The sequence below is a fragment of the Saccoglossus kowalevskii genome, chromosome 9 (genome assembly GCF_978046115.1).
Source record: "Saccoglossus kowalevskii chromosome 9, keSacKowa6.1, whole genome shotgun sequence".
In the NCBI taxonomy this organism is placed as follows: Eukaryota; Metazoa; Hemichordata; class Enteropneusta; family Harrimaniidae; genus Saccoglossus; species Saccoglossus kowalevskii.
In genome coordinates, this window is record NC_140649.1 from 6,429,071 (window position 1) to 6,717,428 (window position 288,358).

Sequence of the window (288,358 nt, forward strand, 5' to 3'; positions counted from 1 at the left end):
AACGTTCTTCCTTCTCCTCTTCTCCGTTATTAGCCGACTGACTTGTATTTTCACTGTAAAACAAGACAATGAATATGCTCATTATACTTTGCTAAGATTCTCCGATTAATTGTGAAGTGTAACCTTACTTATATTAGAATTCACATATTCGCAAGGTTTGCAAGCGATCAATGAAAAGGAATACATTTTTTAATAATAATGTTTTTTCAGTGGGTCACATCTAATTTGTGAATAAATCGAACAAATGTAACATGTTCTGCTGCTCAATAATTCATATTTTAACAATAGGTTGAGCCCAAACCATGGTGAAAGTTAACCACAATCCGTCAAATATGCAGAAATCTAACCCGACTACAAATGTAACCTGACTGTTTATCACACTGTATAGTTTTTTTTACTATGCATCGTCTCGCAATATTATCATACATCATACATGACTATCACGAACCCTCAAACTATACAAAGGTCGAATTTCGAACGTATAACAATGTTTAGTGATGATTATGATTAATTATGTAACGCACATTCACTGTGTTGTTGTGTTGCGTTTCATCAAGGGCCTAACTTGTCCTAGTGAATTTTGTTTGTTTATTTGCACGCGTGTCATGTATAAACATCGGGAGAAATAGTGTCCCGTAGCTAGTGAATATGACAGTAATTTTAAAGAAAGTATGGGAGAAAAATACATGGAAATGTTGTGAATAGAAACTGGGACAGAAGATCTTGCAGTTCATTCTTTTACAAATGTTTGTTTTGTTGGTTACAGAACAGCATTGTTGACCTCCCCTTCATCACAGTCTTCAATTGATCTTGGCCGGAGTCAATATTTCTATGATACAATGTACATTGCTGATCACACTATGCAGGTATTTAACACACTCACCTGATGTCATCGTTCTTTCTCCTAACCTTAACTATAACAAATACAACTACAATAACTCCAGCAATAGTAACACATAGTATTATTGACGTCACAACAATTGGACCAGTATTCTGTCGTGAATTTGAAATAAAACCAGATCCCTATAGAAACATTTAATTTCAATAAATACATGCACAATGATGTTACAAAAACGACAAATATACCACAATATGAGTGAGTAATCTAGACTTTATAAGTTTATAAGTAATATTATAATATGACCAGTGTGAATCTAGCCATTTGATTGGCTGAATCCAGGGTTTATATCTGGCAATATATGACTCGGGCCCTGTTTAATGAATAATCAATAAAACAAAAACTGGAATAAACTGGATTGAAATATGATAAATATTGTTGTCTGCAAGTCACTAGCGGCATTTTCAGAACATAGTAATTATGTCAGACTACGAGCCTCAGATCAATTTTGATCTCAATTTCAAACAGGACCGGCTGGATGAAATTGACGCTACTGATGAAAAACTTTTTCAAGCTACAATTGAATGGGAGCAACAGAACGCCTGTGGTAATAACGAGCCAGATCAATAGATGCCGGTGTTTGCCGAAGGGCAAAGATTCCCAGAATTTTCTGAAGTAATGGTCGACAACTTGGCAGCAAAAAATAAAGTGAATACTAACGCCGCCACAAAATGGGTGTGAAATTACTCAAATGTAAGTGAGATAAAAGTCAAAATAAAAAAATGGCATATCGCCGCCATTTTCATTGTTTGTAAACAATGTGTTGAACGTTTGACCCCCATGATGACCCAATTTCCGTATTAAAATTATGTTTTTTTTGTATAGTGTGGTGTTCGGAACGGAAAATTGACCCAGTCTTCGAAATGGTGGAAGTGCAAGAGCTGGCAAAAATATTGAAGAATTTTTATGCCTAGATCAGGGCTAGAGACGGGAAAGATACAGCATAAGAAGCTACGCTGAAATTCGAGCAGCAATCTATCGCCACATAACCAATGTTCCATTCAATCGCCCTATTAAGATTATCAAAGATCGGGAATTCTAAACTGCCAATAATGTATTAATAGGGAAAGTTAAAAGTTTGAAGCGGAAGGGGAAAGATAAAATCCAACACAAAACGGTTATCAGTGCAGGAGACATGAGTAAGATGTTTACCAGCGGGACACTGTACGACCGTGACCCGGTGTCTCTTTTAGTTTGGTGTGGTTTTATGTAGAGTTTGAAGGGGATTTGAAGGATGACTTTGAATCAGAGAAACGGATGTACAAAACAGACTTGCCACTTTGTCCTGTTACGGCCGATCTAAATTATACAAGTAAGATTCACCCAAGCAATAATGATTTTTTTCCAGCGGCCTATTAGTAACTTCTCATGAAGGGAAACAACTTGGTATACAAACGCTCCTTTGGGTGACAATACTTTGGGGGAAATGATGAAAAAAATATCAGCGGCCGCAGAGTTGAGCATGCTGTACACTAACCACTGTGTGAGAGCAACCACTATAAAATCATTGAACGACGCTGGAATACCAACACGGATAATCATGAATTTAAGTGGCCATCGGAAGGAGGGGAGTATCAGAAGTTACTGTCGCGGCAGTTCTAGTGAACAAAAACGTCAGTGTAGTGACATTTTAATGTCAAAAGTCGGTGTTCCTACCGTCGATGAGCGTGGTAACAATTACCTTCCGATGGCCCTCAGTTCGAACGTGTCTCGGAGTGATTTATATTGAAAGAGTGTATGACGAGGCCCCAGAACGTCGTTATTCACTCCCACACTTCGTTTCGGAAAGATGCCGTATTGCCATTAAATATTCAACGTTGTCGTATTATAATGAGGTTATAAACTGCGCTCGGTGATTATTTCCCCCTAAATATGCTAATTTACCCCTGAGAGGTCTTATATCCGCTGCCAAATACCCTCGAGTGCCGTTTATAACCTCTAAATAATAATATTATTTCTTTGTGACTGGGAAATGTTTTACATTTGTATCTCAAGTAACACCCAAAGGTAAAATACCTTGTGAATTAATATCATATTCAAATTATTTCGGTCGTAAGCCATATAAACAAATCTCACCTGATATGTTTCTGTTGTGTTCAACAACGCATTGTTTGTAGCCGTTACCGTAATACTGTAGATGGTTTGGTATTCACCATGAGGCACATTTGAACTATCAAGGTCAATGACGTAATGTGTGTAATAACAATCGCCTTTTGGAATACATATGCATGTAGCATTGTCACAATCATCTTCCTGATTTAAATAAAGGTAAATAATTGTAACAACTCGTCGGTAAACACGCGTTATATTGTGCAATGTTTTAAATCATACGCTGAAAAATACAAAATCGCACTATATATTACCTACCAATGACCGACGAACTGAAACAGAACCGCCTTTAAGCATAGATGAGGTGTTTGTTGACAATAAAATTATCCAGGCAATATCGAGTAAGCCACTGTGTTCGTCATATGCTGTAAATCTACAGTGAATGAACAGAACGTAAAACTCTCAACAAGTTGAAATAATATTGTTATTAGAGAACACAACGCAAAACTATAGATAAACAAAACCTAATTCAACTACCATACAGAAATACAAATAAATAAGCCTTGAAAATAGACTATTCGACGTCGATGTGCGTCATTTCATTCCGAATATAATAATATAGTGGAATGGATTTATGTCGTTACACTCACCTTATGTTGCCACCATTTTTAATTATTTCAATATCGCTAATCACAGGTGGAGAGGAATCAACATGAATTAGAACATCGTCTACAGCATAATTGCTAATGACGTCATATGATTTAATCCAAATGCGAATAGAATCACCATCCTGCCGCTCTATATCGAAGTATTGCTCTTCTGTCTGAAATATTTATGTGAACGCACTTGTTAACTAAACCTTGTAACAACCTGACACGGATCTGCGGAGTTAGGTAAATTGCAAACTGGAGCAAGGTGATTTACATATGCTAAAGTGTGATCAGAATCTACCGAATGCTGGCCATTGTATTATTAAATGATGTAAGTTCGAAGTTTAAACTTAATTGGTTCAGTACTGTTTGAGATATGGCTCCGTGGAACTGCATTCGTTTAAACAAGATTAAACAAGCTATTTTGAATTTGATGGTGACAAAACACCCATGCGTTTGTCCGATATTATGCGTTTGATGTGTGTGTGAAGATATTGGTGTCAACATTTCCTTTGAAATACTCATTCGAAATTCAATTTAATTTGTGCAACTTCGTTATTTGCTAATTTTTACTGTTTTTTGAATTTCTATTTAGAACCGTGTCACATGTCTCGATGTGAATTGTAACTTATGTACATAGAATAAATGGAAGTCACGTGTTACTTGATGGTGTCATTATACTTGTAACCGCCGTAGAGTTTTGGATCCTACAAACTTGATCGATCCAGTCATATAAGTGATATGAATCTGAAACTGCATTTGGCTTGTAATACTCCTATATCCGAGCTGACTGACGGACAGACGCTCGGAGTTCTATTCAAAAGCCCCTGTCATAAAACTGTCTTACAACGCTGACTGCAAAACAAAGACTTTTAAAATCTAGATCTATTGATCCTTGTATTAGACTCAATATTCATAGCAGTACTCCGGCTACATCGCAACACGGCTTCAAGTAAAAATCCGGTGTTGTTACACCATGATCACAACATTTCTAAATACATTGATGAAACAAAGCTGAGACAGTTGTTTTGTAACCATACAGAGACTTTTGTTGCAAAAAGATGCCAGCATTATACAAAGACCTTTATCATGCATCAGAAGTCTCGATGTATTTTTATCTTATTTATTTATAATTTGAAAACCTCAGTGACACCTTGCTTTGTAATGTAGTATAATCAGAATTCAAACGTGCCAATGACCTTTCATTGACAGTTGTCAATCTTTATAGTATTGATAAAGATGCAGCGAAGTGGTGTAGGCCAATGACCTTTCATTGACAGTTGTCAATCTTTATAGTATTGATAAAGATGCAGCGAAGTGATGTGGGCCAAAGAATAATTGCTATGTCTAGTTAAAAATAACTGTTTGCTCCACCTTGTTATGTTATGTTAGTTTATATTATTACTTTTGTGTTAGGTACCAGCTCCGGACATTGACTATCACTGTCACTATCCTGATTTTTTGTGTTTTGGATAACTGTGTAACTATTGTCATATAGTAGTAGCATTATGGCTATTTTAATTATCACTTTCAGATGTATTGTTTCATCCTATCAATGTCACTGGCCTCATGTACATGATTTAGTAGGATTCATAGTACAGATTTACAATATAACACTTTTACCACATGAGTAAACGAACACAATTTCCTAGATTTTTTAAGAGAGACTTGGCTTCTAGAATATTAGATCATCATCCTGGCATTCACCCGTCCTGATCGAAAACGAGTATCTACCAACCCAAAGCAAATGTTCTTTAGTAAATAAATCTATGTATGATGTTTGATTGAGCCCGAGACACACTCGTCAAGGACACGCTTTCAATGTCACAGAGTGTCGATTAAATTACCAACGAGAAAATCACATAATGTACAATATACTCTTTTATTTACGTCACCAAGCTGGGGTTCCATTTCCGTATATTGTGCAAATTTATTGTTTATTATTACAGTAAGTATCATATATCATTTTTTCCCCTAACCGCAATTACAAGATGCAGAACATGCAATTACCCTCTGTGAAATTAATAACTCACCGGGAATCCTGGAACATCATTCCACTCATTGGGGGGAACATTGATAGTGTCTCCTCCCTGATGGTCAATAGAATAAACAGTTTCTGTTTTCACAATACCATTGATGTGTGGTATTGCTTCAACTGATCGTACAGTAGGAGGCTGTCCAGTCTTTTCTTCATAGGGTTCAGGAATATCAGGAGAGTGTGGTGCTATTGCTGCTAGGAAGTTATTCACGTCGTGGTGTTTGTTGGCAAAGTGGTTGAACCAAGTAACATGTATCTATGTAGACAATTATTTAAGTAGAAACAATGCATTATAGAACATATTAATTCTTAATCCGGGTTATTTATTTCATATAGAGTAATGCCAGTTGTTATATAATTTTATTTCACTACTCAGTTATGCAGTGTTATTATTATAGCAGAAAATAAAAATATGAATAATGAAAGTGTAATTATATGAATAAAATTGACACCTGTTCATGATTATAATCGAGGCCCCAAGGTGATTTTTCTGAAGACCAATGAATGCATTTGATTGAATAATTTAAAACTATCACAATGCAAATAAAACAGAATGCTTCATTATAAGTATCACATGTCTGTCAATTTAGTGGTTTATACTTATTTAAATCCGAACAATTCTGTAATCATATAATATTACTGATTGGGGGTTCTTTAACTGTCAACTGCGATGAAAATTGCTTTTGATTCTTTTCAATCGTTTTATCTAGCCCCTGGAATAATATCTTGTATTAGCATAGTGGTAGTCAAGCCAAATAAAGTTGTAGCGGTTAGTGTCCTGATTCCTGAAACCTAAAATGTTCTATGTGATTTTCATATGTTCTGAGATCATTTGTTGGAAATAATATACACATTAATAATTGCCCAGTCAAAAAATAAAATTTAAGTAATATTATGAGGTTATTACGAGAATACGTATGCATGAATACAGTACAGCGGGTGTACTGACCGACGCACAGCGAAGGTCGATGCTACAGCGTATTTTCTACAGCTACAGCGTACTCTCTGACTGCATACGTTGAGGTATCCTCGTAATAATCTTATTATTATTTACCTTCCAAGAATATATCATAAGAATACCGAAATCCAAAAAGTTTAGAACGGAATCAGCGAACTTCTTTGTGCAGAGTCCGGTAGCAGCAAACCCTGATAGCAGCCACGTTTTTTTATTAGAGGACGCTTACGTGCGTAATCATTCCATATTTGGAATTCGCATTTTCTTATGTGGTAAGATGAAAATACGCCGTACAATAACGTAACGGCATGCTGTAACTTATGGCGTTACGGTGACAGATATATGATAATGAAGATTATTATTTATTGTTGATAAATCACCACGGGCTACTTCACGGTTCTGAGTAAAGACTAATACCTAGGTTTCTGAATCAGTATTAATATTGCCAAAATGAATAATAAATGAATGAATTACAACCAAAGCTAATTGATGTGTGCATTCTGTAAAATCTAAGCACATACTAGTATAATTGCTCACCTGTTCACCATCATCTGGTGAATTATGTAAGTTTGGCTGCCATAAGTCGAAACTGTTTGGCTGCTTGTTAGCAGAAGGTACTAAAATTGGGTACAATTCATCAATGTACACGGCATTGGTGTCATCATATGTAATAAATCGCCTTGCAAGCCAAAAGTTTCCAGCAATGTCTTCCACAGATAAAAGTATGCAGTATACACCTACAATCACAATTACTAGACTATTATTCTGTATAACGTATTGACTGACATGTTGTGTGTTGCAATTTTGAAAATATTTGTATTGACCTTTCTTGAAATGAAGTCTTGAATACCTGATTAACTATCTAATATACATTATCATTCTCTTTACAACATTTCAAATATTTTAGGCGAATCGCTTGTGTAACTAGAGCTAGCGAGATGCATGTTGTATGTCTTGGGAATCTTTTGAAGTAATCCTGGTCCAAATAAGTTTTATGATCTTCCATACATACCTACGTATGGCAATGAGACGACAAAACCATTACTATTTTTGTCGACCATACCACTATTGATGGGGGGATAAACATAATTCAATGGATTTCCATCCATATTATATAAGATCCATTTATAAACTTTGATTCCTGAGCGGTCATCAATCCAACCAGCCCATGTTACTGACACTGTATCCTGAGTAAACAATGCAGGGTAACGTTAGTGCATGTATGCATTCAACAGAGTTGACAAAAGTAATACAGACTTTATAATATATTAAATACAATGTACAATGAAGTAACTACAGGGGAAGTTATATATGACATTGCAACAATTAAAATAGTGCTAGTTCTAGGTGTCAATGATTAACACTCTAAGATACGTGATATATAAAAATGTTCTAACCTCTTTAGTATATGGCGGCCCCACGTCAAGAAGTCTTGCAGTACACGGTGAAACTACTGAACAGTGATAAGGTTCATTCAAGTCCACAATAAACTCAACCGTTGTCATGGCAACACTGCCAGAATAATAGTGAGTTAGCAGTTCTTGGTTTATGTAATCGTCCAAGTCAGTTATAATGATGTAGCCACCATTTTTACTCAATGGACTGACTGCAATTCTGTTGTAAATCAAAAGACGATTCATAAGAAACAATGTAACAATATGTAAGACAGTAAGTGTATGATTAGCATAATAATGAAAATGGTGAATAATTACAAGAACATAAACACACCTATCCCCATCTTCCAAATCATGATTAATATATTCTATTTCAATGCATTCATGTATTCCTGTGTTTGGGTTATCTTCATTGAATATGGTATCACATTCAGTATATCCTGATATATTCAACCATTTTCCTACATAGAACGTAATATTACAACCATTGCTTTATTATGTACACATGGCTATTTTAGACTAGATATATATAATTTAATAATTAGAAGCTGGTGCAATACGAATTTAATATGTTGTATTTTTCGTGCTTACCTTCTCGTTCTAATATCCAGGAAAAAGCCGCACCGATAATGCCAATATTAATATCATTGACATAGTGGGCAGGTGGATAGATATCAGGACTTGGTCCATAAAAATGAGAGTGCCACTCAACCTGTATTGCATCTAATGCATATGTGTCATATTTATTGATATATGTGGTCGTATCCTCACAACAGTCTACGTTCATCAAAGTAGATTCGGAACCCACCCTAACCGTTATCAGCTTAACCTCACAGTAATCCCAAACAGGTGCCATGGTAACTAGAAAGCAGTTCAGAAAGCATTTATTATTTATCATAGTGCGCATGCTCTTGATAACATTCAGTATAGACCTGTGATGCAATATTCGACTGTATTTGTGAAATATGATATATTGTTTTTATTATTTTGTTTGTCTACGCCGACTTGAATTGGACAGTCACCAACATTGATTAATGATTGATTATATAAGAAGCCAGTTGAAAAACAACTAACAAAAGTACAATGCCATTTTCTTTGTACAATGACGGTAATACAGATTTTATGCAAACGCTCAATGGCGCTGAGTTTGCACAATCATAATAATGAAGGGGATATATCGGTAAACTGTTTGTCAGCAATATATATATCATCACATACTTGTTAAACAGTTTGTTGATTCTTTTGCGTATCCATCTGCACACTGGCATGTTTCCTTGGCATGGAGACAACTTCCTGGATAACAATAAGTGCTGTCATCTCGCCAGGAACATCGTGCTGTGTCGAACAAATTGTATTAACATGTAAGATCATTTGCTTGGTACATTACCTAAGCGATTGGATGAATCAAATGAGGCGAAATCTATGTTGGTGGATTCACTATTTCTACCTGAAGGAATGAAATGTATGATCATGCATTGATGAATTATTTAATCTTCATATAAATTACTCACCTCTGCAGTATCTGTTCTCATATCCATCTTGGTCAACAAGATCGTATGCACTGATGCATGTTGTCCAGTCAGTCCTATTTGGACAACCGTAGTCATAGTCACAATGACCTGATGTACATGTATGGTCATCGTAGTTTGTACAAGAAATATCATCGCAATATCTTATGTTCATACACTCTGAGAAATGACATTTAGACAAATTCAAAATATTATCCCAGCATTCTATTACATCCAAGATAATACCATGTGGCCTAGTGTCAATAATCAATGATACGATAACACGTATTACAGTACCTTATACTCAATATCTAATAGTTGAATAAGTGAATATATGGGTTTGTAAAGTATTGTAATCTGCTAATCTCCGTTATATTCATATGGTAAAACACATACATCTATCTATACATAACTTGAACACCGGTGCTATATTAGCCAATTAATTGTACATAACATGTAAACGAGCTATATAGTAGTATTTATGTATTACTATAAATTCGTCATTTTGCGGCAATTTACAATGAGTCGTACATTCCAGTCTACTTTCTATAGACTTGCAGTCCGAGGGCGTTATATTCTGGTATGGTGAGTCACTGTATAAACAAAACTAGTCATCGAAACTGGGAATCCTAAGTTGGACAGACGTACAAAACATATATTGCATTCATCGTAAAATCTATCACGCATTCTTGACTCTAGAAGAATCCAAGAAATGTGATTCACGCCTTTTACATTAGTTTCTTTTCCGTTATCTTTTGGACACAGAGAACCCTATTACGGAATTCAAGGACAGTAATTGGCCTATTCAAATGAATTCTATTGATAGCTGTCAGAACATTTTTGTCGGTTTATCTAGCGGAGCCTGTCAGAGGTTTTATATTGTTTTATTTCACCTGAAAATATATACAAAAACAACAATAATAATAATAATAATAATTATACTGAGGATCACAGTCATAGCTCATTCGAATTATTCTAATTTGTGGCGAAATAATACTGTTGTGACTTAAAAAAATACATAACACACTTAAAGCGGGGGGAGTCGTCACATGCGCCGGCGTCAGATGGCCATAGCGTGTCATTGTTTACAAACGACGTTTACCCATGAGCCTTTGCGTTTTTAGCGTGTGTTGTTATCGTCGCTTGAGACTCAATTCCCGTGCGTGCGCAGGTGATGACCCTCGCGCTTTAATTAATATATATATATAAAATAAATGATTAAATTATATACAAACTACGTATATTGGTGCATGGGATAAAGTGTTACCTAATTTAAAAATATTTATTATCTTATAGGTGAGACTGCTAGTAGTAAGGTTTATTGAACGAATACAATACTTGTTATATTAGTATTGTTGGATAGTTACGAGGAAGAGGTTTGAAGCAGTGGTCAACATTATGAGTTTTTGTGAATGTCTAAAATATTTATTTTCTAGTAGAATTTTGTCAAGAAAGGTTCAGTTGGTGTTATCCCAGATACAGTGAGTAATCTGTGTAATCTGTGGTAATTGTGGTAAAATGGGGGAGTTGAAAAGCAATATAACAACAGACCATGGGACGAAATGACGAATTTTAGACAAAATACTATTTTTAGGGGGAATAGTTTTAAAATATGTCATATGTGTTCATTCCAATTTAATGAATTGTCAACTGCAGCTGCTGCTTATTTAAAGACCAATGTCAAGACACTTAAGGTTTTCGGTGAAGTTGATGTGATATATATGAATGTCGTCGGTGTGAGTGTGATACCAACGACTTCCGCTACTTTGACTGCAATGTTATCATTGCAATGTTCTTCAATTTAATCACTTGTATGGCAGTAATTTCCAAGTTGTTTCTGCGATAATACAATGCAGCAGTTCTTCTTCTGTTTCACCTAATCATTTATTCACTTCACGGGTTTTACGAAAGTCATCGCAACGAATTCTGCACACTGAAAACTGTAGTGAAACAGAATATTTCGCTTGTCCGTAATGTTGATGAAGGAAACATTTCTTTCTCGCGTTATCGTCGTTGTATTTGTCGTCCAAGTTGTTAACTCTGTTCCTTGTGGTTACAATAACTCATTCAATAGTTCATATTAGTGACTATAAAATCTTACCTAAGTTCAATTGTGGCATTTTTGATTTCGCTCAGTTGCTCGTTTTATAACTAGAATGAACTTTCTGTTGATGATTTAATTAAGCAAAACGATATGACTTAAAAGAAACAATAATTAAATAAAAATTGAAGAAAATGGCAGTGAGGTTTGTGCAGAAATAAAATTAACCGCAAAACAGTCTAACTGATTCTGAACTCTCATGAAATGATTTGTCCTCCTCCCATAGTCGATACTGATTGGATGGATGTAATAAAAGGCACAATTGGTGCTGGATCACGCATTGTTGCCACCTTTAAATAATACACCTGCACCCTCGAAATGCCTACAAATTCGTGTCTTTCTATCAAATAAACGGGCAAATTGTTATACAACGTTTTACTAACACGAGAGCCGACGTCAGATACGTCCTACCAAGATGACTGCTTTATTCGCAAACGGACATAATAATATGAATTAGTGGAGGCCACTGTTTATAAAACATGTAAGCGATTGATTGCCCGAATGGGACAATGCCAGGTGTGAACGTTTAAATACAGGATCACTGGGTGATGTTACACAGTGGCTGATATTATCAATGTCAGTTCGTTCGAGCGAAGCGAATTAGAATGAAAATGTTTATCTTTTAAAACCTATCAGACGCTGTTCCTCATCTGGCATGGTGTATATGTATGAAGTAGAGCTCTATAAATACAGTGAACGAGTTGTGATCTTCATACTCGGGCGTCAGACAGCACAGCAACGTTTTTTAACTTACTTTGCTTCCCTTAGCAGCCCGCCAAATAATACGCAGAACAACATGTGGCAACCGAGTTTAAAGAATGTACGGAAATGCTGGAGCACCGGCAAAAGTTGCAAAAGGTGGCCGATCGCTCAGAATGTGGTTGGAATTGTATCCAAGCATATGGAACTGACGAATTGGCAGTTGACAGTGGAGATTACAAAATGATTTAGAGAGCAAAGTATATAGCTATTGTCATGATTTATATTTCAGCTTAATGGTGGTTGCCATGACATCTACTGATAGGGGTTAAATGACGAGGCCGGTCAGCTTAATAGTGGTTGCCATAACATCTACTGATAAAGGTTAATGATGAGGCCGGATGGCGAACTAGTCAAAATCAGACGAGAAATCTCATGCGTTGGCAACTTTTTAAAGATTACGAAGTACGGTGGTCGTAATCCTAAACCAATATGGTATCTTTGTGGAATGTTATTGCAAGACTATTAAACCCATAAATATGAATTGGCGTTGATAATATGATAGTGGTTTTCTTAATAGCTTGACGATTAATCAATTGATTATGATGTGTAAAACTTTCATGTGATTGGTTGCTTGTTTGAAGTCAAGGCCTTGGAGTCTCTTATACTGATTGTAATTGGTTAAGGAGTGACAAGTAATAAAGAGTGATTTAAAGCTGTCTCGGGTGAAAGCCGGGGGGCTAGCGAAGAATCGTTTTGGACATGAACAGAGCTTTTGCGTGTTTTTTGTGAGTCCAGCGTGGAGAACAATCGAATCCCGGTTACCTAAGTGAAAGGTTTTCAAACATCAGAAATACCTATCACACTATGATGAGGCACTTTAATAATCGGCGTGTTCGGCATCGCCAATTTTACTGTTAGGGAAATGATGATACAAATCAGGGAAGAGACGGCTACTGTATCTACGAAACAAAAAGCAATACTAGTACTCCCCGACAGCCATTCCTACACTAAGTATCGCACAGCTAGGCCAAACGACATTTGCTTCGCAGTATAACTGAGAATTAGAGACAGGACTTCAAGAGTGTCATCACAAAATGAAAAAGATAAGTATGTTGTAAATTTTCCGTCATTTGACATATCAGCCTCAATATAAAGGCAAATGCCTTTCATCCGAGCGCGGGAATGTGTCGTCTTGTATTTTGTTATTTGATGAGACAAATAATGTGGGATTGGTTTCGGGGCGATACAAAGGTTATTACAAACTCCCAATTTTATAGCAGTTGTTCATTTTACAAAGTCACTGTCACTTGACATATCTTTGAACAACACTTCAATGGGAGAACTTGATGATATCGCCTTGTAAGCCTCAGTTAAATTCTGTTCGAGGCAGACTTTTAAAACGCACTGGTTTTGGGCCAAAAAGTGGATCGCCCTCTGAAGTTATTATTTGGATACAAAGCAAACACGAAATTCGCAAAAATCACTAAGTTGTTAGGAACGAAATCCCTACTTTGCTTAACAATGGAGAATTTCTAGTATTGACTACGCACAGGTGGCCAGGCCTTTTAGTGTAGCAATAGAGTACTCTAAAAACCTTATACTTTATTTACGTTATGAGGATATGCATATCTGAAAACAATTAAAAATGAAAAAATTGGCAATTTGCAACTTAGTACTCGTATGTTTTCATTTGATTTAAAGTCTGGTTATCACCTTATTGACATATTCTCCGAACATCGTTCCTACTTGCCTGGCCATACAGTACTACTTTTTCAATGTTTTACCATTTGGTCAGTGCATGCAAAACGATATATTAGCATCAGGCTTTGTTCCAAACGAGACTAAGAACCATTGGTCGCCATAAAAAAATTGCATGGCTCGATATGAAAATAGATTTATATGTTGGCCTAATTCTGGCACCTCCCGAGAAGATTACAAAAGTCAAGTCTAACATTTTAGATCTATTGCATAGTACCAATGTTTCGGCCTGGCAGCTGACAGCAATGTCTGGTAGCACTTCCACCGACAATTCAACTTGGCGTGAACTAGCAGCACTTGTGTTTGTTTTAAGGTTCTTTGTGCGGCAGTTTACAGACAAACACATTGAATGCTTTACAGACAACCAGGCCAGTTGTGCTGTTGTAAACATTGGCAGTTCTAAACCACATTGCTTAGCTATAGAATTTGATGTGTTTTGTAGGTAACGTGCAATCGCAATATCGCCACAGCGCGTCAAAAGAAGCGAAAATAGCTTTGCAGGTGTTGTTGATAAAAGTATTGATAATGACGACTGGTCCATTTCTCGACAATTGTTTTGTCTACTTGACTCAGCCTGAGGTCCACTTATTATAACACCTAACTCCCAAGATTTTATTCTAGATTTTGGAATCCTGGGTCAGAATCCACTGATGTATTCTCAAGTAATTGGCATGGGGTGAACAATTGGCTAGTGCCACCAATATGTATAGTAGCTCGTATTGTGCTACACCTTCGTTTAACACACGGACTAGAAACGTTACTTGGAAAACCACACTTTTCCGGCCTCTATTGTTCAATGCACATACTGGCTTCATTAACTCTTGATCCATCTATGCAAAGAAAATGCCGAGAACTGCTAAGCTTTCTATTGGGTGTCAGACAACCATCAACAGTTACAAAGTACAAATAATACTTTTTGCATTGGAAGCAATGGCCATCATCAACACAATTTGTAACTACATCCATCTGCATGTTATCCTATCCACATGGCTCATAACATGGCTGAGTTACAAAGCGCTACTGAAAATCCTGTGGTTAAATTGGCTCTTGAAATGGAAAAGAAGAAGTCTCTAAACCTGTTAACAAGAACGAAAACAATTACATCTAAAATCATTGCTTTGTTAGTTAATGGCTATGTTGGCTTTGAAGCCAACTTATCGAATATGTGCGGTTTTACAGCATTTGACGAGTTATGTAACATTCAACGTACAGATGTTAAATTATATGAATCTTATATTTCTTATCTTATCTTATCAGCAGTTAAAAACAGGCATTTACAGAGAAAGTAAATCAGTCGTGATTGTAAAAACTGGTAACCCCACGTGTACAGTGGGTATGTTGTATCGTTATTTTCAGCTCAGAAACATCTCGCACTTGTTTTTATGTTTAGACCCATGTTTAGAGGCATTAAAACAAATTCCCCGAGTACGTATCGTCGGAGTCTACTAAGCAAACCGCCGCCATTCTAGGCATAATTGTATTTATTTGTACGTGTTTATGAACTGGTCTATATTATAGTCATTTGTAACACTCATTTGAGCATTGTGAATCCCCCTAAATATATTGAAGTTTTGATATGTGCTTGGTCAAGCGGTGACAATAACCCTGGTTAATGTAAGTACAACCAGTAAATTACGAATTGAATTTCATGTAAATGATTGACAATTAGGGTTTGATTAACCACAGTTCATTTGTCAATTTTGTTGTGCCATCTATTTTTTTTTACGAGAAGAATGTAAAAAACTGATTTAAAATCCATGAATGAATCAAATTTTTGAAATTCACAAAAAAGAATGATGAAGGAACTGGTTTTAACCGCATCAGCTTACTCGTGTTAATCTAGTTACTATGAGGGCGCAAAGCTGTTTGGGGGCCGGTCACTGTGGCGTAATGAGCTGCTCGTCAAATTACAGTGACAAGGTGTATATGTTCGTAATTTTTCCTGCACTTTATGGAAAATATACCTTAACCATTTGGCCTCCGATACTACTTTATTTATTTAATGTCATTTATTAACTACACATTACTGAATTGTTGACATAACAGCTCGATAAACAGCTGATAGCAGTAAGTGCTGAACAGATCAAAGTCTCATCCGATGACCTGGAACCGCATAACTTAAAACAGCTAAAATGGACGACTGGCATTAAGCCTCAGATATCAACTGGAATGGTACATCAAATATTAAATGTGAACGATTGTATTCGCTGCTAAATTAATTAACTTATATGCAAACTTTTAATTATTATGGTTAACCGGTTGTCGATATTTTGCCTATAGACAAAGAGCACCTGTTTGCTGGTAAGTAGAGTGGTTCATTGTAGCTGTTGAACTCGTGCATGTCGATTTGTTTGACAGACACCGATGATCTGTCAACTTTGGCAATTGTCGACAAGACACGGCAACATTGGTTATTGTTTGAAAGGCTTGATTGTAAAAAGGCTGATAAAGATGTGTGCTTTGTTTATAAACCCGAGAAACATGTTTTTGTTTGTTACGCTATGATTATAAATTGTGCTATAATACACCTAAAACTAACATTAATGAAATACAAAATATGTGTAATATAACAAATAACCAAATTAACGTGAATTAAGTATAACTAGTTGATGTGCAATTACACATAATAAAATTGTTGACGAGATGGACTAAATACGAAATTATGATGTGGTGACGGTGAACTTTATTATCAAAATGATTCCAACATCACTGACAGAATTAACAATATTAAATAAACGTTCAAAAGAAATCATATATTCTTGTCAACGACTACTCCTCATAGAAGTCATAGGATATTACGAAGTTGTGTCAGTCACAGCATTCTTATTCGATCAAGCTTTATTCTTTTGGGACGATTTGTACCAATTGAACAGAGTGCGCAAGAAAGTCCACAAATCTGGATTACATCACATCATGATTCTCAAAATACTAAAGGGGCAATTTATCATGGACCTTCGCGATTCCATAAATAGGTTCCTTGATATATATTACCAATACAGTGGAGCATAAAACACCTTTACTTCACGATTCAACTATTAAAGACCATGTGTGTCTGTTTAAATTATTGGCAGTGTGAGAGTTGGAGCCTGGCTGGAGTGAAGAACAGTGCAGCCGACATAATGTCTAGGAGACGCGCACATTACACTTGTGAAATAGTTCCCAGCGACGAACAAACTGTTGCTTTGCCATGTAGGGAACGCCTTTGATCAACCTGTTTAAACTCTGCCAATATCTGTAAACTCTAGTTTAATGTCTCGCGTTTGTCAGATCCCTTTGTTTACTCGATGAAGGTATTTGTACCTTGTACCGTTTGAACGTATACTCATTTTCTCATTCCCATTCAACTGCGCTTTGGAAACACACTGTGTGTGCTTGTGATTTTCTGTGTCATCACATGCCCAATTTCGCTCAAACTTGGCAAGCAGGTCGCACATGGCAACATCCCAAAACTAATTTTTGATTACTTTCGTACAAATGTATCACTTCCTACTAGTCTTGTGATAGCAGTGTTCAAATGATCATGCTTTTCATTTTAGCTGAGTTGTTTTTGCCCACCGCCGCCGGCATTTTTACATAATATCAGCGTAAATCCCAACGCAAGTTTGAACTTAGAATGCACTGTAAATGCTCCATTAAATCAGAGAATCTGGAAAATACAATCGCAAACCGAAGTTATAGTATCGATTTTAGGTTAAAGGGTCGACTGGAATATAACAGCAAAATACTCGATAGTGGGAAGTGAAGTGGCATCTAAAGACTGAATGCTTTTTGCGAACTTCGTATACGGGCCTCGGTTTAGTTATATACCAACGTTTGTTTCACGTTCATGTTCTACCATGGCAACAACCGAAAAAGTGTTGTTTGTTTTTTGAGCGAAGCGGATTGCTAACCAGCCTATCGGCTTGTTTAATACTAATCGCTTATCCACTTTTATACTAGGCTTGACCAGGGCTGTTATTTGTGCTTACACAAACATTGACGGGTTCAGAGACAGTGTCTTTGCTTCATTTCTATTCATAGCAGCAATCTGCCAAGCTTCCTATTCAGGTAACCCTCTGGGTGTGGCACTAACCTGGTCTCTGACTTGTTACAAAACCTCCTTAAAAACTGATAACACTCCGACAGTTTCCGTGCTTGCTTTAGCCTTGTAACTGTTAACAATCTTGAGCTAGAGAACCCCATATTAAGAAATGTTTTGTTTTATTTGAGACGTTAAAGTTTCAGGTTGGAGTTTGCCATTTTGAGTTTCTCTATTCACGTTGCAACGGCTAATATCAATCAACATTTATGTTTTATTGTATTTTTTTTTAGATTTTTTCAATGTTATTGTTGCTATCTGTCCACTGGTTTTAGTGAACACTACATTGCGGTCCATTTACATCAAAAACATTTATTGTTTCAATTTTATAAACTTCTTCCAGTTTTTTTTTTAGTTATGATCTTTTCTAGTTTTGAAAAAACAAAACAAATTATAGTTGCTGATGACCTCAAACTACGGTAGGTCAACCGCCACCGTTTGCTTCGCACTGCGTTCATTAGTCTATCTACCGCTAAACACTTGACTGTAGTAAGGTAATTGCGGCTAAAAAAATCATTTGGAGAATTTGAAATTGCATGCAATGAAGTTATCTTTACCTTAACTCCACCTGCATTCCATCATTTTAATAGAAATAGAATAGAATTTGGGATAGGTGTGCTGGGCTACATAGGTGACCGATAGAACTCACCCCGGCAGTATTCACACTAGTCTATCTAATGCTAAACAGCTGATATAAGTATGGTTACACAATGGAAAATTGAAATTATCCCCGAAGGGAATTTGAATTTGTGTTTACTTACCACAACATGTGCCAGTCCATTCCACATCACACTTACAAGACGATTCATATAATGGTTGTCCATGGTCATGACATGCAGTTGTATCGTCATTACAGGATCGCGTTTCATCAGTATCATAGCTACAGCTACCACCGCAGCTCGCTTCTTCAGTTACCGTTCGCGTTCGGGTCTGTGTACCACCATATCCACATAATTCGGTGCAGTCACTCCAACTACTCCACGAGGAGTATTCACAGTCCTCTGCTGAACAACGTCGTCTTCGTCGTCGGCCCCAAAATCCTCCTTCGACATCATTCAATACAATAAAACATAACATAATCACTGCAAATATAAATATAGTTTTCATGTCGTTTCTGCAACAAAAAGAAATACAACCGTGTTGTTTTTTCATGAGTTACAAAAAGTCCACTTGTGCATATGGAACTAATATAAAAATATAATCATTTTATGTACAGGTGAAACAAAGCTACACGTTTTACAAATACTATCAAACGGGTTAGGTATGGTGAATGGGTTATTGTGTGAACCTAGTTTGTTATATTATCACATTTCACTGTTGTTACACATGCGGTGATTGGTCAAGACACAGTCACATGACATAGAATATCACATGGATGACGTCAATGACACTACTGCTCAGCAATACTGTCTTAACTCGTACGAGTAGCCTTTAAATGCTGCAAAGAATAACAATATCGGTTATACTGAGGTAATACTTGTTGTAGGTGACAATGTAATAATCTTGACAATACAAATATCAACAACCAAAATGTATGAACTATGCATGGAAATCGATTACAAGATTCCTATCAACGGGGTGATATCATTGCATTGCTGTGCTAACATGCCCATGCAACTAGTTTGTTTAATTATTATACAAAGCTGGCATTGCACCGCCATCGCGGCTATTTTAACCGTTGACGTTTTGGTACAAAAATTATCTCCTTGTACCTCATTCAACATTCCACTTCCAAATAATATCTCGAGGTACGAGGATAACTCTGGGTTGATATGCCAGTTGCCAGCGCCTTAGATCTCTCAAAGTTTGCAATCACTCACTGTGTCACAAAACAATTGTTAACAAATTACCCAGACTCTCGTCGGCACAATGGACATTTTGCGTAGTTCATGACTCAATGGCGAATAGTACGTATATTATGATCCGTTATAAAATCAGAAGCTGAGCAAACTTGGGCACCGAATATCCTCAATTCTTTCCGCTAAAATTGCCCTTATAATTGGCGATTCGCTCCGCTAGGGTTGCCTCTTAAAATCAGTTCTGTGTGTATGTCTGTGCCTGTGTATCTGTGTAATTTTCAGTGTCTTCACTTATTAAATCTTCTAATTGTTTGGCTTGGCCGACTTCGATCAAACATCTTCACTCCAGCTCGTAAAATGTGGAAATATTTCTGGCCAACAGTTGCCATAGCAACAGCTAAAAACAACCTGTTTGTCTTTCATGTACCACGACTTAGCATATAAAAATTACTTTCTTTCTATGACTAAGACACATCGGAAATATCGGTTATTAATACTAATTGCGGGAAAATGTCATTTTTTAAATATTTATAAACTTGGCAATTTTACATTATGCAACTTGCTTTCATTTATCACCCATGTTTATAAGGATTGTCTATGAACATATCCGTTTTTATTATCCGATTTACACCCACTACTTCACGATTTCACCAACAACGAACATGTTTTAGCGATTAATCGTTAGGTTTATGTTGCATGATGGCGTTGCATGTATAATATGTGATCATACGTATGCTGTTTACTGTGTCTGAGGCGGAAATAAAAGTAGTATTTTTCACCTGTTAGCTAAACCATATAAGTTCACAATTATTGCAATAACGTGCATCATACGTATATATACAATTATTGATTTGAATATCACACATATTAAAGGGACTCATAGTGAGAATGACGAAACTTCAGAAAAAATAAAACTAGTTTCATTGCACATACCTTGTGTATTTCCTCAATAACTGTTTCACACCACAAATAGATCTTGTATCCAATGATCAGTTTAAATAGCGTTGGTCGGGGATACGTCGTCACCACACATGAATAACTAACGAACTTCCTGACATGCGCGTTTGCGAACAACGACGTTCGAGTTGCTAAATTTCTAATGAACAGTAAAAACGGCCATGGTTGGGTGTAAAAATGCAAAACAAGATATACACCATGTTCCAAAAGTGTGTTCAAGTTGATTAGCAATCAATAAAACAAACACATGCTCATATGATCCCCTAATTTAATATCCACTTTATCCCCCTCTCATCTCATTAGATTTGAGCCGCTCATGCATAGATAGACTGGCAAAGTCGGGACTTATTTTTTGTTTTACAAAATGAAATTATTAATTGTTTGTTTATTCTATTTAGCGTGATCGCGAAAACCAATGTCTTTGATTATTCATGAGTGTATGTGTGAAAGTAAACGTGACCTTGTTAAGGTTGATTTGATTCGATCGTAGAGATTGATAATTTAACTTTTTTTAGTTCAACTGCGATACTTTCATCCATGTTTACCAAAAACAAGTAGAATTAAATGTCCAGTGTATATAAGTAGTTTTTCAAAATCGCCAGGGACCTCAGAAGTGAAAGGTCACGAACATTCACATAGATAAGAGATGACGTATATAGTTGCAATATGATTCGTTTTCAATGCTAGTCAACATCTTTAGCATAATCGCTAGAGCGATTCTACTCCGGTTTTCACTCCAACGCAGAAGCTCGCCTGCAGATGCGCCCAGTCGGGATTTCTTTCACAGTCACGCTAGTTTTCGCGATCATGTTATAAAGGCTAAATTGAAAGTTAATTTTTTTATTGTAAAACAAAAAAGTCCAGAGTTTGACAGTCTAAGGCGTAGTGCACCAAGTCCCTGATAACCGAGGGCTCGATGCTCTCCCATTCGTTACTGCCCTCGCATTTAGCTGCTTCATGGACATTCAGTATCCTCCAGCAGTTCTCAATTGGATTCAAGTCTCATTATTTGGGGCCATTTCTCTTTGCGGAGAAGGTCAGGAAGCTTCCTTGAACACCACTCCTGGCTCACATGGGCAGTATGAAGAGGTGTACCATCTTTCATGAACACCATGTCCGAGCGTCGTTTGTACATCTTCGGTGACATGACTATTCCTCTTCTTTCTGCTCATGATGGGCACCAGTGTCGGTTCCAGTATCTCCTGCAGATAGTATTGGGCGTTTACTGTGGTACCCTATGTGAAGACCAGACAGCCCATGGTATGGACACTCAACTTCACCTGCTCAGAAGGAGGCACTTTCTCAGGTCTATCGGTGTAGACCCTGTATTTATTACTGTTGGACGTCGGAAAAATACAAGGGGCTCTCGTCAGAGAAAATCCAGTTTTCTGAGTCTTCTGGGAGCAAGCTGGCATACTTTCTGGCAAAAGACTCCCTTTCCCTTCCCTTTCTGGATCTCTGTCAGCTGTGGTATTTTGGGCATCTATACACTCAAACAATTTTCTAGGTCTAATAGTGATGAACATTGCTCTTAGACCCTTTCTCGTCAATGTTTTTTACTCTGCGACTGCATGACTGTCGCCTACTGCCCTTGGCCTTCCTGGTGATGTCCTTGCCCTAGAAGTGAGAACAGGAAGACACCGATATGAGCGTTTATCTTCTGTACCTTGCTTGCGACGCTTGTGTCATACGGGGAATTCTCGTCTGTCTCTATACACGTCAGCTTGAGGTAACAGACCGGGAAAGTCACTTAAGCTTTACAGTCAAATAGATGCACACAACGAAATACGTTTCAATAGCTAGTCTTTAGCCACATCGAGAACGCCTCGAGGCAAACTGCCTCGTCGGAGTCTCTGTCCAGCACTGACCAAGATTCTCTCTGTGTGACAAAGGACTTAGACTGTTTATTACGTATCAAAAACTTAACCAATTTCAAAGCAGTTAAAAGACTCTAAGGCGTGGCCTTCAATCATACAGCCAATCACACTAAGTAGTGGACACGCCATATCTTTTAATTGATCGTTCACTGTATTACTAACTGCAAATACCCAACTGTCAGAAATAGTGGTTCGGATGGCGACGGTTATATCGTAATTAGTTCCAAATCACTGAGTCAAGTTCCGTCCAGGACCTCGCATTAGCCTAAATGATGACAGATATAACACAGCCATTCACTAGTAATTAGCTAGATAAGTTGATCAACATATACGCGAAAATTAGCTAATTTATGACACATCCCATCACCCAAACCTCAGACTAGTAATACAACAGACTCGCAACGCCTATTGTTAAAGGTGTTAATCGGTTTAGTTGAATATGCTATGTGTGCCACGCTGTGTAGCATTGGCATAGACACCGTCGAAGTTTACCGAACACTGGATATTCTGCACACTTCGCGCTTCTTCGAAAATTGCGTATTTCTTCGTACATCGGATCCGGACATTTTTAAAAAAACGAGAGATGCGTTCTGGACATTTTGACCTTTGTAGCTGTGTAAGAATTTTAAGAATCGACCAACAATCAGGGGAGTTACAAGTAACTGAATGTCTTGGTGTTTACCTGAAATAGTTTTTGAATATATAATGAGCAACTTTGAAACTATATTTCTCGCTGTTGCGGATTTTGCGGAAGGTTTCCAATATTTTTACAGAGAGAGCTGCGTTTTGAACGATCATACCTTTTTGTGTGTTACCCGTTTTGTTTTCGTGTTCTCGGATGCCGAAACATGGGATAACTAGTGTCATGTACATGATATCTCTCAGCGTATCAGCGTGATAAACTGGAGGTAAAACTGGAGGTAAAACTGGAGGTGTGTTTTTTTTGTCGCGTTCGACTTCATAGTACGCGATCTACGCGTGTTTCAGTGACTGTTTCAATTTTCTATTGTGTGTCAGTATTGTTGCTATTTCGAGTTTGACTGATTTTGTTTGACTTCCGTCATAGTTTATAAAAAATAGCCCAGTATATTCAGGAAATTAAAAACACGAGATCGCTCAGAGAAATTGTCATTATCTTCGTCAAAATGTTCTCCTAAAATAGCTTCCCACTAATTATCGTCCTCAGATTTGCCAAATTTTTCCGTAAATGCTATTTTCGAAGTTCACTGACAACTTCTGTCGTCTATGCCACTTCCTGTCTTTATGTCTCGCGATGCATCGCTATAGTTGATTGTAATATGAATAGATCTCCCGTTATTTTGTGAGATCTAATGAAAATCTTGTTGCTCAGCAATGTTTACTCGGTACGATAAGAACTGATAACCTAAACAAACGTGGCACGCATTACTTCAAAAGAAAACGCCGCGTTGCGAGTCTGTTGTATTACTAGTCTGAGCCCAAACTGAGATTGCACGGCATTGCACGTTCATAAATCAAAGATACCGTCATCTACCCATCGTCATACGGGTTAAATACAATACTAACAAGAGAACTGGTGATGGTTGTAGAACCATAACTGCCTCAGCTCAAAGACTGTTATGTGATATAAGGGATGTAAAGGGAAATGTATTGTAGTGTTACCTCTGTGTAATTTACAATATATCTGCATTACCCTTTACTGTTAAGGGCAATGTAGAGTTCATGTAAATGACTGGTAGAAGCAAGGCTGGGCAAATTTTGCAAAAAAGTAGTTAGTTAGAATTACCAGGCACGTAATCGACACATTGATATCGAAATATGGATGATAAACGATGATGAGATATAGTTGGAATTGAAGCAAGGAAGTGGCCTATTATCCCATGAAACTCGCGCATATCTGTACATATCACCCTGTCTTAATGTATGTATGAGGGGGGGCATGTACACAATCATAATACCTGGAAATGGTTTCAGAACGAAAAACTGTTTTATTACTGTAAATAATTATGAACAATAAAACCTGAAATTTAGAAAAACTGTGGACAATAAATAATGAAAATCTGTGATTTGCTGTACAGTTTCTAGAAAATTATTACAAGTCTCAGAAGTATTTGGACAGCCAATTTGCAAGCTGGCAAGCGAATTGGCAAACTGCATGAGATGCTGAATTGTTCGAGTTACGGACATCGAGTTACGCCCATATTTTTGAAACCACGCCCAAATTGTAACTCAATATTCAATCATTATTAACAGTTAAAAGAACTTCGAGTTACGGGCAACATACATTTTGGTTTGTGTTGCACGTCCACATTCAGTAACTTTCAAATTTTGTAACTTTAATTAGCAGTTATTCAAATTCGAGTTGGTAACTCATGTGCGTGTCTGTAATGTCGCAACAATGTTACTGTTATTATTGCAACAAAGCGCACCAAAATCGAGAACATATGTTTGCCTGATTTCACATGTTGAACTAGTGACACGGAAGACATTCTTGGGTTTTTTTAATTTGCAATGAATCGTTATATAATAAAAGAGAGAGAGTCTGCGATAACGAAAACAGGGAATGACGCCGATGAGGAAGTATCACGACTCTGGCCTCTGTAAAGTTGTGAAGATGTACAGGGACTAAGCCCAAAAGTTGAAACAAGCAATCTCATTGCGTGGTAAAAAATGAAAAACAATATCTGGATGAACAATAACTACAATATACGTTGATTACTGTTAATTACAATTCGAGTTAAAAAATTAGAAAGTTAAACAAAACAAAAAATATATGTTGCCCGTAACTGTTATTTAAAGTTCGAAATGTATGGTGCCCGTAACTCGAAGTTCTGTTAACTGTTAATTGAAAGTGTGGTGGTCGTATTTTACATGCGTTGTATACGTCGCTATGAGTCCCATATCGAGCAGGACGCAACACGACGACTGTCACCCTTGAACATCGAGTTACAATCTGAACGTGGTTTCACAAAAGTGGGCGTGGTTTCAAAAACATGGGCGTGGTCATTTATGTAACTCAATGTTTTCGTAACTCGCTGTTCTTAATCGATGTCCTGATGGCTACCTCCAAAACGACGAATGAGGTCGAATATTATTAGCGGTTGGATGTGAAAATTTATTTTCTCCTTCTTTGTAGGAAACTGTTTCTCAACATGTCTCTTTATTCAAACCGCGTAAAAGCATTTTATATCATCTAAGCAATATGGACTCGCCCCGAGTAGACGCGACCACAAATCGGCGCCAGCGAGATTCGAAGCGAGTTTGCAAATTGGATGCCCCAATACTTCTGAGATTTGCTGTAACAGAACCATAACATTTACAAAATAAACGTTTTGTTTACTAGAAGGAAATGTCTTTTGGCAGCATTTCTTGTATTAATTTTCTGAAGCACAGAATTTGCATGTTTTTTCCCGTCCATTCACGCAAACTGCATATCAAGTCTTTTACTGCATCCATAGTTGTTGTTACTTTGCAGCCGCAATGATGAATGCATTGTGACCGGCGTATTTTGACCCCCGGAATTTGACCTTGCATTCTAGCTACATTTACCTCCCTTTCATACCAGTTCAATTTTCTTTCATTATTTCATCCAGATTCCATGACATTTAACATTTAAAACCAACCTTTATTTCACAGTCACTCTAGTTTTCACTTTTCTAAAATTATTTTATTGATCAAAAGAATTTTCACTCCCATCATGCAATCTCCCATAGTACTTCCGCAGACACAGAGGCGATCGCCAACATAACTACAAATCACCTCGCTCTCAGGAGCTGAGAAATAAAAAGGCATAAATCAAAAGAGTAAAACACACTGATTAAATACAATAGTTAGAAAGTCACAAAAATCATGGATTATAAATCTAAAAACAAGGGAAAGGCAACCAATCGACTCGCTTTTCTCAAACGGTTCACTGAGTTGACCCTTCGCTGCACTGTCTCGCATTACCAAGGTTACAAACTCAAAAGGTCAAAAAACTAAGGCATGGTGTTGTAACCATGCTATCAGCAAATCGCTGCCGTCGACAGCATGATCACGTTATTACCAGGGATGCATCTCTCGGTTAAAGCATTGCAAAGCGGTAACTAATAGCAATGAATAAACAATTTATTAATCAAACTCCTGTCATATATGCTTATAAACTTCAAACTGAACACACAAGTCGTTAATCTAAACAATAGTCTAATGGCGTGGAAACGGAATGCAAAGTCAAAGTCGCTATCATAACACATTACTCCTCTGGCAATTAAGATGGAAAAGTCTACAAGCACAAAACACTATTGAGTTACATACAATCCTGTAAATCATGAACATAAGCTTGTGATCATCAAACAATACGTACGTGGGTGCACCACTTCTATTTCAAAAAGATATCAAAAACGTTACAAAGTGCTCTCAACTCAAGTCACCTCACAAAGCGTCAGAAGTATTCCGAAACAACACATAAACATCGATTATTCTGAACATCGATACTCTTAAAACGTCAGTAACTCTTTACATCGACAACTCTTAAAATTTTGAAAACTCTTTGGGGTATTACTCTCCCCATCATATTCCATACTCATAAACTCATTAAAACTTCACAAAACTCAAAATACTTGTCCACTGAAACGTGCTTAAATCGTTATAAAGGACCTCGCACGTTACTAAATATCATTTCAAAACAAAGATCTGAACGCTCACATACATACAATTCAATATCACAAGAAAAAAACATTCAAAAAAACGGTAGTAAAAAGCAAGAAAAAGAGGACCAGCGTCTTGAGTTACACAGTGTCAGTTACAGTGTCCAGCGAGCGGTTATCTATACAAAACATAAATAGCTAAAGTTCTAATTCAAAGTCTGAGCGTCTCTTCTCTTTCATCGCGTTAGTCCGGGTCGTTCTTTTTCATCTTGTCTCTAATGTCGGTCATTTCACCTTGATTATTCAGTCCTATTCAATACTCGTCCTTCCTAAGGGGTTCCGAAATATTCATCTCGTCAGCGTTGTTCATCGGTGTGACTCGGGTAAAGGGTTTATTCGTCAAGCGCAGTTTAGTCTGTGCCATCGAGCTGTTAGTTCCGTTCACAAGAAAAACACACTTTCGAGCGTTATTTTGACATTTAACAGTTCCTCATCAAGTATGTGGCAACCAGCCCACACTACGAAGAGCAACAACTTTGGCATGGAGCCGTGAGTCAGAAAGTATGTGATGTCCAGATTTGACATTGCCCACTGTGTGGTCATGTGGGTATCTCTCAAGTCAGTGAGACATACTGATATATACTGAAAATTGTATGTAACCAGCTCACACATATGACCCAGATAGACAACAGACGCCAGCTGGCTGGGGGTATATGCCTGATCAATACGGTGAACATACTTTTGGAACACGGTGTACTATTTACCACTAGTGTATATATATAAAGTGATATGATGTGAGATAAATCTCACAGTAATATTTTATATGTGTGATATTTGACGTTAACATAAAAATAAATAAGACGAGAAAAAAAAGAACTGAAGAGAAAGATTTACTATTGTAGTTAAGGGAAGAATGGTTTTAAAATGTAATGCGTTGATTTCCATTCGTTATTTCCATGTGATTTGTTATAACTAGAGACAAATAAAGTGTCACATATCTTATAGTCGACGTGTCCATTATATATCAATCTCATTTGAATGTACAGATCACTAGGGACCCATTACTATGATCTTAAATACTTCATAGATTAATTAGTTCGCATATTCACATTTCCCAGGACCCTGTGCGATATGAGAATTATCTTACACTGATAGTAGCTGTGCCAGAACATTTATCAAGATTTGTTCATATCTTCGATGTGGTTTATATTTTTGTTGGCTTTTACATTGTCATGTAAGCTATGATGGATATACGATTCCCTTGCTGTAAAATAGAAATGTACGGTCTCCTTGTATGGTAATTGTCACTGATACTACGTGTACGAAAATATATGCCCCTGCCTTTTTGTCTGTTTCGTTAGCGTAAAGAGTCTTCAGTGTGTTTGCAATATGATTCCTATTCCACCCATTATAAATTTGTGTTTTTAGGCTTTTCATATGAAAATTCGTGCTTACAACTCGATCTACCAAGGGGATTTGGTTTATAACACGATCTAAATCCAACGTTAAGCCATGTATGTAACGGGATCTAAAAACTAACTCTGCGACGCGATTATGCGACTCGCCTAATGTCGATTATTGCACTATGCGAAAGGGTCGCAGTGTCACTCTACGACTCCCATTGGTTGGTTGGTCGAAAAGCGCGAATCCCAATGGTCGATGCTCGTAATATTACTTCTCATTTACAGTGTAAGGGTTCACCGCGTGCCTTATAAAAGATAAGTTTTAAATGGTAAAAATGGTACGGACATGCCGCACTGTTCGGTGAAGACAAATTGTGGGACCAAACGAAATACACATGGTTTACGGTGATTAGACACATCACACCGCTGCCTAGAAAAAAAATAGTGTAACGTGCACGTTGATGTTGACTGCCTATTTACGGTGTAACGTTATCGCCATCTTGGAGTTGTAAGGCTTCGTCCCGACGACTATGCTCATTAGCATAGGCGGCAGCTTCAAAGCGAGTGGAAGTACTTTTTACGCGTTCTGTAACGAATGTTGTATGTCAACTTTGACTTTGTTGAGTGCATCAAGGAAAATAATTTGCATGCAATGAAAAAATCATTCAGGATGTGCAACGTGTTGCCATGACAGCAGTTGTTTACAATCGTCTGCCTTTGTTTAGATCATGAACGGACTCCAAACTTGTGGTCTACGATCGATCAGCAGGTATTTTAACCACCAGAAATGAAATACTTTGTAACAGTTGTGAAAAGTAAACAAAAACGGCGTTGGTTTGTTGTATGAATGTAATTATTTTTGTATCATAATTTTTGAAGTCAGTATTACTGAAAATTATGGTTTATTTTTTAAATTAAAAAAACAAATTTCGGTGGTCCATATTGATCTTAATGTAGCGGGAAGGGAAATTTTCTTTTTTTTCTTGATTTTTCAATAATTGATAAAACGGTTACTTTGTCCCCTGATTCATCATCCCAGCTTTTCGAAATTTCGGAAATGTCATTTCTGTCTTCCTGGTCAATAAATCCAGAATCAATTTGTATGTGTTAATATTTTTTTTTATTTCGCAATAAAGAAGAAGCAGATAACAAAATCCCCCTGAAAAAAAAGTACATGACAAACCCTGTCTGGTATACGGCGGTGAGATAAAAACAAAAACAAAATTAATTTACTTGTATTTAAGCCAACCAATTATTTAAGAGCTCCCATTTATGATAGTGATATTGTTCCTTTCCTTTATATAGGGCTATTTCCAACTCTATTTTTTATTTCCACGGACTAGTGATTTAAACGCATTTGCAGAAGGGACTGTATCATTTCTTCTACAGCTATAATTATACTTTTTGAACAGTAAAATGAAATGGTTCAAAATTAGATTGTCATCATTTAAAATACCTAAAATTATATTTACTTTATCACACTCTATTTGTTGAATAATTCTACACCCTGCTTGCAATGCATTCCATAATTTTTGAACATGGTGACATTCAACTAAAAGATATTCAATTGTTTCATTATACAATTGGCAAAGTGGACACAAAAGAGAATTTACAAGGTTCCATTCAAATAATTACGCATTAACAGGTAAGTATCTATGTAAAATTTGAAACTGAAAAGCTCTCTTGGATGAAGCTATAGTTGTCTGAAAAGGAAGTGTAAATATCCCATTACTCACTTCAGAGGATACACCATACAGTTATTGAAATCTATTCATACAGCTTTACGGTTTTTTTCTCTTAATATTCTTAATAAAACAATATTTATTGCCTAGAAACAGTTTGACCCGCTACACGCTTTACTTGGGAGTTCAAAGTGATGAATATAGTCATAACAAATTATACTTGCTAAGGCCAGACTTTTATTATCTCTTGTTTCGCGAACCCGACGAATGAATAGCCGAAAATGAAATAAGATTAAAATTTTATTACAGCGTAATATGACATTTGCAATAATAATCGACGAGCAGGTCCGGGTTGTAACGTTCGGTTGACAAAATCGACGATACAACAGTACTGATTGGACCTAGATGAATGCTAATCAATTTCACATAACCAAATGTTGTTGTTTTTTGCTGTCGTACATTATCTTCGGGAATAACTCCGAAAGTGAAGTTTTATATCTTCAACAGAACGTAGCCATTAAAAATTGCGAAACGAGTCTGTTTCGATCGATCTCTGCTTAAGCGCTATACTTTTTTTGGCTTATTTAAAAAATGCGAATGGTGTCAATATTCAAAACTGCATATTTCTGTCTCTGACGTTCTTCAGAATGATAGATCTTGGCCGATCGTATTTTCACAAAGAACATGAATGTACAGCACTAATTTTACCTAACCCCTTCCGCGCTTCTGCCTTTCGATCATTTTTTACTCGCTTTTGCAACCGCTTGTTAATAATTTCCGCTTTATTTTTCGACCGCGCGAACCCGGAAATATCGCCCGTCTGCTCGTTGCATTTTCAATACATGGCATTGACATCTTCTTTTTTTGAGGGGGGCACATCAATATTTTCCTGGTTTCTCTGCTCTCTGACCTAAGGAGTTTGCATTGTCTGTATCACGTAAATGTATCGATAATCATATTGCAAGCTAGCAGCCCTGGATTCAAACGGAACACAGTCCCGCTCTATCAGCTTGTTGTGGAACATTCACGTAATAAAATGTAATAATTCAAGTTGCATTCGCGAACGATACAAAGTGTGATGTATTGGAAGTGTCGTCCGAAATTAAATAATGGTTAATACTCGTTGAATCCTCAAACTTTAGCACTAAAACAACCATTTCGACAACTCATGTGCCAGTGTTCAGTGTTTGGACAGGTGGTCAGTGTTTTTAATAAGCGAGTGAGAAAAGAAAAGGATAAAAATAAGGTCGTTTTGCGGTCGGAAATTAAGCGATATGCGGTTGATTGAAATGCGATAAAAAATGGGAGATTGGGCGGAATGAGTACTGTTGACCGTTTATAGCTTGACCATCGCTATCAATTGGTGGACAAGATGGCCGGCTTCCGCCTGTGGCCAGTGCTCACCTGTCAAATAAACATAACAGTATGTGCCATAGAGAATGCATTGCATATAAACATATATTAAAACAAAATGTAATTTTGAGTTTATATTTTTACTTTTGTCGCTTTTGTGTGTTTCGTAATAGACAGGTGACATTCCAAGCTTTCGATATGTTATAGATGTTGTCGTAAAACCTGGTAATAAATCCTACACTGGCCCAGTGTATTATCAATGAACGGTGTGTATTTGTGTGCGACACTCTATGTTTAAGAATAGGAAAATGACGTAACGTATGTGACTCTTCAAGTTTGTTCGATGCGTCACCAAGTGAGGACATGGTAGGAGTTGGTAGAACTAGTATACTCGGAGAGGGAGTCCAGAGAGGGAACAGCCATCATCCCTTTTACAGGAAAAATGTGAAATCTCGACAGATTTTTTTCGTTCTCACATGTAATATTAGGTTTTGAGGGCTTCTGAACTCAAAAATAGTGACTAAATGAACCAAAAACCATGCGTTTAGAGACAAACCTATGCAGAAGTTGGTTTGCCAGTACTTAATCCATTTTAACACCTAGCCTATTGACATTGGCTGTTTATTTCATGGATTTGGCACTTGAGGTGGCTGATAAGCCGTGTTGAACACGTGCACAGAATGACCATTTTGTGCACGTTTTCGACACGGATTAAAAACCAGTTGTAAGCAGATATTTTCATATGCTTAGAATTTGAAAAACACCCAATCATGTAATATATGTCAGTGCTGAAGGTCTCTTGATAAATTAATAAATATATATATGGCAACTGGCGGGTGATTTCAATATCATGCTACAATATCATGTATGGGTTCGCTGTTTTTGTATTTCTTAATGTCATCGCAGTAAACCAAAATACGATTACTCTAGCTGTGTTGAGATTCGTGTGTCGTTAGATGGATAACACCTTCTTTGTTATTATGGGTTTTGTATAGAGCGGAGAATAAATCGAAAGATTTGATTTTATGTAGATGCCGGGATTTGTGAGACTCAATGGCTAAGGCGACAATTGAGAATTTGTTTCCTTTCGGTAACTTATGCAAATAAAGGCGTTTGAATGACGTGAATAATGACGTCTACCCATTAAAATGTGACCGGTCAACGCCCCACGTTCAATTTCGCAGTATATACGGCAGTATATTTTCCGAAGCAAAGCCGAGAAACAGTCAGAAGAAGCTTCAGTACAAATTTGTTATCACAGAAAAGTAAAAATTGCATTTGCAAGCACGATTGGAGACGCAAATAAACTATATTTAGCAGTTCGTAAAACTATGTTTGGGATTTAGGCACCAAGTTTCAATAAGATGTAATTATTTTAATTATACCCTAGTAGTCATGTTTTTCTATCATGTACAAAGTGTCTATTTTAGTCAACTAAAATCTGATTAAAATATAATATATCGGTATAGGCTCAATTTTGTATTGTTTTCTGTTTATCCTGTATTTATCTTGCTGACTTTGGCAGACTAACAATAAAATCTGAAAGCCAACTGTGCCAACTCTGATAAAAACATAACATCCTCGACGGAGGAATAAATCAGCCGTCCGTTGAATCTTCAGAACATCGCTAAGTCGCCTTACCCCCTTTATTACGTAGTGCATGTCATTTTTGTCACAATCTATAGCAGCGTATTTTGGGGGTACTGTCACCGGTTGTCTATGAGCTTATTTGCGTCTTCTTGAATGTTCAAGGTATGATGTTCGAGCTCACTGCCTCGACATGTTCGTGACTCTAGGAATAAACGGGCGAAACGTGCGATTGGACGATGAATTGTATTACTCAACGGTTGTCTCAGGAAATAGAAACAACGTTACAGCAGTGGTCATTGACGCTGAGACACACTGCGACGACACAACTCGGTAGTGACGCATCTGTTTTGGTGTAGACCTCGGCTACATGATCAACAGGGCTTTCAGCGACTTTGGGCAAGTTGGGGGCTACAATGAATGCACCCTAACTGCATGGCAATTTTTTATGTGGCTGTTTTGTTGACAGTAATGGTGGGTATTATGTTAATTGTGTGCAGTTTGGGGTCACACCAAATAGTAATGTCGTGAACTCTCCTGCTCGAGTATATAAACCCTGATAATGTTTGGACTCTAATTATACACAAACACTGACTGTGAGTACTGCCTCCACACCCAATAGCAAACACGTTTAAATTGTCCACCGATATATCAATATCAACTCCCTCCCTATAGTTTTGGAATATTACGGGAAAGACTTGACACATTTGCCTTATATATCCAATTGTTGCAATCAATATAAATTACGACTCTGCTAATAATTTTGACCATTTTCGATACAGTGGTATATTCCAAATATAAACAGCTCCATCCATCCGCGACCAGTAATTTGTGTTTTTTTTAAGAGTTAATCGTGTATACCAGAGCAGCCATTACTTCCGATAATTCGATTCATGCGAAATGTCGAGAAATCAATGCTTAGATTTTCTTTATTAACTTCAATGTCTACATAGTGACCACTGCTTCCCTTAAGTCTCTGGGGTTTTATATTTATTGTCAACATAAAAGTCGCCTACACTAGAGACTAGACAATTAACTTATTTCAGTACCATTCTTTGAACAAAGAACACTAATTTTCTTTTTTGTTTAGCGTGAATACCTGATAGTTATGGAAACTTGTTACGTTAACTTTTAGTGGCCTTATCAAATTTGTAATGATTCATACATTGCATCATAGATCAAATATAAGGCTTTCTACTGATTTTTAGACAACCATACTTAATATTCATGTATTTGCGCTGAATTGAACTTTTGGATGCAATTTTACTAATCGTTGTGTAATTGTTGTTGGTGCAAAGGGAGTAAATATACTACTATCTGTAGCTGGTAGAGCTGAGTCTGAATATACCAACAGTCTGGTCTGATTCATATAAGTGTTGACGTAAAATATATTCGGAAATATTATTCAATATTAGTAATAGAAATAATATTCAATATTAGTATCATTGACATAGTGAGAAGGTTGATTGATAGCAGGACTCGGTTTTATAAAAAAGTGAGTGCCACTCAACTTGTATTGCATCTAATGCATATGTGTCATATTTATTGATATATGTGGTCATATCGTCACAACAGTCTATGTTTATTAAAATAGAGTTGGAACCCACGGTAACCGTTATCAGCTTAACTTCACAGTAATCCCACACAAGAGCCATGGTAACTAGAGAGCAGTTCAGTATTAAGTAAGTTATTTGTATATTGGTGCAATTGTTGTAAACAGCTTTGCTGCAATATTCGACTGCATACGCGAATTTAAAAAAATAGCTAGTAAATTTTGATTTTAGTTTTTCTACATCGTCTTAAAATGAGTACACAATCTAAATGTGTATAATACCTAACCAATACAATGAATCAGCGACATGTGGGCATGTGTTTACAAATTATTTGACCTTGATACGCAGTACTTACCTCTGCAGTACCTATTCTGATATGCATCTCGGTCAACAAGATCGTATGGACTGATGCATGTTGTCCAGTCAGTCCTATTTGAACAACCGTAGTCATAGTCACAATGACCTGATGTACATATATGGTCGTCGTAGTTTGTACACGAAATATCATCGCAATATCTTATGTTCATACACTCTGCGAAATGACAAATTAAAATGAGTATTATTGACCCATCATTAAGACACTGCTGAAGCAATTAGTACGGTACTCATTAAATTGTCCTTCGCTCAGAATCTGATTGTTGAACGATTATATTCATATGCAGAATGCAATCGTTATGTTTACAACTTTCTGTATATAAGTTATAAACTGGCATTGCGTCTAACTTGTGAACGAGAAATCCAGTTGTCATTGCGAGTTATACGACTTTCAATTGAATTTAGAGAAAGAAAGCGAATTGACAGTATTTTCATTTAATATATAAAAATATTCAATTATAACAATAAGGTTTTACATCAAATGTAGAAAAGGAAAACCCGTGTATGATAAATCGCGGAAATATAGTTAGGTAAAATACTAAGTGCACGAAAAAGTTAAAATAGTCATAAAGATAACAAGTCCATTAATTAGTGACTTTACAAATTGCGATTTACTTCCTTAATATAATCTTCACAAATTAGAAATCCGCCATACACACACTTTATTTCAAGATTTTACTCACTGGGCTCACAAAACAACATATGCGTCTTGGCGTACACCAAGATTAATCATTACGTTTCAAGTTTGGTGAAGAAAAATGATTGAAAATTGGAGGACATACAAATATTAAAACCAATAACCAGGTTATCTGTAGTCCGCCTTTACTATGTGGAATGAGGAAGTAATGTAAAACTGTAATGTTGCCTGTTAACCAAACTACATATATTTACGTTCTTCACTACCGCGAATATCGTGACTCAAACATAAAATTTATTATATTATTACGACCCAGGAAAGTAAAGTCGTCGGATATTTTGCCTGTTTGTCTTTAAATATCTAATAGTTTCGGAAACTCATCTCGGATTATTGAGCAAACCAATACTAGAAATCACTCCATTGGCTGATGGCGGATGAGAGCCACCGCCGTATACACACTAGACGGTGTGGCGAACAAGCTTCCATGTATCATGGGGACTCTGATTTGCTACTTGACCAATCGGCCATAGAAGTCTTGTTCCTGGTATAATGGATTTGCATTATTTACACCAGTCATCGCATTATTACATATCATTATACATCTGCCACCGTAACGCCATAAGTTACAACTGTCGTAATTCTGCAGTGTTGCACTGGGTATTTTCATTCTACCATATTAGGAAACGCGAATTCCAAATATGGAACGATTACGCGCGTAAGCGTTTTCTAATAACCCACACATAGAAGTTCGCTGAATCTGTTCTAAACGTTTTGATGTCGACATTTCCATGATGTATTCCTGGGAGGAAAAGATGTATAATAATAAGGTTATTACAAGGATACTACAAAGTATGCAAGTGTAATCGACCTCCACTGCGCGTCGATCGATACCACGCTGTAGAGTCTTTGTGCATACTTTGCAGTATCCTCGTAATAACGTCATAATATGACACAGCATCATGGTCTATTCCCCTGACGTGTGTGGAATATGAAGTTACTGTCACGAGTGATGCAGTTATTATTACAAATGTTCTCAGACTTCTGAGATTTATAATCACTGCGCCTAGAATTAATGTACAAGTGAACGCAAAGGGTTGTGACCCACTATAACTTCTGACCAGGTATTTATTAAACCAGTATTCCATTATATTGATATGCAAATATTTGTAGATGTGCGCTCGCTCACATTGTTAGCAACAACAATATCGACGGATAAATGCAGCAAAAAAAATTCAAGAGCTTTTCAAAAACAACCACAATACTTTGTAATCCACCATTAATTACAGCTATATCTTATTTTTCAATTCTCGTAAGAAGCCATGAAAACTAATATGAAGAGGGCGGTTTCTGAAGTATTTTGGCTTGTATATGTACCATATTCCAAGTAAAATACAGTAATTCATAAGGAAATTATCCCTATTAAGTGGTATTAATCCAAACATTACATCTTTAAAGGATAATGGAGTATTTTATATTGAGAAACCTGAAGTTTAGTTTCACTGATAATATTAAATAATATCTCTAATACCTCTGACCTCCGTACTCAATTTTCTTCCATCGAGATGGAATGGCCGTCTTTAATTTCAAATAATTTAAAAAGTTCAATGATCTTACATTGAATGTATTTAATAACTTATCTATATTTAAATAACATTTTTAATTAAAGATAATGGTTATTTTACCTTATAAAGATAGATCCCGTTGCTGCCAGATATTTAAGATACATTTCATTTTCTCTAACCGTATAGCATAGTTTTATTTTAATTAGATTTGAACTATTGCCTCTAATATAAATTGATAGAAGCTTCACTGAAATAATAAAAAGCAGAGCAGAGATGGGACATCCTTGTCTGATAACCCACTCTAGTTTAAAAATGGGGTCGAAAACCCACTATTACTAACACAGCCTTCTATATTACTATAAAGTACCTTGAACCACCGACAGAAAATGAACCCAAAATTGAACGCACGCAAAGCACGTAATAGGAAGTTCCAGCGAATCGAGTCGAATGCTTTTAGGAAATTATTAATAAGAGGGCACCTGTGACATTACCCAAATAGCTTTAATGTAATACATCCACGATCTATCGAATATTGTGACCGATAAAACGACCTTTAATATAGCCGGGTGAATAACGTGTGGTAAAATGTCATGAAGTCTAATGGACAGGGCTTTTTATAGTCCGTATAGCGTGACAGGCCTGAAATTCTTTAGGTGACGCAAATCCTTGTCTTTTTTCGTTATCGGTATGATTACCCCCCCCCCCTTTTGTTCAATGGAAAGTTCACCTACATCCAATGTATACAATAAATATTCTAATGCTATGTTCCCAATTTTTGACCAAAAATAACGGTAAAATTCTGGGGTGAAAACATCTGAAGCCGGGATTTTATTGTTTTTTAAAGAGTAAAGTGCGTGCAAGCATTCAATTAAAGTAATATCACCATCATATGCCTGCCTCTGATCTTCGTTCAATTGCGGAATGTTTGGCTGGTTAACAAAACTATATTCTGCTGTACAAAATCTGGATCATTTTTATTCAACCTTTGTTCACTCTATAATTTGGAGTAGAAATTATGCTGTTCTTTTAGAATGATATGCATGTTTGAGGTACATGTAGCGTCGTCATTGATAATAGAAAACATAGATTTTATTTTGGCTTTGTTTTTCTCAAGACTTAGAAAATACACTTCTCTCTCTTCTCTATCCAATGTGCCCGTAAACGTATAATGAAGTGAATGTATTATTTAAATTCTCAAATTCTGATTTCACCGCCACATATTCGTTAAGTTTACTCTCATCATTATGTTCTTTAACTTCTTTTTCTAAAGTTTCTAAACGTTTAGATAAATCACGATAATTATTGTTTAAAGTTTTTCTTTTATGATTTGAATATGTAATCGTTTCCCGACAAATTTCGCATTTATACATTTCCCATTTTAATCGTTTGTAGTAAAATTATTATATGTTACATTAAGATTATCAATTGTTTGGTTTTATCAATTGTGCATATATGTTGTCGTCTAGTAAACTCGCATTACACTTCCAAAAACCCCTACCACTTTCACGGGAACCAAATTTTAAACTTAATGAAATAAGGCTGTGATCAGACTTAATGGAATGCTTTATGTCACACTTAATAACACTGTAATTAAAAGTAGCCTGGAATCTAGCCTGCTTTGAATAAGTAGGTTGCTGCGTCTCCAGGTGTAACGCTTCACGTATGGGTTGAGAACACGGGAAACGTCAATCAAATCAAATTCATCAATTTATTCATTGATTCCATTAGCATACTTTGATTAATGGTTGCGGCACCTGATGTGTCTAATGTTGGAACCAAACAAGTATTAAAGTCTCCACCAATTATAAACGCCACGATGTTTAACCTGGTGATCAGCGAATGAACAGTAGTAAGAAAACTTAGTTGCTCGACAGGTTTGTCAGATGTCGGGGTATATGTGTTAATGAGAGAGATTGAATGATCGTGAACTGTTATTTCTAAATATAAATAACGACCATTGTTATCAGGTTCACACCTAACGACATTGTATTCCAGATCAATAGGAATTAAAAATTGCTACTTCACGTGCAACATTTGTTTCATTCGAAAAAATAAATGTTTTTGCTCCAATCCTGCTTCCATTTATCCATTCAATTTATTAAGTCGCATTGGGAAAAAAACTACTGTAAATCGAGGCAGGATTCATTTAAAGACGAGATGGCCGATAAAAATGCGACGAACCCTGAATGTCTTAGTATCAGAGGTAATACTAGTACAACTTACCACGGCTACACAACGCACTTGCGACCGATGCATGCTAGGTGACAAAGGGGTTTTCGTTCATGGTAACCAATATGGCATCGCAGAATGCGTGATCATTCCATTATCTTGTTGATCTAATTTCTAGGGTATTTTTCTCATTTTTAATTAACCGAAATTGTAACTATGTTTTGCGTGAAAATGAAATAGTGTTATCTGGCCTTTTCTTTCTCATACACAGTATACCACTGGAAACTGCGATTCTAAAAGTTGTCGACATGTTTGTGAGATAGGGATGAACAAGTTTATTTATCATTTATAGCTGTATGTTTTTGTATTTGTTTTTCAATCTGCTCAGCATGCAGGAAGCGTCTACATCTTTTGTATTTGTAGTTTGCGAGCCAGCGGATCGCGCTTGAGGTAAGTAAACTTAGGGCCGGGAAAGAAAGTGACGCACCATTCTGAGACGAGCATTCATTTGCATATATTATCATCAGTGATCAAATAGCAATGTAAAAAACTTTCTGGATTTTTAATCACATACGCGTTTTTTAGTATGTTACACTACTAACAGAGCTCCGAAATGTAAACACTATCTCGCCAAGACTGTCTGGATAAGTGCGCATGAAAATGTATTTACCTTAAACATTTTACCAACTTAATATCAGGCTACTTTTGCTGGGATTGGGTCATGGGTCAACACGAATAACATGACCTTGAGCTTTGGCAGACAACCGGCCGTAAAGATCATATGTCTCAGAAACAACTTACCTTCAATGGTTACCAAACTGTTAATAAAAGAGAGTTATTATTCATAGAAATATTAAATCATTGTCACAGCACCCAAAAATGTCAAAAGAGGGTAGTCGAGCCACATCGGTTTTGTGTGTACTTTTATTTATTGTTATATGCACAGAATTTACAGTATGATGATGTCGACTGTTTTCAAAAGGAGAAGGGGTTTTAGAATCACCAATGTGACACCGCTGTAGTGTGATACGTAACGAGAAAATAAAAGCAATTGTATTGATAAAAACACAAGATGAACAAAAATTCTATTGTAACTATGACCAACATTGATGTAATACCCAATTATGTCCCTCCGCTGTTATTTAGCAAAGAGAGTTATCAAAAATAAAAGCTATGAAGTTCTAAATTCCTTATAGTGGGACAAAAACTAGCATTAGTTTTATGTTAAACATTCAAAAATACATAACTTAAAGCATACACCCCAAATGCGAAGGATATAACAAATGTGCAAAGAACAAATGAAGTCAGAATGTTTGCTGTACAACGTTCGTTGTTATAGTAACTGTAATAATTGCATTACATAAGACTAAGACTATAGTCATCATGTAAATCTTTACACTGTATAACGTGTAATCAGTTGATCCATAATGGATGTTGTTAAACAACAATTAGCAATATACAAGATCACACATTATCCTACCTCAAACTGAAATGTTAACGTGCGCATTAATCGTATATAGGTCAGTTGCATTTAAAAATTACTAATACAAATTGTGATTTAATTAACAGCAGTTATTCTTATACAAATAACATAATTCATATTATGTTATATTCTTCATATCTAGGGTATATTTTTTAAAATTCAGAAAATTATGAAATCGTCAAATTTGAAACCAATGAATGATAATCCATCAGAAAATACTAGTATTCATATCATAATATTTGTTTCATAGAGGGCAACATATTACTAGACAAAGCATTTCTATTTGATATAAGAGTCACGAACTGAAAATGAATTCAATCATCATTCATTTCATAGAGTAAACAACATACAAAAAACATTACATTGGATGACATCTTAGATTTACGATGAAATATAAACAATTCAAAATTGTTCGAATGTGCGACTAAAATACAATCATGTCACAACAGATTAAATTATCAGTAATAGTTAGTTCTAAAGGGAGTGGTACCAAATGCTAATATATGTGTATCACAAAAATACAAATAGGATGATTACGGTTGACATGCAAGCTTATAGTGCGAAAAGAGAAAAATAATTCAATATAGATAAACTGCAGAGCACAACATTTATAAACATGTTTTTAATTACTTTTTACTAAAGATAAAAAAGAATTACGACTGTTATAACGAGGTATAATTCAATCTAAACAAATCACTTTTATAACAACAATTTCTTCACACACCAATTTCAATGGAAAGATTTTTCAAAAATGCATTGAGATCATAATATACGTGGATCATTTGTGCTTATATACTACTAGTAACATTTTCATAAATGGGAGATCGGGCATGTAACGATTCATAAACATTTTCATCCAATTTTCCAAGCTCAATTGCCCTGTCATTTGAATACGTGTGTGTTTCGTTGCTATCATCCGAAATAATATCTGTATACTGGTCACTTTTGTCAAAGCCCTCTATTAGATCCATATACAAGTTCGCATGACTAGAATCAGATGGATGTTTAATGCCAGTTCTGACAGGAGGGTCGACATAACGTTCTTCCTTCTCCTCTTCTCCGTTATTAGACGACTGACGTGTATTTTCACTGTAAAACAAGACAATGAATATGCTCATTATACTTTGCTAAGATTCTCCGATTAATTGTGAAGTGTAACCTTACTTATATTTTAATTCATATATTTGCAAGGTTTGCAAGCGATCAATGAAAAGAATACATTGTTTTTTAATAACATATATTTTCTCAGTACATCTAATTTGTGAACAGATCGAACAAATTAAACATGTTCTGCTGCTCAATGATTAGTATTTTAACAATGGGTCGTGTTCTAAACCATGGCAAAATTAACTATAATCCATTAAATATACCACAAATCTAACCTAACTGTTTATCACACTGTATCCTATGACGTTACTATCTATCACGAATCTATCACAACTATACAAATGTCAAATTTCGCACGTATAACGATTCATTGTGTTGTTGTGTTGCGTTTTATCAAGGGCCTAATTTGTCCTAGTGAAATGTTTTTTTTTTGTTTAGGTGCACGCGTGTAATGTATAAACATCGCGTAGCTAGTGAATATGACAGTAACTTTAAAGACATTATAGGAGAAAAATACATAGAAGTGTCGTGAATGGAAACTGGAACAAATTAACTTGCACTGCAGTCTTTTGTTGGTTACAAGACAGCATTGTTGATCTCTCCTTCACCACAATCGATCTTGGCCGGAGCCTATATTTCTATGATATAATGTACATTGTTGATTACACAATGCAGGTATATAACACACTCACCTGATGTCATCGTTATTTCTCCTAGCCTTAACTATAAAGAATAAAACTACAATAACTCCAGCAATAGTAACACACAGTATTATTGACGTCACAACAATTGGACCAGTATTCTGTCGTGGATTTGAAATAAAACCAGATCCCTATAGAAACATTTAATTTCAATCAATACATGCACAATGATGTTCCAAAAACGACAAATATACCACAATATATCTGCTTTTGAAAAGTTGATATGTGAGTAATCCAGACTTAAGTTTATAAGTAATAATAATAATAATTTATTTTCTATGTGATTGGGAACTGTTTATAATTTTAACTTAAGCAACACCCAAAATCAAAATACATTGTGAGTTTATATCATATTCAAATTATTTCGGTCGTAAGCCTTATGAACAAATCTCACCTGATATGTTACTGTTGTGTTCAACAACGCATTGTTCGTAGCCGTTACCGTAATACTGTAGATGGTTTGGTATTCACCATGAGGCACATTTGAACTATCAAGGTCAATGACGTAATGTGTGTAATAACAATCGCCTTTTGGAATACATATGCAGGTATTATTGTCACAATCATCTTCCTGATTTAAATAAATGTAAATAATTGCAACATAAACACGCGTTATTCTGTGCAATGTTTTAAATCATACGTTGAAAAATACAAAATCACAATACATATTACCTACCAGTGACCGACGAACTGAAACAGAACCGTCTTTGAGCATATATGAGGTGTTTGTTGACACTAAAATTATCCAGGCAATATCGAGTAAGCCACTGTGTTCGTCATATGCCGTAAAGCTACAGTGAATGAACAGAACATAACATACATGACGAATTGAAATAATATTGTTATATTGCATCGAACTTCGTAATCACACGAAGTTAATGAAATGATAACACAACACAAAACTATAGATAAACAACACCTAAGTCAACGACAATACATAAATACAAACAAATAAGCCCCAAAATAGACTATTCGACGTTGAAGTGTGTCATTGCAATCGACATAAAGTCTAATATAATAGAATAGTGGAAGGAAATTATGTCGCTAGGCATACTGCCTTGTCATTGCACTCACCTTATCTCGTCACCATTTTTAAATATTTCAATATCGCTAATCATAGGTGGAGAGGAATCAACATGAATTAGAACATCATCTATAGCATAATTCCCAATGACGTCATGTGATTTAATCCAAATGCGAATAGAGTCACCATCCTGCCGCTCTATATCAAAGTATTGCTCTTCTGTCTGAAATATTTATGTGTACTTGTTTACAACTAAACCTTGTAACAACATGACACAGATCCGCAGAGTTAGGTAAATTGTAAACTAAATCAAGAATTATATATGCTATAGTGTGATCGGACTCCACCGATTGCTGGCCATTGTGTTATCAATTAACGTACGTTCGAATTTAAAACTTCATTGGTTCAGGAATGTTTCAGATATGGCTCCGTGGAACTGCATTCGTTTGAACAAGATGACCATCAGTCAGCCATTTTAAATTTGATGGTGACAACACGCCCATGCGTTTGTCCGATATAATGTTTGATGTGTGTGTGAAAATTTAACTTGATCGATACAGTCATATCAGTTGTCTGAATCTGAAACTGCATTTGGCAGTTTATTCGAGCTGACTATTCTATCAGAATGTTTTAATTATCACTTTCAGATGTATTGTTTCATCCTATCAATGTCACTGTCCTCATGTACACGAATTAGTAGGATTCATAGTACAGATTTACGATATAAAACTAGTAACACGAGTAAACAAACACAATTTCCAAGATTTGTTTAGAGAGACCTGGCTTCCAGACTATTATAGCATCATCCTGGCATCCACCATGTCCGATCGAAAACAAGCACCTACTTTAGTAAATGAATCTATGTATGCTGTTTAATTGCGCCCGACACACACTCGTCAAGGACACGCTTTCAATGTCACAGATTAAATTAAATTACCAATGAGAAAATCACATAATATACAATATACTCTTTTATTTACGTCACCAAGCTGGGGTTCCATTTCCGTATATTGTGCAAATTTATCGTTTATTATTGCAGTGATTATCATATATTATCTTTTTACCCTGACCACAATTACAAGATGCAGAACATGCCATCTGTGAAATTAATAACTCACCGGGAATCCAGGAACATCATCCCACTCATCGGGGGGAAGATTGATAGTTTTTCCTCCCTGATGGTCAACAGAATACACAGTTTCTGTTTTCACAATACCATTGATGTGTGGTATTGCTTCAACTGATCGTACAGTAGGCGGTTGTCCAGTCTTTTTCTCATAAGGTTCTGGAATATCAGGAGAGTGTGGTGCTATTGCTGCTAGGAAGTTATTCACGTCGTGGTGTTTGTTGGCAAAGTGGTTGAACCAAGTAACATGTATCTATGTAGACAATTATTTAAGTAGAAACAATGCATTACAAAACATATTAATTCTTAATCCGGGTTATCTATTTCATATAGAGTAATGCCAGTTGTTATATAATTTTATTTCACTACTTAGTTATGCAGTGATATTATTATAGTGGACAATACAAATATGAATATTGAAAGTATAATTATATTTATAAAATTGACACCTGTTCGTGATTATGATGGATTCCCCACGAGTGGTTACAATACGGTCAATACGAGTCTTGACAAAGTCACAAAGTTACAAAGTCATTAGATTTAGATTTTCACCCAGGACCAAAGAATGCATTTGATTGCATAATTTAAATCTCTATCACAATGCACTGTGCAGATACGAAAGTCGATTATTCCAACACAAAAGTGCCCAATACAAAGTATATGTAGAGCGGATGAATACGGTGATAGAGGAATTAATACACAACTACATGAATATTGAAACTCGACAGCATTGTTTGGTAAGGTACAAGTACCTCACTCATCAGAAGCTTTATGTTTATTAAGTCACTGCACCAAAAAGCATACATTATAAGCTTCTCAAATTAACATATTAATTAAAATTAAATAGAAAGTTTGATGATGACACGATTTCATTTCTTTTGTTCACTGTGGAGTGGTGGGGTCTAAAAATTATGATAAATTTTTTCTTCAAACATAAAATGCATCGTTTGCTGGAGCTATTATACGGGCTACCGCGAGCAAGAATTTTCCATTGTATTTTATTTCAATATCTTTTTCTTTGAGTGACCAGACGTGTTTACTTAGTTCTGTCGAATTTCTGGAGGCCTGATTGAGAAATGAGGCCGTGTGGTTTCTGTATCTTGTTTTGAACTCATTACCAGTAAATCCGACGTACGTTTCGCTGGTGTGTTTGTCTAAACGCGTAACTGCCGCTTGGTATACGACGCCAGACTGCAAACACTTCCCGTCTAGTGGACATGTTGTTGTTTTTCTGGCAATTGCATAACTTGTTGGCTTTCGTTTCGTCAGTCGTAGTGTTATTTTCGGTCGCGAGTTGGTGTTTGTTTTTCTTGTTGATGGTATCTTTGATGTTGTTCATACTGACTTTGATTGTATTTCTGTTAAATATTTTCTTGAGGTTGTTGCCGGTAGGAAAGCACTTGTCGATTAGATCCAGGAATCGCTTTCCTATACTGTTGCGGACGTTGTAGTTATATGGTGAGTTGAACCAAAGGACGTTGCTACGCGGCCGTTTTTTTTACTCTTTTCTGTGGGGGGCTCAAACTTTAGTTGGTGTTTGTAGCCGCTTTCGCGTAGAGCTCTTTGGTAGGGTGGTGCAGCGATGTCAAACATCTTCTTATCTGACGATATTGCAGAAAGACGCTTGTTAATCCCGGCCGGGATATTCTTTGTGATGGCGGGTGGGTGGTTACTCTCCTTGTGTACATATACCAAGTTGGGATATACCAATATGGGACCCTTTATGTTTCAGATCAGTTGGAATCAGGACGTTATTACGAAAAATGTTCTCACTGACTGGTCTGTTCGGTATTCAAATGAAGTTTATTGACAGATGTATGATATATTATGCAGAATCAAAACAGCTTATGAATTGTTTATATGTAGATGCAATCACTCGTGGATAATTATGGCAGAATGACGTTCACTGCACATAGCTGAATTCAGATCAAATAATACATGGGATATATATCCACAGCATATATTATTACTGATTGGGGGTTCTTTAACTGTTAACTGCGATGAAAATTGCTTTTGATTCTATTCAATCGTTTTATCAAGCGCCCTGTAATAATATCTTGTATTAGCATAGTGGTAGTTAAGCCAAATACAGTTGTAGCGGTTAGTGCCCTGATTCCTGAAAAAAAATGCTCCATGTGATTTTCATATGTTCTGAAACCATTTGTTGCAAATAATATACACATTAATAAGTGCCCGGCCAAAATTAACATTTACATAATAATATGAGGTTATTACGAGGTTAGGTTAGGTTTCTGAATCAGTATTATTATTGCCAAAATTTATGAATGAATGAATGAATGAATTACAACCTAAGCTAATTGATGTGTGCTTCTGTCAAATCAAAGCAAATGAAAAAAAATTGCCACATATTAGTATGATTGCTCACCTGTTCACCATCATCTGGTGAATTATGTAAGTCGTAACTGTTTGGCTGCTTGTTAGCAGAAGGTACTAAAATTGGGTACAATTCATCAATGTACACGGCATTGGTGTCATCATATGTAATAAATCTCCTTGCAAGCCAAAAGTTTCCAGCAATATCTTCCACAGATAAAAGTATGCAGTATACACCTACAATCACATTGACTAAACGATTATTCTGTGTAACGTATTGACAGACATTTTGTTTGTTGCAAACATACGATTTTGAAAATTTTCTCAACAATATTTGTATTCACGACTCTTGAAATGAAGTCTTGAATACCTGATTAATTATCTAATATGCACTATCATTCTCTTTACAACTGTTCAAGTATTTTAGGCGAATCGCTTGTGTAACTAGAGCTAGCGAGATGCATGTTGTATGTCTTGGGAACCTTTTGAAGTAATCCTGGTCCAAATAAGTTTTTTGATCTTCCGTACATACCTACGTATGGCAATGAGACGACAAAACCATTACTATTTTTGTCGACCATACCACTATTGATGGGGGGATAAACATAATTCAATGGATTTCCTTCCATATTATATAAGATCCATTTATAAACTTTGATTCCTGAGCGGTCATCAATCCAACCAGCCCATGTTACTGACACTGTATCCTGAGTAAACAATGCAGAGTAACGTTAGTGCATGTATGCATTCAACAGAGTTGACAAAAGTAATACAGACTTTAAAATATATTGAATACAATGTACAATGAAGTAACTTTTAATGATTACAGTAACAAGGTAATGTCCGGGGAAAGTTCTATTGTCTCTCAGTGCAACAGTACTGTTTATTTATCTATTTGTTTGTTTATTTATTTATTATAATTTTTATTAATATTTTGTAATTCTTTTAATTCAGGGGCTCACACTAGAAGTACACATATAGGAATAATCCTATGTGAAAGCGCAGATAATTACAAACAGTAATATACAATAGTGCTAGTCATGTAGAGCTCGGATTATACGAACAAAGTTATAAATGACTTTAATCGATCTTATAATTGGATAGAATATATAGAAGTCATACAGGGGAAGTTGTATATTACATTGCAACAATTAAAACAGTGCTAGTTCTAGGTGTCAATGATTAGCACTGTAAGATACGTGATATATAAAAATGTTCTAACCTCTTTAGTATATGGCGGCCCCACGTCAAGAAGTCTTGCAGTACACGGTGAAACTACTGAACAGTGATAAGGTTCATTCAAGTCCACAGTAAAATCAACTGTTTTCATGGCAACGCTGCCAGAATAATAGCGAGTTAGCAGTTCTTGGTTTACGTAATCGTCCAAGTCAGTTATAATTATGTAACCCCCATTTTTACTCATAGGACTGACTGCAATTCTGTTGTAAATCAAAGAAGATTCATAAGAAAAATCAAATGATATGTAAGACAGTAAGCGTATGATTAGCATAATCAAAGTGACAATAATTACAAGCACATAAACACACCTATCTCCATCTTCCAAATCAGGATCAATATATTCTCTTTCAATGCATTCATGTATTCCTGTGTTTGGGTTATCTTCATTGAATACGGTATCACATTCAGTATAACCTGATATATTCAACCATTTTCCTACATAAGAAGTTATATTACAACCATTTCTTTATTATGTACACATGGCTATTTTGGACTATATAATTTAGGAATTAGAAGCTGGTGCAATACGAATTTATTAATATGTTGTATTTCTCGTGTTTACCTTCTCGTTCTAATATCCAGGAAAAAGCCGCACCGATAATGCCAATATTAGTATCATTGACATAGTGGGCAGGTGGATAGATATCAGGACTTGGTCCATAAAAATGAGAGTGCCACTCAACCTGTATTGCATCTAATGCATATGTGTCATATTTATTGATATATGTGGTCGTATCCTCACAACAGTCTACGTTCATTAAAGTAGCATCGGAACCCACGGTAACCGTTATCAGCTTAACTTCACAGTAATCCCAAACAGGAGCCATGGTAACTGGAGAGCAGTTCAGAGAGCATTTATTATTTGATAAACGATGACATGTATGCTCTTACCTCATTCAGTATAGACTTGTGATGAAATATTATTAATATTATTTAAATGTACAACTATGTACCTGTATATAACTTAGTAATATTATTATTTACTGTTTATTCTGTTCATTCTTTACAATGGGCCATGGAATAGGCTAGTTCTAGGGAACTATTTTTGAGATCCTCACTATAAACAATTTATATAAATATCTAAAAAGTATATATTTATTTAAAGTTCAAATTATAGACATATTAACTTAATTTTATTTACTCATTTGTTTATATATCACATTTATTTGTATATTATTGTATGTATATATGTTTATAGCGAAATAAACTTCATTCATTCATATGTGACTGTATTTGTGAAATAAGATATATTGTTTTCATGATTTGTTATGTCCTACTTGAGTTGAACGGTCACCAAGTTTGTGTCAGAAATCAATATTATCAATTAAAATAAAGTTAAACACTAATAAAACAACAATGCCACTTTCTTTCTACAATGACGGAACTCTTGATTTTATGCAAATGCCAAATGGTGCCAAGTTAGCTCAATCATAATTATGAAGAGGATATATCGGTGAACCTTTTCAGCAAGAGTGCAACATCACATACTTGTTAAACAGTGTGTTGTTTCATTAGCGTATCCATCTGCACACTGGCATGTTTCCTTAGCATGAGGACAACTTCCTGGATAACAATAAGTGCTGTCATCTCGCCAGGAACATCGTGCTGTGTCGAACAAAATGCATTCACATATAAGATTATTTGCTTGGTGCATAACCTAAGTGATTGAATAAATCAAATGAGGCGAAATCTATGTTAGTGGATTCACTATTTCTACCCAAATAAATAACACGTGTGATCATTCATTATTTATTCTTCATATAAATTACTCACCTCTGCAGTATCTGTTCTCATATCCATCTTGATCAACAAGATCGTATGCTCTGATGCATGTTGTCCAGTCAGTCATATTTGGACAACCGTAGTCATAGTCACAATGACCTGATGTACATGTATGGTCATAGTAGTTTGTACAAGAAATGTCATCGCAATGTCTTATGTTCATACACTCTGAGGAATGACATTTAGACAAATTTAAATGTATTAATGCAACATGCTATTACTGTTTAAACAATGCCATGTGCCCTAGTGCCAATACTCAATGGTACGATATCACGCATTACACTGCCTTATTCTCAATATCTAATAGTTGATTGAGTGAGTATCTTTATTCATAAAGTATTGTAATCTGTTACCGTAATATGGTAATAATTATGCAACTTGAAATCCGATGTTATATTGGTCAATTGACTGTACCTAACATGTAAACGAGCTATATAGTAGTAGTTATGTATTACTTATAGCAACAATAAATTCATTATTTTGCTGTAATATACGATGAGTCGTACGTTCTCATATACTTTCTGTAGACTTGCAGTCTGAGGGCGCCATATACTGGTATGATGAGTCTGTGTATGAGTTTCTTACTGTGTGACTCACATATTGATATTTTTGGTGGGACAGTCACTGTGTGGTTTTGGTTACTAGGTTGTACCTTTGTGTTTGAGGTTTTAGGTTTGAAAGTGCAAAATAATTTCTGATATTTATTGTATGGTCAAAATCGATTCACGTCGTGCCTGACTGGACGCGCAATACACAATAGTATTTCAGGAATTTTGGTAAGAGCTCTTCCATATGTAATGTAATAATAATAATATGTAAACATAATAATAATAATAGTAAACATTATGAGCAAACAAGTTTTTGTTGAACTTACTAAGGCCAGACTTTTTTTATTCCTTGTTTCTCGAGTTTTTATAAGGCAATTTTTTGAAGAGGGCGGAAAAAATAAAATTAATTCTTTTTTTCCATTAGATTTGCGTGATTCTCAAAGAATTGTAAGTGAGATCATTGATCAGAGAGAAGAAATGAAATACAATTTTATTCATGTATAACCTTGTTTCTCATCTTCGCAAAACTTTGGTACTTTGATCATGATACTCCCACCAAAATGCAACTTGGGTTTGTTATGCGGCGGGCGGTAAAAAATGAAGACAAAAATAATATTTTCTAGCAATGTGTTTCACTTACAAGACGGCGGGCGCGAGAAATTACGCTGAAATAAAATTTTATTTTTATTTCATTTTCGGCTCCTGTTCATTCGGCAGGTTCGCGAAACAAGGGATAATAAAAGTCTGGCCTAAGTTCATAGATATATAAAATATTTATTTTCTAAATAGACGGGCTGTGGGGACAAGACAATTAAAATCGAGCGAACATTTTATTTCTGCAATAGTAGAATTTTGTCAAGAAATATTTTGTAGGTTACCCCAGATTTCAATAATATGTGGTAAAAAATAAAGCAAGATAAGAACAGACTGTGGGATAGCAATGACATCCGCGATTATTGATCTTCAATTTTGTCACTGGTATGTCTGTAATTTACAAATTGTGTCTATATGAATACAGTGCAATGAGTTCTTGTTCTATTTTATCTAACTATTTTGTTCTCTCCACGGTTTTTATGGCATTCATCGCAACGTATTCTGCACAGTGAAAATTGTAGTGAAACGGAATTTTTTGCTTGCCCATAAAACAATTTCCTTCGTGGCGTTGTCGTTGTCATCGTTGTCTTTGTCGTCCCAGTCGTTCTCTTGTGGTTACAATAACTCCTCCGACAGTTTTTTTTTTCTTGAATATCATATTACTGAGTGTAAAATGCTGTTCAAGTTCAATTTTGACATGATATGCTTGTTTAGTTTTTCAACATAATGGCGGAATTGCCGCGTTCTTGTAGTTACAATAACATTTTTTATCTGTTCAATCTCAAATGTGGAAATCCTGTCAAGATAAAGAGAAAATTATATGAAAATGTCTGTCTTATCGATGTCGTCGTCGTCGTTTCCGTTCTATTATATGTTCTCCCTACAACAGCAGAATTTGTTCACACCCTGCCTTTAACATATTTGCATAATATTATGCTCTCTTAGTATTGTATTTAGATGTAAACCTTTCTGCAGTCTTTCTCACTTTCATGGCCAGTTTAAGGCTGTTATTGGAGCAGTATAGTTAGTGAGTACTTCCGACTAGTATTGTATTTGCTCACTTTTAGAGCTAATTTATATATTCACAAACTAGTATGGTAGTTTTATTTATGTTGTAGTATCGCTAACACTGACTATGATAAATATCGTTATTTCAAACCAGTCTAACTGATTCTAAACTCGCATAAAATATATTGACCTTCTTCTAAATAGTGATCTTCTGTCTACTACTTGCAAGATAGTGTATATGCTTGAAAACTTAGAAAATAAAAAAAGAAATATCAAATTAGAGGAAGTCCAGAAAATACTTATTGTTCGATGCACCAAAGGCACAATTGGTGCTGGATTACACACTGTTTCCCCTTAAAATATTCTTGATAATACACTTGCGTCCTCGAAATTCATTCAAATTCATTCATTTCTATCAATCAAAACGGGTAAGCTTTCAATTGTATCACTATGTTTTACTAACACGAGAGCCGATGTGAGACACGTCCCAACAAGATGTCTTCTGTATTTTCAAACGGATACAATAATATGAATTGGTTGAGGCCACTGCTTACAAAAACGTATATCCGACATTGAAATAATTGAATTCCGTCTGGAGGCTACTGATTGTCAGAATTTAACAACGCCGGCTGTGAACATTACTGTGCAGTGCCGTTGTGTGCTTTTACAAGTAGTTGATATTCCGTGTGTTACGTTTTGTGGTAAGCCAGACTACGGAGAGGGTATGTATTTCGTTTGACAGCGCATTGTCTACGCTGTCTGCGTGAACCTAAAACAGTATAACCACGCACGTATCGTCAGAGTCTACCAAGCAAGCTTCCGCTAGTCTAGGTGAATTTATTTGAACGTGTTCCTGTGTATGATGAACTGATCTATATAATAACCTAGCTTTACATGCATGTAGTTGTATGTGACGTTGTAAAGTCAGTATAGTCGTCTTCATCTAGTTACTACGAGAGCGCGAAGCTGTTTGGAGCCCTTCTAGGTCGGTGACTGTGGCGTACTGAGCTGCTCTTCAAACAAGTGACAAAGAGTGTATATGTTCCTAATTTGCCTGTACTGATGATTCTGAATCATCTGGCATAACTGGAAACCATACATGACATTGTGGAAAGTATATATAAAAAAAGTGTCTCTTTGCTATTGTTTCATTTTGGCTCTGATTCTGCTATATTTATTTAATGTAATATATTAACTACAGATTACTAAACTGTTCACCAATCTATTGACATAGCAGGTAGGTCATAATGTTATGCCAACAGTTCGATAAACAGCTGATAGCAGTAAATGCTGAACAGATCAAAGTGCTATCCAATGAACTGCTAAAAATGGACCAACTGAGATTACGTCACAGTTAGCAACGAGAATGATGCACCACATAGTCAGTATATAATGTACATGATTATATTCGCTGATAAATATATAAACTTATATTCAAACTTTTAATTATTCTCTTATAAAACAGAGTACCCTTCTACTGGTAAGTAGAATGATTATTTGCTGGTGTTAGTGCATATCGATTTGTTCATTAACAAGCACAGATAACCTAAGCATATGTGTGAAAAAGACATATAGGGAGTTCAAATATGGAGTATTAAGAAATGGTTCGTTTTGTTTTTTATTTGAGTCGTTAAAGTGTCAATTTGGAATTTGTCTTTTTGAGTTTGCAACGGAATTATATTCATCTTTTATATTTTTGTTTTGTCTTTTAAGTTTCTCTCAACGTTAATATTAAAATCTGTTTATTGGTTTCAGTGAACACTATATTATTAAGTTTCACCCTAAATACATCCATTAAACTTAACATTTAATGTCTCAATTTTATAACCCTGTGTATCTTTTTGTAGCTGCCGCCTTTTCCTATTTAAAATTGTTTTATAGTTACTGATGACCTGAATCTAGGGCAGGTGTACCGCTACCTGGGTATGATTTGCACTTCGTCCACAAGTCTATTCAACCCAACTATCCAACATTCGGCTGCACTAAAAAATACAAACAAATTCTCAGTTGGAGTATTTGAAACTGTTCACAATGAAGCCATATTCATCTTACCCTACCCCCCCCCCCCACCTCCTGCCTTCCATTACTTTAATCTGTAGTAGAAACCTCACTGGAATAACACACATGGTTTCATGTGAAATTTTAAATTATCGCGAAGAGAATTTGCATTCATGTTTACTTACCACAGCACGTGCCAGTCCATTCTACATCACACTTACAAGACGATTCATATAATGGTTGTCCATGGTCGTGACAGGCAGTCGTATCGTCATTACAGGATCGCGTGTCATCAGTATCATATCTGCAGCTACCACCACAACTCGGTGCTACAGTTACCGTTCGCGTTCGAGTCTGCGTACCACCATATCCACATAATTCGGTGCAATCACTCCAGCTACTCCACGATGAGTATTGGCAGTTCTGTGGTGAGCAACGTCGTCGTCTCCATCCTTTGACATCATTCAATGCAACAAGGAATAAAATAATCACTACAAATATAAATATAGTTTTCATGTCGTTTCTGCAAAACAAACAAACAAAAGAAACACAATCGTCTTGTTTTTTTTCATGAGTTACAAATATCCTATTGTGACATATATATATCAATAGCATACATATATACATATATTGCTCACTGAAAAATACATAGTAAATGTTACTTTCAGCCACAGTTACTTTTTAGTAACCGTATCTCAGCAGTGTGAATTACTCAATTTATCAAGTATAACATTATTAAATGAATTGAGAAATTCTCCCGGGGGGTGTGCCATGTAAGACCTGGTACCCATGCTGAAGTATATCTTTTCAAAAAAAAACGTTAAACACGTACTTATTTTTGTACCCCTTTTTCAAGTGCCGAAAACTAAAAATAGATCCCATATATATATATATATATACTATGAGATTCCGTACCATATTTTATTCAGAGAACCCCCTCCCTCCTGGAGAGATTCTCAAACACTCGCCAAAAAAATGTCACGAGTGCCGTGAAAGTGACTGCAATGACTTCCTACGAACGTTACCACACATTCTATTCACAACAAGTCACTCACCTTAGAGCATTGTCAGTGAGCAACAGCGAGGCTCGTGTAGAAATGCTCAAAGTATAGAACGCGCCACAACCATCCTGGATGCGACTTATCAGTGCCAGCTTCGCCTTATATATTTGCTTCATATAAACAATACCCTAAACATCAAAACTGAGTATCTTACTTGTTATTTATTTTGGCACGTTCGCTGCTTATTTCGGATGGCTCAAATTTCCAAAAATCCCGGAACGCAAACCCGAAAGCAACAGTGGCCGGGACAACACCAGCATAACGAACGCCAATTTTTTATGTGCTATATCGTTGCTCAGTAGTTTTCGGTGACGCCATCAATGTGATAAACCATGTAATAACTACTTGGCGAGCAATAAACTATGTAATATCCATTTTTATTCAATGTCATATGACTAAGTCTCAGCCTATCACAGCATGCGTAACAACAGTGAGATGTGATAAAGGACAGAAAGCGATGAATTTGTCCAGTCTAGAAATAATTTACAGTAATACATTATTTACATAACTCGCTTTATCACGCATTATGACAGCAGTATAGGCTATGTTTAAGTTATGGACAATGTATGGCGCATTTAGTTTATTTCATACACTTCAACAACAAATAACTTCGCTTGCCCCTTTAGATATGCATATGAGAATGAATGGGTTATTGTGAGAACCGAGTTTATGTTATATTATCACATCTCATGCTGTGATTGGGTGAAACTCAGTCACATGACATTGATATCATATCACATGTTGATAATGACGTCTCACTGACACTACTGCCCAACAATACTGTAATCGTTCTAACTTGTACGAATAGCCTTTGAATACTGCAAAGAATATCCTATTGGTTTTAGTAAGGTAATATTTTGTGTAGGTGACAATCATAATGTGGATAGTGCAAATACGCGTTGTAATCACTAGACTGAAGTGTTTCACAAGAGTACCCCGGGGGTTATGTAGGTATAAATTGCGAAAAGACATGCATTCAATATCCAATTTGTATGAACTATGCATAACAAGCTTCCTATCAACGGTGTGACATCATTGCATCCACTTACTATCCTAACATGCCTATGCATATTTTTCTGTTATTAATTATTATACCAAGCTGTCATTGCACCGCCATCGCGGCTATTTTAACTGCTGACGTTTTCTTACAACAATTATCTCTTTGTGTGTCCCTCATTCATCATTTATTGGCCTTTTGTTTCCACTTCCAACTCGCATCACGAGGTCCGACGATAACGCTGGGTATATATGTCAGTTGGCAGTGTCACAAAATCAAATGTTAACAGCCTCCCATCCATACAACGGACAATCTGCGTAGTTCACGGCTCTGTGGCAAACATAATGTCTTTTGCTCAGGGTCTCCATCCGTTTCTGACAACGTTTTTGTGGGTCAGATTCAGATATGATTCGTTATAAAATCAAAAGCTGTACAAACTCGGGCACCGAATATCCTCGACACCATTTATTGTAGTTAGGTATTTGCGATCTACTTCGCTAGGATTGCCCTCAAAATCATCTTTGTTTGTTTGTCTGTGTGTGTGATTTCGAATTATCCTCTATATTTTGTTTGGTTAGGCCGATTTCGCCCAAACTTGGCAGGTAGGTCACACCTTCACTCTAGTTAGGTGGTAAAATTTGAAAACAATTCTTGCTTACCATTACCATAGCAACAAATAGCCAAAAATATGATTCAAATAGCTTCGCGCAAAATGTATCTTCTCCTACAAATTGAGTATTAAGAATCACGAAGATAACGCATTTCACTCAGCTTGATATCTGTATTTCCTTACTGAAAATTTTTACCTCAAAGTTGGAGTAACTTTTCATCGAGAATAGTTTTTAACTCTCTGTGATTTTTTTAACTGGGCCGATTTTGTTCACATTTGATGGCCATATCCTACCTTCACTATAGTTTGGTGGTAACAAACGTTTTGAAGAATCCTGGCCCATTGTGGTCATGGAAACTCTCGCGCCAAATGTGTCACTTCTTAGCAGTGCTCAAATGATAGTTTTCGCTAAGCTGGTACCGACGAGAGATCACTGGCACCGACATTGTTACACTGTATCAACGCAAATTTGGACTTTGAATGAACTGTAAATACTGCATTGAAACAAATAATCTAGAAAATACGATCGCAAAACGGTCTGAAATAATAATTATAACATCCCTAGTAATAAAGTGAAGTAACTTCTGGTGACTGAATGCTCTTTGCGAACTTCGTTTACGATGCCCGTTACTTCATGTTCATGTACTACCATGGCAACAACCGAAAATAAACTTTGTTTTTTTTTGAACGGAGCAGATCGCCAACCAGCCTACTGGCTTAGTTCCTTGTTTGTCATGTACCACGTAGTTTATCTCCACGACTTAGCATATAATTAGAATGCTGGAAAGCAAAATGACTCGCTTTTCATGCATAAGGCACCTCGAAAATTATAATTAATATTATTTGCGAGAAAATATGAAATAAGTTGGCTATTTCACTTTATTCGACTTGCTTCCATTTAGCGCCCATATCTATAAAATCATTCTGAAAACCTGATTTACAAACCAACAACTATGAGACCGTCTGCATGCTATAAGTGTTATTTTTACTGTGTGCGAGACGGAAGTAAACAGAAGCATTTTTCACCTGTTAGCTAAACCATATATATTAAGAACTACTTTATTATTGCGATAAATTATTAGTTTGAATAATACACAAACTCATATTGAGAAGGGTGAAACTACAGAAAAAACTAAATCTAGTTTCATTGCACATACCTTGTTATTTCCTCAAAATGTGTTGCGCCCGTGTATACGGTATTATGAATAAAGGTTTTACACCACAAATAGATCTTGTATCCAATGATCAGTTTATATAGCGTTGGTCGGGGATACGTCGTCACCACACGTGAATAACTAATGAACTTCCTGTTTGGCACGTCTGCGAACAAACAAACGCTTCAAGGCTTCACAACAGTATAGCTATAGTTTCTGTAACGGAAAACGGCGTTCCTGATGCTGAATTTGTAATGAACAGCAAAACAAGATGTACTGTTTGCATATTTGATATGTGTGATATTTGATGGAAAAATAAAACGAGGAAAAAAACTGAAGACAAAAATTTACTATAATTGTTGTTAAGAGGAGCCTGATGTAAAATGCAATGCATTGATTTCCATTTGCAATTAACAAGTGATTTGTTATAACTAGTGACAGATGAAGTGTCACATATCTTATAGTAGACGTGTCCATTATATGTTAATTTCATTTGAGTGTACGGATCACTATAAACCCATTACTATAATCTTAGATACTTCATAGATTAATTAGTTCACAATTTCACATCCCCTAGCATCATGAGCGATATGACAATGATTTTTGTCGAGAAAATGCTTAATACTGCCCCAAAATTTATCAAGATTTGTCGACATCTTAGATGTGGTTTATATATTATTTTTTATATAGCTTATTCGTTTTTGGCTTTTGCAATCGATACAGAATGACTAACTGGTGTGCGTAATGTACTCAGTGTTAGGCTGGGAAGATCAATTGGGTCAATGCAAACATTGTTATGTAAGCTATGATGGATATACTATCCCTGGCTGTAAAATAGAAATGTACGACCTGCTTATATGGTAAATGTCACTGATACTACATGTACGGAAATTTATATCACTGCTCTTCTGCCTGCTTCCCTACGGTAAATAGTATCCGATGTGTTTGCTATATGATTTCTGTACCGCCCATGACTTTTAGCCCCGAAAAACACTCAATCGTGTAAGACATGTCAGTACCAAAGTTCACTTGAATAATTAATAAATTACATATGCATATATGGCAAGTAACGGGTGATAGCATGTGCGGGTTTGATGTTTTTGTATGTATTTATGTTATAATCGTAGTAACCAAAGTACAATTACTGTAGCTGTGTTGAGATTGTAGATGGATAAAACACCTTCAAACCGGAGTCGTTTTGTTTATTTGAATAAAATATTATATCAAACGAGTTTGTGGGAGACATCAGTTGTGTTCACACTACACGAAGTACGGGCTAGGATTTAAGCTGATTTAGGCTTATCTCACATGCGTCCACGCACTGGAAAGATCAGTTCTTAGCACGGGCTAAGGGGCGCCATCAGTCGGTGACTTTTGTTAAGCCGCTGTTACGAACGCAAATTTGTTGCTGCTGACATGTTTCGTTCTGATTTTGAAGTGACGTGAACGGGAACGCAAGTGTATATAACAGTATATAACGGGGTAACAGCATGCAGAATTTTATTGGTGCATGTTGTAGACAGTGAACCAAATTTATTTTGTCTACGATTGAAGCTGCTGTACGCTCTACTACAGTGACCCGATCAGTGTGGAAGCGTGTGCGGAGTAATGACAGGTGGGATAGACGACTTTCCTGAAAGTCGAAGATGCGCGCATGTCTTTTGGGGATGTAACATAAATTTGCACGCGCGATACTGTGCATCTGTGAGTATACGAATAAAGTCACAAAAATAAAATTCCCTTCTATCGACTATCAGCAAACTGAAATGTTTTGTTTGTTTTTCAGCCTGACAAAGCAGGAGTATTTTTTCATCCCAGTCTTGCTACTTCCGGGAAGGTCGTCTATGGGGTCGTTATACAAACATAGGACAAAGCAACATTCCTCTAAAACTTGAGATTTGTTAAACTAATTAACTTTTCGTTTCTTAGATTTGAACATTCTGCGTCTTCTAGCTTGTGTCTTTGTTACGTCTGAGCTCAGTTGTCATTTTGAAATGAGAAAGTTGCATATATTTGATCACGTACATAGGTCGCCAAAGAGGGCGCTTAGCCCTGGGCTAAGCGTTCGTGCACACTTCATTAGCCCGTGCTGGGGGACTGGACCGCGTCTTGAAATCGGATCATATTTTACCCGTACTTGGCATTCCTTACCCCGTGCTAAGCGTTCACGAACGTTTTCTTATCGCGGGCTAAGGAATTTGACCTCTAGGCCCGTGCTAAGAAGCTGTGCGTGAAGGCAACTATCGTTTGTGCGATCATTGAAAATACGTTCCCTGTCGGTAACTTATGCAAATAAAGGCGTTTGGATGACGTGAATAAATAATTTACTCATTAAAAATGTGACCGGTCAACGCCCCACGTCCAATGTCGGAGTACAAAGGAAACGTATAGCAAATGTACTGGAGTATATTTTGGAAAGCATAGTCGGGAAACAGATAGAGCAAGTAACAGTAGAAACGTGAACGTTTGACCAACATTTTGTTATCACAGAAACGTAAAATTGCATTTGCAAGCACGAAAGGTGAGGCAAAACAACTGTATTTTGCACTTCGTTAAACATTTATCACAGTATAACAGGTGGTAGCGGTTTTAAATCTGATAATAAAATTCACTCGTTATAAAATACAAAGTGTGTCAGGTCATTGTTCACTTGTTGGCAGTTTTTTCCCCTTTGAATACAAAAAAACTTTTACTATCGCAATTTTTAGTTTCACTCGTATAAATGGAAAGGACTTAGCCATCCAGTTTCGATAAAACGTAATTATTTTAATTATATCCTATCAGTCATGTTTGTTTACCATGTACACAGTGTCTATTTTAGTAAACTACAATCTGATTAAAATACAATAGTATTTTTCTTTCTGTTGTTGTTTTTTTCTTTCTTTTTTTTTTGTTTTTTTTAATATGTTGTTATTATTTTAAGTTATTGCATTGTCGACACTCACAAGGATTTCGTGAAATTTAGATTTAGATTCATCATGCTGACCTCGAAAGACTTAACAATAATCTAACAAGATTTCTCCAACCAGGCCGGTCCTGTGCCAGACGCTCCACTTCCCTCCAGGTATAGCCCAACCTCCGAACATCAGCCTCTAGGTCCCGTCGCCAGGTATTTCTTGGACGGCCCCGTCTCCTTTTGCCCTGTGGGTTCCAGCTGATTGCAAACTTTGTGATGTTTTGGGTTGGTTTTCGAAGGGCGTGTCCTAGCCATCGCCAGCGTCTCTGTAGTATTTCTTGTTCTATGGACTGCTGACTTGTTCTTTCCCATAACACCTGGTTTGTGATCACATCTGGATACCATATTCATAATATTCTACGTAAGCAAGAGTTTATAAATGTCTGGATTCTTCTGGTGATGATTTCGATGGTTCTCCATGTTTCCGCCCCATACAGAAGTACCGGTTTAATGATTTTGTAGAAGACCGTTATTACTTAGTGCGTGTCATTTGTGTTACGGCGTAGTTCATGGCCCAGTGGCAAACAATAAGTGTGTTGCTCCGGGTCTCGATCACTTTTTGACAACGTTCGTGGGTCGATTCAGTTATGTGTCGTTATAAAATCAAAAGTTGTGCAAACTCTGGCACTGAATACCCTCGCGAGCTCTCCAGTCAACCGTACGGTTCTGCGACCTTTGTTTTTTTCGACGATAGAGCCCATAAGCAATAATCACAGAACAGAGATGTTACCCGTTATAATGAGAAAGATTTTTTTCTAGATTGGTTTTGTCCCAACACAAAAATAACGCTCTCATCAACCCATTCTGGAATGGCTAAAATTTAATTTCCGGTGGTATACTCATTGTCTACTTGTTGAGCATCCATACATGTATTTACATTAATACGACTTAATCTTGAGTGGCTAGTCATTTCAGAAACTAGTGTTTTTACACTTTACATAGGTACAAAGATAGTATTATTAAGAAATATCACGTTTAATACCTGCTCTGGTACAACAACTTACATCTTCCATGAGTTGACGGTCTATTATCATATCCTGCAATAAATTAATCTGGTGGAATTACCACCTTCAAGTTCATTTGTGTGTGTATACGAACTTGCACCTCTTTTTATAGGTAGTCTTTCACTGGGATACGTTTGGGCCCCGGGCCCCTTTACATCTATGTATATAGTTAGGGCTGAATGCAGAGATTACAGTTTGACATTAGTTCATTGATTAAAAAGGACCAAATCGTCCTACACTACGTTACGCAATCATTACGCAGCACAGTTACTACATGGTTTTTTAATACGGCTTTTACCACTAACATGTAGTGTCCAAATTATTTCATCAAGACAGCTTGATGTCTGATATTTCATTTATTCATTGACTGTGTCCCAGCAGAATTATTTGGAACAGAGTTTTTGGTGAATTTAGGCGTGTTAGGTGTGCCACAATCATTGCACCCTAGCCGCATGGCAATTTCCTGTCTTGTTGCTGTTTTGTTGACAGTGATGGCGGGTATTGTGTCAATTGTTGGCTGTTTGGGGTCACATCAAAATGTAATTTCTTGAACCCCCTGCTAATGTTTAGACTCTAAATACACATAAACAGCTACAATGATAGTACTGGCTTAAAACAACCTCGCCTCAAGATCTATTTCTAATGCCCTTCCCGGCAAGTTCGCACTGAAAGCAGGTTACTGGGCAATTCACACCCAACAGCAAACACGTTGTAATTGTCCACCGATATATCAATATAACATTCCTCCAAATAATTTTGGAATTTTAACAGAAAAATGGCTTGACAACTTATATATCCAGTTGTTGCAATCAATATAAATTACGACGTTGCCATTAACGTTGATCATTGAAGATTCAGTGGTCTGTTTCCATATATAAACAGCACGATCTCCGACCATTAATTTGTGTTTTTTATAATCATGTATACTAACGCGTCCTTTACTTCCGAAAATTCGATCCATTTGAAATGTCGAGAAATCAATGCCTAGATTTTCTTTATTCAATGTTTACATAGTGATCACTGCTGCTCTTAAAGTGCCTGTGAATTGGTTGCTATTTTCACGCCTAAAATTATCCATTGATACATAAATAATATTAATTTTATTAATTTATAAGCATGAATTATTTTTTTAAGTGAAAAAATGTGTTTTAAACTCAATCTACAGCAACTTTATTTTTGTGTATTTTAAAACGAGGCTCCTCATTAGCTTCTTATTTGCATACAGAAATTCCCCTTGTGACGTCAGAAGGGGAAGTCGCATGGCAGCTTGCATTGCCGATACTTGTAAATAAGGCAAATTTCTTCTGCAGTTTTCTTGTCTTTGACTAAATTTTCACTTATGTACTTGTTCGTCGAGGAGGAATGGGCCATATTGAACACATAGTATCAATTTTTGTTGCATGGGGTTGAGTTAGATGCGAAATATGTCCGTTCTGGTGTAGGTGGTCACCGTGAACGTCAGCGGCACACGTTTGTACACTGTCGCTGGACAAAATTGAATTTGACGTCGGAATTATCTCGTTAATTAGCAGGTTACTAGGCACGTCACTACACTGTTTTATTTCATCGATCGTCTGGGTAAATCTTTCAAAATTAAAATAAAAGAGAACATATTTTGACATTCTAAACATTAGAATATAGTGATCACTATAAAATAATTAAAAAAAACGACAAATCACAGTTACTAAATAAATGACAGCCTCGTGGAAATAAATTGAAATTTTGTTGAAATAGGTGAACGCGTCGGATCAGGACGAAGGCAAGTGCGTTAAAAGCGGCGTTTAATTGGATAACAAAAATAATCGAGGTCGACACACATACAGATAAATTCAGAGTGGATTTGAGTTAGCGTGATCCATGGCGTGATTGTCATAATTATAACATCATATTAAAACTTTATTTGATGGAAACACATTGACCAAGCCCGGATTCTTATTTCATAAATGCAAGCATGGAGGTAAAAAAAGTACGGAGGTGTGAATTCGACATTCAACACCAATCACCAAACAATACAAAAACTTGTAGCCTTCGAAAATGAAAACAATTAGCAGTGTGTGAGGGTTGTGTAATTTCCTGTTTGTCCGACGCTTCGTTTTCGTGTCACTGTCAAAATTATTGCTACCTTTGACTTAACAGGGACTAAATGGTCTCTATAAAACGATAATCACGATCGCAAAAAAAGTCAACTCATTTGAAACACTTGCCGGACTTCTCCCTTTCTTCTGAAATCCGCCTCGGTGATCATAGTCCGGAATCTATTTCTTTCAAAAGTGTTGCGCCAGGTTTATGTTGTCGGCGTTTCTCTTTAAACCTAGTTGTTTTTTTTCATGGACGAGGACAGTTTTTCCCAAAAAGGGAATCTGAGGTTAAGTGCCATTCGTCCACTGATGTCGCACCTTCGGATCGATTAGAAACGTGTGAATACTTACACTCTGACTATACATTTCACTGCAACTGCCCACAACACAACATCTAAAAACTCGCTCAAAAAAAGAAAATAGACAAAAAAACGAAAGAAAAAAAACGCCGACTGAAAAATGTATATCGTTTAAAAGTATACTGAATGACCAGTGTTATTACGGCTCAGGGGTATGACTTCCTATCACATTTTGGCATTTGGTGGCGCACTTTCGGCGAGAGTCGGAAATCCGGAAACAGTCGACCGTTTCAGGATTGGTGGGCGTGGCTACAACACGAGAAATATCCCAAATTTACTTGGATACGAGTAATCATTTTCAGCAAAAAAATCAATAACTGCCCATTTCAGTGGGACACAGATCTAAAATGGGAAACGTGAGGGTGGGCATTGCACAGGCACTTTAAGTCTATATGTTCTATTTTGTGGTTGACATCAAAGACACCGAACTAGACACTAGATAAATAAATAAATAAATAAATAAATAAATAAATAAATAAATAAATAAATAAATAAATAAATAAATAAATAAATAAATAAATAAATAATTTCAGTAAAATTCCTAAGAACAAAGTTCAGTTTTTGTTTTGTATGAGCATTAACATGAATACTAGCTTTACAACTTGAAAGTTTGTAAACTCAGTACTCATGGTGAGTTGCTAGTGACAAGTAACAGCCAGAACTTTTTCATTTATGAAGACCACCAACATGTTTTGACCTTATACAAATTCTTGCTGATATTTATTCAAACTTGTTACGTTAACTTTTAGTGACCTTATCACTTTGTAATGATTCACACATTGTGTCATAGGTCAAATAAAAAGCTTTCTACTGATTTTTAGACAATCGTACATAATATTCATGTGTTTGTGTAGACTTGCTTGCAGTCTGTTGCGATTCCGATGAAAAATCTTTGAAAAATTAATATAAATTGCGTAAACGAGGGGTGGACGCGAAATCCCAACAGACGTGTAAGCGCCCTCACATTACCGGCCAGATTCGGGCTTGTAAATTTGCATATACGTCCTACGGTGGGCAGAACAGCCGAGCCACGGATCATAACAATAAACCGGACGGACATCACACGTGCATGTGTTTACTTGTCTCGCGCTAAGTTACCATGTTGTTGACGCCAACAAAATTGAGTAAAACAACCACCGTTTCTCCGAGAACGCAGGAAATTATATGTATTGTGTGCGATCTTGACATCGTAAAGGCAGATGACAGGCAATAATTGCTTAATGCTGGTAAAAACACCCTTGCTTGCCAGGAGATTGAAGTCATTATGGCGAGATTGTTGATCCGCTTTTGTAGACAAATGTCGCTAGTCGAAGTTGTTCAAGGAACGCGACAGCTATTGCAAAAAATATTCACAATTTGGAAAAAGTTGTGTATGGTTTCCGGGGTCTCAGTTGATATGTTAATTAGCCTTTCTTCTGATTGGTTGAAACATATTAGACATGTCAATCATTGCAAGCCCGAATCTGGCCGGTAATGTGAGGGTGCTTACACTGATGACAAGTCTGTTGTGATTTCGTGGTCACATGACTTTCGCGTTCACCCCTCGTTTACGCAATATATATGTATGTATTTTTCAAGAATTTGTCATCGGAATCGCAACAGACTGCAAGCAAGTCTAGTATTTGAGCTGAATTGAACGTTTAGGTACAATCTTATTAATCATCGAATCAATTTTCTAGTATTTGTCAAATTACTATAAATTACAAACTACTATTACTAATGTTAATTTGAGTTTTAATATTAAATTGAGTTTTATACTGTGTGCATGCGATCTCTGCCTCTTAGGATAAAGCAAACCAGATACATTTAATTTGTGAGTGATCCTCATTTCAGATTAGCCATGCCCTGTGCTTATGGTGATGTGAATGTGAAGCAGGTTCTGGACGTGAGAGTTTCCCAAATGTCCTCAGATTTGTTTGTTCACAATAACTTCAGCTCTTAGAATATGGTGAACTGCGTTGTAAGAAGATATATGTATTCTCAGACAAATGACAGCTACACGAGAAGGTTCGTACAGAGATACACATGTGATTGACGTGACTAGTTATATGCCAATGCCAATATGAAGCAAGCCTAAAGAAACTGCTCACAATTGATAGGCTGAGAGATAGGTCAGACAGACAGACATGCAAAGTACATTCTTCAGGCGATTAGGAATGTGGCTGTATGTACTGTTGTGTGATTGTTGTTTGTGCAAATTGGATGAACATACTACCATCTGTAGCTGGTAGAGCCGAGTCCGAGTAAACCAACGGGTAGTAAATCTATTAGTCTAGCTTGCTCATGGAAGCGTTGACGTAAAATATATTCGCTAAAGTGAAAAATTCGAGTGAGTGCACAGCTTATAACTCGAGTCTAAGCTGAAATATTTGTTCGTAAAAACAGAAAGACTTGTAGGCGAATAACTACGTTCACAGTATCGAAAAGGTGTGTGGGAAGAATTGACGGGAGAGGACTAAACAAAAATACTACGCTAAAAATGGTAATCAAAATGGTCGTCGTCACAAGGAAATCACAAGTATGAGGTTTGACCTGGGCGCGACTTGCACTAATTACCGCCGGCGACTCCTTCGATGCCTGCCAATCACCTAAATAAATACATAATTATATCTTGGTAAAGTCTCCGTTTGTACTCGTTGATCTGCAATAGTCAAAGTCGCCATTTTTGTTTATATGAGACCCATATATCTCGCACAATGCTTGGCGTGACGACTACTGTCCTATAAACATCAACTGTGCTGCATATTCAATCTGCACACATTGTATATATAAACACCAGTATATACTCGTCATACAATGTGCTCATCCACGTCTTCATCAAGTGGTACAACCTGATACTCATTTTGTACATGCATATTCAAACAAGGTAATCTTTTCATTATCCTCGTCATCATAGCGTCTTTATTTGAACGTGTCTTTTTCTTCAGTGCTTTATCCAATTCACTCCAAAACCGACTTACGTCTCGTTCGGCATTGCTCTTTGGCCACTTGATATACATTATTTGTTCTAGAATTGTTGCTAAAGACTCTGGTAAAGTAGGTAATGACGTCACATCCTCCATCACTATAGGAATTAATCTCAGTTTTAAATCTATTGTTTTGGAAAACGCTTCCTTTGCCTCGTACATGCACCAAGTACTTTCCACAAAATGTTTAGTAATCAGTAGTATTACACATCTACATGTCTTCAGAGCAGTCGATATATTATGAGTGATAGCTGTGAAAGTAATTAAAAAATAACTCAAATTAAAATCTTAATTGAAACATACATTTACGATTAATACGCAAAGTTTCTCGTAAAGTTAACTATCATATAAGGTTGGATAGCGTTATTTAAACAACATTGCAGTTTCAATTTGGGTTAAAACTAAATAGGTAAAATAGATGCCATCGAGTCTATGTATGTAGTATTAGACATAACACATTCAGTGCATCAATACGTTAGAAACAATATATTCTAAATACCTCGTCCAATGACAGAATCTCTCTGATAAATAGAAAGATTGTAACCATATTTTTCTTCTAGTTGTTTTACTAGATGGTCGGCAACAAAATCCCCGTCGAGGCTGCTATAAACAACAAATGCATCCTTTTCTTTGTTCTCTGGGAAAGAGTGTATAGTTGTTTTAGTTAGACTTGATAACAGTAATAAGGCAGCTAATTTATTATTTAGGCATAATTTGTCAAGTGATATATAATATCTACTGAGGTGTTTTATATTCTATGATTATATTATAGATTATTATCATAGATTATAATTATACCATATTATATTCTCTAATATATAACTCGATACTGTCTTACCGTCAATTTCAACTTCGTCTATGTATTTGTGTAATGTGGATTTTCAGTCTGTATCGATATCCAATGTATACGCAGAGAGGTACAGCAATGAATAGGGCAGTTAGGCATAGACCAATAATTAATGGTTCTTTCGATGTGTGTATACCTTATGGAACATAAACCGATGCGGATATGTTTTAATATTGTATTAATACTGTATATATTAATTATATTCAATCATAGTTTAGTAATAACAAATAACTTATTGTGAAATTATTATAATTTTAGTTTCAATTAATAGTTTTTACTCACTAAGTATTTCAACGTCGAAGTCGCATGTTGCACTGTTGTTCCATGGATCAACTGCTCTATACGTTACTCTCGTTATTCCTAAATTAAATGTATCCCCGGGGCTGTAGGTGCTTGTCATATGCACGATGCCAGAGTTATCGATAGCAGTTGGTGGTGTTCTATGGAAATGTTCTAAAAATAGCAATTTTCAAGAAATATTAGGACGCGTTTCTCAAAAAGCATAACTGTAACACACAAAATAATACTATTTCATTGTACCATTAGCTTCATGATTTGTACATAATAAACTAATGAACATTGTCATGCGATTTATGACCAATTTTGTCACAAATTATGACTAGACTTCTACCTTAAGGGGTACTCTTAAAATTGACCGGAGAAACTCTCTTTCCCAGAGTTCCTTGCGTTAGAGAAGTCTAGTTTGGTGCAGACTATTCGAGGCAGACTGTTGAGTAATTACAAATCGGCTGACAAATACATAAATAATGTCAGAAGAATGACTTTCTTCTCCTTTCGTGGATGTATCCGAGCGGGAAAGAATCAGGAGAGCTGGAAGACTGCTTTCTATCGCCCAAAATTTGATTAATAATCAGAGCGAAGAATCTTATGCCTTGCCCTCAACTTCAATTGGCGGCAATACCAGCGCTATGCCAGTCAGTGGACCAGTGCCATTGCCATTGACAACAATGCCCAATCCCAATCAAGAGCTGCAAACCCTTTTCTCGATTCCACGAAGTAGCAAAAGACAACAATCTAGACCTGCTTTTGGTAAAAGAAAGATGGCCAAACGATTTTTTTGCGAAGAAGAAGTTCCCGTTCATGTGACATGGACGCACAAGTTTTGCTGTTTAGCAGAAACAGATATTGAAACTGCTCCAACTGTATTTGAGAAAGACGAGCTGAGATTAGCTGGACTGAGAATAAAAAATTTGCAGTTCAAAAGGAACGGTGACTTCAATTATCTGAAAGATGTTTTAATGCAATCATTTCGGAAATTGAAAGAGCTCGAAGCTCGACGACTGGGAAGATTTTAAACTTAATTCCAGTTCCATCAAGTGGATATACAGTCACCTATTTGCGAGATGAATCTTTTCTAAGGCAGGCTGTGGCGTACATAAAGCGTCTGCAAAAGAACCTTGAAACAAGCCGGTGTCCAGTGGAAGTAAGTTACTATATTAATATAAAATGTTTATGTGCAGAAATTGCAGATATGTTTCCCAATAACTTGATTAAATTGTTAACTTTGTCCTAACAAATATACTTCGAAAATATACTAAAGTACATTTTCATGAATCAAATGTTATCAATCCAAATTGATGTTAAAATCTAGAAATGGTATTGTGATGTGATTAGTGTTAATATTAGGTTATTACAAGAATACCTCAAAGTATGCACAAATGCACAGTACAGCTGCATCGACCGATGCGCGACGTACTGTCTGAGTGAATACTTCGAGGTATTCGTGTAATAACCTTATTATTATACATTCTTCCAAAGATACACCATGGGAATGCCAAAATTCAAAATGTTTAGAACAGATCAGCGAACTTGTATGGAGTCCGGTCAAACTCTGGTGGCAGCCATGTTTGTTTTTATTATTAGAAGACGCTTATGTGTGTAATCGTTCCATATTTGGAATTCACATTTCCCAATATGGTACGATGAAAGTACGGCACGCTGTAACTTATGGCATTACGGTGACATATGTATAATAATTAATATTAATGTGATAGTTCAACATTATCAGTGACACATTTTGTGTATGTTGGCAGCCACACTGCTGTACCCTGTAAAAGCATGGTGTAAATTTGGTTGAGCTGTTGAGCCAATCACAATTTAATGTTTGAATTTGAATGAAAGCAGGTGATCTTTATTTACAAAGTTTATAAGCACAGCCCCAGTGTTGTGCCTTTGACTATACGTCATGTACATGTATATGAAAAATGACATAAATATCTCACTTGGTGTCCGAACCAAATTTTCAGAGGTTAAGGAGTGTTGTCTATTTTACTGCACAACTAATTGAAAATGACAATATGTGTATGTGGAATTAATATTTTTAAATTCTGCCTTTGTGTAATATGTACTGCCCTCAAAGTTGCTACTATTTTGGTATGGTCACTAACTGTTTTTACTCAGGGTATCATATTGTTTATGTTGCAAACCTGGCGAGCTGTTCAGGTGAATGAACTTATAAACAGCAGTAAAAGAGTATAAATATATTCTCCTTTGTTTTACAGTGTTAATTATAATGCTGAAGTATGTAGTGAATAAAATTAATGTGTCTGCCAACTTGAAAATGGTAAGGCGCTGCTTGCCAACCCTTCACACATGTACATGTACTTATTCCGGGACATTTAAATTGTCCATGGTTCTTCATTCCAGTATCTCTCGTTGTATTCTCATGTATTTCACTAAGGGAACTGCTCGGTGATACAGGCTGCTCATGTCAAATTCAGAATTTGATAAGGTCATACATTCACCATGTTCATACAAAACTTGAATTAAATAAAGCACTCCTCTAATGAACAAGTTTCACCAGACCAGCATATAATTGGAACCTTTTCTGTATAAAATTGATAAATTTTCTCCGATAGATTACTTGAAACTAAAACATCTATTCTTATAATCATGAGTACATGTAATTGTGTGGGTTGTATAAATATTTCTGATTGAGGAGTTAAGGTGATGCGGGAAGTGACAAACTTGCACCCCTTTATGATAATGGTATGATCTGGCGTGTTGAAATCTGACACTAAAGTTAATAAAAATTCATACAGCTGAACTGTTGGTTGGTTTGCAGTGTATGTTTACGAAACATTGTGGCTTTTGTTGTAAATTATTCCAGTCAGGTACCAAAACTCTGTCTTGCTAGGCAGTTTTTGATATCATGATACAAACAAATCTTGCCGAATGTATTATAAAAGTGCTTGAGCGTTTAGACTACCATGACATTTCTTGCAAAGAATAGCAGCGAGACACTATCGCAAACTACTCAGAGGGGAGAAATGTGTTCGTCAGCGTGCCGTGTTGACTTTCGTCTTGTCACTATAAATATATAGTTCCATGTTTCGACGAAACCAGGGATCCCCCATATTCAGTTGCCGATGCCGATGTGTCTGGGAATACATTATCGAAGCAGATACAGCAAAGTTGGGTCTTTGTAGCACAGTTCGCAATAATTTCTATTTTGCAAGGTATATGTCTCAGTTCGGCAGCTCATACTTGGATCACTAACTAAACTTCAATAAACCATAGTATACTTCCACAGATGTGCATGTCATGGAATAATACACCATGCAGTGGGATGATGATTCCAGCTTGTGCCTAGCCCGTGTCGGGTGTTATGACTACCTGACCGGTAGGTAGCACACATCTTCTTTCAGGGCAAAATTGGGCGATGCTGGTTTGGTTATTGTGTAACAGACGACAATTACTATCATACAATCAAAATGATAATACAGCTTTAGAATGAATCAACAATTTCTGTTATCAAGGACCACCTCTTCCTGAAATTGTCTGTCTTAGAAGTCCAGAGGAAAGGTTTTCTTTGAAGGTTTCCCATGTTACGTCCCCTGACCTACTTTTCTCAATTAGTCAGTGGGACTTCGAGTCTCAGGTCTTTGCTTGAGATAAAACACTTGTTTAAATCACAATAACTTCTATTATGGTAGACGTCCAGGTAATTTATTGAATTTCAAAACATCTTCTTTGTGTCCTCGCAATGAATAGTCTTTTTACACGGTGTGCAATTCGATATCTTCCTCAAGTGGTACAAGCTGATATTTCTGGTGCATTTTAAAACAGGTGAATTGTCGCATTATCTTCGTCATTATAGCGGCTTTATTTGAACCCATCTTTTTCTTAAGCGCTTTATCTAAATCACTCCAAAATTGAAGAACGTCCTTTTCCGCGTTGCTAACTGGCCACTCGATGTAAATTATTTGTTGTACAATATTTTCTAAGGAGTTTGGTAGAGGACGTAATGACGCGATATCTTCCATCACTATCGGAATTAATCTCAGTTGTAGATCTATTGTTTTGGAAAATGCTTCCTTTGCCTCGTACTTGCACCAAGTACTTTCCACAAAATGTTTAGTAATCAGAAGTATTACACATCTACATGTCTTTAAGGCAGTCGATATATTATGAGTGATGGCTGTGAAAGTAATTAAACAACAGTTTAGTATATATAGATATATCCAGGTTATTCAAAACATGCGTTTACCAGACTATATATCGCACGAGTTGGAGTGCGATTACAACTGTCTATGCCATAGTGTTTTATCAACGAGATGCGATTAACGACTTATACCATGAAGGAAACAGTAAAATTGAAAGTTTCGGCAATCGATTGCATTGCAAGTTCACATTTGACATTGGCTTAACCTTTCTAACACCTGTGTTTTCAGTAACTTCATCGGAAATCCAATAGCTCAGTCGAAGTGAAGTTTGGTTTGGTTTTTGTTGAATAATGGCGCAATAATAAACCGTCTAATATAAGCTCAATATTAATTGAAAGTCCTCAAAGGTCACCATTGAGTATTGAAAATAATAAATTGTTTTTTCGTGTATGTTACAAGCAATATATTCTAAATACCTCGTCCACATACAGAATCTCTCTGATAAATGGAAAGCTTATAACCATATTTTTCTTCCAGTTGTTTTACTAGATGATCGGCAACAAAATCCTCATCGAGGCTGCTATACGCAACAAATGCATCATACTCTTTATTTTCTGAAAAAGAACAAATATGCTGTGACCTAGACCTGTTTTAGTTAAACTTCATAACAGTGATAATTTGGGTAATTTTTTTAATTTATTTAAAGGTTAGGTGTTTTTGTATTCAATTATTGTGCACTCGATGCTGCCTTACCGTCAATTTCTACTTCCTCTATGTATTTGAGTAATGTCAGGTGGATTTTCAGTCTGTATCGATACCCGATGTAAATGCAGACAGGGACAGCAATGAGTAAGGCAGTTAGACATATACCAATAATTAATGGTTCTTTTGAGGTGTGTATACCTAATGGGACATAGACAGATGCGGACGTTTTATTATTATACATCATGACCATGACCATGGCAGCCAATCAGATTCGCGCATTACAGGTAGACAATCCTGTGTCTACCTACATCCAAGTAACTTCATCCTGAATTTACGTGATTTACGCCAACTTGTCAAGGAAAGACAATACGAGAGAATATTGACGAAATAATTAGGTTGCCAGGTTTGTTTTTATTACTTGTGAATTTGAAGGATTGTGAAGCTATTTCGCATGATTTTTTAGTCGCACTTGAGACATGCAATCTGCGATTGAGCAGTACGTATTTCTGAAGAATCTGAGAGTCGTGGACTTTGCTAGGAGACGGTACCGCTTTGTTTGATTTTCTTATGTGTTTTTGTGTGTTTTGTATATATATGTCCAGATCTACGACTTGGAAGGTTGCCATGATTGAGTGCTACACTTTCTATTTTAACATTTATTCGCTGTAATAATATAAATGTTCCCCAACAGCGGTGGACATACAGTTTTAGAGACCTTCAGAGCCCATTGTCAACCTCGACTTCACCTCGGTTGACAATGAGCTCCTCGGGTCGCTGAAGCCGTATGTCCACTTCCGTTTGGGTGAACATTTGTATATTATTGCAATAATATTATAATCATAGCGTAGCGATACCAAATAGCTTATTGTGATAATTCATAGATTTTACTCACTAAGTATTTCAACGTCAAAGTCGCATGTTGCACTGTTATTCCATGGGTCCATTGCACTGTACGTCACTGTAGTTATACCTACATTAAATGTATCCCCGGGGTTGTAGGTGCTTGTCATGTGTACGATTCCAGAGTTATCGATAGCAGTTGGTGGTGTCCACGAAATCACACGACTGTTTCTCGCGCTTTGAGTAAATGTTTCATTGGACGGGCAATGATGTATAGTTGGCGGCAATATATCTAGAAATAACATGTTAAAATATGTTAATGTGAATATTTCTGTATTGAAATCAGAAGTATGATTTTATAATTCGTTAAAACATGATCATACCTGTTTCGCATTGGATTCCTGACCAGCCATATTTACATACACAGCCCGTGTACCGATCACATTTCGAAAATCCTTTGTTGTGACAATTGCACTGATATTCACAAGCTGGACCAAATGTACCAGGACTACAACCTGTCGATAATTAAAATATCCAAATATAACTCACTCGTGACATAGATTGGACAGGATTTACAATATTTGGAAATATTTCGTCGTGTATTGGAAAGCTCATAGTAACATTGTTTAGTCTCAGCTGAACATATATTGACTATTCACAACACTGAATCCACATGTGGTGTGGCGTGCTAATGACATGAATGTATAGTAATGTAATGTAATGGTTTGAACTCATTAAACCAACCTATTGTAATATTTACTGTGTCTGTATAAATATCTTCAAATATATCCACAGCTTTGCATTCATATATTCCGGCAATGTCATCAAAACCACGTTTGATTCCCAAATAACTTTCACTGCAGGAACGTACACAATCGGTTAGAGTATGCTATGCATTCTGGGACATTTTTATAGGACTCCTATACATCAAATATCGGTGGTGGCGAATTGATTCTACGTACGCAAGATACCAAAGGTAATGGTGTCCCGCGGAGTTCTCTCAAATTTAGGATGGGAATTATCATACATGCTGTACACTACAAATTGGGCAATAAAAAACATAACATTGCTGTGATAAAAAATACTTTGTTCTACAAAATAAGTAATATACAAGGACAAATTAAATGGGTCATAATTTACAATGATATTAGAACATATTTGTATTTAAAACGTCGCTGTAACAAGAGTGGCTAAAATATACAATACCATACGCTTAAACGGTCTGCTGGTGAAATAAGTTAAATATGACTATGAAAAATATAAATATGACTAATATTTCAAATTGATTTAGTTATCCATCATTGTATAATATATGATAAACGAGTGTTAGAATAACTGCTTCAAGAACAACCGTTATTTAAAGCGCTTCGATTTGATTGAATATTTTTGTGGTGAAATGTACGTTTTGTAGCTACAAATCAATATTTGTAAAACAGGGAAACGATTACAAATTTGCACACACAAAAACGATATCGCCAAACATTCTGTTTGTTATGCGTCCAAATATGTTATGTAGTGTTAAATGTACATTGAAGGGATCATTTACAATGACTTGTAACAGTTCACAGAAATGCAAAATATACTGTACCCATGTGGCTCTTGTATGTTTAAACACACATTGAGCAAATAATTATGTACATAAATTGTGTTTAACTTACACAGACGATGTGTCCTTAATTGCGAATGCATTGTTGAATGACATCTCGTTAATGTAGTTTCCATTTAAGCTCCATGCTGGAGTAGAGTTAGGAAATGTACTTATATGGTATGTCTTGCATTGCACCGACATGTACTCGCCATAGTTTACATGTTTTTGTTTTGGATGTACTACAATCGATGGTCTTGCTGAAATAGCAATGAAAAGAGAGATGGCTAAACGCTTATATAATCTGATTATATTTAGTCATATAAACCTAACTGTAAAATTGTGTTTTTGGTTTGTGGACGATGGTAAAATGTAGACAGGAAGCTACAAATACAAATATTTATTTTCCACATTTCATTTACAAAAACTTCACTGACATTTTGTCATAGGTCCAAGCAGCAGAAACCAGCACACATGTCAAGTACATTACTCACGAATATCACAGGCTGGTCCATACCATCCATCTAAGCATTTGCAGGCCCCATTGAAGGGATGACAACTTGCCCCATTTTGACAGACACAATCATGATTACATTTGAATCCAAATGTATTTATTGGACAACCTAAAAATAAACAATAAATATTGTTGAATACTGCAGCATTGTACGTCACTGTGCTTGCAAAAAACTATGAAATATCCTCATGTGACTTGTCATTTATCTGCAATGACTTTAACTTCCCCATATGTTGTTGAGTAGCTGTAGGTTATCACAAATGTAACAGTTCAAGTGTTGGGAACATTTGAGTTCGTTCTACTGTCAACTGTACGGAATCAAGAGTTACCATTATTGTAATAATACATGTGTTCCATACACATGTATTATTATAATAATTTCACTAATTCACATATTCAATAACTATTTAATACTATCGCTGACTATTCAGGCATGTTTTAGTTTGTGTTATTTTGTATTGTTTAAATGCTTAGAAAGGACGCTAATTTTTACTTCGTTTGATTCATTGTTACTTTATAGATGTCAGAAAATTACTGTCTATTATATTCCGTTTACTTGAATAAGTATTCTTATGTTAGTCACCATTTATATGCATTTTAACATGTTGCACTAGGTGTATTCACCTCACTTTAACATTGATCTCCATGGCAAAATAGTTTCAGTAATTACGAGCCATTTTTAATAAATATTACGGTATTGATCGTCTTGATAGATTACATTTCACCCAATCACTACCATGGTGTAGGAGTATGATCATCTTACGAATGAGGTTAACTTTGACCTATATAATTAGGTATCACACAAGTGAGTACGAAGTTGACTGCTGTCATACTTTCTGTAATTTAGTTTTAGACAGACTGGATAGTTAATTTCCTATCGTCCAGAAATAAATGGTTAAATTGTATCTTGATTTTGATTAATTCCTGTGTAATTGACTGTATTACGGTATTACACGATCTAACAGATCAGTGTTAATATCTAGTAACCACAAATACAATATTACTGTGTATGTCACTATGTATCCTGATTTATTTTTTTTAAACTCGAACATAGTTTTTAAATTGTTTTACCGTGTTCCTGTCTATAACATATGAATGCCTTGAAATGCCTATATCCTATATTATTTTCATATCATTCTAAACAACCTCAAAATGCGTTTTTATAATCTTTTTCTTATATATGAAATTATTCAATATGGCAGGATAAAACAAAATGTATATGGGAACCATTTTCTTACCTACAAATTCTATTTCTATTTGTCTGGAATATATGACTTGTCCTTTGAACGATAGTATGCAAAATCCTTCTGTCTCAACTGGTTTTGTATTTATACCATTGAACAATACTTGGGCTAAACTGTAATGGTACTGAGGTGGGTGGTCAAACCACAATGGGTTTATTACTGCTTCTGCAGGGAAATCTTTCTAGAGTGAAAGGTGTTATATATAAAACCTGTTATGCAATGTGGAAAAAAGCATTCGTGAACGGCATAATACCCACAAACGTGTTTAAACACGTTTCTATGTGACCCAGTAAAATTGTCAGCAAGACAGTACAACGGATGAATATCTTAATTAACTATTTCTGACCACAAAACAGTGTGATAATGTCTTTGCATGAAAGTATGCTACGCTATGTAGAACAATAAGTGACACATATTTCTGTACGACTGTCATACTAAACCAAGTCAATACAAATAAAAACGCAATTTAATACATTTATCATCGTTTTGCACAAGGCACTTTTAAACATGTTTCTTTTTTTAGTTTTAAACACGTTTATATTGCATTGTAAATTACATATAAACATATAAACACGTGTATGGTTAATGAATTCAAATTATCTTTCAAATTCGTTTTATTCAATGTCCACAGAAATGCCAAATTTAGAATTGTAATAATAGCCCTTGCAAGTTGATATTTAAACTGCCTTGGTTTCTGACTGTTAATATTATGCAGCTCTAAGTGTATAGCAGATTATTCCTATATGTTGAAATACGTTACCTTGTGTTCGTAAGTGTGGAGCGTAAATGACGCAATTGAATCCAAACCATCGAATCGTACATTAAGTTCAGATATATTGTACAATCTTTTAATATATTTGTCGAGAAATTCAAAAAATACTGCAATTGTACCTGTGGATGCAAAAATCGAATCGGTTATTTCTGCATAAGATTCGGAAATTATATGATATTATGTAAATTCTATATTTTTTATGATGATACGTGTATGGGTCTCCAACAAAAGTTACCAAACATTGTTGCAAATTGGCTGACATTGGTAGACCTAGTACTGAGAGCTGGTATTGGTGATCATTTTTCTTCCGCCCTTCCATGAAATGTTACAAACAAGGTACACAGTGTTTAAATCTGGGACGGTTTTTTAGGGTATTGTATTTTGAAATGTGATAGACAAATAATCACACAAACGCACGTTAGTAAATTAATTTAATAAAATATATACGTATATACAATATAGTGCAATCATGGGCATTAAAACTGGTGAAAAAATATATCAGCTCGGAAAAATCTAGATAGCACTCACAACTGAGAGCAGATGCCAACCTGCGCTAGATATATTCAATATTCATATCAACATTCAGAGCTACACCTTACAGTGTAAGTATTAGGGTACACATATGCTTCATTTGTATTCCTATTTCCCTAGTAGTTATATTGTGAAAATACATGCATATACACATGAATACTCATAATTACACTGTAACCTGTTGTCTCTTAACCTTAACCCCCACCATCCCAACACACACGACTTAACCCACACACCACCATCTCCACAGACATACTTGTAGTGCTAACTGTTCATAGCACTTCACTGTATTAACTTTTACTATAGTTGAATTAACTTTTAATATAGTTGCGTTATTAAAACGCAATTTTATATAGTTTAGGTAAACTGAATTATACTGCAATTCTATACATGATTGCGTTTTAATTCAAGTTTACTTAAATAAAATTTCAAAAAAAGTAGAAATAACATTATACATCCGTGTCTTAACATAGAAATGTTTTCGAAGCTTAGGGTTAGTTGCATGGTACAATTATATTGATATACACTGTACCATATATTACTCTTTACTTACCCTAAGCTACGTAAAACGTATTAATAAGTTGAACTAACTATTAATGTAAATTACCAATCCAACCACACCAACACACACAACCTAACGTCACCCATCGTTCACCATCCCACAACCACCATCCCCACCATACACACACACGTACAGGTTTTACCGTCGTTGTAACGACACACATTGGATTACCTTTTAATATATTTTAATTAACTCTTAAAATAATTGCGTATTGAACTCGATTAAAACCGTTTTTATATACGGTTGCGTTTCAATTGGAGTTTAATTAAACTCAATTAAAATGCAATACAACATAGAATTGTGTTTTAATTAAGTATAATTAAATAAAAGTTGAACATCCTGTGATATAACATAGAAATGTTTGCGAAGCTTAGATTTAGTAACGAGTGAAGGTATGGTACAATTACATCAAATTTAACCATACCTGTCCCCTTTACTGAACCTAAGCAACGAAAACTTGACCTAAAGTCGGTGTAAAGTTAAGGTGTAAAGTCGTTACAACGTTGTTACCACACACACATACACAGTCGTACATGTGAAACAGTATAAGTTACGCCATGCATGAACACACACATATATGAACATGTGATTAAATTGTAATAAGTTAAAATGTGGTTAGATTGATACGCTACTATATATAGGGTAGCGATTCAATTTGAGTTTTCTTAAACATAGGCACGCGCACACCCATACTGGTCGTTCAATATATGAATGATTGCATTCCACTCATATTTGTGATAATCTATGTATAGTAAATGATGAGGGCTCCCTAAAGATTTCGTATGGAACAGTTGTCAGAGTAATCTACGTTAAAAAAATGTATAATCGTTGGGATCCAATGTAAAGATCGAGTAGAAGATAATAAAATTGTTGTTTGAAAACCAAATATTAAACCATGACTGATAAACAACATAATTAGACAAAACTTACATTCAGAATTATTCATATAACCCTCGACAATCGATGCTTGTTGATCCGGCCTGATATATTTTTCGAATGGCGTTTTTTCTTTGTCAAGGTAAATTCTTAAAGGTATTTTCTGCAGAGAAAAATATGTATTATTAATATGCTTTTTGTGTATGGGATAATGTTTTATATCATAAAAAGATATTAGAATATTCCCAAAACGCTGAGTAGATGTCAAAAAATAGCAAAAGTAGCTAGATTCAACCTTTGATTATTCAAAGTGGCTAAAATGTTGATAAAATCCGCTTTATTATACTATAAAAAGTCATCTCCACTTCCAATTATTACTGTTTTTATTTTCATTTTACACATTTCGTTAGATATGAAAGCGTTTCAAAAAATAAGTATCGCCTAAAATAAATCTAGTTGAATTACGTTTAATTCTGTCATCCTTTAGGAAAAAAATTCACTAACCCAGCTGTCTCTTATGCTTGATGAACGGGATGACATAGCACATGTCTCGTTATATACAGGTGGCCATGATGAGACATCCTCAACATTTATATTAATCTTGTAGCTGTGCTCACAATTCTTGTCAGAAAACAAAAACAAATAATCCTTAACACTTCTTACAATGATGTTTCCAGTAAATAACTACAGTTCAATGAAATGTGTAAAGTGAGATACATTCAGTGTAATTAGCGTCATATTTGTAATACAGTGAATTTCATATAAGCATTAGTGTTTTCTACATGCTATATAAGAACATGGAACTCTATATATGTGCGTTTGTATACGGTGTTAATATACAATAAAGATAAAGTGTGATTAAACCCATTCTGGTGGTTATAAAATATTTCCAGGACTTCCAGTTCACCGCTTATTTATTCTGTAGTTAATACGTTTTAGTGTGACAAATACGAGCGATTATGTCGCCTTGACAGACTGGTTCGCACACGGCACATATATACATATATACGTTTGGTGAACATGTCGGCATTCTAAGCTTAATCCTGTACTTGACGTAACCACAGCAACGATCAAATAAATAAATAAATAAATAAATAAATAAATAAATAAATAAATAAATAAATAAATAAATAAATGAATAAATGAATGAATGAATGAATGAATGAATGAATGAATGAATGAATGAATGAATGAATGAATGAATGAATGAATGAATGAATGAATGAATGAATGAATGAATGAATGAATGAATGAATGAATGAATGAATGAATGAATGAATGAATGAATGAATGAATGAATGAATGAATGAATGAATGAATGAATGAATGAATGAATGAATGAATGAATGAATGAATGAATGAATGAATGAATGAATGAATGAATGAATGAATGAATGAATAAATAAATAAATAAATAAATAAATAAATAAATAAATAAATAAATAAATAAATAAATAAATAAATAAATAAATAAATAAATAAATAAATAAATAAATAAATAAATAAATAAATAAATAAATAAATAAATAAATAAATAAATAAATAAATAAATAAATAAATAAATAAATAAATAAATAAATAAATAAATAAATAAATAAATAAATAAATAAATAAATAAATAAATAAATAAATAAATAAATAAATAAATAAATAAATAAATAAATAAATAAATAAATAAATAAATAAATAAATAAATAAATAAATAAATAAATAAATAAATAAATAAATAAATAAATAAATAAATAAATAAATAAATAAATAAACCAGTCGCTCTGTTTACCTGACATCGTACTTTTATTCGGAACCGGGGTTCTATATCATAATCGATATACCCTGCAACTGATATGTGCCCTGTTAGGTTGTCTACCGCAAAACGATCATGCTGCAAGTTAAAGAAATTATTGGGTTAGTTTGAACAAGTATTATTAAATTATTGAAGTGAATTCATGGTAATGTTGCTGCTGAAAGAAGGCATTGTCAACACAGTTTTAGGAATCCCATAGTGCGTTAACACATAACAATTTGCATACTGTATCGACTGTCTATTTGTCCGTAAGACACCCACGATACAAATCAAACGATTGTATTAACTGTTTCATGGTGTCGTGAAATTGGCGACAAATCACTGTTCACTATACGTTGTTCAGTTTAAAGAATACCATTTCGCAATTAACTTTACCTATTTGGATGGTACCTAATTCAGTTTCAGAAACGTTCTTGCCAGTGTCAAATGTTGTTCACCGCAAGATAAAGTATATTAAAATATTATTGCATGGTTCAAGTTTAAATACACATTAATATTAACAATTGATCGCTTTTGTATTTTGTATACACAGTGCGTCGTCTGAAATAGTTTACAATCTGGTGGCAAGCTTGAAATAGATATGGGTACATTGAAGTAACGAAGTAATACAATCTTACTTTGTTTCCTTCGTAGATGTAAAAGTATACATCACTGGGTAGTGTGTATGTCTCATGCAGCCAGCTTGAATGGTTCAATACAAATACAATCTCGCCAACAGTAATATTCTGTTAATAAAACAAGCGCATAATGGAAAACTATCTGAGAACGAACCATTAGGTATTTGGACGACCAGGGTAGGGACATCGCTATATATTTTCATTATGATATTTTTCAGAATATTTGGATTTTATATCAATTACAATTATTCTACACCAATTGATTTATTATCAATTTGTTCATATTTGTTAATTTATGCAAAAAATATTCAAAATGATATTAGTGGTTCCATATGGGTTTAAACGTTATGTTTATGCTACCTTTATGTAAACACTATTTAGTCAGTAAGATATATCACGTTGTGTGTCCTAATTTTGCTATAAGAACAATTATGTATCAATTGAGTAGTACAATGGAAGTGTATGCAATTAACAATTGGGATAAAATTAATCAAAATTCAACCATTACATAGTTGTCAATCTTTAACAAGTTTTAAATACAACAATAAATTTATGAAAATTATAGTTGTAAAGTACTGAAGATGCAATTTGAATATAGTTTTTATTAAATGTGTTTCAAGATGATCTCGGTCAATAATGCTATCTTTGGATCAATAAATCTGCATATTGACTTTGTTCGGGGTCCTTATCCTTGCAGTTGCAGTCATTGCTTTACTTAAATTACATTTACATTTAGTACACTGGCAGTATTTACTGTACAGATATCTTTAATCACGCGGGTTATTGCATGCACGGTTAATACAAACAAAAACAGCTTTCATACCTCCAATATATTCAATTTGAATACTTTGTCCATACTTCCGGTTTCTTCATGACTTTGCAGCGTGGTTTCTGTTCCGGATAATTCAGGTAAAGTGACAGTGAAAAATAATGGAAGCATCTTTGTTCCAATTCCAAAACAAATGGACTCAGATCAATTATTGCATATATCAGTACAATATTAGAGCGACAATTTATTAGTATAAGTTCAAGTGATCACAGACAAGTTTAGATATTCTGGAAGTATGTGTATTCATCTCTTTATGTGAAATACCGGGGTGATTCATAGGTGAAAGGTCACAGGGGTCAACATACAGTCGACGACAACGACAAGATATACCAGCTTACCTTGGAGTGTCAGCAGTAATCCCAGTAAGATGTACATTGACCATGGATGAGATGTGATAATCATTTTGTTGAATCAGAATTAAGCTGTACCAGGGCTGTACACTGTTGTCGTCTGTCTGAATATTCACTATATGACGTGTGATGTAACGAAATTGCTTATGATGTCATTGTTAAACTAGTCGTGTTACACGGAAGTCGACATACAGTCAGGTGAGCTAGCGCTACCTAGAACTCAATGATGTATCGTGAAAGTGGAATTGAATAAATGAACAAAATTCGACTCTACACGTAACCTAGCAACGGGCGCTTGCAACAGGATTCATGGTTAAAGGAGATAGGCTTCGGTAGGGTTATATACTAGTATACTAGAAATAAAGACAGGGTATGAAACGTCCACACTTGGAATCGCTGTACACCAAACAAATACAGCTGGTTTATGAATAAACTCCCACACTACACTCACCAAAAAGGCAATCCACTTGACTATCAGACTCTTATTTATCCAATTTTGTCATACGTGTGTAATAATTTGCCAGTAAATTCGCGGAAAATTACAATTTCTGGCGTTATCGAGCGTCGCGACGTTAAAAACACAACTACTCCCTGACAAGCTCCGCCCATCGAACGCTCATTGGTGGCAAGGGCTCTGGTCAAAAGGTCACACTGATTTCAAATACAATAGCGGTCACGGGGGCCAAAATCCGGAAGAAAAGGTTGTTTCATCGCTTGTGAAAACTGGAAGATGGCATTTTATAGTTATTGGTAGGTACTATCGCATATACCGTCAACTATTTTACACCAATCTCAATCTTACAGGGGGTGCCACTCTTAAAGTAGCATTTCATCGAGCACGGTCTCGCGTTTGTACCGATTGCTTTAAAGTTAAAACAGCACTTGTGAAACACGTTTAAATCGCTATTACATGTATCTTATAATGAATAGATGATCGAATATGACTGTAATCGTTAATGTGAATAAAGTGGAATTTATTTTTCACCATAAGTATACATCAATCTACACAGTATATACACAGTACACTGCAAGCTAGTTCGTCTCCTTTTTAAATTCCGTTTTTACATGTATGTGTATATACAGGATTTTGTCAAACTTGAGAAATGCAAATGAGAGTGATTGTATTGTGTGTGGGTCAGTTTACAAAGCGTATTCTACGTCATTCGCGGCCACCACTGGGAGCGACAAGATTGTCAGTAATAAGGTACATAGACTAGGACCTAATCAATGCTCTGTTTCTGTAAAATCCTATTAAATGTCCCCTTTTGTTGTGTGTTGTTATATACTAGGATTTCTTTTATTAGTATTGTACTATATCATTATTTCCCATTTTAATGGCAGATAACCGCAATAGACAACCATTGGCTGTGATTTGAAATAATAAGACAGAATATATACCGTAAAGTGAAAAAAAACACGTTAAAGGTGTGTGAAAAATGTAGATAAAACGGTGAGACTGTTCACGCTTACGACCGGTCACAATCACCATAGTTATCTTAGCTTGTGTTTCCAGTCAAACTCTAATTACAACGTGACTGAGTCGTTAACAATCACTGGATTTGTTTTGCCTCTAGGGGGTACCCCGTTGAAAAGATATACACATATGTGCTACCAGATGGGGTTCCAAATTCAGCACTTTTATATGGAAAGAGAAAATGCCATTGCATAGCCATACACAAAATAAACTGATTGTAAGGTGTCCGGTCCCTCGTGAAATTGAAATATTATGAGTTTATCTTGAAATTATCGTCGGAAAGACATTTTTGCAAGCCTTCGTAGCTAATTCAAAAATCGCGCGTTGATTTGCCCATCCTTCTTCGTGCACAATTCCAATGCGAAACCACAATCGGGTATTTCGTTATTTAAACAAGAATTTCAGTGGCTAATTATTATACAGTTTATTACACGCAATTATTACTCGCAGTATATTTTTCCAAGTGATTGAGGCTTTCAAAACTTTTCTTGGTCCCTGTCATAATAATCTGACTGCATTTCAGTATATAGTTGAGTACGATGTGTATTTTCTTTTCAGAAATATACAGAGGTATAACACGGTGCCACAATAGGGATGGATATAAAGAATCACTTCACATATGTGAAATCGCAACATTCATTTGTCGAAGCTGTCAGCAAAGTTCTGCTATCAGAAGAGCTACTAGCCAAAAAACGAAAGACAATTTACATAAGCCTAGCCCCGATAGAAAGAAATGTGTTGTTTCAGAAATGAATGTAAGGGATGTGTTAAACATAATAGCACCGATAGGTGATTCAAACATGCTTTCGTTATTGACTTCAATAATCAATAATAGTAAAGTGCAACCCAAAGAACGTAGATGGTACAGGACAGAAATTCAACTTTAGTGCAGGAGTCCACAAGGTTACCAGGATATCATTGACAACAAGTACTTGATTCTGTCGTCCACGAGGTTGTTAATGATGTATAAAAATGTCATCAATCAAAGGCCTGGATTCAACCCAGATGTGTTTAGGTGGATGTACGACACAGCTAAACAACGACGTGTACCGGAATGTGGATTAACTGGTGGCATAATAATGGATGAAATGAGCATACAAGAAGATTTGCAGCTTGACAATAAAGGCGCCGAAAATCAATATGTTGGTGAAATTGACCTGGGCGAAAAATGCAATGACATTGACATTATTAAGTATCAATGGCGAGGTGCCAGACTTGCGACGAAGCGGAGAAAGCACCAACCACTGTCAACGAAACGAGCCACCCTTTGATTATACAGGGTGATATCCCCCGGTGAGGTGAGTGTGGTATTCTGGGGTGGACCCGTAGCAAAAGCACGCACACAATGACAAGACACAAACACGACCAAGGCTTATAGAATACTGACCACATTTTATTGAATTACCTTTCTTTTATAGCAGCGCATGCCAGATGTACTGGCATACCAGGTGTACATTAATTAGCATATCAATAGTGTGTACAAATCACTACACCTCTCTTCACCTTTAAATAGTAAGCTCTATAACAAATTATGATTAACCAGTATTCAATTGTTTATATGCAATACATGAACAACTATGCTTTTACAAATACAAATTACAATTGTTAGTACATACAATACTTGTCTAAATATATACTTTTTTTTTTTTACTTTTATTTATTATTCAACTTTTTTTTGGATTAGAACAATTGTTTTTATTTATTTTATCTATAAATTTAATAAGTAATCTAATAATATAAATAATCTGGTCTAATATTTGGTTTTCTTATTCGTGTTGACCTTCTAAGTGGTCGTGCTTGCTGTGTGTTTTGTTGCGTAATCTGTGCATCTTGCACTTCAATATTTGGTGCATTGTTTTCATAATTCTTTCTAACTCTTCATCTTCGTTATACTCATCCATATCAACATTATCTACATTTGGACCATGGTAACTTTTAAAGAAGGATTTATCTCGTGTAATTTGTTTATTATGTGCGTTGCTGGCTGTCACCATACTACCTTTGGAACGCACAACACGGAATATATCTTTCTTGTACCTTGGTTCATATTTTGTTCGTTTCGTATTTTTCACAAACACTCTCTCCCCATCAGGAAATGATGTTTGCTTCACTCTAGTATGTTTATCGTGAAACATTTTATTTTTTTTCATGCTACGATTATGTCTTAACATTATACTCTGATCACCTTTAGATAATTTCGTATCGAGATCAAAAGAAGGAAGTTTATTTTTAATTTTTCGATTGAAAATAACTTCTGCTGGACTTTTCCCAGTTGACGGATGGGGAGTCGAACGGTAGTTCAACAAAAAATTTCGGATTTCAGTTTTCCAATTTTTTCGTTCTACTAATGAGCAACGAATTATTTTACCCAAGTTTTTCATAAAGTTTTCTGCCAACCCATTCGCTCTAGCGAATTCGGGAGTGATTTTCTGATGTTTAAAACCAGAAACCTTTGAATATGTCTTGAATTCTTTTGAATTAAACGGAGGTCCGTTGTCACTTTTAAGTTTATCGGGGTATCCATAAGAAGTGAAAATGCGATCAAGCTTTGGTATAACCGCTGCCGAACTTGTAGAGCTCGTAATTTCAACTTCTGGAAACCGCGAATACTCGTCTATAACTACAATTAAATATTCACCGGACGGCAGAGGGCCATACATATCCGTTGCAAGAGATGACCATACCGCTTTAGGTAGTTTCGTTGGTTTTAATGGTTCTTTGACCTTGGTGTCAATATTAAGTTGACATGCATAACAATTAGACACTGCAGATTCAACGAGAGAATCCATTGCAGGGAACCAAATTTTCTCTCTTACAAGGGCCTTTGTTTTGGATGACCCTAAATGACCTTCATGTGCAGTCAAAATAATATGATGCTGTAGTGAAGACGGGACTACAATTTTAGTACCTCTTAGAAGTATTCCGTCTGCGAAACATAATTCATCCTTAATTTGTTTATATACATTCAGAGCATCTTTATTCACATTTTCATTGAGGTTCTTGTGCCAAATATATTTTAAACACTGCACAACAAACATTAATGTTGGATCATTTTGGGTTGCTAGCTGTATTTCCGCTAAACTAACGGCACGAGGTTTGGCATGTTGCTGCACAAAAGAAATATAGTTATTTGCTTTAGTTAGGTTATGTAGCTTAGAATGATTCGGATGGCGCGACATGTAATCACTGGGATTTTTGTCGCCCTGTATATATTGAACATCGAAACTAAATCTTTGAGATTTTATCACCCATCTTTCAATTCGTGCCGACATTTTATGCAATTGTTGACGATTAAATATTCTAACGAGTGGTTTGTGATCGGTTTGCACTACAAATGTTGGTGAACCGTCGAGATACAAACGATGGTAATCTAAACCCCAAAATATTGCCAACGCTTCTCTTTCTAGCTGACTATAGCGAGTTTCAGTGTCAGTTAGTGCTCTACTGGCACAACTAATAAGGGTGTTACCTTGACGTAGAATAGCGCCAATACCAACAGGGCTTGCGTCTACAGTCAAAGTAGTCTCCTTATTTATGTCAAAATATCCTAAAGAAATGTCAGAGCAGATAGCGTTTTTAATGGCATTAAACGAAGTTTCTTGAATATCACCCCAAACAAATTGTACACCCGTCTTTGTAAGACGTCTAATTGGCTCAGATATAGTACTAAATTGGGGCACCATCATGGAAGGCAAACCCAACATTCCCAAAAATGAACGTACCTCGGAGGCATTTTCCGGACGTTTCAACTCGCGGATAGTTTTGATTCGTTTCTCATCGCAACTCATCCCATTTTTATTAAACTTAAATCCAAAGAAGACTATTTCGGGAACCGAAAATTTGCATTTTGATAAACCCAGAGTCAAGCCACAAGCCATTAAACGAGACAGGCAGCTACGTAGCGCTTTGTCGTGCGAATTTTGATCGTTGCCATGAATAATGATATCATCTGAAATAGTTTCTACACCTGGAATATTTTGCAAGGCCAATGACATTTCATTCTGGCAAATTTCAGCTGCCGAATTAATACCAAAGGGAAGTCGTTTGTATCGTCTAAGCCCAACATGTGTACTGATTGTCGTAATGTTACGTGATTCTTTATCAAGTTCAAATTGGAGATAATGTTTATTCGCATCTAATTTACTAAAAACGGTGGAACCATGAAGTTTTGTACGTATCTCTTGTACAGTGGGAGTCACGTGACGTTCTCTCTGTATAGCCAAGTTAGGAGCTCTATAATCACCACAAATTCGTACACAATCAGTACCGGGTTTAGGAACAATGACAATCGGACTTACCCAAGGTGTTGGTCCTTCAACTTTTTCCAGTATGTCAGACTCTTCAAGTGATTTCAGTTCTGTTTCTACTTTCTTGTGCAGATGGTATGGAACACGCCTGTGACTTTGACAAATTGGTTTAACAGTTGGGTCAACATGAAGTTTAATTTGCTTAACATTATATTTTCCCATTCCCGTAAAAACATTTGCGTTATCGCGTATTATTGATTTTACTGACTCTGGACAATTTGGCAAAGCTAGATCATCAATTTTCGATTTATATGCAGGTGTTGAATTATGTTCAATGACATTCTTATTAACAAAGGAAACCGTATCATTGTATGGGTTAATTTGAATAAAACCAAGCAGACTTGCGGAAGAATATCCCAGAAATGACGAGTCTTTTGTATTGACAACAACGAATTCCAAGTTTTCAAATCGATTCCCCATGTCAATTTTGGTTTTAACAGTACCCAATACATCAACTCTTTGACGTTTTCCATATGTAAATAAATCTTTACTAGTTGGTTCAAGTACCACAGTATCGCTAATCAACTGATAATCATTAATATTAAGAACATTACAAGTTGCCCCTGAATCTATCATTAAATCTAAAGACACATGGTTGATACTTAACTTCGCAAAAGGGAGTTTTCCTCCATATTTCTCATAAACATGAATATTAAACAAGAAATCATTATCACTGCTGCTACTATCTGAAATATCATGATCATGTACATCGTTAATGTTGGAAACCTTAGGCTTGGATCTTCGTGTTTTGTTCTTGCTTTTCAATTTACGACAACAAGAAATAAAATGTCCGACTTCGTGACAGTAATTACACTGCTTACCCTTTGCAGGACAGATATTTCGGTGTGGATAATGTCCGCCACAATGGAAACAGCTTGATGAACGTTGTGATGAATCTTTAGTTCGCCGACTTCTTGTATTGCGCCTTGATTTCGTAGGACGTTTCTGATTTGCTGCATATTGAAAAGTTTTGTTCACGGAGTCTGGTAATTGTGGATGTTCAATTCCATGCGCTTCGCGTTCTGATATCTCAAGTGATTTTGCTAGGGAAATAATTTTGTCAAGAGTTAGTTCTTCCTGGAGAGCTTTTCTGCGAACTCTTTTATTTTTACCTCCTTGGACAATCTGATGTTTTATTTCTTCATCCCTCACTGCTTGGTCAGAAATGCCACAATTGTTGATCAATTTTCGAAGTCGTGCAACGAACTGATCAATACTTTCCGTATCATGTTGTACGGCACGACGAAATTGAAAAATTTCAAATTCAGTGTTCTTTTTAGGTGTGAAATAATCATCGAATGCCTTTATTATCTTTTTATAATTGTCGTCATATTCATGTGCAGTAGGCATAACAAGAGTTTCGGAAATGTCAAATAGATCTTCACCACCTCTGTCCAACAGCACGGCCTTTTTCTGATCTGGGTCTGTAATTTTCCAAGCAATGCAACTGTTTTCGAAACGGGACAACCAGCGCTTCCATCGTGGAGCCAATGTTGTAGAATCTGTATGCACATCTAAAGGAGCAATTTGCGAAAATATAAAACCAGCTTCAACTGCCATTCTGACGACTTCTAAATGGCTAGCACGTGTAGACTGGCGTAATAGTACTCACTGTGTAACAACCTGAAGAAAACATTCACTCTAAGTGCAGCGCCTTCTCTCCCTGTTCAGTATTGTTTATCCTCGTCGCCAATGTGGTATTCTGGGGTGGACCCGTAGCAAAAGCACGCACACAATGACAAGACACAAACACGACCAAGGCTTATAGAATACTGACCACATTTTATTGAATTACCTTTCTTTTATAGCAGCGCATGCCAGATGTACTGGCATACCAGGTGTACATTAATTAGCATATCAATAGTGTGTACAAATCACTACAGTGAGCGACAGTGTAACCTTTTGATCCGAGCCCTTTCCACCAATGAGCGTTCGATGGGCCGAGCTTGTCAGGAAGTAGTTGTGTTTTTCACCTCGCGACGCTCGATAACGCCAGAAATGTCATTTTTTGCGAATTTATTGGCAAATTATTACAAACGGATAAATAAGAGTCTGATAGTCAAGTGGATTGCCTTTTTGGTGAGTGTAGTGTGCGAGTTTATTCATAAACCAACCGTATTCGTTTGGTGTACAGCGATTCCAAGTGTGGAATATATATTTATTGCTGTAAACCAATAGAACATTTGTAATTCTAAGGATGCAATAAAGTTATTATTATTATTATTATTATTATTATTATTATTATTATTATTATTATTATTATTATTATTATTATTATTATTATTATTATTACCCTGTCTTTATTTCTAGTATACTAGTATATAACCCTACCCTGGATTTTGTCGACACAGATTAGCTATAGTACAAGTCAAAATTTAACTGCAGTGAAATACAGCTTTTCCTAACACGATCACCGATCACGCACGGGTTCGTGGGCCAGTTATGAATGACCGGCTTTAGCGAAACTGTGCGATTCAGTCGATTACACTCACCAGAAACAAACAATTCGTCCACTATTGAAGCAGTGTTGAGCAAGCATGCGGTTATATGACCTTTGACATCATGGAATTCCCCTACGTTCAAACGGGAAGTCATGTGTTCTATCGTGGCCTGCCATTCACGGGACAGTCTGAAAAATGTGAGCAATTATGACACAAAAGTAATGTCAGGTGTAATATGTAAATACGAGGTTCCTATTGAATTTATTTTCCACCTAGATAATTGGGGTAAATCATAGCGTAACTATTGTAACCTTGCTCAAATGAATGGATAGATACAAACTAACAATGCACTATCTTTTCTCTGCATGGCAAAATTAAGTATACAATTTTGAAAACAATGCAATAGCATATCCAAACATTTTGCCAACAAATTCTAGCTATAAATATTTAATATTTATGTTCTTCAATTAATACAACATATACTACATTAATCTGACTGTACCTTGTAGAGTAATATAACATGATATATATATATATATATAGTACAGCAACACATCGAAGCAAAATTTAGCAAGAAAATACTAGCCAATGTGTTCCTCCATTAACATTACATATACAGCAGTATAAATGTTATTATTCTGTCGACTTGTTTCTATGTGTAACACATTTCAGGCAATTTTTCCCAATATCTTGAAAATTGCACTTGCTATTTCAACCAGAATTGAACACTGATTTCCGAGGTTTGGAGAAGATAAGATAACAATTGAATAACTTTTATTGAAATTTAACTATTATCTTGAAATATGACAGAACACGCATCAAAATTTCAATAAAAACTTCATGATCAGGATCCCAAACTGTTTAATATAATTCAAGATTGAATGAATGGAATAGCATATGTTGAAACAGCAACGACGATGATGACAACAATAACAGCGACGACATACATTTTTCCAGCAAGGTAAAAAAAACAAGCCAATTGAAGGTTGAAGATGAACAATTTAATGAACACTGTAATGTAAGATAATATGGTATGTTCAACACTTAATAAATATGGAACTATCCCCCACGCTGCGACATAGTAGTTTGGTATTAAATACTTTCCAATTTGTAAAAATACAGTTTATGCATACCACATGACAGGCAGGGTTTCGCACTAGTACACGCTACAATGAAAGAAATGAAAGAGTTGTTTTGAAAAGGCTACGCTGCTACATTCCTGTAATTAAACAAGAAGATTACATTGTATGTGCTGTCATTTATTCAATATTAAGTAATTACATGACACGTGACATTTGTATTCAACCCCCACGTTGCTTTACCATTTTAAATATTAGAGAAGTCTCACTTTGGTTTGAAAACTTGCACTTGGCAAGGTACATGTGCAGTAAATTTACAAAGTATTACGTTTTCAAGATTTGCGTGTACTAAGTGTGGTAATCACAAGATTATTTTGTATTAGGTGCTACGTTGACGTGATCGCTATGTATAAATTGTGGTGTAGTAAAGAAGGTATGTCTGGATTTGCGTAAATGACCTGATATCAAATCACGTTTAGTGAAAATAATGGTTTTGCTATCAACGCATTGTATAACATTCACCTATACTCCGGTAATCTGTTATTAGGTATCCCAGTTTTTGTCTAGTTTAGAAACAAACATAATTGAACAGAAAACAATTAATTATGTAAATTATACTTATTATGTATATTAATTTGAAAAGTATAACCTGCTAACTGGTGTTTTAAAATGAAATTATCATCCAGCTGAAAGAATAATATTGTCATAGTATGTTTATAAAAAGGACAACAAAATAAAAACTCACAAAATATAATAAGTTAAAATATAAAAATGTATAATAAATGGGAAAGCGGAGATGCACTTATTTATAAACTTTTTGATTAAAACGCAAAATTTATAATTTTAAAAGGTTCACATCACTGTTATAAAGTTTATGTAATCCTAGACATTCCCCCATCCCTGTTTACTTTCACTCCCATATTGGAGCAAAGTAGTCCCTGGTAGTATCGCCCGTCCGACTGGTTATACACTATATAATTTACGAATGCTTTGTAGATTATATAACGCAAAACTATGCTTGACTTAAGAATTATATCTCTAGTTCTATATCTAATATTAAATACGCGTTAAAATGCATGGCGTTTTCTAGAATCAAGTAAACGACACGACATGTTCATCACCGCCCTCTACGGGCAATGGCGTTTCGAGTAAAACGGAGATTGCGAAGTTTCGTGAAAGACGCACGCCGAACGTCTGCCACAAAAATCGAACGATTTGATTTTGAACTCGATTTTTTTTATTTCGTAGCGCACGGCAACGCAAGAAAGATCTTTTACAAGGGAATATTGCGCTTAGATACCCCCTACATCATCTTAGATGACCACCACAAAATGTGTACAGCACATTAATTATTGTGTGGAGAAATATCATCCAAAATACTTCCCGTTTGTCGAATCCCAAGCGATATTTGTGTCCACTGCGACGCTATGACCTTTGTTAGTCTTGTTTGTACTTACGATTTCACGCTTAACGCGGGATCTCGCAGTGAACGGAAAATGGTCTATTGTGTTAACAAACCAACTTATTGTAAAATCTGCTGTATTTTTGTACATATCTCAAAATATATTTGAGGCTCACAATTTGGCAATGACGTCATTACCATGTTTTATCTCTAAATGACTCTCACTGTTAGAGTTCATATATTATCATAACATAAGAGTTGTTGTAACTGGTTATGAAAAATAATGGAAACTGTATAGTAAACAGACCCATTTTGAAACAAAACTTGACTGATGTATAACTAATGTGTAAATGTTGAGGATGAATCCAGTTTAGTGTCAGTGGAAAGGCTTGATTTGGAATACGGTCAAAATACAAAATTATGCATCAAAAATCCATTACGTTCAATGTGTTAACCATTATTAAACTGCATTCCTTTTTGTACGTCTTTGATAATCCGTAATTATTCACGGCCATTGCTTAAAAGTCGAGAATTAAAATCAATTATAGCTCAACACATTTCTTACTCCTTTGAGCGTTTCTAAAAACAGTACTGAAAGGTTCATTACCGCCCGTTTACTCCTTCAGAATATGTCTCTCCTAAATTTAATATTGGAAAATAAACAACCTTTATATGTTATATATACTAAAGTTCGTCATCTATAAATTATGTACACAGCGGACCTATATCATGGCCATTACTCATTTTACTCTTCAAGCCCTTTCCACGTTCGTGGCGATCAGCGGAGTCACTGCACCCTCATTTTTCCGTGTTCCAAAACAGCGTAAATACGTTATTTGAGATACAAAAATGTATTCATTGAAGTGTGCATTACTTTCTACCCCCTGATGGGGGCACTTGGAGGATTTGTGTACGGGTCCAAACATTGTTATTGGACATCTAAATCTATTTTCAGGTATTATTACAATATATTTTGAGCCATGTTTGGTAAAATAACCCGTTTGCAAATGAATAATTAACAATGTTGAACTGCTTACAAAATACAACAATGTCGAAATATTTGTATCAGTTATCAGTGAAATGACGGGGCATACGTGACACGCACGCTTTTGCTGTCATTTCATAGCAGCCTCATTGCGACTCCACCCCTCTCCCTAGGAAAAACTTTAGATGTGACCAAAAAGTTAGGAATACCTAAGGTTATGCTGACATTCAGTTATTATAATTGTACATTTTCAGGGAACAGAAGCTCGTCAGCCCATGTCGATGCACTTGTAGCAAAGGGGTTTCGAGTCTATAACGTATGTTGTTAGAGAATCTCCCAATACCAAAGTGACCATGACCATATCAGTGATCGCTTGGTGGCGCCTTTCAATGAACAAGTTTTATACTCGCATTTCTCAACCAAATGTCATAACCAATTATATGAAAACATGATTTATATAAACGCTTTAGTGGTTCAAAAATATTGAAGAAACCTTCTAATTCCTGTTTTTCACCAGAAACTTTATCCATAATCGTTAGAGGCTCCACGTGTAATGAACAACGTTTTCAAAAATTTGAGGAAAAACTCTGCCTCCAGGTCAACTACATACGTTGCACCTTGGAAAAGTATAAGGTGAAATGTCGTATTTACACTAACGGTTTACAAAATATGTCACGGTTAATTAACCAAGACAATGCCGGTTTACATATACAGTTACATGTGGCAATTACACTTAGCATACAAATACAAGTGTGGAAATTACATTCTGCATATGAATACATATGCATGAGAACTAAAGGTTACAGAAATAAACCATCGACCAAAACAATGTATCACATGACTATATTTGTTTTATGTAGATAAAATTAGACACATAATTCGCCGTATGAACATTAGTAATCGCCACAGTTGTTTTCATATTCAGATTAGATATCGTCACAGTATTTTGTTATATGCAGATTAGTGATAATCACAGTTTAGGTTCATGCAGACTAGTAATTCGCTCACTTGTTAGTGTCAGACATTTCTATACTTTGAGCACGAACAGGCGTAAATTGATAAAGTTTCTTAAGTTAGATTTGAATCATGAGTTTTGTATCGGTTGATGATACATTCAACCGCTACTCTATGAACATTTTTTTTGTTGAAACATATAATTAAAAGTAAACGTTTCATAAATAGCTTCATCATTACGTGATATGCACGACAATTCACTAAATAGAGCATCTAATTCGTATACAAATATATCGTTCCACAGCAGTGTTTTTGTCTAGCTATAATTCGTTATAGTTAAGCAAAAATAAACAAGCAATTATAAATTTGTTTTATTATTACACTTTTAAAAGTTCTAATCCAGACGGAGTAAGATTGTGGTGTTACAAATGTGCTTACAATGGCAAAATAAGTCTCGATTAAATGCGTTTGCTTATCTCGGACGAACACAGCCTCACTGGTATATTCACATAAAGAGTGCACCGTGGATAACATGCGACACAAAACATCTGTGGCTATAACATTTAATCGCAAACAATCAGCTGAAACGTTGGGTTAGAGTGGGGGTTTGTGCTCACTCTTACAGAACACAGCATGACAATATAATAAACGGTGAAACAAATGTTTTTGTCCGAGACGGCTTTGCTGAGCTGTACTTTACTTCTTTGGTCTGATTTGGTATCGCCACTCGTAAGCATAGCCTAACACGACAATTGGAAGAGCTGGTTAAACAGGGATTACGAGGCATTTTGAATCACGTTATTTATCAGAAAATGTTATATAATCATCATTATTAAAATAGTGACAGTGCCAATGGTAATTTTATGCGAAATTGTTGAGTATTGCGATAACACAACCGACTGCCGTTAACGATAAATATATAATATTAGTATTTGCAGCACCCACGTATATCTCTTTATCGGAAGTGAACAAACTTGCTTTGCCTTTTGGGAACGTAACTGGGTCATTCACGACTAATGTATAGACATCTTGACTCGCATCAACAAGTATCATCAAATCCAACGCAACATTATTGTCTTCCGTAAGGACTACCTCTACTTCATCTTGGGACACTGACATCGTAAATGCAAATCCAAGGTAATCAATTCCGTGGAATTTAATAGCGTCTGAGTTCTTTGGCACGTATGGATCAAGGTCAAGGCGGTCAGCTCGAATACGAAACCCGCCATAGCCAAACACAACAGCTTGTATCAGGCCTCCCGCTCCAGTAATGAAATTCACGCATCGAACACCGTCTTCACCTTCTGCTGGTTTCTCACTAAACACCTTTAAATAATAGAACACTTTATTATTGCAGCATTTTCTATTTTATGTCATAATATTATTTAATGAACTAGAATTATACAGATATTTTAAACAAAATAAACAATTACGTGCTCGATATCCGCACAATTGGTAATTCTGTCCATACACGATTACACTCACCTTGAAAGGACCATTTAAATTTCTAAACATCATTTTAAACATGTCATCCGCCTTTTCTTCCTCCCCAAGTTCCAACCACCCCACGGTATGCATGCTCCAAGTGCCAGTGTCCGGTCCGTATTCATCCGTAAGCTGCAATAATCAATATAATAGTACACTTATCTGCCGATTTGTACAAAAGAGCCCCGAATAATATATTATTACATTAATTACAGCATGCATGGCGTAATTCATCAAGTTGTCTACGATTGACACTGGTAATTCAAGCAAACATATCTAGAGAATGTTTTGTGGTTATTCCCACATATTCTCTCTTCACATAATGGTTAGATTGGAAGAAGATCGAACTCCTCGCGTATGGTTGGGTATATTATTTGCCCCCCCCCCCCACAATTCTATTCACAGTATGCGACAAACGCACGCACTGATAGGTATGTTAGGATCAGTTGAAAATGAATTCAAATGTTACACCCATATCTATATTTTGGAGCGTGGACTACCGCCGTTTTTTTTTTCATTTTATTATGTCGCGCATGGAGATTTAGCATTAATCACATGCATTTCACAGCCACGGATGAATGGGTTAATGCTTAACGTTAACGGAAGGTGCGTAACATGCTACAGACTAGTTAGAGATGGAACATTCTGGAACAAAACTACAGTTATGTGACCTAACTTTAGAAATCTCACAAATATATAAGCAGCCATGATAAATCAAGCAACAAATTATTGAAGTCTGTTTCAATTCAGTTTGGTTGTCATGGAGATGAATTCAAGACTACAAATATGGTGACAATATTGTCATGTCAGTGTCTCACCTCTTCATATATTGTGAGGTCATTTTTACGAACTTCTCTCGTCATTTGTTTCATTAGCGGGTATCCAAGCAACACAACATCAGACTGTTTAATAACAACTCCCTCCGCTATAATAACAAGAACGGGTTTAATAACAAACGTCATAGAAGAAAATAGAAATGTATTCCCGTCAATTTAAATAACTACGAAATAGTGAACATACCTGTAGGATCAAACCCTTCAAATTGGGGATGGTACTGGTGTTTTTCATCAAATATTATAAACATTTTATCTGCTATCTCTCGCCATCTATCGGCATCTTCTCTTGTGATGAACCTTAGCACAAGAATATGCACATATTTATTCAGAAATCAAAATAATTATAACCTTTTGTACATATGTATGATTATTGTAATGCAATATTGATCGATTGATCACTCACTTAGGATCATCAAGTATGGTAAGCAAATACTCCGGTAACTGTAAGCTCAGCTTGGCGTTGAAATTGGTAAATACTGAATTATTGACGTTTGCGTGATATTCGTCTGGTCCCATCACTCCTATAACATCAACATAATTGAGTGTTAATTCAGCAATAATGGTTATGTTATATAAGTTTCATTGTACCTAAGATAAATAAATATATATATTTGATAAATAATTTGTTAAAGCACTTTCCCGATGTTACTCACCATAAATTTCGTACCCCTTATCCTCATTAATTAACACAGATCTACTTTCCCAGAATTCTGCTATTTTCATCACTAGCTCTTCACCTCTATAATCAGTTAATAGATCTAAGTCTTGTGTTGCATACAGATACTGTCTTATAGAATAAGATACATCCGCAGTGACGTGGATTTGATATATGGACGCTGGTGGCCAAGGACATGTCTCCTCACCTATAATAACACATTACAAACTTTAATTGATACATAATTTGAAAAAGTTAGATACAAAATTGTTATGAAATCATACGTTCTTAATACAAATAACACATATTAGGCAGTTAATCTTGTCATTATGTGTAATGTTGTATATATGTTATTAAGTTTATAGGCTAGCTTTCAAAACGCTTCAGATCCGTGAAATGCCAATGACGATGTATCATGCTGAACGATATTTAGAAATTACGATTTGCACTTTTCCTAGGCAGCAAAATCAATTCTGATACTTTCAAAAATCTAATATAATACACTACATTTTCCGATAGATTGTGCTATTTTCCTTGCTTAGCTCTCGTAATTGATTATTTATGCAACTTCTTTCTTCCGCATATTTGTTTAGTTACATGAACTCTACCATATGCACATGTATCAACATAAAGTACTCATGTCGATAAATTTATTTTTTATCATTTTATGTGATCAAATAAAAACAATTTGACACGTTTCACGGGTCAGATGTCAAACCTGTACACTTCTTCAACGTCACTAATTAAAATTTCACCTGTGTAACACTGTTCCCAAGGAAACCTGACACCTTCATAACCTGTTTCCGTAGCGTGGTCTTCCACTGTATCAAGAACTCGTAATCGAGCTTCAATCATCCGTGTAGCCATATTTGGAAAGAACATCATAATCGGCGGCATCACCCAGGTATCCATATCCCAGAATACGTGACCTGCGTAGTCGTTATACGCCCCACCAATGAATTCGTCAGTTACCTTACCTCCACGTGGCAAGCCGCCTAGAAAACATAATTGCGTGATTAGTGTACACGATGATTGAAAAGGAAACAGAGTTCCTAAATACGTATATAGATGTATTAAATGGTTGTATGGGAATGCCACTTATATCATTGAAACTGTTTTGACATATGGTTGTTCACCAATAATAATATACAGGTAGTGTATGATAATTGACAAACGACTATACAGCGTAATATAAAAATATATAGAGGGCGCAACATAAAAATAACTTTACCTGGACTGTGCCCGATGAATGGGTTGACATAATCACGCTTTGTTGGAGTCGATGACAACATATAATACATAGAAGAGTAGAATGTCTGTCCCAGGGACACATTTCCTATGATTTCTATATTGCCATTATCCCAAAGTGACGTCCAAGCATCGACATGGCTTGAAAACAACTTGTTTGACTGTAATAGTTGTTCGCCTTTCTCATACGCACCCAGTGCGTCGTCATTGTCCGTGCTGATGGAAGTTATGTAGGTCCATGAGGCAGAGTATTGACCATCATAAAGGGTTAAGCTATCGGGAATCTTTGTCCAATAGATATGTAATGGCCTAGTGCTACTGGTATTTGTCTCAGGTGTTATAGTCGTTCCGCTGGTATACCTAGAGTCAGAGAAATGTGGGTTTATTTACGTATACTCGGTGATGGACAAATGATTACACACAACCCTAAATACTTTTGAGTGGATGTATTAACGACATCGCTTGTATCCTATCGTTCAGTTTGTTGCATATACACATAGGAAACAAAATACTGAGGGAAAATGTGCTCATAACAAACCCATACCATGTCAATTCGTCATATTCACTATCATCCTCCATGTTGAAATCACTACTGTCATTCCCACGGTTTAAATTAATTTCTACAGTCAAGTCACCGTCTGGATTTGCGATGGTCCGCCATAGTCTGATCTCAGCCACCATCAATCTATTTTCTGAACGATGAGCATAAAACGTCTGTTCGACTTGGCAGTCATCGTGGTAAATATGTTGTCTAAAGTAACCTGTTGGAAATAGGAAAACGTTCAACTAAAATGCATTTTCTTAAAACTAAATGTTTAGTTGTCAAAAAAGGTTATATTATTACGGCATTGTATACGGATATTTTTAGTCAAGAGTATCTGTTCGCTTGAGAATTTTCATGAAGCTCTAAGGCTGTCAATGATTTGTTTTTTTTGTGTTTTTTTTGTTTTTTTTTAAAAGAGAGAAGTCTGAAATAGTGTAATTTTTCTCAAAACCAACAACAACAATCTCGTTGATTCGTTACTTCCAAGCAAAGTATTTTATCCAATAACAAAGAAAACGGACTGGTGGTTTTCAAGACGAAATTACAGTTACAATAGTCACCAATATGATAGTCACTTCGATATCATTGATAATTTCTCTAAAAAATGTTTTAATGTTTAATTTACATAATACTGGTAGAATTTAATATAGCGGATGACCCAAATTATATGGACACAATACTAGTTATCTTTACAAATGTGTCACTCGCACTTGTGGTATTTACCTTCATACATGTTAAGTGTAAAATTCCTGGTTTCGGTGTCATCGATGGTTATATTGATTGCATTAGTTGAAGGAATCCTCGCACGATGACTGTCAGCACGGTAGCCATTCATAACTCCATTCATATACACTGTATCGGTCAGAACGTTGGTGGCAATGTGTCCATTGCCAATGTTTGGACGAAATCTATAGTCATATGGAAGGCTGAAACACATACATACATACACGTTTAATAAAATCTGGAGACACTTCGTGTCAAATGATGTCATGTTATGTAAAGTAATATCTGATGAACTATAAACCATGAAAAGCGTTTTATAGTCGTATGTCTCACTTAAAGTTTAACTTGATTGTCATGTGGTTACTACCTCATACTTCAAGAGCGCCCTCGTAATAATATTTTTAATAATTAAATAATATGTATACTTACATGTCACTTTCTATGATATGCTGAACTTGTGCGGATACGGTGTTCACAAAAATGAAAGCATGCAGCGAGAGCAACGATATATACAGAATTGCCTTCATTCTTGTCATGTAAGACACTTATTATTACGGTTGTATTCTTGTCAGACCACCAACTGTAACAAAACATAAAGTAGTCAAATTCTTTTTTTTTATTACAAATAGATCAGCTTTTCTCCATTGTTAAAATAACGAACACACCTATATAACAATCGTCAGTTGTCGAACACTCGCAGCAATACACCATTCACATACCTCGCGCCCTCTAGCGGTGGGACGCTTCAGTGACGTGAAACATGGCGTGTATGTGTTGTCGGCTGTGTAGTCGTTTGTAATTATATTAGACGTACATCCCTAAATAGTAGTATTTATACATAAACGACTAAAGGTTTAAACGATATCGATGAATATATTTGAAACGGTATTCTGTCTTGATGCTATTCGTCACAAATGTTCGTCGATTTAAATGTAATAAACGATATTTGTATTCACATTTATCACTTTTATTTTCCTTCAATGCTATGTAATTATATATTTTTGATGTATGTATTTAACAATATCAACTTTGTTCAGGTGATTGATAGAAGCTACTGTGGCACATTTGCGATTATTTGCGTTGAAACATATTTGGGTTGATTCATTTGAGAAACACGCTGTGAGGCATGGACCGTGTGCTTTCAAACATAGACAATCTCACTAAAACTATATATTCCATGAGTTATTGGATCGGTTAATGTTGGTTTGACATGAGTCAGTTTTTTCGCCATATTTATGTGTTTGCTTCTATGTTTGAATGATTAGATTCTGACAAATCATTGTTGACAAATATTTTTTGTGATCGCATGTGTTACAACTAACATGTCATTTTATAAACAGACATTGCATCGCAGTCTATAACAAGAAGTCGAAATCTGGTTATGTACTGAGTAATATTGTCGCCGCATTTGTGAAGATATCGACAATTAGGAAGAACTAGCATCTTTGTTGGTACTGTTTTTTACTCGGTATGCAAATGAAGACTACAAACTATATCAGCAAATTGAATCATCAAATCTAAGCTTTGTTGCATCGCCATTTTGATAGAAAAAGTCGGCATGATATACTAACTTAAAATCTCCGCTAGCCTAAAAGTTAAAAAAAAACTAAGTAAAAGGAAAAAAACAACAAAAAGTTTCGACTTTGCTCGTCCATATGTCAACATGTCATCATTTTCACAATATAAGTATATAGTAAATATAAGTGTTATAATGTTGTTATTGTTATTTTAGTTGGTATAATAACAAATTATTAATATCAACACTGAATACTGACCTTCACGTCTATCGATATTTGTACAATAACAAATTTGAAGGCAATCCGAGTATTTCAATAAGTCGTATCTTGTAAATCTGTGGCTAGAACCTGGGATTGTGTGAGTACGGATCACTTTATGTTTGGATACCAAAATAATAGCCTGTCAGAAATTGTATTGAATGTTCGACCTCCAATAATCTTTGTACCTGTTACACTGACATGAGCTATTCACTGGTGTAGATATGAGTGTACAGATTTGCTCTAATGTATTTGCCCTGGAATGTTGGGTATCTCTGCGATATAGTATATCCGTCTCTGTGGTATTCGCTTTAGAGCCCAAATAACTTTTTTTATCTAAATTCGCCAATCACTGTTTTAATATATACTCAATTCATGAAATATACGCTTTGCCTCAATTGTTTCATACGTTTTTCAAGACATCCTTACAAGTTTTACGTGAAACCGGGGATTTTGAATGACTATTCAATCTCCCAGGCAGAGTTCTATTACGAATATATCTCTCACACCACGAGATCTTATGCTCGTGTGTGATTGGTCGATGCGTCACATTGGTACTACTTTCGAATCCGACGAATGTGTACGCGTTCGTTGCAGATTTTGGCCGTTTTCAAAGTTACAAGCTTTTTTTCTTTCTGTAACACAAACGGTGTGACAGTAGGACGATTCGGCCGCCAATACCCCTAAGTGCAATCGTTTCTTTATTTTTCTTTGTCTGGCAATCGACAGGACGGTCAGTTTGATGAACCGAGTAACACCTTAGTAACCGTTAGTTCGCGATGAAATTATTTTCTTTTGTAAATTATAACTATTTCACCCTTGACAGTGCATTTACGGAAAAATCATTAGCAGCTATCCATAACGTATTTTAAAACTTGTTTTCCAGTAGGAATAAATCAACACGAGAGCCCTCTAATAACAAAATACGCAAATGACACGCGTAGTAAAAGGCTTGTGGTGTTTCACCACAAAATGTGTGGTGGCAGATATACTTTCGGTGATCTAACCGCAAGGAACTCTGGGAAGGAGAAGGGTGACTATTGTTAGTTTTCCCACGCTTTATGTATATAGCCAAATACACCTCTGCCGTATTGTTTGAACAAACCGTTATCTTGAGTGATACGAGGATTTCGTTGCATTGGGACCTCCGTCAAATACAACCATCTACGTACCGATCCTGAAAATTATATCTGGGCGTTTTTTTGCATGCGGTGGATGATAAATGTAACGGTACCGTCGTCCCGGGTTACAGATAATGAGATACACTTTCCTAGATAGCAACGACACTGTGTGAATATATCATGACCGTGATATCGATTGAGATAAAGTACACAAGCATGAATAACCTCTATACACTGTAACGCGAGATACATCAACTAATAATAGTGAGTGGTGATATAAGTGGTGTTCACGAGCATTGGGAATGAGTCGGCTAGAATATGTGTCTGAACGGCTGATACCGCATCAGCACGTGCCGGAAAGAACCGTGACGATCATAATGAACGTCTTAAGACTCGGAACGAATCGAAATCAGTGTATCGGCATTCTTTTGTTTGACGTTCCTATGTTCAATGAGCGATTATTACAGAATGTTCAATGCCATGAACAAACAAATTACTCACTAGATACAGGTTGCTACACACATTGGACTGTGGATCTGTTCAGTCGTCCTTTTAAGTTTTTGTCGCATAATTTCGTACGCGATTTTTTTGTTTCCCGTTGAGCTATCAATCTATCGCAGTATTTTGTCACTCTGCCAAATACTAGTAGATATTCGGATGCGTCAAGTCGGAAATTACAAACAATGTTGTCTCCGCCGTAATTGAAATGAGAGTTTACTTGAAGAAGACGATTGAGGGCATAATTTCGGCTCCGATGGTTGAGCCCCGATGCGTATACACAATCAGAGCTAAGTCGGGGTTCAACCCTAACGTAATTCAACCCCGAGGATTTAAGCTGAACTTGGCTCGAGCCGGCTCGAGTCAAACGCGTATACACGGCCATTTTTTGCTGCCGTGTGAACGTAGCTAATATGTTCACTGATATTCTACATTAAACAAATATTTGCATTATAGCATTCATAATAGAAAAAATGCAAAACATTAAATGAAGCATAACATTATGGGTATTTTTAGTTTACTGCACATAGTCTCAAAAATGACGAGTGGTTATAAACCACTTCAAAATCGCCTGCCATCGACTTTTCAATATAAACGTCTACAATTTACAACACACATAATGTCCATATATTTATCTACCATTCTGATTAAAGTATTTCGGTCCAAAATGTTATATTTTGGGTGTATTTGGAGACTGAATTTAATTTTTCATATAATATGAGTTTGTTTAGTTTGTTTATTTATTTAAAGTTTGTTTATGTTTGAGTTTAACTTCATGTAAAAAAAGGAAGAGAAACATATAATTCCTCATTTTGCTCTGTTTTTGTAGTTACTCGCTAGCTCGATAAAGTATTCATGAAAATACTGTCTTGCCGTGTCTGTATAACATTTTCGTAGGAAGTCTCTTGATGGGCATTTGGGGGTCCACTGATCTAAGATTCAGTAGTGAATGACCTGTTAGTTTGTTCATGGTATAATAAATACCATAGCAGCTAATAACACCTGGCACATGTACAGAAATTGCAATTTAGAATCACAGTGAATTGTGGAAGAGTTTTTACGTAATCGAACACAACTCCACTAATCACAGAGCTCGTCAGCTCCTGCAACCTGACAACCTGACATTTTCCCACAATGCACTGTAATTTGTAACTGCAATATAGTTTATATTTCTATCAATAAATAACAGTTAGCACCATATTTAAAAGAAAAAACTTATTTAAGAAATTCAACGATCATGCATTTTATGCATTATTGATGAATACATTTGGATTATGATTTATCCTGACATAAAAACACTGTACTTTTAGCACATATATGAGTTTTAGTTCGATGAAACAGTGAAACCTTGGTACGTAAACTCAAACAAATGCTGTTTAGGGTCTAGCAAAATCAACATTCCTAGTTCATAATAAATCATGATCCGACTACAGTATGGAATGGCATATTACGTATGGGTATCACATATCAACAATATATGTTTAAACATCCTATGATGTGACATGTTTTGTTGCTTACTCCATATTAAAATGTTATCATAATATGGAAATATTTCTTACATGGTTGTTACTTGACAAACAGTATGTATTGTGAATTATTAACTAAGTATTATGATTTCGGTACCAGTGTGTTCCCGTCACGGTGTATCCAACATGTACGGCCCACCTCCTGTACGTTATAATCTCCACAAAACGTGACATTTCGCACTTGCATGTCATTTGTGCAAGGCCCCTATCTCCTTTCAGCCAAATTGTCGTCGGTAACAAGAAATATACTAGTACTGCAAATTCTGATACGGCATCACAAATTGGTCACACAAACAAACATTTTTATGGGTAGTTAATTTACCTCAAAAACGTGGCGCTCATCATGCAACGCGATCCCTTGTCGCAAAGGTAACAGGCATATGCTATATACATGGAACGTAAATTGTATATTGTTTTTGTTTGCACGGTGGAACAAGCAACTGTCGCGAGTCGTATATGATGTCCTTTATATTTACCCACCTTCAGGTAGCGTGTCCAGTTGTTTCAAACTGCTAAAAACAATATTCAGCGCAGAACGCAAATTTCTGGTCACTAGACTAACCTGTAGACAGAACGTAGCTCGCCCTGTCAGCAATAATGACTGTTTTTTAAATAGTACACAGAGTGTGTTATCATTGACCCAAATTATTTATCAGTACGCGCGTCTGTATATCATTGCCTTTGATAGTATTCATATCTATACATGCAGACACGTATACAAATAAGCAACAAAATACATAAATCATTGTTTGCTAATACTACTCGTGGGATGCTCAGTTACGCACTCTTATACTGTCTTCTCACTAGAAAAAGTTACGTCGGCGTAAGTTGCGTCCGGTTTAAAAAAAATAGGATCCGATGATTTTGCTCCATACCAGCAGTTCTTACAAGTGGTGTAAATATGACGGCCACTGTACATTGCGCACAATTACACAGACTAGTGAATATACAATTAATGTTTTGGTTTGACCACATATTTCTGTCTTGACCTAGTTCTGAACATGAAATATTTGAGTGACTCGCTCCAATTCGCTGGCGAGGAGTTATACAGTTTTAAGGGGTATCGTATACCGTATATTTGAATAGTCGCAAATCACCTGGTTTAGCAGCTCGGAATTTACCCTATGAATTCATATATTTCAAAATTATTACAAAATTATTGTGCACTAAAATCGTGACTGTGTTTTTATACGTTTCTGAATATTGTAGTTTTGTTGTTAGTTACACCCCTAAACTTGTAACCTGGATAACATACAAACCATTAATTATGCGTTATTTTTTTCCAGGTTGCGTATCAATTGTCGAACTTTTCTTTGGTGGCCCTTGACCCTTTGTTATCAAGAAGGATCAAATATAAGCTCGTATATAAGTATATGTTACCTGTGGTATAACCAATGTAAAATGAACTAAGAGCCTTTGAACGTCACCTGTGCCACATGAACCGGTAAACTAGTTAGTATAGAACGGGTACTACCGGAAGTCGCATCGACCGACTTTACTTTTCTCTGGAATTTTCTGTGCAGATCGTAAATACCAATTCAAATATATAATTGAATAACAAATAGCACCGGTAAAACAATCATCATTTTCGGTTTATTATTTCAAAGATGTTATTTGAAAAAAGTGAATACTGTGTAATTCAACTTAAAAATGGAAAATACTAAATTAACTAGAACAATGATGGCGAACAAATTTATTGTTGCCAATTACCTAAATTCCAAACTGCTTCTCAATAAACGTCATTGCTTTATAGAGAGAAATTAGAATCGTTGATTCGTTAACGCGGTGTTGGGTCGAGTTTCTTCGACTCTGGATGGCCACCCTGTCAGGGCATAGTGCATGTTTATATTACAGAGTGAAATCCCGGTTGAAATGTACGAACGATAGTTTAGATAATCCGATCTAAATGACCGTTGAACTGGGGTAGCCATGAAAAGTATATTTAATAGTTTTACTGGTACATTTCTTGTTGTATACTCCCATATTTCTGCATGTTTCAAAACATTGCCAACCTATTTACTGTGATTGGAAATTTGTCCGTGTAGTCCGGCTACCATATCACAATTTTTCGTTATAATTATTGTTAGTTTCGCATTCTCGGCACCACGGCACGTTTATAACTCATTTATGCTGACATGTAACTGCATTTGTTTACATCTGTGTAATATAACGAAATAGATTCCACTACCCGCATTGTTTCCATTGCACTTACGTTACAAATACGTTATAAGTGGAGATAAACATGTAACCCTTTTTACCAATGTACCAATAAAGCATTGATAAATATATAACAAAATTATTACCAAACACGTGTGATTAAAATTTATGAAATGCATCGCCTCGTATACGCCAATTATTATGATTTCGTAGTTAATACAGCGTGGTAGGTAAAACGCGTGGTTCAATAGTTTTGATGAAACAAGGCGATGTCGTATAGAGAGAGGTATATTTCCGCAAGGATGTTGAATACTGATAAAAGAAAATTTAAATAATCTCTTTTGTCATCGAGATAAATCGTTCCAGTGTACAAAAGATCATAAACACATTGGCAGACAAATGAGTTGGTTTATGCCCGTCTCTCTTGACACGCATACTAAAGTTGTAGTGGTTTATGAAGACAAATCTTACATATGTTTGATACATCAAATTCTTACCGCGATAGTTATACTATTAACGTCATAATGTTATTGGCTCGATCATGTTTTTTTGAAGTTGGACAAATTAGGCTACACCTAGATACGGACATGCAGGAAATGTACTACTTGTGTATTTTATATACGTATATTAGTCACTGACTCGAGTGTAGTCAATGCGGCTAATTATAATAATACATACTTTGAATGTTCAATCAAGGAATCATATTAGTTTGTTTGTCTATATTTCGTTTTAAGTAGTGTATCCCATGGCAAAAATATAGAGTTTTAAACGTGTTCACAAATAATAATAATAATAATAACATATGTACTAATACATATATTATCGTTTAGGGTTTGATTACTCAGGTAACATTGGTACAGCTACACCAGGCAGAAGACTTTTGAGTCAGGTCGTCGATAACAACGTCCACAGCGGCTGGAAGATAAACAGTTCAGGCCAACATATCTCACGTTTGATCAGTATATTAACTGTATGAACGCCGAGTGAGGAGGTACACGAATAAAAGAATAAAAACGCCACTACTCAAGCGCATATTTTTTTTTATTTCCAGGGTATCTGAGTAATGTATATATACTGTTGTTCTACGGAATTAAAATGTCAGTCTTGCGCGTGATTATTATTACTTATCAGTCTGTAGTCATATTCCGATTTAACCAATCTCGGACATGGTGAGCGTTTTGACGATTAGGTAGGTAGCCGCGTTGTGTTGTACTGTGCCTCTATAGAAGTATACACGTAACACTTGTCAACTGTTTACAGTGTATACATACTAGGTAGTTATCTTGTTCATGGCTTGTTCAAAGCACGCCGCTATTTTGTATACAATGACGTCACGTGCCGTAAAATGCACCTGTGTTAGGCTCTGTATAATGGTCTCTTTATCAAAACTCACCACGCTGTAATTACTTGGACGCATATATAATGCGATATTCACACTGAGAACCTGTTCACAGTGCTGCTATACTGTAAATGTATTTGCAGATATACGATGGTTTGCCATATTATCTATCACATACAAATGACGCCACTGTTACTAGTATTACGTGTTGTAAGCCAGTAACTCGAATTAAAAGACATTTATGACCACTCAGAAGGAATTGATTAATTATTCCCAAAACGTGCTTTTCAAACGAATGTATGTACCGTTAATATATGTATCGTCATTTTTGAAAACCTATCTGGTCACACGGCATGTTGCCACACAAGTTCGACAAGGTGATTGCGTTAAAACGCTAAATAAAGTATAATAACAACCAATTATGCCTGTTTCGAGGGTTAAAGCAACCTGACTTTGTTTTTTTGTGATATGAATTGAACGAAAAAACTATTATCTGTACCCGTTGACGAGCCGGGGAAATAACTCCCTATATCATGAACGATTGTCAAGGCCCGTTCTTAACATTTTTCGGGTTATATTTCTACAGAAAATGTCGTCGTAAAGTTCCAATGACAAACATTGGTGTCTGGCAAGGAACTTGTTTTTAAAACGCAGTCTCTGATATTTCAACTATAAATATATATGAAATATTCCCACAACATATTACAGCGAAAACGCTAGGCATATAACACGTATAACGTTAATTTACATATAAGTCACGTGATTTCCATCCGCAATATAGCCGTCAGTGCACATGTAAATGCAAGTACGGTAGTGAACGGTACCTGACAATGGCGCATATACGGCTATGCGCCTTGGCTTTACTAATTGTTCTAGTAACGATATACGTCCTACCGGAATCGACGGAAGCAACTGAAATCGAAGACGAGGTAAGAATTATCTTCTGACGTGACGAATTAGCCGTCATAGGCGGCGACATTGAATTGTAATCCGTCACCGTCGCCGCATATAGATTTAGCTTCACGAAATGGTATGGTGAGTGCATGGTAATGGTATACATGCCATCGAATCATATCACGCATATTGTTTATAAAAAGTATCACGAAAATTAATCTAATATACCATCATCGCATCGTACACCGTTGGCTTCACGATTTCCAAACTTTCGGGCGTCAGAAACGGGCACAACCACTACTAACGTCAAGTAGATGTAACTGCTTCAAACTTCATTTTAAAGTAAATGATAAGGGGTTCATGTAATCCACGGATAATTACTTTTTTTAATACTAGTAAATTAGTAGCCGCCATAATTGGGAAATAATACTATTTTAATACACGCGTCACTAATGTAATTTCAGATAAAATAGCAGACACGGGAACCGTGAAAAATGTTATAATCCATTTTGAGACAACATCCTTAATATTATCCATTACGTTCCAACTCGCGGTGTTAGTTTTGCATATCTGTAAAATAGCTTTTCAACCTACTAAATAGTATAGTCTCAACGTTCCAGTGAAGTGGCATCGATAATTTCATCTGCATCATTTCATGGTGTTGGTTTCAGAGTCCTCGACGCACACTGGACAATATACATATGTTGGATTATTTTAGGCATGTTGATAAAACTATCTTTTATATTTCATCTTGAATTAGGACAACGGCGGGATAATTCATAGAAAAATTAAAAAGAAACTGTGTTTTGTCAATTTGATAATAATATGTTTATTTTTAAACAAATATTAAAATGAAACATATTACCGGATACAGTATCCGCGTTTTATGTGCAGGAATTTGTCGGAATGGCCATTATGAGCACTTTTATGTCTAATTAACTGCAAGTGTTGCCAACTTAATGTTAGTTTCGGTTCACATTATATGCAAATTTGTACGACATTTTCATCTTACAGCGCAATAAAATAAAACATAATTAAAATGCGTCGATAATTTATGCTAAATTTCAAGCTCAACCAACTAATGGGTTCGAAATATCATTGCTACTTATTCAAACATGTGATATATATGAAATAAAATAACCTGTGAAAAATGCATAAATTAAAGTTTGGTTTAAACGATGTGAATGTAGAACGTACGTACTCGAAGTGTTGTATTTTTATTTTTTTAGTCGCTGTGATGAAAAAGTGTGTTTTTTTTAAATGACACAGTAACACAATTACAACTTTAAATCCGATATATTAAGTATATATATAACTTTAATGTACAACAAATTACTTGATTAAGTTATGGGGCGACCGCTATCATCAATATATTTTAATAAATTACACCATGGGATATTTTGTAATCTCAAAAAATACAAATATTATAATATAATAATTAATCACAAATTTCGTCATGCAGTTTTTAACGCATCTTCAAAATGTTATTAAGCGTTTACAAGCCGACCGCGTGAAACCAGAGAGTTAGACGGTGTTCTTGTGTATGGTAGTGCAAACACCAACTCGAGCATGTATGCGTGACCTGTTAAGTTTCTTGCCATTATTTAATACCACGCAGCGCTATCTGTCGAATAATCCATTGTCCAGGTATTTAACTCGGTGCCTATACATCTACATGCATGTGTAGTTTATCTTCTCACAGATTAATAAATGTCATACTCATTTCAGTGTGCACATCAGTAAAATCCATTATAAAACAGAAAAAAAAGTTAATATATGCAAATTAGTCAATGACCAGACATTCATAATTTTTGTAAAAGAAGGAAAGTTTATTCACAAATATCGAAATATATCTAGATGGCCAAGCTTGTTTTGAAAACCTCGTTATTATATGGGCACTATCCATAACCATAATGGGTTCATAATGAGCGCTACAGATAAACACATTGAATGAATGTTTTCAGGGCCACGTAAATAGTGATCATTGAACTATTTTAGTCCAAAATACTCGAATTAATTAATTCATTTGTTTACTGTTTGACTGCCACTCATAGCCACGATGTCAGTTTTTATTTTGCTACAGTCAAATAACTTAAAATTGGGTTTGTAAGTTTTAATATTACTCATTTTTATATTTGAACAGTGAGTAAGTGCGCAAGTTTACTCACTCATATTTTCATATCGTCTGTAGTATTTCCTTGAAATAATCATGAGGTAATGGGAGCAACCAATTACGTATATAAAAAGATACAGAAAAGCGTTTTCTTACCTTGTCGTTAAACTGTTGATTTGACTGGTCAAGAATTATTCATTAAAGTAGTTATGTTACTACTCAGATGAGATGCCTTGGACGTGTACAATATTCTACAATAGGCTATAGAACGACCCAACGACTAAACATATCACTCACTGATATGTTTTTGTTTGTTTTTTTCGTAGAGGAAAAATGCCGGAGAAGAGGATCAACTCGTGGTAAGTGTTGATCACATCGGATCTCATCGACTGTCTGCTAAACTGATACTCTCAAGGATTATCAAAACAATCTTTTTTTAAGGCAATATTTATTTTTAATATTTCATGAGAAGCGTTGCGCATTGCAATCCGCAATCACGTGATGTATAAGTAACATGTTCCTTAATTCGTCACAACTAAATAACGGAATTTGCTTCAAGTTCAAAACTCCTGCATGTTTTCGGCGAAATGTTCTTTGTTTCAAACTTTAGTTTAATGGTTACTTGCATCCGAAATATTATTTATTCACAACAGTATTAACTACCGGGTCACAGTGTATGATAATCCGTTATCGCGCATGCGTTATTAACAATATAACGTTTCGCAGTAGTTTGTTTTAGTGACAAGCACATCAAATGTGAGCTGGCGTCTAGTATAATGTGCTGTGTATTTTCATGAGATTTTCACACTGTCTCCTTCTCTATTTCGGCAAGCAGCTCAGTCGACAGAAGCGGGGGAAAGGTGGGAGAAAGAAAAACAAAGACAAAAGTTCATCTGATGACGTAGATGAGGACGTTGAAAGTAGTGGTAAGACTTAACTTGTATACGCAATTCATTGACAATACCGTCACATGTATTCCAGTCGGGGAATGGTGAAGGCTTTTCTGAGAAAAGACGTTCAAACTGAAATCAAGCTACTGCGAGTAGTTACATCATGTTTCGTCACAACTTGCTTACGTCATAGCCCAATCGCCATAAGCGTTATTCGTCGTATTCATATGAACAATTACAGTTATTTGTAGCGAGTGAAAAACAAACGGGAAAAATCATTTTTAAAAAATCTCAAATAATATTATATTTATATTTTACTTTTATTCATTTTTGATGAATAATTGTAGTTTGTTCAATTTTTTCTTCGCGATAACGATTCACAAATTACAGCATCTACTTACCGCGAAATGGGCTTACCAATGTTTATACGAATGAGCTTACAAATTGGCTTACCAATGGGCTAACATTGGAGTATATATGAGCCTAAACTGGGCTTACCAATGTGATTGCAATTGGGCTTACAAGTGGGCTTAAAAGTGGGTCACAAATCGGGAAATAATTTTCACCACAGTATGATTGATTTGACAAAGTATTTATTTGCAGATGAAAGGGAAGGCAGTAAAGAAAAACGAAAAGGTAGAAAAAAAGGTAAACCATATAGTATATTAATGTTATTGGGTTTACAAAATTTTATTACAAATGGGCGTATACAAGAGCCTAAAATGGGCTTACCAATAGCTAGCCAATGGGCCTACTAACAGGCTTATAAATGGGCACATATGGGAAAGAAATTCCACCACAGTTTGCTTCATTTGTTAAAGTATTCAATTGCAGATGAAAAAGAAAGCGGTAGTAATGAAAGAAAGGACAAAGACAAAAGTAAAGTATTAATGTAACTGGGTTTACAAATGGGTTTACAATGGCCTTGCCAATAGCTTTATAAATGTGCTTACAATGCTCTTACCAATGGACTTACCAATGTGGCTACAAATGGGCTCACCAATATGCTCAGCAATTTGGTTACGAATTTGTTTACAAATGGTCTCACCAATGTGTTTATCAATGGGGTCTCAAATGAGCTCACCAATATGCTTAGCAGTAGGAGGAAATATGGGAACCACGGTATGATTGATTTGATAAAGTATTTAATTACAGATGAAAAGGGAAGCGGTAGTAGTAGTAAAGAAAGTGGTAGTAAAGAAAGAAAAAACAGGGACAAAGGTAAAGCACATATCACATTAATGTATTGGGTTTAATAATGTACCAATGGGCGTATATATGAGCCTAACATGGGATTACCAATGGGCTTACAGATTGGCCTACCAATGGGCTTACCAACAACTAGCCAATGAGCATACCAGTGGACCTACCAGTGGGCTTACTAATAGGCTCATAAATGGATTTACAAATTGGTTTACATATTTTCCATAAATGGTCAATAAGTTTCACCACAGTATGCATGATTTGATAAATATTTAATTACAGATAAAAAAGAAAGTGGTAGTAAAGAAAGAAAGGACAGAAACAAAGGTACAGCAGATATCATGTTAACGTAATCGGATTTACAAAATGACTTACCAATGGCCTTACAAATGGGTTTACTAATGGGAGTATGTATGAGCCAAAAATGGGCTTACAAATAAGCTTACCAATAGGCTTTTAAATGGGCATACTAATGTAATTACAAATGAGCTTGCCAATTGGCTCACAAGAGCACTCAAATGGTGAACCAATTCAACCACTGTATGATTGATTTGATAAATTATTCAATTACAGATGAAAAAGAAAGTGGTAGTAAAGAAAGAAAAGACAGGGACAAAGGTAAAGCACATATCACATTAATGTATTGGGTTTACAAATGTACCAATAGGCGTATTTATGAGCCTGAAATAGGTTTACCAATGGGCTTACAGATTGGTCTACCAATAGGCTCACCAACAACTAGCCAATGGTCATACAAATGGACCTACCGGCGGACTTACAAATGGGCTCATAAATGGACTTACAAATTGGCTTACAAATTTGCCATAAGTGGAAAAATAAGTTTCGCCACAGTATGCATGATTTGATAAATTATTTAATTACAGATGAAAAAGAAAGTGGTAGTAAAGAAAGAAAAGACAGGGACAAAGGTAAAGCACATATTACATTAACGTAATTCGATTAACAAATTGACTTACCAATGGCCTTACAAATGGGTTCGCCAATGGGAGAATGTATGATCCAAAAATAGGCTTACTAATGGGCTTACCAATAGGCTTCTAAGGTATAGATGCAGGTTCGTGGGCACTCGGAGTGAATTTTGTTTTGTTTTGTCTTGGCTAGATAGTGTTAAAATTTCGGAGCATTGTCAATGCTGGAACGCGTATATGATTAAAAGTCCCGAAAGTTTGTTTACGTTGCTCTTTGTTTGACAAGTCACTGTTGATATTATATACAGATGATTTCCTGCCTCAGTTAACTTCTTGTCCGTGACCGTGTATAACTTACCTCAAGCGCTATCAACTAGTCTCGCAAACTACAAAAAACAGACAACACGTAGACGCTTCCAGCATGCAAGCGGAATACAAAAAACATACAGTTGTAAATGATAAGTAAACCTTTTCATCCTTATCTCGCAACATGTCGACAACTTCTAGCCTAGCAGCTTCCAGTGGCGTACTGTTAAATATTTTTATTTTTCACGCGTTTTTTTCTCCGAGGGCATTATAAAACTGACTAATTATACATTTGTTGTTTCGCTGTAACGATCACCGTGCTGATAGCATTGCGATGTAGTAGTGGATAAACACCATTCAGACCATTGATGTGCTGTCATCGATAACTAATCTTTCAGTGTCAAAATACACAAACGCGAAATGCTCGGTTAATTAAAAATAAAAAATATCCCAAAAATTACAGAAACATCGGCAACGAGATGCTGTTTTTAAACACCGCGGAAAAATCACGCACTCTGCGATGCCATTTTGGTTACCTTAATCGGAAACCCCCTTGTGTAGCTAGCATGCATCTGTAGCGATGTCGCAAAGTTCGTTGTAACGCCGTGCTCGGCGACCTCTGGTACTATTGTACTCTATGAATGAGGTATTTCCAGAGGTCAGGGTTCGTTTTAATTTTTATCAACCCATCTCGTCTGCTCGTAGGTGAATGAAAATTGTTTCGATTTACAATAGTTGTCTTAGATTTCGAGTTTTACTCACCGGCGTTGGAGCGATTGAGTACAAACACTGTGAATAGCCGTTGTGTAGCAAAATATTACGGCCCATTTCAACCCGGCCGTCTAACTTCACACGGTCCATTTCACCGGAGATCGTGAAAAACGGCGTCATACAGAGTATTTTTTTAAAGGTTTGAGGTAAGTTAAATTTAGACTCAACCCATCTAATGGCGATCGCTATGTTTATATAACTGTATGAATATCTCATCAACTTTACGTAATCCATTGTGCCCCTCCCTAAGTGGAAAGATAACACGGTGCCATGACAGTTTTCACGCAAGGTTTTGACTCCGCGGACAATTTTACGTCCGTTTCTCTCGTATTGTAAATATTTTTATGTTATTTTTTATCTGACGATTGAGCATCAGCAAGCGTCGGTGTATAATGGATTTTGGCATGTCGTCGTGATGCAATAGCCTTTTTTTTGGACGATTAACGTCACTTTCATAAAACGGCCATTATCTCCGTTCGCGTTTTCTGGTTGGTCAAGGAGATTGAAAATTAATTAGCTCCCTCAGTTTTTGTCAGTTTGTCTTGACATTTTCACACTATTTTGACAACTTCACGAATAGAGGGACGTCTGGGCTTATTTTTAAGGCTTCGCATTCTCGGACAATGACATTCGAAGTGTGAAATACTGACCGGCATTGAATATACGGCACACATCCTGCTTGACAACTTTGTAATATGAAAACAAAACGTACTATATATACACCCGGAAGCCCCTTTGTTAATAAACAACTGACAAACGTTGTGTGAAAGTTTCACTCAAAATAAACAAGAATTGTGCGAGCTATTTAAATTTGAACTTCCATGGTAAACTGAAAAACACAAGTGGAGATAATGGCTAATGCATAACCATTCACTCAGTAAGAAGTTTGCTAATGCTCATAATTAAAATGGCTGTAACAGTTCCAAATTTAAACCTATTATCGTTTTGTACAAAGTTAAATATAGTGCATAATATGGAGATCCCGTCACTTTTTTTTCACCATGTTTCTTTTTGATAATTTGTGCTAAATCTTGCTAAGCATTCAAAAGAGAGAATGTTTGCACCTGTTATCTATATTTTAAAATCGTCTTTTGAGTATGTTCCACTATTCATAATGCTGTGAAATTTTAACAGTCTATAGCCAAGACTGTTTGGACAATAACAAGCAAAAAAAGAAAATTCACTCCTGTGTGCCCACGAACCTACATTTATACCTTAAATGGGCATACTAATGTAATTACAAATGAGCTTGCTAATGGGCTAACAAGAGTACTACAAATCGGGAAACAATTCAACCACTGTATGATTGATTTGTTAAATTATTCAATTACAGATGAAAAAGAAAGTGGTAGTAAAGAAAGAAAAGACAGAGACAAAGGTAAAGCACATATTATATTAACGTAATCGGATTTACAAATGGACTTACAAATGACCTTACAAATGGGTTTACGAATGGGAGTATGTATGAGCCAAAATGGGCTTACAAATGGGCTTACCAATAATTTTTCGAATGGGCATACCAATGTAATTACAAATGAGTTGCCAATCACATAAGGACTACAAATCGGGAAATAATTCTACTACAGTATCATTGATTTGATAAAGTATTCAATTACAGATGAAAAAGGAAGCGGTAGTAAAGAAAGAAAAGACAGGAAAAGGGGTAAAGTACATATTACATTAATGTAATAGGGTTTAACATATGGAGTTACCAACGGGCGAACAGATTGGTCTACCAATGGGCATACCAATAGGACTACCAACTGGCTTACAAATGGGTGCATAATTGTCAAGTCATTCCATCTGCATAATTTATTTGTTGCAATATCTAGTATTATAAATATCAACTAGTAAATAATGACAATTTTTGTCTTTTAGAAAAAGGTGAGCGAAACAAAGGAACAAAGGGGGGAAAAGGTAAATATAATAACGACTGGTGAACTGATTCATTAAAACAAAATGTATGTCTAGTAAATAACACCGAATAAACGGCAAGGTAAATACTACGTCAAATTATAGTAAACACGTACTGCGTGCGTGACTCGAACTGGCGCTCGCGTACGGCACCTAATCGTCTAGCTTCACGCCACTACAAGTCTTCCCCTCGGCCACCAGGTGTGGCGTGGATCGCGTGGACGGGTTTCATGTTCTCTGCACGTATTGAGCTCGGTTATTAAGCATCCTTTCGGGGGGATGGGGGGGATGCCCGGTGGCCGAGAGGAAGACGTGTAGTGGCGTGAAGCTAGGCCAGTAGGTGCCGTACGCGAGCGCCGGTTCGAGTCACGCACGCAGTACGTGTTTACTATAATTTTACATAGTATTTACCTTCGGTGTTATTTGCTTACAGTTGTTTGTTTCGATCTGCTTTCTAAATACGCTTCGACTAAACTGCGCTGTCTTTTGTTATGCTCAAATATATACGCACATCATTATAATATGCATTAATCTTGCTAAGAAATAAACAACAATAAAATTATTTTTGTACAGATATACTCAAATACACGATTATGATAAATATTACCACTGACTCATACTGCTTCACTTGCAAACGCAAGTTATCGCAACAGTATCGGTAGCACGTTTTCAAATGCAAACGTTTAAAAAAATGATACTGTCAATAAATTGCGCGTGGACCTTTACATTCCACGTGTAATATTTAGTTCTTATATTAATTCATCACATCTGGCCAAATTACTACATTCGAGCAGGAAACAGTCTCATAAATTTCACAGGGATGTGGTTTCCATATCATGAATATGATTTGTTAATGTCGTGGTGCATTTTAGTATTTACAAAACCAGGACCATATAGCATACATGTTGTTTTTGCCGTCATAACATTACTAATGTATTCCATGTTTCTCAGCATACTAGCACAGGTGAATACATATGAAAAAAAATATAATCGAAGCACATGATTAGAAACATAAGAGTCACATGACAATTGTTGCAAAATGACAGTCAGTTTCCAATGTTTTACAAGAAATATATATTCTTCAATTCAGGATGCACAGGGAAACGTGACGCTCTGTTCGGTGACACGTGTTACCGGTATTTCCATGGAAGAGTCGATTTTGAAAAAGCCAACAAACGATGCAGCCGACGCGGTTCTGTCATGGCCAGCGTTCGAAGTGCGGAAGAAGCGGAATTTATCAAGACGAGCATGTCCTCCTTCTTTGAAGTAGGTGATCGCATTATTAACACATTGGTCGCAATGTTCCAGGCGAAATATTTCAATTGCGTAGATTTATTCAACCTGAATATGTATTATTTATTCTCAAATCTTCAGCGATGTTTAAATTTTGCCTTGCATAGACGAAAAATGTAGCTTTTTTGGCGCATTCTATTCGCCTCCTTATAAATTCGTAATGTCGTTCATATTCCTTTTTACAGTCTCAAGTTATTAATTCTATTTCTCATCTACAGAAATTACGAAAACGGAAAAAATTTAGTAAGCGCTTTCCTCCGAGTCAATCTGTGTGGGTTTCTGCACAAAACGTTGATGGCGGTTGGAGTTGGGCAAATGGTGACGAGTGGTCGTACGATGATTGGGATCCGAATCAACCAGGAGCCGACACGTGTGCGGCGTTGAATGAGACTCCGGATTGGAAACTTGCCACCATGGAATGTTCAACTGAAGCAGGCGTTTTGTGTCGAAAAGGTGATTATAACACTTTTTAGAGAAATCAATGTGAATAGTTATATAAGAAATCCGTGTTTTTTATATTATAATTTGTTAATTGTTTAACAATACATTTAGAAGTAATTAACCAACTCTTGGCCATGTTGTAGTAACATATCCTCACTTGAGAAAAACATAATTGTAGATTTGTTACATGGAAGCTACCATTTCTAAGAAAATGCATTCTGGTTAGAAGCGTTGATTTAACATAGGGGTCCGTGGTTATCTCTCGGAAATAGTATCGTATCAAAACAGTACATACCAAATGTTCTGTGGGTGAATAAACGTAACCTGGGACACTTGTATGGTACGATATCAACTATTTATCAATAAAAAGTATTACTGAACTAACCTTGTCTTCGATTGCGTCGACTTGCAAAATGGCGACACGAGGTTGAAACAAGATTGTGAATTACTTTTGTTATTCAACGCACGATGCGTATTACAAATTAGTAAATTAGGGTTAGGATAGCTATGGAAGGTATGACAATGTTTATGTTTCACAATTCCTATGTCGTACACCTGCTCCCTAAACCTAATGTCACGTAATTCAAAATTATCATGCAGAATTTTCTGCATGTTATCTGAGTGTAAGTGTATTTCAAATTAATAAGGTCACTGGGACGTTTATTCATCGAGATTGATTTGTACAATTTATATCACGAAAACTGTATATTCAAGAGATTACTACGAACCCTTATTCTACACCAACGGCATCGCATTTATCAATTCCCTGAATTTTCAGAGAATGTAACACATTAAAAAAGTACATAAGTTAAAATAGTATTATTAGCGGCAAGTAATTGAAGAGAACGGCATTGTGAGGCAGTATATTGTAGTGGGCGATAGTAGATCATCGGAATGGTAATACGCCTTAGAAATCAGGTCACATGTCTAAGGTGTAATGATTACCCTGGGTACGTGATATTCAGTTTATTGTATTCTACTATTCCATTCCTACAGAACCTGGTGATGAAAAAAGGATGAGAGCAGCAAGGGGAAGGAGTCCGATAGACCCAACAAGTATGTCACTGTTACAATTATTAATAATATCAAATTTAAGTTGTTTTTCTAACCCAGACCGGTGTAGTTGCTATGGGAGATAACGATAAAACTGGGACGAATGGCTTTAGTATTTTTTCGGATATTGTTGGCTACGTTGATAGTTAGTCGTGTATTTATTTCAAGATAGATTACTGAATAACAAAACTTATTTGTGTTATGTTACTATGTATATCATACCATTCAGTCAGTCAGCGTAAGAACATTGTATTTTGTTGAATGTTGTGATTATTGTCAACTGCATGTTCGTAAATCCAGTCTATAGGTATTGAAACAAACGTATCGGAAACCGATACATTAAAATGCAAAAGGGACTATATTAATTTGATCACATAATCTCGAACGTTATCTGGATTTCTCCTAATGATAAAAATCAAAATTAAATATTCAAGTCTACGCTATGTAAATGTATGTATGACTGTGCATTACTGCTGAAACCTTTCTGGTTTCAATATTACGTCATGGTGATGAGATAGTTAACTCAACAATAAAAATTGTATTATTATTTTATTATTATTATTATTATTATTATTATTATTATTATTATTATTATTATTATTATTATTATTATTATTATTATTATTATTATACATCTATTCAACCTATTCTACACTCTCAAATATGCACATACTGCTTGGCTGTGTTAAGAACACCATTCAGCATACTGTCAGTTTTAAATCGATTATTCCTACTGAAATTATCTTCCAGAGGATTGTTACTGCCGTGCATACGGAGATGTACACTATTTCACGTTTGATGGGCGGCGCCATGATTTTATGGGTGACTGCACCTATCTGCTCGTCGAAGACCTGCTTAACGGACAGTTTAAAGCTGAATCGAAGAATAACTACCGCTCCGGAAAGAAACCCACGGTCACGTTACAGGACTATGTCAATGTCTATGCATTCGGACATGTTGTTAAGTTGGATCAAGGCAAAATTGTTTATGTAAATATATTAAACACATTGCTTATCGCATTAGTTTATGTATGTTCTCGTTTTTGTTCAGATTTTGAAGCAGACACTTATGTTGGTTAAAGGGGAACCGCTCAATCCCATGGATTGCACCAAAGAATCATGGGACACTATTTTTTATGTTGTTTACAATGTTAATCTATCTTTTGTTATCCATTTTAATCCAGAAAGTAAATTTGTTGTGAGATTAGGCTTAACTGGAAGGTGCCCCTTTAACTATTCTGAATTCTCTATATATCACATCATACTTGAGTGCATGAACATTGTTTATCGTGTCAGATAAAGACAAAGTCTTGTTCATCGGACGCGCTCATACCTGCCTGATTGTATTTCTTTTATTTGCGCAAAAAATCACCTGATCGTTGGCTTCACACACATAATTGCTCTCCGCTGGTGATCGTCGCGTCAATGTTTGCCGATAATACATCGTTTCAAATGATTTTTAAGATACGTACAGCTGTCAAACTTGTTGTCTGGTCTAAGTACGTTCTTTCGCCACAAGTATTAAATAATCTCGAGTGGCGAGACTTGGATATGCAATAAGGGGCAATTATTAACATTTTCACGTATAAATTATTTGTACTTTGTAGCCAAGTATGTAAGCTTATTGTAAGTATTATAATTTACATTATGTCTTGTCACTTTGTAGCTGGACGGAGTCCGACAAGAACTTCCACTTAATCCTGAAACAGGATTTGGTATTGAATTAACTGGGAATTGGGTATTGGTATCGACGTCATATGGTTTCTGGTTGATGTGGGATGGAGTGAGTAAAGTTCAAATTGGTGTACCAAAATCTTATGCTGGTCAATTGCAAGGAATGTGTGGTGACTGTGACGGCGATATTAGCAATGATGGCGAGCACAAGAACCCAAATCCGTGGGGAAATCGGTGGAAAGTCGAGTCAAGGTAAGGAAGATTTCAGTAGTATTGCACAAAATATTGCATAATGCATTTTTCATTTGCCGGGATACTTCTTTATGATTGGTCGAGAGGGTGTTTTTAATCAGGCCAAATGTGGTTAAATTACGGAATAACTTGAACAACTCAGAGCAAGTACACTACGAGATTTCGACCAGTTTTACAACATGCCTTTGAATGTGGTTATTCCTATTGTACCAATTCATTTAATTTCAAAGGTAATTCTGAGATAGGAACATCCTTAAAAGTACCAACAGATATGTACAAATATGGAAGTAATTACACCACCCGAAACATTACAATTGCTACCATGGTAAACTAAAAAACAGGCCCTGAAACTAGCAAACAACTATTATAGATACATCGATTGATGACGCAGGTTTGCGCCTGTATTCCGGAGTTGTGGGGTTTATTTGCATAGTTTCGTGTTAGCGACAACGTTGATATATGTAGAACCATCGTATGTGCAGGACAAATATCGAGATAGAAATAATGCATACACAAATTGCACTGGCAAAACCTTTTCATCCACCCACTTTGTGTGTTTTTATAGCTGTGCAGACGTAGTAGTAGACCCCCCTCACTGCAGCGATGAAGATGAAATGGCGCTCGAAGCCAAAGACAAGTGCGGTATGATCGTTGACCCAGATGGGCCGTTTGGTGAATGTGCAACTAGCGACATCGTAAAAGATCAAAGAGAAGAAGCCCACCATTCCTGTGTGTTCGACATGTGTCACCTAGGGGACGAGGACCAGCTATGCGGTGCATTGGCAGAATTCATGAAAGTGTGTAGAGTATACGGATTCGAGCCAGAATCGTTCAGGAATCCCGACTTCTGTGGTAAGCATTATTTCACAATTGAATACAAATTATATATTAAAACAAGAGTTACAATATATTAGTGTAAGCAATATAGTCTTGTACATCGTGTAGGGTTCAAAAATAGAATCTAGAGTCTGGTTATTTGTTTACATGGTGGATCATTCATTCGCCAAGCACGAACCGAATGCGCATGCGCAGTCGCTGCCATAAGTGAATTTGAATAATCGAATACTCTTCTGTTCTTGACGAACACTTGAGCATCTCTGATGCTACTGAATACACTGGAAAGATAAACGATTTATTATGACCTCGCTTAACCCACTTTATAAGTGGCAGCGACACCGGGGCCAGTCGCGCCCCACCCCACCCCCACCCCATCAAGCTGAAAACCCTTTGTGTATTTGTGTCGATGCGACATAGTTGAAGATGAATGCCTGTCTTGACCCTCAAAATGCAGGAAACATCGTTTTAGAGGGTGTAAATTTCAATTTTTCCGGAGGAGCATGCTCGAGAGATGGTGAGCAGATCTCGCACCCCCCCCCCCCGTCTGTATGCAAATATCTGCGCTGATTTTCTGATATTTTCGACAGAATTGCATTGCTATTTTCTTTACTGCATATCACGTCTTTATTTAAATATATACATAAATATAATATTTGCCTATAAATAAGGTTGTGGATCTTTAAAAAACGCGTAATCCCATATATATGGGTGTAAAATATGCCTCTGGCAGAGTAATTCGTTGTTCATCAAGCACGCCACCAACGGCAATAACACTTGCGGTTCAGAGAATAAATGGTTTCGCATTGATAATATACCATCGTATAACGAAACTATTCTTATAAATAAAAACATATATTTCATTACCTGAACTCCTGAAAGTGTTTGTCACAAACTGTTTTTTTTACATCAACATGTTTGTTATTTTTTCTAGCTTACTCGTGTGGAAGTAATTCAGTTTACTCACACTGTACCACTACCTGTCCTTCTAATTGTGTTTATGGCGAAACTTATGACTGCAATGAAGCGTGTGACGAAGGGTGTGTGTGCGATGAGGGTTATACACTTAGTGGCACAGAATGTGTTAAACAAGAAGAATGTGGCTGCGTTGACGACGATGGAAAGTATCACAAGGTTCGACTCGTATTCCATTGTTTTGAGTTCGTATACTGTAAGCCGCCCAGTTGTTACCCAAAGCTTACACTAGGCTGCTTTAAACTTATAAACATTATAACAATGATTTAATATATTAATTAATGTAGGCTGGCGTTGAATGGATGAAACCGGACTGTAGTGGCACGTGTACATGCGGAGACGAAGGCGAACCTGAATGTAATGACATGTCGTGTAACAATGATGCCTTTTGTGGAACGAAAGATGGCTTATTTGGATGTCATTGCAATGATGGTTACCAAGGTGACGGAATACAAACCTGTGAACGTGAGTATTGTTTTTTGTCATATTTAAATTGTGACATTCGTTCCAACAGAGTTTTACCTAAAACTAAACGTCGTCGATTAGACATCGTAGGTTATAAGGGTGTAACACCGTGGTTAGTCTGTACGCCTCGTAAATGGGAGATTGTGATGTAAAATAGAGCACGTTTTGCTTTGACAATCGAATAGAAGACGCCATCTTTTCGAATGGGAGGTATCAACTTCCGGTACCGTGTGCTGTCCCTGACTTCAGTGAACCTGTTTTCCGTGGAGTCATGATTACTTTCTTTCATGTCAACTCTCGCAAGCGTCTGTTGATCCGAGTGATAAATAAATATGTTTGTAAATTGAAAAGTTCTTTATTTTCTTTAAAAACGAGACTCAAGCAATTGTATATGGCGACTGTGAAACTTTATTGTTATGTTTAATTAATTCATTTTCATTGTCTTATTTCAGAATCTGAAATTCCTGTTCCAGAAGGTAAGAAATATTCAAGAATGTACAGTATCCAATATTAGCCATGTTTCATTCCATGCGAAAGTTTAAAGGGCGGTGGTCGTTGCGCCGCGCTTGTGCGACATTTGTGTTGATAAACATTGATTTTCCCACAATCCAATGCGCTTTTCAAAGGGAAGCACAAGTACGAGTTTTATCCTGGACACCACTTGCACTAATCACCGCCGGCTACTCTTTCGATACCTTCCAATCGACAACAAAATACATTTTAAAGCTTCATAACCTCCCAGTTTGTACCCGTTGGTCTGCGCAACAGTCAAACTTTGTTTACTTGAAACCAAAATTTGCGCATGCGTGGCGCGACGACCACTCCCTTCAACTAAATTAGTAGTATCGAGTTATGCCATTATATACAGTACAGATATTTGTAATCTACTGTGCAAGCGAAAATGGAACTAGTGTTGTATGTTTTATGTGCTATCGTGATACAATGTGGGTACGTGTATGCTAAATGCAAGGCGTTGGTAATAACACTGACAATATCCTTCCCACCAGTACGTGCACAAGGAATCCCAGAGGACGGCGTGTGTAACGAACAACCCGCACCTGTCAAATCATGTGGTGTAAAGAAAGTCGGCGTACAAGTATCCTGCGGAGAAGGCCGCATTGTTATAAAAAATGTAACGTACGGACGAAGCGCCGGTGACATGGGCTGTGACGAGGGTCCGGTGCCATCCGACGAATGCAAAGCACCAAATGCATTGAGTGTGGTACAGAGACAGTGTGACGGCAAACACGAATGCCCGGTAACTGCGAGAAAGAATTTCGGAAAAGATGGATGCAGTAAGAAGGAGATGAAATTCCTCACTATCAATTATGAATGCAATTGTGAGTATGACATATGCAATCTGACTGAATTATGTGATATGTTATTTGCCATTTACTATTCTAAAAAAATCCTCAAGGGAACAACGAGTTCGGCATTCATCAGAATTAACAAGATTTCACACAAAACTTTATGTAACTGTTCTCATTTTGTTTACAGGTCAATCGGATACTAACGCAGGTAATATTTATACTAAATAAGTTTTGTGTTGAAACATTTTTTCTCTGACTGTTTATATTGTGTTAGAGCATTTATGATAATAATTTGTTTTTAATTTATACACTAGAAATCCAGCCAGCTGCCGCAGCTCCAGCCCTAGATATGCCTCAAATAATTGGTAATTGTTTTGTTTTTTTACATCTGCCAGTAAAACTACTGTTATTTGTAGTGTGTTATTACAACAACTTGTGTAAGGAACAGAGCTATGGCACAATTAAAAATGCGTGCCTTGTGTAAATTAAAGTCAGGTGTTATTTCAAATATATTACTTTTGCAGAGTGCAAGTCAAATGAATTTCAATATGAAGGAACATGTTATCGATTCATCAAACGCCAACGACAATTCCAAAGTGCTGCCAAAGTATGCAATAGAAGAGGCTACATGATAGCCAGCGTGCGCAGTGAAGGAGAACACGAGTTTCTTAAGACGACTATTGCCGACCTTGCAAACGTAAGTTCTAATAATCTATGGAACGACGAGCTTATTTAATAGTTTAGTAGTGAGCACAATTGTACCAGAAATATAATAGTAGAAACAAGCGAATATATTGATGAGGATTTTGTTTCAGTAATTTAGCTGAGCACACATTATAGTTACGATTTCAGGCAGTGAGTGAGTGAGTCACAATGTGTAGACTGTAATTTGGTTTCATATCGACAGTTTTGTGTCTATGTCCATAAACGCCCTTAATGATTGAAAGTGGATGAACACTATCGTTTATCATCAAAAATATATTATTAATGAACGAGAAATAGTTATTGGGGCATATGATGGAAGTCGAACTACCTTCCAAGATATGCAAATTGACACATTATAATTAGAGATCTAGCCAATGTCAATACAGTAGTGAAATATGTTGAATGTAATTTATAATGATCCTAGTGCTCATTGGTAACTCATTGAAATTTTTAACATTTTCACCACATGTCATTGAAAAAAATCTGGTATAATATTATTAATATTATGCTGAAATCGTATTTTAGAAATATAATGATCAGCCGGATAATTTGAAATGACCGATCAATATATATTGTCGTGTTAAGCATATTTGATCAATGCGCTATCAAATATGTCATTCGCAGAAGAAGAAGAAGAAGCGAGAAAATAGTGGCAGCAGCTCGAAGGAAAGAAAGCGCAAAGGAGGGAAAGGCAAAAGGAAGGAAGGCAGAAAACGAAAAGAAAGGAAGCGAAATCAAAAGGAGATAACGCATTGGTGGGTTGGAGGTCATAAAGTGGATGATGAATGGGAGTGGATAAACGATGATGACTGGTCGTATGACGGTGCCTGGAGTACTAACGAGCCAGGCGAACAAGAATGTACTGGTTTGAGTAAAGACGACGAATGGAATATGACGACAATGGATTGTAACACAGAAACGGCAGTCGTTTGCCGTAGAGGTATATTATTATAACTATTCCAGTGACGGGGAAAATAAACTGAAATAAACTAAGCGTATTATAATAGCACATGTGTTGATAAAATGTACAAATGTCCTCCATTTTTACTATATGTGATTTTTTTGTTTTCTGTTCCAGGGCCCGGTGATGACGAGAAGCTAAGGAAAGCAAGGGGACGTTCTGCTCGAGATCCCACGAGTAAGTTGTACGTCTGAAGATGTGTATTAGCATGTGTATCTACATCACTTTAATGAGTGGTGTGGTATCGATATAGTTATGTAAATATTCTGACATAATATCAAACTTTGAACTAAGTGAAATTATTTTACTTTTTATAGATGAATGCTATTGCCGTGCATATGGCGATCCTCATTATTTTACCTTTGATGGACAACGCCATGATTTTATGGGAAATTGTACTTACTTACTAGTTGAAGACATGCTGCATGACCCGCCTTATTTCCGGGCACAATCTAAAAACGATTATCGGGAGGGCAAGAAACCCACTGTTACTCTGCAGTTATATGTCACCGTGTTTGTATACGGTCACGTCATCACCTTAAATCAAGATAAAAAGATACTGGTGAGTAATCACTGTTCATAGTTAATGTTTGTTATTTCTTTGCTAGGCGGCATACACCCTGATAACTCTTATTGAATATTTCTATTGATAACCGACATTTGTAACATACGCCATTTATTTCCAAGTATATTTCATGTTTACTACAATGTGTATCTGCTTATGAGCTGCATTACGTAATGTAAGAAACACTGCCATCATCTGGACGGTTTAAGCATTTGCAGACTTTAGTCGGAGTTACTCCATAGTCGCATCTATTTGTGTATAAATTGTATCGTCTTACAATGAAGTAAATATAATACAGCCAGTCACAGAAATACCTTCGTTCATTTGTATCATTTCCTGAGCTCATATTTGCTTATTTAAATTGGGAAGAGTTGCCGCACTTGAGCTAGATGTAAATTACGTCAGTTTATTGCCTAAATAGTTATTGTCTAAACAAGCAAAAAGAAGTTCACAGATTAATAATTTAAAAAAATACATGTCTTGCAAAAGAGGGTGCTCTTCTTTAATTAATATATTAATTAATATATAATCGAATCAAGACAATTTCAAACGAACAACTATGAGTGTATCGTATATGTAACTATGGAATCAGATGGGATAGGGCATGAATAATACACATAAGTCAGTATGTAGAGCGTCTTTATACTGATAACACATCAGTATTAATCAACAGTCAGTGGTATGACTTGATGGGATAACAAGAGGGTGACGTACATGTGTATTATAAACTTTACAGCATTGTTCTAAGACATGTTGACCAACTTATTACTACATAATAGTAATAACTCACCCACGTGAATGTGCCAGTGCTAATTAATATTCAAGTCGTATTTTTGCATTATTCTGAAAATAAAGTGAGTCTTATATATGACACAAATTATACCACGTTTTACTTTTCCGCGCCATTCTGTCATATTTTGTCAAAAAGGAAACTATTTGTCAAGTCTGTATATCGCAAGCATTGCATAGCATAGCATGGATATATTATGTTGGAGCGTGAATAAAGCTTTCTCGCATTCTCTCGCTCTGCCTAATCCTGCTAGCAAAACGTTCCCGTTATAAAGATTACCTGTTGTGGGACATCAATGTATTAAACAAATAACTTGATGAATGACTTTGACTTGTACCCCTGTTAAATTTATAATTAAGCGGATTCAACTAGTGATGATGAGGGATCACACAAACAACAAAATACTAAATAAATAAATACACTTCATACATTCATTATAACATACACATTTGTTACGGCATTAAGTATTGCATTACAGCTCGACGGAAATGACATCAATTTACCATCAAGTTCTGTAGACGGCCTGAACATAGAATTAGCCGGTCGGTGGGTATTAGTGTCGACAGCTCTCGGGTTCTGGTTACAATGGGACGGAGTTAGTAAAGTTCAAATAGGAGTACCAAAAGAATATGCAGGGAATCTGCAAGGCATGTGTGGAGATTGTGACGGAGATAAAAATAATGATGGCGAGAGAGGAAATTCTAACCCTTGGGGAAATAGTTGGAAAGTTGAGCAAAGGTATGATCAGCTTTAATCTATTCTACACATAGTGAACGGATATTCAATATACGTTATTTGTTTTGTATTATGTGCGATAAACACGTTATTAATATGTGTGCACATATTTGTAATAGAAACATGTATAGTTGGTTTCAATGAATCGTACATGCGATACTAATGCAACTGTCGATATTGCGATACGTAATAATGTATATCACTTTCCAGTAAAAATATAATTTGTTTTATTATGTGTAATTAGAAAGTGACACGTTCTAACGTATTTCTTTTCTTAAAAACAATCTGTGAAGCTGTGGTGATGTTCTAATTCAGCCAGAACAATGCAGTGCTGATAAGGTGGAGGCTTTCGAAGCAGATGACAAATGTGGAATGATATTAGATCCTAACGGACCTTTCGGAGATTGTGCAGTGAACAGTAAGGTTGAGGAAGAAAGGGAAACGATTCACCATTCTTGTCTGTTTGATACGTGTCACTTGGGCGATGAGGACCAGCTTTGTGCCGCGTTGACTGAGTTCATGAAAATTTGTCGGGACTATGGATTTATGCCAAAAACATTTAGGACTACGGATTTCTGTCGTAAGTATTTGTATTGTCATTTTTATTATGAAAGTCTATGCACTGAGATGAACGTATTACAAGTTCAATTGTGAGCCTGTCAATCTCATTCAGTAGCATGAGCAAAATGAATAGTGTATGTGAAGCTTGGCGTCTGTTTCGTAAGGAGAATCAATGAAATGTTAGCAAAATAATTCCAATCATTTTACAAGATCTCCATATCTATCCTGTAAACAGTAATTTTTTTTACGTGTTTGTGTATAACACATTCTCTAACCACATAATAATCTAAACTGTACCTTTTTTGTTTAGCTCTTACTTGTCAACCTTATTCCCGTTACAACCCGTGCATGTCCACGTGTACTCCTAACTGTGTTTATGGCAAAACTCCTACGTGTCCTGATGCCTGTGACGAAGGATGTGAATGCATGGAGGGATACATCCTAAGTGGCAATGACTGTGTACCGGAAGAGGAATGCGGTTGTGTTGACGACGCTGGTGGATATAGAAAGGTTAGCATTATTAGTAAGCTGTGTTTCTACTAGATAATGTAATTGATATTAGTCTAAAACGGATTTGTAATTTACACTATTGATTAAAAACGTATTGTCGTAATCAAGTATTTATCTTCTTTCAGAATGGTGAAACATGGATGACGACAGACTGTAGTGGCGAATGCTCTTGTGAGACCGGAGGCGAAGTCGAGTGTTTCGACATCACTTGCCACCCCGATGCCTACTGTGGAACAAAAGAAGGCCGATTCGGATGTCAGTGTAATGATGGATATCAAGGAGATGGCATAGAATCATGTGAAGGTTTATACCATTTATTACATATATAATTTAATAATGAGTATATATGTAAGGATGTAAAACGATACATTGCTATATATTGGCGCAATGGGATTAATTTTGCTATGTAACGTGTTTTTTTCATTTCAGGATCATCACTACCTGTAATAGAGCCAGGTATAGTAGTGTTACACATTCCAATACATTAATCGTTGTTCTGAATCAAATTTCAGTATAATTTTTATGGTACGAGACATTCAGAAATCGATTTTATAAATGGTCATAGCGTGTATTATATTAAATATTATATGCAACACAAAAATAGGGTAGCAAATCTGTGGTGTGTGTGTTGACATATTAGTAATATAACTATCTGATTTGATTTCAAACCAAATAATTTATTTTCTAGCCGGTATGCAAGTAGTCGCTACATCTCCTTCTGTCACTGACTATCCACCTGATGAAGCAGAGGCGTTTCCAAAACAAGGTAAACTATCTGTATGCTATGTCAGAATTATTAATTATTGTTTTCAATTGTGTACATTTTTATGTATTTTTTGTCACTAGTTCCAGAATTCAAAAACAATTTGTGCTGTTGAAATGGGGCACACTAAACTAACATTACTAACACGTTTTACTTAAACAAAAGGCGAATCCTGAAGCGTTTTAAATAAGTGTTTATGACCAAGCTGTCATAGAGTGAAAATGATATGATAGTCAACAGAATAATAATTTCATTAATTATGTGTCACAGCATTGCTAATTTGCTCTTGAATGATATGTTTAACAATTATTATTTCATTTGCAGTCGCTCCCATTGCAGTCGACGAACCTGCTTTTGAAAGTGCACAGGATTGTTCAGTTGATAAAGGAATACAGACTACATGTGGTACCAAAGGCAAGAGAGATATGAATATTCAACTACTATGTGAGAAAGATCAGTCTATTCATATTAAAAGCGCTAGCTATGGTCGGACAGCTGGTGATATCGGGTGTGGAATTGAAGAACCATTGTTGACAGATGAATGTACTTCGTCGACGTCGCTACAAGCAATCCGTGATCTTTGTGACAATAAGCACAAATGTACCATTCCATTTAAATCGAAATTTCATGGCGGTGACCCATGTGGGAAAAAAGTTGAGAAATTTCTCACTGTTGATTATAGCTGCACTGCAATATGTGAGTACAAATCACCTGTTTACAAAATGTATTTGTGCATGTAGGTAAACGGGGATATGATCAAACATTTAATATTTGTCCGTTATATAACAACAACATAAACACTTTGCATGCATTAAACGTGTGTATGCGATTACTTGAAAACTTTGTCACGAATATAGGTTTAGCTGTTTTCGTGAACAAGTTTTTAACATATGTCTTTTTCCTAACATTCAGGTGATGGAGCACCAGAGGCATTTCCAGGTGATCATTTTCATTTTCTTTAATTTATACCTATTTATGTGGATGGAAATATTTACTAATTTTACCATGCATACACACTCATGGATTGTGTGACCCTTTTTCACACGTCAATACGCAGTTAATATTATCAATATTGTAGTACAAATGACCTTATACCAGACCGGCATACACTTTCTATGTGCATAGAAATACAAACTCAAAACTCACACAAAGTACTTTTTATATTGTGTCACCTATGCGACATATACAATTTTGTGCTAGTTTGGTCATTATCAAGTTCATATTTAGACTTGCAAACACTAAATATGTTTTACCTCTCTTATATAAAAGTTGTTCTTCGATGACAAGGAATTTATAATAACAGTGATGTAATGCTTTCATTGTTTCATACGTAATTACATGGACATTTTATTCTGTAGATAACAAAATTATAATTATATTTATCAGTAATGATTTTCGCAATTGGCAACGGGAAGCGCATCAACGGTAACCAAACGTCCTGTGTCTTTCTACAAATGACACTTTGTTATTGAGTAAATACTATTATATTGCACGTTAGTTTCATATTTGTATATAGTGCATTTCTTGTCATGTGAAATACTAATGCTTTTTATCATTTGGTAGCTTTTGCTGCGACAACACCACCTCTCCCAGACGAAGATGAGGAATTGAAGGACTTGGAGCCTGCAGTTGAAGTAGAAGGTGCGCCTGAGTGTTATGACGAGATGCCAGCGGAAAACAGATGTGGAATCAAACCAAAAGGCTTATCAATTCGACTGGAATGCGAAGAAGAACAGTACGTTTATATTCAAAGCGCAAGTTATGGACGATCACAAGGTGATGTAGGATGCGATGTGCTTACCCCACTAGAGGAAGATGAGTGTACTTCCGAGACAACTTTGCAAGCAGTTAAAGACAAGTGTGAAGGAAGAAGATCTTGCGTCGTTCCATTTCGTCCCAACTTTCATGGTGGAAATCCTTGTGGTAGGAGGGTTGAGACGTTTCTCAATGTGAAATATGTCTGTGTAAAATCTTGTAAGTTATTATTGTCGAACAATAATTATAGTTTTATTGTCATATTGGGTTACTTGCACATGAAATGAACACGCAAGTCTACCGTAGCTTTAAAATATTACAACATATAATTTTCATGCGGGAAATAAACACTGCAACACAGTTTTTAAATTATTCATTATTATCTTGATTGCCAATAACACCAACAGCGTATTATATATGTATTGAAATATGTTTCATTGAGTTTTCTACATCAGGCAAATTATGTATTACATTTCAACCTATCAATATTTTGATATATAATATGCAATATTCATCTTTCTCTGCATTTAATATTAACTAGAATTAGTTCATTAATAATTGTATTTGAAGTCAATGAAATTCGGTTCATTCGGTACGCTATTGCATTCTTACTACTTAAATCCAATACATACATAGTAGCATTTGTGAAACATAATTGTATAGAATTCCAGTCTTTGTTTAATAAATATGCGTTTTCCTTATCTATAGGTGGAGGAGAACCCGAAGTTTTGCCAGGTATGATCTCTGTTATTATGTTAAAGTAATCATTGACATTGTATTAACAACAAAATGCTACCTTGGCGCACATCGCCTTAAGGGGGCCAACTAAATTTGAATTACACTGATGTAATCCTTTCATTGTTTTAATTGTTTCAAAAGTAGTACATAATTATATGGACTTTTTAATCTATAGATCACCAAATTATAATGATATTTAACCAATGATTCTCGCAATTGGCAACGGAAAGTGCATCAACAGTAACCAAACTTCCTGTATCTTTCTACTAATGACACTTTGTTATTGAGTAAACACTATTATATTGCACGTTAGTTTTATATGTGTATATAGTGCATTTCTTGTCATGTGAAATACTAATGCTTTTTATTATTTGGTAGCTTTTGCTGCTACAACACCATCTCTCCCAGACGAAGATGAGGACTTGATGGACTTTGAGCCAGCAGTTGAAGTAGAAGGTGCGCCTGAGTGTTATGACGAGATGCCAGCGGAAAACAGATGTGGAATCAAACCAAAAGGCTTATCAATTCGACTGGAATGCGAAAAAGGACAGTACGTTTATATTCAAAGCGCAAGTTATGGACGATCACAAGGTGATGTAGGATGCGATGTGCTTACCCCACTAGAGGAAGATGAGTGTACTTCCGAGACAACTTTGCAAGCAGTTAAAGACAAGTGTGAAGGAAGAAGATCTTGCGTCGTTCCATTTCGTCCCAACTTTCATGGTGGAAATCCTTGTGGTAAGAGGGTTGAGACGTTTCTCAATGTGAAATATGTCTGTGCAAAATCATGTAAGTTATTATTGTCGAACAATAATTATAGTTTTATTGTCATATTGGGTTACTTGCACATGAAAGGAACACGCAAGACCACCGTAGCTTTAAAATATTACAATATATAATTTTCATGCGGGAAATAAACACTGCAACACATTTTTTAAATTATTCATTATTATCTTGATTGCCAATAACACCAACGACGTATTATATTTGTATTGAAATATGTTTCATTGAATTTTCTACATCAGGCAAATTATGTATTACATTTCAACCTATCAATATTTTGATATATAATATGCAATATTCATCTTTCTCTGCATTTAATATTAACTAGAATTAGTTCAATAATAATTGTATTTGAAGTCAATGAAATTCGGTTCATTCGGTACGCTATTGCATTCTTACTACTTAAAGCCAATATATATATATATATATAGTAGCATTTGTGAAACATAATTGTAAAGAATTCCAGTCTTTGTTTAATAAATATGCGTTTGCCTTATATATAGGTGGAGGAGAACCCGAAGCTTTGCCAGGTATGATCTCTGTTATTATGTTAAAGTAATCATTGACATTGTAATGACAACAAAATGCTACCTTGGCGCACATCGCCTTAAGGGGGCCAACTAAATTTGAATTACACTGATGAAATCCTTTCATTGTTTTAATTGTTTCAAAAGTCGTACATAATTATATAGACTTTTTAATCTATAGATCACCAAATTATAATGATATTTAACCCTAATGATTCTCGCAATTGGCAAAGGAACGTGCATCAACAGTAACCAAACTTCCTGTATCTTTCTACTAATGACACTTTGTTATTGAGTAAATACTATTATATTGCACGTTAGTTTTATATTTGTATATAGTGCATTTCTTGTCATGTGAAATACTAATGCTTTTTATCATTTGGTAGCTTTTGCTGCTACAACACCATCTCTCCCAGACGAAGATGAGGACTTGATGGACTTTGAGCCAGCAGTTGAAGTAGAAGGTGCGCCTGAGTGTTATGACGAGATGCCAGCGGAAAACAGATGTGGAATCAAACCAAAAGGCTTATCAATTCGACTGGAATGCGAAAAAGGACAGTACGTTTATATTCAAAGCGCAAGTTATGGACGATCACAAGGTGATGTAGGATGCGATGTGCTTACCCCACTAGAGGCAGATGAGTGTACTTCCGAAACAACTTTGCAAGCAGTTAAAGACAAGTGTGAAGGAAGAAGATCTTGCGTCGTTCCATTTCGTCCCAACTTTCATGGTGGAAATCCTTGTGGTAGGAGGGTTGAGACGTTTCTCAATGTGAAATATGTCTGTGCAAAATCATGTAAGTTATTATTGTCAAGCAACAATTATAGTTTTATTGTCATATTGGGTTACTTGCACATGAAAGGAACACGCAAGTCCACCGTAGCTTTAAAATATTACAATATATCATTTTCATGCGGGAAATAAACACTGCAACACATTTTTTAAATTATTCATTATTATCTTGATTACCAATAACACCAACGGCGTATTATATTTGTATTGAAATATGTTTCATTGAATTTTCTACATCAGGCAAATTATGTATTACATTTCAACCTATCAATATTTTGATATATAATATGCAATATTCATCTTTCTCTGCATTTAATATTAACTAGAATTAGTTCAATAATAATTGTATTTGAAGTCAATGAAATTCGGTTCATTCGGTACGCTATTGCATTCTTACTACTTAAAGCCAATATATATATATATATAGTAGCATTTGTGAAACATAATTGTAAAGAATTCCAGTCTTTGTTTAATAAATATGCGTTTGCCTTATATATAGGTGGAGGAGAACCCGAAGCTTTGCCAGGTATGATCTCTGTTATTATGTTAAAGTAATCATTGACATTGTAATGACAACAAAATGCTACCTTGGCGCACATCGCCTTAAGGGGGCCAACTAAATTTGAATTACACTGATGAAATCCTTTCATTGTTTTAATTGTTTCAAAAGTCGTACATAATTATATAGACTTTTTAATCTATAGATCACCAAATTATAATGATATTTAACCCTAATGATTCTCGCAATTGGCAAAGGAACGTGCATCAACAGTAACCAAACTTCCTGTATCTTTCTACTAATGACACTTTGTTATTGAGTAAATACTATTATATTGCACGTTAGTTTTATATTTGTATATAGTGCATTTCTTGTCATGTGAAATACTAATGCTTTTTATCATTTGGTAGCTTTTGCTGCTACAACACCATCTCTCCCAGACGAAGATGAGGACTTGATGGACTTTGAGCCAGCAGTTGAAGTAGAAGGTGCGCCTGAGTGTTATGACGAGATGCCAGCGGAAAACAGATGTGGAATCAAACCAAAAGGCTTATCAATTCGACTGGAATGCGAAAAAGGACAGTACGTTTATATTCAAAGCGCAAGTTATGGACGATCACAAGGTGATGTAGGATGCGATGTGCTTACCCCACTAGAGGCAGATGAGTGTACTTCCGAAACAACTTTGCAAGCAGTTAAAGACAAGTGTGAAGGAAGAAGATCTTGCGTCGTTCCATTTCGTCCCAACTTTCATGGTGGAAATCCTTGTGGTAGGAGGGTTGAGACGTTTCTCAATGTGAAATATGTCTGTGCAAAATCATGTAAGTTATTATTGTCAAGCAACAATTATAGTTTTATTGTCATATTGGGTTACTTGCACATGAAAGGAACACGCAAGTCCACCGTAGCTTTAAAATATTACAATATATCATTTTCATGCGGGAAATAAACACTGCAACACATTTTTTAAATTATTCATTATTATCTTGATTGCCAATAACACCAACGGCGTATTATATTTGTATTGAAATATGTTTCATTGAATTTTCTACATCAGGCAAATTATGTATTACATTTCAACCTATCAATATTTTGATATATAATATGCAATATTCATCTTTCTCTGCATTTAATATTAACTAGAATTAGTTCAATAATAATTGTATTTGAAGTCAATGAAATTCGGTTCATTCGGTACGCTATTGCATTCTTACTACTTAAAGCCAATATATATATATATATAGTAGCATTTGTGAAACATAATTGTAAAGAATTCCAGTCTTTGTTTAATAAATATGCGTTTGCCTTATATATAGGTGGAGGAGAACCCGAAGCTTTGCCAGGTATGATCTCTGTTATTATGTTAAAGTAATCATTGACATTGTAATGACAACAAAATGCTACCTTGGCGCACATCGCCTTAAGGGGGCCAACTAAATTTGAATTACACTGATGAAATCCTTTCATTGTTTTAATTGTTTCAAAAGTCGTACATAATTATATAGACTTTTTAATCTATAGATCACCAAATTATAATGATATTTAACCCTAATGATTCTCGCAATTGGCAAAGGAACGTGCATCAACAGTAACCAAACTTCCTGTATCTTTCTACTAATGACACTTTGTTATTGAGTAAATACTATTATATTGCACGTTAGTTTTATATTTGTATATAGTGCATTTCTTGTCATGTGAAATACTAATGCTTTTTATCATTTGGTAGCTTTTGCTGCTACAACACCATCTCTCCAAGACGAAGATGAGGACTTGATGGACTTTGAGCCAGCAGTTGAAGTAGTAGGTGCGCCTGAGTGTTATGACGAGATGCCAGCGGAAAACAGATGTGGAATCAAACCAAAAGGCTTATCAATTCGACTGGAATGCGAAAAAGGACAGTACGTTTATATTCAAAGCGCAAGTTATGGACGATCACAAGGTGATGTAGGATGCGATGTGCTTACCCCACTAGAGGAAGATGAGTGTACTTCCGAGACAACTTTGCAAGCAGTTAAAGACAAGTGTGAAGGAAGAAGATCTTGCGTCGTTCCATTTCGTCCCAACTTTCATGGTGGAAATCCTTGTGGTAGGAGGGTTGAGACGTTTCTCAATGTGAAATATGTCTGTGCAAAATCATGTAAGTTATTATTGTCAAGCAACAATTATAGTTTTATTGTCATATTGGGTTACTTGCACATGAAAGGAACACGCAAGTCCACCGTAGCTTTAAAATATTACAATATATCATTTTCATGCGGGAAATAAACACTGCAACACATTTTTTAAATTATTCATTATTATCTTGATTGCCAATAACACCAACGGCGTATTATATTTGTATTGAAATATGTTTCATTGAATTTTCTACATCAGGCAAATTATGTATTACATTTCAACCTATCAATATTTTGATATATAATATGCAATATTCATCTTTCTCTGCATTTAATATTAACTAGAATTAGTTCAATAATAATTGTATTTGAAGTCAATGAAATTCGGTTCATTCGGTACGCTATTGCATTCTTACTACTTAAAGCCAATATATATATATATATATATAGTAGCATTTGTGAAACATAATTGTAAAGAATTCCAGTCTTTGTTTAATAAATATGCGTTTGCCTTATATATAGGTGGAGGAGAACCCGAAGCTTTGCCAGGTATGATCTCTGTTATTATGTTAAAGTAATCATTGACATTGTAATGACAACAAAATGCTACCTTGGCGCACATCGCCTTAAGGGGGCCAACTAAATTTGAATTACACTGATGAAATCCTTTCATTGTTTTAATTGTTTCAAAAGTCGTACATAATTATATAGACTTTTTAATCTATAGATCACCAAATTATAATGATATTTAACCCTAATGATTCTCGCAATTGGCAAAGGAACGTGCATCAACAGTAACCAAACTTCCTGTATCTTTCTACTAATGACACTTTGTTATTGAGTAAATACTATTATATTGCACGTTAGTTTTATATTTGTATATAGTGCATTTCTTGTCATGTGAAATACTAATGCTTTTTATCATTTGGTAGCTTTTGCTGCTACAACACCATCTCTCCCAGACGAAGATGAGGACTTGATGGACTTTGAGCCAGCAGTTGAAGTAGAAGGTGCGCCTGAGTGTTATGACGAGATGCCAGCGGAAAACAGATGTGGAATCAAACCAAAAGGCTTATCAATTCGACTGGAATGCGAAAAAGGACAGTACGTTTATATTCAAAGCGCAAGTTATGGACGATCACAAGGTGATGTAGGATGCGATGTGCTTACCCCACTAGAGGCAGATGAGTGTACTTCCGAAACAACTTTGCAAGCAGTTAAAGACAAGTGTGAAGGAAGAAGATCTTGCGTCGTTCCATTTCGTCCCAACTTTCATGGTGGAAATCCTTGTGGTAGGAGGGTTGAGACGTTTCTCAATGTGAAATATGTCTGTGCAAAATCATGTAAGTTATTATTGTCAAGCAACAATTACAGTTTTATTGTCATATTGGGTTACTTGCACATGAAAGGAACACGCAAGTCCACCGTAGCTTTAAAATATTACAATATATCATTTTCATGCGGGAAATAAACACTGCAACACATTTTTTAAATTATTCATTATTATCTTGATTGCCAATAACACCAACGGCGTATTATATTTGTATTGAAATATGTTTCATTGAATTTTCTACATCAGGCAAATTATGTATTACATTTCAACCTATCAATATTTTGATATATAATATGCAATATTCATCTTTCTCTGCATTTAATATTAACTAGAATTAGTTCAATAATAATTGTATTTGAAGTCAATGAAATTCGGTTCATTCGGTACGCTATTGCATTCTTACTACTTAAAGCCAATATATATATATATAGTAGCATTTGTGAAACATAATTGTAAAGAATTCCAGTCTTTGTTTAATAAATATGCGTTTGCCTTATATATAGGTGGAGGAGAACCCGAAGCTTTGCCAGGTATGATCTCTGTTATTATGTTAAAGTAATCATTGACATTATAATGACAACAAAATGCTACCTTGGCGCACATCGCCTTAAGGGGGCCAACTAAATTTGAATTACACTGATGAAATCCTTTCATTGTTTTAATTGTTTCAAAAGTCGTACATAATTTTATAGACTTTTTAATCTATAGATCACCAAATTATAATGATATTTAACCCTAATGATTCTCGCAATTGGCAAGGGAACGTGCATCAACAGTAACCAAACTTCCTGTATCTTTCTACTAATGACACTTTGTTATTGAGTAAATACTATTATATTGCACGTTAGTTTTATATTTGTATATAGTGCATTTCTTGTCATGTGAAATACTAATGCTTTTTATCATTTGGTAGCTTTTGCTGCTACAACACCATCTCTCCCAGACGAAGATGAGGACTTGATGGACTTTGAGCCAGCAGTTGAAGTAGTAGGTGCGCCTGAGTGTTATGACGAGATGCCAGCGGAAAACAGATGTGGAATCAAACCAAAAGGCTTATCAATTCGACTGGAATGCGAAAAAGGACAGTACGTTTATATTCAAAGCGCAAGTTATGGACGATCACAAGGTGATGTAGGATGCGATGTGCTTACCCCACTAGAGGCAGATGAGTGTACTTCCGAAACAACTTTGCAAGCAGTTAAAGACAAGTGTGAAGGAAGAAGATCTTGCGTCGTTCCATTTCGTCCCAACTTTCATGGTGGAAATCCTTGTGGTAGGAGGGTTGAGACGTTTCTCAATGTGAAATATGTCTGTGCAAAATCATGTAAGTTATTATTGTCAAGCAACAATTATAGTTTTATTGTCATATTGGGTTACTTGCACATGAAAGGAACACGCAAGTCCACCGTAGCTTTAAAATATTACAATATATCATTTTCATGCGGGAAATAAACACTGCAACACATTTTTTAAATTATTCATTATTATCTTGATTGCCAATAACACCAACGGCGTATTATATTTGTATTGAAATATGTTTCATTGAATTTTCTACATCAGGCAAATTATGTATTACATTTCAACCTATCAATATTTTGATATATAATATGCAATATTCATCTTTCTCTGCATTTAATATTAACTAGAATTAGTTCAATAATAATTGTATTTGAAGTCAATGAAATTCGGTTCATTTGGTACGCTATTGCATTCTTACTACTTAAAGCCAATATATATATATATAGTAACATTTGTGAAACATAATTGTAAAGAATTCCAGTCTTTGTTTAATAAATATGCGTTTGCCTTATATATAGGTGGGGGAGAACCCGAAGCTTTGCCAGGTATGATCTCTGTTATTATGTTAAAGTAATCATTGACATTGTAATGACAACAAAATGCTACTTTGGCGCACATCGCCTTAAGGGGGCCAACTAAATTTGAATTACACTGATGAAATCCTTTCATTGTTTTAATTGTTTCAAAAGTCGTACATAATGATATAGACTTTTTAATCTATAGATCACCAAATTATAATGATATTTAACCCTAATGATTCTCGCAATTGGCAAGAGAACGTGCATCAACAGTAACCAAACTTCCTGTATCTTTCTACTAATGACACTTTGTTATTGAGTAAATACTATTATATTGCACGTTAGTTTTATATTTGTATATAGTGCATTTCTTGTCATGTGAAATACTAATGCTTTTTATCATTTGGTAGCTTTTGCTGCTACAACACCATCTCTCCCAGACGAAGATGAGGACTTGATGGACTTTGAGCCAGCAGTTGAAGTAGAAGGTGCGCCTGAGTGTTATGACGAGATGCCAGCGGAAAACCGATGTGGAATCAAACCAAAAGGCTTATCAATTCGACTGGAATGCGAAAAAGGACAGTACGTTTATATTCAAAGCGCAAGTTATGGACGATCACAAGGTGATGTAGGATGCGATGTGCTTACCCCACTAGAGGCAGATGAGTGTACTTCCGAAACAACTTTGCAAGCAGTTAAAGACAAGTGTGAAGGAAGAAGATCTTGCGTCGTTCCATTTCGTCCCAACTTTCATGGTGGAAATCCTTGTGGTAGGAGGGTTGAGACGTTTCTCAATGTGAAATATGTCTGTGCAAAATCATGTAAGTTATTATTGTCAAGCAACAATTATAGTTTTATTGTCATATTGGGTTACTTGCACATGAAAGGAACACGCAAGTCCACCGTAGCTTTAAAATATTACAATATATCATTTTCATGCGGGAAATAAACACTGCAACACATTTTTTAAATTATTCATTATTATCTTGATTGCCAATAACACCAACGGCGTATTATATTTGTATTGAAATATGTTTCATTGAATTTTCTACATCAGGCAAATTATGTATTACATTTCAACCTATCAATATTTTGATATATAATATGCAATATTCATCTTTCTCTGCATTTAATATTAACTAGAATTAGTTCAATAATAATTGTATTTGAAGTCAATGAAATTCGGTTCATTCGGTACGCTATTGCATTCTTACTACTTAAAGCCAATATATATATATATATATAGTAGCATTTGTGAAACATAATTGTAAAGAATTCCAGTCTTTGTTTAATAAATATGCGTTTGCCTTATATATAGGTGGAGGAGAACCCGAAGCTTTGCCAGGTATGATCTCTGTTATTATGTTAAAGTAATCATTGACATTATAATGACAACAAAATGCTACCTTGGCGCACATCGCCTTAAGGGGGCCAACTAATTTTGAATTACACTGATGAAATCCTTTCATTGTTTTAATTGTTTCAAAAGTCGTACATAATTATATAGACTTTTTAATCTATAGATCACCAAATTATAATGATATTTAACCCTAATGATTCTCGCAATTGGCAAGGGAACGTGCATCAACAGTAACCAAACTTCCTGTATCTTTCTACTAATGACACTTTGTTATTGAGTAAATACTATTATATTGCACGTTAGTTTTATATTTGTATATAGTGCATTTCTTGTCATGTGAAATACTAATGCTTTTTATCATTTGGTAGCTTTTGCTGCTACAACACCATCTCTCCAAGACGAAGATGAGGACTTGATGGACTTTGAGCCAGCAGTTGAAGTAGTAGGTGCGCCTGAGTGTTATGACGAGATGCCAGCGGAAAACAGATGTGGAATCAAACCAAAAGGCTTATCAATTCGACTGGAATGCGAAAAAGGACAGTACGTTTATATTCAAAGCGCAAGTTATGGACGATCACAAGGTGATGTAGGATGCGATGTGCTTACCCCACTAGAGGAAGATGAGTGTACTTCCGAGACAACTTTGCAAGCAGTTAAAGACAAGTGTGAAGGAAGAAGATCTTGCGTCGTTCCATTTCGTCCCAACTTTCATGGTGGAAATCCTTGTGGTAGGAGGGTTGAGACGTTTCTCAATGTGAAATATGTCTGTGCAAAATCATGTAAGTTATTATTGTCAAGCAACAATTATAGTTTTATTGTCATATTGGGTTACTTGCACATGAAAGGAACACGCAAGTCCACCGTAGCTTTAAAATATTACAATATATCATTTTCATGCGGGAAATAAACACTGCAACACATTTTTTAAATTATTCATTATTATCTTGATTGCCAATAACACCAACGGCGTATTATATTTGTATTGAAATATGTTTCATTGAATTTTCTACATCAGGCAAATTATGTATTACATTTCAACCTATCAATATTTTGATATATAATATGCAATATTCATCTTTCTCTGCATTTAATATTAACTAGAATTAGTTCAATAATAATTGTATTTGAAGTCAATGAAATTCGGTTCATTCGGTACGCTATTGCATTCTTACTACTTAAAGCCAATATATATATATATATAGTAGCATTTGTGAAACATAATTGTAAAGAATTCCAGTCTTTGTTTAATAAATATGCGTTTGCCTTATATATAGGTGGAGGAGAACCCGAAGCTTTGCCAGGTATGATCTCTGTTATTATGTTAAAGTAATCATTGACATTATAATGACAACAAAATGCTACCTTGGCGCACATCGCCTTAAGGGGGCCAACTAATTTTGAATTACACTGATGAAATCCTTTCATTGTTTTAATTGTTTCAAAAGTCGTACATAATTATATAGACTTTTTAATCTATAGATCACCAAATTATAATGATATTTAACCCTAATGATTCTCGCAATTGGCAAGGGAACGTGCATCAACAGTAACCAAACTTCCTGTATCTTTCTACTAATGACACTTTGTTATTGAGTAAATACTATTATATTGCACGTTAGTTTTATATTTGTATATAGTGCATTTCTTGTCATGTGAAATACTAATGCTTTTTATCATTTGGTAGCTTTTGCTGCTACAACACCATCTCTCCAAGACGAAGATGAGGACTTGATGGACTTTGAGCCAGCAGTTGAAGTAGTAGGTGCGCCTGAGTGTTATGACGAGATGCCAGCGGAAAACAGATGTGGAATCAAACCAAAAGGCTTATCAATTCGACTGGAATGCGAAAAAGGACAGTACGTTTATATTCAAAGCGCAAGTTATGGACGATCACAAGGTGATGTAGGATGCGATGTGCTTACCCCACTAGAGGAAGATGAGTGTACTTCCGAGACAACTTTGCAAGCAGTTAAAGACAAGTGTGAAGGAAGAAGATCTTGCGTCGTTCCATTTCGTCCCAACTTTCATGGTGGAAATCCTTGTGGTAGGAGGGTTGAGACGTTTCTCAATGTGAAATATGTCTGTGCAAAATCATGTAAGTTATTATTGTCAAGCAACAATTATAGTTTTATTGTCATATTGGGTTACTTGCACATGAAAGGAACACGCAAGTCCACCGTAGCTTTAAAATATTACAATATATCATTTTCATGCGGGAAATAAACACTGCAACACATTTTTTAAATTATTCATTATTATCTTGATTGCCAATAACACCAACGGCGTATTATATTTGTATTGAAATATGTTTCATTGAATTTTCTACATCAGGCAAATTATGTATTACATTTCAACCTATCAATATTTTGATATATAATATGCAATATTCATCTTTCTCTGCATTTAATATTAACTAGAATTAGTTCAATAATAATTGTATTTGAAGTCAATGAAATTCGGTTCATTCGGTACGCTATTGCATTCTTACTACTTAAAGCCAATATATATATATATATAGTAGCATTTGTGAAACATAATTGTAAAGAATTCCAGTCTTTGTTTAATAAATATGCGTTTGCCTTATATATAGGTGGAGGAGAACCCGAAGCTTTGCCAGGTATGATCTCTGTTATTATGTTAAAGTAATCATTGACATTGTAATGACAACAAAATGCTACCTTGGCGCACATCGCCTTAAGGGGGCCAACTAATTTTGAATTACACTGATGAAATCCTTTCATTGTTTTAATTGTTTCAAAAGTCGTACATAATTATATAGACTTTTTAATCTATAGATCACCAAATTATAATGATATTTAACCCTAATGATTCTCGCAATTGGCAAGGGAACGTGCATCAACAGTAACCAAACTTCCTGTATCTTTCTACTAATGACACTTTGTTATTGAGTAAATACTATTATATTGCACGTTAGTTTTATATTTGTATATAGTGCATTTCTTGTCATGTGAAATACTAATGCTTTTTATCATTTGGTAGCTTTTGCTGCTACAACACCATCTCTCCAAGACGAAGATGAGGACTTGATGGACTTTGAGCCAGCAGTTGAAGTAGTAGGTGCGCCTGAGTGTTATGACGAGATGCCAGCGGAAAACAGATGTGGAATCAAACCAAAAGGCTTATCAATTCGACTGGAATGCGAAAAAGGACAGTACGTTTATATTCAAAGCGCAAGTTATGGACGATCACAAGGTGATGTAGGATGCGATGTGCTTACCCCACTAGAGGAAGATGAGTGTACTTCCGAGACAACTTTGCAAGCAGTTAAAGACAAGTGTGAAGGAAGAAGATCTTGCGTCGTTCCATTTCGTCCCAACTTTCATGGTGGAAATCCTTGTGGTAGGAGGGTTGAGACGTTTCTCAATGTGAAATATGTCTGTGCAAAATCATGTAAGTTATTATTGTCAAGCAACAATTATAGTTTTATTGTCATATTGGGTTACTTGCACATGAAAGGAACACGCAAGTCCACCGTAGCTTTAAAATATTACAATATATCATTTTCATGCGGGAAATAAACACTGCAACACATTTTTTAAATTATTCATTATTATCTTGATTGCCAATAACACCAACGGCGTATTATATTTGTATTGAAATATGTTTCATTGAATTTTCTACATCAGGCAAATTATGTATTACATTTCAACCTATCAATATTTTGATATATAATATGCAATATTCATCTTTCTCTGCATTTAATATTAACTAGAATTAGTTCAATAATAATTGTATTTGAAGTCAATGAAATTCGGTTCATTCGGTACGCTATTGCATTCTTACTACTTAAAGCCAATATATATATATATATAGTAGCATTTGTGAAACATAATTGTAAAGAATTCCAGTCTTTGTTTAATAAATATGCGTTTGCCTTATATATAGGTGGAGGAGAACCCGAAGCTTTGCCAGGTATGATCTCTGTTATTATGTTAAAGTAATCATTGACATTGTAATGACAACAAAATGCTACCTTGGCGCACATCGCCTTAAGGGGGCCAACTAAATTTGAATTACACTGATGAAATCCTTTCATTGTTTTAATTGTTTCAAAAGTCGTACATAATTATATAGACTTTTTAATCTATAGATCACCAAATTATAATGATATTTAACCCTAATGATTCTCGCAATTGGCAAAGGAACGTGCATCAACAGTAACCAAACTTCCTGTATCTTTCTACTAATGACACTTTGTTATTGAGTAAATACTATTATATTGCACGTTAGTTTTATATTTGTATATAGTGCATTTCTTGTCATGTGAAATACTAATGCTTTTTATCATTTGGTAGCTTTTGCTGCTACAACACCATCTCTCCCAGACGAAGATGAGGACTTGATGGACTTTGAGCCAGCAGTTGAAGTAGAAGGTGCGCCTGAGTGTTATGACGAGATGCCAGCGGAAAACAGATGTGGAATCAAACCAAAAGGCTTATCAATTCGACTGGAATGCGAAAAAGGACAGTACGTTTATATTCAAAGCGCAAGTTATGGACGATCACAAGGTGATGTAGGATGCGATGTGCTTACCCCACTAGAGGCAGATGAGTGTACTTCCGAAACAACTTTGCAAGCAGTTAAAGACAAGTGTGAAGGAAGAAGATCTTGCGTCGTTCCATTTCGTCCCAACTTTCATGGTGGAAATCCTTGTGGTAGGAGGGTTGAGACGTTTCTCAATGTGAAATATGTCTGTGCAAAATCATGTAAGTTATTATTGTCAAGCAACAATTATAGTTTTATTGTCATATTGGGTTACTTGCACATGAAAGGAACACGCAAGTCCACCGTAGCTTTAAAATATTACAATATATCATTTTCATGCGGGAAATAAACACTGCAACACATTTTTTAAATTATTCATTATTATCTTGATTGCCAATAACACCAACGGCGTATTATATTTGTATTGAAATATGTTTCATTGAATTTTCTACATCAGGCAAATTATGTATTACATTTCAACCTATCAATATTTTGATATATAATATGCAATATTCATCTTTCTCTGCATTTAATATTAACTAGAATTAGTTCAATAATAATTGTATTTGAAGTCAATGAAATTCGGTTCATTCGGTACGCTATTGCATTCTTACTACTTAAAGCCAATATATATATATATATATATAGTAGCATTTGTGAAACATAATTGTAAAGAATTCCAGTCTTTGTTTAATAAATATGCGTTTGCCTTATATATAGGTGGAGGAGAACCCGAAGCTTTGCCAGGTATGATCTCTGTTATTATGTTAAAGTAATCATTGACATTGTAATGACAACAAAATGCTACCTTGGCGCACATCGCCTTAAGGGGGCCAACTAAATTTGAATTACACTGATGAAATCCTTTCATTGTTTTAATTGTTTCAAAAGTCGTACATAATTATATAGACTTTTTAATCTATAGATCACCAAATTATAATGATATTTAACCCTAATGATTCTCGCAATTGGCAAAGGAACGTGCATCAACAGTAACCAAACTTCCTGTATCTTTCTACTAATGACACTTTGTTATTGAGTAAATACTATTATATTGCACGTTAGTTTTATATTTGTATATAGTGCATTTCTTGTCATGTGAAATACTAATGCTTTTTATCATTTGGTAGCTTTTGCTGCTACAACACCATCTCTCCAAGACGAAGATGAGGACTTGATGGACTTTGAGCCAGCAGTTGAAGTAGTAGGTGCGCCTGAGTGTTATGACGAGATGCCAGCGGAAAACAGATGTGGAATCAAACCAAAAGGCTTATCAATTCGACTGGAATGCGAAAAAGGACAGTACGTTTATATTCAAAGCGCAAGTTATGGACGATCACAAGGTGATGTAGGATGCGATGTGCTTACCCCACTAGAGGAAGATGAGTGTACTTCCGAGACAACTTTGCAAGCAGTTAAAGACAAGTGTGAAGGAAGAAGATCTTGCGTCGTTCCATTTCGTCCCAACTTTCATGGTGGAAATCCTTGTGGTAGGAGGGTTGAGACGTTTCTCAATGTGAAATATGTCTGTGCAAAATCATGTAAGTTATTATTGTCAAGCAACAATTATAGTTTTATTGTCATATTGGGTTACTTGCACATGAAAGGAACACGCAAGTCCACCGTAGCTTTAAAATATTACAATATATCATTTTCATGCGGGAAATAAACACTGCAACACATTTTTTAAATTATTCATTATTATCTTGATTGCCAATAACACCAACGGCGTATTATATTTGTATTGAAATATGTTTCATTGAATTTTCTACATCAGGCAAATTATGTATTACATTTCAACCTATCAATATTTTGATATATAATATGCAATATTCATCTTTCTCTGCATTTAATATTAACTAGAATTAGTTCAATAATAATTGTATTTGAAGTCAATGAAATTCGGTTCATTCGGTACGCTATTGCATTCTTACTACTTAAAGCCAATATATATATATATATATATATATAGTAGCATTTGTGAAACATAATTGTAAAGAATTCCAGTCTTTGTTTAATAAATATGCGTTTGCCTTATATATAGGTGGAGGAGAACCCGAAGCTTTGCCAGGTATGATCTCTGTTATTATGTTAAAGTAATCATTGACATTGTAATGACAACAAAATGCTACCTTGGCGCACATCGCCTTAAGGGGGCCAACTAAATTTGAATTACACTGATGAAATCCTTTCATTGTTTTAATTGTTTCAAAAGTCGTACATAATTATATAGACTTTTTAATCTATAGATCACCAAATTATAATGATATTTAACCCTAATGATTCTCGCAATTGGCAAAGGAACGTGCATCAACAGTAACCAAACTTCCTGTATCTTTCTACTAATGACACTTTGTTATTGAGTAAATACTATTATATTGCACGTTAGTTTTATATTTGTATATAGTGCATTTCTTGTCATGTGAAATACTAATGCTTTTTATCATTTGGTAGCTTTTGCTGCTACAACACCATCTCTCCCAGACGAAGATGAGGACTTGATGGACTTTGAGCCAGCAGTTGAAGTAGAAGGTGCGCCTGAGTGTTATGACGAGATGCCAGCGGAAAACAGATGTGGAATCAAACCAAAAGGCTTATCAATTCGACTGGAATGCGAAAAAGGACAGTACGTTTATATTCAAAGCGCAAGTTATGGACGATCACAAGGTGATGTAGGATGCGATGTGCTTACCCCACTAGAGGCAGATGAGTGTACTTCCGAAACAACTTTGCAAGCAGTTAAAGACAAGTGTGAAGGAAGAAGATCTTGCGTCGTTCCATTTCGTCCCAACTTTCATGGTGGAAATCCTTGTGGTAGGAGGGTTGAGACGTTTCTCAATGTGAAATATGTCTGTGCAAAATCATGTAAGTTATTATTGTCAAGCAACAATTATAGTTTTATTGTCATATTGGGTTACTTGCACATGAAAGGAACACGCAAGTCCACCGTAGCTTTAAAATATTACAATATATCATTTTCATGCGGGAAATAAACACTGCAACACATTTTTTAAATTATTCATTATTATCTTGATTGCCAATAACACCAACGGCGTATTATATTTGTATTGAAATATGTTTCATTGAATTTTCTACATCAGGCAAATTATGTATTACATTTCAACCTATCAATATTTTGATATGTAATATGCAATATTCATCTTTCTCTGCATTTAATATTAACTAGAATTAGTTCAATAATAATTGTATTTGAAGTCAATGAAATTCGGTTCATTCGGTACGCTATTGCATTCTTACTACTTAAAGCCAATATATATATATATATAGTAGCATTTGTGAAACATAATTGTAAAGAATTCCAGTCTTTGTTTAATAAATATGCGTTTTCCTTATATATAGGTGGAGGAGAACCCGAAGCTTTGCCAGGTATGATCTCTGTTATTATGTTAAAATAATCATTGACATTTTATTGACAACAAAATGCTACCTTGGCGCACATCGCCTTAAGGGGGCCAACTAAATTTGAATTACACTGATGAAATCCTTTCATTGTTTTAATTGTTTCAAAAGTCGTACATAATTATATAGACTTTTTAATCTATAGATCACCAAATTATAATGATATTTAACCCTAATGATTCTCGCAATTGGCAAAGGAACGTGCATCAACAGTAACCAAACTTCCTGTATCTTTCTACTAATGACACTTTGTTATTGAGTAAATACTATTATATTGCACGTTAGTTTTATATTTGTATATAGTGCATTTCTTGTCATGTGAAATAATAATGCTTTTTATCATTTGGTAGCTTTTGCTGCTACAACACCATCTCTCCAAGACGAAGATGAGGACTTGATGGACTTTGAGCCAGCAGTTGAAGTAGTAGGTGCGCCTGAGTGTTATGACGAGATGCCAGCGGAAAACAGATGTGGAATCAAACCAAAAGGCTTATCAATTCGACTGGAATGCGAAAAAGGACAGTACGTTTATATTCAAAGCGCAAGTTATGGACGATCACAAGGTGATGTAGGATGCGATGTGCTTACCCCACTAGAGGCAGATGAGTGTACTTCCGAGACAACTTTGCAAGCAGTTAAAGACAAGTGTGAAGGAAGAAGATCTTGCGTCGTTCCATTTCGTCCCAACTTTCATGGTGGAAATCCTTGTGGTAGGAGGGTTGAGACGTTTCTCAATGTGAAATATGTCTGTGCAAAATCATGTAAGTTATTAATGTCGAACAATAATTATAGTTTTATTGTCATATTGGGTTACTTGCACAAGAAAGAAACACGCAAGTCCACCGTAGCTTTAAAATATTACAATATAAAATTTTCATGCGGGAAATAAACACTGCAACACATTTTTTAAATTATTCATTATTATCTTGATTGCCAAAAACACCAACGGCGTATTATATTTGTATTGAAATATGTTTCATTGAATTTTCTACATCAGGCAAATTATGTATTACATTTCAACCTATCAATATTTTGATATATAATATGCAATATTCATCTTTCTCTGCATTTAATATTAACTAGAATTAGTTCAATAATAATTGTATTTGAAGTCAATGAAATTCGGTTCATTCGGTACGCTATTGCATTCTTACTACTTAAAGCCAATATATATATATATATAGTAGCATTTGTGAAACATAATTGTAAAGAATTCCAGTCTTTGTTTAATAAATATGCGTTTTCCTTATATATAGGTGGAGGAGAACCCGAAGCTTTGCCAGGTATGATCTCTGTTATTATGTTAAAATAATCATTGACATTTTATTGACAACAAAATGCTACCTTGGCGCACATCGCCTTAAGGGGGCCAACTAAATTTGAATTACACTGATGAAATCCTTTCATTGTTTTAATTTTTTCAAAAGTCGTACATAATTATATAGACTTTTTAATCTATAGATCACCAAATTATAATGATATTTAACCCTAATGATTCTCGCAATTGGCAACGGAACGTGCATCAACAGTAACCAAACTTCCTGTATCTTTCTTCTAATGACACTTTGTTATTGAGTAAATACTATTATATTGCACGTTAGTTTTATATTTGTATATAGTGCATTTCTTGTCATGTGAAATACTAATGCTTTTTATCATTTGGTAGCTTTTGCTGCTACAACACCATCTCTCCCAGACGAAGATGAGGACTTGATGGACTTTGAGCCAGCAGTTGAAGTAGTAGGTGCGCCTGAGTGTTATGACGAGATGCCAGCGGAAAACAGATGTGGAATCAAACCAAAAGGCTTATCAATTCGACTGGAATGCGAAAAAGGACAGTACGTTTATATTCAAAGCGCAAGTTATGGACGATCACAAGGTGATGTAGGATGCGATGTGCTTACCCCACTAGAGGCAGATGAGTGTACTTCCGAAACAACTTTGCAAGCAGTTAAAGACAAGTGTGAAGGAAGAAGATCTTGCGTCGTTCCATTTCGTCCCAACTTTCATGGTGGAAATCCTTGTGGTAGGAGGGTTGAGACGTTTCTCAATGTGAAATATGTCTGTGCAAAATCATGTAAGTTATTATTGTCAAGCAACAATTATAGTTTTATTGTCATATTGGGTTACTTGCACATGAAAGGAACACGCAAGTCCACCGTAGCTTTAAAATATTACAATATATCATTTTCATGCGGGAAATAAACACTGCAACACATTTTTTAAATTATTCATTATTATCTTGATTGCCAATAACACCAACGGCGTATTATATTTGTATTGAAATATGTTTCATTGAATTTTCTACATCAGGCAAATTATGTATTACATTTCAACCTATCAATATTTTGATATATAATATGCAATATTCATCTTTCTCTGCATTTAATATTAACTAGAATTAGTTCAATAATAATTGTATTTGAAGTCAATGAAATTCGGTTCATTCGGTACGCTATTGCATTCTTACTACTTAAAGCCAATATATATATATATAGTAGCATTTGTGAAACATAATTGTAAAGAATTCCAGTCTTTGTTTAATAAATATGCGTTTTCCTTATATATAGGTGGAGGAGAACCCGAAGCTTTGCCAGGTATGATCTCTGTTATTATGTTAAAATAATCATTGACATTTTATTGACAACAAAATGCTACCTTGGCGCACATCGCCTTAAGGGGGCCAACTAAATTTGAATTACACTGATGAAATTCTTTCATTGTTTTAATTTTTTCAAAAGTCGTACATAATTATATAGACTTTTTAATCTATAGATCACCAAATTATAATGATATTTAACCCTAATGATTCTCGCAATTGGCAACGGAACGTGCATCAACAGTAACCAAACTTCCTGTATCTTTCTTCTAATGACACTTTGTTATTGAGTAAATACTATTATATTGCACGTTAGTTTTATATTTGTATATAGTGCATTTCTTGTCATGTGAAATACTAATGCTTTTTATCATTTGGTAGCTTTTGCTGCTACAACACCATCTCTCCCAGACGAAGATGAGGACTTGATGGACTTTGAGCCAGCAGTTGAAGTAGTAGGTGCGCCTGAGTGTTATGACGAGATGCCAGCGGAAAACAGATGTGGAATCAAACCAAAAGGCTTATCAATTCGACTGGAATGCGAAAAAGGACAGTACGTTTATATTCAAAGCGCAAGTTATGGACGATCACAAGGTGATGTAGGATGCGATGTGCTTACCCCACTAGAGGCAGATGAGTGTACTTCCGAGACAACTTTGCAAGCAGTTAAAGACAAGTGTGAAGGAAGAAGATCTTGCGTCGTTCCATTTCGTCCCAACTTTCATGGTGGAAATTCTTGTGGTAGGAGGGTTGAGACGTTTCTCAATGTGAAATATGTCTGTGCAAAATCATGTAAGTTATTAATGTCGAACAATAATTATAGTTTTATTGTCATATTGGGTTACTTGCACATGAAAGAAACACGCAAGTCCACCGTAGCTTTAAAATATTACAATATAAAATTTTCATGCGGGAAATAAACACTGCAACACATTTTTTAAATTATTCATTATTATCTTGATTGCCAATAACACCAACGGCGTATTATATTTGTATTGAAATATGTTTCATTGAATTTTCTACAACAGGCAAATTATGTATTACATTTCAACCTATCAATATTTTGATATGTAATATGCAATATTCATCTTTCTCTGCATTTAATATTAACTAGAATTAGTTCAATAATAATTGTATTTGAAGTCAATGAAATTCGGTTCATTCGGTACGCTATTGCATTCTTACTACTTAAAGCCAATATATATATATATATATATATATAGTAGCATTTGTGAAACATAATTGTAAAGAATTCCAGTCTTTGTTTAATAAATATGCGTTTTCCTTATATATAGGTGGAGGAGAACCCGAAGCTTTGCCAGGTATGATCTCTGTTATTATGTTAAAATAATCATTGACATTTTATTGACAACAAAATGCTACCTTGGCGCACATCGCCTTAAGGGGGCCAACTAAATTTGAATTACACTGATGAAATCCTTTCATTGTTTTAATTTTTTCAAAAGTCGTACATAATTATATAGACTTTTTAATCTATAGATCACCAAATTATAATGATATTTAACCCTAATGATTCTCGCAATTGGCAACGGAACGTGCATCAACAGTAACCAAACTTCCTGTATCTTTCTTCTAATGACACTTTGTTATTGAGTAAATACTATTATATTGCACGTTAGTTTTATATTTGTATATAGTGCATTTCTTGTCATGTGAAATACTAATGCTTTTGATCATTTCGTAGCTTTTGCTGCTACAACACCATCTCTCCCAGACGAAGATGAGGACTTGATGGACTTTGAGCCAGCAGTTGAAGTAGAAGGTGCGCCTGAGTGTTATGACGAGATGCCAGCGGAAAACAGATGTGGAATCAAACCAAAAGGCTTATCAATTCGACTGGAATGCGAAAAAGGACAGTACGTTTATATTCAAAGCGCAAGTTATGGACGATCACAAGGTGATGTAGGATGCGATGTGCTTACCCCACTAGAGGCAGATGAGTGTACTTCCGAAACAACTTTGCAAGCAGTTAAAGACAAGTGTGAAGGAAGAAGATCTTGCGTCGTTCCATTTCGTCCCAACTTTCATGGTGGAAATCCTTGTGGTAGGAGGGTTGAGACGTTTCTCAATGTGAAATATGTCTGTGCAAAATCATGTAAGTTATTATTGTCAAGCAACAACTATAGTTTTATTGTCATATTGGGTTACTTGCACATGAAAGGAACACGCAAGTCCACCGTAGCTTTAAAATATTACAATATATCATTTTCATGCGGGAAATAAACACTGCAACACATTTTTTAAATTATTCATTATTATCTTGATTGCCAATAACACCAACGGCGTATTATATTTGTATTGAAATATGTTTCATTGAATTTTCTACATCAGGCAAATTATGTATTACATTTCAACCTATCAATATTTTGATATATAATATGCAATATTCATCTTTCTCTGCAATTAATATTAACTAGAATTAGTTCAATAATAATTGTATTTGAAGTCAATGAAATTCGGTTCATTCGGTACGCTATTGCATTCTTACTACTTAAAGCCAATATATATATATATAGTAGCATTTGTGAAACATAATTGTAAAGAATTCCAGTCTTTGTTTAATAAATATGCGTTTGCCTTATATATAGGTGGAGGAGAACCCGAAGCTTTGCCAGGTATGATCTCTGTTATTATGTTAAAGTAATCATTGACATTATAATGACAACAAAATGCTACCTTGGCGCACATCGCCTTAAGGGGGCCAACTAAATTTGAATTACACTGATGAAATCCTTTCATTGTTTTAATTGTTTCAAAAGTCGTACATAATTATATAGACTTTTTAATCTATAGATCACCAATTTATAATGATATTTAACCCTAATGATTCTCGCAATTGGCAAGGGAACGCGCATCAACAGTAACCAAACTTCCTGTATCTTTCTACTAATGACACTTTGTTATTGAGTAAATACTATTATATTGCACGTTAGTTTTATATTTGTATATAGTGCATTTCTTGTCATGTGAAATACTAATGCTTTTTATCATTTGGTAGCTTTTGCTGCTACAACACCATCTCTCCAAGACGAAGATGGGGACTTGATGGACTTTGAGCCAGCAGTTGAAGTAGTAGGTGCGCCTGAGTGTTATGACGAGATGCCAGCGGAAAACAGATGTGGAATCAAACCAAAAGGCTTATCAATTCGACTGGAATGCGAAAAAGGACAGTACGTTTATATTCAAAGCGCAAGTTATGGACGATCACAAGGTGATGTAGGATGCGATGTGCTTACCCCACTAGAGGCAGATGAGTGTACTTCCGAGACAACTTTGCAAGCAGTTAAAGACAAGTGTGAAGGAAGAAGATCTTGCGTCGTTCCATTTCGTCCCAACTTTCATGGTGGAAATCCTTGTGGTAGGAGGGTTGAGACGTTTCTCAATGTGAAATATGTCTGTGTAAAATCATGTAAGTTATTAATGTCGAACAATAATTATAGTTTTATTGTCATATTGGGTTACTTGCACATGAAAGAAACACGCAAGTCCACCGTAGCTTTAAAATATTACAATATAAAATTTTCATGCGGGAAATAAACACTGCAACACATTTTTTAAATTATTCATTATTATCTTGATTGCCAATAACACCAACGGCGTATTATATTTGTATTGAAATATGTTTCATTGAATTTTCTACATCAGGCAAATTATGTATTACATTTCAACCTATCAATATTTTGATATATAATATGCAATATTCATCTTTCTCTGCATTTAATATTAACTAGAATTAGTTCAATAATAATTGTATTTGAAGTCAATGAAATTCGGTTCATTCGGTACGCTATTGCATTCTTACTACTTAAAGCCAATATATATATATATATATATAGTAGCATTTGTGAAACATAATTGTAAAGAATTCCAGTCTTTGTTTAATAAATATGCGTTTTCCTTGTATATAGGTGGAGGAGAACCCGAAGCTTTGCCAGGTATGATCTCTGTTATTATGTTAAAATAATCATTGACATTTTATTGACAACAAAATGCTACCTTGGCGCACATCGCCTTAAGGGGGCCAACTAAATTTGAATTACACTGATGAAATCCTTTCATTGTTTTAATTTTTTCAAAAGTCGTACATAATTATATAGACTTTTTAATCTATAGATCACCAAATTATAATGATATTTAACCCTAATGATTCTCGCAATTGGCAACGGAACGTGCATCAACAGTAACCAAACTTCCTGTATCTTTCTTCTAATGACACTTTGTTATTGAGTAAATACTATTATATTGCATGTTAGTTTTATATTTGTATATAGTGCATTTCTTGTCATGTGAAATACTAATGCTTTTTATCATTTGGTAGCTTTTGCTGCTACAACACCATCTCTCCCAGACGAAGATGAGGACTTGATGGACTTTGAGCCAGCAGTTGAAGTAGAAGGTGCGCCTGAGTGTTATGACGAGATGCCAGCGGAAAACAGATGTGGAATCAAACCAAAAGGCTTATCAATTCGACTGGAATGCGAAAAAGGACAGTACGTTTATATTCAAAGCGCAAGTTATGGACGATCACAAGGTGATGTAGGATGCGATGTGCTTACCCCACTAGAGGCAGATGAGTGTACTTCCGAAACAACTTTGCAAGCAGTTAAAGACAAGTGTGAAGGAAGAAGATCTTGCGTCGTTCCATTTCGTCCCAACTTTCATGGTGGAAATCCTTGTGGTAGGAGGGTTGAGACGTTTCTCAATGTGAAATATGTCTGTGCAAAATCATGTAAGTTATTATTGTCAAGCAACAATTATAGTTTTATTGTCATATTGGGTTACTTGCACATGAAAGGAACACGCAAGTCCACCGTAGCTTTAAAATATTACAATATATCATTTTCATGCGGGAAATAAACACTGCAACACATTTTTTAAATTATTCATTATTATCTTGATTGCCAATAACACCAACGGCGTATTATATTTGTATTGAAATATGTTTCATTGAATTTTCTACATCAGGCAAATTATGTATTACATTTCAACCTATCAATATTTTGATATATAATATGCAATATTCATCTTTCTCTGCATTTAATATTAACTAGAATTAGTTCAATAATAATTGTATTTGAAGTCAATGAAATTCGGTTCATTTGGTACGCTATTGCATTCTTACTACTTAAAGCCAATATATATATATATAGTAACATTTGTGAAACATAATTGTAAAGAATTCCAGTCTTTGTTTAATAAATATGCGTTTGCCTTATATATAGGTGGAGGAGAACCCGAAGCTTTGCCAGGTATGATCTCTGTTATTATGTTAAAGTAATCATTGACATTATAATGACAACAAAATGCTACCTTGGCGCACATCGCCTTAAGGGGGCCAACTAATTTTGAATTACACTGATGAAATCCTTTCATTGTTTTAATTGTTTCAAAAGTCGTACATAATTATATAGACTTTTTAATCTATAGATCACCAAATTATAATGATATTTAACCCTAATGATTCTCGCAATTGGCAAGGGAACGTGCATCAACAGTAACCAAACTTCCTGTATCTTTCTACTAATGACACTTTGTTATTGAGTAAATACTATTATATTGCACGTTAGTTTTATATTTGTATATAGTGCATTTCTTGTCATGTGAAATACTAATTCTTTTTATCATTTGGTAGCTTTTGCTGCTACAACACCATCTCTCCCAGACGAAGATGAGGACTTGATGGACTTTGAGCCAGCAGTTGAAGTAGTAGGTGCGCCTGAGTGTTATGACGAGATGCCAGCGGAAAACAGATGTGGAATCAAACCAAAAGGCTTATCAATTCGACTGGAATGCGAAAAAGGACAGTACGTTTATATTCAAAGCGCAAGTTATGGACGATCACAAGGTGATGTAGGATGCGATGTGCTTACCCCACTAGAGGCAGATGAGTGTACTTCCGAGACAACTTTGCAAGCAGTTAAAGACAAGTGTGAAGGAAGAAGATCTTGCGTCGTTCCATTTCGTCCCAACTTTCATGGTGGAAATCCTTGTGGTAGGAGGGTTGAGACGTTTCTCAATGTGAAATATGTCTGTGTAAAATCATGTAAGTTATTAATGTCGAACAATAATTATAGTTTTATTGTCATATTGGGTTACTTGCACATGACAGAAACACGCAAGTCCACCGTAACTTTAAAATATTACAATATACAATTTTCATGCGGGAAATAAACACTGCAACACATTTTTTAAATTATTCATTATTATCTTGATTGCCAATAACACCAACGGCTTATTATATTTGTATTGAAATATGTTTCATTGAATTTTCTACATCAGGCAAATTATGTATTACATTTCAACCTATCAATATTTTGATATATAATATGCAATATTCATCTTTCTCTGCATTTAATATTAACTAGAATTAGTTCAATAATAATTGTATTTGAAGTCAATGAAATTCGGTTCATTCGGTACGCTATTGCATTCTTACTACTTAAAGCCAATATATATATATATATATATATATAGTAGCATTTGTGAAACATAATTGTAAAGAATTCCAGTCTTTGTTTAATAAATATGCGTTTTCCTTATATATAGGTGGAGGAGAACCCGAAGCTTTGCCAGGTATGATCTCTGTTATTATGTTAAAATAATCATTGACATTTTATTGACAACAAAATGCTACCTTGGCGCACATCGCCTTAAGGGTGCCAACTAAATTTTAATTACACTGATGAAATCCTTTCATTGTTTTGATTTTTTCAAAAGTCGTACATAATTATATAGACTTTTTAATCTATAGATCACCAAATTATAATGATATTTAACCCTAATGATTCTCGCAATTGGCAACGGAACGTGCATCAACAGTAACCAAACTTCCTGTATCTTTCTTCTAATGACACTTTGTTATTGAGTAAATACTATTATATTGCACGTTAGTTTTATATTTGTATATAGTGCATTTCTTGTCATGTGAAATACTAATACTGTTTATCATTTGGTAGCTTTTGCTGCTACAACACCATCTCTCCCAGACGAAGATGAGGACTTGATGGACTTTGAGCCAGCAGTTGAAGTAGAAGGTGCGCCTGAGTGTTATGACGAGATGCCAGCGGAAAACAGATGTGGAATCAAACCAAAAGGCTTATCAATTCGACTGGAATGCGAAAAAGGACAGTACGTTTATATTCAAAGCGCAAGTTATGGACGATCACAAGGTGATGTAGGATGCGATGTGCTTACCCCACTAGAGGCAGATGAGTGTACTTCCGAGACAACTTTGCAAGCAGTTAAAGACAAGTGTGAAGGAAGAAGATCTTGCGTCGTTCCATTTCGTCCCAACTTTCATGGTGGGAATCCTTGTGGTAGGAGGGTTGAGACGTTTCTCAATGTGAAATATGTCTGTGTAAAATCATGTAAGTTATTAATGTCGAACAATAATTATAGTTTTATTGTCATATTGGGTTACTTGCACATGAAAGAAACACGCAAGTCCACCGTAGCTTTAAAATATTACAATATAAAATTTTCATGCGGGAAATAAACACTGCAACACATTTTTTAAATTATTCATTATTATCTTGATTGCCAATAACACCAACGGCGTATTATATTTGTATTGAAATATGTTTCATTGAATTTTCTACATCAGGCAAATTATGTATTACATTTCAACCTATCAATATTTTGATATATAATATGCAATATTCATCTTTCTCTGCATTTAATATTAACTAGAATTAGTTCAATAATAATTGTATTTGAAGTCAATGAAATTCGGTTCATTCGGTACGCTATTGCATTCTTACTACTTAAAGCCAATATATATATATATAGTAGCATTTGTGAAACATAATTGTAAAGAATTCCAGTCTTTGTTTAATAAATATGCGTTTGCCTTATATATAGGTGGAGGAGAACCCGAAGCTTTGCCAGGTATGATCTCTGTTATTATGTTAAAATAATCATTGACATTGTATTGACAACAAAATGCTACCTTGGCGCACATCGCCTTAAGGGGGCCAACTAAATTTGAATTACACTGATGAAATCCTTTCATTGTTTTAATTTTTTCAAAAGTCGTACATAATTATATAGACTTTTTAATCTATAGATCACCAAATTATAATGATATTTAACCCTAATGATTCTCGCAATTGGCAAGAGAACGTGCATCAACAGTAACCAAACTTCCTGTATCTTTCTACTAATGACACTTTGTTATTGAGTAAATACTATTATATTGCACGTTAGTTTTATATTTGTATATAGTGCATTTCTTGTCATGTGAAATACTAATGCTTTTTATCATTTGGTAGCTTTTGCTGCTACAACACCATCTCTCCCAGACGAAGATGAGGACTTGATGGACTTTGAGCCAGCAGTTGAAGTAGAAGGTGCGCCTGAGTGTTATGACGAGATGCCAGCGGAAAACAGATGTGGAATCAAACCAAAAGGCTTATCAATTCGACTGGAATGCGAAAAAGGACAGTACGTTTATATTCAAAGCGCAAGTTATGGACGATCACAAGGTGATGTAGGATGCGATGTGCTTACCCCACTAGAGGCAGATGAGTGTACTTCCGAAACAACTTTGCAAGCAGTTAAAGACAAGTGTGAAGGAAGAAGATCTTGCGTCGTTCCATTTCGTCCCAACTTTCATGGTGGAAATCCTTGTGGTAGGAGGGTTGAGACGTTTCTCAATGTGAAATATGTCTGTGCAAAATCATGTAAGTTATTATTGTCAAACAACAATTATAGTTTTATTGTCATATTGGGTTACTTGCACATGAAAGGAACACGCAAGTCCACCGTAGCTTTAAAATATTACAATATATAATTTTCATGCGGGAAATAAACACTGCAACACATTTTTTAAATTATTCATTATTATCTTGATTGCCAATAACACCAACGGCGTATTATATTTGTATTCAAATATGTTTCATTGAATTTTCTACATCAGACAAATTATGTATTACATTTCAACCTATCAATATTTTGATATATAATATGCAATATTCATCTTCCTCTGCATTTAATATTAACTAGAATTAGTTCAATAATAATTGTATTTGAAGTCAATGAAATTCGGTTCTTTCGGTACGCTATTGCATTCTTACTACTTAAAGCCTATATATATATATATATATATATATATATAGTAGCATTTGTGAAACATAATTGTAAAGAATTCCAGTCTTTGTTTAATAAATATGCGTTTGCCTTATATATAGGTGGAGGAGAACCCGAAGCTTTGCCAGGTATGATCTCTGTTATTATGTTAAAGTAATCATTGACATTGTAATGATAACAAAATGCTACCTTGGCGCACATCGCCTTAAGGGGGCCAACTAAATTTGAATTACACTGATGAAATCCTTTCATTGTTTTAATTGTTTCAAAAGTCGTACATGATTATATAGACTTTTTAATCTATAGATCACCAAATTATAATGATATTTAACCCTAATGATTCTCGCAATTGGCAACGGAACGTGCATCAACAGTAACCAAACTTCATGTATCTTTCTACTAATGACACTTTGTTATTGAGTAAATACTATTATATTGCACGTTAGTTTTATATTTGTATATAGTGCATTTCTTGTCATGTGAAATACTAATGTCTTTTATCATTTGGTAGCTTTTGCTGCTACAACACCATCTCTCCAAGACGAAGATGAGGACTTGATGGACTTTGAGCCAGCAGTTGAAGTAGAAGGTGCGCCTGAGTGTTATGACGAGATGCCAGCGGAAAACAGATGTGGAATCAAACCAAAAGGCTTATCAATTCGACTGGAATGCGAAAAAGGACAGTACGTTTATATTCAAAGCGCAAGTTATGGACGATCAAAAGGTGATGTAGGATGCGATGTGCTTACGCCACTAGAGGCAGATGAGTGTACTTCCGTTACAACTTTGCAAGCAGTTAAAGACAAGTGTGAAGGAAGAAGATTTTGCGTCGTTCCATTTCGTCCCAACTTTCATGGTGGAAATCCTTGTGGTAGGAGGGTTGAGACTTTTCTCAATGTGAAATATGTCTGTGTAAAATCATGTAAGTTATTATTTTCGAACAATAATTATAGTTTTATTGTCATATTGGGTTACTTGCACATGAAAGGAACACGCAAGTCCACCGTAGCTTTAAAATATTATAATATATAATTTTCATGCGGGAAATAGACACTGCAACACATTTTTTAAATTATTCATTATTATTTTGGTTGCCAATAACACCAACGGCGTATTATATATGTATTGAAATATGTTTCATTGAATTTTCTACATCAGGCAAATTATGTATTACATTTCAACCTATCAATATTTTGATATATAATATGCAATATTCATCTTTCTCTGATTTAATATTAACTAGAATTAGTTCAATAATAATTGCATTTGAAGTCAATGAAATTCGGTTCATTCGGTACGCTATTGCATTCTTACTACTTAAAGCCAATATATATATATATATAGTAGCATTTATGAAACATAATTGTAAAGAATTCCAGTCGTTGTTTAATAAATATGCGTTTTCCTTATATATAGGTGGAGGAGAACCCGAAGTTTTGCCAGGTATGATCTCTGTTATTATGTTAAAGTAATAATGACAACAAAATGCTACCTTGGCGCACATCGCCTTAAGGGGGCCAACTAAATTTGAATTACACTGATGAAATCCTTTCATTGTTCTAATTGTTTCAAAAGTCGTACATAATTATATAGACTTTTTAATCTATAGATCACCAAATTATAATGATATTTAAACCTAATGATTCTCGCAATTGGCAACGGAACGTGCATCAACAGTAACCAAACTTCCTGTATCTTTCTACTAATGACACTTTGTTATTGAGTAAATACTATTATATTGCACGTTAGTTTTATATTTGTATATAGTGCATTTCTTGTCATGTGAAATACTAATGCTTTTCATCATTTGGTAGCTTTTGCTGCTACAACACCATCTCTCCCAGACGAAGATGAGTACTTGATGGACTTTGAGCCAGCAGTTGAAGTAGAAGGTGCGCCTGAGTGTTATGACGAGATGCCAGCGGAAAACAGATGTGGAATCAAACCGAAAGGCTTATCAATTCGACTGGAATGCGAAAAAGGACAGTACGTTTATATTCAAAGCGCAAGTTATGGACGATCACAAGGTGATGTAGGATGCAATGTGCTTACACCACTAGAGGATGATGAGTGTATTTCCGTGACAACTTTGCAAGCAGTTAAAAACAAGTGTGAAGGAAGACGATATTGCATCGTTCCATTTCGTCCCAACTTTCATGGTGGAAATCCTTGTGGTAGGAGGGTTGAGACGTTTCTCAATGTGAAATATGTCTGTGTAAAATCATGTAAGTGTGTCTGTACTTATTGGGCTTGTGGAAGCACATGTTGATAATACGTGCCTGTTGCTTAATGAGCGTATTATATTGTTTTAGTTTCTGAAAACAATAGAATTTATTTTGGAATTCTGCAGCACGTTTATGTCATATTCGAACACCTTTGTTGTTTACTTCAGACCCAGAGGTAGGCGATATCAGTCTGTGTTGGGAATGGAATCCCGTCTCTGAATGTATACGTTTGCACAGCACAAAAAGTTCTTTCTTGCAATTAATCCAATCTAAACTGATGAAACATTGAAATCAATGTCTGACAACGTAACGTACAATGGAACCGAATTGATTATGAACGTGGTCCAAAATATCACATTTTTTATACTTTGTTATGACTTCATTATGAATGATACAATTACTGATGTATTAGTAATGTTCCTATAAACATGGAATATTGCATCGAATAATCTGTTTAATCTTTTACATTGTAACATAACATTTATTTATATAATTATACTTATATTCTTCTTCAAACATTTAGGTGATGGTAAACCGGTGGCATTGCCAGGTAAGTTTTTGTTCATATTTATGTCGTTAACAATAATAAATATGAATGTTGTTTATTTTAATTTGTTTAGTAAAATAATATTAATAACAATTAAAACGTCAATTCTACAGCTATATTGACAAATGCAACTGTGCGACCATTTATTCATTCCAGCCATTACCGACACACAACCACCACCAATGCTCAATACAATTCGCGCTGGTATGACTACAATTCCTGAACCACCTGGGCCAGCTGTTGTAACGACCATTCCACCACCTCTAACTCCAGGTGCTATTCCTATCCCAACTGCTGTGACTACTATCCCACCGCCACTACCACCTCCTGGGATACCAGCTGTGGTAACTACTGTTCCACCACCACCACCACCTCCTGGGATACCAGCTGTCGTAACTACTATTCCACCACCACCTCCTGGGATACCAGCTGTGGTAACTACTATTCCACCACCACCACCACCACCTCCTCCTGGAATACCAGCTGTTGTAACTACTGTCGCGCCACCACCCCCACCTCCTGGGATACCAGCTGTTGTGACTACAATCCCACCACCACCACCTCCCGGGATACCAGCTGTGGTAACTACTGTTCCACCGCCACCACCTCCTGGGATACCAGCCGTGGTAACTACTATTCCACCACCACCACCACCTCCCGGGATACCAGCTGTGGTAACTACTGCTCCACCACCACCACCTCCTCCTGGAATACCAGCTGTTGTAACTACTGTCCCGCCACCACCCCCACCTCCTGGGATACCAACTGTGGTAACTATTATTCCTCCGCCACCACCTCCTGGGATACCAGCTGTGGTAACTACAATTCCACCACCAACTTCACCTCCTCGAATACCAGCTGCTGTAACTACTCTCCGGCCACCACCTCCTGAGATGCCAGCTGTTTTAACTACTATCCCACCACCACCACAGCCACCACACACCCAGATTCCAGCTGCCGTAAATATTATTCCACAACGACTACCACCACCTCAGATACCAGCTGTTGTAACCACTATTCCACCACCACCGCCTCCTGAGATACAAGCTGTGGTAACTACCATTCCACCACCACCACCTCCTCCTCCTGAGCTACAAGCTGTTATAACAACTATCCAACCACCACAACAACCACCTCAAATTCCGGCTGTAGTAACTACTATTCCACCACCACAACCACCTCCTGAAATACCAGTTGTGGTAACTACTAGTCCACCACCACCACTGCCTGAGATACCATCAGTTGTAACTACTATTCCACCACCACCACCACCTCCTGAGATACCAGCTGTTGTAACTACTATTCCACCACCACCTCCTGAGATACCAGCTGTGGTAACTACTATTCCACCGCCACCACCTCCTGAGATACCAGCTGTTGTAACTACTATTCCACCACCACCACCACCACCTCCTGAGATACCAGCTGTTGTAACTACTATTCCACCACCACCTCCTGAGATACCAGCTGTTGTAACTACTATTCCACCACCACCACCTCCTGAGATACCAGTTGTTGTAACTACTATTCCACCACCATCACCTCCTCCTGAGATACCATCTGTGGTAACAGAAGGTGAGCATTAATATAAGCACAAATCAGTAATGTATTATCAATTACTAATTTTTTTTAATAGAATATCAATGTTTCTGGATGCTATGAACATTTCCTAAATTGTCAATAGCAATCTGTATGTCTACAATGTATGATTACCATATTTTTGCAGAAAACGGATTCTGATACACAAACACAGAATGTGTAAAATACCAGATTCTTGATGAATCGGATTATATTAACACCTATGTATCTGTGATTTTGACATTTTTTGCGAAGAATAACAATATACCCCGGTCCTAAACTATTAGTCAATGAATAAAGGATTTTGTTTTTTGCTATAATGAATATTTGTTATATATTATACAGTTGGTGAGGATGAGGATGAAGAGGACGTTATTGCAATTGACTTAGCACTCCCAGCTGTTGCTGTTGATGGCCCTCCTAGCTGTTACGACCAGCAAGAAATGTTACGGTCATGTGGAACTAGAGGGACACGTGAAATTATGTTAAAATTGCAGTGCAGTCTTGGACAATATATTTATATAAATAGTGCCAGTTATGGTCGCGCTGCTGATGACGTGGGATGTGACATAGAAACCCCTTTAGCTGCTGATGAATGCGTGTCCGAGTCATCTCCCCAAGCAATAAGTTCACTGTGTAATGGAAGGCAAACATGCACTGTGCCATTTGGAACAAAATTCCATGGCGGGAATCCTTGCCCAGGACAAACAAGATTCCTCTCTGTTGATTTTAGTTGTGCTAATGAATGTAAGTTATAGTTGTTAACATAACTATTTAACAAAAACCAACAACCTGATTGAAGTTTACATAACAACATGCCCAAATGATATTCAAAGTTATAGTCATCACAGAGGAGATTATCGTAATGGGTAATGTAACAAATCTTGATGGTTTTGGAAATACCAACAAACAATATGTTTTTCGGGGGTATTTGATTTTTCGAGTGTCATTTCTAGTACACGACCAGTTGAATCACTTCAACTGAGCTTTATTTTGTTGCTTTCAGCATACGAGAAAATAGCCGTTTGGATGGCCGTGAATTACCATCACAAAATATCAAGTTTAATTAAGCAACCATGTTATTGCAAAAAGGCATATGACCAAAATCCTAAATAACAAACCTTTAAAGCCAATAAGATTTAAAACATTTCTCATATTTCAAACAGTCCACAAAAACATTACCGGAAAACTGATATCACGTACCAACAAAACACAACGACTGAAACAAATCAATAATACAAATGTATATTGATAACATAGTGTAAATGAAGTTCTGTCAGTTCGAAAATTGGTAAAACTCATAGGCTGCATTTTAATCAACGGGTAATGATAATATTAGTAAAACTCAGAATTCGGGTTTTTATAATTTATACGTTTTTATTTTAATCATCGGGTAATGATATTATTATTTATGTATTGTTTCATAATTTGGTTACTTTAATTTATTGGCAGATTATGTTGTCCTAGTGCAAATTCCCAGACAATATCTCATCAATGTGGCTCAGGTTGATTTGAAGAAAATTATGTCATCTTACCAATTTTTCCATTAGCTGATGTTATTAAAGTGTATTTTGCACGGGTTTATATGGAACATTTTTTCTTCATTCTTAACATTTTGTTTGAAAAAACAATATCTTTTAACTTAGTGAGATTGTAATATATAGGATTTCCATTATATACAATGAGAAATTCTATATATACCATATCATGATCAGCAGTGTAAAATCTGTCCCGAACTGCCTTAAATATAAAATCTTCCAAAACATCGGTGGCGATTCCAATTTGTGCCATATTCTACATGTGCATGTTCATGGCCTCATTTATTGTTTACTGTATGATGTGGTCAGATATTTAGACAATAATTGTTTGATTAATTTTAAGAAGCAATACTGTATCTTAAGTTATAATTTGAAAATAGTTCATTGTTATGAACAAATATAGTAGTGTAATTTCGTTAGTGCTTCTTTCTAGTTCCTATGACATGCATCAAAATAATATTAAAATGATAGCAATGGATTAAGCAATTGCAATATAAAAAATGGGGCTACTAAAATCATTAACATGTTGTATTTTTAAATATTGTGCTTTCAGGCGAAGAGGCAGCACCAGCACTGATGGAGGGTAAGATGGAACAGATTATAATTTAAAAAAAAAAAACATTTTACAGGAGAATTAAGTGGGTTTTTTAATCTTTGAAATGCTTCAGTGAGGAAATATATTTGTGATGCTATAGATGCTGACGAATTTCAGTAATTATTATTTAATGTTTAGTAAACTTTAATATATTTTTCATTTTTCGGAAATATCAACACTTTAACAATCAATATAAATTGTGATTGTTCCAAGTTACCTCCACCTCTAATTAACAGTATTGGACGTTTCGTATTTTTATTACAATCTCAACAGTAACTCCTTATCCGTTGTTAATACAATATTTCGAATGTTGTCTTAGTCTTTGAGGCGTACACGTATTTGAGCTATTACATCACAAGATGGCAAGTGTTCGTCAAAGGTTATACAACAGCAACATGTTTTAATTTTAAATTACGATTTCATTTATTTGTTGAACAGAAATTAACCTTTGCGATAATAATCCATGCATTAACGGAGTGTGTATTCAACTTGAAGATAGTTATGAGTGTCAATGTAACGATGACTTCACGGGAAGAAATTGTGAAACACGTAAGTCAACATTGTTGGCCAAACATTACATATACTATCATATATCTAGCACTTGAGAACAATATATGGTTAATAGTTAATTGCCCTGCAAATTAACTGTCATTTTGCGTAGCTTATTCAAACCACTGTCAATACGTGTTTCTTCCTAGCCCCCCTGCCTTTTGATTGTGACGTCATTCACACTTTTTGTGTGGCTCGTCAAATCTAATCATTCCCAGATGATTCAGGCGCGCGATGCTCTGCACAATCTATATTGAATAGCTAATGTACTGCACGGTAACAAAACATGAAACAAGTCATTCTCGTGTGTGTGTGGGTGGATGACTATATTTTGTTAGTATATGTGTGTTTTGTATGTCAAGCTATTGTAATCTACTTGTATCAATCCCATCTGTTCTAGCTACACCGTTCTCATTTATTCCTCAAATATCGGTTGTAATATGTGATCGCGTTCATGTACATGTTCACTGCCTCTTACCATTCGATCCCTTCCTTTTAAGCCATCCTCAAACCCTGTCATTCAAATCCATGTGCAAATGACGGCGAATGTGTTGATAATTCGCATAGTTATGCATGTAATTGTGTGACTGGATACGAAGGACATAACTGTGAAACAGGTAAGTGAAGTATCCCCAATCATCAGTCGTTGAAACTGGTGGTGTATCGGCTTATGAACCATTTACTGCGGCAATAAGCCTACTCTTTTCGCAGTCAAACCATTTTTTACATTCTACTCCATCCCAGGAGTACTTAATCCATGGTTTCCAACTCATGTAGAAATTAGTTCACGAATGTGGTTATTTACATGTGTGTAATTCGTGATTATATGGATATAATTCTCAGGTATAAATATGTATATTTATGTGTGCCACAATTTTTCTTTGCCTGTACTTTCTTTCCATCCTAGTAGTTCCCAAATCATGTGACTTAAACACGTGTGCAAATAGCGGTGAATGTTTCCATGATCAATTGTATGCAATTGTGTTACTGGATAGTTCTTGAGTGTGAAATAAGTAAGTTTTATCGTACACATTAGAAACCGCATAAGATTATATATACATTGATATGCGCATTTACATATATATCCGACCACATGTAGCTATATTCAAACTCCTTTTTTTCTACGGAATCCATTCCATTCAAGCTATACACATGCCATACTTAAATTTATAAATTTAAATTTTTGTATGTGTAGTTGGTTATTATGGGTTTTAAGTTTAGTCAGTTCTTAGTTTAAACTAAATAACTCTCTATGCAATTGTCCAAGAATAAATAATGTTTTCTACCTGCCCCCTTCCAATCTTTCCAATCCAGAAATATCTAAACCATGTGACTCAAATCCATGTGAAAATAGTGGTGAATGTGTTGATAATTTGTCCACTTATGCGTGTAATTGTGCAACTGGATATGAAGGTCGTAATTGTGAAAAAGGTAGGTTTGATCATATTCTTTGGTAATCATATATCAATTTATATACAACTTTGTACATGTAGCTATATCTAAACTCTTTTTACCTTCCAAACCCTTTTCATTCCATTTTATTCTAGATATACTCAGACCATCCTCAAATTCATGCACATGATTGCCTATAACTTTGTGTGTTGTTGGTTATTAAGGGTTTAACGTCTTAGTCAGTTCTTAGTTTAAACTAAATACATCCCTGAATAATAATCTAAAAATAAAAAATGTTTTCTACCACTCGCCTTTCACTTCATCCCATCTAGAAACACCCAAACCCTGTGACTCAAATCCATGTGCAAATAACGGTGAATGTGTTGATGATAATATGGATAGTTATGAGTGTAATTGTGTTGATGGATATGAAGGTCTTAATTGCGAAATAGGTAAGTTTGATCATCTTCTTTGGTAATCATATAACTTGTTATATACATCGATGTGATAGTTACAAATGCTAAAAAACCTTTGGGAATTTACGTATAAATTATATCGCTATATCCAAACTCTTTTTATCTTCCAACCCCTTCATATTCCATTTCCTTCCAGCTATACTCGTACCACACTCAAATTCTTGGACACGAATTTCTATGATTGTATGTGTAGTTGGTTATTAAGGGTTTAACGTCTTATTTGTTCCCCAGTTGAAAATAATACCTCCCTATAAAATAACCCAAAGATAAAAATATTTTACCTCTTCCCTTTCACTCCATCCCTTCTAGAAATACCCAAACCCTGTGACTCAAATCCATGTGCAAATAACGGTGAATGTGTTGATGATAATATGGATAGTTATGAGTGTAATTGTGTTGATGGATATGAAGGTCTTAATTGTGAAATAGGTAAGTTTGATCATATTCTTTGGTTATCATATAACATGTTATATACATTGATGTGATAGTTACAAATGCTAAAAACCTTTGGGAATTTACGTATAAATTATATCGCTGTATCCAAACTCTTTTTATCTTCCCAACCCTGTTATATTCCATTTCTTTCCAGCTATACTCGAACCACACTCAAATTCTTGGACACGAATTTCTATGATCGTATGTTTAGTTGGTTATTAAGGGTTTAACATCTTATTTGTTTCTCAGTTTAAAATAATACCTCCCTGTCGAATAACCCAAGAATAAAAAATATTTTACCTCTTTCCTTTTACTCCATCCCATCCAGAAATACCCAAACCCTGTGACTCAAATCCATGTGCAAATAACGGTGAATGTGTTGATAATATTATGGATAGTTACAAGTGTAATTGTGTTGATGGATATGAAGGTCTTAATTGTGAAATAGGTAAGTTCGATCATATTCTTTGGTTATCATATATCATTACATATACATCGTTGAGATAGTTACAATTGCTAAAAAAAACTTTGGGAATTTTCATAAATTATATCTTATATGGTTATATCCAAACTCTTTTTATCTTCCAAACCCTTTTCATTCCAGCTATATTCGAATCATATTTATATTCATGCACACGATTATCTATGATCGGATGCGTAATTCGTTATCAAGGTTATATCATCTTATTCGGTTCTCAGTTTAAACTAAATACCTCCCTGTATAATAACCCAAGAATAACAAATATTTTACCTCTTTCCTTTCACTCCATCCCATCTAGAAATACCCAAACCCTGTGACTCAAATCCATGTGCAAATAACGGTGAATGTGTTGATAATAATATGGATAGTTATGAGTGTAATTGTGTTGATGGATATGAAGGTCTTAATTGTGAAATAGGTAAGTTTGATCATATTTTTTGGTAATCATATAACATATTATATACATCGAAGAGATAGTTACAAATGCTAAAAACCTTTCAAAATTTACATATGAATTATATCGCGTGTAGCTATATCTAAACTCTTTTTATCTTCCAAACCCTGTAATATTCCATTTCTTCCCAGCTATACTCGAACCACACTCAAATTCTTACACATGATTGCCTATAATTTTGTCTGTAGTTGGTTATTAAGTGTTTAACGTCTTAGTCAGTTATTAGTTTAAACTTAATACCCCTCTGTTTAATAACCAAACTTTAAATAATACGTTCTATAACTCGCCTTTCAATCCTTCCCGTCTAGAAATACCCAAACCCTGTGATTCAAATCCATGTGCAAATGGCGGTGAATGTGTTGATAATAATATGGATAGTTATGAGTGTAATTGTGTGTCTGGATATGAAGGTCTTAATTGTGAAATAGGTAAGTTTGATCATATTCTTCCAAACCCTTGTATATTCCAATTCTTTCAATCTATACTCGAACCACACTCAAATTCTTGGACACGAATTTCTATGATCGTATGTGTAGTTGGTTATTAAGGGTTTAACGTCTTATTTGTTCCTCAGTTTAAAATAATACCTCCCTGTAGAACAACCCAAAAATAACAAATATTTGTCCTCTTGCCTTTCACTTCATCCCATCTAGAAATACCCAAACCCTGTGACTCAAATCCATGTGCAAATAACGGTGAATGTGTTGATGACAATATGGATAGTTATGAGTGTAATTGTGTGTCTGGATATGAAGGTCTTAATTGTGAAATAGGTAAGTTCGATCATATTCTTCCAAACCCTTGTATATTCCATTTCTTTCAATCTATACTCGAACCACACTCAAATTCAATGATCGTATGTGTAGTTGGTTATTTGTTGGTTCTTCGTTCAACTAGATACCTCCTTGCTTAATAACCTAGTATACAAAATGCATTCTACCACTCGCCTTTCAATCCATCCCATCCAGAAATACCCAAACCCTGTGACTCAAATCCATGTGCAAATAACGGTGAGTGTGTTGATAATAATATGGATAGTTATGAGTGTAATTGTGTTGATGGATATGAAGGTCTTAATTGTGAAATAGGTAAGTTTGATCATATTCTTTGGTAATCATATAACTTGTTATGTATATACATCGATGTGATAGTTACAAATGCTAAAAAATCTTTGGGAATGTACATATACATTATATCCCATATAGTTAAATTTGAATTCTTTTTATCTTCCAAACCCTTTTTATTCCATTTATTCTAGCTTTACTCGGACCATTTTCAAATTCATACACATGACTGCCTACAATGTTTTGTGTTGTTGATTATTAATGGTTTAACGCCTAGATTGGTTCTTATTTTAAAAATAATTACCTCACTGATTAATAATCTAAAAATAAATAATACTTTCTATCACTCGCCTTTCAATCCTTCCCGTCTAGAAATACCCAAACCCTGTGACTCAAATCCATGTGCAAATAACGGTGAATGTGTTGATGATAATATGGATAGTTATGAGTGTAATTGTGTTGATGGATATGAAGGTCTTAATTGCGAAATAGGTACGTTTGATCATCTTCTTTGGTAATCATATAACTTGTTATATACATCGATGTGATAGTTACAAATGCTAAAAAACCTTTGGGAATTTACGTATAAATTATATCGCTATATCCAAACTCTTTTTATCTTCCAACCCCTTTATATTCCATTTCCTTCCAGCTATACTCGTACCACACTCAAATTCTTGGACACGAATTTCTATGATTGTATGTGTAGTTGGTTATTAAGGGTTTAACATCTTATTTGTTCCTCAGTTGAAAATAATACCTCCCTATAAAATAACCCAAAGATAAAAATATTTTACCATTTTCCTTTCACTCCATCCCATCTAGAAATACCCAAACCCTGTGACTCAAATCCATGTGCAAATAACGGTGAATGTGTTGATATTAATATGGATAGTTATGAGTGTAATTGTGTTGATGGATATGACGGTCTTAATTGTGAAATAGGTAAGTTTGATCATATTCTTTGGTAATCATATAACTTGTTATATATATACATCGATGTGATAGTTACAAATGCTAAAAACCTTTGGAAATGTACATATACACTATATCCCATATAGTTAAATCTGAATACTTTTTATCTTCCAAACCCTTTTTATTCCATTTTATTCTAACTTTACTCGGACCATCTTCAAATTCATACACATGACTGCCTACAATGTTTTGTGTTGTTGATTATTAATGGTTTAACGTCTAGATCGGTTCTTATTTTGAAAATAATTACCTCACTGATTAATAATCTAAAAATAAATAATGCTTTCTACCACTCGGCTTTCAATCCTTCCCATCTAGAAATACCCAAACCCTGTGACTCAAATCCATGTGCAAATAACGGTGAATGTGTTGATAATAATATGGATAGTTATGAGTGTAATTGTGTTGATGGATATGAAGGTCTTAATTGCGAAATAGGTAAGTTTGATCATATTTTTTGGTAATCATATATAATTATATACATCGATGTAATAGTTACAAATGCTAAAAAACCGTCGGGAATTTACGTATAAATTATATCGCTATATCCAAACTCTTTTTATCTTTCAAACCCTTTATATTCCATTTCCTTCCATGCTATACTCGTACCACACTCAAATTCTTGGACACGAATTTCTATGATTGTATGTGTAGTTGGTTATTAAGGGTTTAACATCTTATTTGTTTCTCCGTTTAAAATAATACCTCCCTGTCGAATAACCCAAGAATAACAAATATTTTACCTCCTTCCTTTCACTCCATCCCATCTAGAAATACCCAAACCCTGTGACTCAAATCCATGTGCAAATGGCGGTGAATGTGTTGATGATAATATGGATAGTTATGAGTGTAATTGTGTTGATGGATATGAAGGTCTTAATTGTGAAATAGGTAAGTTTGATCATATTCTTTGGTAATCATATAACTTGTTATATATATACATCGATGTGATAGTTACAAATGCTAAAAACCTTTGAAAATTTACATGTGAATTATATCTCGTGTAGCTATATTTAAACTCTTTTTATCTTCCAAACCCTGTTATATTCCATTTCTTTCCAGCTATACTCGAACCACACTCAAATTCTTACACATGATTGCCTATCATTGTGTCTGTTGTTGGTTATTAAGTGTTTAACGTCTTAGTCAGTTATTAGTTTAAACTTAATACCCCTCTGTTTAATAACCAAACTTTAAATAATACGTTCTATCACTCGCCTTTCAATCCTTCCCGTCTAGAAATACCCAAACCCTGTGACTCAAATCCATGTGCAAATGGCGGTGAATGTGTTGATAATAATATGGATAGTTATGAGTGTAATTGTGTGTCTGGATATGAAGGTCTTAATTGTGAAATAGGTAAGGTTGATCATATTCTTCCAAACCCTTGTATATTCCATTTCTTTCAATCGATACTCGAACCACACTCAAATTCTTGGACACGAATTTCTATGATCGTATGTGTAGTTGGTTATTAAGAGTTTAACGTCTTATTTGTTCCTCAGTTTAAAATAATACCTCCCTGTAGAATAACCAAATAATAACAAATATGTTTCCTCTTCCCTTTCACTTGATTCCATCTAGAAATACCCAAACCCTGTGACTCAAATCCATGTGCAAATAACGGTGAATGTGTTGATAATAATATGGATAGTTATGAGTGTAAATGTGTTGATGGATATGAAGGTCTTAATTGTGAAATAGGTAAGTTTCATGTTATACTTTGGTAATCATATAACATGTTATATACATCGATGTGATGGTTACAAATGCTTACAACCTTTGAAAATTGTCATATGAATTATATCGCGTGTAGCTATATCTAAACTCTTTTTATCTTCCAAACCCTGTTATATTCCATTTCTTTCCAGCTATACTCGAACCACACTCAAATGCTTGGACACGAATTTCTATGATCGCATGTGTAGTTGGTTATTAAGGGTTTAACATCTTATTTGTCCCTCAGTTTAAAATAATACCTCCCTGTATAATAACCCAAGATTAAAAAATATTTTACCTCTTTCCTTTTACTCCATCCAATCCAGAAATACCCAAACCCTGTGACTCAAATCCATGTGCAAATAACGGCGAATGTGTTGATAATAATATGGATAGTTATGAGTGTAATTGTGTGTCTGGATATGAAGGTCTTAATTGTGAAATAGGTAAGTTTGATCATATTCTTTGGTAATCATATAACATTATATATATACATCGATGTGATAGTTACAAATGCTAAAAACCTTTGGAAATGTACATATACATTATATCCCATATAGTTAAATTTGAATTCTTTTTATCTTCCAAACCCTTTTCATTCCATTTTATTCTAGCTTTACTCAGACCATCTTCAAATTCATACACATGACTGCCTACAATGTCTTGTGTTGTTGGTTATTAATGGTTTAACGTCTAGATCGGTTCTTATTTTAAAAATAATTACCTCACTGATTAATAATCTAAAAATAAATAATACTTTCTATCACTCGCCTTTCAATCCTTCCCGTCTAGAAATACCCAAACCCTGTGACTCAAATCCATGTGCAAATAACGGTGAATGTGTTGATAATAATATGGATAGTTATGAGTGTAATTGTGTTAATGGATATGAAGGTCTTAATTGCGAAATAGGTAAGTTTGATCATCTTCTTTGGTAATCATATATAATTATATACATCGATGTAATAGTTACAAATGCTAAAAAACCTTTGGAAATTTACGTATAAATTATATCGCTATATCCAAACTCTTTTTATCTTCCAACCCCTTTATATTCCATTTCCTTCCAGCTATACTCGTACCACACTCAAATTCTTGGACACGAATTTCTATGATTGTATGTGTAGTTGGTTATTAAGGGTTTAACATCTTATTTGTTTCTCCGTTTAAAATAATACCTCCCTGTCGAATAACCCAAGAATAACAAATATTTTACCTCCTTCCTTTCACTCCATCCCATCCAGAAATACCCAAACCCTGTGACACAAATCCATGTGCAAATGGCGGTGAATGTGTTGATGATAATATGGATAGTTATGAGTGTAATTGTGTTGATGGATATGAAGGTCTTAATTGTGAAATAGGTAAGTTTGATCATATTCTTCCAAACCCTTGTATATTCCATTTCTTTCAATCTATACTCGAACCACACTCAAATTCTATGCTCGTATGTGTAGTTGGTTATTTGTTGGTTCTTTGTTCATCTAGATACCTCCTTGCTTAATAACCTAGTATACAAAATGCTTTCTACCACTCGCCTTTCAATCCATCCCATCTAGAAATACCCAAACCCTGTGACTCAAATCCATGTGCAAATAACGGTGAATGTGTTGATAATAATATGGATAGTTATGAGTGTAATTGTGTTGATGGATATGAAGGTCTTAATTGCGAAATAGGTAAGTTTGATCATCTTCTTTGGTAATCATATATAATTATATACATCGATGTAATAGTTACAAATGCTAAAAAACCTTTGGAAATTTACGTATAAATTATATCGCTATATCCAAACTCTTTTTATCTTCCAACCCCTTTATATTCCATTTCCTTCCAGCTATACTCGTACCACACTCAAATTCTTGGACACGAATTTCTATGATTGTATGTGTAGTTGGTTATTAAGGGTTTAACATCTTATTTGTTTCTCCGTTTAAAATAATACCTCCCTGTCGAATAACCCAAGAATAACAAATATTTTACCTCCTTCCTTTCACTCCATCCCATCTAGAAATACCCAAACCCTGTGACTCAAATCCATGTGCAAATAATGGTGAGTGTGTTGATAAAAATATGGATAGTTATGAGTGTAATTGTGTAGATGGATATGAAGGTCTTAATTGTGAAATAGGTAAGTTTGGTCATATTCTTTGGTAATCATATAACTTGTTATATACATTGATGTGATAGTTACAAATGCTAAAAAACCTTTGGGAATTTACATATAAATGATATCGCTATATCCAAACTCTTTTTATCTTCCAAACCATTTTATATTTCATTTCCTTCCACCTATACTTGAACCACACTCAGAATCTTGGACACGAATTTCTATGAACGTATGTGTAGTTGGTTATTAAGGGTTTAACATCTTATTTGTTCCTCAGTTTAAAATAATACCTCCCTGTAGAATAACCCAAGGATAAAAATACTTTACCTCTTCCCTTTCACTCCATCCCATCTAGAAATACCCAAAACCTGTGACTCAAATCCATGTGCAAATGGTGGCGAATGTGTTAATAATACTTCACATAGTTATGTTTGTAATTGTGTTACTGGGTATGAAGGTCTTAATTGTGAAATAGGTAAGTATAGTCGTATTCTTTGGTAACCATATAACGTTATATATAACGAAGTGATAGTAATATCTAAATGCAATTGCGTAATAATGAATAATGCTTTCTACCTCCCACCTTCCAATCTTTCATATCTAGAAATACCCATACCTTGTGACTCAGTGTGAATGTGGTTGAATAGTTTGTGTGTAATAGTATTACTAGATATAAAGTCCCATAAAATATTTTCAAAGTGATGATTACAGCTTTCCCCATGTGAACATCTGGGCTTTTATGGGAATTTGCTGATAATTAAGGGTATGTATGTACTTGGTGATGCAGTGATGTTAAACATTTATATAATAACCCATGCTTGTGAGGACAATATCACGATTTGTTGCCTGCCCAAGGGATGGTGTTCATGACCATAATATTATATCGAAGCCGAAGGCGAGGGTATCATCAATATTATGGTTATGACCAACAGCCCAAATCGTGATATTGCCCGAATGACCATGTGTTATTTATTTTATCACATCAAAAAGACATCCACCATGACAATCACAGCTACCTAACGTCACTCACACCCTCTCTCCCACAAAATAACAACACTTATATTAGAAGTATGCAATATAATTTGTTATCTATTATAACAAGTTTCGCATTACTCAATAACATACATACAATGTTTGCTGAAAAAACTACGATATACACGCAGTAAATGTTATTTTCAGTCACGGATAATCTTTTTTGTGACCGTGTTTCAGCAGTGAGAATCACTCAAATTATCGTGAATAACATTTTTGAAATGAATTGAAATATTCTCAAACACAAGTTGTTTGATCACGCGTCAGATAAAAATTTCAAATTGCCGTGGAAGTGACTAAAATTACTTTCTCACTTAAGGATCACACCTTTTATTCACAAGTCACACAGATTCTGGACGTTTTCGGTTAGCATCGGCGTGGAACGCGTAGAAATGCTCACAGCGTAGAACGCGCGGCTGCCACATTTCAATGACGGATTAATAACCATTCTGGCACGTTCGCTATCTATTTCGGATGGCTAAAGTTTCTTCAAAACCTTGAAAGCAGGCCCGAAAACAACAGCGGCCGGGGCATCACCAGTGCAGCGAACGACAATGTGTCATCCATGTGATATACCATGTAATATCCATTTTTATTCAATGTCATGTGACCGAGTATCTACCAATCACAAATCAATGAGACGCCTTACAAAAGTACAGTACAAGCAAAATTAAGCATCCCAACCAAGGATTGGCTTTCCTGTAAGGCTGCCTTTTTGCACGCACGAAACTGCTGAATTATAGATATGCAACATTATTTGTCACGTGCTACATGAGCTTGATCAAAACAAGTAACAGTAACAGGGCCCTCTATTTTATCCTCGACTAATGGAACTCCCACTTCATTACAGAAATATTCTTTGTACATTAATAAAACCCATATTAACAAATACGATATCATCCAAAATATGTAGAACTGTTCATCCACTCCAAAGCAGGGCTAAAAGCTTTAAAATTCCACCACATTGGTAAACATTTATCTTCATGGAAACGTTCTTGCCACAAATTATGATCAGATTGTCACAATGAGATAATATTAAATGTAAAAAAATGGCATTGTATTAACTGTATCCAGAACAACATTAGCAACGACTGTTGTAGTTGCCAAGATGTTTGTACAACTTGTAGGTGTGGGTGCAGTTGGGGGCATCGCAACTGACATGGTAACTTGAACTATAAGCATAGAGTTGGCTTGGTTGACAAACTTCTCAAGTACTGTCGAATTAGATTGTTGAATAAGAGTTGCCGTTTCTGTAAATGTGTGTGATACTGGGTTGATTCACTGGTATTCCTAGTCTCTTGTTTATTTTTGTGGTGTTGCGTTTCAATAAAATAAAATATGGGAGTACCTCGGTTTCCGCGGTAAACCCGTTTTCGGTATTTATACACTCCCATGATATTTTGTTTTATTGAAACCAAACACCAAAACTAAACAACAGACTGTATGCAAATCTATGGTATACCATATGAGACTGTATAGGAATGCACAGAAACAAACTAAACTGATTAAATGAAGTATAAGTTTATAGAAAACAGAAACTCCCCCTATCAAATAGATTCAGAATCAAGCTATCTGCAACATAAGGTAATTAAAAGCATAAACACTCCCGTAACTCCACATTCAATCAACTGAGATACATTGGCACATAGTAACTATATACCCTTGCCCTAACATTTGCTGATCTTAATAACGTACGAGTAAGAGTGTCTCCAAACACTTCGATCTATTAGCTAATTTGTTCAATGAATATGGTAACATTATAGTTAGAGAGAAATTCCATAAGCCAATATTCTTCCAAAACATTCATCTAAGGCAGACTGTAAAGTAGGATTTAAAATGTCTACCCTAACATTGTTACTGCGAAACTGTGTAATGGTTATACTCTGTTCATGACTTGACTGACAATTACTTGTTTCACCCTGAATTTTCTATGCATTTGATGAACGATGTCTACCATTGTACCTGAGATTTGCAATGAGTCAATAAAAAAATCACACAAATCATTTGTTCCTAACAATCATATCCCGGCTCCCCACGCCATGGCCAGAAATCGCCAGAGACTATACTGTCAACACCACGGAACTAAACATCCTTTGACTCAAATTGTTTGCGACACATTATATTCGCATTGGTAGGCGTTTTGCATAAGAGTGTCCTAACATTTTTTGGCCGTGAACATACTTCACTTTGTATGTAATAAAATCGAATTAAACAAATGAGACCGCGGCAGTCTACAAATTCAAATCGCTTCTAAGAATGAAATTTAAGTTAGATACTACACAAAATAACCGTGATTTAAATTTTGGAAGTATAAGGTTACGGAAATATTTTAGATGGAGCGAAGTTCAATTAAATAAAATGATTATTATCCCAACAATTTGCCATACTAAGAAATACATTTACACTTCTGTGGCATCTGCCTTGAAGAAGAGTGACGTCACATCACGCAGATTAAAGAGTGACTTCCCTCTACGCATATCAGCATCGTTGCGTTTCTGTCACAAATATTATTACTCTAGTAATACGCTATATCGGAAGGATCGACATGAGTTTGACTTTAATATTTACCTATGATTTACTTATAGCGATACCTAAACCTTGTGAGCCTAATCCGTGTGAAAATGGAGCACAATGTGTAGATTTGGATGATATATACACGTGTGATTGCATGGATGGATATGAAGGCCCGAACTGTGAAACAGGTAAGTGGACTGTGTAAATGTCATTTGTTTTACTTGTAGCTGCGTAACGCGTTTATGCCACCGGAATTACAATGTAGTTTATCTGTCAATCACTATAATATATGCTTTATGCGCGTTATTCAGTCTGGTGGTATCAAGTTTAATAATGAATTATGTTAGTTTGTTTGATTGTTTGCTCCTTGGACGTGTATTGACATCGTATGATTACTTGACTATTGGAATATCTGAGTTAATCGTTTTATTTAGCTGTTGTTTCCGCATCGTTCTCATTCCGTGTTAATACGTTTGATTGTAGCTATACCAAGACCATGCGAGCCAAATCCATGCGCAAATGGTGGACGATGTGTTAGTGATGGTGCCGAGTATACGTGTGAGTGCCTTAGTGAATACGAAGGTCCGAACTGTGAGATAAGTAAGTGATCTGATCCTTCGGAAAATACTTGTAATAGCAAAGTATTAAACATTGTGTGACTCTGTCCATGTTATTGTGTAGAGAATATCTCATGATTTGTCCAACAATAGTCAGTACACAATAGTGTAGTAATTCCAATTTGTTCCGTTTTGTGCCTACGAAAAAAGACTTAGAATTACTACAAGGCTTTAACTAATCTGATATTGTTGGATTCCTGTTATCGCAGGCATCCGTTTCGCAGCTTTTATACGCAACACCAAATAATATCCCGTGAATCGTATGTTGTGGGGATGTAAGTAAGACATTGTAGTAATACAATGCAAACATATACTCATTGCTTAGAAGCCCCCGTAATACGTGCGACCAATCAGACGTTGACATCGGGCATAAAAACAAAATGACGAATTGGCGAATTGCCAAAGCGGGATCACTCGCTGCACAAAATCTTGCTAGGGTAAAACGGCGAATAGACGGAACTTTATGATGCCTCGAAGGATTAAAGCCGCTATGCGCCGCAACGACGCATTATAGGGGCACTATAAATACATAACAGAAACCCACAGATCAAAATGTCACCACCGATTTCATGGATGAACCTCACTCTTAATCGTGTTAACCATTTATGTTTAAATTCTGAGAAGAGAGTGTTTTAGCAGAGAGACATTATCACATGATACGTTGATACTATAAGCAATTACAGTGACAACTGACTGTTTTTTGTTCAATATAAAACGTAATTAACACTATGGTGACCACCACTGTATATGTATATATTATACTTAGTTATATGATGGATTAATTTGATAATCATGAATAATGTTGACAACGCCGGTTACAATGGGCGCGTATTAAAACGAGTTAAAACGATATTCTGGTCTAGTAATATTACCTAAGAGTGTAGCTGTTCGCACAAATGACCGCCATTATTATATGTAATCATGACATATGGAATTCTGAATATGACCTCTCGAGTTCGTCGTTGATAGATACATACCATTCGCGTCCAACACTTGATTTGACAATTCTGTCTATAACATCATGTGATATTAAAAGGTCAACAGAAGTTTGATGTTTAGAATACGATGGATCATTTACTCGTGTAACTTTAGAGGACGTGGTTTATGTGAAAGATTGTCCAATTACCATGTTATATATTTTTGCTGGGTAGTTGAATAAAAGGAGATGGAAGCTTTGGCTCCTAAATCTGCTTGCAATAGGCATAGGAATGAATCCATTGAGTGGTATGTTGTTATAAGAATGAACTAGCTTTATCTTTGAGAATGTACCTAGAATTTACAAGATGAAGATTCGAACGATCCTGAGCGACAAAGCGAAAACAACATTTAACCGTCACAAATATAACGTTTTTAATTATAGCTATACCAAGACCGTGCGAACCAAATCCATGCACAAATGGCGGACAATGTATTGGCGAGGGCGCCGAATACACGTGCGAATGTCCAACTGGATACGAAGGTTCTAACTGTGAGATAGGTAGGCAAACTTCAAGTATTGGATGTTGGGCAACACTCTCTCATTCCGTTTAACCATTGTCTTAGTGTTCATGGGAAAGTGCAATGTATGACGTATATCACAGCCATTCGATAATTCTCGACCAAGAAGCAGCTCACAAATTGAAAATTTAGAGCTTAATTGAAAAAAGTAACATGTAACCGTGACTACTACTTCGTTGCTATGTATTATTAGCATAAATCAGCGTAACCAGAGAATTACATTTTGTCAGTCGGAAATCATGATATTGATATCGAGCTATAACATCATCATACCAATTGCAACTCGTTTCAGATCCCGACGACTGTGCACCTGGTGTATGTCAGAATGATGGCACTTGTCATGATGGCGTCGGTACCTATATATGTGAATGTCAAATAGGATTTGATGGGAATGACTGCAGTAATAGTACGTTAATCAACTTTTGATAAGATCCCACATAGGAATAAATTGCCAAAAACGCATTTAACATAATTAGTCTTTCGATGCTTTTCCGCATCGAAAGCCTATTGTTATTGTAATGTTTACTACTATTATTATTCTTATTCTGCCGTTTTTTAAAACTCTTCTTCTCAAAGACGGGTTACCCACTTGACCTGACAGACATAATCTATATGCAATTCTCTAAAACGTCATAATTTCCGATTTTTGATATGTGACGTCATTCGGCCGCCATCTTGGATTAAAGGCGAAATTTTCAATGCCGAATTGCACACCTTTCTGAGGGTCTGAGTGCTTCCAGTTTTTATGGTAGTAGTAGTGGGACAAGGGCTACAAATTTCAATAAAAAAAACTTTGGTGGCCACAGGACATTTTTTTGCTAGAATTTTCGGAAATTTTGTTTTGCATCTCATTTACATAATTTTGACTAATCCACTAACCCTGCGTGAGTTTGAAAGATCAAGTGCCATAGTATTTATTTTTCCAAACGGCTTCTCCAGGCGATGAGCCGTTTTTTAGAAAATGATTTTAGAATGTTTTTTCATATTTGTTTTATTGTATCCTGCAAAGCATCATGGGAAAGGGGGAGGGCCCTGTACATTCTGTTTTAAATATCTCAAGCACTATTACAGATAGGTACATGCAACCAGTGCAATATTGAAGCTATGGGATAAGAAATGTAACTAACGTATTAGATGACCATATATGGTCATGTAACCTCATTAAATATGCATGTCTCTAATATCTCAAGTACTATTCCATGTACAAACATGGAACTAACGTTATATTGAAGGCAATGGACAAGAAAATTGACCAAAATATTCGTTGACCATATATGGTCATAGATTTATCATATATGTATGTCTCCAAATTCTCAAACACTATTGCAAGTACAAACATGGAACCAATGCTATATTGGAGACATTGGACAAGAGAAATAGCTAAAATGTTCAATGACCATATGTAGTCATAAAACTCATTAAATATGTATATCCCTAATGTCTTAGGCACTGTTGCAAGTACAAATATGGAACCAATGCTATATTGAAGGCATTGGACAAGAAAAAAAGGCTTATATGTTCAATGACCATATATGGTCATGGAACTCATTAAATATGCATATCCCTAATATCTTAGGCACTATTGCAAGTATAAACATATAACCAATGCTATATTAGGAGCATTGGACAAGAGAAATAGCTAAAACGTTCAATGACCATATATGATCATAGAACTCATTAAATATGCATATACCTAATATCTTAGGCACTATTGCAAGTACAAACATGGAACCAATGCTATATTGAAGGCATTGGACAGAGAAATAGCTTAAATGCTCAATGACCATATATGGTCATAGAACTCATTAAATATGCATATCTATAATATCTCGATCACTATTGAAGTTAGAGATATGAAAATGATGCCATATTGAAGGCATTGTACAAGAAAAATGGCTAAATTTTTCAATGACCATATATGGTCATATAGCTCATTAAATGTGCATTTTACTAATATATCAGGCACCATTGCAAGTACAAACATGGAACCAATGCTATATTGAAGGCATTGAACAAAATAAATTGCTAACATGTTCAATGACCATATATGGTCATATAATTCATATAGTGTAATCAGTTCACCATGCTGTGACTACATCAACACACATTGTGATCGATTTGCCTACGATATATAGTAAACGAATCACAGTACATGTCTCCACTACCCTAGATATTACAGAAGTGTAATGTCATAACTATGTTGCATAAATGCAATTCAGAGCTAACTCAGGCATAACATCGAAGGCCGGTAATCGCTGCTTGGAGCTATATATAGAATTGGTTTTCATATTTTCAGTTTGTTCGGTATCGGTTAAATACCGAATATAATAAACACAACTTCAGTTAACTGAAAAACACGTATCAATACAAACAGGACATCTTCATTTTGTATTTCAGATATTGATGATTGTAAACCAGAGTATTGCCATAATGGCGGTACTTGTGTCGATGGTATAAACACATACTCTTGTCAATGTGCAGAAGGATTTACTGGAAATTATTGCAGAACAAGTGAGTCAATATTCGTTTTAAAATCCTCTTAAAATAATTATTTATAGATCAATGACATGTTTAGAGATTGTTTAGTAATGTTGAATAGTGATTATGAACATGTCTTGGGACATTAATATTAGTTATTAGAGAAAAATTATTGTGTTGTTATTATTAATCCTAGACATAGATGACTGCAATCCTAACAATTGTCTTAATGGTGGCGCATGCGTGGACGGCATAGCGTCTTACACGTGTCAGTGTGTTGAAGGATTTACTGGGTTGACCTGTGAAGAAAGTAAGTACAGCATTCATAGAAGTGTTTTTCATAAGTGTTAATACATCCTGAATACAATATTGATCCTATCACAATTGTATCCATGGTCTAAATTAGGAGGGAGTTCATCAAGTCATTTTAAAGTTTTTATGTTTTGACTATATATTCACCTTATATTGATGTCAACGTTAAAATAAATGTCTATTGGTAAAATTAGTTTACGCTTCGTGTAATGAACATGTGTATGATATGTATATAAATATTGTCATATTTACTCATATCAACCTCGAATGTACAATATGAACCGACTGACGGAAAACGTGTTTCTAATGTAGTGAATTCTTATGTCGTCAGATATCGATGATTGTGTAAACAGTCCATGTGTGAATGGCGAATGCCGAGATAGCGTTAATGATTATACGTGCGTCTGCCAAGAAGGTTACAGCGGGAAAAACTGCGATGAAGGTATGTTTGTATGTATAGATGCAATCTGCACGCATTCGTCTATGTAGATCGTGTTCTCATTTTTATTTTATTGAATCTAATTTTTTTGATTATTTTTTTAGATATTGACGACTGTGAAAACCAGATATGTGAAAATGGTGAATGTCAGGATCAGGTGAACGGATTTATATGTTCTTGTTCTCAGGGATTCACTGGAATACTGTGCGAGACGGGTAAATATGATATTAATATTGAAGATCGATACATACATATAGTACTATAGTAGAAGGTTATTTTACAATTTTCAACTTAAATCATATTGACATTATAATTCCATTTGTATAACTGAACATATCTGCAATCCTATAAAAGCGTTTATTTTCACTATTGTGATGCTTTGAATAAGTTCACAAAGTTGGCAGATAAAAAAATACATTTATTTTACCTGTGGCAAAGATTTGAGCACTCGTCGATATGTCGCATATTGACTTAGAATTTATTTTGTACATGTTTTTTTAGATATAAATAATTGTGAAGTCCACAATTGCGTTCATGGATCATGCGTCGATGGAGTTAACAGCCACAGCTGCTCTTGTGACGTCGGTTACACTGGAATTAACTGTGAAGAAAGTACGTATGTTTTCTTTTCGAACCCACTATTTCCTTTCATATTCTCTAGGCGGAGTTATTTCACAAAATGTTCAATGTTGCGTAAACGCACATCAAAGTACCATGTTTCCATGGAATCTGTGTGAGCTACTGTGGAACGGCGATCGAACAGCCGGTGAAAACAGCTAACCTCAACTTTGTGGCAATCGTGATTAACTAAATTGATATATGCTGCACTGCAAAATGTACAAGTTTTTTTAGGGGTTTCCACCGTTGTTTTCATCGGCGATGGTTTTGTCAGGCGGTGAACATGCCCGGGTGTTCGCTCCAAAAATAATATGAATTGTTGCACTTATCATTCAATCTAAAATGGATATTTACAATGTGCATGATCTGTTCTACCGACAGATATTGACGATTGTGAATTGAATGTTTGCCAACATGGAACTTGTATTGATGATATTAATAGTTACAGATGTAGTTGTGAAGATGGTTATGCAGGAGAGCATTGTGAAGTCGGTGAGTAATTATGTTTAGTTAATTTCGGTTTATTACACATTTGTAATCATCATGTGTTTAAAGTAGTTGCCCAGCATATTCATTCGGAACTCTAAAGCATCGCAATGAGTTGCGCCCTCTTGAGGCTAAGCAACGTATGTCGGTGAAAGGAAAGTCGTTCATATTACATTTGGTGTTTTCTAATGAAGAGCAAGGTATGTGAGAACAATTGTCGCTTCACTTCATTCGCCTACGTCACTGTCGCACTTCAACACTAGATGGCGTGATTAATAAAAAAAACTGTACGACATGCACAAGAATACAGACATAATAGATGTCTGGTGTATACTACGTGTAAAATAAGGAGACGAATGTCTTTCATAAATGTTGTTAGATGCGTTCAATCGATCATCTAATCTAGTATGTTGATACTTTGTTATTCATCAGATATTAATGACTGTGAACCAAATCCATGCCAAAACGGTGGAGTTTGTACTGATGGTGTGAACATGTTTTCATGTAATTGTCCGGATGGTTACCAGGGGTCACTCTGCGGAGGAGGTAAGTTGATGTAAAAAAATATAATATTGTATAAATATATTATATGTTATCGCAGTGGATTACTCTTACTTATTTTCATAATTCATTGTTATTTATCAACATTGTAAATTTCAGATACGGACGAGTGTAGTACTTCACCATGTGCCAATGGAGCTATTTGTTTAAATAGGTTTGGTGGGTTTGAATGCGAGTGTGCACCAGGCTTCAGCGGAACACTGTGTAATACCGGTGAGTTGGTTAGACGTGGATATGGTTTATTATTATACATCTGTCACCGTAACGCCGTAAGTTACGGCGTGCCGTAATTTTGCGGTATTGTACGGGGTACGCGTGTAAGCGTCCCCTAATAATAAAAACAAACATGGCAGCCCCCAGGGTTTGACCAGACCCCATACAAAGAAGATCGCTCAATCTGTTCTAAACGTTTTTGTAATTCGGCATTCTCATGATGTATCCTTGGGAGGAAAAGATGTATAACAATAAGGTTATTACGAGGACACTTTTCGGTATTCTCGTAATAACCTCATATTATAATATAATGGGGAAAATCTCCTGAAAATATTCGTACAGCTGATCCACGTCCACACTTTGCGGTGTGATAACTGCATTTTCCACTAACCTTCGGTTCAAGCCATTGCTCCTGGAATATTTATTTGTTTGATGCATCATTATAAATTGTTGGCTGTGTGTATATATATAGAGGACGCTTACGCGCGTAATCATTCCATATTTGAAATTCGCGTTTCTTAATATCGTAGGATGAAAATACCCCGTAACATACCGCAAAATTACGTCACGCTGTAACTTATGGCGTTACGGTAACAGGTGTATTTTAACGTCAGGTATTTGATGACTATCGTGATGTTTCATCATTATTTCACCGTCGAAACTTGACAGAGAATGTTATAGTAGATGTGTATATTTATTTCATCTATATCTTACAGACATTGATGAATGTGTGAGTAGTCCATGTACCAATGGCAGCACATGCTCAGATCAAATAAATGGTTACTTGTGCCGGTGTGCCCCTGGATTTACTGGAGCTAGATGTGACGAAAGTATGTTACATGTTTCTTGTATTACGTTGATTATGATGCACCAAAATCAGAAGCATGAGCACATGCAATAAGTAACAGGGTCTGTAAATGTTTGTAATGATTCCTGTTTCAATTTCAGACATTGATGAGTGTCTAAGTGACCCTTGTATAAACGGTGGTACATGTTTCGATGGCGCCAATTCTTTCAGCTGTTCCTGCGTTCTTGGATACGAGGGCGAATTATGCCAGACAAGTAAGAGAATAGAATCATGCATATCTGAAGTTTAATGTTCTACAGAGTAATTGAATATGCTTAATTGATATTAATAATAAATAATGGGTATACGTTTGCTTGTTTGTTTGTTTGTTTGTTTGTTTGTTTGTTTGTTTGTTTGTGCGCACTAAACTGTTTACAAATCTTGCATATTTTCTTTATTTCAGAACTCAACAATTGTGACCCCGAACCGTGTTTGAATGGAGGGACTTGTCAAGATATGCCGGACGGATTTATTTGTATGTGTCCGGTTGGTTTCGACGGAGATCATTGCGGAACTAGTATGTATAAGTTCAAATTGTTGTTCGTTTTATAAAATTTTGAAAATTATGCATATTCAGCTTCATAAGTAGAAACAAACAGTTCATATGAAGACCGTGGCGAATAATGTGCAACGACACGGCATTTGAAGTGAAGAAAATTATCAACGACATAATCACTTATAGTCATTGTGATGTAGTCATTGGATATTATTTCGATAATAATTATTATTTATAATTATATTCGAGATGAATTAGAATGTTGATTATCATGTTGGAGTGGGGATATACACTAAATATGTGTTATTTATTTAAATCAGACATCGACGACTGTCTCGATGCGCCATGTCAAAATGGTGCCGCGTGCGTTGATGGGCTCAACGATTTTACTTGCAGCTGTGTTATTGGTTATGAGGGAAAAACATGTGAAGAAAGTAAGTCATTACAATACTTTAAGATTAAACTGCAATCCCTACAATTGTGTGCATGAATTCAGTTGTATCGGATCGGTTGTTGAGCATTCACACTGTCTTGTTTTATTCATGAATTTAAAGACCACCTTAGTGATATTATTCAATTATTTTTCTCAGACCCAGATGATTGCTCTGTTGATGCCTGCAAAAATGGCGGTACTTGTGTAGATGGATTAGGAACGTACCATTGTGACTGTATACCGGGGTATGAAGGAGATGACTGCAGCATTGGTAAGTATGATAACAAGTGTCGAGAATAGTTTTAATTGTAAACACAGTTTCGCTCAATGTTCGTGCGAGTCTGGAAATGTATTGGGAACTTCATTTATTTTAGATTTCTGATTAGAATTATGATATTATTTCCGGTCTATATTGTCATATGGTTTGTAAAATTACTAAATTTACAGATACTGACGATTGTCAGGACGCCCAGTGTGAAAATGGAGCACAGTGTGTGGATATGGTCGATGATTTCCTGTGCCAATGTCCAAATGGATTTATTGGTAAAACTTGCAGTAGTGGTGAGTTCCATTTCCCATAAACCTTGTACTAGCATTTTGTCTTGTTTTGTTTCCTGGGGTATTTTATGAATGTTAGTGTTTCATCATTATGAGCCTGTCTTTGAATATATTGTTTAACCATTTACGATGCTCCCATTTTCAGCCACCCGATGTTCCGTGTGAAGTTGTAAAGCGCGCGTTTACCCATCACCAGATTGTCCTGGTTACATATGTGATATGATCGCATGGTGACATATATTGTTCTACAGTGCTAGATGTACACTAAAGTCAGTTGGTACAGACATACACACATACTTAATATGTCATGTCATGTCATGTCATGTCATGTCATGTCATGTCATGTCATGTCATGTCATATAGTTGTAAACATAACACATACACGTTTTGTATCATTAACAATGTTTTAATACTCATTCAATTTGACTATAAATCGATGTTTTCTAGAAATCAATGAGTGCAGTTCCGGTCCATGTCAACATGGTGGCACATGCGCAGACGCAGTCGGTAGTTATTCATGTACATGCACTGAAGGTTATACTGGTGTAAATTGCGAAGAAGGTTTGACATTTTAGTTCTAGTTCTAGACTTTTTTCTTATTTGTCATTTTCACTCACCACAGATGACGAATAATGTCTCTACAGATTATTATTTCGCAATATACGTACAATACTGATGTATTCACATGGTGAGATATAATGTTCCACGATGTTTCATGCAAACACCACATGTACATCACCAACATTAATAACGCTGTCAAACAGAAGGTTAAATAAAGCGACATTCCCTCAAAGTATTGGTTTGTTTGTTTGTTTGTTTTTTTAAATTAACAACTCGCACAAACAAACTGGAAAAACACCTATTCTGTTCATTGTTTAGCATTTATTCTGGGTGCCAGAGTTTTGCAGACGGTAGTTTTTTGTTGTTTTTTTTGCTATATATGCAGTTGTGTTCCAGAAAATGCGATACAAAACGGGAAAGAAACTCATAATGATCGTCAAAATTGAATTCCGTTATGTGTGATAAAAATGGAAGCTCTATGTATGCATATATTTTACATGGATGTGAGTAAGGGAACAATCTAATATTGAGATTTGCAAATCAAACTTTGTTGGTATTTTAAGACAATAACAATGGATTTTTCCAAGATTTATCTGGAATTGCAGTAAATATAATATACGTTGTTACAAAATGAATTAGTAGTAGCAACGTAACAATACTATTCCAGAAATTTAACTGTGAATTTGCTTTGAAAACCTTTGTACTAACTACTACAGCATACGCCACAGTAAGCAAACTCTCACCTCGCCACGTCACAATAACTGCCTAACAAAAATTATACATAAATGTAAAAGTCATTTACTTAAATTTGCTTTAATACTCATTTAATTTGATCTTATTAATTGTTGTTTTCTAGAAATTGACGAGTGCAGTTCTAATCCGTGTCAAAATGGTGGCACATGCGCAGACGCTGTCAGTGGTTATTCGTGTACATGCACTGAAGGTTACCGCGGTGTGAATTGTGAAGAAGGTTGTTTTTTTTTTTATTTTAAGTTCTTAGACATTTCGTAGTCACATATTGATACACGAATATATTATTTTTAGTACAGTATTTCACTCAAAATTATATTTCTCAATATAAAAGAGAAAAATAAAATGATATACTAGTATCTGCTGTTAAGTTATGCATAATACTAATATTCATGGACTACATAATTTCACTATGTATTTACTCACATGGTACTTGATGGTGTTTTAACGAGTAACGATGTTTCGTTTATTATTAACTTTATAATACAAATTACAATATTCAGCAATTAATTATTTGTCTTCATTAATCTGGTCTTATATATCAAATTATATTTACATGCTCAATTTTGTATCTTCCGTTTTATCATTTTATGACAGAAATACCTACACTAGCGCCACCTCCACCACCGCCGCCACCAATGAATGTGGCTGGTAAGTATCAATCATTAATCATTAAATTAATTACTTCATATTCTGAAAAGACAAGAGTGACTCCGATATTGTGTGTTAATGACAAAACTATTGGGCTGCAAGTAGTATCGTATTTTCAATATTGTTAATAATAATTGTAATAATAACATTAGTTTTTCTTTTTGTTATTCAGTTGAAACTATAGGTGGTGTTTTAGTCACAGACTTACCTGCAGGTAAGATATAATACCGGTATATGTTATTCTAAACACAGTGACACACTACAAAGACCAGACGCTAATCCTGTTATAGCTGAAATGTGTTGCTTAATTGTATTTATTGAATCGCTGAAAAAAATATGAATATATCATTGCATTGCATTGCATTTCTCACGTTTTTCAGACGTTGGTCCTTGTGAAAGCTATCCTTGCAAAAATGAAGGCACGTGCGATGGCACAAGTGGGATAGTCGTGTGTGCATGCGCTGACGGATGGCAGGGACCCACATGTGAAGAAGGTAAGGGAATAACAATGGGTTTCCACATTCCTATTAGTCATTCATCACCCGAGAACAGACAAAAAGGTCATGACTGATCTATTACGGGCAGTTTAGCACGCTGCAATGTGTAGCATAAAATATACCATGCCACATCTGACTCATTGTCTGTGATGTTTCCGGACTGTGTAACACGCAAACTATTTAAATATTCAAATTGCAGTTATCATATGGTAGGTAGTGTCACAATATGGTCAAAGGTGTCAATACTTTTTCTCTACAGAAATATTATTCTAAATTTACAAATATTGATAGACAAAGATGTAATCGTTTTGCATCAAACTTACATTGATCTATTTTTCTTCCCCACAGAAATAAATGAATGTGATTCAGGACCTTGTCATAATGGAGCAGATTGTAGTGATCGATTGAATGATTATTACTGTGAATGTCCTGACGGATATGGAGGGAAACAATGCGACGATCGTAAGTAACCGGTAGCGACAGTCAAGAAAAGATTGTGGTTGTTTTGCCACATCAAAATCATTGGAGTTAAACCTACATATGCATCAAAGCCGAGTTTGCTATAAGTGGAATTTTGGGGAATTCGACTGTGGTTCGATAACTCAAGGCTTAAAGCGGGGGAATTGTCACCTGTGCATGTGGCAAACGACCATAGCGTATCGTCTACCCATGAGCCTTTGCGTTTTAGCGTGCGTTGTTATAGTCGCTTGGGATTCAATTTCCGCGCGTGCGCAGGTGACGACCCCTCCGCTTTAAATATTACGTTTCGGTCTGCAATTTAACTGTGTAATTGCTGAAATAAATATCTTCACGTGAGTAAACATCTAATATGTTTATGTGTTTTTACAGCTGCGTCTGCTTGTTTATCCAATCCGTGTCATCATGGCGGAACCTGTAACGACTTCGGCGATCATTATGCCTGTGATTGTCCACCAGGATTAACTGGTTGTGAATGTGAAAGTCGTAAGTCAATCTAAACTCAACTTATAATGTATTACTACATAACGCAATTAGTCCTGTATTTGAAAACAATTGGGGTCGCAAAAGAGGTACTCACATTGCAAAAATGTTTTGGAAATTATTTTCTTTTTCATATGCACACATTGTACCAGTTTGGTCATACTAACGGAGGTTATGTTTCTCTCCCCAGCTATTGACCTGTGTGAGAGTAATCCGTGTTCACACGACGGTACATGTATCAATCATAGAACTACTTTCGAGTGCATGTGTGCATATGGACACACAGGGGAAACGTGTGAAGATGGTAAGATTTATATTATAGAACACTTAATACAATACAATGTATCATCTGTGTCTTAGATATTGTTTTCATTTTTTCTTGGTAAAAATTTCTCTATGATGTACAAACTCTTCGAAGTTAAATATTCACATCGTAATACAATATCGATCTGGCACTCAATTAATTTCTAAATTAATTAAACTGAATGATATTTTATTTCTTCCAACGTTTAAGATGAAGAAGTGGTTGACCCAGTTCCTGCCGGGGGTGAGTTTATCTTGTTGTGTATGTTCTCGATTCTACTTTGCATTCAGTTTGCGTGTTCGCTCAAGTACATTACACGTTACGAATGCCGACAAAATGTTGCATGATCTGATTCAGTGTCTCCAAATGCTATTAACAACCCTACTGACCTATTTAATTGTATACGTATCAAACTTATCAGGTTGCTGAATGCCATTGATGCGTTCATTCCTAATATTAAAAATATATAATGTGCAAGTTTATAGTTTATTTTGAAAAATAATATTCCAGACACACCACCGCTAGACCAGTTTATGTTAACTGAAGGAACAGAACTTCCAAACTTCGACTATGAAATACACAAAGGAGTGAATGCAGAGAAATGTGCTGAGATATGCCTAGGAAGAAAGAATTATTTATGCAGATCTTTCGAAATCGTCATGGGTGGTGTATGTGCTCTACAGAAGCACACACCATTTACATCCGGGCACTTTTTGCATTCAAATCCTGATAAGCAATACTATGAAAGAGTAATACCAGGTAATGAAACCTAATAATTGCACCTCATTAGCACCACTATTGTCAATTGTTGTAGCCTTACACGTGTAAGTTCAATTTCAAGCATGTTTCTACAGTAGATCAACATACAAAATGAGTTGATTAAACATTGGCGTTGTATTTAATTTTCATTGAAATTCATAAATATGTGGAACAACACTTCCAAAACAAGGTAAATTTAACAAAAAAATGTTTCAACATGGAGCTGGAGAATAAATTATACATTAAAAGTAAATATCCTAGCCTCATCTTATTCTGCTCATTTTATTTGAGTAGTACTGAATGATTTTATCCCTTAGACAAATATACTTATTGACTTCAGGGATAAGCAAAGCCCCAGGGTATATTGTTCACCAATCAAGCTTAATTTAAGAGGCTCGCCTGAATTCATATTCTAAAACTAATGTTTTTATTACCAATCCGTAATCTCAACGTGTGATGGTGTATATATTGGTCAGCACCCCACATAGTATGAATACAACTTTAATAGAAAATTCTAGCAGTAGCATCAACACGCAGATCGGAAACACGTCATAATGTTAGAAATGGTTTTAGTATGATGTTTTTCATTGACATGCTAATTATGTTTTTCAAGGAAACATCGAGTGCGATTTTGAAAATCAGGAAATATGTGGATATAAACCTCGGAAGATAGATAGCACGTTCGTGCGGTTTACAGGACCGACACCAGCACAGCGAACAGGTCCGGAAAAAGACCACACCACAGGAACAGGTTAATAAATAGTGTAATCATCGTTCGATCATTTATCCATTCATTTGTTCTTTCGTTTACGTTGGTATTTCAGAATCGTAAATATCAATATAATATATATTATATATAAATAAATTAATTAATTAATAAATAAATAAATTGATTTTTTCAGGTTTCTATATGTACATGGCCGTGAAAAATCAGCATCCAGAGAGTCTTGCCAGGTTATACTCCCCTATTAGTCCACCCACAGATTCAACTACATTGACCTTCTTCTATCACAACTTTGGTTCTGGTGTCGAGAGGCCTTTAGGCGGTGAGATTAAAGTATACATTGTACCTCAAGATGCTGACCCTGAGGGTATTGAACCCATATGGACGCAACAAGGATCAGAGTCCCCTGATTGGTTGAAAGCGCAGATGCAATTGAGCAGCAGACTCCCCTTCCAGGTGCTTTGAAATTTCAATATGTGTATCAAATTTATATTATGAATTTCATATATGCGAGTATTGTTTACAATATCTACTTATGTTTTGTTACCAGGTGGTATTTGAAGGCATCCGTGGTCCAACTCCCAAGAGCGAAGTTGCCATCGACGATGTTAGTATTTCAGAAAGTCCTGTAGCTGGTAGGAAATGCATCTTACTATATCACGATTCCACTACTGCCTCGATACCTGAAATATACATGTGTAGTGTCATTATATACGTGACATGTTACGTTATGAGTGAATTCAAACTTATAAAAGTGTGTTGTTTTTAATTTAAGATACTATAAATTGCAACTTTGAAGATCCTTACCGGTGCGGTTACAGAAACGATCCCAGTGCGGACTTCAATTGGTATTGGCAGGATGGTCCAACGCCAACACCAGATACTGGACCTGATGAAGACCATACCACAGGGACACGTAAGTACAACCATATTTGAATATTATGTAGTTGATGATGTAGTTAACTACTAGTTCTTTGTTACCAGTGCTTTGAAAAGGGGTGGATGTGTAAGTTACCGTACATTTGATAGGAGTTGGGAAAATTTGTTTTCATGCTATGAACGCTTAGGGTGTATTTAATTTGTAATTTTACAATGCGTTGAACCAGTTCTACTTCTTTGTTTTCAGAGGAGGGACACTTCATGTATGCCGAACCTACTGATCGTGAACCAGGTCAACATGCTCGAGTGTTTTCACCTGTAAATCAACCTTACAATGGGCCATTCGAATTCTTCTATCACATGGACTGTGGAGGAACATTGAATATATTTGTTGTCACGGGAGACGGGGAGATGGGCGCTCCTATTTGGAGTAAACAAGGTGACTTCGGGAAAGAGTGGTTTCGCGGTGTTGCTAATGTCGTCGCCAGTGAACCATTCAAGGCAGGTCATACAGTTTCAATTAACATTCTTCAAAGCGCATGTGAATGGTTTATAATTTACAATTTTATTCATCTCTCGGATATATATAATACTCTGATCAGTTGAGTTGATTTAAATTGTTAACGTTCTTTTTCCAGCTTGCTTTTGAGGCAGTACGTGGAGAAAGTGACTGTTCAGATGTTGCTTTTGATGATGTTAGGATTCCAGATCCTGGTGAAATTCTACCACCTGAAGACGAACCCCAACCATGCAGTGACAGTGACTCAGAGAAAAAGAAGAAATAACAGCAGTCGGTTACGCCGTGACGACTTAAAATTGAAAATGGGATATTGAATTAATTATCATGTTTGAATATTTGGCGAATATATTATAATAAAGTTAAATTAGTTAAATTAAATGAATTGTCTGGTAACGGTTTGGGGTTGCATGGGGATCAACAATCATGTGGTTATTAAGTTTACAATGAGTTGCGACTCCTAAAACAAGGAGTGCAACGACGCGTCTTTTCACACACGCCTATCGACTTCTAAAAACAGAAACAAAAATTTCGATGAAACAGTTTTATTCTAAAATATTGTTATTCTGAACAACGTAAATGGTATACTACTGATTTAATTTCGTTAGGGTGCAGATATATACAGATATATGGATTAAAACCACATATTGACAATTTCGTCATAATTCATAACGCAAGCTGATCCATCCACAATCTCGACATTTGTTAGTGTGTATGGTCATATTTTCAAAATGTGAATTCAACTTTATCTTATGCTTCTGAACAACTCCGTATAAATATATCAGATTAAATGTTTGTGTATATGCATGTATCCATAGATTATTTACTTTTAGATATTAGACAAATTGATATGGTTTATTAGAATAACATGGCATGATTATTTGTATAGCTCTTTATTGACATTGAAGATTATATACATTTAGCTTTATTTGTATTTACATGAATACGTAATATAACCAACTGATTGTGACGAGCGATCAATAAATTGTAATCAGGCGATGTGAATCACAAATTATGCCCCACATATGAAGAACAATGTAACTATATTTAACCATAATATTTAGAGACTTACTTATCAGTTGTAACAATTTATTACGGTAACATCGATATTTAGAGACCTACTTATCAGTTGTAACAATGTATTACGGTAACATCGATATTTAGAGACCTACTTATCAGTTGTAACAATTTATTACGGTAACATCGATATTTAGAGACCTACTTATCAGTTGTAACAATGTATTACGGTAACATCGATATTTAGAGACCTACTTATCAGTTGTAACAATGTATTACGGTAACATCGATATTTAGAGACCTACTTATCAGTTGTAACAATTTATTACGGTAACATCGATATTTAGAGACCTACTTATCAGTTGTAACAATGTATTACGGTAACATCGATATTTAGAGACCTACTTATCAGTTGTAACAATGTATTACGGTAACATCGATATTTAGAGACCTACTTATCAGTTGTAACAATGTATTACGGTAACATCGATATTTAGAGACCTACTTATCAGTTGTAACAATGTATTACGGTAACATCGATATTTAGAGACCTACTTATCAGTTGTAACAATGTATTACGGTAACATCGATATTTAGAGACCTACTTATCAGTTGTAACAATGTATTACGGTAACATCGATATTTAGAGACCTACTTATCAGTTGTAACAATGTATTACGGTAACATCGATATTTAGAGACCTACTTATCAGTTGTAACAATGTATTACGGTAACATCGATATTTAGAGACCTACTTATCAGTTGTAACAATGTATTACGGTAACATCGATATTTAGAGACCTACTTATCAGTTGTAACAATGTATTACGGTAACATCGATATTTAGAGACCTACTTATCAGTTGTAACAATGTATTACGGTAACATCGATATTTAGAGACCTACTTATCAGTTGTAACAATTTATTACGGTAACATCGATATTTAGAGACCTACTTATCAGTTGTAACAATGTATTACGGTAACATCGATATTTAGAGACCTACTTATCAGTTGTAACAATGTATTACGGTAACATCGATATTTAGAGACCTACTTATCAGTTGTAACAATGTATTACGGTAACATCGATATTTAGAGACCTACTTATCAGTTGTAACAATTTATTACGGTAACATCGATATTTAGAGACCTACTTATCAGTTGTAACAATGTATTACGGTAACATCGATATTTAGAGACCTACTTATCAGTTGTAACAATGTATTACGGTAACATCGATATTTAGAGACCTACTTATCAGTTGTAACAATGTATTACGGTAACATCGATATTTAGAGACCTACTTATCAGTTGTAACAATGTATTACGGTAACATCGATATTTAGAGACCTACTTATCAGTTGTAACAATGTATTACGGTAACATCGATATTTAGAGACTTACTTATCAGTTGTAACAATTTATTACGGTAACATCGATATTTAGAGACTTACTTATCAGTTGTAACAATGTATTACGGTAACATCGATATTTAGAGACTTACTTATCAGTTGTAACAATTTATTACGGTAACATCGATATTTAGAGACTTACTTATCAGTTGTAACAATTTATTACGGTAATATCGAAGCTATTGATTGCTCTACATACAATGCTGAATGTGTAGCTTTATTTCTGTACGGACATTTACTAAGTACACATCGTGTACAGACATACAGTCGCTGGTTTGTATATAACGGGTAAAGTCAAGGTGGAGAACGGCATGCTCGTACAGATCAGTCGAATGTACAAGTTTCTTAGTCTTAACACACTATGTATGTACACTATAGTTACAATGTGACAATAAAATCTTATATCCTTCTACATTGATAAACATTGTGGTTTTCTTATACTTGCGTGTTTATATGCTTTTAATGAGTCTTACCGTGCCATAGTAGATGTACGTCATAGTGAAAGAAGTTTGAAAAAAAATTAAAGGACGGTGGTCGTCGCGCTGCGCATGTGCGACATTTGTGTTGATAAACATTCTGATGGAATCAGTATAAGGTTTGACCTTGGCCCAACTTGCACTAATTACCGCCGGTGACTCTTTCGATACCTTCCAATCACCTAAATAAATACCTAATTAAATCTTGATAACAGTCAAAGTCGCCATCTTTGTTTATATGAGACTCGTATATCTCGCTCACGACGACTACCGCCCTTTAATTTATGTGTTTGAAAAAATTTAAATACATAGATTAAATGCGATTATTTTTTATCACTTGACCATGGCCTCATATGTAGAGAATGATGTGCACATATAGTCACAAGTGGCTCACAAGTGACTTACTGATTCTTCCTTGACTTGTATTTTGTAAGTCTATGTTGTTCTGTATTTTCACAATAATATGGCTGTCATTTAAAATTAACAAGCTAGTATACAAGCAGAAATGATATGGGGGACTTAATAATATAAATGACTATCAATATATTCAGCCAATAACGCTTGACACATAACGTTTTAATATCAGATTCGGTTATCTGGAATGACTCAGAGATTTACCTACACCAAACTAATACTAATAATAATAATCAGACTGCTTACAGTGTCAAACCTTACAGTAACTGAAATGTATATGGCACACACTCTAACATTTAATTATATGAAAAACGATGTGAAATGTAAATGCTTAGTTGCACATTAAACTCCAGTTGAGTCTTCTGCTCCATACTAAATCCGCAATAATTCGGCTTCCCAGCTACAGTTTTATAAAGTCTTGGAATATGGTAACGCGGTAATTTAGTTATAGATTGAGATGACGGATTTATCGACGATAGTAAACACTAGTAGACGCCACCTCATGATGGAAATTGGGAGTATGGATGTTATAGATAGTATCAGGGGGAAAAACTCTCTCTCTGAGTTCTCCACACGTGTCAGTGGGGAATCTCGTCTCGTCTCTCTATCTCCTCCCCTTGAGGTACGGGATCGGGAAAGTCACTTTAACTTTACAGTCAAATAAGACACACACAACGAAATACGTTTCAGCTCTCGTCTTAGTCGGTCAATCGAGCACTCTATAAGACACAGCGCCCTGGGGAAAAGTCCCCAAGACTCTCACAAGGCTGACCCAAGGCTAGCCCAAGACTGGACTGCCTCAAGGCTCACCCCTGGACTCTCTCGGACTGCGTCTGTCGTGGAGTATTCGCCAAGACCAACTCAAACTCTCTTTATTCATTTTCAAAACTCTAACCAATTACAAAGCAGTAAAAAGACTCTAAGGCGTAACCTTCAATCATAAAGCCAATCACACTAAGTACTGAATACGTCATATCTTTTGATTAATCGTTCACTACATTAATAACTACGGATACCAACTGTCAGAATGAGTAGTCTAAAAAGCGGCAGCTATCTGGTAATTAGTTCCAAATCACTGAGCCAAGTTCCGTCCAAAATTTCACAAATAGGCCTACACGATGACAGACATAACACAGCAATTCGCTAATAATCAGTTAATTAAGTCGGTTAACAGATACGCAAAAACAAATTCATGACAATAGCTGGAAATAATTAATGCATCAGGGATGAGACATGTGGACGTGTTGACCTCGATACCCGTACTAAGAACACGTTTGGAGATCCGTGTTCGGTGTTTCTTCGACATACCGCACAATATAATTTAGTGTATTGTGCTATATGAAAAGTAACCATTCAGTTCAGTCAATTTTTCAGACAACTTGAATTATTTGAATGTGGATGTCGTGGTTTATGCGACTGTATACTAAAACAACAGCGTTATTATGCATGCATGTGTAATGTTCTTTGCAACTTGGCGAAATGATGACAACATTCATTGTTTTCAACCCTGACGAAGATTCAGATAACGCAAAGAATAAGTGTATTCAAGAGTAGTCGAATATCGATTGAGCGAATGAAAAAAGTCCCCATACAGTTGACTAGTTAAAAATGTTTGATTATAAACTGATTATTATATTGTCGCTAATATATTCATTAAAATATGCCCACATGACAAAAACCCACGCGTAAAATCTGCCATAAAGCACACACAATTAAGGTAAACCATGCAGTTCGATGAGTTATGGCAATAAAAAAACAAGATAATAATAAAAATATTAAGCGTGTTGTACAAAGTGATTGACGTTGTTTAATTACTCGATTTTGCATTTCGAGTGATGGATTTACATTTACTGACTAGATTATCCGTTTTAAATAATTAACAAAAGTTCTTTGTGTATTGTATTAGATTGTACGAAGGATTCCTTCTAAGCTGGTGCATTTGAAACAGGTGTCCACACAGCTGTAGTTAAATGCTTTTTTAAGAACCTTATTTTAACCATAAATGCTTGGTGTTAAAAGCGTCAATTTATTATTAGCTGGTTTTAAAAGGATTCACATTACCAGCTCATTGTATCTTACATCAAACCCGAGCCGCGAATCACTTTTCCTTACAAATAAGGCGTTACCGTCTCCCGTAGGGCGTCTTGATAAGGTAACTTTTGATTTCTGTGTGTCATGTTGTAATATAAATACATAATAAAACAACTTATAACTTATTCATATTATGTTATATGTCGTCAGTTATGTCTGTGCTTCCTGTGAAAATAGTTCGTACCTTCCTACGTCAAAACAAATAAATGGAATTTTTTGTACAACATATGTAAATGTTGCTCGCTACCGTTATTTCGTCGAAATCTCACCTACATCTCACCTTAAATGTATTATCGTTTTGTAAAAAGTTAAATACAGTGCATAATATGAAGATCCCGTCATTTCTTTTTTTCACCATGTTTTTTTTTTATTATTTATGTACAGCCTTGGTAAATCTTGCTAAGCATTCAAAAGAAATAATTTTGCACCAGTTATCTATATTTTAAAATCGTTTTTTTAGTATGTTCCACTATTCACCATTCTACAAAATGTCAACAGTCAAGCCAAGACTTTTTGGATAATAAAAAGCCAAAAAAATTCACTCCCAAGTGCCCACGAACCTGCATCTCTACCTTAAAGTACTAGACTTGGTCAACATAATTTCCTCTTCTACAAATCATTCTCTAATTGACGCTGACTACTCAGAACCCATGACCTGATTTACGACTTCACTACCTAAAAAAACTTCACCGTCTCAGCAACAGCTTTAATTTTCGTATGGGGGGGGGGGGGGGTTATGGCCTGTGTATGCTTGCATGTCACAATAATACGTGTATATTACAAAATTGCAAGTATGCTTTATTTGACTGGAGAGGACTTGCTTACATAAAGCGGACATTTCATAATTCTTACATACACTTCACAGTAAACGTCAGAATATAACCTGCAATAATTGAATGGATTGTCGTTTGTGATATAACACTGTTTCACACTGGTAAATCATTGCCAGTTACCATTTGTTTTAATATTGACCGCCAAATTCTAACTCTGATTTAAATTTGAAACTATGTTTAATAGAACAATTACGGTTAGTGTGTTTCATTTTTGAAATGAAGAACAGGCAATATTGACTAGCGGTGATTTTACGCTGCGCAGTATAAGACCATATTTCTGCATTCACGTTTCTCTATGCTGCCCTCAGTAGTATTTGTTAGAGAATTAGATAGAATCATAGTGCGTCGTTGAGGGCGCACAGCGCCACGGCGACCAAGAACATGACCAGGTCAGCAACAAAACTAGGGAATCAAACTCGGTAAAACATACTATTAAATGCAAATATACACTGATAAATTGAAATCGACAACATGAGATCAGCGAAATAGCTTCAACGTACGATGATACGGTTCATCACCGCTACAGGACGTGAGCCTTGACGAGAGACTGTGAGCTGTGGATATATTGGAGTCACACCCCCGGGAAAGACCTCTTTCCCGTCAAAATGGTGGTGAGTGTTGTTGGTTATCAACTTCCGGGATTGAAATTAAACATTTATACAACAGTGAATAATCTTTTACCACAGGCTCATCTTGAAACGGGTTCTCTTACAGAAATTTGGTCTGCAGATCAAAGCAAATCTGGAGAATGTGACCAATTTGCAGCCAGATGGCGAAGACTTCCGCTGGTATTTGAAGGTAGGTGTCGGTGACGTTACTAGTTCGTCCATTACAAACCTTAGTACGCAGCATACACAGCACGTAATCCGTGAACCGACAATTATTTTAACAAAGTATACTATTAACGTTACGTACATGTACGTATGCATTGTCGTTCTACGTTTATAGTAGGTCTGTGTACAGGTCTGTGATTGTGTGGGTGCTTGTTTTCATGATTGGACAATAGCAGGTTCTGTATTTTTCTTTAGAAAACCATAGTATTACCACAGTTCTCTCTACAGAATATATAGAGAATGTATAGAGAAACTGTGGTATTATAAATAACAACCAAGCTGGGTTTAAACAAGATTATCAGACTGCTGATCAGATTATCACTTCAAAAACAACAGTTACAGAGGGGACTAAAAAAGGGAATTTTGATTTTTTTTTTTTTTTTTTTGCATATCAAATTCCACACCCAAGGGACATTTCAGTCTGTCGATAACCCAAGGGTGGAGCATAACCAGATGGTGCTGTAGTGGGAATCACTGATATCAAAATCGCCAGTATATTGGTACAAAAAAGTTGTCTAAATGCCCTGCGCTATGGAAGTCAACTTTGTCAATTTCCCCTATTGCCCAGCACTATCATCAAATTCCAATATGTATACCACCCTATAACGACATGTACACAGAGCTACATTCATAGTATACTGTAGAATACTTTATTTTCGCTTGGAATTTATTTTCGCTGAAGGGATAATTCCGTGAAAATAAAATCCAGCGAATATACTTTTTTCCTATATTTCACATTAAACTCATCAAAAATCAGTGAAAATAAATTCCATACAAAATGCCCAAAAAGCCTTTTCAGCGAAAATTAATTCCAGCGAAAATAAAGTATTCCACAGTATATTTTCCAGCATGGTATTTCCCAAAATAATGCGATAAGTATAGCAGGGTCCATAGCGTTGGGAAAATCCTTTGAAAGTCTTTGGAATTTTTTGAGGTCTGGAAAGTCTTTGAGTTGTCTTTAAATTACAGGCAAAATAAAAAAATCTTTGAAAAGTCTTTTTTCATAGATTAGTTATTAATGAATTTTAGAAAGTCTGTTTTCTCCTGGAAACTACCATATCCTCTTTGGTAATAATGTTTGCCTGAATTAAGGGTCAAAATGTCTGGGAAAAATGCAAGAAAGGGACTGGAAAAATCTTGGAAATCATTTGGCTCTTGGTGCTATGGACCCTGAGTAGTATGCCCTTATGCCCTTATCTCTTTATTTACCATTGGTATTATAACAGTTTTATTATAGTACAGTTTCATTTGAATATACCGTATTGTTTTCAGTTGAAATGCTTGAACTGTGGTGAAGAGCCAGACCACTTCCAGTACCTGACCTTACTGGTAAGTCAAAAACTTATGAGATGAAAACCTTAATTAGACATATAGTAATATTGACTCTGCTGGTATCTTCTACTCCAGAAAGAAAGTTGCCGAAACTGGTTATGTTGACAATGCACTTTTACTGTATTTTTTTCTTTGTGTCCTAATTTTTTTTGAATAAAATAAATATATATGTAAATTATAATATTTAATTAGGTATACTACAAAGATGAAATAAAGCATGTTTCAAATAAAAAATAACATATAATTTGAATAATTTGGCTTGGTCTGAAAAAGGGGAAATATGCATTGACCTTTGTGAGTCCGTGCATGTGTGCGTGTGTGTGTGTCTTAGATATGCCAGGAACAATTACATTCAAACTTCACACATACATAATATTATACATATGCACATCAATTTGTTTCATGGTCTGATTCAAGATGGCTGAATGGCAGCCATTTTTGTGCTGAAAAATCATCGAAATCAAGCATTTCTCAACTGTTTACAGATGGATTTTGTTCAAACTTGGTATATACGTTAGACATTATAGAATCTTGATGCACATCATTTTGTTTTTCAGATAAGATTCAAAATAGCCGTTCCATAGTTCCATATCTTTAAATTGCTTTGACTGATTATGATCAAATTTTAAATATTCATTATACATCATGTCATAGATATACAGATATTGACCTTTGTGAGTCCTTGCATATGTGCGTGTGTGTGTCTTAGATATGCCTGGAACAATTACATTCAAACATACATAATATTATACATATGCACATCAATTTGTTCAAAATGGCTGAATGGTGGCAATTTTTGTGCTAAAAAATCATCAAATATCAATCATTTCTGGCATTTATGAATGGATTTCGTTCAAACTTAGTACATACATTAGACATTACAGGTGATGCACATCATTTTATTTTTCAGATTGGATTCAAAAAGGCTGACTGGCGACCATTTTGTTTTAATGAATGGGCTTCTAGAGCCATATCTCTGACTTGCTTTGACTGAATATATTCAAATTATTAATATTCATCATGTTATAGATATATACATGTATTCAAAATGTCTGATTTTGTTTCAATTAATGCTGTTCCGGAGCAGTATTTCTCAATATGGACAAGTACTCGTTTGACGATCAGATACAAATGTCAATCATTTTAATGTTAAACGATCAGCATAATCATATTCCTGACATGGTTATATTCCAGCTATATTATTATAAACAAAACTATAGATCTTAAATTCAATAACTAACGTGCCATGCATGGCTTGTTTTAAATGTCATTTGCTTTGTTTTCCTTGGCACTATCACAATGTACATTGTAACAGTGAACATTATTAATTAATATTTGTTTCAATACTAAATGTACACTGGTGTCAGAACTATGTATGTTAGCTTTCTGCTGTTTTTAAGTATTGCTTTTCTGGGTTCTGTGATTGGCTAATTTTTTTGGCATATTGATGACCTAATTTGCATAACAACTCAACAGATATTTCAATGAAAATTGTATTGGTTCTGGCTAGGAATGAGAGTTCTCACACTCGTTAAGATTTCATCGATGTGCACAATTTGTTTTTCCCACATCACCACAAAATACATTATAATTGTATTATTTCACATCACTGTGACTACATACTAATTCCCAGGGTCATTTCCCAGACATGCATGGTTGATCTTTTTCAAACTTTACACAAATACAAAACATGTGTCATACATAAGCATATATATATATATCATACTAAATGAGTAAAAATGGCCAACTGGTGGCCATTTTATACAGCTCATAGTCAATGGTTAATATGACAATCTGAACTAGAATTTGTTATGTTTTATTAACAGGAGAGCGCTCCCCTCAAAGGAGGGAGAGGAAGTGCCAGTCTGGTAGTCAAATGCAGGTTATGTGGCCGAGAAAATTCCATAGGTAAATTATATTCATTAATAATACGTTTGTGTCATTTGCGTAAATGGAACCTTCTGATATAATATTTGTACTTGAAAAATTATCAATGAAGCTACTGTACCTTTTATGTATTCATACTGCTAGTATTATCAGAATAACTTTTTTTTTGCAAGATATTATCAAGGAATCCATTGCTAGCTATACTGCAGAGGAATCAGATGCCAATAAATACAAGACCATCACCTCCTTTGATTGCAGAGGAATGGAACCTACTGCATTTTCACCAAGGGTAATTTTATAATTAATTGTTTTAAGCCACTTGTTTTTGAATATTTTTTTTTATTTTTTTGTTTGCATTTCATTTTCAGTTAGTGGATTTTTTGTATGGTATGTTGTATTATTAGTTAAAAAAACTTGCAGAATGTTTTTGCTCCCATGTCTAATTATTAACTTGTATCCTGATAGTACTCAAAACTGGAAATAATGACTGTGCGATTACACTCTAATGTTAAATCCTACTTTGCGGCCATGTTGGATTGGAAGCTGAGCAAAATGCAGAATTTAAATAAAAGTACTTTAAAGCGAGAGGGACGTCACCTGTGCACGCGCGGGAATTGAGTACCAAGCGACGATAACACACACTAAAAACGCAAAAGCTCGTGGGTAGATGCTTGTTTGTAAACAATGACACGCTATGGCCTTCTGACGCATGCGCAGGTGACGATTCTCCCACTTTAAGGTACCACAGTTGTTTTGAAGTTATAAATAACATCATACTTCATGCCAAGATAGTTTCTCATGAACTCCAAACATCCAAACTCTTTTTTAATACATTAATATATTTCTTTCACAGTATCAGCTCATTATCATATTGAAGCTAGTTAAATGGTTATTAATTTCATGTTTTTCATATTTTCAATCCACGTAATACTAAGCAAAATTAATATTTGTTGTATAAAACACATATGTTGTAAAGTAAAGAATGTTCACTCTATGCATTTGTGCAGAAAAAATTTGGACGAGAATGTTTGATGGTGAAAAAGTGATGTAACAAGTGTAAACATCAGTGAGACTCTGATTCAACTTATTTATCAATTTTGTCATCATTTCAAATTTTATCAAACCCACTCAAATTTCTCCAAAATTTTGAAATTCGTAACCAGTGGAAAATTATGTTCATCAAATCTTATCAAAAACAAATATAGAAAGTATGTAAAACAGCAAAATTTTACATGAAAAGGGTGTTCAAAAGTGATTAATGAAATTCATTTATTTGTTCTCACCAGGCTGGATTTTCCTGTAAGGGAGCCAATAGCGTGACAGTATTCGAAGTTGATTTGAAGGAAAATGTAGGATTTCACTTTTCTTTCCCTTTCTTGTAAAAAACAGTGGTTTCAATGTTAATTGTGTGGCAGTCATACAAGGTCAAGTACAATAGCATGATAGTGCACAATTCAAACTCTGCCATTTTGAATATAAATACTGATAATTGCAGCCGGGTCCCTACAGGTTACAGCATATGAATTGTTTGGAAACTTGAGACATACCGTACTCGACAGCATTAGCACCCATGCCCGGGCAAAGCGCCCATCTCACTTTTGCGCAATTTTTATATTCGGGGTCACATTCATCAAAGCGCCCACCCTTTAAAAATGCCACTAATTTAAAACATGGTATTTGATCATTGTTTAACAAATACTGGTAATTGTTTTTATATGATACAGCGTGGATATTGCTGCCGCGAATATGTTGTGAATGCGTAGACCACGGTAACCGTGCATAAACCACGCTTCGACAATGACCTTTTAATAAAAGTAAAATGCGATAGATATTTCATGCCATATTCAGTTTACCTATCAAAAATTTGCTAGTTACTAGTTTTTTGAAAAAAACATATTGTTTATTCGCTGAAATAAATTCCAACAGATCATACCGTACTTCTACATCAATAATTCACTTCAGCACTGCGTTACCAGAAAGTCTTTGGGAATTTCCGAAGAACACAGCATTCTGATTGGTTTATAACACACTTAGATCCGTTAGATCAAAAGATCTTTTTGCAGGTCAAATCATGCAAATACATCATGGTGAAAAGTGCGTTTCATCGAGAGTTTGCGTACGAGCCAACACATTCGTCAGTGGACATAATGATGAAGATTTTGACTTTGACTGTGTTCCAACAGGCTCTAATATTTTTAATCTCATAAATTCGGGTGGTAGGAAATAAATGTTGTAATATAATGTGCATATTTTTTGTGACCATTTCTGTTTCTTCATTGTAAACTAATTTTGTAATTTTATTTTCCCTGAAAGACGTAATATCCCCCTCAATCTGCCACAAGGTAATTAAAATTGTCATTTGCACTCTTTTTTGAGGGTGTGCTCGTGTAAGCGCCCTTCCCTAAAAAATCGTAATTTTCTGAGTTGAGGACCCTGGGTGCTGACGCGGTCAAGTATGGTTTTTTTGAAAAGATGTCTATGCTCTGAGCGCAAAAAAACCAAGCTTTGTTGAAATCAGTAGATAGTAGGTCACTAACACACAGGTTCAAAATTCCTTGTAATTTTAAAACCTCTGTACTCTGATTTGTTAAGGCCACATGAACAAAAAAAGACTATTTGAGGATTCACATTTGAACATGAACTTTTATTTTTACTCTTGTATTGAGTGAAAATAATCTACTACTGTAACAATAATTTTCAATAAGCACTTGTATTATACTCTTTGGTATATAGCGCCCTCAGGTGGCAATAGTTGACACTTTTCAAAGGCTGAGCATCACACAATGAAAGTAGTATTTGAAGAGCATTAAAATGTTGAAACCCTGCAGACAAAAAACGTATGTGTATGTATGCCATTAACTCTTCCATACCAGTCATCTTATGTCAACAAATTCAATGATCGTTTTCAGACAGCTATGTATGTATTGATAGGTTTCAATGTAACTATTCCTTGAAATTTGACATTATTAATGAATATGTTAATAAATCAGAATTTATTTTTGCATTTCTGCTACTAATGCAAGATATTATACGGTCTGAGCTTAGAGGGTGATGGTTAACGCATGTGCTACCATTGTATGCGTGTTCATACGAGACCCGCATCATACACCCACAATTAGTTGCCTAAAAGCAAGCTTATTGGTACATAGTTGAAATTGAGCTAAGTAACCTGCCTAAATCCATCTCATATTATTGTACATCTGTCACCATAACGCCATAACTTACAGCATGTCGTAATTTTGCGGTATTGCACTGGGTATTTTCATTGTACCATATTAGAAAATGCAAATTCCAAATATGGACCGATTATGCATGGGAGCGTCCTCTAATAATAAAAACGAACATGGCAGCCCCCAGAGTTTGACCGGACTCCACACAAAGAAGTTCCACTAAATCAGTTCTAAACATTTTGGATTCCGCATTCCCATGATGTATAAATAAGGTTATTACAAGGATACCGCAAAGTATGCACTCAGACAGTACGCCATCGTTTCCACCTTCGCTGCACGTCGATCGATTATACTGCTGTACTGTCTTTGTGCATACTTTTTGGTATCCTCAGAATAACCTCATATTATTATTTGTAATTACTACAAATAGGTTGAAATATCAATGGCAAAACTTATGAAAAGTCAAAGCTGTTTAAATTTGGCAGCAAAAATTAAGTAGTTTGTTTTCTTACAGGAATGGGTTGACTATGATGAGAAAGCCAAGGAATCGGTCGGCATCTATGAAGTGGAAAGCAAATTTATCAAGTTGTAAATCAGGAACGCATTTGCTCACGACACAAATTGTTGAAATGTAAATCGTTTTTTTTTCCTGATTTTAGAAAATTAATTATTGTCTTAAGTAATGACTTTCCTCTACAATAGCGAGTGGGGTAAATGCAATAAAGTGGAGTTGTTGAACACCAAAATTTATTTTTGTACCTCTGCTCTGTGGTTTTCGCACAGTTACAAAAAAGACTGTTAGGAAACGGTATTGTTAAGAGGTGTGAATCTGCCTAATCCCTCAAGGATGCATGTCGCGCTGTGTACGCCCCACCATTTTGTTTCTTTCTTGTGTCGATCACTTGATGTCCCGTGAATTTTCAGCTTGTTTTCAATAGAATATCCATGTTTAGTGCACAAGCTCTATGAAGAACTATACGTACATTTCGAATGAGTACTTTTTTCACTGTTGTCATGAAAGTAAGCTTGGGTCCCAGAAGAAAAAGTGACGAAAATTCTAACCCCTAAGTCATTATTAGTCCCTGTTCGAAGTCCGAAAACGGGGACTTATAATTCGGTCTCCGTTCGTGTGTCCGAGCGTCCGTCCCGAGTCATATCTCAGAATCCCTTGGACCGATTCCGTTCATTCTTAACATGTGCCTCGTACTTTCTCTGGGACACATGCACATGCAGTGGTTTAGCGATTCGATTCAAAATGGCCGACTGGCAGCCATCTTGTTTTTTGAAAATGTTGTATTTTGGACATGCTTTGTCAGTTTTCATTCAAACTAGGTACATAGATTATACATGTTATGATACATGTCCATGATGATTTATTTCACAATTTTGGATCAAAGATGGCCAACTGGCAGCCATCTTGTTTTTTGAAAATGTCGTATTTTGGACATGCTTTGTCAGTTTTCATTCAAATTTAGTACATAGATCATACATGTTAGGATACATGTCCCCGACCGTCTGCGAGTTCCTGAGTCTGTCCATCCGTGTGTCCATTCGTCCATGCGTCAGTCTGTCCACAGTCATATTTCAGAATCCTGTGGACAGATTCCGTTCATTCTTTGCATGTGCCTAGTACTTTATGTGGGACATATGCACATGCAGTGGTTTAGCAATTCGATTCAAAATGAAAGTTGTATTTTGGACATGCTTTGTCAGTTGTCATTCAAACTTGGTACATAGATTATACATGTTAGGATACATGTCCATGACGATTTATTTCGTAATTGGATCAAAGATGGTCAACTGGCAGGCATCTTGTTTTGTTTTTTTATGCGGTATCTTGGACGTGCTCTGTCAGTTTTCATTCAAATTTGGCACATACATGTACTTTATACATGTTAGGATGCATGTCCATGACAATTTGTTTCAAAATCTGGTCAAGGATGGCCGATTGACAGCCATCTGACTTTTTGGCCTTACTACTATATTTCCACAATTTATGTACCATTTTCATTCGTATTTGGCACATACATCATACATATCAGTGTGTTTCGTATTCAGATCAGATGGCCGAATAACGGCTGTTTTTATTTTTGGCCATATTACTACTACACGGAACACGTGTTTTGATGTAAATAAACAATCTGTTGTATATGCCACTTCAACCTCGTGACAACCCCTCTGCTTTAATATGACGAGCACAAAGACAACTTGCAAAAATTTAACCGGGGCTATGTCATTTTCAATGACTTGTTTTAAAATACATTGTATTATAAAAAATCAAATAAATTTTTAGTATACTACTGTGCGTACTTATGACGGTTGTATGCAATTCGGGGGCTTATTAGAGTACCGATAAATGTTATCGTTGTGCTTTAGTGTCACTGTATCAGCCATTTTGTTTAAAGTCTTTACAATTTTTTTGTAGACGCCGTAGAAAATGTATTCAACATTTTCCGCCAGTTTCATAAAATGTCTGTTTAATTGTTCTTGTCTGTTCTTGTTTCAGTTTTTTTTGCAAATTTTTCATGTTGCAATATTCAGCGTGCCGTTAGTCAATGCAACAATTTTTTAACACATCCAACTCTTCGTACAACTTTCTAGCAGTGTCTTCGACAAATCAATTTTTCAAACCCTTTTTAACCGTTCTTAATTTCATTGGAATTGCCTGCTTGTAGAGCATGGGTGGGCGCATACATGTATTTTGTTCATTTCCAACAAAATGTATGTGGTATCATGGCTCCTCAATAAAACTTTCGCATGGCTGAAATATGAACATTTGCATAGTTTCTTTTACATCTTTTTTTCTGATGTGTTGTTGGATTTTTTCATTTCAGTTTTCTGCCGATCTTGTTCTTTAGAAACGAGAATGCCATACAAGATACTATACAAAGACATTTGTATTAAGTTTGAACTGAGTGAGAGGTTTTGTCAGGATTTACTGGAATAACTTACCTGTTAGTAACTTAAAACATCGACACAGATAAACAATAAAATGGCGTGTAGTTGTTGATTGCAGTGAACTCTGGGAAAAAATGGTGTCATATTTGCGTGTTTTCCTGTCTACATTTTATGTTAATGATTAGCCTATCTTTATCACAGATTACTACGTCTTTTGTTTCAAATGTTTACCAGTGACACGCATCCAATGAAAAGAACATGGTTTGCTTCCTAACAGTCTTTTTTAGTAACCGTGGTTTGCGAGTTATCCGGCCCCACCTTTGCACCTTATTAGGTAATTTCCATGGCTGACATGTTGCAAATTGAAAAAAATCCCAGTAATTTTCACCACGACTAGCAACATGTGCATTCGTTGGCAACCAAAATGGCCACCAGTTGGCCATTTTAAAAACAAATGACATGAATGAAGAGTCTATACACAACTGAGAAGTAGTTGCTGAATGACAGAACAGCTTGATTTTATTAAATACTTAGCAACAAACAATTTACATTATGATCTTGAACTGGAAATAACCTTATGCTTTAGCAGATTGGCTTGTACACATCTGACATTTGAAGATAAAATAGATTGACAATTCTTAAATATGAATTTAATTATATTTGTAATTTTTTTTTGCATTAAAATTCAATAATAGTGAAGACTAAAAATTTAAAAAGATAAAAACATTAAAAAAGTGCAAGATAAAAATTGAGCTTTCAAAATTGTTTTAGGTAGTTCACGCCAAATTATTATTTGTCATGTTTCATTATTCTGAGTTCATACATCAGAATACTGAAACGGAACACAAATGGCAGTCGCTGGTAGATTTTTAGACATATTAGAAAATGATCAAAAATGTCATTTTTACACTGGTTACCATGGTGAGATTATTTATTCATTTCTCAAAATTTTACTCATTGAGATGGGATGAGAAAGACACATTATTAAGCTAACATTGTGAAATAATTTCAAAAAATTGACAAATTACTTTTAGTTTCCAGAGTGATAATAATATATAATATTATATACATTGGGATATTACCTCCCATAATGCATTGCATATATGTGCAGTAACATGCTCAGTATTGCAAAATTTGAATTTGGCTCAAACTGCCTTAAGACTTGTCTGATTAATATGACAGACATAATGTACAGTCTAAAAATTAATTCAAACCAAAACAAATTGTGTATTAATAGAATATTAATAAAAATTCACGAAATTTGATTAAAATAAAGTCAAAAAGTAACTAATATTGAGGATGAAACTTCCATCCAATATAATAAGTTATTATAATTCTCAATTTATTGTAGTTTGAACAATTTAACAAAATAATTTGTTTTAACTATAGTACAGTCTGGTTATCAACTGGTTTTGCCTTTTTCATAAAAACTTTTTTTAAGGCGAGTGTGATTGTCCTAAATAATTTTAACCCATCTTTGTTAAAGCAAGCTAAGGTATATTTCAGCCAGCTTAACCTTTACATCACCAGTTCAATCTTTTCATCGCAAATTTACAAAATTAGTCTTATTTATAGTCTGCACTTCAGGAGATTTGAACAAAAATATAATTTATTTTAGTAAAAACTGACAAATACTCTGTCTGTTGGCTCCAAAATTAGAGTTCATTTCCAGAAATATTGTAGAATATAAGACAAAAGTGCAGAAAAATTTGGACGAGACAGTCTAGTGGTGAAAAGGTTAACACTAGCTAAATTTGAAGTTATCATAAGACTGTACTGTAGCCTATAATTATTTCATTCATTATCAAATTTAATTTGATGTTGTGAAACTACCGATATAATTCGTAATTCTGGATTTTAACCTGGTTATACATTTTTTATTTGGTCAGACATTTGATTTTGAGAACAAAATTAATTAAAAAAAAAAATTATTTCACATTTTGTTGCCAACAATATGAGAACTTGATGTCTTCACCTTTTTATATGATATCTTGGTGCAATTATTATTACACTTTTTGTGAATTTCTCTCATTTCAGTTTTCATTGTGAATCAAACAACAAATTTAAAATATTGTTGAAAAAATATTATAAAATAAGAATTTTTTTTCTCCATCATTGTTAACAACTCTTGCTTATCACCACTTCGAAAGATTTTATGGGTTTCTGTCTTGCGTCTGTCGTCCGTCTATCTGTCTGTCTGTGCACGACTTCTTCTCAAAAACGGCCAAACCGTTTGACTTGATTTTTGGTGTGTGGATGCCTTGATGAGTGTAGATGGTAATTTGTTCATGAGAAATCGATCTGCCAAAAATTATGCAAATTAGCCCCCCAAACCTCTAAAATTTCTTCTATGCTACTATAACACTAAGTGGTCTACAGTGCTGATGTTGATAGTGCATGTGCCTTGGGTTCGACTTCTTCTCCGAAACTTGTAGTCCGATTGCTCTCAAACCAGCATGGTATATACATTGGGTGGACCTCTATCAGATTTTTTAATTTTGTGTTGACATCTTCAATTCTCTATTTTAGCAAATATTTTGTCATTTTTCATCAAAAATAGTGCTTTTGACTTGTTCTTCAAAACCAGTAGTCCAAATTCTTTAATACTTGGTACACATGTAGCTTGGATGACACTTCACCCAGTCACTAAAAGTGGCCAAATTTATCAAAAATTTCAGAAATTCATTTTTTATTACCTTCTCCAAAATGGAAACTTCGGAAGGTCATACAATGATGCCATATTGAAATTATATGCTCACAGGGAGATATGTAATGTTTCCCATTTGTTATGTCAACTGTTTCTCATTCTCGCATAGCACATGGGAGTTCTAAGTTTTCTTTGATTGGTCTATTGTGATTGTAATGAAAACATAACCACTCAACATTTTTAAATGTCTATACATGATTGATTTTGTTGGGAAATTATGCAAATTGCCTAATTTACATACCAATATTTAGGCTATTTTGGTGATATCTTGAGAACCATTTAATATGTTTTAATAAAACTTGGTGCATAGATGTGTTTGGGCAGTTTCCAGATATATTTAGTTTTTGGTGGAAATTTATGCAAATTATCTAAATTGGATATCAGCTAGTGAAATTCAAGCTATTTGGGTGCTATTTCAAGAACCATTCAACATATTTCAACAAAACTTGGTATATACATGTATTACGAATTCAGATAATTGCAAATATCATGTTATGTTATTCTTTCAACACACTGGAGTTCTTTTTAAGCTCTCTTTGATTCTAATTTTATTGAATATTTCTGTTATTTTTGTAAAAAATTCCACTTTTAGCATTAAGTTTTGTTGTCTCACTCACTGCCTTTTGGGTATTTGTCATATACAGCACTAATCTTTTGTACAATAGCCGTTGAGCAACAGGCCATTGGCCTATTTTTTCTTTTTCCCAGTTGAACAATAATGGTCTTCTCCCTTGGACTCTTGTGTCCAGGTTAAATGATAGGTTGCTAACTTGAACTTGTTTTTGCCAAGCCTCAATGGTTTACAACTATAGCCATGCCACACTCTAACATCAATTTTAAATGTCATTGCAAAATATTCAATCATGATGGTATCACCAAAGGTTTGGGGTTTCAACATCTCACAGACGTACTCTTGCACAGTCTCTTTAACTGCATTCTCAAAACACTGTACTTTGAATGTAGTAACTAATGCATCATTGTAGAGCTTCTTACAGAGATAATAACGTAGATAACGTGCATCTACTGCCATATCCTCATCAAAATTTTTCCAACTCCCGCTCAGTTGATGAATAAGCGCTCGAAAAAGGCAGTCTCCACTCCCCCTACAATTTTTCTCTTCTAAATCAAACTTGTCTAGATTCTGTCTTAGTATTGCATTTCTTATCTCAGGCGTTGAACTCTTTCGCCTATTTTCTATTTTTTTTAGAATAGCTTCGAAATTTTCAGGAGACTTGAAGTGTTCAATTATGTTATCTTCTATTAAATCTTCATTCTCTAATCTTATTGCTTCCTCAACATTAGTAAATACTGATCTTTTGGCAAGTTCTTCCAACTGAAAACTCAGACAAAGACTGTGCCCAGTTATCAAAGTATCATCCACGTAAAAATCAGGATGGATCAAATCCTCAACTTCTGATATTTTGATTGTTTTCATTTCAGTTTGCTGTTTTGAGTTAATCTGCCCAAGGAATTGCTTGTATTTCTTAAAGACTGATGGGGTTTTATGATTAGACATTTTCTTGTTCATAATACCCCATTTTTTCTGGAAAAATTTGGTAATAGATTCTCGCACATTTTTATACAATGTGGCCCACAATCCACTTGAATCGTCCACATTAGTTTGCAGTTTTTCAGTGATTTTCAGTCTAATGTCGGAGAGCTTCCAATTTTCTTTTTTATCAAAAATTGGCTCAAGTAAGCATTCTTTGATTGCTTTATCTAAACATTTCTTCAAATGCTGCTGTAGGTGATTATTGTCAAAAGCCAAGTATTTAGTTTTCCCAAAGAACCATTCTTTCGTAGATTCCAACTGCGCATCAGCTTCTTTGAGAAACATCTCTTTGAGAATGTTTCTCTTTAACATCGGAGGTTCGGGAAAGTCATGAATGAGAACAGTGCGTACTTTCATTTTCAGTTGGTCTTCAAATTCTTCTCTAAAACAGTTGTGAAAGTCATCAATTAACTCACTAAAATTCAGAGGCGAACTTTTAAAATAATCAAAAACAATATAATAAATTTTGAGTTTTCCTGTTCGGCCCTTTTTCATTGGATTTAAAAGTGTCAACGTATTAAACTCATTTTGTCTTTTACGCCATAAATCTTGTGCGTTTTTACTGCATTTGTCAATCTCGGCATACACCTGTAAATAAGAGGAAATAATGACATCATTTAATTTATAACACCTCTTCAAAAACAAAACAAAAATTGCTTCTGGTCAGTTTGCACATCACTCCTTATCATTGATAACCAAATATTGTAAAACAAGCAGCCTATCGGCTGAGATAGCTCCGCTGTTATCAATGCACATTTCAATTAAAGAACTGAAGACATCATTAGAAAATGAACAATATGAATAGTATCAAAGCAATCGGACTTACAGTTTTTAACAAGAAGTCGAAAATATCACTTTCTACCAAAAATGACCAAAATATTCACCAAAATTAGAGAATTGAAGATAACATCACGAAATGAACAAATCTAAGAAAGGTCTACATGTAGTATCTATATATGTAATATCAAAGCAATTGAACTTTTGGTTTTTAACATGAAGTCGAAAATATCACTTTTTACCAAAAATGACCAAAATATTCACCAAAATTAGAGAATTGAAGATACCATCACAAAATGAACAAATCTGAGAGAGGTCCACATGTAGTACCTATATATGTAATATCAAAGCAATCAGACTTGGTTTTTTACAAGAAGTCGAAAATATCACTTTTTACCAAACATGACAAAAATATTCACCAAAATTATAGAATCGAAGATATCATCACGAAATGAACAAATCTGAGAAAGGTCTACATGTCGTATCTAAATATGTAATATCAAAGCAATTGAACTATTGGTTTTTAACAAGAAGTCAAAAATAGCACTTTTTACCAAAAATTACAAAAATATTCACCAAAATTAGAGAATTGAAGATATCATCACGAAATGAACAAATCTGAGAGAGGTTCACATGTAGTACCTATATATGTAGTATCAAAGTAATTGGACTTGCGGTTTTTAACAAGAAGTCGAAAATATCACTTTTTACCAAAAATGATAAGAATATTCACCAAAATTAGAGAATTAAAGATATCATTACAAAATGAACAAATCTGAGAGAGGTCCACATGTAGTACCTATATATGTAATATCAAAGCAATTGCACTTGCGGTTTTTAACAAGAAGTCGAAAATATCACTTTTTACCAAAAATGACAAAATTATTCACCAAAATTAGAGAATTGAAGATATCAACACGAAATGAACAAACCTAAGAGAGGTCTACCCAAGGTACATATACACCAAGTATCAAAGCATTCAGGCTTGTAGTTTTCAAGAAGAAGTCGAAAAAGTAAAACATTGACACGGACGACGACGGAGGCGGACGACGACGGACAATCACTCATATGATAAGCTCCGCTCGACAAAGTCGACAGCGGAGCTAAAAAAAAGACAATGTTTCCAATTTTTACTTACTTTCTCATCTAAAAAATGCTCCATTTTTTCTTCAAGTTTAAGCTTCAGCTTAATTTTGGCTTCTTCAAATTCATTCTCCTTAAAGTTTTCAACAAGGATTTTACTATCCCGTTTGTTTTTGTCTTGAGACCACTTTTTAATATCTGGAGACACACCTTTAAAATTATTGAGACTGGGTAATTTCTCATATAATTCAATCATTTTTTCTTTAACCGGCTTGATCTTATCACTACATATCTTCAAAGAATTTGTTTCCAGTAGTCGTAGCAACTCAAATACAGATGTAAAATCCAGATGTCGAGAAGTCTTCGCTTCAATTTCCCCACCGTTTTGAAGTAGAACTGATGCAAAATAAGTTGGCCAGATGGCTAATAAGTGGATACACTTCTCCATAACTTCCTTTAATTTATCAGGATTTGTTTTCAGCCTTGAATTGAGATAGTTGTTCTTAAAATATTTTTTTTCTTCCTCTTTATCAAAAAGCCACTTTTCCTTTTTCTTTTCAAAATCAGACAATTCTTCAAGAGTAGCACTCTCTGTTTTCTCTGGGTATGTGATGAAACAAATATTATGAATGTCTGGTTTATTTATCATTCTTTCAACAAAGTTAGACTCTTCGATGGCAAAGCGAATCTCCTCTGGTGCATTGACAAGCGTCTTTTCTGAGATCACAGCGAGGAATGTAACTGAATCCAAAGCATCACGGATCAAGCAGGTTGAAAATGGATCTTCTTTTTCACATCCTGGAATATCCAATAACTCTAGACTTCCTTTTAACAGATCACTTGGAAAATAAACTACTATCTTCTTAATAGTATAGCGTAATTTTTTATTTTTTGCCAATGTAATTGGTGACTGGTCTTCAATGTGACCCATTAACTCACGCAACTTGTGCTGAAAAACACACAAAAAAATAAGACATATTATAATAGATCTATAATAGATCAGATTCATGAAGATGATAATCAGTGAACCCATACCCGTATTTACACCATGTCTCAAATTGACCCTAAATTCTGAATAAGAATTTATCTTAGAATTATCACAAATCCGGCATGAGAAAGTAGAGTGAAAGCTTAGGGGAGTCTTGCCAAAGTTTCCTAACTCATCTGTTTATATTTTCCAAAAAGCTGTCAGCACGCAGAAAATGTTCTGCATCTCAAGATCGGTCTGGCAAGATAATGAAGGATAAATGAAATTAGGAAATAGGTTAGAATGGGAAAAACTTACCATTATGTATAACCTATCATCTTGGAAATCATCACCATTTCCTGCATATATATCCACCACACGTTTCATATCAGGAAGGCAAACTTTTTCAATCACATCGTCATCAAGTACAATATTACCAGTTTTCTTTGGCCACTAAAATAAAATAATACAAAAAGATTACTTATTGATTATTTTGAGTTGTCTCATTTATCCCTTTGAAGAACTTTCAAAGAATTTACACCAAATTACAAATTCTTCCCCTCTAAAATACCAAAGCACCATAATATTATCCCAGTAATGTGCAAAGGCTTCTGAAGCAAGTTGGCCATTAATCGGGCAGCTGTGCGATTAATATTAATTACGATGACAGTGTTGTCTGGCCTCTACATCTGAATCAAAACCCAAGCACATTAAATAAAACTTAAATCACTATAAAAACCATTAAATTTGTGGCCTCTATTTAATTTACGCATCCAATTAATTTTCAAATATTTATTATTAAATGTATCTTTTAAATTCATGATTTTCCAAAAGAGATTTTAAATTGTATTCTATTAATTCAGGCTCTTGATTTTTATGCATAATATTAAGATAAACTATCACAGCCTTGCCCCTTGAGAATCTAGATAACAATTATCAAATAAGAATTCATTTCAAGACATGATACAAACTAATAATCATGTACCGTATTACCCCGGGCACGCGCCCCTCCCTGGGCAAGCGCCCACCCCCCTGTTTTCACAAAAGTTACATGTTGGGGACATCCTCGGTTAAACGCCCAGGGTGATTTTTAGCCAAGAACGGGGTCAACAATAAAGTTTTATTTGTCAAAAACGAACGCGTTTGATTTATTTAAATAGTGTGTTTGTTAACGGTAGTTCTCTTTTGGGAGTGTGTGGTGGCCCTGAAAAAGGTCGTTTTGTTTGTGTTTTTACGTAAAAACTCATTGGAACTTAACGACGTAAGATGAACCACGCAGCATGTGGCGCACATGTTCTACTTTCTCTTCATTCACGATGAATCCAATATTGCAATATTGCAACAATCCATACCTTGGTGAGTGGTTTGAAGCACTTAGCTTTGGTTTCAAAACATAGCATTTCGCTGACTGTGAATCCATAACGGGAGCTAGCACTTTTGAGACATCACGTCGTAAACTTGTTACTTTCTTTCCATCCTTCATCACAGCTATGGCATTACCGTCATGTGGATAATTTTTTTGTCGTTGAAGGAAAAACATTTTGCCGACCTCAAGTCCATTGCGATAACCATAATGAGGCATGTCGACGATGGGAACTTGTTGCATCATCGTTATTTTTGTAATTTTGTCATGTGTGTGGGTGCGTGAATAAATCATGTTAATGAGGTCGACCAGAGTTTATTTTCAGTCTGTTTTTTATGTATCACCATTTGGATATGTTTATGTATTCACAATAGTTTGTAAACATTTCACATCAGTAATAAAAGGTTTATTTGTTTCATAACCCTGTCTGCTATTCTTTAGTAATTACGATGCGAATTATGCTAATGAGGCCATCGCCATCTTGGATTACAAGCGGTAGTTTTTCCCGGCCGTTTCTACTTGCACTGATCACGGTTACTAAAAAAGTAACCGTGCATTGATTACAATACCTACCATACTTTGTAGCCAATTTCAGTGAGTAATACAACTTCATGCGCTGACATAAAACAAGTTTTATTCTTGAAATTCAACCCTGTGTCTTAGTGTTCCCACAGTTCTTGACCGAGTGCTCACGTTTATTGAAACCTCGCATAAATCAAGAAATAAGTACGTGTACAAAAGCATTCCTTTATTTGACCTTATCATACGATCACAAAAACAACTTTTTAAAATCTTTTTTGGGGTGGACCTCGGGTAAGCGCCCACCCCCATTTTTTCCCTATTTTGTATGTTCAGGCCCCTGGGCGCGTGCCCGGGGTAATACGATACCTTCTGCCTGGTGCAATCATGTCTTTGCAAGGGTAAAGTAGAATAATTGCTACTTTGTTCTGTTTTTTTTCAATGGATTCTGGTAATTTTCAACTGCCTAACTAAATTTTACTTTGGGTCACCTTTTACCTAAAATAGGCCTTCTTTGCCTTGCCTTTCCATAAAAATAGGCTTTTTTCATTTGGTAATACAATTTGGTTGCTTAGAAATTGTAATCACACAGATTAGTCTTTTAAACATGGCCACCAGACACGCTCACTGTCATAAAAGGCATCAGTACTGAAGTTCTATGGCATTTTGGCACCCTAGGTTTTCTTTATCATGCAAGAAGGCCACTTCTTCAATTGGATTTCAAATCAGACCACTTGGTTGAAAACTAATTAATAACAAAATATGTTCAATTTCTACTACCTATACGATCTCCCTGTAGATAGTAATGTTTACCTACCTATCTTAATACGATTATCAAATTTATCAATTTGTTCACAGTTTATGCATCTACACATGTAGATGATAGTCCAACTCTTCGGGAGCTAAAATAATTTCTAATGTTGTGGCTTGGCTTCCCAAATACAAGGTTTTTCACAACAAATTATTGTGCTGATATGCAAATTCCTACATATTGTTACCTCTTGGTGATGGCCATTCTTTTTACGATATTGTTCATAACCATCAATAAATTTCAGACTGTGCTTTGTTAAGGCATCACATTTCGTAACCAATTTTTGTTCTCCAGAACTCATTTTACTATAATGACCAAGACCTGTGAAAGAAATTGTATATTTACAAATGTTTGGTTATTTTGTGACATATACATGTATCTAAAGTATTTCACAAAATTAAATGTCTGAATCATGTTGCACTCAACACTCAGTCTCGGTCATAACACAAAAGAACAAGCCATGCATGGCACAGTTCCGTTAGTTATCAAATTTATGAGGTATGTATGGGGGTCTAAAAACTAACTCTGCGACGCGATTGTGCGACTCGCCGAATGTTGATTATTGCACTCTGCAGGATCGCAGTGTTACTCTGCGAAGAGCACGATTCCCATTGGTTGGATGGTCGAAAAGCGTGAATCTCAATGGTCGATTGATGTAAGGGTACACAGCATGCCTTAAAGAAATGTTCAGTTTTAAATGGTTATTTCGCCGACTGCTCGCGAACTACGGTAGACATGCTGCACGGTTCGGTAATCAGCAAGTATTTAACATTGATTTATTAACATGTATAACATCCCTCGAAGGGGATGAGAGGGGTTACAAAACACATGCACGTTGGTGTTGGGTGCCTTATTACGGTGTAACATCAGGGAGCTGGTAACATTAACGCCATCTTGAAGTTGTAAGGCTTCGTCCGCAACTATGCTCATTAGCATAGGCGGCAGCTTCAAAGCGAGTAGAGCGCGAAGTACGTTTCACACGATCCGGGGCACATTTTTTTGTCATTATTATAATTTGTTATGACTATATTCATCACTTTGAATTCCCAAATAAAGCGTGTAGCGGGTCAAACTGTTTCTAGGCAATCAATATTGTTTTATTAAGAATATTAAGAGAAAAAAAACGTAAAGTATGTGAATGGATTGAAACTACTGCTGAAGATGGAAAACTACTAGTAAAACGGCAGTGTCAACGGAAAATTGCACGCTCTCTGCATAAACGGAAACAATGGCTTTGTTTATTTGGCCAATGTCGACGAGCAACAGATTTCCTGTACTCACTTCCTCGTCTGATCACCGGCCTCACGTATTGGTGTCATCCTTGGTTAAATAGTTGAAACTCTCGCGTTGATGCGAATATTTCAGCCTAATCGTCCCTTTCGAACCACTCGCGAGGTTGGTCATAATATGACCAAGACATGCTTGCTATCTGTTGCGATTTCGGTGAAAAATTCTTAAAAAATAAATATAAATTGCATAAACAAAGGGTGAACGCGAAAGTCCTGTAATTTTGCATCGTAGTCACAACAGGCTGCAGGCAAGTCTAAATTAGTAAATATGACCCCGAGTTGCAGATTTGTCTTTGCCTCGTCTGTCATTGGCATCTTTGCTTTCTTTTTTATCGCCATTACATTAGTAAGATGGTGTTATTAAAATAGAATATCGACTTAGAAAATGAAACGATTTCTCAGACGAAGTCTTGACTGTAACAATGCTGACAATGGACGTTAGATAAATATGCATTGTTAGCGACAGGAAGCTTGTCACCCGTTCTATCCGAATCGTCAACAACAGAGTATTACCGGTAGTATACATATACATGGTATAAACATTGTGCAAATATTAACAAAACGGTATTAGTGTTAGCGTTTGAGCACTGGTCTTTCCGAAATTTCGAAAAGCTGGGATGATGAATCAAGGTACAAAGTAACCGTTTTATCAATTATTGGAAAATCAAGAAAGAAAAAAAGAATTTCCCTTCCCGCTACATTAAGATCAATATGGACCACCGAAATTTGGCGTTAATTTGAAAAAATAAACCATAATTTTCAGTAATTATGATACAAAACTAATTACATTCATACCACAAACCAACGCCGTTTTTGTTTACTTTTCACAACTGTTACAAAGTATTTCATTTCTGGTGGTTAAAATACCAGCTGATCAATCGTAGACCACAAGTATTGAGTCCGTTTATGATCTAAATGAAGGCAGACGATTGCAAAAAACTGCTGCCTTGGCAAACGTTACACGTCGTGAATGATTTTTTTTTCACTGCATGCAAATTATTTTCTTCGATGCACTCAACAAAGTCAAAGAAGACGTACAACATTCGTTGCAGAACGCGTGAAAAATACTTCGTGTTCCACCCGCTTTGAAGCTGCCGCCAATGCTAATAAGCATAGTCGTCGGGACGAAGCCTTACAACTCCAAGATGGCGATAACGTAACACCGTATTAAATAGGCAGTCAAAACCAACGTGCACATTACACTATTTCATTTTTTTAGCCAGCGGTGTGATGTGTCTAAAAACCGTAAACCATGTGTCATTTATTTGGTCCCACAATTTGTCTTCCATGTGCTTGCCGATCACCGAACAGTGCGGCATGTCGCCGGTACATAGTGTTTACACACTTTTTTTAGCGTACCTTTTTTACCATTTAAAACTTAATTTTTTATAAGGCCTGCGGTGGACATCGACCATTGGGATTCGCGCTGTTTGACCAACTAACCAATAGGAATCGTGCTCTTCGCAGAGTGCAATAATCGACATTCGGCGAGTCGTACAATCGCGTCGCAGAGTTAGTTTTTAGACCCCCATACTTACATGAATTTAAGATATATTGTTTTGTTTATACAGTTGGAACATAAACATGTCAGGAATATGATTATGATGATTGTTTAACATTTAAATGATTGACATTTGTATCTGCATGATCATCAAACGAGGACTTGTTCATATTGAGAAATATTGCTCTGGAACAGCATTAATTAAAACAAAATGGCCACCAGTCAGCCATTTTGAATACATCTATATATCCATAACATGATGTAAAACAAAATTTGAACATAATCAGTCGAAGCATATATGGCTCTAGAACTGCATTCATTAAAACAAAATGGTCGACAGTCGGCCATTTTTAATTGGATCTGAAAAATAAAATGATGTGATCAAGGTCCCATAATATCCAAGTATGTACCAAGTTTGAACAAAATCCACCCATTAACACCAAGACCCAGTTCTGGAATGCCAGAAATGCTTGATTTTTGATGATTTTTTAGCACAAAAATGGCTGCCATTTTGAATCAGATAGTCAAACCAATATATCCATGTCATGATGTATAATGAATATATAAAATTTGATCATAGTCATTCAAAGCATGGCAGAGATCTGGCACTAGAATTGTATTCATTAAAACAAAATGGACACCATCAGCCATTTTATATTATTGGGTACAATATGGTGGTGTCAGTAATTGTAGTCAATATATTGGCATACACAATCAAATGTGGTTTTTTGTAATATATAATTCGTCTTACTTTTTTCTTCACTTCTGACAGTCAACTCATCACAAAAATTACGTATTTCTTGCTCGGTCAGGTAAGTCACAGACATTTGAACTCGTTCTCCATACCTCACATGTACTATAGAGTTTGTGGTGGACTTTAAGGAGTTTCCGCTACAATACAGAGAGAGAATCTTGTAAATATGACCTTATAAAAAGTGATTAATTAAGAAGTACTTTTCAAATAAAATGAAATGTATTATGCATGAACCCTAAAGGTCACACACACATCCTGGTAATTTCAGGGAACAAATAACATTGTCATCTCTTATATTCAAGAATGCTACACTGATTTGACAAGAGACTAATAAATCACAATATACCCCTCAGTTTGCAAATCACACAGACATTCCCCTTAAATTATGTTTTCAGTACAAGGTGCCAATTTAAATATGTAAACAAACATTATTTTGTCAGCCAGCAAGTTCATAGAGGCAGAGTTGCACATCAAAATGCAATATTTCAAAATCCCCAAGTGTTGGCATGTTCAGTAAACATCTATACAATTCTTGACAACAAGGATGCCAAACCCTATCAAAATCATGTTGATATTTAATATATACAGGTATGTCGATATACACTGGATTACGTTCATGCTACACGCCTGTATGACACGCACAATTTTAATATATAATTTAATGTTACCAGTAAGTCATCAACGTAGTAGCGTAGAAAATGTTATAACGACAACGGCAAATGATATTAGAAAGACAAATTCCTACCTTACAATCAAAAAAAGGGGTGCTAATACATGTGATTTAAATATAACAAACCTTGGCAGCAAATACGGTTGAAAATTGGATGTAAGTCTATATCCTGTGCAGTATTTTCTCAAGATTTCCAAACTCTTTTTGTCATTTGCTTTATATTCCTCAAGGTAATTATCCTGAATGAAAAAGATAAATGACAATGTTTATGAACCCTGATGAGTAAATCGGTAAACAAGTAAATATTTGTAGATCAATAATTGTTGTTTCACAGCTTACAATTTGTACATGTGATGTTATATAGGAACAATAGAACTACTGAAATTTTACACATTGTTTTCATGCACTTTCGTAAAGGAATTGAAAACAAAGATTTTAGTAGTTCGAGCTGCCAGTTAAGAGTTGCGGGTGTAAAAGCACAGACTGATAGCACTTTCAACAAAATACAACACTGTACCTTGAAGTCACTGTCCCTATCCATGTACTTCACCTTGTCTTTGTGTTCCTTATATAAATTTTCATTAATATCTTTACCTTCTTCATAAAGTTGATCTAAAACCTGTTGAGAAATTACAATTACTCTTACAATTTGAACCTGATTGGTCAAGGCATATCATAGATATTGATCTGGAACAACTTTTGTTTTTAAAAAATGGCCACCAGTTGGCCATTTAGAATCTGATCTGAAAAGCAAAATGACACATCAAGGTCTCATTATCTTTAATGTTTCAAGTTTGAATGAAATCCATCTATACACGACTGAAATCTAGCACTAGAATGGAAGAATGCTTGATTTTAAGGAATTTTAAGCATAAAAATGGCTGTCAACACGAGGAGCACAGAAGAAAAAGGTTGCTAAGGTAACGCACCAGTTCAGTGTGTGGCTTGGGGATCAAACACACACTTCATCAGCATCGGCGCGCAGCAAGTTTCACAAAAAAGTACTTGAAGTTTAATTGCGCCTTAAAATGATGTCGCTGATCACTCAGTTGTTGCAGCATATGCAAGTCCATCATACACCCTGTATTGACTTTGGCTTGGTTTTTCTTCTTAGTGCATGTTCTCGTTCACATAAAATGCAACCTCTCACCAATGTATTAAAACATTTTGAATTTATACTTTGCGTGATTATATTTGGTCTACAAAATAATGCGATCCTATTTATATTATGGTGATCTCTACATGTACGTCTTATTGAATTACTCAGGCTTTCATTCCAAGACTCATGCCAATAAAATAGTGTTCAACTATTATAGACTAGTCTCCAAGCTTTTGGCTCAGCCAAAATTTATTTAATTTATTTTTCAATGCAACTTTGTGGGATTGTAGTCCTTTTAATTTTTCAGCCCTTTGTGTTCATTCATGGTTTTGACAATAAGTGTGAATTGCTGGGCGAGTTTACCATACACGACCGAGATCAGCCGGTGTCATGGAATCTATGCATAAAAGACAGTCGATCTGCGACTGCCGACCTCCGCCGTGGCGATGACTGCAGTGCACCGTCCATTTGATTTCCTACTCTCCCCTAACTGAGTTTGCAGAATGTGTCTGTACTTAAGACTTTCAAAATTTTATTTTTTAATATTCAATTTCGCTCCAAATTTGGCAGTCAGCAAATTGTGTTTGCATGGTTCGTCCTACGTGCAGACGATATTGGAGTGGAGCATTGGCATTATTTGTATAAACTAGGAGTATATTTTTATTTAATTCCTTCCACAAGACTGGCTGCCAATCAGCTTGGCTGATACTAGAGTATAAGATATGACAACATGAGTTGTTTTAGTTGCCCCCAAGGCAGCTAACATACATCTCACCATGTTACTATAACAACCGAATACAATGAGTTATTATCTATGTTTATTTCTTGAAACAAGAGTAGATTAGGAGAACTAAGAAGTTTGCTTCCGTGGTATGAAACCACAAGCAAAGCCATTTCAGTGTGCTGTAAACAGCTAATGGTACTTACTGCCTTCAAGCGATGCTCATTGACATTTTGTTGCCAATAATTTTGCATGCCTGAATGAGTTTCGGTATTCATCCTTTCCACATATTGTTGTACTTTTTCTGTTTTGAATTTGTATAAGTCACTGTTAGTTGCTGTCACACGCAGAAGAAGATTTAAAATAAAGCTTTTTCCAACACCTAAGAACAAAGTCAAACAACAATATTAATGATAAGCGTGCCCACAAGGGCATATTGAGACAACTTTGCTTTTATTGTTTTGAGTAAAACTATTTGATTCAAACTATAAACTAGTGGCGATTTTGTCAGTATTATAACACTCTCACCATAGGTTTCTATATCAGAGATATTATGCCATATCTGGTGACAGGCTGAAAAAATATATATATTGTGAATGATGGTGTGTTTTTAGTTGTCCTGGATTAATTCAATTCAAAAATCTGAGTTCTTTAGCATTATGGTTTATTGTCCTAAAAATAGTGATTTTGATAAAACGTTCAGACACGTTTCTCAAAAAATGACGCTGTAACATACAAAAATGCTATTTCAATGTGCCATGGGATATTAGCTTCATAATTTTACATAATAATAAACCAATGAACATTGTCATGTGATTTATGACTATTTTCTACAAAATTATGAGTACTGTAGGCTTCTATGTTAACCTTTTCACCACCAGTTCCTTCTTCCATCACAAATTCAGAAAATATCTTATTTATATTTTACCTTCATAAAATTAGGCCAAAAATAGCAAAGATTTTTGAGTAAAAACTGAATAATTGACTGAAATTGTGTCTGTTGGCTCCAAAATTAGTGTTCATTTCCAGAAATATTGAAGAATATCAGAAAATCAGTGCTGACAACTTTTGGCTAAAAAGTCTGGTGGTGAAAGGGTTAAGTAATATTTGCACAAAACTTAGCTAGAAATATGTCATGTTTAATGTTCACTGTATCACTATGGTAACTGGAGTAAAATATTCATCCCATAAATTTATAATGGAGGGTCCTAAAGGCATTTTTAATCATAAAACAAAGAACACCCTCACAAGAGCATATTTTAAATGACTTTGTTTTTACTGGTTTAAGTTTCACTGGTGGGATGTTCTTGAAACAGCTGCAAACATTTTTAAAATGTTTCAAAATTTCAATTAAACATTTGCATGATCTACATCTGAAGATTGATGGTTGTCGTTTGTTAATTTTGTATTTTACATGCATCGTATATATTGCTATAGAAACCATATCGAACATGACATGATGCAAACACTATTGCCATTAAGATGCAGATTTTGTTGGCCTCCCTACTGTTGTCTGTGGCATGGTAACTCAGGGTAGTAGACTTGGCCTATCTACTGTATCTGTGGCATGGTAACTCAGGGTGGTAGACTTGGCCTATCTACTGTATCTATGGCACGGTAACTCAGGGTGGTAGACTTGGTCTATCTACTGTATCTGTGGCATGGTAACTCAGGGTAGTAGACTTGGCCTATCTATTGTGTCTGTGGCATGGTAACTCAGGGTAGTAGATTTGGCCTATCTACTTTATCTGTGGCGTGGTAACTCAGGGTAGTAGACTTGGCCTATCTACAGTATCTGTGGCACGGTAACTCAGGGTAGTAGATGTGGCCAATCTACTGTATCTGTGGCATGGTAACTCAGGATAGTAGATTTGGCCTATCTACTGTATCTGTGGCATGGTAACTCAGGGTAGTAGACTTGGCCTATCTATTGTGGCAGTGGCATGGTAACTCAGGGTAGTAGATTTGGCCTATCTACTGTATCTGTGGCATGATAACTCAGGGTAGTAGACTTGACCTATCTACTGTGTCTGTGGCATGGTAACCCAGGGTAGTAGACTTGGCCTATCTACAGTATCTGTGGCATGGTAACTCAGGGTGGTAGACTTGGCCTATCTACTGTGTCTGTGGCATGGTAACTCAGGGTAGTAGACTTGGCCTATCTACTGTGTCTGTGGCATGGTAACTCAGGGTAGTAGATTTGGCCTATCTACTGTATCTGTGGCATGGTAACTCAGGGTAGTAGACTTGGCCTATCTACTGTATCTGTGGCATGGTAACTCAGGGTAGTAGACTTGGCCTATCTACTGTATCTGTGGCATGGTAACTCAGGGTAGTAGACTTGGCCTATCTACAGTATATGTGGCATGCTAACCCAGGGTAGTAGACTTGGCCTATCTACTGTGTATGTTGCATTGTAACTCAGGGTAGTAGACTTGGCCTATCTACAGTATCTGTGGCATGGTAACTCAGGGTAGTAGACTTGGCCTATCTACTGTATCTGTGGCATGGTAACTCAGGGTAGTAGACTTGGCCTATCTACAGTATCTGTGGCATGGTAACCCAGGGTAGTAGACTTGGCCTATCTACTGTGTATGTTGCATTGTAACTCAGGGTAGTAGACTTGGCCTATCTACAGTATCTGTGGCATGGTAACTCAGGGTAGTAGACTTGGCCTATCTACTGTATCTGTGGCATGGTAACTCAGGGTAGTAGACTTGGCCTATCTACAGTATCTGTGGCATGGTAACATAGTGTAGTAGATTTGGCTTATCTACTGTATCTGTGGCATGGTAATTCAGGGTAGTAGACTTGGCCTATCTACAGTATCTGTGGCATGGTAACTCAGGGTAGTAGATTTGGCCTATCTACTGTATCTGTGGCATGGTAACTCAGGGTAGTAGACTTGGCCTATCTACAGTATCTGTGGCATGGTAACCCAGGGTAGTAGACTTGGCCTATCTACTGTGTATGTTGCATTGTAACTCAGGGTAGTAGACTTGGCCTATCTACAGTATCTGTGGCATGGTAACCCAGGGTAGTAGACTTGGCCTATCTACAGTATCTGTGGCATGGTAACCCAGGGTAGTAGACTTGGCCTATCTACTGTATCTGTGGCATGGTAACTCAGGGTAGTAGACTTGGCCTATCTACAGTATCTGTGGCATGGTAACTCAGGGTAGTAGACTTGGCCTATCTACAGTATCTGTGGCATGGTAACCCAGGGTAGTAGACTTGGCCTATCTACTGTGTATGTTGCATTGTAACTCAGGGTAGTAGACTTGGCCTATCTACAGTATCTGTGGCATGGTAACCCAGGGTAGTAGACTTGGCCTATCTATTGTGTATGTTGCATTGTAACTCAGGGTAGTAGACTTGGCCTATCTACAGTATCTGTGGCATGGTAACTCAGGGTAGTAGACTTGGCCTATCTACTGTATCTGTGGCATGGTAACTCAGGGTAGTAGACTTGGCCTATCTACAGTATCTGTGGCATGGTAACGCAGGGTAGTAGACTTGGCCTACCTACTGTATCTGTGGCATGGTAACTCAGGGTAGTAGATTTGGCCTATCTACAGTATCTGTGGCATGGTAACTCAGGGTAGTAGACTTGGCCTATCTACTGTATCTGTGGCATGGTAACTCAGGGTGGTAGACTTGGCCTAGCTACTGTATCTGTGGCATGGTAACTCAGGGTGGTAGACTTGGCCTATCTATTGTGTCTGTGGCACGGTAACTCAGGGTAGTAGACTTGGCCTATCTACTGCATCTGTGGCATGGTAACTCAGGGTGGTAGACTTGGCCTATCTATTGTGTCTGTGGCATGGTAACTCAGGGTAGTAGACTTGGCCTATCTACTGTATCTGTGGCATGGTAACTCAGGGTGGTAGACTTGGCCTATCTACTGTATCTGTGGCATGGTAACTCAGGGTGCTAGACTTGGCCTATCTATTGTGTCTGTGGCATGGTAACTCAGGGTAGTAGACTTGGCCTATCTACTGTATCTGTGGCATGGTAACTCAGGGTGGTAGACTTGGCCTATCTATTGTGTCTGTGGCATGGTAACTCAGGGTAGTAGACTTGGCCTATCTATTGTGTCTGTGGCATGGTAACTCAGGGTAGTAGACTTGGCCTATCTACTGTATCTGTGGCATGGTAACTCAGGGTAGTAGACTTGGCCTATCTACTGTGTCTGTAGCATGGTAACTCAGGGTAGTAGACTTGGCCTATCTACTGGATCTGTGGCATGGTAACTCAGGATAGTAGATTTGGCCTATCTACTGTATCTGTGGCATGGTAACTCAGGGTAGTAGACTTGGCCTATCTATTGTGTCTGTGGCATGGTAACTCAGGGTAGTAGACTTGGCCTATCTACTGTATCTGTGGCATGGTAACTCAGGGTAGTAGACTTGGCCTATCTATTGTGTCTGTGGCATGGTAAATCAGGGTAGTAGACTTGGCCTATCTATTGTGTCTGTGGCATGGTAACTCAGGGTAGTAGACTTGGCCTATCTATTGTGTCTGTAGCATGGTAACTCACGGTAGTAGACTTGGCCTATCTATTGTGTCTGTAGCATGGTAACTCAGGGTAGTAGACTTGGCCTATCTACTGTATCTGTGGCATGGTAACTCAGGGTAGTAGACTTGGCCTATCTATTGTATCTGTGGCATGGTAAATCAGGGTAGTAGACTTGGCCTATCTATTGTGTCTGTGGCATGGTAACTCAGGGTAGTAGACTTGGCCTATCTATTGTGTCTGTAGCATGGTAACTCAGGGTAGTAGACTTGGCCTATCTATTGTGTCTGTAGCATGGTAACTCAGGGTAGTAGACTTGGCCTATCTACTGTATCTGTGGCATGGTAACTCAGGGTAGTAGACTTGGCCTATCTATTGTGTCTGTAGCATGGTAACTCAGGGTAGAAGACTTGGCCTATCTATTGTATCTGTGGCATGGTAACTCAGGGTAGTAGATTTGGCCTATCTACTGTATCTGTGGCATGGTAACTCAGGGTAGTAGACTTGGCCTATCTACTGTATCTGTGGCATGGTAACTCAGGGTGGTAGACTTGGTCTATCTATTGTGTCTGTGGCATGGTAACTCAGGGTAGTAGACTTGGCCTATCTACTGTATCTGTGGCATGGTAACTCAGGGTAGTAGACTTGGCCTATCTACTGTATCTGTGGCATGGTAACTCAGGGTAGTAGACTTGGCCTATCTACAGTATCTGTGGCATGGTAACTCAGGGTAGTAGACTTGGCCTATCTACTGTATCTGTGGCATGGTAACTCAGGATAGTAGATTTGGCCTATCTACTGTATCTGTGGCATGGTAACTCAGGGTAGTAGACTTGGCCTATCTATTGTGTCTGTGGCATGGTAACTCAGGGTAGTAGACTTGGCCTATCTACTGTATCTGTGGCATGGTAACTCAGGGTAGTAGACTTGGCCTATCTATTGTGTCTGTGGCATGGTAAATCAGGGTAGTAGACTTGGCCTATCTATTGTGTCTGTGGCATGGTAACTCAGGGTAGTAGACTTGGCCTATCTATTGTGTCTGTAGCATGGTAACTCACGGTAGTAGACTTGGCCTATATATTGTGTCTGTAGCATGGTAACTCAGGGTAGTAGACTTGGCCTATCTACTGTATCTGTGGCATGGTAACTCAGGTTAGTAGACTTGGCCTATCTATTGTATCTGTGGCATGGTAAATCAGGGTAGTAGACTTGGCCTATCTATTGTGTCTGTGGCATGGTAACTCAGGGTAGTAGACTTGGCCTATCTATTGTGTCTGTAGCATGGTAACTCAGGGTAGTAGACTTGGCCTATCTATTGTGTCTGTAGCATGGTAACTCAGGGTAGTAGACTTGGCCTATCTACTGTATCTGTGGCATGGTAACTCAGGGTAGTAGACTTGGCCTATCTATTGTGTCTGTAGCATGGTAACTCAGGGTAGAAGACTTGGCCTATCTATTGTATCTGTGGCATGGTAACTCAGGGTAGTAGATTTGGCCTATCTACTGTATCTGTGGCATGGTAACTCAGGGTAGTAGACTTGGCCTATCTACTGTATCTGTGGCATGGTAACTCAGGGTGGTAGACTTGGTCTATCTATTGTGTCTGTGGCATGGTAACTCAGGGTAGTAGACTTGGCCTATCTATTGTGTCTGTGGCATGGTAACTCAGGGTAGTAGACTTGGCCTATCTACTGTATCTGTGGCATGGTAACTCAGGGTAGTAGACTTGGCCTATCTATTGTGTCTGTGGCATGGTAACTCAGGGTAGTAGACTTGGCCTATCTATTGTGTCTGTGGCATGGTAACTCAGGGTAGTAGACTTGGCCTATCTATTGTGTCTGTGGCATGGTAACTCAGGGTAGTAGACTTGGCCTATCTATTGTGTCTGTGGCATGGTAACTCAGGGTAGTAGACTTGGCCTATCTACTGTATCTGTGGCATGGTGACTCAGGGTAGTAGACTTGGCCTATCTATTGTGTCTGTGGCATGGTAACTCAGGGTAGTAGACTTGGCCTATCCATTGTGTCTGTGGCATGGTAACTCAGGGTAGTAGACTTGGCCTATCTATTGTGTCTGTGGCATGGTAACTCAGGGTAGTAGACTTGGCCTATCTATTGTGTCTGTGGCATGGTAACTCAGGGTAGTAGACTTGGCCTATCTATTGTGTCTGTGGCATGGTAACTCAGGGTAGTAGACTTGGCCTATCTATTGTGTCTGTGGCATGGTAACTCAGTGTAGTAGACTTGGCCTATCTACTGTATCTGTGGCACGGTAACTCAGGGTAGTAGACTTGGCCTATCTATTGTGTCTGTGGCATGGTAAATCAGGGTAGTAGACTTGGCCTATCTACTGTATCTGTGGCATGGTAACTCAGGGTAGTAGACTTGGCCTATCTACTGTATCTGTGGCATGGTAACTCAGGGTAGTAGACTTGGCCTATCTACAGTATCTGTGGCATGGTAACTCAGGGTAGTAGACTTGGCCTATCTACTGTATCTGTGGCATGGTAACTCAGGGTAGTAGACTTGGCCTATCTACAGTATCTGTGGCATGGTAACTCAGGGTAGTAGACATGGCCTATCTACAGTATCTGTGGCATGGTAACTCAGGGTAGTAGACATGGCTTATCTACAGTATCTGTGGCATGGTAACTCAGGGTAGTAGACTTGGCCTATCTACAGTATCTGTGGCATGGTAACTCAGGGTAGTAGACTTGGCCTATCTACTGTATCTGTGGCATGGTAACTCAGGGTAGTAGACTTGGCCTATCTATTGTGTCTGTGGCATGGTAACTCAGGGTAGTAGACTTGGCCTATCTACAGTATCTGTGGCATGGTAACTCAGGGTAGTAGACTTGGCCTATCTATTGTGTCTGTAGCATGGTAACTCAGGGTAGTAGACTTGGCCTATCTACTGTATCTGTGGCATGGTAACTCAGGGTAGTAGACTTGGCCTATATATTGTGTCTGTAGCATGGTAACTCAGGGTAGTAGACTTGGCCTATCTACTGTATCTGTGGCATGGTAACTCAGGGTAGTAGACTTGGCCTATCTACAGTATCTGTGGCATGGTAACTCAGGGTAGTAGACTTGGCCTATCTACTGTATCTGTGGCATGGTAACTCAGGGTGGTAGATTTGGCTTATCTACTGTGTATGTGGCAGAATATGATTCAATCTCTTTCAGGTACACAGCCCATGGTAGGTATTGACTCAGTTCGAGTGATTGGAAAAGAAATATTAACTCACCATTGAAGCCAAGAAATGCAACACTTGTATCACAATTCTCTAAGTCATCTAATGTTTCCTGAAATCAAAGAAAGCTTAGAAAGAACTCCCATGTGCTGAGAGTATTGGAGACACATTAAATATAATTTGAAATTACTTAGCTGAAAACTAATTATGCAAATCAGAAAATTAACATGAACAGATTTGAATGTAAAACTAATGAGGTCTGCGCAATGTAACAAAAACTCTATGTACCAAGTTTAATTGAAATGTGATTAGAACCAACAAATTATGAATTATTATGCTAATTGGGGAAATAATATGAACAGAGTTTTACCCCAAACTAATTAGGTTTGTACATTGTCCTAGAGCATCTTTGTACTAAGTTTCATTAAAATGGAAATTAGTACTTTAGATATCAGTGTGAAAGCTTAAAATTGGTTAATTATGCAAATTGGGTAATTAATATGTACAGATTTTAACCCACAATTATCCAGGTCTGTCTATTGTCCTACAGCATCCATGTATAAACATTCATTGATATGTGATGATTACCGGTAGTACCTGAGATATCAGTGTGAAAGTTGGAAATTGGTTAATTATGCAAATTAGGTGATTAATATGCACAAATATTTACCAAAAACTAATTGGGTCTCTGCATAATTTTAGATTCATTGAAATGTGATGATTAGTACTTTAGATATCAGTAGAAAAGCTGAAAATTAATTATGCAAATTAGGTAATTAATATGCACAATTATTTACCTTGAAACTAATCAGATCTCTGCATAGTCCTAAAGGATCTATGTACCAAGTTTCATTGAAATGCGATGATTAGTACTTGAGATACCCGTGGAAAAGCTGAAAATTAACTAATTATGCAAATTAGGTGATTAATATGCACAAATATTTATCCGAAACAATCAATCTCTGCATAGTCCTTGAGTATGTAAGTACCAAGTTTCATTGAAATGTAATGCTCACTAATATCAAAAGCTGAGAATTAATTAATTGTGCAAATTAGGTAATTACATGTACTGATATTACCATAAAAACTATCAGGTCTGTGCAGTGTCATATGACATCTATGTACCAAGTTTCATTGAAATGTGATGATTAGTACTTGAGATATCAGTGGAAAAACCGAAAATTGACTAATCATTATGCAAATTAGGTAATTAGTATCCACGGATTATTACCAAAAACTAATCAAAACCTAGCATTAGTTCAGAAAATCTATGTACCAAGTTTCATCAATATCCAATGAGTGGTTGTTTAGATATCAGTGGAACAGTCATGGAACCACTAAAAAATAGCTAATTATCATGCAAATTAAGTAATTAATATGCACGGATTTTTACCAAAAACTAATCAAATCTGCGCATATGTTCAGAGCATCTATGTACCAAGTTTCATCAAAATCCAATGAGTGGTTCTTTAGATATCAGTGGAACAGTCATAGAACAGCTAAAAATTAGCTAATTATCATGCAAATTAGGTAATTAACGAGCATGGATTTTAACCAAAACCTAATCAAAACCTATCATTAGTTCAGAGCATCTATGTACCAAGTTTCATCAAAATCCAATGAGTGGTTCTTTAGATATCAGTGGAACAGTCATAGAACAGCTAAAAATTAGCTAATTATCATGCAAATTAGGTAATTAACGAGCATGGATTTTTACCAAAACCTAATCAAATCTGCGCATTGGCCCAGAGCATCTATGCACCAAGTTTCATCAAAAACCGATGTATGGTTCTTGAGATAGCAGTGGAACAGTCGGACACACATACACACATACACACACACACACATACAGACACACTAACTGCAAAGACTCCCATTTTGTGCTTCGCACATGGGAGTCAAAAATGAATTGATATTAATTTAATAACGAGGGTGTCATCAATAGATGGTACAACAGTTAATTAACAAATCTCTTATGTATAAGATTATTCTTATAGCGCACAAAATTGATAACCCACATAAAAAGCCGAGTTGAACATTTTGAATCAAATCACAAAACAACACAATTAACTTTTGGTCGACCATGGTCAGATTTTTTTTTATAACGTGATAGAAAACAATATTTTACACACAACTTTGTCATTTCTGGTTTCAGCTCAGATTGTATGTATATATATAGTTCACCACATGCTCAACAAAGGTAAGGTAAATCATGTATTGGATATAAATACTTGTAATGGTAGAAGAACAAATTAAAGGAAATTATGACAGAGGATCTAAAGAATGACCACCAGTTGGCCATTTTGAATTAGATCGTAAACAAATTAACGTGCATCTGTAACACACTATTAGTAATGTGATTACCAAATTTTAATAAAATCAGTGCAAAACACCTGAAAAACTTCGATGACACGTCAAAATATTGTTTTTTTATTATAAAATGGACATAAGTCAACAAATGTCAACAGAACGAAAAATAATTGATGTGCATATGTCTCCCAACTGGAAAGTCAAGTCAAGGCAATACATACAAGTACTCTTACAGAGATACTCACATCAATAAGTTCTCTTGTTTGTGGAAGGTCCAGCCAGTCAACTGCCAATGCTTGGCAATTCTGATAATAAGAAAATGAAATCAAAGAAAGCTTAGAAAGAACTCCCATGTGCTGAGAGTATTGGAGACACATTAAATATAATTCGAAATTACTTAGCTGAAAACTAATTATGCAAATCAGAAAATTAATATGACCAGATTTGAGTGTAAAACTAATGAGGTCTGCACAATGTAACAGAAAATCTATGTCTCCAAGTTTAATTGAAATGTGATTAGAACCAAAAAATTATGAATTATTATGCTTATTAGGGAATTAACATGAACAGAGTTTTACCCCAAACTAATTAGGTTTGTACATTGTCCTAGAGCATCTTTGTACTAAGTTTCATTGAAATGGAATAATTAGTACTTTAGATATCAGTGTGAAAGCTTAAAATTGGTTAATTATGCAAATTAGGTAATTAATATGTACAGATTTTAACCCACAATTATTCAGGTCTGTCTATTGTCTTACAGCATCCATGTACATTCATTGATATGTGATGCATAGTACCTGAGATATCAGTGTGAAAGTTGGTTAATTATGCAAATTAGGTGATTAATATGCACAAATATTTACCGGAAACTAATTGGGTCTGCATAATTCTAGATTCATTGAAATGTGATGATTAGTACTTTAGATATCAGTAGAAAAGCTGAAAATTAATTATGCAAATTAGGTAATTAATATGCACAATTATTTACCCTATAACTAATCAGGTCTCTGCATAGTCCCAAAGGATCTATGTACCATGTTTCATTGAAATGCGATGATTAGTACTTGAGATACCCAAGGAAAAGCTGAAAATTAACTGATTATGCAAATTAGGTGATTAATATGCACAAATATTTATCGAAAACAATCAATCTCTGCATAGTCCTTGAGTATGTAAGTACCAAGTTTCATTGAAATGTAATGCTCACTACTTATATCAAATGCTGAAAATTAATTAATTATGCAAATTAGGTACTGATATTACCATAAAAACTATCAGGTCTGTGCAGTGTCATATGACATCTATGTACCAAGTTTCATTGAAATGTCATGATCAGTACTTATATCAAATGCTGAAAATTAATTAATTATGCAAATTAGATAATTAATATGTACTCATATTACCCTAAAAACTATCAGGTCTGTGCAGTGTCCTATGACATCTATGTACCAAGTGTCATTGAAATGTGATGATTAGTACTTGAAATATCAAAAGCTGAAAATTAATTAATTATGCAAATTAGCTAATTAATATATACTGATATTACCCTAAAAACTATCAGGTCTGTGCAGTGTCCTATGACATCTATGTACCAAGTGTCATTGAAATGTGATGATTACTACTTGAAATATCAAAAGCTGAAAATTAATTAATTATGCAAATTAGGGAATTAATATGTACTCGTATTACCCTAAAAACTATCAGGTCTGTGCAGTGTCCTATGACATCTATGTACCAAGTGTCATTGAAATGTGATGATTACTACTTGAAATATCAAAAGCTGAAAATTAATTAATTATGCAAATTAGGTAATTAATATGTACTCATATTACCCTAAAAACTATCAGGTCTGTGCAGTGTCCTATGACATCTATGTACCAAGTTTCATTGAAATGTGATAATTACTACTTGAAATATCAAAAGCTGAAAATTAATTAATTATGCTAATTAGGTAATTAATATCTACTGATATTACCCTAAAAACTATCAGGTCTGTGCAGTGTCCTATGACATCTATGTACCAAGTTTTATTGAAATGTGATGATTAGTACTTGAGATATCAGTAGAAAAGCCGAAAATTGATTAATCATTATGCAAATTAGGTAATTAATATTGCACAGATTTTTACCCAAAACTAATCAAATCTGCGCATTAGTTTGGAGCATCTGTGTGCCAAGTTTCATCAAAATCCAATGAATGGTTCTTTAGATATCAGTGGAACAGTCATGAAACAGCTAAAAATCAGCTAATTATCATGCAAATTAGGTAATTAATATGCATGGATTTTTACCAAAACCTAATCAAATCTGCGCATTGGCCCAGAGCATCTATGCGCCAAGTTTCATCAAAAACTGATGTATGGTTCTTGAAATATCAGTGGAACAGACAGACACACATACACACACACATACACACACACACACACACGTACAGACACACTAACTGCAAAGACTCCTTTTTTGTGCTTCGCACACGGGAGTCAATGACCAAGTTGCAGGATGAATATGTGAAGTTTGAATGTATTCGGTAGAATCGCACGCACATGCACACACTTTCACGTCGTACCGCCGTCGTTGTGACACACATTGAATTAACTTTTACAGCCGTTCTGAGAATTATTCGGACAGTCAGTTAGCAAAATGACTTGCAACTTTGCAAAACACTTTGGTCTTTGCCCAATCTAGACTTGTCGGCGCCACTTGAGTGACGGGCGCGTGGTTTGGGATTACTATTTCATAGGGGTTGTCTGCTTGGTGAATTGTAAGTATTATCTAGCGTGCGTTCACAGCAACCATTCTTTATTTTTTATAATTATATTGTAATTATTTTCAGTAATTTTGAAAATCACAAGTTGGATGTTGCTTAAATCTGTCAAAAAATGTCAACTCCTCGCTCATTTTAGTCAGTTGTACCTGTTACAAAAATGGACTAGACATAATAACGGTCGTTATACCCCGTCATTTTCAAACTGCAGTTGAAAAAGTGATTCGATCAAGGAAGGCGCAGACTTTTGATTTGACAAAATCCATCAAACCATTATAATCGAGTTTTCCGTCTGTGTATCCCTGACATACTCACAGCACCAGTAATGTAAAAACAACTTTTAGTTTGGCCCAAAACTGTCGCGAAACTGCAGCGCGTCCCGCTAAGAAACTTTACTTTGAGCCTTCCCGCTAACGACGAGTTCATTAATACCTTGGGTTACTCAACACTCGGGAGTTGTTTTGTAAATTACGCTATGTCAGGTGGACTCATATGGGTATAACAATTTAAAATAACACTTTGAATGCATATACAACATATAACCTGTCGAGTATATGGTAACCAACGCGTGTCGTTTTGAAAACAGCGTTTTACCCGCATCTTGCAAGATAATGGAATGATTCCAATTGTGGGCGTGCCAATACAACGGCGCCATCAAGTCTAGATTGGAAAAGACCCAAGTGTTTTGCAAAGTTCCAACATATATTGCTAACTGACTGTCCGAATAATTCTCAGAACGGCTGTAATATAGTTGCGATATGAACTTGATTAAAACACGTTTCTAAATAGGGTTGCATTTTAATGGAGTTTAATTAAACTCAATTACAATGCAACACAATGTAGAATTGCATTTTAATTAAGCTTAATTAAACAAGTCATGCATGGCACAGTCCTCGTTAGTTATCGAATTTAAGATATATAGTTTTGTTTATAGTAATATAGCTAAAATATAAACATGTCAGGAATATGATTATGATGATTGTTTAAGATTTAAATGATTGACATTTGTATATGATCGTCAAACGAGTATTGAGAGATATTGCTCTAGAACAGCATTAATTAAAACAAAATCAGCCATTTTGAATACATGTATAATGAATATATAAAATTTGAACATAGTCAGTCAAAGCATGTCAGAGATATGGCTCTAGAACCTCATTCATTAAAACAAAATGACCGTCAGTCGGCCATTTTGAATCTGATCTAAAAAATAAAATAACGTGCATCTGGAACCCGTAATGTCTAATGTATGTACCAAGTTTGAACAAAATCCATCCATAAATGCCAGAAATGCTTGATATTTGATGATTTTTTTGCACAAAAATGGCCACCATTTTAATAGGATGACATGATGTATAATGAATATTAAAAATTTGAACATAATCAGTCACAGCAAGACAGAGATATGGCACTAGAACCACATTCATTAGAGCAAAATTGCTACAAGTCAGTCATTTTGAATTTTATCTGAAAAACAAAATAATGTGCATCAAGGTCCTATAATGTCCAACGTATATACGAAGTTTGAACAAAATTCATCTGTAAACAGCGAGAAATGTTTGATTTTGATGATTTTTAGAACAAAAATGGCCACCGTTCGGCCATCTTGAATCAGATCGTGAAACAAATTGATGTGCATATGCATAATATCATGTATGATGTATGTGTGAAGTTTGATTGTGATTGGTCCAGGCATTTATAAGATACAGGTCTGTCCGAACGGGAGCTAATAAAAGTTGAATATCCCGTGACTGAACATAGAAATGTTTGCGAAGCTTAGGTTTAGTAACAGTAATATTAATACAAATTGAACCATACCTTCCCCTTCACTAAACCTAAGCTTCGCAAACTTGACTTAAATTTGATTAAATATTAATATAAATTATGAAAATAGTGAGGGTCGTTACAATGTAGGTTCTGTCGTCACAAGTCGATGTAAAGTTAAATTGAAGTCGTCACAACATTGTTATCACACACGCAGACGCACACACAGAGTTCAAAACATAAGTTTCCATTTCTGGACTTTGTCTGACATGCGACTGAGAATTTAAAAATGTTAATAACTTACTTGTGTAAAAAAAAATAACTTACCCGTGTGCGTGAAGTAGATGGCATTACTTGTTCACTTAACAACTTAGAGATTGTATCTACTACTTCCTTACATAACTGTAATTGGTCTATAGTTCCTCTTACACCTGAACATTATAGAATAAAGTGGTGATAAATACATTGTCACATTAAAAAAAAAACAAGAATGTCTTATAGTTTGAGAATACTTAAAAAAGTTATTTATTTTGAGCAACTACTTATTTTTCTTCAATTAGGTGCCACTTTGTTACACTTTAATTTCATGTTGATGCTTATTTGTGGTTAAATTTGGGCAACTTTGTTTCAAACCATTTTTTTTTTCACATTATATTAACTTATTGTTAATATTATAAGTTATTTTGTAAGTTAGCCAACATGGGAATTAATGGGAAGCTGGAAATGGAGACTTACAGTCTATATAGCCAAAACTAAAGTCATGGTATTTTGAAATGGTGGGCGTTTGAAAAATTGTGAGAAATGGTATTTTAATGATCAAAAACTTGAATTTGCCAATAATTATAACTATCTTGGTGTTGTTTTCTTTAGTTCGGGTTTATGGCATCAAGCCCAAAAAAGTTTGGCAACAAAGGGCGAAAAGATTCTATTCTCAGTTATTGTCAGTTTTTGATTCTAAAATATTGCCAGTTCTTTTATATGGTAGTGAGGTGTGGGGCTTCATATTGGTAATGATATCGAATCAATTCAAAATAAATTTTGTCGCTATGTCCTTAAAGTTTATTCTAATTCCCCCATTCTGGCGCTTCATGACGATTTAGGTCGATATACTCTTCGGTCATATCGGCTTGTCCGCATTGTTAAGTTCTGGTTGCGTCTACTACAACTGCATAGCTCACCAGTGCTATCTTTACGAGAAAAAACGAGGCCGATAAGGGCAGGTTCTGTTGGGCACTCCACGTTAAAAAATTACTATTTTCATATGGCTTTGGTGAGGCCTGGATAAACCAAGGCGTTGGCAATATCAATTTGTTTATTTTATTGTTTAAAGAAAGGTGTAATAACATTGATATTCAGGAATGGTACACTGCTGTATATAACTCCCCCAAACTTGATATGTATGCTAAATTTAAACAGCTTTCTGGCGAGAAAAAGTACTTAAACTGTATTGATAAACCATATTTTCGAACAGCTTTGTGTAGGTTCCAAATGTCAATAAATCAATTAAGAATTGAAGCAGATAGGCGATTGAAAAATGAGAGATCAGAGCGTATTTGTATTTTTTGTACTACAAACCAGGTTGAAGATGAATACCACTTTTGTTTAATTTGTCCTTTTTACAGTGATCTGAGGAGAAAATACATCTCCGAATTAATGATTCCATTTCCAACTGTTGATAAATTTATTTCCTTAATGTCCTCATCCAGTGTTACCGTTATACGTGATCTTTCAAAATTTATTTTCTATGCTATGCAAAGACGAGACCTGAATTGTGATACGAGTTTTCTTGATTAGCCCTCATATGTGTAAATATATACTTTATATCTGATTTTTACTTAAAGGCCGATGGCCTATGTACTTGTCAAACTTAATTTGTTATTGTTAATATTTTACATTACAGTCTAACACTTAGTCACTGTAGCCTGTATTTTAAATATTAAGTAAATGATGTGTTTTCAGACTGTCTAGAAAGTTATACAAAAAGCATCATCCTTAGAAAACATTCACAGCTTGCTGTACGATGAACGGAAAAATAGAACAAGTCATTGTCAATGACACGTCCCCGTTCCGTTCATATTTGAGTGAAATACACATTCAAAGCAGATCATGACCGAAATGCACCTGCATATGTACAACACATTGTACTAAATCTGAACAAAATCCATCTATGCATGACTGAGATCCGGTTCCGGAATTGTGAAAATATGTGATTTTGATGCATTTTCGGCCTTAAAATGGCCGCCATTTGGTTATCGTTAATGAGATCATGAAACAAATGCACATACATATTTGTGACATGATGTACTTGTGTGTGTGAAGTTTGAACTCGATCAATCCAGGCATGTCTCAGATACATATCCAGAACTGAATTCTTTAAAACAAAATGGCCGCCAGTCGGCCATTTCAAACCCGATCCCCCAAAAAAAATGACGTGCATCAAGGTCTTATTATGTTTAATGTATGTACCAAATTTGAACAAAATCCATCCATGCATAACTGAGATCCGGGTCCGGAATGGTGAAAATGTGCGATTTCAATGCATTTTCGGCCTTAAAGCGGCCGCCATTTGGTTATCGTTAATGAGATCATGAAACAAGTGCACATACATATTTGTGACATGATGTACCTTGTGTGTGTGAAGTTTGAACTCGATCAATCCAGGTATGTCTCGGATACGGATCAAGAACTGAATTTTTTAAAACAAAATGGCCGCCAGTCAACCATTTCGAACTTGATCCGGGAAAAAAATGACGTGCATCAAGGTCCTATTATGTTTAATGTATGTACCAAATTTGAATAAAATCCGTCCGTGCATAACTGAGATCAGGGTCCGGAATGGTGAAAATGTGAGATTTCAATGCATTTTCGGCCTTAAATCGGCCGCCATTTGGTTATCGTTAATTAGATCATGAAACAAATGCACATACATATTTGTGACATGATGTACCTTGTGTGTGTGAAGTTTGAACTCGATCAATCCAGGCATGTCTCCGATACGGATCAAGAACTGATTTTTTAAAAACAAAATGGCCGCCAGTCAACCATTTCGAACTTGATCCGGAAAAAAAAATGACGTGCATCAAGGTCCTATTATGTTTAATGTATGTACCAAATTTGAACAAAATCCGTCCATGCATAACTGAGATCCGGGTCCGGAATGGTGAAAATGTGCGATTTCAATGCATTTTCGGCCTTAAAGCGGCCGCCATTTGGTTATCGTTAATGAGATCATGAAACAAATGCACATACATATTTGTGACATGATGTACCTTGTGTGTGTGAAGTTTGAACTCGATCAATCCAGGCATGTCTCGGATACGGATCAAGAACTGAATTTTTTAAAACAAAATGGCCGCCAGTCAACCATTTCGAACTTGATCCGGAAAAAAAAATGACGTGCATCAAGGTCCTATTATGTTTAATGTATGTACCAAATTTGAATAAAATCCGTCCGTGCATAACTGAGATCAGGGTCTGGAATGGTGAAAATGTGAGATTTCAATGCATTTTCGGCCTTAAATCGGCCGCCATTTGGTTATCGTTAATTAGATCATGAAACAAATGCACATACATATTTGTGACATGATGTACCTTGTGTGTGTGAAGTTTGAACTCGATCAATCCAGGCATGTCTCGGATACGGATCAAGAACTGAATTTTTTAAAACAAAATGGCCGCCAGTCAACCATTTCGAACTTGATCCGGAAAAAAAATGACGTGCATCAAGGTCCTATTATGTTTAATGTATGTACCAAATTTGAACAAAATCCGTCCATGCATAACTGAGATCCGGGTCCGGAATGGTGAAAATGTGCGATTTCAATGCATTTTCGGCCTTAAAGCGGCCGCCATTTGGTTATCGTTAATGAGATCATGAAACAAATGCACATACATATTTGTGACATGATGTACCTTGTGTGTGTGAAGTTTGAACTCGATCAATCCAGGCATGTCTCGGATACGGATCAAGAACTGAATTTTTTAAAACAAAATGGCCGCCAGTCAACCATTTCGAACTTGATCCGGAAAAAAAATGACGTGCATCAAGGTCCTATTATGTTTAATGTATGTACCAAATTTAAACGAAATCTGTCCATGCATAACTGAGATCCGGGTCCGGAATGGTGAAAATGTGCGATTTTGATGCATTTTCGGCCTTAAAATGGCCGCTATTCGGCTATCGTTAATCAAATCTTGAAAAAATTGCATGTGCATATGTCCCATATAATGTGTGATGTATGAGTGAAGATTGAACTTAATCGGCCCATGCATGTTCGAGATACAGGTGATCACGGACGGACGGACGGACGGACGGACGCACACAGGGCAAAACATAAGTCCCCGTTTTCGGACTACGTCCGAACGGGGACTAACAAACACAAATGCATTGCTTAGTAGCAAATGACCACAGTAGCGAAATCTGGTCATGCTGCATTTCACAGTTATGATTACTATTCAGTAGTGATTATAATAATGAACAACAACAAAATGTAAAATTCAACTTAATTTCATTGAAAGCGAATGATTTATGCCTAATGCGATACATCATGTTTCCTGTATAGGAGTTGAGCTGAAAAGTCGACGAAAAATGCTGGATGATACCAACGTGTTCAAATTACCATAGCTCATTTAAATAATGTATGTTAATATAAGGTTATTATGAAGATACCGCAAAGTATGCACGAGGACAGTACAGCGGCAGTATCGACCGACGCGGAGCAGGAGTCGATGCAACACCATACTGTCTGAGTGCATACTTTGAGATATCTTCGTAATAACCTTATTATTATACATCTTTTCCTTCCTAGGATACATCATGGAATGCCGAAATCCAAAAAGTTTAGAACAGAATCAGCGAACTTCTTTGTGTGGAGTCCGGTCAAACCCTAGTGGCAGCGGTGTTTGTTTTTATTATTAGAGGACGCTTACGTGCGTAATCATTCCATATTTGGAATTCTCATTTCCTAATATGGTAGGATGAAAATACCCCGTAAAGTACCGCAAATTTATGGCACGCTGTAACTTATGGCGTTACAGTGACAGATGTATAATAATGTAATGTATGAAGAGATTTGCCGATGTTTGCGATCTTTTTTTAAATCAAGAAATTAGTTGTTTTCGAAAGTTAAACTGAACATTTAAAGAATAATTTAACATTGTTTTATTGTGATAACAGCTCTTGAAACAGAACATTTTTGCGTAGTTTTAATTTCGCGTTTATGGACTCTTGAAATTAAAAACCACGCGAATATTTCATACTTCTGCAGTAGAATAAAAAAACACATTTCAATAGAATATAAAAGGATTTCTTAAAATTTGACAAAACAGCTTATCGTGAAGTACAGTGAGGGACTTCCACGATTTTGTCTATCGCTACTAACCGGTAACCAGTAGTCTATTCGCCAGTGCCTAATTATGTCTGTCTGTCGCTTAATTGGGGTGTAAAATACTATGTTTTCGTGGCACTGGCGCCTAATTGAAGCTGGCCCTTAACTGAAGACAAATACGGTAATATCCTTATTTATATGAATTAATTTTTACAGTCATTTTGTATAACGGCTAAACGGTTAGTTCAAAATGGAGCTAACATGTTTTTCAAAATTGAATATTATTTATTTGTTTTGCATTTCTGAAAAATTATTACTAAAAAAAATTTATCACCAGGGTCACTATTTATCCCCAGGGTCACTATGTGTCCCAAGGCTCATTATTTATCACCAGGGTCACTATCCCCGGGGTCATTATTTATCCCCCAGGGTCACTATTTATCCCCCAAAGTCACTATTTACCACCAGGTTCATTATCACCAGGGTCACTATTTATTCCCAGGGTCACTATTTATCCCCCAGGGTCACTATTTATCCCCATGTTCACTATGTGTCCCAAAGCTCATTATTTATCACCAGGGTCACTATTTATTGCCAGGGTCACTATTTATCACCAGCGTCACTATTTATCACCAGGGTCACTATTTATCCCCCAGGGTCACTATTTATCACCAGGGTCACTATTTATCACCAGGGTCACTATTTAACACCAGGGTCACTATTTATCACCAGGGTCACTATTTATCACCAGGGTCACTATTTATCACCAGGGTCACTATTTATCACCAGGGTCACTATTTAACACCAGGGTCACTATTTAACACTAGGGTCACTATTTTAACACCAGGGTCACTATTTATCACCAGGGTCACTATTTATCACCAGGGTCACTATTTAACACTAGGGCCACTATTTATTCCCAGGGTCATTATTTATCACCAGGGTCACTATTTATCACCAGGGTCACTATTTATCACCAGGGTCATTATTTATCACCAGGGTCACTATTTATCACCAGGGTCATTATTTATCACCAGGGTCACTATTTATCACCAGGGTCACTATTTATCACCAGGGTCACTATTTATCAGGAGGGTCACTATTTATCAGGAGGGTCACTATTTATCAGGAGGGTCACTATTTATCACCAGGGTCACTATTTAACACCAGGGTCACTATTTTAACACCAGGGTCACTATTTATCACCAGGGTCACTATTTATCACCAGGGTCACTATTTATCACCAGGGTCACTATTTAACACTAGGGTCACTATTTATTCCCAGGGTCACTATTTATCACCAGGGTCACTATTTAACACCAGGGTCATTATTTATCACCAGGGTCACTATTTATCACCAGGGTCACTATTTATCACCAGGGTCACTATTTATCAGGAGGGTCACTATTTATCACCAGGGTCACTATTTAACACCAGGGTCACTATTTTAACACCAGAGTCACTATTTATCACCAGGGTCACTATTTATCACCAGGGTCACTATTTATCACCAGGGTCACTATTTATCACCAGGGTCACTATTTAACACTAGGGTCACTCTATTTATTCCCAGGGTCACTATTTATCACCAGGGTCACTATTTATCACCAGGGTCATTATTTAAATTCGTAATATTGAAAATTAACAATTTGTGTTCCTTTCATTTATCTAATGACAAATCTTCAATTATTTATCAAATCTTCAATTATTTATCAAATCGCACACACGGCCCATCAAATATTTCGCATGGTAAATGAAGTTTCATTTGAATTATCTCGGAGTACAACGTGAAGGACGTAAATACTATTGTGGCATACAAACTTGGGGCGCACTACACAGCAGAACTTGTGATATTTTTAATCAGGGGAAAACTTGGGGCTGAATTCAATATAAATGGAGAAAGTTATTATGTACGAAAATGCAAACACATTTACAATGTATTTGGACGTGGTTGTAACTACATACCTCACCAAATATAACTATCGCAATTTAATTAGAATGACAATTTCTTATTTTTTTGTAAGGTGAAAGTTTAGTCCTTTTTAGCAGGTACACATGGTGGGGTCACTATACTTCCGGTTTATCAGTACACACGGGCTGCAATATGGAGAAATGTACAGTTGTATGAGAGACCTGTATTTTTCACACTAAATATTCATACCCAAATACTTTGTAGAGAATTAATTGCATTTTTTTTATCATTTTTTTTATATTATATTCACCTGTCAAATCAGTTTGAGATTATTTTTCATAGCTTACAAACTAAAAATCTCTTCATCACATTCTGGCATTCCGATATTTGATGTAAATTCTTGTTTTCGTATTTCTCTCACAAATAAACTTTACTGTTTTATAGTGACAACTCTTTACATAGCGGTATATTCTTGTACATACTGAGAACAATATATAGTAAACAAGTATCAATTTTCTTTTAATGTAAAAGTTGGTTACATGCTATATTTCCATTAATCAAATAATGAAACATAGGGACAAAACATAACACGGTAAATTGGAACCATAATTTGTATTATGTTTGATTTTTCACAAAATGTTATAGTAAGTTGTGGCACCATAAACCTTTATTTAAAAAAAATGTGTTGAATGTGTACTATTCTCTAAATGACGTTCAGTTTATTTGCATACATCAATGTAGCCACCCGATTGTTTTAGACCCCCACTGTACGCGAGGTGCAAACAGTTCAAATTATGCAGATACATAGTGTTTGCAGCTCTATAACACAACAGAATGAAACGTCACAAGAAACACAAAAATTATTTTAGAAAAAAAATGAGGCTGTTATAGGTAAAACACTTTTCATGATTTATTTACAAATGTGGAGACTGTACAACATTTTCATTGGTGGAACACAAATTTACATATCCCATACTAGTTCCATTTATACAATAGAGAGTCTTCATTTTAAGACATTTCTACTGAAAAAGGGGATATTCAAACTGAATTATTCATCTATTTAGCATATTTTACATGCATAATATTCATATTTTCACTATAAACTGTGAAATAACCTGCGTGTGATATGGACATGTGCCCTGATATTAAACATCATGAAATTACGTTAGAAATTTCACTGAAAACAAGAAATAAATACGTGTAAGTGCAACAGGTGAGAGAAGTTGTAGAGACATTACAGATTAAATGTTAGAAATATAAATTTCTAACACAGAAATGTACATTTCTAACATATACAGATAAACCAATTATTGTGCATATCCTCATTTGAATATGCAAATCTGTAACAAACTGTCGTTACTATATGTACATACGAAAACAGCCATGCTCTCACTCGGCAAATTGTAATTCACTTATACAAACCTCTGCGATGACAACACTTCCTTTCGCAATAGAACTATTTACAAAACAATATATAATGAAGTTAAAATGTCTTCACAAGTCAATAATGTTGGATAATATAAACAGTATTTTTTAAATAAATATTCAAAGGATTCTCAAAGTTTCATGTTTTTTGAGAGGTCACACAACAAAGCAGACTTTGTAATGCAATGATTATCAAGAGGTAATGATTTCAGTAAATGCTGATGAGAATATATTTCTATGCTTACAATACATGACAACAGATTGTCTTGTGGATTTACTCAATTTGAATGATGAATACACTTATCAGGTAGTATCGCCCTCTAGTGGTAGGTTTTAAAAATCTTTTGTTTTCAAAAGGCCATCAGATAGAACCAACAGAAATATGTTCTGTGAAAAAATGGATCAATTAAGGGCTAAGAATCTCCAAGACTGATAATTCAGAAATACAGTCTGATTCTAAAAGACAAACACTGCAAAGTTGGAAATTATTCTGTTTTTAAAGCTTTATCATGGCTTTCTTGAATTTTCTAACAAGCGTACTAGAATTTTCGTGGCTGTATGCCGTAACCTGACGTGGTCTGTGAGATGTATGCCATAACCTGACGTGGTCTGTGAGATGTATGCCGTAACCTGACGTGGTCTGTGAGATGTATGCCATAACCTGACGTGGTCTGTGAGATGTATGCCGTAACCTGACGTGGTCTGTAAGATGTATGCCGTAACCTAACGTGGTCTGTGAGATGTATGCCATAACCTGACGTGGTCTGTGAGATGTATGCCGTAACCTGACGTGGTCTGTGAGATGTATGCCATAACCTGACGTGGTCTGTGAGATGTAAATACCGTACAGTACAGTGTGTTTAGAGCGACAATTTGGTTGACTAAAACTCTCCAATTCGCAACAGCCGCGGTAAATATTGGTTAAATCACGGTTGCTTAATAGTCACGACACATGAAACCTATATCATTCGTATGCTGTAACCATCATGTGACCATGACTTAAACTAGTACATATACCACCTTCAACACACTTGAGGGCTACCCACAATGCAACATAGAATTTATTGAAAATGGTCTCCATGGTAAAATAAACCCTGTACAAATGCCGGAGCTCTACGAATGATTCTCAGTTTTCTCATGAAATGCTGTAATGGAAAATGTTCTCGCCTATAAGGCGAAAAATGTGACTAAATTGATTACAATGTACACTTACAGAGTAATATACATAAGAGTAAACTACACAGGAGTGCTAGCCATGATAAATTACATCTATAACAATTATTACTATTCGGCATGTAGATAAAATAAATGCTCTGCGACAAATAGGGTGTTGTTGCCACGGTAACCGGTGGCTCCAGCTCGTTTACTGTTGGTGCTGTGGATGGCTCCGGGCTGCAAACAAACAAAAATATGAGAGAAAAAATAATTAATAAAAAGCTAAATTTTATTATCAAATTACACAAATTTCATAAGACATTCTCCCTCAATTTCCCTCTAGTAGTGTAACATAATATTATATGAAATACAACCAACAAGTATTCACCTTATATTGTCTATTCGCACCCACAGATCCTTAAATTGCCTCCTGGGTTCCTTTTCCTCCTGTGACTCCTCTTTTTTCCTTTTCCTTTTCCTCTTTTTCCTTTCTTTATCTCGCCTCCTAGAAATGAAATTAAAATTTAATCAAACAAAGTTGAAAGTCTCATCACAAAATTTGAGTTGAGATATTTAAAACATTATTATAGTAGGATCTATGCTTGAAATGTGACAGGCATCACAACCTGTCATATCTGATTTGCAAAAACAACATTGCATCAACAGTTGGTGGCGCTATTATATTTTTAATTTGTTGCCACTAGAGGGCGGTATTTTCACTCACCTTTTTATTTTCCTAATGTCCTGATCTGGAAGGACATGTTCTATTTCATACCCTTCATTTTGCAGGGTATCAATAACTGAATTGTTTCCAAGGAAGTGACCTGTTAGTATAAAAACAAAACATCGTTAAAATGACATTGTCAGCCATGCAGTTATAAATCTGTGTGCTGAATTGTTATAGAAGTGTGAAGAAACCAGACATCATAGAATATAATTGTACTATTAAACCAATGAATGAATTATTAACAACTTAATTATCAGGAAGTTAATGTGATTTTCTGATTGAACTGCAGTAACATTTTCATTGTAGATAATTATTCTTTCACTAAAATACAATACAAATTAAGGTCAGGTCAACTCATAATGTTTTAGAAAGTTGGTCATAAATCACATGACAATGTTCATTGGTTTATTATGTACAATCATGGAGCTATTGTCCCATGGCACATTGAAATAGCATTATTCTGTGTGTTACAGTTATGTTTTTGAAGAAACTAATATTTTTCAAAAATTTATATTTTTACATAGAACACAATGTTAAAAAAAAATACTTTTTTAAAAACAAGATTATTAAAATAATTCAGAACAAAATAAACCCCATCATTAACAATATATGATTTTTTCAGCCTATGTCACCAGAGTATAATTTGAGATATGGTACAATATCTCTGCCATAGGGACTTTTTTATGTCAATATCTTTATATTGCTTTGTAGTACAATTTATTTATACAAAATAAATAAATTCTGGGTGTTTTTATTTATGAGTAGGTTTCTACCTTAAACCAAAAGTGTGTTTTTATCCTAATAATGATCCAGTATTTTTAAACCATAAACTTCAATTAATTTAATTTCTAAATTACTTATTGTTTTGACCGTAGAAACACCTCATTAACATAAGCACATATACTATAAGGAAAATACTGTAAAGTGCTTAATTTTCACTTCTACGAATTTACGCAATTCAGTGATTTTATGGTATTCGTGAAGCAAAGAAGAACAAAATTTGCAGCAGTCACTTTTTCATGAGTGTACAAAATTAAATCAGTTTACGGTATGCATTTATCCAGTAGCCATGTTCAGTACGGGAATACATCAGGATAATGAAAAAGTGACATACACAATGAATTAAACAAATTCCAAAATATCACATGAAACATAAATAAAGAACTGTCAAAGAAATTTGTTTTCCCAGCCTTACACCTCACGGTTTACATTTTCATTTTCAAATCAGGCAAGGAGTTAAAAAAAATATCACATGACATAAAATTAAAGTGATAAGAACCAATTTATCAGAGTTAACAGATTAATATCATAATCTGTTTATAACAAAGTAGGTTTAAATCGATTATATTGATTAATCCTTACAAACTGATGTTCTTAAAAGATAGCCACATGATACTAATAAACTAATTGACTCAACCTCGGCTCAAGCCTCTGTTGGTATTTTCATTTGCAATTGACATACCAATCATTTGTCTAATTTCAATCTTTGCACAAACTGGAGAGCCAACACATTTATCTTGATCACTGAGATTTGAAATAGATTTGATTACTGGCTAATGGAAGGATTAGAGTAATCTTTTAATCTGACAAAATTACTATCAAGTCCTCATTATACATTCCATAGAAATAAACATTTAAATCATTTCTTAAGTGTTGCAAATGGAAACGACGTCCAGAAATTGTCAATACAGCATTTCTTGCATTTACAAAAAGAAATCTTCCAGCTTGAGAATTGCTTCTCCACCAACCCCAAAAAGAGGATTGCACAACAATATGCTACATTTGTACATGTAATTACAAATAAAAAATTTAGTTGCTAATATAATCATAGATATATTACTTCCAAATATTCATAATTTGTTCAGAAACTCATCAACGAAAATAAAATTTTTGCAAGAACACATAAAACCCTGTAATTATTTCATTTATGACCCCCAGGCACAGGACTCTATGAATAAAAAACAGCAAATCAAAATATGCATAAATATAAAAAACGAAATATGATATAAAATGCACAGAAATATTGATTATAAGGGCTATTCAGGGTTATCCATCATATGAAATACAATCAGTTATGCAAATTGGAAAAAAAGACAAGCATTAAAAACAATAAATCAAGTTTGCATTGTAGATTTATGTATTTGCCAGCCAGCAAGCCACATACATCAATCAACTATTAGTTTAACAACAGATGCATGATGTAATGTAATTTGGAAAATGTTGAAAATGTTCTCAAAATTTGATGTTATTTTAAGGTAAAGTTGATTTGTTAGAAATGTGTTCTGTACTTAGAGGAAACAGATTCCTAAGGATTTATTTCATCTTTTTCTATGAGGAATACCTAGACATGCATGCAAATATAATCTATTCATTTATTTGTTTGCATAATTATTTTTCCATGAACAATAAAAATAATAATAATAAGAATGCATTTTTTAATTGTATAGATATTTAAACACAGTGAAACACTATCAAAATAATGTCTCAAGCACTGAAAATAATTTCATTAAAAAAAATTAAAGTATTAGTTTAAAATAATCAGCAAATTGTTTATGCTTTATTATTTACGGGACACAGGTAAGCAAACTGTATGTTGCTAATACACAAAAATGAAAGGAACAAAATGATTTATGGCATGTTAAATTCATACTGAAAAATTAATGAATTTCCAATTATGAACTTCTTAGAATCAAGAACAATATAACAGAATGTCTACAGAATAGAATGTATAAATATTACGTTATTAAATTAAGTGAATGTTGATTGATTTATTTAATTAATTAATAATCCATAACCTATATATTTTACTTGCACATTCAGTAGCGATCTGATTTAAGAGTTTGAAGAAAATTCAAATTTAGTACTAGTGAGCAGATTACAATGCATTATGGGAGATATTTTTGGACAAGATAAGCAGGTATAATTAAAATCAACAGTTCTGTAGGGGTCCAACTCGTTTAACATTGAAGATTAAGATCACAACAAATTGAGTCAAATACTGGATATCCTTTGTAGGAAATCAGGCAGATAATCAAAACTGAGACTCAATAATATCCCCAACCAACAACATTCCAATGCAATTACATCCAAACACATATTATATTAAAAGAAAACAAACGCAGCATAAGTCATCTAATTCAACAGCTGCAACTTTCTGTTTATTTTCTATTATAGGCATAATTTCTGAAGGTGAATTACAAAAAAAAAAACAAGATTAAAACTTGGTAATACCCACAGTACTTGCTTTTTAACCGAATCTTGAATTCAATCAGAAAATTGCATATGCTATCTATCTATACTATTTCAGTGTGAGAAGCAGGGCTGTATAAAGCTGTGTTCTTAAAGTTCAAAACAGCCGCTACTTAAGTGGACTCCAGCTGATGTCCTAAGGGACGATTTACAGGGCAGTTTATTAATTCTAAACATGCCATTGACCTGTCTCACAATTGGCTAAATAGGGAAGTCACATGTAACAATTTCTTTGAAGTAGGCCGAGGACCCGACAAAGACATCTGTTTATTACTAGTGCAGTAGTTAATTGCTTAGAGATTTAATTCTCCCACAGCTTTGCATGTTGACAGGTGCAAGCAATGTCTGTCTTAACAAAAAAAAAAGAACCTGGTGGTTCAACGACCAGACCAGCAGTTCTACTGGTGTCTGATTTGAAGTGCACAGAGGTTGTAATGCAATTTACTACTGTACATGCTGGAGTTTATAGAGAAATGTGTAAAACTAAAATAACGCAACATTCTCAACAACATCAAATTACGATCATCATACCGCTGATACTAAACTATTAACACTGCCATATGTAAATGTTCCTATTTCTTATCAAAATCTGATTACGACCAGGCCAGATTTTGATGGGTTGTGGCCCTAAGGCTGGTTTAGACTAAATTACAATTCCTTAATAATATAAACAGTACATGTAACATGAGGCAATGCTTTGACCATGCACAGACTGGTCACATCAGATTCTAATTAATATATTACCTGAGGGACAGTTAAACTTAATCACCATAGTTAATTGTACTGAAATAAAAAGATCACAGAAAAGTTCCTAAATTAAATAATGAATTTTAGGATTTTCAGAAATCTTTGAGAAGTGTTCAAGTTTATCCTGTGCAAGTGCAGAGACTGACAGATGAAATTAACCTTCTCATTCCCATCATTGAGATGGTTGCTATGGTTGGATGCAGTAAATCCCCATTCCCACCCCTGAGGTGGTTGCTATGGTTGGATGCAGTAAATCCCAATTCCCACCCCTGAGATGGTTGCTATGGTTGGATGCAGTAAATCCCAATTCCCACCCCTGAGATGGTTGCTATGGTTGGATGCAGTAAATCCCAATTCCCACCCCTGAGATGGTTGCTATGGTTGGATGCAGTAAATCCCAATTCCCACCCCTGAGATGGTTGCTATGGTTGGATGCAGTAAATCCCCATTCCCACCCCTGAGATGGTTGCTATGGTTAGATGCAGTAAATCCCCATTCCCACCCCTGAGGTGGTTGCTATGGTTGGATGCAGTAAATCCCCATTCCCATCCCTGAGATGGTTGCTATGGTTGGATGCAGTTAATCCCAATTCCCATCCCTGAGATGGTTGCTATGGTTGGATGCAGGAAATCCCTCATTCCAATCGCTAAGATGGTTGCTATGTTCAGATGCACTAAATCCCAATTCCCACTACTGAGATGGTTGCTGCCGGTACTGTACATATGAAATGACATTTACTGAATTCACACAGGGTTAAAGGTCATCACAGGTCTATTAACACCTCATTAATTAGTAAGTATCAAGACCACAAAAAGGAATACTATTGAACAGTATCAGATCAGAAATAAGCCAATAACTACAGTATATCAAGATTCCAACTAATATAAAACTTATCTAACATAACTAATTTGCATAACATTATAAAATGTTAATCACCTCTATTGTATTCATAATCATAATCATAATAAGATCTATTGTTAATCTCAATAATGCACTGGAGAGAACCCTGTCCCCTGACCTGACCTATTAAAAGCTAGATTCAAATAATTGTACAGAAGCAGTCTCACGTCCTCTGTAATTAAAACTGATGGAAACATAACCATGGTAACTAAGTCACATGTACAAACTCGGGCAGTACCAGTTTTCAGATTTTTCACTAGTTTTACTGCCAAAGAGTACCTAAAATTAAGTTTTTGGTAATTTAATACATCCCCCAAAACAGCACAAAGATGTTGATTTTTATAACTTCAAAAAGTCTTTGGTGAAAAAGATAAAAAGACAAATTAAACATTGACTTATTTGAATCTGATTTAAATGATACAAACATTGTACCCCCCCCCTCTGAAAATTGTATTTTTTCATCCCTCACTACTACCCACAACTTTTCCATGAAACTTCTCACAATGTAAGCTGTAGTTTTATTGTGGATTCATAAGATTTCAGACTGTATAGTCTACCACTAGAGGGCAGTCATCATGTAATGTATGTTAAAAATGTCGCATGGGTCCCATATCGAACATAATACCTCACAGAGACTAATGCTCTTTAATATGATGAATTATTATCACAAATATTAACCTCAAGTCTTGTGGAACATAAGGCATTATATAATAATGAGTGTGATTAATCAACTCAAGTTTTAATTAGCAGATAATTGCTGCAACTATAAATCATACCTTGCCATTAATTAGCATAACCTAGGGCTCACACATTATATGCATATATATTAATAACTTGAAGACAAGTTATAAAAACATAATTAACCTTTAGAATGATAGATTGTCGCATATATGGTTGTGCTTTATTACCACTATAGAACATTGACAGGTAGGATACTGGGAATACTGCTGTATTTCTAACATATAGCTGTATATTAGACAGCAAAAGAAGATTGAGTAATTATTGAGCTATCCTCACCTACCAGGAAATGGCAAGGATAATGCTTTGTATAATATGAAAAAATATATGCAGACTTCAATTACTTGTTTACTCGTTCAAACGAAAAAAAAAGTTGGAATGCCATTACTGTACATTGAAAGATGTATCTATTTGGTGCGTTGTGTTGGCTTGTTTAAGGTGAGTAGGGTTTTGGTCTACACATGCCACACCCATTAAAACCACACTTCAACATTAATCTGCCTATTATGCATTGACAATATAGTATTTAAAAATAAAACCTTCGTTTCTAGTTGACTGAAATGTACCATACAGGAAACATTTACCTCACTTCATTTCATTTCAATTAATGGCTTTGTATTCGGGCCACTGTCAGGCCAATAAAAGGACTTGGAAAGAGTATTAGAAATCTTAACAGCTGGAAGCGATCAGTCTTATAGTATGAACACTACATGCTGTTTACACCTTTCATGAGGTGGTCATGTGATGGTAAATCCTGCATAACACACTAATTAACCAATTAGAAGCGTACATAATCAGCTGTTGCTGTTTATAGTTGTACTGGGAACAAAGCATTTTGTCATTATGTGGTGAGATTGGTTTTATTTTCATGAGAACTTTGTTAGGTAAGATGTATATTGATGAGATATATTTTTTTTACCGAATATGAGTTTTGAATATCAACTTTAGTTTATTTGCACCCGTTTATTTATATAAACATCATGAGGACAGTATCGCGAAGACACCACCAAAGACAGATTTTTTCATTCTTGCACTTTTCACTGACACAACTTTTTAATTTGTATAACTCAATGCTGTCTCTAAGACACTGATTGACTATGATTGGAAAATAGACAACTATCACAGCATATAAGCGTAAACATAAGTTAAATATAAATTGGGACGTCCCAAAAATTACTGTAAAACATGTTGCAATGGCTACATGCCATTTTAGAAAATTTGATTCAATGCATGAATTAACAGAATCTTAATTTTGTTAAAATGTTAACAATCTTTTTGTGGGAATAACGACATTTTGAATTAGCAAAATTCTGGGTAAAATAACATGTTAGCTGAAAAGATGTGTAAACAGTACCGGTACACAAAAATACAAATGTTCTGTTTCCATAAAACTGTGAGTAAGTCAGAGAGACAAAGGCAGTACAGTCTTTGAAAGAAATCGTGGATCAGACTGGTTCCTCAAAAAGAATGATCATTGTAGGTGAGCAAAAACCTTTACACAAAAGATACAGTCAAATGGTCTGTGATATTTAATTCAATAAAAATCAAAGAAAGCTTAGAAAGAACTCCCGTGTGCTGAGAGTATTGAAGACACATTAAAAATTAATTCAAAATTACTTGTACATGAGATATTGATGGAAAAACTGAAAACTAATTATGTAAATCAGGTAACTAATATGAACAGAACAGAACAACATAATTATGAATTATCATGCTAATTAGAGAATTAATATGAACAAATTTTAACCCAAAATTAATCAGGCCTGTATATTGTCCTAGAGCATTTATGTACCAAATTTTATTCAAATGTGATGATCAGTAATTGAGATATCAGTGTTAATTAATTATGTTAATTAGGTGTTTAATAAGCATAAATATTTACCAAAAACTAATTGGGTCTCTGCATAGTTCTCTTTAAAAGTTTCATTAAAATCCAATTCATGGTTCTTTATATATCAGTGGAACATTATGCAAATTAGGTAATTAATATCCAATTAAAACTAATCAGGTATCTGCATAATCCTAGAAGATCTATGTAGCAAGTCTCATTGAAATATGATGATTACTACTTGATATATCAAAAGCTGAAAATTAATTAATTATGCAAATTAGGTAATTAATATGTACTGATATTACCCTAAAAACTATCAGGTCTGTGCAGTGTCCTGTGACATCTATGTACCAAGTGTCATTGAAATGTGATGATTACTACTTGAAATATCAAAAGCTGAAAATTAATTTAATTAATTATGCAAATTAGGTAATTAATATGTACTGATATTACCCTAAAACCTATCAGGTCTGTGCAGTGTCCTATGACATCTATGTACCAAGTGTCATTGAAATGTGATGATTACTACTTGAAATATCAAAAGCTGAAAATTAATTAATTATGCAAATTAGGTAATTAATATATGCTGATACTACCCTAAAACCTATCAGGTCTGTGCAGTGTCCTATGACATCTATGTACCAAATTGCATTGAAATGTGATGATTACTACTTGAAATATCAAAAGCTGAAAATTAATTAATTATGCAAATTAGGTAATTAATATGTACTGATATTACCCTAAAAATTATCAGGTCTGTGCAGTGTCCTATGATATCTATGTACCAAGTTTTATTGAAATGTGATGATTACTACTTGAAATATCAAAAGCTGAAATTTAATTAATTATGCAAATTAGGTAATTAATATGTACTGATATTACCCTAAAAACTATCAGGTTTGTGCAGTGTCCTATGACATCTATGTACCAAGTTTTATTGAAATGTGATGATTATTACTTGAGACATCAGTGGAAAAGCCGAAAATGGATTAATCATTATGCAAATTAGGTAATTAATATTGCACAGATTTTTACCCAAAACTAATCAAATCTGCGCATTAGTTTGGATCAAAATCACACACACACACACAGACACACACACTAACTGCAAAAACTCCTTTTTTGTGCTTCGCACACGGGAGTCAAAAATTGTGATATTTAAAATTTATTGGCCATAATTTCTAGGCTAGCAAATGAACCCCTATGTAAGTACTACTATACCACAGATTAGATTAAAGTCGATATTCCAACAAAGTATGAAATTTTGAATGCACTGGTTCCCCGCTTTGTACGAGTGAATATACAAAGACAAAGTTTATTGCATCCTACAACGTGAACTATGACAAAAGGTAAATGAATTAGGTGATACAATTGCAGTGTTACTACCGTAAAATCTGTATTAGTAGCCACATCCCCAATAGAAGTCGCACCCTTTCTTTTAGAATAATTGCGAACCAAAAATTGATCATTTCTCATATATGTAGGTGTTCTAATAGAAGCTGCATCCCATCTAATTCAGTGTACCATTTTAATAGAAGCCATGGTTTCTAATACAGATTTTACAGTAGTACCACTTACAATAGAATTAATAGCTGGTGGAATGTTAACTCAATAATAAATAAACTCTACATACCTGCACCAAATGCAAAGAAGAAACTTTTTTGTGGAAATTCCTCCAACAGATCCCGCACTCGAGAAGCCATCCGGTGATTCCGTTTGTAAATGAGTTCATGACGAAAGTACATATCAATATCCCTGGCTGTATTCAATTCTGGTGTATCCAAGGATGAGTTTATCAAATTCGACACTTGTGAAGTGTCCTTGTTGAATATTACAGAGTTCAGATCCCCACAGTTATAATGTCTAATCAAGTCCTCTGTTGTATATGATGTTCCTCGCTCACCGGTACGTAGTATTTCTTGTTGAAATAAGGACTGGTTCAGAGCAAACAACACCTGAAAAACAGAAAAGCGAAAATATAAATTATTTTATAACAGACGAAAATCAAACTTTTTTAATCAAGACATAATTATAACAAAACTATATTGTTTTTGATGTTTTTTGTGTGTTTTTTTTGGTATGCCTCAGTTATGGCTCTTTGCTTTCTAGAAACATTGAACAAACTTTATCTAAAGTAAACAAAGTTTACAATTCCTGCCAACTCTTAACTCTTATCAATACAGAGACAAGTACACAATAAATATTTGGCAACTGTAAATATGCGGTCCATTACTAAGACACTTCTATCTGTCAAATCAGATTTCCCTTTTTAAATAAAATATCTTTTTTTAAAAAAATGTTTTCACTGCTTTCCTTACTAGCAAATGCATATTTCAACTTTAATTGTACACATTTCTGCCATTATGTTAACTCTAAGAAAAACATGTGAAATACAGCATTTTGAAAGAGAAAAAGTGAAGTTGACCAAAATACTAGTAGATTTCTATTTTTAAATATTTTCCGAACTCTATGGAGGTCATCCAAATATCCAGGGTTTTTTTCACCACTAAAATTGTTTGTGCTTTGGATGTATTTAAAACATTCCTGAGAATGGAATTTCACGAAAGATACAAATTTATTCGACTCACAATCTTCACAAAACGGCCCTCTTGTAAAATTCACTGTAGACTGGGTTAATAGGTCAAGTTATAAAAGAAACATTATTTTTAGTTAAATCCTTATAATAACATGAATGAGGCTATAGTTCAGAGGATATGTCACAATAAAAAGGGATGTACCAAGGTCATAATATTCTATAGCCTTTACCCGGAGGAAAAAAACAGGAACCAGCTTGAAAAATCTAGCAATGTCAACAATCTTTACAAATGCTACAACTACATGAATGGCCGAGTATAATCAACCATAATACTGCGACACGATTCAGCGGTAAACCACAAACTTTCATAGTGTATAATAGACTATAGAATTCATACGCCCGCACATGCAAACATGTGTTGCTTTGATAGAACTTCAAGTCTTTGACATTTGGTCTACCAAGTTTACTGTTTGTGATATTGTTACTGTATATACCACAGTGAGTAACACATACAATAGAGGGCAGGTATTATATACCACAGAGGTAGGGTAATATACCATACTAAGTAATATATAACAAAGTATTATACCACGGAAGAAGGGCAATATACCACAGTGAGTAACACATACAATAGAGGGGAGGTATTATATACCACAGAGGTAGGGTAATATACCATACTAAGTAATATGTTACAGAGTATTATACCACAGAAGAAGGGCAATATACCACAGTGAGTAACACATACAATAGAGGGCAGGTATTATATACCTCAGAGGTAGGGTAATATACCATACTAAGTAATATATAACAAAGTATTATACCACAGAAGAAGGGCAATATACCACAGTGAGTAACACATACAATAGAGGGGAGGTATTATATACCACAGAGGTAGGGTAATATACCATACTAAGTAATATGTTACAAAGTATTATACCACAGAAGGGCAATATACCATAGTGAGTAATATATACCATATGGAACATGCATTATACATCACTGAGGAAATGTATTATACCATAGCACAAATTTTCAGTGCACAATTTTTTATAACATTTTTTTATACAGTTGGGAGCTATGAAATGCGAAGAAGTATTGCATATCCACATACAAATGGTCTTAAAAGATTTCAGTTCATGTAAAATTCATATTTTTCAAAGCAATGAAATTTACCGTTGTTGACTACAGGCTGAATTGTCATACAATATGCCCCAGCATGCATTGCAAGAATTTAGTTGCATCTGGGTGTCAATATCACTCTGGTATTTAGTAACAAAGTAACAAAGTTATGTAGAGACAGAGATATCAATGGCACTATTTAACTGATACACACTATTTAATGGCAAGCCTCAATAAAAACAGAAATAAACAGTAAAGTGGTAGTGTTGAAAGAATATCTTTAATCTATACAAGATAACAAAAACATAGTCAAACTACTTAAGCTTTGCTTCATGGAAAATTAAACACATTTTCACTGTTCATTCATTTTTTTAAATGAACACAAGTACAATATTGAAAATAAATTTTGAATGCAATATATGAGGTGATTATTACAACTCGTTTTCTACGATTTTGGATTAGATACACTAATTTCTATAAAGTATGAAATATGAATTACTGTGAAAAGTTTAATTTTTTTCTGTTAGGAATTACAAGAAACGACTCAAAAGTCGTGAAATTTTTACCACTATGTTGAGATTAAACAGCAATAACGCACGAAAAATTGTCATTTGAAAAAAAAAGCAATTTGCTAGTAATAAACAGTGCTAGATTTATTTATAGTGTTAGTGCTAGCAGTATTTTCTTCATACTTTTTTTTCAAGTTTATCTGTATCTATTATTGAATCATAAAGGATACTTAAAGTCCGTCTCACGCCACCCTCTATGGCATTGTATGTGATACGACAACATTTTTTCTGTAACGTCATGGATTACGAGGTGTTCTATCATGTTGTGTTGAGTTGAGTTGCTTTGGAATTTTTTCACTGCTGGTCATATCACGTAGTGACAGTTCACCAATCAGAGAGTGGGATTTGAATGCTAAGGAAGACGAATAAATTCTATGTTAAATCATACCATCCTGCCTGGTCGTGCATAGAACTACTGGTCGGCACTCCCTGTCGAGAGCAATGGCAGTTGGATGATTTTTCCACGATTGAGACAGTCGCATCACATACCGTAAAGAGTGGTATATGGCAGGCACAAACCTACAGACTGTTTTGTGATGTAGTAACAGAATATCATAATGACCCGAAGCAAAATTTGTTTATCTGTTAAGCCTTAACTAAAGACACATGATGCAAGGATTGTTTTATTTTCTATCTAGTACTCAACATTCCCTATCAAATCACCGGAACTTATTATGCTAATCGTCTCAATTACTTAACATGTCAAGGAGGGTCAAGAAAATATGCGATATTAAGAATAAATTTGTACACGGCGGCAATTAGCAAAGTATTAAGAGCAATTTGTCATCTTATCATAATTGTTCACGGTCGGGGACCGGGTATCTGAAAAATGGAAACTTTGATGTTCTAATGAACAAAGGTAAGGGGCCAGGTATCAAAATACCGCGCATCAGTTTTAGAAAGTGGATTGTGTTACCTCGTTAAGAAATTAATCAGTGAAATGTAATCTAATAATGAATTAAATGAACATTATCGATAATTTCATCCCAGATTCAATGCTACAGAAATTCATGTCTCTATTTTTGTCTTAATTGTTTTCATAGCAGTCCAAGGAGTATGCTTTCTTTATACTACATTATTTTTACACATTCATATTAGGGTATGAACATTTTGAGTGTTTGGGGGGTCTGACTTTACAAATATTAAAAAAACTTAAATATTATTGAATATTAAAAAATTTACGAGCAAATACATTATATTCTGAAAATAAAAAAATATATTATTGAAAAGCGATATACCCCCTAACAAACTCAAATTGTCCATCCCTTATCCATAAAAAAGTTATACTATTATTTAAAGGTGCTCATGTGCCCATGTACAAATACATGAAGACAAGATTGAGTATGATGTAATCAACATAATTTGCATATATAGTTATTCAGGGTCACTAAATGTTTAATTTTATTCAATCAGAGTGCAAGTCCATGTGATATCATAGTTGCTCAGTTTATAGCATGTACACTTGAAGGGTCTAGTATAGTAAGGTTATACAACTTGAACTTGATCTAGTATAACGTACACAATAAATGCAATTTTAGTTTATATGTACATATACATTTAGAGATGTATATCAATCAAATTACATTTGACCAATCAAACTATAACGGTACCATTTCAAATATCTTGCATGTTGGATGAAATTCCCATAAATATGGTATGCACAAACTAGTTTAATTCATTCCATATTAGCATTTTAACATTTTGTGTCTATTAGCCACTATTTATTCACACATATCTTAACCACAGCGGGTCCAATTTATTAGGCGGAATTATAAAACAAATATAAACCACAGGCCCTAATCAGAGGATTGCACGGAATTCTGAGTATCATTTGCCGATCTCAGCACCCGTCCCCCCACTGGGATACAAACCCCATTTAGTCCATTCCAATAATGATGGTAATATACATTCCCGGGAATCTATGACCGATGATAACTTTGTTCCGAGGGGATTGTCCCCATACCACATAACTATAAATTTGAACAGTGAGATGAAACCTAGCTAGACATCCTACTGTGTAACAATGTCAGACGTACAATTATGTTTTCTTTAACTGAATTCTACCAGCATACATTTAGCCCAAGGTAAATAAACCAGACCGGTCCCTACTGTCCTGCACTGTCTTCATAAACATGCACGCTTGCACCAAAAAATCTAAACATTTTAAAACATTTGTTTGAAGAAAAACGTGATATTTATCCCTTTTTTCAAGTATTTTAAAACTTTGCTGTTAGTTGTACTACAGTATACAGCATACATCATGAAATTTAGTATTTCTATAATAAACAATAGGATAAGGCAGACAGTAAATGATAGGCATTCAGTTTTTCCGCCAGGAAATGTCAAAAGACCAGGGATCAACATTACCATTCACAATCACAATATTAGTATTTTCTTTACACAATATCATTTATAATAACAAATTAACATTAATAATAAAATTATTCTTTTACATATTTTTTTATATTTGAAACCTGTAAATCTTCTAGTGGTTATTTTTTCTCACAATCACACAGTGAATAAAAAACACCAGTGTATAATCTGATGAAGGCAGTGCAATATAGAATTAAAACTGAGTTTGAATATAATAGAGTTTGAATATACACAAAATTAACCTACCGGTACACAAACTTGTATTGAAAGTTCAAGATCGGACATGGGTGTGTATGGTGCTCTCTGGTGGACTAAATACTACCAGTTTAACACAGGTATATGAAAACTGTTCAAGTCGAAAAACAAATTGACACATGAACTTGATTTCAATACACGTGAACCTTTAAAAGTGCAATCATTCAGAAAAGTGTTAATTCATCACATATCAACACATACATACATGTTAGTTTTAATCTAATTAACAGCTTTTACAAACATACAACAGGTTGTTAATTAATATTGATATAATCTCAGTTGAGGTCATTATCACTATAAACTGACATTGGACAAACATGCATAGACATTGTTTTTTATACTGAGTTTGATTTTAACCCAAGCAGCTTTAAGATGAAGGTGATTTTACTTCTCCTTTTACAGAAAACACAATTGTGTCACAGGGGACTGTCCAGCATTAGTCAAAATTTGAAACGTTTTGGTATCGGGGGAGAGAGCTCATTTGTGGAAACTACTGGATGCAGGATTTACTGGGTCACAACACTGAGTTTCGGACAATGACATTGCCCATTTGTTCAATTTTCAATTCTGTTTAGGTTCAACAACTCATCATTATTGATGCGCAAATAGACATGGAAAATTAAGACAATCTATGAATTTCAATTTCTTTACCTATTTTAAAAACATGATCATACATGATAAATCATGTCTCGTAATCATCGGAAATAATGCATGAATATTTGTTACAACCACCAGATAGTTACACCAAAGCTAAATTAATGAGAATCTTTATCAAATCCATCACCGTAGCAATCAAGGATACTTTTCCATTGACAGACTGAAATGGGGATCTATGTGTTAATTAAACGGCATGCATTTATTGAACAAAATACTAATGCAGTAATTATTGCTATCAACCTGATTTGATCAACAATGCTCAACAAATTTAGTTGATCATGTAAAAGAGAATATTGATGTTGATCTCAAAAAATCATTTTCCAAAATATCACGCACTATGATCTCAACACCTGACTAAATATTGAGGCCATTTTATTCACTGAAACCTAGATAGAGAGAGAGAACGAGTTCAGTGACCATTCTAACCCTCATTAAAACACCAATCATTATTCATTCAATTATCCAGCAACAACTACCCTGGATGTTTTGCAACAAAGTACAGTCAATTGAAACATATTAACACTTTGCCCCAATAAAACTTGCCCTAAGGAGAAATTAAACAATGAAAAAAATAACATGTATAAATGAGACTTTTCAGCTACCTGTATTTACCCCAACAGAAAACATTCATTGGACCATTTCATCCATATAATTGGTGCCTGGGTTCTCAATTGACCTGAAGTGCTTTCAGAATGCATGATTTTTCATTTTCTAACAATAACAAGTTTGACAGGTGTTGAGAATACATTGACACAATTAAATCCTGCTTGTCTCACAGAGTTGCTTTTTATATTTGACAAGTCCATTTGTGATAGAAAAAAAAAATATTTGTAAGAAAAATTTGTCGTTAAAGTACCATATTAGTCCATGTGATTCCTATGCAATTTTTTTCAACACCAGCTACCAGTTACTAATATTAGTTCTATTAGAAGTGCAATTCTAATAAACTCATATGAACTAAACATTGCATTTGTTACAATCAAAACAACAAATCTATTCTTTTCATTTTTATGAATATTTACAAATCTTAATTGGTGTTGAATAAAACCAGCCAATCAATGAGCACAATAATGTCATCTGACAATGTTTTATTGTGATTCCATTAGCCAATAGACCCCTATCGTTTAAATCTGAAATGTTAAACTTAATATTTCTAAAAATTGGGGGTTTGTTATTTTGGCTGTCCCTTGCAATCTGTGCAAACACATGTGTTACTAATTGAGCAAATATGGTATATGAATGTTTACAAAAAATACAATTATGACTCTTTGGAATGTAGAAAATCTTCTACTTCTGCTGCTTTATTGTTATTTTACATGTTCATGTAGATTTAATTTAGCAGATTTTAATTATCAGTAAAATTAAAACCCAGTGAATAATTAATGCATTCATAGTACCTATCTATATCACCTACCAATGTACTTACCATGCTGTAGTTTAGAAACACAATCAGACATGATACTGTTAAACTGTCATATCAATGCAGTAAGCCTACATTATACAAATACTATCATGTGACTGTCATTTGAACCATTATTGATAAATTTGAATACTGTAAACCAATTAATTATTCACCAGTTTTTAATTAATTCCATGCGAACATGTAAAATAACAATAAAACTCATTTTTGAACCCAAAACACAGTGAAATTGCTCAAAACATCAAAATAGTGGAATTGAATGCCAGTGAAAGTAAATGGTTTTGCAGTAATACCCACACTCCAAGCAATTATTACTATTATTATTACTAGTAGGAGAGTAGCGAATGTAGCAAAATTGTTAAACACTTAAATTACATTTAATTAGAAAACATTTTGAACGTAAAATCTGCACATTTTTAAATCTCCCTGGTTACCCACCTGACCATTTTAATATTTTGGTCTATTCAATATGCAAAAGCTTCATATTTCATTTTTTTTAACCATTTAATACTGACCTAAAAAAGTCTGTACTGTAGAATACTTTATTTTAGCTGGAATTATTTTCGCTGAATAGACTTTTTGAGTGTTTTCTATGTAATTTATTTTCACTGATATTTGACAAGTTGAATGTAAAATATAGGAAAAAATGTATATTCACTGGATTTTATTTTCACTGAACTAATAAACAGAAAATGAATTGTTTTGGTGCTTTTTGTATTTGTGTAGCAGGAATATTCTACCCTGCTGATGGTCAAGAAGTACATTAGTTGCTGTTATCAAGGTTTAACCTTATTAATCAGACAGTGCCTATGAACTAAGTCATCTCCTGCAATGGAGTGTTTGTGCATATACTTGTTCCACAAGCAATTGATTGAACATTGATGGAAGTAAACAGACATAAAATGGACTAGTTAACTTCAAAGTGCTATCAAACAGTTTAAGGAGATGATCACCAAAGAATATAATAACAGACTTTTACTTTTTCAACTACAACATTTTTTGGATCCAACCAACTATAACCGAGAAAGTGGTTACAAGAATACACTTCACTAGGGCACAATAAGTTCTCAGAGTATGGGGGCAAAGAATGTCATTGATACTTCACCATCAGGGCACTTTCTTGGTGTTCAGTTGGAGTAGTACCATTCATTATCAGCATAAATGTACTGGAGTGTTGGTTTTCATCAGCCATGACTATGAAATGCTCTCTACTAGAACCACACCTCCAAGACAGTCTTTTATGAAGTCTTAATTGAATGAAAGTCACTGAAATCTTGTCTCAAGGACTATGTGAAATGACCACTGTTACAACACGAGTTCCCAAAAACTGTGATAACTCATTATAAATATCTATTCTTCAGTTCGGTATAACAAAAAAGTTGAAAATGGGAATTATACAGAAATCTGCCAAAGGGGTTACTTCAGAAAGAAAAGACTTTAAAACCCAATAAAAAAATTAGTTCTAACCCAGCAACACTTCTACATAGGTCTCTACATCACATGCAGTGGAGTGTATGTAAACCCTAAATCTTAGTATGCTCAGTGAATTGCTTTATTGAAGGACATTCTGCCACCAGCTGACACTAGGCTAGAATTATAAGGATTTTTTTCAATGATTAAATTTCAATTAGATTAAAGCAATAAAGGATAATTTTAAAAGACCCAGTTTGATTTATTCAAATTTTTACAATTTATTTCAGAATGTGATATTTTCAAACAAGTTACTTAATGTTACTTTTAAAAAAAACACATTTGGTGATTTGGGGCATATACATTCAACAGTAAATCCTCCAAGCACCTGGGGGCTGATGACATTGACACGATTTTTTTTTAGACAGATTTGTTGGAGCCAATTACATTCAATAGATATTCTTTCCAAATAAAAGAAAACAATAGCTCACATCAAAACACTGCCTGAAGAAACAAAAGAGACGTTTGTTGACAGAGATACCATTCACACTTTTATTTCTGTACAGTCTCTGTGGCTTAAATTGTGGCTCCACGAAACAATACCCGGAATATGTGTGTGAAAAAGAGATGCACTCCGTGTTTATAGTTTGTTGAAATAGCCCACTTCAAGTTTCATTGTACTAATATTTACCAACCTCGAACGTCGTTTTGACTGCTTTCAAAATAAGCATTATTTTGTATTTAATGTTTTCTTCATAGTATAATGGTACACTCAAACACGATGTAAAAATAAACTAATGTCGTCTGTCCTAACTTATATACATTGGTCAGTTATTTTCCACTTTAAACTAAATACAACATCGTAAGAATCTTGAGTACGTGGTCGTTTTCCTGTCAAGGGCTCTATAAATTGGGGTCAGATCGACTCGTAAATTCCGATGCGCGATCACAACGAGTTATTTCTTTACAGATTGGCGAACAGTTTATATGCATGTACGATGTGATGTCTCATCAATCGGAGCACGCCTGACCTGTACACTGTGCACCCGGGGGCAAAAGTCAGGGCAAAAAGCAATTTTACTACAAGGAAAATTAAATCGTGACTGATGTTAATGTAGGCCTTGGTGGAATTAATAATAAACGCAAGACGGTGGGAGATTTTGAAAGAAACAAACAAACGCGTACGACTGCCAGGTGGGAGTCGACTGACTGGTACTAGAAGAGAACAATTGAAGTAGTCAAAACGTTCCAAATTAAGACAATAATTAGGCAGTGAAAGGAAGATAAAGGGCCAAACATTAGGTATAATTTACTTCTATTCATACGAAGAATTTGACAACATGGTGTTAATCATGCAAAGGCGATTTTCATGCATAAATAGACATTGGCGGCGTTCAGCCCAATCAACTGTATCATCGCTATCTCTCCTTCTATCTAAACTGAATGGTATTAAAGTAGACCTCAAGTAAATCCCTCTGATATAGTTCCGAGCTCTACTGCTCAAGTGTACAGAAGAGGTGTAGGGGGCAACACTGGCGCGAAGCCACACAACTTCAAAGGGAAGCCACTCATGTGTTACCCGGCTGCACCCGCTCTAGATTCCTTTACATTGCCTCCGTTACATGGGGTTTTGTTTACTACACACGTCTTACCTGAGTAAAATTCAGTCCGTTCAAAGGAACGCACTGCTCCTCCACTCGTTCGACGGCAGCTGTCCGCTTGTTCATCCGTTCCGCTTCCTGGGCGAGAAACAGATCAAGGACCGGCACGCCGCGAGATTTTATATCGCTCTCTGATAAAGAGTTAAGCATAAGCATGACCCAAACCGGTCTTTTACGTTCCCAGTTACCGGCAATCGCGTTGAATAAGTAGTCAGCATACATCCCTCTCCCCCTCTGATCCGCCGTCATCCAAGTCGGCATCATTAATTTCACATACTCCAAATGCCGTTTCAGTCTCTCGTACAAGCTCTGTGGCAACACATCACTTAAGTTTTCTCCATTCGGTAACATCTGGCAGTTAGTCAAGGCAGAAATCGTGTACGGATCGGTGAGATCCAACTCAAAAACTATATTGTTGCTTTGATGGTAGGCGATTTTTGTGTTTTCGGGTATGTAGTCCCAAACTCTCGAGTATGGTACGTGTATCGTCCCAAAGAAGTAGGCAGGCGGGTCGCGTTTAATGCTCCAAAGAAACGAGTTCTTACTGCCGTCGATCTGTAAAGGAAGCAGGACAGAAGTTGTGAATAGTCGAGATCAACAACAAAATATCACAAGCCAGCTGACATATGTCACTGCGCCCATAGGGTGTAGGAAGTGAATTATACTCCGCCGACATGAATTACGCACAATACAACTAAAACCCTTTCACAGATCACAACAAGCAACGTTACTACTGAATGGGCATTTATTTGTGAAGAGCATTGCTACTAAAAATGCATGCGTGCGTATGCAAAGTTTACGTGGTGAACAGACTCAACAGATCGCCACACATGGTGCAAAAGTTTCACACCGTACTTACCCCGGTCGTTTGCTGGCACTTAAGCCTCTCTCGAAGTTCTTCCAACGGCACTTCTGCCCTGTAAATATAGGGTAGCACGATCGCTACAAACAACTGTAGCCACGACACTAACTCCATTGCTCCATACACAAAACACCGCGAGTTCCAGGCTATATATAGTTAATGAACGACACGTCTTTATGTTCGCCGATCGAAAAGTCAAATCTATGTAAAACACCGACAATTCAGTTTCTTTTTCAGACTGGTCAACGCGGTATTCGGTAATTTATGCAGGCCCAAGGCAAGACAGTGTAGCACCTATCCGGGATTAGCATAGGCATGTACGAGTATCAACTTTTGTAATAACAACATGACGCTAACCACTGTGACAGTGCGTGTGTTGCGAAGCGGTCCATGTGTACCTTTGGCAACACTGAGTTGTTGACTGTCGCATCGCGAACTGTACGCTACGTATAACTCGTCTCACTAGTTCCTCTTGACTCCACGTTTAGCTGCGATCTATCATATTCGAAGGGTTGAGCGCTTTCACGCAGCACTACTTTGATTGGATACCAACGCCGTATAATTAGTCTCTTTCACAGCAGGTTGGGTGGCCTCGGGCAAGCGAACACGGACATTCATCACGTGATAGGCGACTAACCAATCAGAACACAATCAAGTTCACCAATGAATGACTAGCTCACTTGTTGCTCGAAGTGAGAAAACTTTTGACAAAGTTCCCAATTCATTAAAAAGATAACATCGACCACGGGAAAAATAACAGCAATTCGTCCGATTGTGTTGAACTAAACGTGTTGTTCCATGTCCAGTCATGTGAACATTAAATTGCCAAAATATACATTTGTCGAGTTGTCGCTCAAAGGTGGAGTCAGCTGATCGCTGCTGGGGTAACACAGCTAAACTGACACATACATATGCATTATCCAGTCCGCATTTTTAAAAAAAACATATTCACCTAACCCCCAAATCCTGAATATTTCTATACGATGCGTGTTGTGTTATGTTTGATTAGATTCCCATGGTTGTAATACTCAACATTAAGGGTTGCACGTCGACGAATCACTGGTTTGAACGGACTTCGTAGATATATAAATAAAACAACGTATATTAATGTTGCAAGGCGTGCTTCAAGTTTCTTGATTTCCGTTAATAACATGCATTTCAATCAATTAAGATAAAGAATTGATTCCAGATAAAAGTAAATTGAACTGAGACAAATAAACATATTGTAAAGAAGTCGCCAACTGGTAAACATATGTGAGAAGTATGTGCACGAATCATGGAACAAATGTGACCAAATACGCCGCTTGGGGGAAAACCCTAACCCAGTAAGCATAAGACGGGTACAGCTAGCTAGATCCATTTAACTCAGTATAAGTGCTGGTTCCGTGTTGTCCCATTGAGAACTGCTAGAGCGCAACTCAGATCTCCGGATGTGGGTGGAATCGACACGTCACAATTCACCGAGTCTCCCCTCAGGTAGCTGAACACTTTCTGTCGTGTTCAGTAAACTCTGGAAGTGTATTTGAGGACACCTTTAATGAACGGGTGAAGCGTGACCGTGAATGACATGGTGCGACTAACACGAGTGCTATGATGTACCACACCAATTATAGACTCACAGACGTGCTCGTAAATAATCGCGTCATAAAAAAGCTCAACACATTAAATGGTTACAACCGTACTGAGAATCGAATATATATCTACACGTGTGGGGTAAAGATTGTAATGCTCTAATTGTTTTTGTTTTTTAATGTTTGTTTCTTTCTTTCTGATAATGAAATTAAATGGTATGATTTGGTTGTTCGAATATTTGGCGTCTGGCTAACTGGCGCCGTAAACATGAGTACAGGTTATGAGGGTATCTAAGGCCCAGAAAGCGTACCCTGTTTCCCGGACCTGTTTCCTAAAACTTTACCCAACATTTGACCTTGATACAACCAAAATTCACAACATATACAGTGAGTGAAATTTACAACATTGTCAATCCTGTTAAACTCAACAACCGTCACCCAGCGCTCCTTTGAATTTCACGTGTTCATACACATTTCGTTGGATTGACATTGGAACGGGGCGCAGTGTGACGACTGTGACGAATATTTCAAGAAAAATAGAATATGAAGATAAAAAAAAACGCACGTCATTAACATATTAAACTTATTTTTAGTTCGTCTGTTTTTAGTATAACATTTTTGTGCTCTGCTGAGATGATCATCATTCACTATCACGATTTTCTAATTCTATATATTAGAGGAGTGTATACAGAACTCTTCACTCCTCCATCTATGGACAAATTAATTCATTTACATGCTCAAAATAATGACGTGTCTTTAACAACGTCTTTCCATTGCTATGCCCTCCTCCTTCGTTGCTATGCAACATGGACGGAAAACCGCCGAGCGACTGTATATTGTATTTTTCGACCGGACTGCGTGTCAAATATAAGTGTAATGTAGCATATTGTATACAGACAACAACACAAAAACATAAAGCAGTAATGTCAGATATAATCACACGAGCCTTGGAGAGATCACCGGCATTTCACTTATTCACTGTAAATCCATTAAGTTTGTTGAAATAATCATCTAATACACTGCTCTATACATAAAACATCACAAGTAGAGACGAAATGTGGAATGATTGGACCCGTTACTGTGGCGATTAGATTTGAAATGTTGAAAGAAAATGACAAAACTATCAAGACTACTAAGCTATGCTTAGAGAATAAATTTTCAGAATCCTGATCGAGACAGTTTCATCACTATGCGACGATATAGATGAAATTTGGAAAACATCCACTAAACACATTCCAATTAGACGCGTCGAGTAGTGGCGAAATCGACATCCATTTACATTCAAAAATATTCTTTTGAACAATACCGAATCAATTATGTTGTTACAGACTTTGCTGGCGTTCAAGTATCGGTAAAGCGATAGCTCATCGCGATTACACCGTCCTTCAACCTCGACCCCAAACAGATCATATCATCCGTTCATCTTCAGGACTATTTTAAAATCACGACAAAGAGTGTCGGTAGACTGTCAAAGGAGTCGCCACAAGATGAAAATATGTGACGTATGGATTGTTTAAGTATAGTACAAACAGCTGCTGGAATTAAGTATATTTTTACGACATAGAAAGATGTTCAACAAGTGTTGTGCTACTTAAAGGTGACGAAAGTTGGTGTTATGACAATAAGATCGAGTGTTGACAGACACGACCCCAAATCGTGCTAATACTAAGAACAGAGGCGTTCACCTCGCACGTAAAACAATTTTAAATATCTCTATGTTAAATTCAATACAGCGACGGCGATCGAAGATATTTTTATAGGACATTCAAGTATATCTACTAGATGGGGGCGTGGCAGTTAGAGACTAAAAATCCACAGTGCCGCTATAAAGATACCGCCATATATGAACGAATTTAATATACAAGTTATAATGATTCACTAATGAACTGTGCTTTTCGTTACAAATGACCTATGCGCAAACAAATAAGGTCTCGTTGTCCGACAAGCCACACTCGAACTTTGTCGCTGCGGAAAAGCCGATAATTTGACGATTGTTTCAGATATCCTGCTTAAGTTGCGCACATGCAAACGTTCAGTTGTTCTCCCAAGTCTTCCTGTGGTGGTTGTTGTACATAAAATCGATAAAATTCAGTTTCAAAATTGGACGATTCTATTTCTCACACCAAGCATACTGCGGTTGGATTGAAAATAAGCTGCAACGGGCACGAGCGCGGGGTTGTGTTAGGAAATAAGATTACGTGTACTCTCTTGATAATTGAATTCCAATACGCACTAGATCCGGGATGTGAAGTAATAACTTTCCCAGCTATTAACTGAGTTGCCAGCTTTAGTGACATAAAGTGTTAACGGTGCACGTAAGTTATTATAACAATTATTTTTAAGGTTCATTTGGCGTTTCCCCACATTTTAACTTCACACTCAAAAGAAAAAATTAAGGGCGGACCAATTATACGGCGGACCGGGTCTTACCCAAGAAATATGTCAAAGGGGATACTGTATATATACCGAGAGATGGAAACTTTGTTCTGCATACCACAAGCATTAAAACCGAAGCAAAATACATTCTGAGATATATAAACATCCGTTATAATTTCATTATAGCGTAGTTGTACACATGTCCTTTCTAGTGAGACAGACATTATAATATTGAAGCTTTGACGGCACCAAATATAGGCCTCAATTTACAGTAACAAGAAACTACTAACAATTACGGCTGCATCGCCGCTTTCTTTATTTGTCTAACCTTAGACTGTATTGTCAAAGAAACATCCGCCTAAGCGAACGTCTACTATGTAGAACGACGCCGAAAACTTTGGTATGTCCTATATCCCAACTGATACACAGTCGGACATATGGTCGGCACCACGGTGCACGTGATTGAGCTCTGATAAAGACCCTATCAGCGGAACATGTTTTTAAAAGGCAATACAAACAGATCCGAAAATTGGAAAAAGCTGCCCCAAGTGAATGGGCTTGTTAGGTGAAATAAACACGAATATACTAAAGCCACTATATTTCACCGCAACGCGGGTATTGGGTGTCGCAGGGGGAAGGGAACTGAAGAAAATATATTATTGTAGTCAATAGGCGGTGTCCCTGAAGGTTGTACCAGCAAATCATGGTAGACCACACGCACAGTGACTCTAGATACTCGGGACATTCACCTTAACCGTGTACTTTAGGGTATACGCCTTAAAACATGCGATGTTTCACGCAATCATAACTAGTACCTCGATAAACACTTATCTGTGCCACACACACAGCTGTCAACTAAGATACTATGGTTTACGCTTGGACAAACGCCGACTCGATTTTTTTTTTTTTTTTGAGAAAAATGTATAGAAAAAAATTCTCAATAAATTCTCAAGTTTGCTCAAAATGTGGTGAGATTATGACTTACGCTCTGTATATTATTTGACGTGTCGAATCTCTTTCCATGATAGCGATTCTCAATCCAATTAAAACGAAATACCACTTGTGAGTTGACTCGGTTTCAAGGTATCGATGCGCAGTTACTTGACATGTGTGAATAGTATCGTGAGCGAAGTTTTCTATTGATTGTCGATATTGAACAATCATGAATTTAAATATGGACAATTGTCACTTTACAAATATTTCTTTCGAATCCTTATATAAAATAAAATATTTCATACAAATCAAACGTTCGACAGGAATGGTATACGGATGAAATGCTATCGTATAAGCCAAAGATAAACATTATGCAAATATCCACCGAACAACAGTAGTGGTTGTCTTCGCTTTTAAAACAAATGTGATCAGCGTTTAGCCGAAATTTGATTTGTTTTTAATCTGGGACCGTTTTAAAATCTACCTTTCCAATTAGGCAACAATTATGACCGCGCTGCGGCCGTGGATATTTCCGGATTCCAAATACCGCAAATCTGGTAGTCATTTGGTCCACGACCTCATGTAGTGGGCACCTCTATGCACTTAGCCAACGGTTAACGATGGATGGTATTTTAAAATATTTGGATATGTGATAGATTAGAAAATAAAAGCGATCACAATAATATACAGTATGTCAGACCCGGCACGTCAACATTCGCACTCAATTAGTCGCCTTCTTTCAACCTTTGCAATGGTTAAAACTCTCTGGGTTTCTGGTGTGACATACATTCACATGCTGTCAATGCGCAATAAGAAACGTTTCCATCCAGTTTATGATTAACTAAGGGTGATGTGAGGTTCGTGACATGCCGAACTACGAGAGACGGATGAGATGAACCCTCATGGAAGGTTCATGTCCTACAGAACTGTTAGGGTCGGACGGATGAGGTGAGGTTCACGTCGTACCGAACTGCTAGTGTCGGGTGAGGTGAGGTGAGGTTCTTGTCATACGGCACTGCTAGTGACGGTTGAGGTGAATCTTATGTCATACCACCCTATGTAGGTTGGTGGGGTGGTGGTTCGTGTCACACCGCACTGTGGGGTACGAGTGAGATGAGGTTTATGTCATACCGCACTGTGAGGGTGGACGGATGAGATGAGGTTCGTGTTATACCGCCCTGTGAGGAGTGGAAGAAGCGAGGCCCATGTCATACCGTACTGTTAGGAAGAGGATGAGGTGAAGTTCGTACCATACCGCCCTATGAGGGGTGTATAAATTGAGGTTCATGTCACACCACTCTATGAGACAGGGATGAGGCGAGGCACATGTCATACCGTACTGTACGGAACGGATGGCCGAGGTTCATGCTGCACTGTATGGGACGGATGAGGCGAGGTTCATGCAATGCACCGCACTGTATTGAACAGTTGAGGCGAGGTTCGTATCATGCCGCCCTGTGAGAGGGAATAAATTGAGGTTCATGTCACACCGCACTATGAGATAGGAATGAGGCAAGGTTCATGTCATACCGGACTGTGTGGCGAGGTTCGTGCGCGCGGTTCATGTCATGCCGCACTGTGTGGGGGAGGTTCATGCGCGCGGTTCATGTCATGCCGCACTGTGTGGCGAGGTTCATGAGCGCGGTTCACGTCATGCCGCACTGTGTGGCGAGGTTCATGCGCGCGGTTCATGTCATGCCGCACTGTGTGTCGAGGTTGTTGCGCCCGGTTCATGTCATGCCGCACTGCGTGGCGAGGTTCATGCGTGCGGTTCATGTCATACCGCACTGTGTGGCGAGGTTCATGCGCGCGGTTCATGTCATGCCGCACTGTGTGGCGAGGCTCATGCGCGCGGTTCACGTCATGCCGCACTGTGTGGCGAGGACATGCGCGCGGTTCATGTCATGCCGCACTGTGTGGCGAGGTTCATGCGCGCGGTTCATGTCATGCCGCACTGTGTGGCAAGGTTCGTGCGCGCGGTTCACGTCATGCCGCACTGTGTGGCGAGGACATGCGCGCGGTTCATGACATGCCGCACTGTGTGGCGAGGTTCATGCGCGCGGTTCACGTCATGCCGCACTGTGTGGCGGGGACATGCGCGCGGTTCATGTCATGCCGCACTGTGTGGCGAGGTTCTTGCGCGCGATTCATGTCATGCCGCACTGTGTGGGGGAGGTTCATGCGCGCGGTTCATGTCATGCCGCACTGTGTGGCGAGGTTCATGAGCGCGGTTCACGTCATGCCGCACTGTGTGGCGAGGTTCATGCGCGCGGTTCATGTCATGCCGCACTGTGTGTCGAGGTTGTTGCGCCCGGTTCATGTCATGCCGCACTGCGTGGCGAGGTTCATGCGTGCGGTTCATGTCATACCGCACTGTGTGGCGAGGTTCATGCGCGCGGTTCATGTCATGCCGCACTGTGTGGCGAGGCTCATGCGCGCGGTTCACGTCATGCCGCACTGTGTGGCGAGGACATGCGCGCGGTTCATGTCATGCCGCACTGTGTGGCGAGGTTCATGCGCGCGGTTCATGTCATGCCGCACTGTGTGGCAAGGTTCGTGCGCGCGGTTCACGTCATGCCGCACTGTGTGGCGAGGACATGCGCGCGGTTCATGTCATGCCGCACTGTGTGGCGAGGTTCATGCGCGCGGTTCACGTCATGCCGCACTGTGTGGCGGGGACATGCGCGCGGTTCATGTCATGCCGCACTGTGTGGCGAGGTTCTTGCGCGCGATTCATGTCATGCCGCACTGCGAGCGGATACCGGTGAGGTTCATGACTATAAAGACGTTATTGTGAAAAGCCAAATAATAAAAGTGAGTATCACTTTAATATACTTGGACTATTGAGTAGTTTCACAAGACCCCCTTATCCGTAAATAAACACCACCACCGCGAAACAGGAGCAATCAATAGTGTCCCCGGTAACTGCGAACAATGCGTACTTTACACTATTTATAAGTTTGAAATGTTGTCTATATAATATATATACCGGTAAAACTAGACGGTTAAGTAAACCAATCTTTAAGTGGCGGGGATAAAACATGACAAAGGGTACATTTTCAACGTTTGGTCTAACATAAATGGCCACAAGGTTTGGGTAAGTGCTTCCAGAGAGTCCAGCCTACACTAAAAGTTCTTATTGTGATATTATTATTGGGGTCTCGCGAGATTGTGACGTAAAATAATTCCAATCGACAAATTGAAACGAACATAGAATAATCACATTATGCACGTAATACAGAATCCAGTGTTGTGTTGCAGCGCTGTTTACTCTCTCTCTCTCAATAGTTTTGTACAAATCGTAAATTGTCATTTTTAGCAAGTCGTGACAAAACTTACAGTCTTCATATGCTTTCAAAGTGTAGATGTATACATACATACAAGGTGGGAATTTCAATTACTTAAATGTGCTGCAGTGTTGCATGTTGGAATCCACTTCCACGAAAGCTTGACACTGGTGCATTACTTATGCGTAAAATTAGATATGGCCTATCATATTCTAAAAAACAAAATGGCGGTCTGACAGTTGGCAAAAAATCAAACAAGTTAGGTCCTGACATAAAACAGTTTCTGTTGTTCAGTAGTAAAACTAAAATACTAAAACAAGTCAGCCATTTTGAATCAAAACTTTAAACAAATGTACGTGTATGTGGTGTACGGGATGTATAACAAAGGTGTAAAGATCGATAGATTGCAAACTGGAACAGCAATCTTAAACAAAATGCCCGTCAGTCTGCAATTTAGAATCCGACCAGAAAAAACAAAAAGACGTGCATCAATGTTGTTGAATGTATTAACAAGATATAACATAACAAGATCTTGTTCCAGAATGGCAGAAATCCGTGATTTGGATGTACTTGTAACATTAAAATGGACGTCATTTGGGGCATATTAAATTGGATCGTCAAACGTATTTACGTGAAGTTTGGGCGCGAACGATCCAGACATATCTGACACGTATAGTGAATCCACAACACTAGAATACCGCTTGTACATCCCATTTACCTTATATGGTATGCTATTTAGTAAATTAAAAGCGATAAAAAGTTGCCAATTTGAACGTTACTTACATTAGTTTGATTTAAGGAGCTGGACTTAAGGTCGGAGCGTTTTTTCATATTTGTCAATAAAATACTGATCCCAAATAGTCTATGTTGTACCAAATGATTAAACATACGGTGATTTGTCATCATAACTCATGTAAATTGCATGTATATTCATAAAAATAAAACGCAAATAGCTGGAAATACGTCAGTGTTGGGCGACTACAGATTGATTTACCAGCTGTCTATAAACATCGCAACATCTCCATATGTTCATTTGGCACCACAACTCTCGTTTTAGCTCAGCATTACATTGATTCAAAAATCACAGATTCGTGTGGAAAAAGTAGCGTTCACGCACAGCCTTTTTAACACAGGCTAAGAGGTCAAATACCTTAGCCCGTGCTGAGAAAACGTGTATGAACGCTTAACACAGGCTGAGAAACGCTAAGTACGGATCATAAAATCTTAACCGCTTTTAAGACCCGATCCATATCCTAACGAAGTGTACGTGAACGCTTAGCTCAGGCTGAGCGCCTAAACAGCCATTGTATTCAATGTTCATTTGGAAATTGTGCAATTATATTCATATCATTTTGGTATGTAATTTCCGAAATGACAATCAACGCGACCGCATCTTAGCCCGTACTTGGTGTAGCGTGAATACTACTAAAGGTAGAGTCAGCGATGCAACGCTTTCAGTGTGTATGCGTAAATTGGACTGTCTGACTGAAAAATACTTGTATATCTCTAATTAACACTCCCTGTATGCATGGCTGTAATACCATAATGCCCCTCGCTCATGTCAACTTCCTGTTGTGAACAAGAAACAAATAATAACGTCACTTGTAGTGAAAAAAAAAACTAAAAAAAAAACGCTGACGTCAACTG

At 35.6% G+C, this 288,358-nt stretch overlaps 5 protein-coding genes across 7 annotated transcripts; 2 read left to right on the forward strand and 3 right to left on the reverse strand.

The window, feature by feature from the left end:
- Positions 1-71,151: 71,151 nt before the first annotated feature.
- LOC144345979 (uncharacterized) lies at positions 71,152-84,902 on the reverse strand. Of its 3 annotated transcripts, XM_085503576.1 has the most exons (17): positions 84,752-84,902; positions 84,289-84,415; positions 83,945-84,012; positions 83,122-83,229; positions 82,481-82,582; positions 81,205-81,321; positions 80,755-80,863; positions 78,720-78,850; positions 77,954-78,140; positions 76,696-76,824; positions 76,275-76,461; positions 75,361-75,473; positions 75,000-75,131; positions 74,669-74,908; positions 73,825-73,974; positions 73,548-73,685; positions 71,152-73,106 (listed from the first exon to the last, which is right to left on the reverse strand). In XM_085503576.1, the coding sequence occupies exons 2-17, from the start codon at positions 84,350-84,352 to the stop codon at positions 72,685-72,687; spliced, it is 2,397 nt and encodes a 798-aa protein (XP_085359702.1). In that variant the 5' UTR covers positions 84,353-84,415; positions 84,752-84,902; the 3' UTR covers positions 71,152-72,684. The 3 variants fall into 3 exon arrangements, with proteins under 3 accessions (XP_085359702.1, XP_085359704.1, XP_085359703.1); XM_085503578.1 differs by lacking the exon at positions 73,825-73,974; XM_085503577.1 differs by lacking the exon at positions 84,752-84,902 and having other exon boundaries at positions 84,289-84,456.
- A 12,901-nt stretch (positions 84,903-97,803) lies between these two features.
- On the reverse strand, positions 97,804-102,960 carry LOC100367252 (protein-glucosylgalactosylhydroxylysine glucosidase-like). The gene is made up of 11 exons (XM_006813249.2): positions 102,863-102,960; positions 102,434-102,636; positions 101,711-101,927; positions 101,150-101,526; positions 100,674-100,913; positions 99,917-100,126; positions 99,667-99,784; positions 99,448-99,548; positions 99,246-99,343; positions 98,428-98,559; positions 97,804-98,268 (listed from the first exon to the last, which is right to left on the reverse strand). The coding sequence occupies exons 1-11, from the start codon at positions 102,958-102,960 to the stop codon at positions 97,804-97,806; spliced, it is 2,259 nt and encodes a 752-aa protein (XP_006813312.2).
- An 8,665-nt stretch (positions 102,961-111,625) lies between these two features.
- LOC102805334 (uncharacterized) lies at positions 111,626-202,120 on the forward strand. Its single transcript, XM_085503551.1, has 129 exons — positions 111,626-111,778; positions 114,183-114,215; positions 114,692-114,782; positions 115,350-115,394; positions 115,902-115,967; positions 116,232-116,276; positions 116,523-116,567; positions 116,834-116,878; positions 119,289-119,333; positions 119,574-119,618; positions 119,834-119,872; positions 120,960-121,135; positions 121,381-121,615; positions 122,600-122,659; positions 123,407-123,645; positions 124,322-124,581; positions 125,147-125,433; positions 126,350-126,549; positions 126,678-126,855; positions 127,308-127,331; positions 127,863-128,195; positions 128,353-128,373; positions 128,480-128,530; positions 128,690-128,862; positions 129,495-129,810; positions 129,949-130,008; positions 130,149-130,393; positions 131,665-131,924; positions 132,215-132,501; positions 132,793-132,992; positions 133,118-133,295; positions 133,422-133,448; positions 133,681-133,758; positions 134,080-134,451; positions 135,319-135,729; positions 136,219-136,245; positions 136,627-137,037; positions 137,945-138,355; positions 138,851-138,877; positions 139,261-139,671; positions 140,167-140,193; positions 140,577-140,987; positions 141,487-141,513; positions 141,897-142,307; positions 142,801-142,827; positions 143,211-143,621; positions 144,525-144,935; positions 145,843-146,253; positions 146,749-146,775; positions 147,159-147,569; positions 148,065-148,091; positions 148,475-148,885; positions 149,381-149,407; positions 149,791-150,201; positions 150,701-150,727; positions 151,111-151,521; positions 152,025-152,051; positions 152,435-152,845; positions 153,341-153,367; positions 153,751-154,161; positions 154,657-154,683; positions 155,067-155,477; positions 155,971-155,997; positions 156,381-156,791; positions 157,705-158,115; positions 158,609-158,635; positions 159,019-159,429; positions 160,339-160,749; positions 161,243-161,269; positions 161,653-162,063; positions 162,977-163,387; positions 164,291-164,701; positions 165,209-165,235; positions 165,619-166,029; positions 166,922-167,332; positions 167,856-167,882; positions 168,036-169,454; positions 169,803-170,204; positions 171,549-171,578; positions 172,029-172,139; positions 172,640-172,756; positions 173,454-173,570; positions 173,864-173,983; positions 174,317-174,436; positions 174,771-174,890; positions 175,222-175,341; positions 175,686-175,805; positions 176,031-176,150; positions 177,267-177,386; positions 177,735-177,854; positions 178,188-178,307; positions 179,001-179,120; positions 179,462-179,581; positions 179,928-180,047; positions 180,380-180,499; positions 184,863-184,979; positions 185,275-185,391; positions 186,769-186,885; positions 187,198-187,311; positions 189,303-189,416; positions 189,580-189,693; positions 190,027-190,137; positions 190,239-190,349; positions 190,636-190,746; positions 191,134-191,244; positions 191,671-191,784; positions 191,899-192,012; positions 192,729-192,842; positions 192,961-193,074; positions 193,263-193,376; positions 193,676-193,789; positions 193,946-194,059; positions 194,236-194,349; positions 194,794-194,907; positions 195,764-195,877; positions 196,255-196,308; positions 196,481-196,522; positions 196,689-196,802; positions 197,154-197,267; positions 197,655-197,768; positions 197,956-198,069; positions 198,280-198,312; positions 198,580-198,828; positions 199,442-199,579; positions 199,731-200,008; positions 200,103-200,187; positions 200,328-200,468; positions 200,679-200,932; positions 201,070-202,120. The coding sequence occupies exons 1-129, from the start codon at positions 111,680-111,682 to the stop codon at positions 201,214-201,216; spliced, it is 23,502 nt and encodes a 7,833-aa protein (XP_085359677.1). The 5' UTR covers positions 111,626-111,679; the 3' UTR covers positions 201,217-202,120.
- Positions 202,121-207,671: 5,551 nt separating this feature from the next.
- Positions 207,672-215,160, forward strand: LOC102800585 (CXXC motif containing zinc binding protein-like). Its single transcript, XM_006825675.2, has 7 exons — positions 207,672-207,803; positions 207,907-207,990; positions 209,298-209,354; positions 211,184-211,265; positions 211,418-211,533; positions 212,531-212,593; positions 214,929-215,160. The coding sequence occupies exons 1-7, from the start codon at positions 207,798-207,800 to the stop codon at positions 215,004-215,006; spliced, it is 486 nt and encodes a 161-aa protein (XP_006825738.1). The 5' UTR covers positions 207,672-207,797; the 3' UTR covers positions 215,007-215,160.
- Positions 215,161-257,371: 42,211 nt separating this feature from the next.
- On the reverse strand, positions 257,372-279,072 carry LOC100374206 (metalloprotease TIKI1-like). The gene is made up of 6 exons (XM_085503092.1): positions 278,542-279,072; positions 277,674-278,237; positions 267,316-267,637; positions 258,215-258,314; positions 257,879-257,995; positions 257,372-257,727 (listed from the first exon to the last, which is right to left on the reverse strand). Exons 1-6 carry the CDS (start codon positions 278,656-278,658, stop codon positions 257,532-257,534), a joined length of 1,416 nt encoding a protein of 471 aa, XP_085359218.1. The 5' UTR covers positions 278,659-279,072; the 3' UTR covers positions 257,372-257,531.
- Between the last annotated feature and the right edge of the window lie 9,286 nt (positions 279,073-288,358).

Bases quoted from the DNA above. Each gene is read 5' to 3' on its own strand.
- LOC144345979 (XM_085503576.1), bottom strand. From the start codon at position 84,352: ATGATTATCACATCTCATCCATGGTCAATGTACATCTTACTGGGATTA. The intron at 84,013-84,288 runs GTAAGCTGGTAT...TATCCGGAACAG, and splicing joins ATTACTGCTGACACTCCAAG to AAACCACGCTGCAAAGTCAT. The intron at 73,975-74,668 runs GTGAGTAAAATC...ATGTCCCATTAG, and splicing joins CTTTGACGTTGAAATACTTA to GTATACACACCTCAAAAGAA.
- LOC100367252 (XM_006813249.2), bottom strand. From the start codon at position 102,960: ATGAAGGCAATTCTGTATATATCGTTGCTCTCGCTGCATGCTTTCATT. The intron at 102,637-102,862 runs GTAAGTATACAT...TATGTGTTTCAG, and splicing joins CATATCATAGAAAGTGACAT to CCTTCCATATGACTATAGAT. The intron at 98,269-98,427 runs GTGAGTGTAATC...TATTATTTAAAG, and splicing joins ATTTAAATGGTCCTTTCAAG to GTGTTTAGTGAGAAACCAGC.
- LOC102800585 (XM_006825675.2), top strand. The intron at 209,355-211,183 runs GTAAGTCAAAAA...TTTTATTAACAG, and splicing joins TCCAGTACCTGACCTTACTG to GAGAGCGCTCCCCTCAAAGG. The intron at 211,266-211,417 runs GTAAATTATATT...TTTTTTTGCAAG, and splicing joins TGGCCGAGAAAATTCCATAG to ATATTATCAAGGAATCCATT.
- LOC102805334 (XM_085503551.1), top strand. From the start codon at position 111,680: ATGGCGCATATACGGCTATGCGCCTTGGCTTTACTAATTGTTCTAGTA. The intron at 153,368-153,750 runs GTATGATCTCTG...ATCATTTGGTAG, and splicing joins AGAACCCGAAGCTTTGCCAG to CTTTTGCTGCTACAACACCA. The intron at 162,064-162,976 runs GTAAGTTATTAA...ATCATTTGGTAG, and splicing joins ATATGTCTGTGTAAAATCAT to CTTTTGCTGCTACAACACCA.
- LOC100374206 (XM_085503092.1), bottom strand. From the start codon at position 278,658: ATGGAGTTAGTGTCGTGGCTACAGTTGTTTGTAGCGATCGTGCTACCC. The intron at 258,315-267,315 runs GTATGTAGAGTT...TTATACTAACAG, and splicing joins CTTCTTTGCATTTGGTGCAG to GTCACTTCCTTGGAAACAAT. The intron at 257,996-258,214 runs GTGAGTGAAAAT...TTTCATTTCTAG, and splicing joins GACATTAGGAAAATAAAAAG to GAGGCGAGATAAAGAAAGGA.